The sequence below is a fragment of the Megascapheus bottae genome, chromosome 6 (assembly GCF_031878675.1).
Source record: "Megascapheus bottae isolate mThoBot1 chromosome 6, mThoBot2.hap1, whole genome shotgun sequence".
NCBI lineage: Eukaryota > Metazoa > Chordata > Mammalia > Rodentia > Geomyidae > Megascapheus > Megascapheus bottae.
In genome coordinates, this window is record NC_143514.1 from 57717944 (window position 1) to 57926019 (window position 208076).

Consider the following 208076-nt stretch of genomic DNA (forward strand, 5'->3'; position numbering starts at 1 on the left):
TTTGCCTAGTAAAGTCAGAAGGACTCCTGTAGAATTCCTGTTGCTATTCTTCAAGAGCTGGTCAATTCTAGAGGACTCTTTTGGCTGAGTAAGCATAATTGGAAAAAGAGGATTTCCTTGTTAATTAGTGAGTGTTTCATGGAATCCCTGAGTAGACATGATGTAGCTACCTCAGGAAAAACTTAAACTAGCATATGGGGAGAATATGTTTCCTCATCCTTTTCATCACTCATCTCTGATTTGCCTATATCCCTAGGGACAAACATTCTCTGCTTTTTCCATAAATGAGAAGATTCCTGATTTATAACTATGGGCAGTGGTGGTCTTCTCAGTACCAATCAGAGATATTCCAGTTCTTACGGAGACAAGAGATTGTTCCTGCTTCAACATAAACACAGTGACACATGACATGGATGTGTGCCTAACAGCCTACCTTAGCTGGATCAGGATTCCAAAGAAAGGAAGGATGGCAAGAAAAATTGGGCTAAACACTCAAAAAGAGGGTTGATTATAGCTGAAAACAACATTGAAAGCCTGCTTTAATATTATAAGTCTTCAGTTTCTTCAAAATAGAACAGGGCATTGTCCAAGCCCTTGCCTCACCTGAGGCCTTGCTTTGCCTCAGACCTTGGGTTTCCTTGCTTCAGAGCAGGCCTTGCCTGGTCTCAGGCAGGACAGAGGCCCTTATTATGCTTCTGGTCTGCTTTGCCTCCCCTGGCCTAGCCTCCCCAGGGCCTCAGGGCTTACCTGGCCTCAAGCTAGGACTTTTCTGGCTCCTATCTACCCCAAATCTTACCTTTGCCTAGGGCCATCACTTGCTTCTCCTTAGGCCTTGTCTCCCCCAAGGCCTTGCATAAGACTTGCCAGCCTTGAGCCTTACTTTGCCTGAGGCCTTGCCTCTTACCTTGCTTCTAGCCTTGCCTCAAACCATATCTTGCTTCAGGCCTGTCCTCAGGCCTTCTCTTGCCTTGAGCCTAGCCTTGCCTTGCCTCAGGCCTCACCTCAGATCTCACTTCAGGCCTTGCTTGGCCTTGCCTCAGGCATCTCCTTAGGCCTTGCCTAAGACCTTGTTTGACCTTGCCTAAGGCCTTGCTTGGCCTTGCCTCAGGCTTCACCTCAGGCCTTGCCTAAGATCTTGCTTGGCCTTGCCTCAGGCCTCAGCTTAGATCTCACCTCAGACCTTGCTTTGCCTCCCCTTGCCTCAAGCCTCATGCTTTGCCTAGTCTCAGGCCTTAATTCCCCTCAGGCTTTGCCTGACATCACCCAACAGTATATCAGCCTGGGGCTTTAAACCTCTTGCCACTTTGGTATTCATGCCTGGGTCTGGCCAATGGAGATAATCTCCATTCTATTAGCTATTACAATGTGGCTGAAGTGAAAGGTTTGCTTCAAAGCATTCCTCTTGCCTAGAAGTCTGAATCCACACTGTACAAGTTTTATTTTTCTCAAGAACCTATTTTAAATTCTGAACATTTTATAGCTGGTGAAGTGATCATTTCATTTAAATAATTTTATTTGTATTTATCGCAAGGAAAAAATATGTCCCAGACATACAGTTTTTCATGGTGGGGAAATAAGACAATTCATTAGTCTGTTGTAACATGGTGCCGGATCCAGCACAACCACCTCAAGAAGTCTGTGGTTCAGATGTGAGCTGCAGGAAGAATATGTATGGCCCAGCTGTCCATGGGAGCCAGTGATGCCATCTTATGACTCCCTACCTGCTCTTCTCTGGTCAGCTTTACAGCACCTGGGAAGATTCTAACACATGAATAATAAAGTTCTATCAACTCCTGGATTTTTCTTTTTCTTTCTTTCTTTCTTTTTTTCTTTTTCTTTTTCTTTTTTTTTTTTGCTGGTACTGGGGCTTGAACTCAGGACCTGGGCACTATCCCTTAGCGTTTTTTTTTTTTTTCCTGCAAGGCTGGTATCTACTACTTAAGTCCCTTCCAACTTTATGCTTGATAGTTGGAAGTAAGACTCTTTCAGACCATGATCCTCAGATCTCAGCCTCCTGAGTAGCTGGGTATAGGTGTGATCATTAGTGCCTGGCTCAGTAATGTATTTTCAGATAGTAATGGAATTCATTGGAGTTTTCTAGACTGGTCATTTTAATCAAATTAGCCTCAGCCAAAATAATCACCTTCAAATTTTCCATTGCTGTGAGTGAAAAACTCACTCCAGAGAGACTATTACATCCCTGCCTCTCATGTCTCTGAAAAGTGAGCATATCAATGTTATTCTAGTTTTCCATTTTTGTTAAGAGTGTCTATTAAGGAAGAGACAGCTTGTTTTTTTCCCTCCTGAATTTCAAAACTGCTCCAAGCAGAGCAAAGGGTGACCTCAAATAGAGAAGAGCCATCTAACTATGCTGTGATGCAATGCCTGTAAATATTGTCCTGTCAGACAAGGGCTATGCAATGTATTACTGATAAATAATGAAAGCTAACTGTCTTGGTCCCTTGGGCTCATAAAACCAGCAACCTAGGGACTCAGGACAATCCCAAGAGACTTAAAAGCACCCTTATTTAACTCGCTTAAAAAGAAGCAATGTGCTGAGTTTTTACATTTGTCTTGGCAGACACGCTGACTGCGGGTGGGGTGGATCTGTCTACTAACATCTTGCCTAGATAGAGGGAGAAAGTCTGCTAAAATGAAGCTTTGGGGGCAGGTGTGAGAGCTCGGCTTTTGTTCATGGGATAATGAGACAACTCCAAGGAAGGAGAGGCCAGAGAGAAAAATGATTGTGTCTCCAGGTCTGGATTTATACCATATTTGGAATAGAATGAACATTAATGTCAGAACATGGGACGCCTCTTTGTTTAGAGCTGGACAGGAGCCTAGACGTGCTGGGACTTTGAGGATCCTCTTGGAGCCTCCCAGGCTTGCCTTTAATACCAGCCAGCATGATCAGCATGCCTTTTCCTCGGGCCTTCAAGGAGAGCTCCACTGAAGAGGAAGTGGATCCCCTTGTTGGGCTGTCTCGCTGTGCCCTCTGTGTCCTGAAATTTACAGGGACCCATCTAAGATTTATGGTAAGTAGGAGACTGGAGAGTTATCAGCTTCCTGGTCCTGTTCACGGTCAAGAAGAATGTCAAGAGAAAACGGAGAAGGGAGCCTAGGAAAGAATCTTGGAGGGGTAGGAGAACTTGCATTAGTTTATAAATACGCAAGCTCCTTTTTCTTCTTTTCTGGTAGTATGGAGTAAGATGGAACTCAAGGCCTCATACTTGCTTGGCAAAGGCTTGAGCCACACCCCCAGTCTTCATGCTTTTCGTTTCTTTTGTGCCTTTTGCCTCAGATGATGATCTTCCTATCTCTGCCTTCTGAGTAGCTGGGATTATAGGCTGGTGTCATCCCAGCCGGCCACAACCTCACCTTTCTCTGGTGTTCCTAGCCTGCATGGCTTTGTTCAGATATTTTTCCATCTTTAGACTCTCTATTTATTTTAAATGTAAATCATTAGCAGAAATGAATCATACAAAGGGGGTTCTGTTGTGATATTCACATATATGCATATAAAGTACTTTGACCAAATTCTCCATCTACATTACTCTTCCTTGAATTTTTCCCCTGACCCCTTCATCTAAATAGTTTTTAGTAGGTTTCATTATGCTATTTTCACCCATGTAATGCATTTCTGTCATATTCCTTTTCCATAGCGCTGTGTCTAAATTCTTCTAGAACCTCAAGTGAGAGTAAACATTTTTCTGCTTCTGTTTTGATGCCCTCATTCCCTACTTCCAGTTGTTATTTGTTTAAACACCCATGTTTTCTGGTAGGTAGACCGTTCAGTTTCCTGTCCTTGTGGTTCAGATCCATGGTGGTGGTGACTGTGAAGAGGGAGGGTTGATGTTAGAACCTGGCTCACCATAATGGAGTGGATACCCAGCTTTGCAAGATTACCCTTCAGATGAGCTTAACCAGGCCATGCACTAATTGTGTAGCACTTGGCAAGTTCCTCAACTTGGCTGAGCAAAGTTATCTTGAAAATTAAATAAATTAACCCACATATGCATGTACTGGGTTCACAATGTTCTAGAGGTATTAAATTCAGTGTTCCATGTTCCCTCTTGTCCAGCCCAGGATGAGTTAGTATAGAAAGAGCTTCCTATCCAGCAACAAACAAACTCCTCCAAAACCAACAAATCCATCAACAAAATGGAACTTTTAAGATGGAGTATAGAAATACATGCCTGTAATCCCAGCTACTTGGGAGGCAGAGACAGGAAGACTGTGGTTTGAGGCCAACCTGGCCAAACTCAAGACACTGGATTTGGGGGTGGGAGTGGTAGGAGATGTGAACATCTAGTGAAGTGTTAGCAATGTGGGGTTCTCCTAGTGTCCTAGAAGGAAGAGGTGGAACTCTCAGAGGGCTTAAACTGAGAGGGTATGGTCAGTGAAGGAGTGGTTGAGCTCCCAGAGCTTTATCCTGAAGCAGCTAGGAGCTGCTGGACAGCTGTGGCCAGGGAGGGCCACAGCCACTGCCTGGCCACGACAAGACAGGAAGAGCAGGGAATATAAGGAACAACCTCTCTGCTCCTTCCCTCCTTTTTTCCCTCCCTAATTTCTTATGCTAGTGCTCTACTCTCATTGGCTGAGAACCTTCCCAGAAGTCAAAGGGTACAGGTGAGGCATCCACAGAGCAAGGCCAAAGGCAGGGCCCGGGAGAACAGCCAGCCAGGTCTCACTGCTCTGCAAGGTTTGTTGTCTGGCAGTGAAGTGTGTTAGACACTTGGCTTGTGATCAGTGGAGTTGGGGGGAAGGGGGAGTTTAGTCAGTGTCTGGCTAAATTCTGATTTATTCTCTTTGCTTTTGGAAATGTAATAATCTTCTCCATCAAAGCTCCATCTATCTGCCAAAATAATGCACGGCCCTTTGTACAAATGAAAGACTTACTGCTATTATGCAAGCACTGAAAGGAGACCTCATTTGCATGTAGTGAGGGGTGGGGGAGGAAAAATCCTATTTGCAATAAAATTAATTATACTAGTGTGGCAAAGAGACACATGAGTATCCATTTAACACTTGGACAGGAGCAGAACTAAGTTTCCTTGCCAACCCTGATGAAATAATGGAGCCAAAAAGAAAATACTCTGAAAATGGGGTCTGGCTAGAATAAACAGGAATGGGGGAATTTGGGGCCACTAGAAGACCTTCCCCCACTCTGCAGAAACAAAAGATGGAAATAAAGGTTTTTACAAATACCAACCATGAATATTAATGTTCTAGAGCTGGTGCCTGTACCAAGTATCTCGTGAAAATGGCCTTTTGCAGAGAGCTGTTAGCCTGTGATTTGGGTTTGGCGTGAAGCAGTGAGGAGGACATGTTTTGAATCTGAAACCTGGAGGCAGGTAGGACAGAGAGAGGTTTGTTGTGGGGTTGTGGTTGAGTGTTAGGAAATAGGATACTGCAAAAGGAGGCAAAGGAATCATTGAGAGTGGAGAAGAGAAAATTGGAATGTCTGTTGCTGGAAGAATATTTAGTTCATAGGGAAACCCATCATGTTATGTCCATATAACATGAAGATGTAACTGCTTTGTCTGGCTGCCTCAAGCAGAGAAGTGTCTCAAACATAGGCTCTGTGTCTCTCTAGGTCATATTCTATCTCCCATATCTCTCACCAAAGAGATACACACACCCAAGAAATGTTAAGCAATGCGTTAAGGAGCCAGCTGTGGTGACTCCAGATTCAGTCTCCCATAAAGACTAGGCATGGCTCTGGTGGCTCAGTGCCTGTAATCCTACCTCTAAGAAGGCTGAGATCTGAGGACTGGGGTTTGAAGGCAGTCTAGGTGGGCAAGTTTCAGACTATTGTCAATTAACATCCCAAAAGCAGGAAGCAGAGCTGTGGCTCAAATAGAGCAGCACCAGCCTTGAGCAAATTAGCTCAGAGACAGCTCCTAGACATGAGTTCAAGCCCTATTATCAGCACAAACAAACATACAACAGACTAGGCATGGTGATATGTGCCTATCCCAGTGACACAGGGGGACACAATAGGAGGACTGCAATCCAAGCTAGCCTAGACATAAAGTGAAACCCTGTATCCAAACAACCATCATGAAAGGGTCTGGTGGAGTGGTTCAAGTGGTAGAAAACCTGTCTAGCAAGCATGGGGCCCTGAGTTCACACCTCAATACTGTTTGGAAATGCATCTTTCTCCAAGCCCTCCCCAGATATCTTGGGCAGTGGGATGGGATGGAGTGTTATATTGTTGTTGTTTTGAAATGGTCTTTCATGGTATTTCAAGCTGGCTTGGAAGTGGCTCTTCCTGCTTTAGCCTCCCAGGTGCTGAGATCACAGATGTGCAACAGTGCCTCGTTTGGGATTATAACATGTTGATTTTCCTCCCTTGCCAGCTGAGAACATTGTGCCTACCACCCACCACCACCTACCCTCTAAACATGGCTGCTTCTGGGCTCAGTGCCTGTTGCTTCTAAGTGAATGTTGCAGGGCCTATCTGGAAAGAACAGTGATAATTTGCCCCAGGTCATTTTGAAGCTAGCTAACAGAGCACCAGGAGAGGACCTGTGGGGCTCACCTGCCTCAACCCCCGTCCCTCCCTCCCAAAGTCAGAATCAAGGGTAAAAGCACTGTAAAAGAGAATGTAGGTCGGGTCTTGCTGGAGATGGGGAGACCAGGCCTTGGAGCTGGGATGGGACTTCCCTGCCCCACCCTTCCTGGAATTATGTGGTAGATCAGATGAGTCTACATTACCACCAATCAGGAACACTGTAAATTGAGACTGCTTTTGATGACATGAACATTTTAGTTGTAATACAAGGTATCATTAAAAGCATGGATTCTGTGAATATGTGAAAATGCTACTGCACTGTGTGCCTGAGCAGAGAAAAATCAATGCCATGTGAATTTACGCACACGCATTCACATCCATGTGTGCATGTTCATATCAATACAGTAGTTGGATTTTTTAATATATTTTTTATTGTAATTAATAGAAGGGTTACATGATATTTGCCAGATAAATGGTGCCTTGATTTCCACACATTGATACCCTTTCACATGTCATGGTCCCCATTTCCCTTCCCCCCTCCCCCACCCCTCATCTTGTTTTCCCCCGTTCCCTATCCAATTTCAGATAACCAAATACAAATAGTAGTTGGATTTTGAAGCCAGCTGATCGGAATTTGAAAACTGATTCTGTCATCTACTAATCATGTAAAGCTGGAAAGTTACTTGATCTCTCTCTGCCTCTGATTCTTTTTCTTTTTTTAACTACATTTTTCTTTGTTTTTTTTTTTGGTACTGTTGATCAACCTTAGGACGTTGTACTTGCTAGGCAAGGGCTTTGCCACTGAGCCACATTCTGGCCCTGCTTACGTTTTTTGATCTGTAAAATGGACCAATAGTAGCTCTTCATGCACTTATGGTCAGGTAGATGAGGTACTATGCAAATGAGGTGTATGCAAAACACCCAGAACAGTAGCATATAGTGAATTGGCATTCAGGATGAGCTGTCACAACAGCAATTACCTCATGACATACTCCAGAGAAGATGTATCTGGTGTGTAGTGTTATTTATCTAGGCTGTACATTCTTGAACATCTGAGGAGTGATGATAAACTTTGTTTTAGTTGGAGGGTACTAAGTGAGTCAGACAGCCTTTTGGGGAGAATAATAGTGTGTTGTCCTAGGCATGGTGCTAATATAATTTTTTTGCATTTCTCAAATTACTCAGTGTGTGTGTGTGTGTGTGTGTGTGTGTGTGTGTGTGTGTGTGTGTGTCTTGAACACAGGGCCTGGGCACTGTCCCTTAGCTTTTTCTCTCAAGGCTGGCACTCTACCACTTGAGCCACAGCTCCATTTAATGGCCTTATGGTAGTGTAGATATGTAATCCCAGCTATGTAAGAGGAGGAGAAGGAGATGGGTGGATCACAAGTTTGAGGTTAGCCCAGGGAAAGTTAGAGAGCTGATCTCACTAACAAAATATAAAAACAAAGGGATTCACATGGTAGAACATTTGCCTAGTTTGCTCAAGACCCTGGGTTCAACCTTCAGTACTAAAAAAAGAAAAAAGTGAGCAAGTAGATTTCATTCTAATTGCAGTGGGAAAATGCTTAGTGGTGACTGGGCTGAGTCTGGCAATGACAGGTAAACAGAACAGTAAAAGAATAATTTAAACGGATCCTCTCAGCATATCTGTCCCCTGCCCCAAGGGAGAGGAGGGGAGACAGGAGAGGAGAGCAGGAAGAGCAGTGGGTGCTTCCAAAAAGGGATAAAGACTGGGCAGCTGGTTAGTGTGTTGTTTCTGAATTTTCCTGATCTCCATGGAGTTTTTGTTATTTTTGTTCATTTGCTTATTTTGAATTACTTAGCAGATCTAACATCTTCCTATTGGAGGAAAATAATAAGTGGGAGGGGTTCTGTGTCAATCTTAGTGGGAACCTTGTCTCCATGCTCTGCCTCATTGGCTGTCAGGTATCTGACTCAGCTGAGCTCAGGGATGCTCCCGCTGAGGCTCTAAGCTATACAGACAGGTGAGACAGGTAAGAGCACTCCAGTTGCCAGGCAACCTAGGTCAGCGCTGACTGCGGGTGACTTCAAATCTGTGACTATGACACTGTGGGTCCAGGGACAGCTTTCCTTGCAGTATTTTCACCAAACTGACCCAGGGCAGTACTCTATCACCTGTCCAGTCCTTTTCAAGCCTGGTTCAACAGCTCCCTTCATTCCTCCAGCTGCCTGGGGCCCTGACGAGACAGAGCTCATTTCTGTTGCTTGCTACCAGGAAGCCTGCTGTATCCACACAGCCTAGCTGCCTTCCTTTGAAGCAGAAAGCGAGGTGCATCCCAATGAAATGCCTCTAGCTCCTTATAAACTTGAAATGCCGTCTGTACTTTGATTCTTGTGCGTGCGTGGATTTCACTTTCAACATTACAGATGTGCACACAGAATGCATTGCCATGCACTGAGATACTGTAACTATGGTGATGGGCAGAAAGAACACTGCTCCAGTAATTAGACCAGGTCATACCTACAGCTGGGCAACCTTGAGCAAATGATTTCTTTTCTCTTTAGGCTAAGATGAACTTGGCGCCTTTTCTTTTTCCAGAGCTTAAGATGCTGTAATTAATCCTAGTTTTTCAGGAGGCTGAGATGTGAGGATCACAATTTGAAGCAAGCCCAGGTAGGAAAGTCTATGAGACTCTTATCTTCAGTTAACCAGGGGAAATCTGGAAGTGAGGCTGTGGTTCAGGTGGTAGAGTGCCAGCTTTGAACAAAGAAACCAAGTGAGAACATGAGACCATGAGGTCAAGCCCCTGTACTAATGTGCGCTTGTGCGCGCGCATGTGCGTGCGCGCGAACACACACACACACACACACATCAGAAGAGGCTGGTCAGACTGGGGGGTCAGATAGCACAAAGCTCTTTTGGCCAATGTGATAGGTAACCCAATGGATCTGGAGGGGTGGGAGCAAAGTCAAACAGGGTCAGGCCATTTCACTGCCTTTGTGTGACCCCTCCCCACTCAGCCTTCCACCATGGAGGGAAGATACTGAGGAAGAGAAAGAGCAGTGTCTTGTCTTCAGAGGAACAGGCTGTCCAATAAATTGATATGTTTACATCCAGATGACAGAGCTAGGGGCTCTCCTTTCCCTCTAGCCTCCAAGCAATGTACCTAGGAAGAGCATGAGTTAGGGCCAAGCAGCACCTAAAACTCTTATGTTAGGACCACGTTAAATGATGTGACCACAGACAAGTACAGCAATTCCACACTGAGGGTCTGATCCAGGCATCAAGGCTGACGGCGGCTCTCCATCTCTGCCCACGGTTTCGAAACTGTCTGCAGTGAGCTCAACAGGCTAGCTGGGAGAGGACACTGAGCATGGATGGACTCACCTGTGGAATAGCCTGTATGCTCTTCTCCCATATGCAGTCAGCATGGGGCGCTGTCTCCATCATGGCAGGTCTCCTCCAGCTTTTACTATGGAAGTTCTCAGAAGTCACTCTGAAGTTTCTTGTTTTCTGGAACATGTCTTTCTGGATCTACTGCATATCAGTCACTCAGTTTCCTCTTGATAATTGTTACAGGGATCTCTCTCCATTGCCATTGGTCCAGTTCTTCAGCCAGGATTCCAAAGGCCCAGAAGGATGAATGTCCAGCTTTCATCACTAATGTGATTGGTGGAAAAGACAGTGGGCCTAGAAAGGACCCTGAAAGAGGGAAGCCACAGGATCATATATATATATATATAGATATAAATATATGTACATATATACATATACACATCTGTTTATACATTATAGCATGTGTGTGTGTGTATGTGCGCGCGCGTGTGTGCATACGCATGCCAGTACTTGGCTTTTTGGTGATTCATCTCTACCAGTTGAGTCATACCTGTACTTCCAGTGTTTTGGTGGCTAATTGGAAGTAAGAATCTCACACATTTCTGTCTGGATTGGCTTCTGTGATTCTCAGATCTCAGCCTCCTGAGCAACTAGGATTATAGGCATGAAGCTCAGGTACTCTGCCAGCCAGATATATTTTATGCGAAGTGCTTCTCTCTCCACTCTTATAGCAAGAGTATGATGGCCACCCTTGAAATCAGGTTCTACAGGGAGATACTTGAAGTGGCAGCATTAGTATGATATAAAAGCCAAGGACCTCAGTGTCTTCCTGTGCTTAGAGTGAGGATTTCATCTTTGAAATGAATGGAAGCAAGAAGGTAAATTGTTCTTCCTTTACTGTCCTGTATTTGTTCTCCATCCTCTGTTTATTCCTGTCTCTTGGCAGCTGATTCTACAGGTTGCTCCATTTGGACTTCCGGTCTGGTGGGTGCTATCTTCCAGGCAGCCAGCAAGAGGCTTTGACATGGGACTGAGGTATGGGAGGCAGCTCCCCATCAAAGATACTCTCCAGCAGAGGCCAATGTCTCACTTCAACTCCTCCATGATCCTGCTCTCCTGTCCTTTCTTCCTGGGTCTTCCTGTTATGGCTGTTGTTGGTTGGCTGTACTGGAGGCTCAACACTCCTGCCCAGGCTTCCACAAGTGATCTCTTGACTGATGCCCCTTCCTTTGAGTCTTAGGAGGCAAGCTCTGCCCTGGCTGGGACCTGATCAATGCAGTGATTTCCTCCTCCAGCTCCTGAGCACCTCCAGAAAAGTGTACCATCTCATTGTGTCATCTCTACAAAGGTCATTTGACCACATAGTGTTCAACGAACCAGTCAAAACTCAGCTGAGGATCTGTCTTTTCCCATGATTCTTGCAAGGCCAGAACAAAAGACATACTTAAACTAGCTATGTAATCTTGATTTCTACTTCTAAGAAAGTCACAGAGCTTCTTTCCATGGTGCCCCTTCCTGAGGGTCTCAGTGCTTGCAGTCATGGTCTCAATGTCCTAAGACAATACTTGCCATGACATAACGAAGTCGTTATCAAGTACAGAGGAGAATCACACCTGTGTATCCAGGAAGCCAAGTGTGCAAAGCCTTCCACACAAAATGACTAGTGGGCATATCACACAATTTTCTCTAACCTTTAGGCTGCATCAGAGCTTCATCCCTTTTATTGACTCTTCTCCACAACACAAACATCCTCTTCATTTAGGCTTTGTTGACACAGATAAACTTACTGGTGCCTGGGAGTTGCCTGGCTTATATATCACCCCTTTCCAGTTGCCTGAAGGCAGCCAGTGCTGGAGATGGAGACATGAGGGGATGTGGTGGGTTAAATGCAGGGTTCATGGAGCAGATCTGGAGAGAAGACAAGGTGGGAGGGTGAGGGCAAGGGTGAGGGGTAAACTCACATCAAGAAATTTGGGTGGAAGAATCTGAGCAAGAGTTCCAAGGCCACATTGCTGGTCCTGTGCAAGAGGAGGCCTGTACATCCACTTTAATGTGGTCATGGAGCTCCAGAAACATATGGGGAAAATCAACCAAAGGTACAGCTATCTTCTTTGACTTTAAACACTACAAGCCTACAAAAAAGGTTTACCAACATCAAGTATTTTGCTTTATGGTGATGGATGAAGTAAAACCTGGACCAACTGTCACAGAACTGTACAAGAAACTCATGGATTTTATATGAAAGAAATTCCAAACCAAGCCAAATGATCATGGGCTGAAACCAGAACCAAAAAAAATATTCCGCTTCATATGCTGCTTGTCTCAGTGGGGGCAGCCTGACTAATATACCTGAGTAAGAGAAAGAGATTGAGAGAGGACCAAAAAACCACTTTATCTTCATCTACTTTAAGCATTGGCCAAGGCATGATCTTGCTATGAATACCCTGGAACGTCTGTGAATTTTACCCAGCCATAGACACCACCATAGCTCTGTGGGCATATTCCCCCGCGACAGGCAGGAAGTGAGCCGTGCCAAGTGAGCCCATTGCAAAGCTGTCCCATAGACCTAAAAAAATCCAGCATATTACTGATATAGAAGATGACTTTGGAAACAGGTTTATTGTATATTTTGAAACATGTTTTCACTTTTCTATCAATCTATTTTCTAATTATCACTCTTAGAACAATATTGTTGTGGTAGGTGTGTTCATCTTCAAAACACAGCAATAAGAATGTGTTAAGAATTTATACATCTGAGCTGGGTGTGGTGGCTCAAGCCTGTAATCCTAGCTACTCAGGAGGATGAGATCTGAGGATCACTGTTCAAAGCCACCCTGGGCATTAAAGTCCGTGAGACTCCAATTAATCACTAGAAAAGGGGAAGTGGGTTGTGGCTCAAGAGGTAGGGCAGTAGCCTTGAGCTGAAGAGCTCAGGGACAGCACCCAGGCCCAGGGGGAGAGTGGTAGCCTTGAGCTGAAGAGCTCAGGGACAGCGCGTAGGCCCAGAGTTCAAGCCCCATGACCCACAAAAAAAAAAAGAATTTATACATCTACTCTCTTTTTATCCCATTTGCTCTTTTAGTTTAACTTCAGATTCTACACTGAGGTGGGTAGGAGGGTAACACACTGCTTTGAGAAGAGGTAGACCAGATGCTTCCTGGGAAGATTGGTCTGCAAGTTTATAGGCAGATTCTTAAGTGTGGCCTAACTTTAATCTGATCCAACAGTTCTGACTAGAACCTGTGTGCTTTGGCCAGCTAAGTATCCTATAGGAAGTGTTCACTAGTTTGTAGCTGTGATTTTTTTCTCTTTTCTTCCCCCCCCCCACGACCAGATTGTTTCTCTAAAAGTGAGCATATTTATAGTCATGCTGATTGGCTATTCTTCTCCAATACATTGTTATTCTTCCTGATAGATTACAGGATTAACACTGAACGGAGCATCCCAGGACAATTATACACTTTTCAAGGGATTTACAATAACATCAGATGCTAATTAGATACTGCAGGAACAACTGATTTTTTTCTTCCTGGGAGTTGATCATAAAATCTTAAATCCTACATACTTCTCTTTAGAATGATGGGTATGCAAAATTGGAAAAGATAAGTCTATTTTTTAAATATAGCTAGATAGGATTGCCATTTAGTTTCTATTTACATATGACATCCATTCATATGGAAATTTGCAGCTTATTACTGTTGATTATTTACTTTTGGCTTAATGATGCATATAATTTTCATGGTACGCATGAGGTGGATATTTGATACACAGAACATTAAATTTCTGTAGTTAATATGGAACTTACATAGTTTAATACCTCTAAGTGAGCAATACAGAGGGGAATGCAGTGTCCGTATGTGGCTTATTTTTTGAATTAGTGGAATAACCCAAGTCAATAAGCAATCACAGTTGTTTTAACCCTTGCACTTCAAGAGAGCTAGTCTCCATTTTCAGTTGTCTGATAGGACAATTGTTTAATCGATGAATATTAATAGAAACTATATGAGCCTGAAAGAAATCTGAAAAAAAAAGGTTTATTTTGGCTCATGGTTCTAGAGTCTATGGTCAGTTGTCCTTATTGCCGTTGGGAACATTGTACATCACTGTGGACATGCATGGGAGAGGAAAGCTGCTCACATCAGCCAGGAAGCAGAGGAGGGAATGGATGGAAGAAGGGAGGCAGAGATAAGGGGCAGGGAGAGGGAGAGTATGGGGGCCCCAATATATTGGCAAAGGGTATATCACAAATGACCTACTTCCTTCAATTATGAAGTTCCCAACAGCACAATCAGTTAGGGACTAAGCCTTTAACATATGAGCTTTTGAGGGGACCTTTCATATTCAAACCAAAACATTCTGCTCCTAACCCCCACAAGCTTATGGTCAAGGTCTAATACAAACTCTCCCAAGAGTCCTCAAAGTCTTAACAATTTTATCATTGCTCAAAAATTTAGTCCAGTGTGTCCTCTGAGACTCAGAGCAAATTAAGAGTTGTGAGTCCCGATAAAAATATCAAAACAAGGGCTGGGAGTTTGGCCTCCTGGTAGAGTGCTTGCCTAGTATGCACAAAGACCCAGGTTTAATTGCTCGGTACCACAAAGCTGGAAATGGTGCTGTGGCTCAAGTGGTAGCATGCCAACCTTGAGAAAGCCCAAGGACAGTGCTCATGCCCTGAGTTCAAGCCCCTGGACTGGCAAAAAAAAGAAATATCAAAACAAGTTATATGGGATGGGGGAGGCTAACCCAACCATTCTAAAAGGGAAGAATGGGGATGTAGAAAGGATCAGACTAAAGCAAGTGCAAAATTCAGCAGGGCAAACCCAGAATCCTTGATACTCAGTACTGGGTGAGGTGTGGTGTAGGTTCTAAAAGACTTAAGAAGTCCTGGCCGTGTGGCCTTATTGGCTGTAGCCTACCTATCTTCTCAGGCAGGCTTTGTTGGCTGCCAGCAGTTTTCTTCAGCAAGCATTCTATATTTATGGTCATCTCCGAATGTCTAGGGTGTTCATTGTATGTTTAGCTTCTCTCGCCACTTTCACACATCACTTCTCTATTGCAGTGTGCTGGGACTCCAACTTGGCTTCCCAGGATTCATTTGAAATCTCCACCGAAGCCTCCGTGAGCCAGTATTTCTTGCACGTAACATGTCTGCAATATGTGCATCATATGGATGATCCCAATATCTTCCACAATCTTGAACAGTAGCTGGGTATGTCAGGTCATGGCTGCAGCAACCTCTAAGTGCATGTACTGCTGAATGCAGGGAAATGAATCCTGAGAAACAATTTTGTATGAGTAGAATAACCCAGGATATTCTCCTTATACAAAAGTCTATAAAGTTGTCATCGATAAGGCTTGCACAATTCCCATGATGTCCTCTTAGTTATCTTTTATCTATTATTCAAAACACATGGCTTCTTTTATAATGATGTCAATCTCTTTAAAACCACACCCTCCACAGAAGGGATTTTACATATGGCAAATCTGCAGATCTCTAAGTGACTTTGTGATCCTGATTCTCACCATAAATCTGGATAACAGTAGTCAACAATACCCTTGAAATTTCTTCCGTGGCACAAACTAGTCTGAAGTTTAAGGGAGATAAAAGCAAACCAAGCCGGGCGGGGTGGCTCACGCCTGTAATCCTAGCTACTCAGGAGGCTGAGATTTGAGGATCACTGTTCAAAACCAGCCCAGGCACTAGGAATATGAGACTCTTATTTCCAATTAACCTCTAGAAAATGGGAAGTGGGGCTGTGGCTCAAGGGGTAGGGTGGTAGCCTTGAGCTAAAGAGCTCAGGGACAGTGCCCAGGCCCAGCATTCAAGTCCCATGACTCACAAAAAAAGAAAGAAAGAAAGAAAGATAGAAAGAAAGAAAGAAAGAAAGAAAGAAAGAAAGAAAAAAGCAAACCAAGTTCCTTGCTAGAATGTAGCAGGAATAGCCTTTAGTCCAATTCCCAATATAGTCCTCTCTGGCATCTGAAACCTCCTGAGTCTTTACTATCTACATTCCTATCAACACTGTGCTCTTAGCACCCACCAGAAACATCAAGCTGCACTTAGAGCATTCTAGATTTTTTTTAAAGCTTTCTCTCTCCAAATTTCTTCTGCAAAGTAATTCCAGTGACAGCAACAACTGAAATTCTCAGTACCAAGTTCCCATGTTAGTTCTCCTTTCGTAGTTCTCTGTGTAGTTCTGTTGCTGTACAAAGTACCCGGGAAAAACGAGAGAAAAGATGTACTGTGGTTCAGTGCTTACAGAGTTTCTAGTATATGGTTACTTGCCCTGTCACTCTGGGTTTGTCATGAAACCAAACATCATGGTGAACAGTGCATGGCGGAGCAAAGTGCCAAGAGTCTTGGAAAAGAGAAGCAGACACAGGTTCCAATGCCCTTCTGGGACATGTGCACGAGGACCTCACTTCTTCCCACTAACTCACCCCTTGAAGGTTCCATCCCATCCCCCACTTACCACCATCAGTGGAGGACCAAGTTTTCAACACATGAACTTTGTGTGTGGGGGGGTTGGGGGGCATTTAAGATCCAAACCATAACAAGTCCTCAAACTCTATTCCCATTTAGTAGTCATTCCTCATTTCCTCCTCAACTGCTGAAAATCATTACACAATTTTTCCATCATTATGGATTTGTCCACTTTGGGCATTTCATGCAATTTCAATAATCACACACTTTGTATCTTTTTGTGACTGGCTGCCTTCACTTAGCATGCTTTCCAGGTTGCAGTGTATATCAGAACTTCCTTTTATAGCTGGCCACTGGTGGGTCATGCCGGCAATCTTAGCTACCTGGAAGGCTGAGACTGGAGAAGGGAGACAGTTACAGGTCAGCCTGGATAGAAGAGTCAAAGAGAGGGCCGGGAGTTTGGCCTAATGGTAGAGGGCTTGCCTAGCATGCACGAAGACCTGGGTTCGATTCCTCGGTACCATATACATAGAAAAAAGCCGGAAGTGGTGCTGAGGCTCAAGTGGTAGAGCTGTAGCCTTGAGAAAGTCCAAGGAGACAGTGCTCAGGCCCTGAGCTCAAGCCCAGGACTAGCAAAAATAAAAAAAAGAAAAAGAAAAGTCAAAGACATTCCATTTTAATGGAATAAGCCCAGCATTGTGATGCAGGCCTGTTATTCTAACTACAGAGGGAAATTTAAAATAGGATCCATGGTTCATGCCAGTCTGGGGAAAGAAGCAAGACCCTTTATTTAAAATAATCAGTGCAAAGAAGGGCTGGAAGGCCTTGAATTCAAATCCCATTTTAGGAACAAATACTCCATTGCATAGAGAAACCATAATTGGGCACTGCCTTAGTTCCCCCCAACCCCACTTTTCCTTGCAAATATGCTGCTGTGCAGGTGTGTACAAGGTCTCATGTAGACCTTCTCTTGGACATATATCAAGGAAAAATGCTGGGTCTGTATTGGTGGTCCTCTGGGAAGCAGGTGCAGAGGTCATGGAGAGAGGATGGAGAGGAGACTGGCACTGGAAGAGAGTAGGGCTACTTCCTCTAGCGTCACTCACTAGTTATAATGCATGAGCCTAACTCTGCCTCCCGCGTACCCGGCCTTCTGCAGCTTTCTGGCCAGGGGGCGGAGAACGCACCCAGAACCGGTCCCCGCCGCTGGATTATTTTCTGGGGCGGCTCATAAAGCTGCAGTCTCTCCTGGTTAGGGCCTGACCCATTGGAGGTTGGTGTTTTCCCGCAGATGGACCACCTGTGAATAAAGACATTCACCGCGGAGTGGGTGAGCCTGACCTCCGGGCTTCTCAGGTCATCGCGGGTGACGAACGACGCTCGCGCACCAGCGACCTGAAACCACTACGGCCCGCGCTCTGCTGCCCGTCGAGCCACCGCGCACGCGCTGCTACCCAGCCAAGGAAGGGGGGGAGAGTGGGCGGGACGCGCGTCTTCTGGACCAATCGGAAACGAGAACCCCCGCCCTCCACGCCGGTGGACTAAACTTGACCCCGGCGGTGGGTGGAGTGGGCGGGGCCAGGCGCAGGGCCATGGAGGGGGCGGGGCCCGCGGCCTGAAGGCGGGGCTTGGGGCTGTCAGTCTGCGCTGCCGCTGCCGCTGCCGCGGTTCCGTGCACCTCGTGGCCTGGGGGTCCACTAACGATAAGGTTCCTTACTTGCCTCCGGGCATCCCGAGCGGCCTCCTGCGTCCAGGCCTGGCGCGCAGGTAAGACTGGCTGAGGCTGTCGAGCCATCGCGTCTCCTACCTCGGGATCTGTCGGTCGCGCGGGCGCCCCCTCCGGGCTGTGTCACCGCCTGAGCTCCCCTTGCCTCCTGGGGGCGGTCCCGGGGGGCGGGGCGACACCCCTCCCCAGCTCCCTCCCCCCACACCTTAATCGCTGCGTCCGCCGCCGGGATCCCCGGCCGACCTTGCGTCCCCACCGGCGGCGTGGGGAGCTGGTCTGGCGCAGTCCCTTCCGGGCCGGTTACACAATCGGAGGCACCGAGGGCGGGGGTCCGCACTCCAGTCCCACACCTGTCCTCCTGCCGCGCTTCCAGGCTGGGGGCAGAGATCAGGTGCCGCCGCGGGGCCCCGGAAAGTTTCACTTTTGTGATCTGGTTTGTTGACATCCCGGAGATGCGGGGAGGTGGATGGAGGCTGAGTCTTGGAGGAGGATGCGTCCCTCGAGCAGGGTTGGCTTGGCCCTGGGGTGTTTGGGGTTCAGAACCCGAATTTAGCTTACCGAAGTCCTGCTGAGAGCCTGGATCTGGGGCTGGAGCCTGTCGCTGGGCGCCGGATTGCAGCAGTCTGGGGGACAGCCCAGTCTCTCTTCTCCCCTCTCTTAATTTAGCATTGTCATTTAGCCCAGGTAGGCAAATCTACTCAGCATTTTTCTGGACATTTTACGTGTGTGAGATGCTTTGCCGTCCCTGATTAGTGGGAAAGCAAAATAGATAATTTGAAACGCTTGGCTCATGCGATTAAGCAACTCTTTAAAAACCAACCCAGAGCCGTAGGCTCTGGGTTGCATTGGCCAAGATGCTGTGAGGAGAGCTATTTGGTATCTGGTGGTTGCTTGAGGGAGCTTAGGTATTAATGGCAAAGCCTTTTCGGCCTTGGGCTGTTTGATGAGGGTCTTCAATTTAGTTCATTTTTTTTTTTTCCACTTAAGCATAGGTCTGAGTGTTTTACTGAGTGCTTTGCTGATGAAGCAGTTAAGGAAAACCATTGAAGTCTAAATAAGTTTGGATGCTTGTATGCTTTACCAGGTTATCCTGATTGTGCAGAAAACCTTGGCTGTCTCTTTCTCCTCATCTTCCCAGTAAGATCGTATGGAACTAAGTAGGCATTATGTGTTTCTCATTTAGTCAGAAGATCTATCTCTTGCTACCTGTGGTTTTTGGACATGCCTAGAGACAACCCTCCAAAAATGACCATGATGACATTTTCATCTGTCTCTTAAGCAATGCAGCTTAAAATCCTTTGAAATTTGGTGCTGTTGTCTTGTTGAATCTTTAATAATATATACTTCATGTTAATAGTGTTTCTATAATAATCTTTCTATTAGTATGCCAGTTTTGCAACACCAGTACGTTAGTATAGAAGCAGCAATTTACTAGGAATATTAGGGCAAAAACAATTATCTAACAGATTTGCAGCCCACTTTACTTAGATAATTACTGCTAGAGGCTTAGAAAATTCTTTGGTGCAGTGGGTATTACAATAGCTTTGATCTATGAGGCCTTTTTGACGGCCTTCCTCATGCACTATAGTAGTGCTTTCAGAGAGTCAATCACTTCAGTATTTTGCACTAATATCATCTGAGTTTATGTTTCATGCTGTTTTTTTTTCTTGGATAACATTCTAAATCGACAAGATATAATTTTGACTTGCCAGTCTACATTTTACAAAGAAAGAAATTTGTTATATTTGGGGAGTTATATTAGAATTACAAAGATGATGACAGTATATTTTATTAGCAAAATGTACCAGTACTGAATGATTTACAGAGACTATTTTCACAACCAACCTATAAGAAGGAACCATTTTTTGGCAAGAAGGAAGAGACCCAGTGGCTTAACTCAGGTAGTAACAAATGACAGCCAGACTTACACAGGTAACTAGAGTTCAGAGCCTAAGTCGTTCACAGTGTGAGGTGCTGCATTTGTAGATTGTTCTTTCAGTAAGTATTTATTTCTACCTGATGTTCCCCCAGTGTTAGGTTTTGCTCCATGAGGAAGAGAAGAATGTTTTCCAATCTAGAACAAGTATTCAATTAGGAGTTGTCATTCTCACTTTAGCTTTGCCACAGATCATCAAGCCCTATGACTGACCAAAAAAATGACTACACATGTATGTATGTATGTATGTATGTATGTATGTATGTATGTATGTATGTATGTCAGTATGTCAGTCATGGGCTTGAACACTGGGACTGGATGCTGTCACTGAGCTCTTTTGCACAAGACTAGCACTCTACCACTTTGAGCCACAATACCACTTCTGGTTTTCTGGAGGTAAATTGGAGATAAGAGTATCACAGACTTTCCTTCCTGGGCTGACTTTGAACCACGATCCTCAGATCTCAGCTTTCTGAGTTGCTAGGATTTCAGGCCTGTGACAATAGCACATGGCTTTTGGAGGTATTTGTAAGGGAACATTCAGCATAACTTGGCAAGAGGCTTAGGTTAGATGACAGCAGAGCCTGAACTGCTAAGGCTAGGAGACTAGTCTTAGTAGACTAGTAGACTTAGGAGACTAGTAAACTAAGGAGTTACCAGAATCAAGGCAACTCAGCTTAGACTTAGAAGGAAGTTTTATGTGTGTGTAGGTGGGTGGGGATGGCAGGGGTGGATGGAGGGTGGAGGGGGGGCAGTCAAGGCCTATATTCCCAACTAGTCCGGAGGCTGAGGCTCAGAGCATCACAGATCAAAGTAGAAAGAAGCTTTAAAAGACTTTTAGTTTGCCCTTTTCTCCCTCCAGCTGCTCACTCATCTGTCTAGTGGGTACATGCTTCCACACGTGGGTACCTGTGCTCATCCTGCATCTGCATGAACATCTCCAGGGCGAACAGCAGCTCTGCTTTCTACATCCTCGTATCAGAGTGGGTAGGACTACATTCAGTGGTACACAGTGGGAAACCAAACAAGGGTTCTAGGCAATTCTGCTAGTGCTCTTAAAAGGCCATCCATTACCAGTGTGAAACTGAAATTAGGGAGGAAATTAGAAGTCAGGAAGGCTAGTTAGAAGGCCTATGCTAGAATCTAGGAGGAGGTGATCCAAACAGACAATTAGTGGCATGGGAGGGGACCAGAAAGAAATGGACCCCAGACAAAAGAACCATCTGCAGCCAGTAACTGCCTGCCCATACCCTCAGAAAGTGAGCCCTGTCTGGGGACGGTAGAGGATGGAGGCTTGGGATGGAGCTGAAAAGTCCAATGGGGTGGGAAAGAGAGATGTTTTATAGGCATATCCCTCAAGGCTGTGGACTAGATTATGGTTAACTGGATTATGGCCTCTGCAGACCAGAACATAGATTGTCTTTCTCCTTGAGAAAGACACTTCAGTGCCACTTGAGTCCAGTGGGGAGCTCCCTCTGCCTGATGAAGGGGACTCGCTGGATTCCTGGATTCCTGTGGGCGTTGCTGCCTCTGACATCGACTGGTTTAACTCCTTGTTCAGGCTCTCTATTGAGTTGGGTAGTGGGAGTTTTTTGGAGAGCCAAAGCTGGTGGCATAAGGAACGCTGAGGAGGCAGCAGAGAACCCTTCTTCCCAACTTAAGCTTGGATTATGTGGTGTTCTGAGAGGGTGGGGAGAGGGAAGTTTGGATGACCACATTGACTGGAAAACAGGATAATTTGAGGGAAGCAAATAAGATTTATGCAGGAAATCACAAGGGTGGGGAAATACAATTGCAAATGTTCAGTTTATTTTTTTCCCTTTGATTCTTTGTGTTTTTCTAGATTAAGATGCAACATTTGTTAAATATTCACATTTACTAATTTGTAGTATGTTGTCTGGCAGTATATGTGGAAATATAGTAAAATTGTCCCTTTTTTGTCAAGACAATATTGGATATATTTTTATGATATCTTTTAGGTTGATGGTTCTTAGCTACAAGTAATTCTGACTCCTTGGAACATAAGAAATGTCAAATACTTCTTTTTTTTGTTGTTGTTAGTTGTGGAGCTTGAACTCTGGGCCTGGGTACTGGCCCTGAACTTTTCAGCTCAAGCTTCTACTACTTGAGCCACAGGACCTCTTCCTGTTTTCTGGTGGTTAATCAGAAATAAGAATCTTATGGACTTTCGTGCCAAGGATGGCTTCGAACTGTCTCAGATCTCAAGCCTCCTGAGTAGCTAGCGTTATAGGCATGAGCCACCTGCACCTGGCTTGTCAGAGACTTTTTTTTTTGCCAGTCCTGGGGCTTGAACTCAGGACTTGAGCACTGTCCTTGGGCTTTCTCAAGGCTAGCACTCTACCACTTGAGCCACATCACCACTTCTGACTTTTTCTATGTGTGTGGTACCAAAGAATCGAACCCAGGTCTTTGCGAATGCTAGGCAAGCACTCTACCACTAGACTAAATTCCTGGCCCTGTCAGAGACATTTTTGCTGCAGATTTCTTATAAGCATCTAGTGGGGAGAGACCAAATGCTTCAGGCCATCCTGTGATGCCCAGACTCGTGTCCCTGCCACCAAAAACTATCTAGTCCAACATTACTACTAGGGAAGTTAAAAATACTCCCTTAGCTGATTTTTAAAAATTCTGGTTATTGGGTACCAGCCACTCATATTTATAATCCTAGCTTCTCAGGATGTTGAGATCCAGAATTGCTGTTGGAAGCCAGACTGATCAGGCATATCTGAAAGACTCTTATCTCCAATTAACCAGCAAAAAGCTGGAAATGGAAGTGTGCCTTAAGTGGTAGAACACCAGCCGTGCCTGAAAAAGCCATGTCAGAGTGTGGGACCCTGAGTTTAAGCCCCAGTACTTGCATACAAAAAAAAAAAAAGTCTGATCAGATCCAGCAGGGACAGTGGTAATCTTAGCTACTTGGGTGAAAACTGAATCATCCTGGGTTGTGGTTAGCCTGGACACAAAGAAATTTGTGAGCCTCTGTCTCAACAAATGCCTGGGTGTGGTGGTAGTTTGGAGATAGGTCGCAAGTGAGAGAGTGCTTGCCTAGAAAGCAGAAAGCACAAGGTCCTGAGTTCAATCCCCAGTATTACCAAAGAAAGAAAGAGAAAGTTCTGGAACAAATTGAACGAACTAAGATGAAAGGGAAGAAAACATAAAGTGTTCCTCTCCTCTTTCAAAGTGAAAACAGCATCCTCACATCTGATATTTGGGAGGGAGACCCAGGCACACAGGCTGCCAAGATACAGGCATCGCTCTGCCACCCAAGAGCTATTTCAATAGCTGGATTGCTCAACACAGTAGTTTGGAACAGGAAGTAGAAGCCCTTGTAGTGGCCAGAGGATACAGGGGTGATTTGTGGAGGCAGAAGAGTTTCTAGGCCAAGAAGGGAAGCTGGGTTTTGCCAGAATACTTGTGAAAAGTTCTGGGGGAAGTTTTCAGAGGTTATTTCTTGAGAACATTGAGTTTGGTGCTTAGAAGATATAATCTTTGCTCTAGGAGTGTGTGACCTTCTATGCTGTGGATCTAAGAGCCTGAGAGCACTTCCTAGATCATTCTGTATCCAGTCACTGAGTAGAGAGTGAACAACTCAGTTTTATTTTCACTTCTGCCTGTGCCATCTCCTCCTCCTCCTCCTTCTTTTTTGTTTTGTTTTGTTGTGGGGCTTGAACTCAGGGCCTGCGCTCAAGACTAGAACTCTTGTCATTTGAGCCACATTGCCACTTCTGGTTTTTAATTGGAGAGAACAGTTTCATGGGGAATTTTCTGCCCAGGCTGGTTTCAAACTCAGTTCTTCTATCTCACCCTCCTGAGTATCTAGGATGACAGGTGTGAGCCACTGGCACCTGGCTTTCCTGCTTCTTTTTAACAACTTTTTTTTAAAGAATTTAAATTATTATGGATACATTTAAGTATGTACAAAAATTGAGACAATAATGTACTGAACTCCTGTTTACCCAGTGCCTGTCTCTAATTGTGAACTCTGAGCTATCTTTGAGTTTCCTCTCCTTTTTTTTTGTGATATTGAGGATCAAATCCAGGGCCCTGTACATGCGGAACAGGTGCTTTATCACTGAGCCACATTCTTTAGCCCTGCCTTTTTTTGCTACTATGTGCCATGGCTTACACATAGGACCTCATACTCTTGCTCATGTTTATCTGCTCACAGCTTGGATCTCTACTGCTTGCGCCACATCTCCAGTCCTGTATTTTGCTGGTTAGTTGGAGATGGAGTATCATTGACTTTCCTGACCAGGCTTGTTTCAAACCCATGATCCTTTAAGTCTCAGCCTCCTGAGTGGCTAGAATTATAGACATGGGCCACCGGTACTCAGTGATTGCTAGTTATTTTTGAAGTGGGGTCTCCCTTCCTTACTTGGCATGTACCTGAACTGTGATCCTCCTGTTTAGGCTTCTTTTCATTGCTGGAATGACAGCTGTGTGCTACCGTGCTTCCTCAGAGATGGTGTCTCACTGACATTCTTCTGTCCAGCTGGCTTGGAACTATAGTCATTTCAACCCCATCCTGCCAATAACAGTCATGGGCTACTCAAGCAGCTGTGGTTGAGAAGGAGCGTGGTGAGTTTGTCCCCCCACCCCCGGCTGACCTTGTGCTACTGTCTTCCTAAATCAGCTCTCCTAATAGCTAGGATTAGTGGTGTGAGCCAATAGGGCCTGATTGTTCTTTATTTTAAATCTAGAAATAGCATAAGTAATTGCTGTACAGATCACCTACTTAGTCAGAGACCATTTGCCAGCAGACGTGAATGCTATTTTCCTCAAAGAAAACCCATAGTGGGAATCCACAAGTGATATATTAGGAATTGGCCTAAGCAAATCGGGCATGGTGGTGAGGGTCAGTCATTTTTGATGGGAAGGTACAGGTGATCCAACACAATTCCTTTCTTTCCAAGCCTCCTAGGTAGAGAAGCCGACAGTGATTCATTTCAACCCATGGAGGATTCTTTTGTTTCTGATGGGGTGCCTGGCTGCCATGTCTCCTTTGGGTTCATGTCTTCCTGTTTCATGATTCTGGAGGTGTGCACTGTGGAGCCTCTGTCTCACATCTGCTGTTCCTTCATCTAGTGAAGTGGGCAGAGGCGGGCTCTCTGGTACCTGGCAGCCAATGGAGGACTCAGTACATGGAAATAGCACTGTGGGTTCCACTTCAACAACAAGGCCAGCTTTTCCTAGCTGTGTCTCCCTAAGCTACAGGACTAATTTTTTTTTTTACCCTATTGGGAAATTAGCAAGCCTTTACTTGATGTAGTACTGTGTTACAATGTGCACACAGAAATGGCTTCAAGAGTTGAGAGAGTTCTTGAAATGAGATAATTGCTGTCTAAGATATTTCATTAGTACTGGTTTCTACAGACCTAGACCTCCTGGAATAAGTTCTCAACCAACTTCATGGATGTGAAGACCTTGGCCTTTATAAAGCTCTTGTTCCTATCCTTGGTCTACTTATTCAATGCATGTTACTCTCTTTTTATTTTACATAGCTGTAGGTGGCACTGTCTTGTTCTGAGTATTCTGTATCACACTTGTTAGATTTTAGGATAGCATGTTTCTTTGGGGGAAGTAGATCCTCATTTGTTATGAATAATCATTATCTATCCTGTCTTCTATTATTACTAACATTTGGCCTTATTTTCCCCCAAGTTACTGGAGTTTGAACGCAAAGTTTTGTTCTTGCTGGGCAGATGATCTAATACTTGAGTCATACCTTTAGCCCCTTTTTAGAACAGTTTATTTTGAGATAGGGTCTCAGTTTTTGCCTGGGCTGGCCTTGACCCTAATGTTCTATTTATGCTTCCTGTGTAGCTGAGATCATAGATGTGAACCACTGTCCCTATAGTTGAGATGAGGACAGCTGTCTAAGTTTTGAACTGTGATCCTCTGAGCCTTGCTGCCCAAGTAGCTAGTATTAGGAATGTGTGCCACCAGTGCCCTATACTCACACTGCTCCTTACATGACCTCTGGGCAGGAATTAGTTTTCTTCTCTGCAGATAAGGAAACCGAGGTTTTGAGGGGACAAAGAATGCTAGGAGATAGCACTGGGCTTCTACCAGGTGATTTGCTCCAGAGCTCAGATATTTTCCACGAAGCCCCTCTTACTCTCACAGTTCAGGTTCATGGAATCGCTACCAAGATTGATGGGTACAAGAGATAGAGGGGGTGGGTGCTATGAAAGGGCACTGAGTGCTCTGGGTATTGTAGCTAATGAAATCTTTGCATTGAGCCACCTGGGAACAATGCTTTTGAGTGATCAATTACCTGTGTCCTATAAAACTGAAATTACATACTGGTAGCACTGAGCTAGATTTGGTCAGTAGATGTGTTTTATTTGGCTTCTATAGAGTTTTCATTCTTTCTTTAAAAAATTGGATTGGTTTTCATCATTTAAAAATAGGAGATTTCACACTCAAATGCAGACTTCTGGCCCCTCTCAAACCATCAGAGGATTTGGCCACATTTGTCCTTGGCAGGAGTTGCTTATAGTGGCCATTGTCTTTGGATATGGTATCAAGTTTGCCTGTTTTCCATTCTGCCATCTTCCTCATCTCTATTACCTTCCAGGACTCAGAAGGCACTGGAGTTAGAGGTACTCTGACAATAGGTACAGGGTACTATCTGTTTGTATCAAGGGTGAGTGAGAAGAGGCTTGTGTTTGGTTTGAATTAAGACTCTCCAGAAGGCTGCCCTGTGTAGACTGGACACTGAATTGGTGAGCTGAGGAGCATCAGGCAGAAGAGATCTGTGGACTACAGGATGACAATGGTTACCTTGGGTTGATGGATGAAGGTGCAGAGAAGACAGGGAGGCAATGAGGTAGGAGGTCAGGGCCAGCATCCAAGAGAAGAAAGCTGCCCGGTCTCTATGTACTTCCTGCCACAGAGTTCCTCTACTCACAGCATTCCCTCAGCATACTTACTGAGGGCTTAATGTAAATTCTAGGCCCTGCTCTACATATATGTGATACATGAGCAATTTTAGCCAGGCACTGATGTCTGATGCCTATAATCCTAGCTGTGCAGGAGGCTAAAAGCTGAGGATCATGGTTCAAAACCAGGCTAGGAAGAAAAAAAATCCATGGCTCTTATCTTCAACTAATCAGCAAAAAGCTGGAAGTGGAGGTGTGACACAAATGGTAGAACATCAGCCTTGAGTGAAAAAAGCCAAGAGAGAAAAATCTTGTTCTTTGTAGCAAAAGAAAATAGATGATTCCAAACAACACTGCAGATAAGTGTAAATGTGTGAGGTGGTAATAAGTACAAAGAAGAAAAATAAAACTAGTTAAGGGGGCAGACTAGATAAATGGATTAATGATATTTTATTAGACAGGTTGACTAAAGAGGAGGGCCTGGTGATAAAGATATACTTGAAAATGAAGTGAGAAGGGATGAGCCGAAAGGCACAAATGTGGTGGAGCATTCCTACAGAGGGTTTTGCAAATGCAAAGGCCCAGGGATACAAGTGTGCCTGACCTGTGTGAAGAATAGAAGGGAAAATGTTATGGCTGGACTGTCAAAAATAATGGGAGAGAAGGTGTGGAGGGAATGTAAGGTCTCATGGCTATGCTGAAGCTGGGATTTGATTTGGAATGAAATGAGAAGCTTCAGGAGGATTTTGAGCACCAGGGCCACCATCTATCTTATGTCTCAGAGCAGCTACAGTGAATGTGGGAGACTGACTGGAAGGCTCTACAGGAGTTCAGGTAAAATGCAGTGCTGATGTGGACTAGGATAGAGTGGAGGTGGCAGGAATGCTGGTCATATTGTGGAGACAGACTTGAGAGGACTTTCTGATGCATTGAGTACTAGATGTGAGAGGAAGAGTGGTGTCAGGATGACTTAAGCCTTAGAGTAGAGACATGGCAGCTTTAGGTGATATTTCTACTTCCTTTCCTGGAAAATATCCAAAAGCTACAAGGAAAATGAAAATAATAAAAGCCTAGAAAAGCCTATTTACAGCAAAAGAAGTAGGTGTTACAGTTTGGATATGAAATACCTTCCATAGGCTGTTTAGATATATTCTTGGTTCCCAGCTGGTAGGACTAAAAGGTTATGGAAAGTTAGGAGATGAGGTGTGGCTGGAGGAAGTGGGTTGTGGAGGCGTGCCCTGAAAATTACACCTGGCCCCTCTTTTCTCCTCTTCTTTCCCTGCTTCTTGTCATTTACATTGAGGCTAACCTACCACCATCACCTTCTGCCCAAACTCATGGGGCCAGGCAGCTATGGAAGGAACTTTCTGGAACTGTGAACCAAAATAATTCCCTCCTTCTGCCTTTCCGTTGTTATGCATGGTGCTAGAGCAATGAGAAAAGAGAAATTTAATCATAGGCTTATATGTGTGAAGACTGTCCCAAGTAGATGGGGTGAGGTAGAAGTTACAAAGGAGGAAGCAAGAAGCTGTACAGGGCCGATAACTGGGGCCAGCAGCTGCAGATCATGGAAAGACCCAGAGAAGTCATATATGTTCAGATGGAAAGTAGTCTGATACACAAAAAAGAAATATGCCTTTGTTTGCAACAGTTGTGGCAATTGGTATGTATAGTGGTGGAGGGAAGAACCCCTTGGGTTATAGTTTGGTACAGAGGGCAGAAGAAGAGCAGGTGTATAAAGAAATCACCAAAGGAAACCACTATATTTATAGGAAGCATCTTTCCTCTGTGGTTGTGGGAAGAAGAGGATCTTGGAGTTGTGCAATCAGCTCATCTGAAAATATCTTGGCATGTACTCACTTCTGCCAAGAGGAGCCTCAGACAAGCACTGCAGCTGTCCTGGAGAACTTAGCTCATTCAATGCTAATAAGAAAAGAAATGGTGGACTTCTGATTCTTAGCATGGCAAGGCTAGGTTCTTTGGACTAAAGTTCCACTGAAAAATGTTCAAATGTTGGCTATATTTTTAAAAAACCTATCAAGACCTGGGTAGATAAAAAGAAAATACAGGCTAACACCTATGTTCAAGAGGGAACCTAGATAGCTGGATCCAGATGTTACTTTTAAAATTGAGATCCTCATATAGACTTTGGTTTTAAAGCCATGTTTCAGGGCAAGGACATGGCTTGTCCAAAATGGAGAGCCTCCTAGGAGACTACCCATTGGGACAAGGGTAAGCCAGCAAAGCCTCCAGCACGCCTCCAGGATCCACTTCTTCCAGCCAGGCCTCATCTCCTAACTTTCCACAGCTTTTTAGTTCTACCAGCTGGGGACCAAAAATATAACTAAGCACCTATTTCATATCTAAACTCCCTAGGACAGCAAGGAATTTAGTCTAGATTTGAGGAGAGCAACAGGACAATTGAACTATAACTTGGGGCCTTCAGCTAACTTTGGTACAGGTTTTGAGGGACAGTTTTTTTAAAATTAATTAATTATTTTTTTCCATATATTTTTTATTGTAATTAATAGAAGGGTTACATGATATTTGCCAGATAGATGCTGCATTAATTCCCATACATTGATACCCTTTCACATGTCTTGGTCTCCATTTCCCTCCCCCCACCCCCACCCCTCATCTTGTTTTCCCCCGTTCCCTATCCAATTTCAAATAACCAAATACAAATATATCTGATATATCAGGTAACAAAGTGAGATAGTGTAACAATATGAGATAACCAAGGGACAGCAAAAGTGATGAGTGATAACATAGTACCTTAAGAACAACAATCATTAATTGTATGGCTTATGTTTACATCATATTTTAAATGACAAGTTTAACAAACAAATGATCAAGGAGGAAATCTCTAATTACAATCACTAGGACTTAGTATTTAGAACTTAATCAAAATTAGGCTAAGGGTTTGTATGTCATAGAAACATAATAATTTATGAAATAAAACATTATATCTATAGTCATAGGTTTTTATGTCTGTGTAGTCATGTTTATATTTCCATTACCATGTCCATAGCTTTGGGTATGCAGTTATTGAGTCCTCGCTCTTGTACTCTTTGGATTTAATAGCCGCATATTAAGGATACCATGTGCCTTTTGTTCCTTAGGTCTTGACTTGTCTCACTCAACATGATTCGCTCTAGATTCATCCACTTCCCTGCGAATGCCATTATTTTATCTTGTCTGTTGGCTATGTAGAATTCCATTGTGTATATATACCACATTTTCTGTATCCATTCATCTGCAGTAGGGCATCTGGGTTGTTTCCATTGCCTGGCTATCGTGAATAGTGCAGAGATGAACATAGCTGAGCAGGTATCTTTATAATATCCTGGGTCATGCTGTTCAGGATAGATGCCCAGAAGTGGTATGGCGGGATCATAGGGAAGGTCTATTTTCAGTTCTTTAAGAAACCTCCACACTGCTTTCCAGAGTGGCTGGACTAGTCTATATTCCCACCAGCAGTGTAGTAGGGTTCCTTTTTCTCCACAACCCCGCCAGCAACGGTCATTGTCTGAGTTCAAAATCTTGGCCATTCTTGTTGGGGTAAGGTAGTATCTTAGAGTTGTTTTTATTTGCATTTCCTTTATGACCATAGATGATGAACATTTTCTCATATGTGTTTCTGCCATTTTAATCTCTTCTTCTGATAGGTCTCTCTTTAGTTCCCTTGCCCATTTAGTGAATGGTTTATTGGGTTTTCGGGGGATTAGTTTCTTGAGTTCCCTGTAGATACTAGATATTAAGCATTTGTCAGATGTATTGTTGGTGAATATCTTTTCCCAGTTGGTTGGCTGTCTCTTTACTTTGGCGACTATGTTTTTATCTGTACAGAAACTTTTTATTTTTAGGTAGTCCCATTTATCGAATCTCTCTCCAATCTGTTGTGACCCTGGGATTCTGTTTAGGAATCTTTTGCCTGTGCCTATGAGTTCCAGGGTCTCTCCTAATTTATCATGTAGCAGTTTCACGGTTTCCGGTCTGACGTTGAGGTCTTTGATCCACTTTGAGTTAATGCTTGTGCATGGCGAAAGGCTAGGGTCAATTTTTAGTTTTCTGCATGTGGCTGCCCAGTTTTGCCAGCACCAATAATTGGATAGACTGTGTTTGTTCCACTGTATATCTTTGGCTTCTTTGTCAAATACAAGTTGCCTATAGGTATGTGGTTCTATTTCTGGGTCTTCTATTCTGTTCCACTGATCTTCTGGTCTGTTTTTGTGCCAATACCAAGCAGTTTTTGTTATTATGGCTCTATAGTAGAGTTTGAAGCCTGGTATTGTAATACCACCAGCATTGCTCTTTTTGCCTAGAATTGCTTTGGCTATTCTAGGTCTTTTCTTGTTCCATATGAATCTTTGGATTATATCTTCTATTTCCGTAAAGAATGTCTTTGGGATTTTGATGGGGATTGCATTGAATTTGTATATCAATTTTGGCAGTATAGCCATTTTCACTATGTTGGTTCTCCCTAGCCATGAGCATGGGATGTCTTTCCATTTCCTAGTGTCCTCTTTAATGAGGGACAGTTTTATAACACCTGTTTTTTCAGAGAAACTTGACCATGAATTTGTGGAAGTTTATTCAAGATTCATAGTACATTTTATATCAACCTTACATATCTGGAAGGACCAAAGGTGAATCTCCTGAATGAAGGTACTTTCTAATTTTCAGCAAAATTAGAAATAATAAGGCAAAAAAGAAAACAAAACACAAGAGGATGGCAGAAGCAACTAAGCAGAATAAACTGTCTTACAAATTCTTTATGTCCTGTTAAATGTAGACAAAAGGCTGTGCTTGTTACGTTCATAGAAATAAAAGCAAGCTTGTAAATTCTTCAGTAAATGAGTAGCAATTACAAGTGTCTTGGAAGGTTTAAAAGTGGCCAAATGGAACTTCTAGAGATTAAAAATAATGCAAAACTAAGCTGGGTATTAGTGGCTCACTTCTGTAATCATAGCTTCTTGGGAGGCTGGGACTTAGAAGATAAAGATTTGAGGTCAGCTGAGGCATATATGTGAGATGCCTTCTCAGTCCAGAGCGGGACATCCTGGTAATACCTGGCAAGATAGTTTAATAGGAGGATGAGATTGGGGAGATTGAGACTGTAGATCAGGCAGGCAGTGAAGTCTCCAAGACTCTGTCAGTGGAAGAATCTGTGTCTGGTGATATGCCCCTGTCATTTCAATGATGAAGGGAAGCCTAATATAGGTAGAACATGGTCCAGGTACATGCGTAGGCAGGAAGGAAGACTCAATCTGAAAAATAACCAGCACAAAAGTTGTCTGGAGGCATAATAGCTTTCTAGTAGAGTGGCTGCTTAGAGAGCTTCAGGACTTAAGTTCAAACCCCAATACCATTAAAATACAAATCTAAAATAAAAAAAAATCTTAAGAGAATGATGGATTGGATGGTAAGGCATAAGAACTTATCTGGAATGCCAAGCAAGGAGACTAAAAGACAGCCATTATGAACAGAAGTTAGAAGATGCAGATAATAGAATGGGAAAGTCTAACATACATAAAAATTGTTTTAAAAGGTGAAGAAAAAAAGAATGGAGCAGAAGCAACAGATTGACATTCTTCAGAAATGATAATATCTACAAAAGTCCCAAATTCACACAAGGAACACCAAAGACAAAAATATATCCTAAAGAAAAAATGGCCAGAAAAGACAAATTATCTACAAAAGAGCATTTAATAAGCCAAATATGGCCACTATGCCTATTATTCAGTCACTCAGTACTTTTAGGCCCGCTGAGACTCTGTAGAGAGATCTTGTGTCAAAAACAAACAAAACCTAAATAAATAGTCATTTAAGCAAAGGGTTTTTTATTTTTTTGGCCAGTCCTGGGCTTGAACTCGGGGCCTGATCACTGTCCTTGGACTTTCTCAAGGCTAGCGCTCTACCACTTGAGCCTCAGCACAACTTCTGGCTTTTTTCTAGGTATGTGGTACCGAGGAGTCGAACCCGGGTCTTCATGCATGCTAGGCAAGCACTTTAACCACTAGGCCAAACTCCCGGCCCTAAGCAAAGGGTTTTTTGCAAACTTCTCAGAGCTAATAGTAGAAGCCATAAGACATAGGAAGATGAGTGACTGAAGTACCAGTGACAGAAAAACACCCTTCAGGATGATGCATCTTGAAGAATTGTAGTTTTCTGCCTCTTTAGTGACTTGTCTCACTGAAGACAATCATAATTGATATGCTGTAGGCAGGAAAAAAGTTCCAGATGAAAAAGTGAAGATACAATAAGGAATGGAGGGTTTTGAAAAGAGGTAAATATGGAGTAATTGTACAAGTAAATGAAAACATGAGGCAAGAAACAAGCTTTTAATATAGGCTATATACATATAATTGTGATTAAGACAAAAGTAGCATGTAAGGTAAGACCAAGAGTAAAGGAATAAAGAGGATTCTGAGGTCTCTCTATAAGCTGAGAGGAAGGTGACTGACCTCAGGATATGGTAATGATATGTGGTGCTCTTTCTAGAATAACTACAGGAAGAACAGAGATGGAGTCTCTGTAAACCAACCCTAGCTAAGGAAGGCCCATTTGCAATAGGGCTATCCAAAGAATGAGAGTCAAAGGATAGATGCATGTCTCCTGTATAGTAAAGAAGCAAAAAGCAGGGAAAGTAAGCCTTATAGTTGAACACATTGCTGGTGATAAAACATGCTTCCCACCAGGAGAATATTACATCTTCAAATTTGTGCATACAAATTTGGTAACAACACCATACTGTATAAGGAAAAAGAGATGACAAAACTAGAGAGGAAAAGAAATACCTATGGTCATAGCTTATGTTAAATTACAATAGTTAAGGTATCTTAAAAATATGAATTGAGAAGGTGTTTTGTGAACTTTCCTGCCTGCAATGGCCTTGAATTGTGATCTTCTCATTCCTGGTTTCACAGACAGCTAGAATCACAGGCTTGACATACTGACACGTACCACACAAATACTGTTTCACTGTTCTTAGAGAAAAAAAGAAGGGAGAAATGGGAGTAGTAGCTTTGTTCATGTAAGTATTCAAATATTTATTCAGTATATAACCCATGTGTTTAGGATCAGGCAGGTTTTGAAAAAGAGTATATTGCAGTAGGAAACAAGGATCTCTACAATTGAATTTTCAGTCCATATAGGAGATTATAACATATTGGAGAAAGATACTTGACAAATCTGGAGCATTTTTTAAAAGGCTATTTATACTGTAGCAGCACACAGGAGGACAGAGGTAACACTTCCAAATGTGGTAATTGGGAAAGCTGTCATGGGGGAGAGAGAGAGTTGAGCTCTATGTTGAAGAGAGTACATTTATGGATAGGATGAGAAAGAAGAAAGTTTTCCAGGGGGTGATGGAGATGAAGCATGCTTTGTAGGACTTGGAAAATATAACCAGAGTGAAAGCTAGCACCATATCTGGCTTGGATTATTGCAGCAGTTTCCTAACTGACCTTCCTACTTCCTCCTCTGCTCTCTTATAGTCTGTTAATCAGAGCAGTATTTAAAATACAAATCAGATCATGCTAATTGCTTGCTCAAAACAAATGTATTAAAAAATAAAAACAACAACCAGTGCTTTTCTATTATGTTTAGAATACCCCATATTATCATTGCATGCTTTGAAAAATCTGACCCTTGCCTAGCTTTCATTTGAATTCATTTCCTGCTTTTCCTTCATCATTTTATTATAGTCACACTGGCCTCATGTTCTTCTTAGAACATGACAAGTTCATTTTTACCCCACGAGGGCTTTGCCCTTTTTATTTTTTCCAAGCTCATTCCCTCACTTCATTCAGGTTTCTGATTGGGTATGACCCTCTTAAAGTTGGCTTTTCAGACTATTGTGTAGGTAATAGTCTTTCTCAAGCCCTTATTCTGATTCGTTCTCCAGACTACATCAGTAGCTTGTTTGTTGAGAGTTCTCTTCTGTAAAAGAGCTCCATGAAGCAAGAAAGTTGTCTTATCTAATAGCATGTCTTTAGCATTAGAATAGTGCTTTGATTAGAGTTTGGACCAATAGATATTTTTGAATGATTGGTTAGGTGAAAGTCATGTGGTAGAGATTGTTTAGTATATTATATTGTAGGACATTTATTACCTAATGATTGATTTTGAAACTGGTTAGACATTTAGGAAGATACCTCCTTAATTAAAAATATCACGAATAGCTTAGTGTTAACATATTTGACAATTTAGATGGAATAAACACATTCCTTGAAAATGAAAATAGGACATCTGAATTGAGCTCTACCTACTAAAGGACTGAATTCATTAGTAAAGATTTTTTGCAGGGGCTAGGAATATGACTAGTGGTACAGCACTTGACTAGCATGTGCAAGTACCTGGGTTTGATTCTACCCCACCCTCAAAACAGACCTATCTAGCGAACAACAGGCTCAAGTGGTTTCTCCTGTAAAGTCATCTATATATTAAAAAAAAAAAGTCCTTCCAGGGACTAGAAAAAGAAATAACACTTGTCAGCCCATTTTTCAAGGAAAAAGTAAAAGTACTGGGCCAGGAGTTTGGCCTAGTGGTTAAAGTGCTTGCCTAGCATGCATGAAGACCCAGGTTCGATTCCTCGGTACCACATACATAGAAAAAAGCCAGAAGTGGTGCTCAGGCTCAAGTGGTAGAGCTCTAGCCTTGAGAAAGTCCAAGGACAGTGCTCAGGCCCTGAGCTCAAGCCCAGGACTGGCAAAAAAAAAAAAAAAAAAAAAAAGGTAAAAGTACTGTACTCACCAAAACCTGGCAAGGATATTACAACAGAGAAAAATCAAAGGTTAAGCTTTCATAGACATGTTCAAGAAACAAAAAATATATATATATACATATATATATACATATGTATATATATACATATATATATAAAGGCTAATATATCATAATGAGTGAGTAAGTTTAGAAATTCAAGACTAGGTCAACATCTGAAAACAAATTAAGGTAATTACCCAAAGTAGAATAAGAAAGAAAAAATAATGATTATCTCAGTAGATACAAAATACAGATTTTATAAAATGCATTATTATTCATGATTTTTAAATGGTTTTAGCAATAGAAGTTCTTTAATCTGATGAGTACCTAAAAGTAACGATTTATTTATTTGTCAGATCCTGGGACTTGAACTCAGGGCCTGAGCACTGTTCTTGAGCTTTCTTAAGGCTAGCGCTCTATCACTTGAGCCATAGCAACACTTCTGGCCTTGTCTGTGTGTGGTACTGAGGAAGCGAACCCAGGGCTTTGTGCATGCTAGGCAACCATGCTATCACTAGGCCATAGTCTTAGCCCTGATTTGTTTATTTACTTATTTTTGGTGGTACTACTGTTTGAATTCAGGGCCTTTGCTTAAGATGGGGTAATCTTGTGAGCCATACCACCAGCCCTATTTTTTTCACTGACTGTTTTTAGGATAGGGTCTCATTTCCCATACCCAACCCACAATCCATCTACTTTTAGGCTTCTTGACTTTTTTTTTTGTATCAATCAATATAAAGTCATTTATTTTTTTAAATTAGCAATAAAATAATCAAGTTTACATTTTAAAAACTACAACCCTTCAGATGTTACATTCCAGACTTTAAGTTTCATGTCTCAGTTTTGGAAGTGAGCAAAGGCTTCTAATTGGAGTTTGTCCGCCTGGTTGCTGGAGCCAGCCCCTTCTGACATCATAGCCATAGGAGGAGGTTGTCCTGTGGCTCTGTCTGGGTGCTGGGGGATGAAGGGCTAAGGAACCTTTACAAAGAAGCTAATGAGCAGTGCCTAGATTAAGATGCTCACCCTATCTAGGAAGCACTAGCTTCAGAGCTGAAATACAGCTAGAACCCCAAATCAAGGTCAGTAGGGAGTCTAGGAGTCTCAACAGTGAGTTACAGCCAATACACTGGAGATTTCCCATCTGTTTCTTCCTCTGTGATAGGAATTAGGGTGACAAAGAACCTACTGCGCTCATAACCAGCTAGCAGGGCTGTCCTGTACTGCCTGGTCTCTCCCATACAACTCAGCCCATGACGACTCTCAGGGCCATGTGAATTATACCAGATTGCTATGCAATGTTCTTACAAGCCTGGAGTGCGCAGCAGAAAAGGATCGTTATATGCCACCTCTCACCTGCTATGCAGAAATGTTTAATGGGGACCAGTAGGCTTCTTGTCTTATCTGAGATCACAAGTGTGTACCACTGTGTCAAGCTTCCTTCATGGAGGTCAAGATGGGATACTGAGGAATTTTCAGCCTGGCCTTACTTGGTACCATGATCTTCCAAAACTTTAGCTCCCACCTGGCTTGGGATGACAGCTGTGTACCAGTGCACTTGGTTATAGGCTGAGAAGTGTTTCTTGAGCTTCTGTGCCTGTCCTGCTCTAGAACCACATTCTTACCCTCCTAAGTAGGTAAAATTGCAGTGTGAGACACTGGTTCCTGGGTATACGTAAGGGTATCGTAAAGTAAGCATTATACTTAATGATGAACAGTTAAAAGTCTCCTCTCTGAGATGTCAGTGAGCTCTACTTCTAGTTAAAGTTGCAGTAGACATTGTAGTCAAAGACTAGAGAAAGAAATTCAATCATTTGTTTTGGAATCATTTCATTGTTTGAAGGGCAGCCTGATTATGTAGACATGATTATGTAAACTTATTTTTTTTTAAAGAACCCTGTAGACAAACTATTGGGCTTGATAAATAAATTTAGCAAAATTGCTGGTTACAAGGTCAATATTTCAATACCAATCAAATATTGCCACTCTTGGTGGCGTCTGTTTGCAGTTTCAGTTACTCAAGAGGCTGAAGTAGGAGGATTATGTGACCATACTAATGTGTGATTACCTGAAGTAACAAAATGAGAACGGTCCCCAAAACAAAACAAAACAAATCATTTGTACTTTCATGTACTAACAACAATAAAATTAACAAGTGACTAGAAACCATACTATTTATAAAGGCTTCAAAAACCTTCAGGGCAGGGCTGTTAATGTGGCTTAGTGGTAGGGTGCTTGCCTAGAATGCAGGAAGCCTTGGGTTCAGTTCCTCAGTTCCAGAAAAAGCCGGAAGTGGTGCTCTGAATCAAGGGGTAGAGTGTTAGCCTTGAGCAAAAGAAGCTTAGGGACAGTGCCTAGGCCAAGAGTACAAGCTACAGGACTGGAAAAACAATGATAAACAAAAAGATCCATTAGGGCAAAAGAATAAAGATAGGAAAGATCTCTGCCCTGTAATTAAGAAGACATAATGAGAGAAGGAAGACTTAAGTAGATGGAGAGATCTATCTTATTTATAGACTGGATGTCTCAATATTATAAAAAATGTCACTTCCCTCCAAATTACTCTGAATTTATATAAAACATCCAAAGGCATTCTGGCATTTGAAGTGAATATTAACAAATGGATACCAGTATAGAAAGGAAAAGGATTAAACCTAAGATAACCACAAGGAATAGAATAAAAGGCTGAGCGCTGGTGGCTCACATCTTGTAATCCTTACTATTCAGGAGGTCGAGATCTGAGGATCATGGTTTGAATACAGCCTGGGGAGAAAAGACCCCGTGAGACTCTTACCTCCAATTAACCACTCAAAAGCTAGAAGTGGCACTATGACTCAAGTGGGAGAGTGCTAGTCTTGAGCACAAAGAGGCTCAGGGGCAGTGTTCAGGCCCTGAGTTTAAGCCCCACAACTGATCCCCCCGACCAAAAAAAAGAATAAGATAAAAGCTGGGAGAACTTACATCATCCATTAAGAACTTTATTAGTTTATTAATACATGAATATGTTTATCAAGAAAAATGTTTATTAACACAAGAGGAACCTTTCTAAGTAGTGACTTAGAAAATTGGATTATATAGCATCTTCACCAAGGGACGAAAATATCTGGACATAACTGAAAACATAACGGAAAGGGGTTTAAGCTTCTAAAGGAGAAAACACCAGGGGAAAGTAAATGGGTAAGAGGAACCCATGGACTAAGGTTTGTTTGTGGATCCCTCTGTCTTGGAGTTGCTAACAGTCTAGCGCTGTTTAGAAGAAATTATATTCTGCTTTTAGGCAAAAAAAAAAAAAAGTCTAGGGATGTGGAGAGCTACCCTCTGCTTATTGCTTCTTAATCATCTTTCCTAATTTTTCTTTTTAGTTTTTTTTTTGTTGTTGTTACACAGGACATTTTAGGGTCATATATTCTCATTTCCTTCAATCCAGTGGAATAGGATAGAGATTTTTTTTTTTTTGCCAGTACTGGTCTTGGGCTCAGGGCGTGAGCACTGTCTTTGGACTTTCTCAAGACTAGAGCTCTAACACTTGAGCCATAGCACCACTTCTGTTTTTTTTTGTTGTTGTTGTTGTTTTTTATGTATGTGGTACCAAGGAATTGAACCTGGGTCTTCGTGCAGGCTAGGCAAGCACTCTACCACTAGGCCAAACTCCCGGCCCCAGGATAGAGAATTTTGAACAAGATCCTTGTACAGTCACTTGATTTATAACAAGGGTAACATAAAAGTTCAATCTAATATTCATATGGCAAAATTGAATCTTCACAAGCCATTCTCAACAACCAATTCCAGCCACATTGTAGGTCTTAGAGAACTTCTTTGTCATAGTTGTATAAACAATATAATGATGAAAAGATGTAAGGGTCAAAAATGGGACATTTTTGGACAGGACTTGGCAAAAACCTAGCCCAGAATGCACTCAGTTGATGCTGGATAACCAAGAAAAGAAAAAAAAAATCCAAGGTTCATTTTTCTAACAAAAAATTTGAGAGAAAGTGACAGAATTTTCACTGCATTGACACTTAACTGAAGGGTCAGTTAAGTAAATTTTCAGACCTAAATTGATTTATAGGATCTAGAATGAATTTTGGGACTCACCTGGCAACATCAGCCTCAGCAGAGCCTAAAAAAATTCATTTGTAAGTTGATACCATGGCATCAGGAACCAGTGAAGACGAGGGGCAGAATGACGCCATTGGACGAGCAATGAAGGAAAGACTTTCTGTGTGGTGGTCCTGGGTCATCTGCAAAGCTCAGGATTTGGTAAGTGTGGTTGATCCAGCTTTCTTCATGCTTAGTTGTCCCACCATTGGTTTTGTGCCCAAGGCACAAATCCTCATTAGCAGATCTCTTCCTCTGCCTCTTCCCATCTGCCTCACTTTGTAGATCTTGTCCCCTGGTCACTTCTCTGTGCTGCACTGGAGCCATGTGCTTTCTCCTTTTCCTTCTCCTTGAACTCTCCCCACCTTTGCCCTGAATCCCCTTTACTGTACACATCTTTGTTCCATTGTTCTTATTTTGGCTTGCCTTTTTTTCTCTCCACCCTGCAGACTGTCTACCAGCTGGGGAGGAGCAGGGGTCTGTTCTTCAGGAAATGTGGTCTTTTGGGTGGAAAAAGACTGGTTTCCTGGTCATGCCAAAGTGAAGATCCCTCTCTGCTGAACACAAAACCCTTTTTATCTGTGGAGCTTCCTGTTTCCTCCCTGCAAGCCCAGCCTCTCAGTCATGGGGCATCATGCCAGGGGCACATGAAATCATAGCATCAACTGAGCACATCTTCCTGCATGCTACTTAAGATGGGGGAGAAATTTGTTTCAAAGTGTTCTTCCTCAAAAAACCAGTTGCCACATGTGGGTTGAAGAATGTGATGGAGGGTAATAAAAATTCATTAATGATTCATCCATCAGCAAGCATGGGCTCTAAGTTCAACCCTGGTGCCGCCAAATAAATAAGCAAATACATGAACAGATAAATGATAGATCTTTAGATAGATGAATAAAACAAAAAAGAAGAAAAGAGAGCCAGGGCCAGGTGCCAGTTGCTAATCCTAGCAACAAGAATGCTGAGATCTGAGGATTAGAGTTCAAAGCCAGCCCAGGTAGGAAAAGTCCATGGGATTCTTATTTCCAATTAACCACTAAAAGTAACAAAAAGGCAGAAGTAGAGTGATTTCCTTGAGTGAAAACCCTAAAGATCAGTGCCCAGGCCCTGAAATCTTGAGTTAAAACTCCAGTACCAGTACACCAAAAGTAAAAGAATGAGGAAGAGGAGGGAAAGAAAGAGGAGGAGGAGGAGAAGGAGGAGGAGGAGGAAGAGGAGCAGAAGGGGAAGGAGAAAGAAGAAAAAGGTGAAGGAGGTTTACCTGTATTATAAATAGCCTTGTTTCTAGTCAGCTGCTTTGGGTCATAGCTAAAAAATTCCTGAGTGTTTTCCACCTCTCTCTGGTTAGGATGCCCTTGAGCAAACCATTTTGAGTAATCTGTAGAATGTTACCACTGCTTTGACCCAGCAAATCTGGCATCTTGGGCTGACTTAATGAAGTTGGACAGACTTTTGAAGTATGATTATAGATTTCTTCCCCCACTCCCTAAATGTTTCCTAAGGTCTTCCCCTGTTCTGTTATCATTTAATTGCTAGGATTGCTATAGTGGGAATGGTAAAGATAAAGAAGTGGTTAGAGCTCCTATGAATGCTTTAAAACTTGTGGCAGAGATTTTTCATTCCAAGAATTGAAACAGTAGCATTCAAAAAAAGAAAATCAGAAGAAATTGAAGTGTATGGGTTTAATTGTGTGTCCTTCCTCCATTCATATTTTGAAGGCTTACCCTTTGTACCTCAGATTTTAGCCTTACTGTAGTGATCAAGTTAAAATGAAGTCATTAGTATGGGCTCCAATATAATAGAACTAATGTTAAAAGAAGTAGAAATTTGGGCTCAGAAATCAAAACAACTCTAAGATTCCACCTCACTCCAGTTAGAATGGCCAGGATCAGGAAAACGAATAATAACAGATGCTGGAGGGGATGTGGCCAGGAGGGATCACTACTGCACTGTTGGTGGGAGTGCAAACTCGTTCAACCACTATGGAAAGCAGTGTGGCAGTGCCTCAAAAGGCTAAACATAGAGCTCCCCTATGACCCTGCAATTCTACTACTTAGCATTTACCCAACCATCCAGAAACAAGGACATACTAAATCCACTAGCACAACAATGTTCATTGCAGCACTATTCACCATAGCAAAGATATGGAACCAACCTAGATGTTCCTCAGTTGATGAGTGGATCAACAAGTTGTGGTATTTGTACACAATGGAATTCTATGCTGCTGTCAGAAAGAATGACATCGCCCCATTTGTTAGGAAATGGAAAGACTTAGAAAAAATCATATTAAGTGAAGTAAGCCAGACTCAAGGGAACTTAGGCTCAATGGTCTCCCTCATTCGTCATAATCAGTAGAAACCTTGGGCTCTACTAGCAGAGATCTGCAATAGAGCAAAATCTTGATACATAAGGCCATATAATGTGAAGCTAATTGAAAGGACCTCCAGGATATTGAAACAAAAGCCATATAATGAATGATTGTTGTCCTTAATGTACTATGTTGTCTCTCATCTCCTTTGCTGTCCCCTGGTTATCTCATATTGTTATAGTATCTCACTTTGTTATCTGATATATTGAATTTATTTGTATTTGGATATTTGAAATTTGATAGGGAAGGGGGGAAAACCAAGACGGGTGGGGGCTGTGGGGGGGGAGGGAAATGGGTACCAAGACATGTGAAAGGGTATCAATGTATGTGAATTAATGCACCTTCTATCTGGCAAATATCATGTAACCCTTTTACTAATTACAATAAAAAAAAGAAAAAAAGAAATTTGGGCTCAGAAATAACTGTAAAAAAAGGTAGTATGAAGAGAAGAAAGAAGGTGGCATGTATAAACCATTATATAGTCTTAGAACAGACTCTTTTTGGAGCCCTTGGAAGGAACAAAGCTTACCAGCACCTTGCTCTTAAATTTCAGCCTTCAAATCTATGGAAAGGGCTGGGGCATGGCCTAGTGGTAGAGTGCTTGCCTAGTATGCATGAAGTCCTGGGTTCAATTCCTCAGTACCACATACACAGAAAATGATAGAAGTGGTGCTGTGGCTCAAGTGGTAGAGTGCTAGCCTTGAGGAAAGCCCAAGGACAGTGCTCAGGCCTTAAGTTCAAGCCCCAGGACTGGCAAAAAAAAATCTGTGGTCATTGAATTTCTGTTGTTCAAGCTGCTCATTTGATAGCTACCCTATCAAACTAACATGTAAGCCATAATGTTATGCCCCATAATGTTATGGGGCTTGAACTTAGGACCTGAGCACTGTCCTTAGACTTTCTCAAGGCTAGAGCTCTACTACTTGAGCCACAGCACCACTTCTGGCTTTTTCTATGTATGTGGTACCGAGGAATTGAAGCATACTAGGCAAGCACTCTACCACTAGGCCAAACTCCTGACCCTCCTCCTCCTCCTCCCCCCCCCCCCTCCTTCTTTTTGTTGTTGAAACAAAATCTCATAGACTGGTCGGATGAAACAGCAGACTTCCATTTCTCACAGTTTGGAGGCTGCAATTTCAAATCAGAGTACCAGTGTGGTTGGGTTCTGATGAGGATCCTCTTCCTGGCTTGCAGTAGTTTGCCTTCTCATAGTGTCATTGCATGGTATACAGAAGAGAGGGAAAGGGAGAGGGAGAGGGAGAGGGAGAGGGAAAGAGGGAGAGGCAGAGGCAGAGGCAGAGGGAGAGAGGAGAAGAAGGAATGGGGGAGAGAGAGAGTGAGAGATGTAGAGGAGGAATGGGGCAGAGAGGAACAAAGAACTTTGGCTCTGTTCTGTTCCTCTTCTTAGAAGGGCAGTGATCTAGTCATGGGCCTCATCTTTGACTTATTTAAATCAATTTACCTCCCAGAGTCCCTCCGCCAATGCTATCACATGTACATAAACATTCAGTCCGTGAATGCCTAATATATCATCAATTGCAAGGTACCTTCTTACAATATGTGCATATAAAGAAATACACACCTTAAAATCAATAAAATATGACAGCATAGACAAAAAGCAAAAGTTCTTCGTTCTATGAACTAGGCAAACATGACCTAAGCTAGGACCAACAAACAGCCAGAGAAAATCTACTAGAGCTTAGATTCCAATCTGTTCGTGGAAAAAGTGCCCAGTATGTCATCTCTTTTGCAGTGGAGTGAGCCTTGGAAGTGGGGTAAGACAGTTGTCTACCTCATTCTCCGTTCCTGCTGTCTCCCAAGATGAGGATCTGGAAAAGTTCCCTTGTCCACATATTGGCACCTGGAGAAATACTGAAGGGCAGGGCAGTTCATCTAAGTTGTAAAGTAGAAATGGCATCACCAATTCTTGGTCCAATCAATCATTTTAAAGTATTAAACAGTGAGATGAAGGGGAAGATTGAGAGCGAGCAAAACAAAGAGCCCCAGAGGAACTTTTGATCAAGGCAGAAGGGATGCAGAAGACCCCTCTGTCCTGACGCCTGCGCCAACACGGGGGCTGTGGACATCAGTGAAGGAGTTGGTGGGCGATGCCCAGAGATCAGATAAGAGGTAGGGAAGAGACCTCATCCCATTGCTAGGGCTGCTTTTCAGAAGGCCATGGACCAGCTGGTAGTGCTGCCTAGTGGTAGAGTGCTTGTCTAGCATGCATGGTCCCTTCCAGTTCAAGATAATACAGGAAAAAAAAAAAACTATGACAAGGTCCCCAAATAGGAAACAGTTGCTATATGTTGGCACAGATCACATTTCTGCAAGGTGGAAGCTAGACAGGCTTGCATTGCAGTTCATTATTTCAAGAGTAGAATATTCCACTGGAAGTGAGCCTAGAACTCCAGAGGAGAATTGTCCTTGAAGTGGGATGTTTCACACATACAAAGGAGAATGAGCTTTGAGGTAGCATTGTGGGTGGCTAACTAGAATGATGTCCTCAGGACATTTTGGGTGAGAAGCTCTTTTCTGAGATGTATGTAGAGCAATTTGAATTCTAAGAACTGCTTTCTGAATGTATGAAAGACTTGCTAAGAGACAGCTCAAGGTGTGAAGTGGGTGGCAGGGTGCACTCTAGAGCAAGTGCATTGGGTAGACTCAGCAGATGGAAAGAAATCTTGGGTAACAGCCAGAGAGAAAAGACGGGAGCCCTGACAGATAAGGTTGGAGACACACTGAAGTGCTCTAGTGTCTTTTGTAGAGGTGGGAATTCCACATCTACCTGCCTTCTTCTGACCTGCATATAGCAGAGGGAAAGATCTCTTCACACACAGACCTTCCTAACTCCAAAGGAAGTAATTGTGATCAACAAAGTTCTTCACAAATAAATTCAAATGGTTGCCAGGGGATCTCCAGATATTCGTGGAGGGAAACCAGCGGCCTCCAGAACAAAAACTGAGATTTTCAGACATGAGGTCAGGAGAGGAAATGGGAATATGCACAGCAACTCAGAGATTTTCATATGGATAAAATAAGAACTTGCTGCGATTAGAATATAAGGACTCTAGAAACTAAAAAAAAATTATTGTTGGGAACTTTAATGCAATTGAATGTTAGAATAAATAAATTCCAAATAAGTAAACAAACAGGAATCTTTTAGAACAGACCTGGCACCGGTAATTCTAGTTACTCAGGAGGCTGAGATCTGAGGATCTCAGTTCAGCCATCCCAGGCACAAAAGTCCATGAGACGCTTCTCTCCAGTTAGCCACTGGAAAACCAGAAGTGGCACTGTGGCTCAAATGGTAGAGCACTAGGGTTGAGCTGAAGACCTCAGGGACAACACCAGGACCAGAGTTCAAGCCCCACTCCTGACCAAAAACAAAAAAATCCCAAACAAACAAACAAACAAACAAAAAGCAACCAAAAAACCTTCAGAACCTAAGATAAAAATGTGGTAAGTATGAGATAGGTTAAAAACATAAAATAATAAGAGGTATAATTGAAAAATACCCAGAGTCTCCACAATAGATCTGAAGGTAATAACAAATGAAATAAACTTTCTCTGACCTAAAGAAAGGATCAGGTAAAGGGGGAAATCATAAGGGCCAAACAGAATAAATGAGGAAAGATCCAAACCAAGACTCATTTATTTGATCAGGCAAAGATGAACTATTTGGCTAGAATCCTCATGCCACATTCTTTTTTTTTATTAAAGAATTTATTAACATTGATTTTTACATCGTATTTCTAATGGCATGCTTAACAAACAAGTATTCTAGAAGGGAATCTCTAACTCATGCCACATTCTTCCAAACCAAACCAAAAGGTCTTCTTCTCCACAATCCTACCCAACATGGCAAGATGTTTGTACTTGGTGATAGCTGTGATGACGTAGGCTGGCAAAGAGTCAACATACTCATGCCCTTACCTCATGGGCATCTCAGGGTGTGTGTGCTTTTGGACTGACAAGGCACATATGGTGCTCATTGCTTTCGTAGGCTTCCTCCTTCCACTGAACCTTCATGTCAGAACCAAAATTGGCATCATTGTGGTTTGATGGCTTGTAGGATGAGGCAGGTTGTAAGGAAATAGCAAGGCAGCCATCCAGTGATTTTCCTGAAGCCATCAGCATTCGCTTTACCTTCTTGTGACCTTAAAGCTGTCTCTACAGAACTGTTTTGTAGAAAAATGCCTAGACTGGAAATTCCAGGGAAAATCGCACAAAAAGAAACATTCTGCAAGATTAGAGACTCTACTTCCAAATCATTGCATTGAATCAGTCAAGTGAGGAGGGTATTGGTGTTTGACACAATTTCATATATTTCCACTTTAAACTAGCTGCAAAGGTCTTAAAGTTTAGTTATTTCCTTCCATCCCTCAAGTAGCTGTGCAACTTAAATTGTCTTAACTTAATTTTTTCCGGGTACTGGAACTTAAACTCAGGGTCTCTTACTCTCACTTCACCTTTTTGCTCAAGACTAGTGCTCTACCACTTGAGCCACACCTCCACTTCCAGATTTTTGGAAGATCTTTGGCTTTCCTGACTGGGTTGTTTTTAAACCAGCATCCTCAGACCTCTGCCTCCTGAGTAGCTATAGGGGTGTGAATTGCTGGCAACTGGTTTGTCTTGACTTTTAAGCAGTGGAGAAGGCTTTGAGAGAATGTGACCTGATGAAGGATGGCTTCAAATGATGGTGGAGATTTCTTTTTTAATTCTTTTATTGTAATTAATAGAAGGGTTACAGTTATATTTGCCAGATAGGAGCATTGCTTCACACACAGAGATACCCCTTCTCATGTTTTTGTCCCCATTTCTCTCCCCTCACCCTCTCCCCTCATCTTGTTTCCCCCTTCCCTTTCCTATTTCAAATAAGCAAATAAACGTATATACAATATACCAGATTACAAGGTAAGATACTATAACAATATGAGATAACCAAGGGACAACAAAAGAGATGAGAAATAACATGGTACATGAAGAATAACATTCACTCATTATATAGCTCTTGTTTCCATATGCTGGAGGTCCTTTCATTTAGCCTCATTGTACATGTATATAGGTTTTGAGCTACTGTAATCCTCTGCTAGGAGAGTCCAAGGTTGTACTAATTACGACAAATGAGGGAAACCATTGAGCCTATGTTCCTTTGGGTCTGGCTTACTTCACTTAGTGTTATTTTTTCCAAGTCTTTCCATTTCCTTACAAATGATATGATGTTGTTCTTTCTGATGGCAGCATAGAATTCCATTGTGTATAAATACTGGAGATTTCTATACCCAGCCCCACCAGTAGAGGCTCACAGTGAGGTTCAAGCAAGTCATTCTTCCCTGATAATGTGGGTTGCTCAACAGAATGTTCTATCATTGAAGGATGTACCAAGAACTCACAATGGGATCTTCCTTGGGAGATGGAAACACCTCTCCAGTTTATAAAGGCATTCCTTTTGTTTGAGTCTGTGTACCCAAAAGTTGCTTCTGGAATTCACCAGCCTCGTTTGTTCATTCCTACTCTAGACTGTCATCAAAGCAACTTGCTTCTTTCTGGAGGGAGAAATAGAGAAAACCCTTTATATTAACAAGTAAATTATATAGTTCTTCAGAAGGGATAGGAGCTTTTGGAACAATGGAACTGAGGAAGGGGAACCTGGAGTACCAAAGATGCCTCACTGAATGAATGACATTTAAGCCAAGTCTTCCATAGGGTAGCATAAAAGGAACAATGCTGCAGAGAGAGTGGCTGAGGCAGAGACTCCATAGTGAGAGCACCCAAGACAGCAACATGGCCCTGTGAAGGTTTTTCCCTCCTCTTGGAAACAAATCCTCTCCATGGGACATAAAGGCTCTTGAACTGTGGAACAGACCTGCTTGTGGCTACATGGTAACATTTGCAGCCAGTCCATTTGGAGATATGTTGTTGACCGCATGAATCATTGTAGCATGTATTGGACCATAAGGAGGACTCGATAAAGCAATCCTTCTGCACTGCACCTCATGGGTTTGGGTCTGTTGGTCTAATTTGGCCTTTGAGGATTTATTTCTTTACAAGGTTCCCAGATGCTTCTGCTTCTGCTGCTGTTTTCTGGGTCTCATCCTTTGAAGACCATTGCTAGCCAGTAAGATTTCTCTAATAGTGAGTGCCATGATACACCTTTAAGTGTCATTTATGGACATTTGTTAGGAGCTTTTATATAGGTAACTTCTATTCTTCCATAATTCCCACAGCCATGTGATATGGGTTCTCCAGCACTGTGTTTTGAACATTCTTTTTGGTTCCAGTAATGGGACTTGAACTCAAGGCCTAGGCACTGTCCCTTTTTTGCTCAAGGCTGACACTCTGTTTCTTAAGTCACAGTTCCATTTCTGGCATTCTTCTGGTTAACTGGAGATAAGAATCTCAGGGACATTCCTTTAGGGGTGATGAGCAACTGACTTCCAGCTATGATCTTCTTATCTCAGCCTCCTGAAGAGTAGCCAGGGTTAAGGGCATGCGCCACCGACACTCAGCTGGAACAGATTTTTAAAATAAATTAAAATTTTTTCCTTTATTTTTATTACAGAGGTGATGTACAGTGGGGTTACATTTACCTGGGTCAGGTAATGAGTACTTTTCCTTTCATACAGTGTCCTTTTTACCCCCATTCTCTTCCATTCCCTTCCTCCCAGCTCCTCCCACAAGTTGTGTAGTTCATTTTCAACAAGGTCCAGTGCACTCCACTGCTGCACTTTTCAACCTTTTTTCCTCAGCTTCTGTGCCCCGCCCATAGATAAGCACATGAATATATTCTATATAAGGTAAAGAATACAGAATCATCAGAGAAACAAAAAAATAAATTTAGAAAAGTCTTTTGTTTCTATATCATTGGAATTCATTTCAGTATGTATATTATTTTACGTAAATATGAAGAGCCACGTAGGCATTGTGATTCTTTCATTAGACTATCCTCTTTTGGTCTCATGGTATGTGAGTATCTAGAGTCCTGTGTAATTTGTCTTATCCCAGTGTGTTTTAGATCTAACTTCTGCATATCAGACAGAACATGCGCTATTTGTCTCTCTGGGCTTGGCTTACCTCACTTCACATGATTTGTTCTAGTTCCATCCAGTTTCCTGCAAATGACATTATTTTATTCTTTCGAAGGGCTACATAAAATGAAGCAAACTTTTTTGCTCTGTTTTTACTAACATAGTTGTAGTTGCCCAAACTATATAACTAAGTTTTAGAAAGGATGCTGACAGGTCAAAGCCATGGGATTAAAGTTCTTCTCATTTCTGGGACCATTAGACGTACAAGCCCCTTTAACTTGTGTTATTTAGTCAAGGAGGGAGGACATACTTTGGTCTCCAGGGAGAAGATCAAAAGCTGTGCCTCCCTGCCCCCTTCCTTCCTTCCTTCCTTCCTTCCTTCCTTCCTTCCTTCCTTCTTCCTTCCTTCCTTCCTTTCTCTCTGTCTCTGTCTGTCTGTCTGTCTGTCTATCTCTGTCTCTGTCTCTGTGTCTCCCCTCCCCCCCCCCCGCCACGTGTTCAGGTTTAGAAGACCCTAGAGGAACGGATGTAGGTTCTGTCTGTTTTGGAACATAGCAGTTCAGATTTCTCCTTTGGCTCCAATTCTCTCTGCTTTTTCTCTCTTTGGTGAACATGCCTGGGGTGGTGGCAAGGCTGTGTCCTTCTCACCTTTCCGGCAGAGGTTGTGGAGAGGGTGACCTACAACATGAGATGTTTTGTTACTCCCCCCGGATTAGGACTTGAGCTGGGATATATGCATTGATTGGTTGCTTTTTTTGGTGGCAAGATTGATGAGACCAAAAAAAAAAAAAAAAGAAACACAGAAAATCATACACATTTAACAGCAGCTTCATGTAACTACAGTTCTCCTTTCTCCTGAACTCCTGAGGTGTTGAGAGGAACTTTTTTTTTTTGCCCTTTACCCGCCTGCACCTTGGCTTCCTTGTCAGTCATACAGGAAATGAGACCCTCCTCTGCTAGGAAACCTTTGCAGCTTCTTAGCTCCTTGGCTCCTTGGCCTGGTTCTCTGCCAATTTCTCCCTTGAGGAGGGACACAGTTCCAGGGTCTGTGCCAGGAAGGAGTGCCTGCAGGACTGGCCTCCTGAAGACACTCCCGATGCCCTCTCCGATGGTTTAGTGGGCTTCCATGTATATGGAGCAGGATCTCTTTGCTGAGTTAAGGATGCAGAGAGAGTAAGAAAACATCAAATGTTCATTCCCCCCCCCCTTTGTATTTATATGATCTTTAAAAGTCAGCTTTTTTTCCTTCTTTTTTCTTTTTTGACGGTTGTGGGGCTTGAACTCAGAGCCTGGATATTGTCCCTGAGTTCTTTCACTCTACCACTTTGAGCCACAGTTCTACTTCCAGGCTTTTTCTTTTTTGTGTTGGAGTCTTACAGACTTTCCTGCCTGGCCTGGCTTTGACTGAAGAGCCTCAGATCACAGCCTCCTGAGTAGCTAGGATTTATAGGCATGAGGATCAGTGTCACCTGGCTTCCTCCCTTCCCTTCCCTTCCCTTCCCTTCCCTTCCCTTCCCTTCCCTTCCCTCCCCTCCCCTCCCCTCCCCTCCCCAACCCCCCCTTCCTCTCCTCTTGTCTAGAAGAACTTCTGTTATCTGTATTTTAACCCTTCCCCTCCCTGAGTGTTGTTACCAAGCCTGGGGAACAGAGTGTAAAGATGGGAAACACTTTTGTTACTAAGTCTGCTTTTTCCCATGTCCTTCAGGACTAGTCAGTCTGTCCTGGCACGGGGGCAGGTACAGGGATTTCCCAGTGATTGAGAAGCCTAGTGGGTAGATAGGTGAGACTCCTGGCTGATGTTATTTGCCACTGCCATAAGCCTGCCAGAGGCCTGGGGAGGTGACAAAGTCCTTTTCATCAACTTGGCTGCCAAGCCATCTGGGTTCAGCTTACCAAGTGAAAGTGCCCATTGACAGGCCCACAGGGGGAGCAGGGGAGGACCAGGTAATTGGGCCCCATCTTGCCAAGACAGCCTCTGGGTCAGTGAGCTGTGCTCACATACTTGCTGGTTATCACAGTGGATGTCTGATATTTTTCTCTTTTTCTTTTCTTTTCTTTTCTTTTTGCCAGTCCCTGGGCTTTCTCAAGGCTAGTGCTCTACCACTTCCGGCTTTTTTGATGTAAGTGGTACTGAGGAATTGAACCTGGATCTTTGTGCATGCTAGGCAAGCACTCTACCACTAGGCCAAACCCTTGCCTCCCCACCTCCTCCTTAAAAAAAAAAAATAAAAACCTCCTATTTCTAAAAAAGATTTGAGTGTAGACTAAAAAAGAATGAGTTTAAAGCTTGTTTAAAAGACACTTTCTGCTGTTTTGAATACTTTTGTCCTCATGAGCAAGGCTTTGCACATACCAAGCAGAACAGTGGCGGGCAATGTGTACTTGGAGTGGGGCCCTGGACACCCCCCCAAGACCTGGTTGGATTATTCTCTAGTTGAGTGTGAGGACGCATGGGATGTTCTGAGGTCCTAGGAGAGGGCCCACCAATTAGGCCAGGCACAGAGCACATATTCCAGAAATACTTGACTGAAACTCATCTTTCAGCTCCTAACAGTCTTAAAAACAGGTGGCTCATTGCTAAACAAACCCTGATGAACATGACAATGTGCCAGACACCACACTGGTCCTATGGAGAAAAGTGATCTCCAGAGGCCGAGCTGCCTTTGTGGACACAGCATCTGCAGAGAAGGAGATGAGCAGGATGAGTCTGTCACCTGGATTCATTAAACCAGGCTGCTCTCGGACTCCCAGACAGTGTTGGGGCTACATCCACAAGCTTATGTTTCTGAACTCTCAGTGAATGTCTGCATTTTGCTATTACATCTGCTCATTTATTCTGGTATAGATCACTTTGGCCCAGTGTGTGGCTTTTTTTTTTCCCCCTTGCCCATCGTTTTTTCTTCATTATTTATCTTGGCTGTAGGCATCAAACTGAACCTTGGTGTCATAAATGCATATGTCGGAGCTCCATTACCTGGGCTCTAGACTTTGCACTCTTTGTTGTCACAAATAGAAATAATAATAGGGGTTCTCGCAAGTGGTAGTATATGGCACATACTTAGGACAGCACCTGGCACATCCTCAGTGCCAGATGGGTGCTCGCTCCACTTACAATCTAATTTTAAATGTCCAGATTTCAGAAATGTGAATATAAACCACAAGTGCTAAACCAGGTGACTTTGATACTTGGGGGAGGGCAGGGGGAGCGTGAGGCTGGGAGCAGCCGGCTCCTCTCCTTGTCTATTTTAGAATTCAGTAGGCTTTTTCAGTTTGAACATTTGGTGAACATCTTTTGATTGTCAGGGGGCTCCTTTCGTGCTGACTCGCACATGCCTTTCCTGTATTTCTCATCATCCTGTATTTTAGGGAAATTGTCGTCCACCCACATTTCTTCCTAGGAGACTTCCAGGGACTATGTGATGTCAAGATGGAAGGGATTATCTAAACAGCTGGCAGGTTAAACTGGATACTCTCATTCTCTCCAACTGCCTCCTTTTTTCCCTTTGGGAAGCCATTCCTCTCCTTCTGCTAATGGGCCATTCATTTTGGTGACTTTTCCTCCTCCTGCACTCATAAGCAGGCCTATGACCTGTAGTGGGCCAACCTTTTTACCATATCCCTCTAGTCAAGTGACTGGTTTAGAGATGGGCATTTTCCCACTCTGGGATATAAGATGCTACCCTGCCTGGACCCTCTGACTAGATCTACTTGGGGAAGATGACTCTTTTTATTTATGTCAATATGTTGTGAGCATGTTGGCTTGCCCAAAGCTGTCTCTATGAGCATAAAAAGATTCCACTTATAGCAAGAAAGAAAAGTTAGCATGCAAAGAGAAGTGGATTTAAGCAGAGGCAAGGATGAAAAATGCAGAAACAGGAACATATTATTATTATTATTATTATTATTATTATTATTATTATTATTGCCAGTACTGGGGCTTAAACTCAGGGCCTGAGCACTGTCCTTGTGCTTTCTCAAGGCTAGAGCTCTACCACTTGAGCCCCAGCACCATTTTGGCTTTTTCTATGTATGTGGTACTGAGGAATTGAACCTGGGTCTTTGAGCATGTTAGATAGGCACTCTACCACTAGGCCATGCTTCTGGTCCTAAACGTATCATTTCAATATGTCCATCCAGTACTTTATTTATTCATTTGTTGGTTGAATTGGTTTGTCTGCCAATTATGGTTAAATAATCCTAATTCAAAGCTATATTTGAGTCTAGACATATTTTATACTATACACTGTATAGTAGGTTTTCTAGAATGCAGTGGTAGGGTCTCAGAGGAAAAATGTGGGAAAAAAAGGATGAATTTGCTCTGGGGTTACACTCTCTTGATGATGTAAGCACGGGCAGCTCCGCTATGGCTTGCTCATAAAACCATCTACCTGAGACTTCACAAGTCTTGCTGCTCGGTGGATGGTCCCTTTATTTGGAAGACTATTTCTTTTGATGTTTTAGTTTCTTAATGGTTTCTATCCACCATTCAATGTTCTCCTCAGATGTTTCTCTTCTCCAGCCCTTAGATTTTACTTGAAAATTCTTTCTCTTCCTTTGCTGGATTCCCACAGCACTTCATTTATTTTGGCTTACCTGAATTTGTAACATGTTGTAGTGAATTGTGTACTGGACCCATTTGTTATCCAGAATCATTCCACTTTTAGATCTTAAACCTAACTGGCTAGAACACCATTAATGTGAAGTGTACACCTACCCTCTTGATGAAGACAGGGCGTGGGTCTGATTGGCTGGACTTGGTTAAAAAAATATATGGGTTAATTTATGGGTCTACTGTGCTGTGATTTAAATAATAATAGGGTCCTAATTTGTGAATTTTTTTACCAGTCCTGGGGCTTGAACTTAGGGCCTGGACATTGTCCTTGGACACTTTTTTGCTCAAGGATAACACTCTGCCACTTGAGCACCACTTCTGGCTTTTTCTGAGTATGTGGTACCGAAGAATCAAACCTAGGTCTTTGTGCATGCAAACTCTACCACTAGACTATGCTCCAAGCCCCTAATTTGTGATGTTTAAAACAAATCACTACGCAGGATCTTTACTTAACTAGCTTATGCTATCTAAATTCTCTATAATGAGGATGTGTTTCTTTTGCAATTAGAAAAATGTATTAAAATAATGAAAATTACTTCCTGTCATGTTGATGGGGTCAAAAGAAGGTGGGTAATACAGCATGAAGGGACTGATAATGAGAGCTAATTTGATCTTCTGGCTATATAGAAGACATAATTAAGCCATTTACTATCTGATGCTTGGTTATTTCTAGTTATTTCAAATGGGCAGATCTTAAATAATGCCTCACAATCTGGTATTCAATAATCAGCAATGGCACCCAAAGCTATCAAATATATTTGCTGAATTTTACATTTGACAGAACTAGGTTATACTCAAAGCACTGTGCTAAGTATCTGCTATATGGCATAAAATCAATATTCCATTTAATATGCATGGCTGTGACCTGTCCAAAAGTTCTTTATACAAATTCTTGAAATTTATGAGCTATATTTATATGTTATATATAATTTATGGGCTATATTCCTATTTATTTATTTTGGCCATTTCTGGGCCTTGAACTCAGGGCTTGAGCACTGTCCTTGGGCTTTCTCAAGGCTAGAGCTCTACCACTTGAGCCACAGCTCCATTTCTGGCTTTTTCTATGTATGTGTGGTACTGAGGACTCGAACCCGGGTCTTCATGCATGCTAGGCAAGCACTCTACCAGTAGGCCAAGCTCCTGGCCCTCCTATATATTTTAATATAAAATTTATGGGCCAAGAGTATAGCTCAGGTGGTAGCATAGTTGCCTAACAAGCATGAAATTGTCTCTCTCTCTTTCCTTCTATCTGTCTGTCTGTCTGTCTCTCTCTGTCTCTGTCTCTCTCTCTTGGCAAAAATTATGTCATAAAAGTAAGCATTTGGGGTCGGGAATGTGGTCTAGTGGTAGACTGCTTGCCTAGCATACACAAAGCCCTGAGTTCTATTCCTTGATACCATATACAGAGAAAAAGCCAGAAATGGTGTTTCGGCTCAAGTGGTAGAGTGCTAGCCTTGAGAAAGCCCAAGGACAGTGCTCAGGCCCTGAGTTCAATGACTGGTAACAAAAAAGTAAACATTTTGCTCGATTTTCCCCTATCACTTGATAAAATGTGTCACACATTCAAAGTCCAACATGAAAGAGAATAATGATGGGCAGGTGGATTGGACAAAATTTATATTCAGTTTATCCAAAGATCCATTGCTGTCCAAATAGTAGCACTGTACCAGGGCAAATACAATTTGATGGTAATACTCAAATTAAAAAAATTAAGATAGAATATGATTTGATGTCTCTTCCTTTTTTCTTTTTTTGGTTTGAACTCCTGGCCTCATGCTTATCAGACAGTGTCCCATATGAGCTATTTGTCTAGCCCATAATATGACCTTTTTCATTTTACATGACATCTGAATGAATGTGTTATGTCCATTTTCACTGTATACTGGCTTTCCTTTTAAAAATTAATCTTGTATTTACCATCTTTTTAATGGACAGGCTTCTAACAGTCTAAGAGGGCATTTTGTTCATCAATGGTAAGCCAGGGTACCTCAGGATGTTTTATAAACACATCCATTAAATTACTGACTTTTCCAACTTTGACAATTTACTAAACTGATATAACAGGTTGTTCAATTTAGCTGCTGTATGTAGAGCAATCATTTAGCACAGTTTGATATTTAACACTGCAGCTTAACCATAAAAAATACAATTTATGCTAATATGTTCTATTCAGACCTGTTTCCAACAAAGCCTGCAATTTAGCCACTTCGAGTTCTCACAACTGCTGTTTACTAATAATGCTTGATTTCAACAGAAGAAATATTCCTTCAATTCAAACAGCATGAGAAATGAGTATATGAGGGAAGTTAATGATTTGGTGATTCTTTTAATCCTTATGCTAAAAGTTGGATATAATTTTCACATCTTCTCTTTTTTCCTGTGCTATATTATGTTTTGGATCCTTACAGAATTAAAACAAGTACAGAATGTTTGCATTTTATGAAAGGGATGAATTCCTAAAGAACTCTAATCATTCAAAACAGGCACCATTCCAATCTAATCTTCTCTTAGGAACACATATATAAAGTAAGATTTTCTTGACTTCCACTGTGAATAGAGAGAGAATTTATTCATTTCTAATGGCACTAAAATTTACACAAGTGCAGCTGCTTGTGTACCGCTGGCTGAATGTCAGGTGTCTGTGGAATCATCTGAGTGGAGACCTGTGTGCATTTATGAGTGTAAGTCTTGAATGAGGATAAGCACCTCTCTCTTCTCCCCTCAACTCCTTCCAGCCAGCGGTGGCTACTCATAGGAGTGGTGTGCCAGCTGTAAACTATGCCTGAATTTATTGTACATCTTCTACTGAGCCAATGCTTCTATGCTGCCATTCTTTAAAAAATATTACTTGTTTTATTGTCATGATAAAGATGATATACAGAGGGACTACAATTACATGAGTCAGATAGTGAGTACATTTCCCTTTGTACGATGTCTTCTCTTCCCTCCCTTCCTCCCAGTCCTTCTCTCTTGTCTCTACCCATGAGTGGTATAGTTCACTTTCTTCAGTGTTCAGTGAGCTCCATGGCATTACTTTTCAGCCTTTACCCTTTGAGTACTGTACCTTCCTCTCCTCACCTTCCTGAAGATATACTGAAACATATAACATATAAAGAAAAGAAGACAGAATCTTAAAAAACAAGAATTCAATCTCCCCCCCTCCATAAAATGGTATACATGGTTATGTTTACTGCCACGGAAGGTACAGCTCAGGGGTAGAGTATTTAACTGTACATCTCTGGGTGTTCGTTGAATGGTTCCTCTTCTATGCTAAGAGCTTTTGCTCTCTGTCCTTTCAGTCCTGTAAAAGCTGGCCTCTAGGAGGAGATAAGGTCTACAGTAAAGGAGAAGAGCGGTAGATAAGAATTTGCTTTCTTTCCTGGGATCTTTCCAGAGGATATGCTGCCATTCTTGAATCAGGGCTAATTGAATGGTCATATGCCAATAATGTGCAGTGGAAGGAATATTCTGTAACTTCCAAGGTGTGATCTACAGAACAGTGCTCCTTTTTCCTGCATAGATATTTCCATCCTAATCCACAGAACCTGTAATTTGCCTTCCTTGACACAGGGTCTTGGTAGGTGTGAATTCATTATGGGATTTTGCCATGAGAAAATTACTAGATTATTGGAGGTGGCCCAATGCAATTGCAAAAGATAGACCTACAAGAGACTTGAGGATGCTCTGCTCCTGGTTTTGAGGACAGTGGAAGGGGCCAAGGAAGGAAAGGGACTTCTAGGAGCCAGAAAAAGCACAGGACCAAATTCTCTCCCTGGGTCTCCAGAAGAAATGCTGATTGGCTTTTACTTTGACTTGAGCTCAAGCCCTTATTTGGGACTTCTGCCCTCCCAAACCATAAGATAATAAATTTAGATGTCTTTAAAGAGTCACACCTGTAGTTATTTGTTATAGCGACACCCTAACACAAAGGCTAGGTCAGAAAAAGTATGGTTCTATTGGAATATTCACTCCTGGATCCTTCCTTTTCATGAACTCCTTCTTGCAGTCCAGCTACTGTGGTTTGAGGAGCTCAGGCCACATTTGTGTCTTGTGGTCAGCTACACCGTGGGAACTCAGGCTTTGAGCCAGCCTAGCCTGGGCACCAGATTTATAAGTTAAGAAAGTTTTGTAGCATTTCATTCCACAACTATTTGAGTCATCCTTAATATTTTGCCTTTCAAATGGAGGCTCCAGAGAGAGACACACAGAAACAAGCTTTCTTTGCTCTTCTTGGCTCCAGTTCCTGACCCACAGAACCCATGAGTTTCATACAATGATTGCTCTTTTATACCAGTAAAGACAGTGTGGTTTGCTGAGGTCAAGTAGACGAGGCTCTGTGAAGCAAGGTAAAAATGTCTCACTTATGGCCCAGAGGCTGGTGTGGTTTGGCATCTCATGATGGGTTATTGTCAGAAGCTGATTTAGGCTGAGGCTCTGATGGGGCTGAAGAAAACAGAAGTCTGAATCCTCACATGATTTTGTGTGGACCTTGTTTTCTAGAGATAGCAAACTGAGGCTGGTACAGAAATAGACCTGAAGACCAATGGAACAGACCAGAAGATCCAGAAACAAACTTACACATCTACAGCCATCTGATTTTTGAGAAAGGCACCAAAAATATATGTTGGAACAAAAAGATGTCTTCTTCAACAGATGGTGTTGGGAAAACTGATATTTATATTATAGTGGACTAAAACTGGATCTTTTTCTGTTACCTTGTATTAGTATCGGCTCAAAGTGAACTAAAAACCTTAATGGAAGACCTAAAACTTTGAAGCTACTATAGGAAGGAGTAGGAGAAACATTAGAATCTATTGACCTAGGCAGGAACTTCCTGAGTAAAATTTCAGGGGCTCAATAAATAGGAGAGAAAAGTGACAAATGGGATTGTAGCAAGCTAAAAATCTTACGAACTGTGAAGGATACAGTCACAGTGCTAGAAAGACAGTCTGCAGAATGGGGGATCTTTGGCAGCTATGTATCTGACAAGGCTGTAATAACCAGGACATACAAGAAGCTGAAAAACTAAAGCCCCAAAGAATAAAAAAAATCCAATTAGTAAATGGGCAAAAGAGCGAAATAGACATTTCTCAGAAGAAGTACAAAAAATCCAGTAAATACTTGATGAAATGTTCACATCTCTAGCCCGTCAGAATGGCTATCATCTAAAATGCAAACAACAAGTGCTGATGAGGAAAATGGTACCCCAATACACTGTTGGTGAGAAGGCAAACTAGTGCAAACTACTATGGAAGGTGGTTTGGAGATTTCTCAAAAACTAAGCATAGAATTATCCTATGATCATTGATAACCATTCTTGGGCATTTATCAGAAAGATTGAATGACAGGCTACAATAAAGGCACCTGCACACCTATGCTCATTAATGCACTACTCACAGTAGTAAAGTTAAGGAAACGTCCCAGATACACTTCAGAAAATATAATATATATGGATAACATTAGTATTTTAGCATATACACAAATACACATCAAATGGAATTTTATTCATCCATCGGGAGGAATAGTATGTTATTTGTATGTACCGGAAAAAAAATCATATTGGGTAAAATAATCCGAGCTCAGAGAGACAAAGGATGTGCGCTTTCTTTCATATATGGAAGTTAGTTCTAAAATATAAATATATATGAAAACATATAAGGATATACATATGGAAACAGAAATATGTCATGACTCAGGGAAGTGGAGACAAAAAGGAGGGGGGCCAATACAGTCATAATACTTAGTGTGTATATGTGAAAACTGAACAAGCAAACTTGGGGAGGTGGATAGGGAGGGGTAGATGGGCAGGGTGGTAGATGGAACAAGTAACACTGATCAAGATGCATCGTACATGTAAACAGACATGTTCAGTAGAACCCCCATTGCACAACTATTTGAAAATAATGAGAGAGAGAGAAAGAGAGAATGGGAGGGGGAAGAAACATCTGGGCTTGGGATACTTGATCATTGCTGCATGGTTAGGGTGATTCTGGCATTCAGGCTCAGTACCAGTGGCTGAAAATACGGAGGTGTGTGCTGTAAAGCTAAGGGGTGGGGAAGTCAAGAGAAGGCTAGTATAACCTTTATAAGATCCTTCTACTCTAATATCATTAGCTTATTAGTTTGTGCAAAAGATTGCCTCCTTGAAAATACACTCAAAAGGAGATGACTTGAGAAAAGCACAAAACTATCTGAACTTTTAGATCACTGTCCTCTGGTGGCTCCTTGGGACTGTCTGACAGTCTGTAGTATTTACTAGTCCATGTACTGCCATTCACTAATTCACCTGGTCAATGCTGGCAGATTCTATATGTACCAGTGGGCTATCTCATGCTTGGTCCTCCTCACATGTTTCCAGCATGTCCTTTCTAAGTATTTTCATAAACAGAATTTCTCTCTCTCTTAGAGTTTCTTCACATTTTAGATTCTGAAAGGGCCTTAGGGAGCAGTTTGTTTTACTCCTGTTGATTTTACAGATGAGGAAACAGACATGGATGGCCTGATTTGAGCCAGATCACACTATTACTTAAGGGATGCAGATTTTGGCTCAGCAGACTTCCCATCCACCATGACTGGGTCCTATTTTATAAAGACTTCAACTTTGCCTGGATCAGCTAAGATGGTGGGTAGATTTTACATGAATAGATTGCCTTGTAAACTGAGTTTTATATGCAGTCAGGACAACTGGTGGCCTCAGATGAGTTTAATAGTGTGTTTGGAAGCCCAGGGGATAAGAGAGAGAAAGGGGAAGCCTGGGGTCCGCCCAGCATGTTAAAGGCCAAGCCTACAATTTCCTAAAGAAGCCACCAGGATCCACCTCTTCCTGCTTCCCATTAGCTCCATCCTGGGGATGGTGCTTGGGACACATTAGGTCTTTGGATAACAGTCAAGATATGTACTACAGCAAGGTGAGTGTGTTATTCTACCAAGCTAAAATTTGGCTGTCTTCCATTGTCTCTATCTATCTATCTATCTATCTATCTATCTATCTATCTATCTATCTGTCATTGAAGGACCTATTACCTTATTTTTGTGTTCCTAGGGATCAGATCAAACCCAGGGCCTGGTGCATCATAGGTAAGCACTGTGCCACTTGCGCCGTGCCACTAGTCTGTCCACGGTTTTTGCCCATGGGGTTTTGCATTCTGGCCCTGGGTTCTATCGCTGAGCATTTTGGTGGTCATAGCGCTGTATTACTTGAGCCTCAGTTTCACTTTCAGCTTTTTGTGGTTAGTTTGAGATAAAAGTATTATGGACTTTTTTTTTTGCCTGGGCTGGCTTTGAACTGGGATCCTCCAGTCTCAGCCTCCTGAGTACCTAGGATTACAGGTATGAGCCATCCTTGGGGACAAGGTCTCACTACCTTTATGTCCTTTCTGGCCTTGAACTCATGAATCAGTGTGCCCCAGTCTGCCGAATAGAATAGTTAGGATTATAGGCATGCATTCCATGCCTAGCTCCATGGAATCTTTAAACTCTCCATGCTTTTCCTCTGCCTTCTGGATGACTTTTTTCCTGTTCTTCTTAAATTACTGCTCCTTCTATAGATTTAACTTTCTAAAACATGTCTGCTCCTGGATCTTATGTATTTTAAAGTTGTGAATTGATATTATTTTCCTCTTCATTTCTCTCAAGGCTAGCACACTGACTGTGATATGAAAGCTTTGAACACTGAACACTCTTTTTCTTCATACAGGTTATATTCCTTTTAAGATTTCTTGAGGGACTGAGAGTTTGGCCTAGTGGTAGACTGCTTGCCTAGCATGCACCAAACCCGGGTTCAATTCCTCAGTACCACATACATAGAAAAAAAGCTGGAAGTGGTGCAGTGGTCAAGTGGTAGAATGCTAGCCTTGAGGAAAAAGCCAAAGGGCAGTGCTCAGGCCCTGAGTTCAAGGCCCAGGACTGGCAAAAAAAACAAGTTTTCTTGAGAGAACGTTGTTTAAATCTTTCCAGCATTTTTATAGTTGAAGAGCCCTTGTATGTTATCTGCAAGAACAATTCTTTCCAGGTCTATTATTTGGTAAAAACATAATATGAAACATTAATTCTCTTGTCTAGTTCTGTACCTGGGCTGTTCTTATATCTTTCTCTCTGTATAGAGTGTCTAGCTTGCAGTAAGTCCTGCCACTCCTGTGGAAGCTGGGTAAGTGGACTGACTCATACACATAAGCTTATTTTCCTACCTATCCACACATATTCAGATTCTAATTAAAATGAAGTGGCAGAGACCCTCTAGGAGTCCCTGAGCTGAGTGGGAGGAGAATCTGATGCTTTAGTGGGTTTTCCTGTTTTGGTGCCTTCCCTGCCCTGATTGGCAGGAGCTGGTCACTCAGGCCACCCTGTGCATGCAATGTTTGGCTGGATGAGACTGTTTTCACCCTTTCCCCCCCAGCTCCACTTTTGTCTGTCGTTGCTCTTCTGCAATCTTGGATAGTTCATCTCTCCTTCAATTTCTTTCTCATTTACACTCCATAAAGAAAACATAGGTGTGCATGTGTGTATATCTATTTGTGTGTCTATATGCTTATGTGGCTGCCCACACTTAAGAGAAAGACCAACAACTGTTTCAGAGTATGACAATGTTCTCTTGTGTGTGTGTGTAGTCAGACTTATGGGCATTGTGGGTAACCTAGAGTCTTTTGCTGTTGGTTGCTCATGGTTGCATGGTTGCATGCAGCTTTAGACCAAGGTTTAAATTCATAGTAGGTATCAATACTCTTCTTTTTTTTATTTTTCCATACTCTTTTATTAGTGCACATTAACTGTACAATTAATGCAAGAGATTTCATTATGATGTTTCCATATATACATGTAGGATTCCTTTATTACAGCCACTCCTCTTCAATACTCTTCTTAATAATTTTCCTTCTTCTCCTTGGAGAAATTGCCACTGCCGGACTTGACTTTTATTGGCATGTGTTATTTCATTCAGCTGATATTTTTTTTGTGGGGGGGAGGTAGAGGGTACCTACTCTGTACTGAGCAGAACCTTGAAGATACCAATGCTCCTTACCTTACGACTTACTAAGATTTATTTGTGTATTAGCTTTTTTAAATTAGCAGGTTAAATGATACATCTCAGTTCTATCACTATTCTGTCAGCAAGTCATTAAAGAAAATGTTAAATAGGACTGAGAAAGAACTGACCTGTGGAAATGCAATTGTTAAATTCTCTCCAGCTGACATTTACCTAGGCCTACCTACTAATCAATTATGTATCCACTGGATACATAATTACAGGCTTCCAGTTTCATGATAGGTCGGTCATGTGAGATAAAATCTAAAGCATTGAGTAAATTCTTCCCTTTGATGGATAAGATCCATCAACTTCATTGTCAATGTCCTGTTGATTTTTTTTTTATCCTGGATGCAGCTGTTTATTTTATTTTTATTTTTTTTGATGTACAAAAAGCCTGTTTTATTTTAGAGCAAACAAAAGAAATAGAAATATGGCCCCATTCCAATTATCAAATGTTCATAAAAATGACATCAGTACAGAAATCTATGCAAACCTCAAAGTAGGAGATTAGTAATTAAATGATGAAATCTAATATTTTATGAGCACAGAAGCTTAACACTAGATCAAAGAAACAACATTAAACTGAACCTGAGTAAAGAAGTAGCCACAATTTTACAAAGTCTTCAATTCACAACTACTTACTTTTGAACAATTAAGTTTTAGTAACATTTAAAAAAATTAAATGCCTACTTAACAAAGCCAGTTGGACAAACATCACAAACTTCTAGGATACCAGAGTAAACATGAGACATTATTCAAATACGAATAATTAAGTTCTATTCTTTTTCATCATCCGAGTGATCAGGTTGCAAAGGATGTGTTTTTTTTCTTTGCTTTTCCTAAGCCACTGGGTCTTGCCTCTTCAGGAATCTGATTTTCTTTTTCAGAACCTTTAGGAGACTGACTGAAGAATTCTCCAATTCCTTTTCGCCACTTGGGAGTTGGGCGTACACAAACTGGATTCCCTCTTGCATACTTGTTTTCAGCTTTTCTGGATGAAGGAGATGGAGAGTTGATGGCAGAAGTGGAGGAACCAAACACCTTCCTAGGAGCACGGGAAGCCACCACTTTTCTGTAGGTGCTTGGGACACTGTCTGCTTTAGTCCGTGCCATGTCCTAACAGAGGGAGAGAGAGCAAAAGGCCCAGTGGAGGGTGATTCAGTGGCCACGGATCCGAAAGTCTGTAGCTGTTTATCAAAGACTTAGAGGGCTCAGTAGGCAAGGGGAAGAAATAGAAGAAAGGGGGACTTAGCTTCTCATGCTGTTGAACTATTTTTTTTTCTTGGTGTCAATACTGGAGCTTGAACTCAGGGCTTCATTTTCTTACTTGGCTTTTTTTTGCTCAAAGCTGTTGCTCTACCACTTGAGCCACACCTCTATTTCTGTTTTTATTTTTCCTGCTGGCCAATTTGAAATAAGGGTTTCCCATAAGGATGGATATGGAGTTTTCTTGGAATCTCCAGGCTTGGTTGTCTTTGAGGCTCCTGTGAGGCTGAGGGGCCCAGCTACGAGTAGGAGCTTGCCCCTTGGAACTGTGTGCCTTCTTCCTCTTTTCCTCCTCCTGCTTCTGAAGGAAGGCTTTGCTTCACTGCTTCCCCCAGGCTTGCCTTAACCTTGGAAACCCCACTGTCTTCCTGGCCTATGGAGAAGTGGATCTTGACCCATGTATCTCTTAGGCTTGCCTAGGCATGGCAGTACCCACTGCAGCCCTTCAGGGCACAACTTGTCCTACTCTGACTTACTGTTTTCCCCAGTCCCTACAGCTTTCCCTGCCAGAACCCAGCAGGCTCTCCTTGCCTTACCCCTCCTCAGGGAGTTCTTGCCCAAAGCACTTGTGCTTTAGTGGGATCTTTCCCTTGGGTGCCTTGAAGGCATTTATTAAAGAAGAAAACAATTGGCTTCTTCTCTTTGGGCTGATAATTCTTAGTTGAACCAAATTGAAAAAGCATAATCCTAGGACCTCAAGTGGTTTTATTTACACTACTTCCCCACTTTGAAAAGAGTTATATCCTGCCATTCCATGTGGATGGGGTCATCTGGCTTCTTCACTTAGCATGACTCCTGACATTCATTCAGTTTGCAGCATGAATCAGTAATTCCTTTCTTTTTTACTGTTGAGTACTATTCTGTTAAACAGATCTTTCCTATATGTTTGTTTACCTGTTCACCAGCAGATGTATAGGTGGGCTGTTTTTAATCTTTTGGCTGTTCTAAATAATGTGGCTGTGATTATACCATCCAAGTATTTATTGGAACATAGGTTTTTATTTCTCTTGAACAGATACTGGGGAAGGCAATTGGTGAGTCAGAAGGCAAATTGGTGTTTCACTTTTTTCAAATTGTATTTTTTTGTCAGGATAATGTATAGAGGGGTTACAGTTGGTGAGTACTACATTATTTCTCGAAACTTGATACCCCTTGTCATGTGTTTGTCCCCCTTTTCCCTCCTCCCAAGTTGTCTTGTTTTCCCCTTCCCTTCCCTATTTCAAATAAACCAGTAAGTGTACACACAGTATACCAGTATACTAATTCAGATACAGTAATCTCATGAGATTAACCATAAGTGGAAAAAAAGAGAGAGAGAGAAAGGAATAACTTTACACAGTACATTAAGTATGTTTTTTTTTTGGCCAGTTGTAGGGCTTGACCTCAGGGCCTGAGTGTTGTCCTTGGACTTTTCCCAAGGCTAGAGCTCTACCATTTCAGCCACAGCACCACTTCCAGCTTTTTTCTATATATTTGGTACTGAGGAATCAAACCTGGGTCTTCATGCATGCTAGGCAAGCACTTTACCACTAGGCCAAACTCCTGGCCCAAGTATTTCACTTTTTAAAACAACTTCTGAATTGTTTTCCCAAGTGGTGGTACCATTTTGTTCTTCAATCAAGTCAATGTCTATGGGCTCCTGTTGCTTTGCCCTCCTACCACACCTGCCTTTGCTTTCAATCTGAATGGCTTGTATTTTGCAGTGCTGGGGATCAAACTCCAAGCTTCAAGCATACTAGTCATATCGTCTCCCTGTCCCATTCTTGTTCTTCAAAGGTTGGCTTAGAGAAGACACAGTCCCAAAGCTCTGCCTCCTTGAGCTATGAATTTCATCCCTTTGAAAGCTCAGACACATTGCATATTGGGGTTAGGGCATCAATATAGGAGCCGTAGGAGGAGAATTAGGAACAGCTTACAATTTTTTTCTTTATAGGTGATACTTATTCTAATATAAAGAAAGGAAGAATGCCAGTTCTTGCATGTAGGAATCTTGGTAGCATGCTGCTTAGCTAAGAGTGGTGCTTACACTGGAGTTTAAATGGATATACTGATTAGGTAAAAATAAATCAATATTCCTTTCAAACAGTGACTATCGCATGGAGAGGGAACCACAACAGGCTCAGGTGAGCCTGGCCCTGTTAATACAGGTCGGAGCTGTGTAGATATCTGTTGAGTGAATGAATGATAGGAGAGAATTATTGATTTGCTAGGGTCTGGGCATTATGAAGTCAAGGTGCTGCAGGTCTATTTTCTTCCAAGGCCACTATTCTTCGAGGGATATCTCACCATATCCTCCTGAAATATTTCAGCTGTGTGTGAGACTGTCCTTCCTCTTTTCAGGACACCAGTCATGTTACATTAGGACCCCCCACCAAGTTATGACCTCATTTCACATTGTCACCCTTCTCTTTGAAGGCTCCCAGATACAGGCTGACTGCCTTGGGGTTAGAAATTGAGGGGTTTACTAGGCTTAACCAGGTCATTGTTCTCAGCACTGTGTCCCCCAGGGATTTAGAGCCACAATTAAAAGGTTCCTTAGTGCTTTCTGAAAGGCTGAACCCCCACCCAAGTAAAGAAGTACAGCTTTCTGCAATGTAGTCCAGAAGTTAGAGACAGAAATGTGGGTCTTAATAGAAGAAAAATAGTCCAAACAAAAAAACCCCACTGAAATCCACAGATTCTAAGAGGACCGTTCAGTTTTTATTTCAGAGCCATTGTCAATGGATGGTATGATTTTCTTCAACTTGATTGTTCATCTTGAACTTGTGTGAGGTTAGTCCCCCCCTACCTGGATCTCCCGCCATTTCTCAAGTTTGGTTCTAGCCTGGAAGCTTCCACAGAGGTGTGCAGCCTTAACTACCTCATGCCCTCCTCCTTGTATACTCAGGCTGGAGCATCAGCAGCCTTGAGGCTGCAGGAGAGTCAAGATGAGGCTTAATGTTCACTTCCTCTCCTGCACCTGCTCCTTCCTTCAAGGCTGGCAGGCTGGGTTCTTAGTCTTGAGAAAGGAAAGGGCAGCAGGCTGCAGGGAGGCTGGGGAGCTTGGAGCCATGTCTCTCTCCTGGGCTAGTGGCAGTTCAGTAACTTACACAGAGAAGAAGCACCTAGAGCCTCTGGATTACGGAACTGGAAGGTAATAAATAATTCTCATCCAATCCTTTCATAGGCTCCCCTGCCCAGTCTTGGCTGAACTTCCTGTCTGAGTTTTGTTGTTTTTTTCTTTTCTTTCCCATTCTTTTTCTGCCTTTATTTTAAGTTACCTATACATCTAACTCTTTCTCCTATCAATTAGGACAACACTATAAGGATTTTAAAGTCAAGTGCTATGTTGGAGCTGTGCTGAGTTTTGGTGTGCTAGAGCTGCTTCCATTCCAATGCACCACAAACTGAATGGTTTAGAACCACAGAAGTAGATTGTATTACAATACTGTGACGGAAAGTCTTAACATTGGAGGCATCAAGGCCACATTCCTCCCACTGTAGGCATGAGGGAGAAAGGTGGAAAGGTGGGTCCCAGCTTTCCCTGGCATCTAATTCCAGGCTTGTGGCTGTATAGTCCCACTCTCCCTCTCCTCCTTCCTTTCTTATTGGGTTCAAGTTCTGCCTTTTTTTTTTTTGCCAGTCCTGGGCTTGGGTTCAGGGCCTGAGCACTGTCCTTAGACTTTCTCAAGGCTTAGCACTCTACCACTTGAGCCTCAGCACCACTTCCAGCTTTTTTCAATGTATGTGGTACCGAGGAATCAAACCCGGGTCTTTGTGCATGCTAGGCAAAGCACTCTACCACTAGGCCAAACTCCCAGCCAAGTTCTGCATTTTTTGTAAGGCCACCAGTCATAGAGGATCGGGGGGATTCACTCAATGATATAATCTCACTCCAACTAGTTACATCTGCAGTGACTCTGTTTCCATAATTATGGTTTGGAATTACTAGTGAAAGGATGGAAATGACATGGTATATATATTTGAAAGCAGGGCTCTGGCAAGACACGTGGTAGAGGACCTCTGCCTCCCGTCTTCATTTGGCCTAAAGAAGGGTCCTCCAAGAGCAGCCTTGGTGCTGTGCTGTTTCTCTTGGCAATAGTTAGCAGCAAGATTCAATTGTTCTGTGTTCAGGCAGAGCCATCTTCATGGACAATGACAGGAAAAAGTGAAAACACTTTATAAATCAATCTTTGTTACTTCTAGAGACACAATAACTTAAAGCAGACTCTGAGTATGTGTTGAGACTCATCAGAATTCAAAGACTGAATGGCCAGATTGACTTCTCTGTGTACTAGAGGCCAGCATGCCTCTATACCCCGATCCCTCGCCCCTTGGTTGACCTGGAAGTATTAGAAGAGCATTTCTGCTTGGGGAAGGACCTGGGCAGACTCATTTGTATGCATCAACTCATCTCAGTCAGGTTTCCTGGGAAACCAACTCTGAGATGGAGATTTTCAGGGCCACTGGGGAGTGTTTTCTGGTCTGTGCCTATGGGGGTGAAGGGAAGCAGGATTACAGGAGGAGAAGGCTTGAGCTGGGCTGCAGTCACTCTGGTCCTAAGTGAAGCTCAGGAGCCAGAATGGTTCCACAGAACTGTCCCAAAATAAGACAAGACATCCAGGACTTTATATCTTGGAGACATACACACACAGAAAGCGAGAGCGAGAGAGCGAGAGAGAGCGAGAGAGAGCGAGAGAGAGCGAGAGAGAGAGAGAGAGAGACAGAGAGACAGAGAGACAGAGAGACAGAGACAGAGACAGAGAGACAGACAGCGACAGAGAGGACAGAGACAGACAGACAGATTGTATAGGGGTGGTGAGGTTGTGGACTTGGGGAGTGAGCTTGTGCTGAGCATAAGAGCATCCTGAAGCCAAGGATATGGGCAAGTCTAAAGTGAATGTTAAGAGAAGAGAATGTATTAGAGAGGAAGAAAAAGGAAGAGAGCCTTGCGCTCCAGGGCTGGGCACAGAAGAAGATCCCAGAGCTGTGACTGTGGAGTGGTGAAACAGGAAGAAAGCTTGACTTCCACTCCATCCCATATCCAAGTTCGTGACATTATGTCTTCCCAAGTCCTTCAGAATCTTTAGCTATTTTCCAGCCTCTGCCCCTGCACTCTGTCTTCCATGCACCTGCTCAGCTCTCTTCTGGCCTCAGGGGCCTTCCTTTCATTTTAGCTGCTGTTCTCTTACTTCCTCTCTCTTTATAAGCATTAGATTTGGTCTGCTCCACATCCTGTAGCCCTGGCTCCTGAACCCATCATCTCGTTTCTACCAGAATCTCCTATATGGCACCAGGGACCTTTCTAGTGACTTCTCTGCACTGTCTTTTGGGCCTTGCTGCAGCATGGGTGTTGATGGCCCCTTTTCTTCTAAAATGTTCTCAATGCTGAACCTCTTGATTCTCTTCTTGATTTCCCAATGTTGCTTCCATCTTGTAAGGTCTCTCTCTTGTTCTTCCATGGGGCTCCAAAAACCCATCTCTTATTATTCCTGCACCTAGCAGCCCGCCTCCAATAAGCAGAAGGAGAAAAGATGATGGATGTCACTCCCCCTGGGCCTTACCTCTTCATGTTTCCTGGAGAATTTAACATTGCAACATTCCAACCATAGCAGGCAAGCAGGATCATAATAGATGAGACTATCACTTCCTGACCCAGTGAAGTGTGCTGGTATCTTGACCCATCTAGACTAAGTTATTGGTATTTTTAGCCTCTGGGCTCCCAAGGGGAGCCTGGGGCAATTGTTGCTGGGCCACTTGGTCTCAGACACAACTTTGTCTGTTTTCCTTCCAACTACATGGAAAAAACTGGGTGGAAACCGGATGTACTCCAAATGGTGTGATGGAAATTGGCAAAGAAAAGTCTGGAAAAAGCCTTACGGTCACCAGATGGTAAAGGGCCTCCCATATTCAGCTACAAGTTGGGATTTCAATCGGTAGGAGGTAAAGCCTTTCATAGTTTGTTCTACGCTGTAGCTCTTCCCAATTCCATTAATACTTTTACTTTTTCTTTTACATATAATCCTGATGTACTGTCCGGCTGGGCAAATAAATATCTACCTCCCCTTAATGGATTTCCCTTATCTCTTATCAAATTGATTTTTGGATTCTAGAGTTTCTTAGTGTAGCTGATGTTTGCTGGGAATAGTTTCCCTCCGTAGCTTGTCTTGTTTTGGAGGCATTCAACGGTTAAGGCCATGAGCTCATTTTTCATATACTTTTACAAGCTCAAAAAAAATGGAGACAAGCCAGGTGCTGGTGGCTCATGCCTGTGATCCTAGCTACTCAGGAGGCTGAGATCTGAGGCTTATAAGCTTGAAGCCAGCTTGGGAAGGAAAATCCATGAGACTAACTCCAATGAACCACCAGAAAACCGGAAGTGGTGCTGTGGCTCAAGTGGTAGTGTGGTAGCCTTAAGCTGAAGAGCTCAGAGACAGTGCCCAGGCCCAGAGTTCAAGCACTATGACTGACATTTTTTTCCATATATTTTTTATTGTAATTAATAGAAGGGTTACATTATATTCACCAGATATAAGGTGCATTAATTCACATACATTGATACCCTTTCTCATGTCTTGGTCCCCATTTCCCTCCCCCCAACTCCACCCCTCATCTTGTTTTCCCCCCTTCCCTATCCAATTTCAAATAACCAAATACAAATATATCCAATATGTCAGATAATAAAGTGAGATACTGTAACAATATGAGATAACCAAGGGACAGAAAAAGAGATGAGAGATAACATAGTACATTAAGGACAACAGTCACTCATTATATGGCTTTTGTTTCTATATCCTAGAGGTCCTTTCATTTAGTGTCATACTATATGGGCTTATGTATCTAGGTTTTGCTTTACTGCAAATCTCTGCTATGAGAGCCCAAGGTTTCTACTGATTATGACAAATGAGGGAAACCATTGAGCCTAAGTTCCTTTGAGTCTGGCTTACTTCACTTAATATGATTTTTTCCTAAATCTTTCCATTTCCTAACAAATGGGGAGATGTCATTCTTTCTGACAGCAGCATAGAATTCCATTATGTATAAATACCACATCTTGTTGAGCCACTCATCAACTGAGGGACATCTGGGTTGGTTCCATATCTTTGCTATGGTAAATAGTGCTGCAATGAACATCATTGTGCTAGTGGATTTAATATGTCCTTGTTTCTGGACAATTGGGTAAATGCCTAGTAGTGGAATTGTTGGGTCATAGAGGAGCTCTATGTTTAGTCTTTTGAGGAACTGCCATACTGCTTTCCATAGTAAAGGGAGCTATACATAGAGATATTAGGAAATATTGCAGTTTTGATCATTTTTATTAATAATAGCCATAAAGTCCTCTGAATGACAAATTATGAAGTATCCTTAGGAACAGGGAATTCCTTCTCTTACTATTGTATTTCCTCTTGGCTAAGATTTGGGTGCTGTGAACCACACTGGTTTGGGCCAGTCTTCTACACATATGGTTCAGTTTTCTTGTTTTTGTAGCAAGCTTTTCTCATGGTGGTGGAAATTCTAATAGCCCAATGCAAGTGATACAGGTCAAGTCTTGTACAGTATTGCTATGGAAAAAAATTCTCCTGAAAGTTAGTTTCTTAAAGCAATCACAATCTATTTTCTCTTGTGTTTCCTATAGCTTAGGAACCAGGAAAGGCTCAGCTACATGATCTTGACTCAGCATCTCTCAGGCATGTGCTGTCTGACTCTGGTGGATTGGGTGTAGTCAGGGATGGACCTCACTCTTGTCCCTTCATGTTTCCCCAGACTTTTCCATGTAGCCTTTTGAGTTGGCTGGTTTGAACTTGGTGGCTTTAGAGCTGTCCCTTGCATTTCTTTCTGCTCCCATCCTAGAGCAGTGTCCCTACCTCCTCATCAACCATCATGCCCAAGGCCTCTAACTGGTGAGATGGCTCAGTTTCTTTGCTTACTTTTGGAACAAGGAGTCTAAAATAGGCAGGCAGACAGTGATAGCTGTAATTTTAGCAAGTAATTCATCCCATGATGGTAACACTTCTAGACCTATCAAATCTAAAGTGATATGTTTGAGAAACCCAGAGTTCCCGAGTGATAACGGAGGTTGTAGTGAGTGGGGCTACTCCTACTTCATCCCCAACTTTGCTTCCCAGTCCTATGTGCTCTGATAATTGAGAGTGAGCCCTGTGTGAGAGGTCTTGGTTTAAAGTAGATAGTACCTCCTGAAGGGCAGTGCCTTACCTGCACAGAGATTCATACCAACCATGCACCTTTGCTATACTTTGAAGAGCAAATTGCTTTAAACTACTGCACTGTCAAGCCTAAAGCATCAAAATGGTGCAATAAAGTGGCAGGACCAGCAGGCCACCTAGCCAGAGACACATGGGGATTGGGGGGGAGGGGTGTTGAGCTGTAGAATTTTTTGTCTGGAGTGGCTTTATGCAGGATCAGGCTTGCTGTGTACGAGTCCTTCGATAGCTGCGGTGGCTGTAGCCTACCAGTAGGAAAGTAAACATACATCCAAATATCTCAGTTCTAATTGGGATGAAGACTTCCCTTTGCTGGGAAGAAGTTGGTCTCCTCTAAAGACGTTAGGGTTAAAAAAAGGGCTCGATGTAAAGTAAAGCTGAAACATATTTTAGCCTCTAGGAGTTCAGGGAAAGTTAGGTTCAATGGAAACGATAATACTTTTTGTAATATCTGGGCCTGGAGGTCAATGAATTCAGTGGTTCATGTTAGGGAATCATGGTAGCTTTAGAGTCTGGATGAGTAAAGCTGTAGGATTTGCGGGTAAACTGCAATTTCTTTCAAGAAGTACAAGTGGAGTATTAACTAAGAGGAATCAAAGCTCGAGTATTTTTTTGTTGTTGTTGTTAAATTTAGGATCGGCCATCACTGAGATGACAGGGTTAGGGTTAGGGTTACAGCTTGAGTTAGGGTTAACATTAGGAAAATGGAAAATTGAGAGTCAAACTGAAAATAAACTTCAGAACTATGAGCTGAGTAAAAGGAGAAATACGGTATTGCTATTAATATAAGGATTTGTACCCACTTGGGCTTAGGGGTAGAAAAGGTTAAATATTAAGTGCAACTACAACCTACTTTAACAAGTATCAGTTGATTCAAGGTTGGGATGAAAGAAAGTGTACTTGTGTTAGTTTTAGCATTTGAGGGTCATTAGGATTAGGGTTAGGGCTAGTTGTCTAATTCAGAGTTATGGTAGGGTTAGGGTTATGGAAGGATAAACTTTAGGGTAAAACTGAGTTTTCTACTAACAAGTAGATGTAAAATACATGTGAAATTTGACAGAAAATACAGGATTTTCCTTGCATTTACTGATCTGGGGAGTTCTTGTTAGCTGTAGAAGTTAGTTTTGGGGTTAAGGGTTTGCATATGGGTCAAGGTTCAGGGCCAGTGTTGTGGTGAGGGTTAATGTTAGGGTTAGGGTTGTGGTGTGGTTAAGTTTGGCATAATTGTTGGTATTAAGCTTAGCATTGTGTTATCACTGGGATTTGGGTTAGGGTTGGGTTTAGGATTGGTATTGGTATTAGGATTGGGATTAACTTTGAGGTTATACTTAGTGGTTAATTTTAGGGCCTTACAATTTTTCCCTCCCGAGCTCCTGATCTACCAGTCAAGCTTTTAACCCTGCTTAGAGAGCCTGTTGTTTGTATCCTTATCCTGAATCACTGTCCTCTTCATACCCCCTCCTCCCGAATCTCTGCTTGCTGGAGGCGCCCCTTACTACTGCTAGGCCATAGCATAGCTGCAATCTAGTGTCAACTCAGAGCAGCCTGGAAATCTGACTTCTCTGTGAACCAATTCTGGGGTTTCTCCTTCTCTATGATCCCATCATAGGAATGCCATGAGGCTACAGTTCTGATCTTACAGGAGCTCTTACCACAGTCACAGGGTTATTGTAATAGCAGGAAGTGATGTAGTAAACTGGGTTTGTCCTCCTGCTTCTGCAGCTTTCCTTATGTGCTATGGTTGTGCTTGTAGAAAGCCTAGATGTACCCCTTCCACATTATAATGGGTTGTTGCTGAACTCTCCTGACCTGATTGTTGCTGGTTTCTTGGGTCAAGATCGGCACCTTATAGGATAACTTCTTATCCTATGGACAGATAGTCAGTATCCATTGAGGCTGAGTGGAACCCAGGAGCTGTTTTTAGAGTGGTATAGAGATCCCAGCTGAAGATGACATGGCCTTGCTCCAGAACCCAGTAGGTCTGCACTGAAATTCTCTGGATGGAACATGTCTAAGGCACTGGATGCACTTTTATCTACCACAGCTACCCATTCTCCCTTGAGCTGTGTCAGCCATGTGGTCTAAATGGCAGGGAAGCTTCTCTTGCAGTTTGTATCTGTTAGACTTTCATGCTCTGAGTTCCTCTCAAAGCAGTCATTCCTCTATGTCACCATTTTATAAACAAGAACGTGTGTGTGTGTGTGTGTGTGTGTGTGTGTGTGTGTGTGTGTGTGTGTGTGTATGTGCATGCAGGTGCATGTGCATATCCTAAGGCTTGAACTTATGGCCTAGATGCTGTCCCTGAGCTTTCTTGCTCAAGGCTAGTTCTCTACCATTTGAACCACACCTTCACTTCTTTTTGTTAGTTGATTGGAGATAAAAGTTTCATGGACTTTCTTGCCTAGGCTGACTTTAAACTGTGATCCACAGATCTCAGCCCCTGAAATAGTTAAAATCAAAGGAATGAGCCTGGCTCTAAACAACTGTTAAGTTCAGAAGACTTAAGTAATTTTCAAGGTTTTGGAGCAAAAAGTGATGGCTTGGGAGACTCTGTCATCATTTTTGCTGTACCATGTTGGCTCTTCTGCACTTTTAGACCTGTTTCCAGAATATCTACGAATAGAAGAAAACTCACCTGTGGAGGATTGCATATGTGGGAATTGGCACGCCCTTGAATTGCCAGATGTAGACCAGTTTTATCTTTTCAAATAGTCTCTGTCTCAGGTACCTGTGTTGTTCAAGGCAAGGAGTTGGTGCTGTGTCCTTCCCTGACTCAGAGAGTGATTCAGGCTGAGAGCTGGCTAAATCAGGGAGGATTTTTTTTGGATCATGTTATAACCTTGGAGGTATTCATCTTATCCCTTCACTAAGAATAGATCTGGACTATGAGCAAACCTTTCTGAAATCTTCCTTCTCCACTAGAGTTTTGAGTCGTCTTTCTGTATCCATTTTAGACAATAGGCATTTACTGCATTTCACACTTTCCTTTACTATTTTTCTGCCCACGTTGTCCTTATCTGAGGGAGCTCCATCCAGTGACTTTTGAACTGACAAGAACATCACAGAGGTGGTTAATTCATGTACCTAAGCTGTCTCTGTGACCTCAAGTGGTTTGACGCCACTGGGTCAGACTAGGACCAAGCTAAATAAACTTCATATTTATTGACAATTGATGAGAAACTAATGCCCACTTATTTAACAGTGCGTCATAGGGAATGAACAGCTGTTTGGTGATTAGATCAGGATGAATATGGTAACAATTTTGGATCTTATTCAATTTTTGATAAAATGAATTTTTAATTTTTGGCATTAGGATGATTCTGGCAAAAACTTATTTTCTTGGGACACTGTATTTGTTTTTGAACTTTTGTTTGTGGTGGTTTACAGTGTAGTAGGAGGAAACTTTTTTTTTATTTTTTTAATTTTTATTTATTTATTTTTTTTGCCAGTCCTGGGCTTGAGCTCAGGGCCTGAGCACTGTTCTTGGACTTTCTTTTTCTTTTTTTTTTTTTTTTTGCATTTTTTTATTGTAATTAGTAAAAGGGTTACACGATATTTGCCAGATAGAAGGTGCATTAATTCACATACATTGATACCCTTTCACATGTCTTGGTACACATTTCCCTCCCCTCCACACCCCCCACCCATCTTGGTTTTCCCCCCTTCCCTATCAAATTTCAAATAACCAAATACAAATACATTCAATATATCAGATAACAAAGTGAGATACTATAACAATATGAGATAACCAAGGGACAGCAAAGGAGATGAGAGACAACATAGTACATTAAGGACAACAATCGTTCGTTATATGGCTTTTGTTTCGATATCCTGGAGGTCCTTTCAATTAGCTTCATACTATATGGCCTTATGTATCAAGATTTTGCTCTATTGCAGATCTCTGCTAGTAGAGCCCAAGGTTTCTACTGATTATGACAAATGAGGGAAACCACTGAGCCTAAGTTAGGAGGAAACTTTTTAAGAAAGTATAGTTAAAATACAAATAACCACACTGATATTTATTGAACAAAGTTGAAAAGCAAACCACTGGGTTCTTCTTAATATCTTTTATATATTTATTCTTTCTCTCTGCCTCTTTCTCTCATAAAAGTTTTTTTATGAGATTTTATGAATTTTTCCCTGCCAATATCAGGTATCCAACTCTGGGCCTGGGTACTGGCCCTTAGCTTTTAAACTCAAGGTTGGTGCTCTACTACTTGAGCCACAGCTCTACTTCTGACCTTTTGTTGGCTAATTGGAGATATGAATCCTTCATAGATTTTCATGTCCAGGCTGGCTTCAAACTGTGACACTTAGATTTCCGCATCCTAAGTAGCTAGAGTTCAGGACAGGAGCCATTAGTACTCTCTGGCTTTGTTTTGCTTTTAGACGAAGTTGCACTATGTAGACTAGTACGTGCCACCATGCCCCACAACAATCGTAAGAATGATACATTTGATGTCTTGTACAAAGTAAATATATACTTTCGACTTGGAGGAAATTTTAGATTCCCTCCCACCCTCCTGAGAAGGGCTTTGTACACGACCCAGGTAGTTCACTCTATCTTCCCTGAGCTTAAAGAGTTTGGAGAATATATATAGATGAGCAGAATCTAAAAACAAGACCACCTTCCAATTACTTTCTCTCCATGGTTCATATTATAACTTCAAGTGCTGGCCAAAACTTATATCAGTGTCTAATCAAACAAAAAAATGAAAGATGCATTTCAAATTCCATACCCCCATTTTATCAGTAGAAATAGCTTTGAATCTGCCCTTCTATGTTGCCAAAGTGATTGAGTCTGTCTTTTAGTTAGAAGAGATGGGACAGCCCTGGTCCTTTTCAAACTTTAAGTACACATATACAGGTCTAAGACAATGGGTTGCTCTATTTAGATATCACTTTGTATTGGGGGTTAATTTGTAGAGTTCCAGGAGACTTTATTTGTAGATTCTTAGAACATGCTTTCTGTGGCCATTCTTTTGCAAGGATCTTGATAATAGGGAGTGATATATATATATATATATATATATATATATATATATTGTGTGTAAGATCATTTGATCATTTTACATTTCTTCTAAAACTCATAGCTCCCTGGCTGGACTGTTAAGTGCTCATACAGACCACACACACAATAGACAGTAGGCAGCATGTGGGTATGGGGACTGTCTAATCTGCCACAATCTCCACTCCCTAAAGGCACTGCACCTTGGCTTCCTTAGTTTCTCTCCCAGCCATGACTCAACAGGTACAAAATGTTCAGGGTTGGAACACAAGAGTGAAGATCCAGTGGGCTGCAGCTTTTGCTACTCATCGCTCTCTCACCCATGATAATTTTCTATAGGATCCTTTGTAAAACAGGAAGTAGTTGATTGGAGAGCCTGGTGAGTGTTAGCATCAGAGAAGTAACTCTCCAAGCGTGGTGGCTCATGCCTGTAATCCTAGCTATTTAGGAGGCTGAGATCTGAGGATTGTGGTTCAAAGCCAGCCTGGGCACTAAAGTCTATGAGGCTCTTATCTCCAGTTAACCACCAGAAAACTGGAAGTGGTGCTGTGGCTTAAGAGGTAGGGCCTTAGCCTTGCGCTGAAGAGCTCAGGGACAATGCTTAGGCCCAGAGTTCAAGCCCCATGACCGACTAAAAAAAAAAGAAGAAAGAAAGAAAAGAAAAGAAAAAAATAATAATTCGATGAGTCCTGCCTGGAATATCTGGATCATTCTAGAACAAAAGAAAGGTGGTCTTCTGACTCTTTTGACTATACAAGGCATCTAGAATTTTTCTTCAGTTTCCAGATCTTCATCATAAACACTTAAGTCTTGGAGACCTGTTTTTTTTTTTTTAAACAAGTGTAAACCTTGAGTCATTCCTGAACACTCTCACCTCCTACAATGATGGTACTCCTCTGCCTATCTGACATTTTAATTATGCATTTACTCAATGGGTTTCCCTCCTGGTTAGCTTCTCCTGGTAACTCATTAAACCCCTGAGTCACACATTCATTAGTATAGAGAGGACAAAAATGAAAGAACACAAAGAAGCTATGCCCTGAGAGGAACATGAAGGTGGATTACTTGTGGTTAAGTGTATGTGAGCATTTTAGCTCAGCCTTAGCTGCCTCTTGTCCCCTTTTACAATGTGGCTTGCGCTTCCTAATGCACTCAGATAATTGATTGTGGCTGTGGCTATTGTAGAACAGTACCTTACAATTCTGGCAAGAGCGCTTACCTCTTGCCTGTGACTTCTGAGCCTAGATGGTCTCAGAACCAGGATGGAGCTACAACATTCTTTAAAGGAACACTGAGGGACCAGTTCACAACCTACAGAGGTAGTTCTTAATAACGTCTTTCCTTCCCACCACACTTTTAACTAAAACCCTCCCAGCTCTACCCTATCTTATCAGGCTAGTCCTTTCTTTCCTCACCCCCCCTCTCTAGATACAGTACTTCTGTTGGTCACACCTGTTTGGAAGCTAGGGCTCATGAGAGTAGCTGGCTAATGTGTTGTAAAGATTACCCATGATAAAACATGTTCATTCTGCTCACATAGTGCCTGTACCATTGGAGATACTTGAAAAGGTGAGTTATTTCTATCTTCAACTCAGTCTCCCTAGAGTGAATATTTGTTTTCCTCTCTCAGATGAAATAGTAGAGGAAACAAATCTGGAAGCTGAGAAAATGGTTCCTACACATCAGTAACAATAGCTATCATTTCTTGAGCATGACCACCCTATGTGCATCATCTTTTCCTTCTATACCACATCTGTAGGGGAAGAATACATTGTTACTCCTTTTTACAGGCTCAGAGATGTGCAGCAGTGTGCCCACGGCCACAGAGCCAGTGGGTAGTGGAGCTGGAAACAGATGGACTTCCAGTTCTTGGGTTTTTTGACCTTTCATGTTTTTGAGATAGAATCTTAGGTAGCCTAGGCTGGCCTCACATTCATGATTCAGTTCCTAGTTCTGGGATTACAGTCATGCATCACCATGCTTGTTGTGTCTTTGGTTTACTAGCTTTGCAAAAATCTGCAAGCAAGTATTCTCTCGATGGAGTTTGACTCATAGAGGCCATGGCTCTCCACAGAGAGGTTTTGAGTTCTTGATGACAAGTGACTTATTTTGTAAACAGTTAACCATGGTGGAGCCAGTCTTCTCGGGCTGGAGTGAAGCCACCTGGCTTAGACTGAAGTGAACCCTCAAATATTTCTCTGGTTTTCATTTCAGAAACTGAAAGAAATGTATTTTTTTCTGCAAAGGTTGGCATTTATTTCTTAATAATCAAGTTAAAAATTTATGCAGCCTCCCTAATCAGCCAAAACAAAGACTTTCTGTATTTTTATGTATACTAGAAACTACTAATGAGTTCTTGAGGATTTATCACTGACTTCAGAATGGGAGTAGGAACGGATATTTGGAGTCAGTAATAACAGCTTTTGCCAAGTTCTTTTGGCTGCAAGAGTAGCTCCCTACCTTGTGCACATCTGGTGCTGCATCTGTCCTGAGGAATTTGAAGATGAGCTGATGGCGCACACGGGATATGGGGACCCTCTGCCCTGGCAGATAATGTCTCTTGGGTGGTGCTGGCATCTGAGCATCCCCTCTGTAGGAAGAGTCCAAGGTATGCGCGCAGTTATCCCAGAGGCAAGACATCAAGTGTAAGGGCCAGCACACTACAGGGTTCCAAAGAGCTTTTGCAGCCTGGGCACTGTCACTGATGCCTGCTCTTTGTGCACACAGGGTCAAGTTCAATGAGTGGCATCTTATTGCTGTTTTTCTTCCCTTGTCTCTTCTCTTTTCCCTGTACCTTCCTCTTTCTTATTCTTCTTCCTCTTTTTCTTCCTTCTCTTTTCTCTTCCTCTCTTTTATTCTTTCTAACATCTTTCCTTCTTCACCGCCCCCTCCTCCCTTACTATGAATATAAGAGAAGATGTCAAGATTTGGTAGATCATCCATTCTCTTAAATACTCATAAAGTTGTTTGACATTCATAAAGTACTTATTCTAAGCTGAAGATAGAGTGGAGAGTATAAAGGGAAATAAACAGTTTCTTCTTGTTGGGTGTTTAGTTCAGGATGCTAAAGTTTGGATATGGTTTAAGTGCTCCCCAACCCCTGGCCAAAGGTTCATGGACTACAAGTTTGGCCTCTTATATGACAATGTTAATAAAAGGTAGTGGCACCTGTACCTTGGAGAGGTGGAACACAGTAGGAGTTATTAGGTCATTGGAGGCCAGGCCTCGGAAGGAATTTACATAGTTCTCCTGGAACCCCATGAGTGCTAGATCTTTTTTTTTTTTTTTTTTTTGCCAGTCCTGGGCTTGAGCTCAGGGCCTGAGCATTGTCCTTGGACTTTCTCAAGACTAGAGCTCTACCACTTGAGCCTCAGCACCACTTCCAGGTTTTTTTCTATGTATTTGGTGCTAAGGAATAGAACCCGGATCCTCATGCATGCTAGGCAAACACTCTACCAAACTCCTGGCCCAAGTGCTAGATCTTTTGATGCTATTTCCTTCTCACATGCTCCCTCCATGGTGATTCCATCTACCACAATCTGTTCACCAGAGCCAAGCCCATGCTTTTGAACATTGGTAGTGGTGAGATAAATAGACTTCTCTTCTTTATGGGTTACCCAGTTTTAAGAATTTTGGCATGGTAACATAAAAGAAGACTGACAACAAGGGAGAAGAGGCAGACGTCTGACAATTGTAATAAGAAATGTGTTCTAAGCACTTATTATGTACCTGGCATTATACCGAGTTACCCTTGAGCTAGATCATCTTACTTAATCCTCAGAGAAACACTCTGAATGGAATTCTGGCATTTTATCCTCTTATACATGATGTTGAAGCGATGAGAGATTAAATAATTGGTCCAAAGTCACACTGCTAGCATGTCACAGATCTGACTTGAGCCCAGGAAATCTGACTCCAATCAGCATTATTAACAGTTCCACCAACTCCTACTTAATTGTAACGTGTTGTGACAAGCATTGTGTGAGTAAGGTCGAGCACAAGCAAAATTTGAATCTGGCCTGCAGTTCTTTAGGTTGGAGAAGTGAGGAAAGAACATTGTAGGCATTGGGAGTGATGTGAACAGAGACAGAGCTGTAGAAATACAGATGTTCACAACCCAGAAGATTGAAGATGGGTAGACATGACTCCAGAGGATAGCTGGGCCTGAGAAAGCCTAGGTTTGAGTGCCAGCACATTAGAACTTTTTTTTTTTAAATAGGTAGTAGATTAATTTGGCTTCTTAAATGATTGGACTTACATGCTAAAGTATTTTTATAGCAAACAATCACACTATTAAGACTGCTTTGTGTGTTGACAATAGGTTACTTTCTCTTTGTATTTTTTTAATGTACTTTCCAGATTTTCTTTAATGAGCTTGTCTTGCATATTTAAGCAATATACGTGTACTTTACATGTTTATGTTTAATGGGCACGTGTGCTGGAGTAGTGTGAATTGGTGGCAGCATAGAGGGGAAGGACAGTTGTTAGTGAGACCCTGAGGAAAGCAGATGGAAAAGTCCAGTTGCAAGTTAAGGGCTTTGGTTGGCAGGGACCATATCTGACTCATCCCTACTGATCCTCAACCCAGAGCCTTCTAGGTGCTACACACCTTACAAATGAAGCCGAAAATCCATGACTGGTAACTCCAATGCGTAGATCACCTGTGGATCTCTCTTCTGTTTGTTCTTCTCTTTACTTTCAGTAGTTTGATTCCGTTTCCTGGAATGTTTGGTATTTCACACTGGATGTCAGACACTGTCTAAGAAGTTCTACATGGCTTCTGGATGACCCATACTTCCTCAGATACTATTTGATTAGCTAGACAGAGTGCAGGAAGATTACTTGGATATAGCTGAGGATGATCTATTCTGGTCTTACTTACAAGGCATGGTTCTGCTAGAATCTCAGTAGAAACCCAAGGTCCCTTCCTCTTCCTCTAGAGTCTTGGAATCCCAACTTTTGTCTTCCTGTTCCACTGAAACTAACATAGCCAGCTCCTCTGCTGATTTCTATTTGACCTCTCTGTTTATTTACATCATATATTATCAAAGATATTAAAGTGAAAATGTGGCCTTAGCCAGGGGACTCCCCTCAGTGAATATTTAGATTCTCTGGGATTTTATACCCTCAATGTTGACTATTCTGGGTGTTCTCCAGTGTCTTCAGGTAGTTAGATTGAGTGTGTGTGTCTGTGCATATACATGCACTCATGCGTGTGCATATATGTGTATGCATGTATGTGAAATTTTCTCTAGCTTCTATAGAAGCTCTTAGCAAGAGGGTAAATCTGATGCTAGCTACCCATATTATAGCTGGAGGTATAAGCTTCCATCACATCTTAACTAATTCACTGGACTGTATTTAGTAACCTTTTTCATCCAGTATTTACTTATCTCATGGTCAAGGACTTCAATGTGTCTATCCTAAGTAGAATGTAGCTATAATATTCATTGCATATTGTATGAAACTAGGAAAATTGAAGGAAGGGTTTGGGCTGGTGGGGGGAAAATAATAAAAGGGGTGATATGGATCAAGACACACTGTGCTTATAAACTGACATGCAGAATGGTAGCCCCTTGTACAACTAAAAGAATACAATTGTAATAAAAATTATGGAAATATACACTGAGTGTATAAAATATGTAGTCATGATTGGTATTGGTGAATAAAGGTTCTTTACTGATAGCAAAGAATGGAAGAAAGACAGCCTCTTCAACAAGTGGTGCTGGCAGAACTGGTTAAGCACATGCAGAAAACTAAAGTTGGATCCTTCTTTGTCACCCTGCACTAGAATTAACTCCAAATGGATCAAAGACCTGGAGGCAAAACCCGACACACTGAAAAATTTACAAGAAGGAATAGGAGATACACTAGACCTCCTTGGCACAGGTCAAAACTTTCTTAATAAGGACCAAGAATCACAAGAATCAGAGAAAGGCTAGATAAGTTGGACTGCATTAAACTGCAGAGCTTTTGTATGGCAAAGGACATAGCTAGTAAACTAATCAGGAAGCCTACAGAGTGGGAGAAGATCTTCACCAACTGTACAATGGACAAAGGCCTCATATCTAAAATATATCAACAGCTCAAAAAATTGAATCAATCCAAAACTAATCTCCAAAGTAACAACCATCCCATTAAAAAATGGGCCAAAGACTTAAAGAGAGTCTTCTCTGAAGAAGAAACAAAAATGGCCTATAGACACATGAAGAAATGCTCAACATCTCTGCTCATAAAAGAAATGCAAATCAAAACAACTCTAAGATTCCACCTCACTCCAGTTAGAATGGCCAGGATCAAGAAAACTAATAACAACAGATGCTGGAGGGGATGTGGCCAGGAGGGATCACTACTACACTGTTGGTGGGAGTGCAAACTCGTTCAACCACTATAGAAAGCAGTATGGCAGTTCCTCAAAAGACTAAACATAGAGCTCCCCTATAACCCAGCAATTCCATTTCTTGGCATTTACCCAATTATCCAGAAACAAGGACATACTAAATCCACCAGCACAACAATGTTCATTGCAGCACTATTTACCATAGCAAAGATATGGAACGAACCCAGATGTCCCTCAGTTGATGAGTGGATCATCAAAATGTGGTATTTGTACACAATGGAATTCTATGCTGCTGTCAGAAAGAATGATATCTCCCCATTTGTTAGGAAATGGAAAGACTTAGAAAAAATCATATTAAGTGAAGTAAGCCAGACTGAAAGGAACTTAGGCTCAATGGTTTCCCTCATTTGTCATAATCAGTAGAAACCTTGGGCTCTCCTAGCAGAGATTTGCAATAGAGCAAAACCTTGATACAAAGGCCATATAGTATGACACTAAATGAAAGGATCTCTAGGATATAGAAACATAAGCCATATAATGAATGATTGTTGTTCTTAAGGTACTATGTTATCTCTCATCTCTTTTGCTGTCCCTTGGTTATCTCATATTGTTACAGTATCTCACTTTGTTACCTGATATATCGGATATATTTGTATTTGGTTATTTGAAATTGGATAGGGAAGGGGGGAAAACAAGATGAGGGGTGGGGGAGGGGGGGAGGGAAATGGGGACCAAGACATGAGAAAGGGTATCAATGTATGTGAATTAATGCACCTTATATCTGGTGAATATAATGTAACCCTTCTTTAATTACAATAAAAAATATATGAAAAAAATTTTTAAAGAGAAGTAGACATTTCCAATGTAGTCAGGAGTAGAAACTAAGGGCTTCTAATTAGTGTTCCTTATTTTAGTGCTCTCATAATATCTATACATGGTTAGAATGATGACTTATTAGCACAGTATACTTTCCATTTCTGGTTAGATACATATTCAAACAAGAACATATTTTGTGGGGAAAAAAGCATTTCCTTATATGGACAAATAAGGTCATTTACTATAAAAATAATTCAAAAATATTAAGATTCAGGGCTTAACTTTTTAAATTAATTGACTTAATTAAAAATTAAATATTAATAAAATTAAACTCATTTTAGAGCAGTGTTAGCCCCATGAAAATAGAATACATAGAGTCCCCCCAACACACACTCCTGTCCCTCATCTAGTTTCCTCTATTATTTTCAATGGTACAAATGCAATTCCAATTCAAAAGTGTAACTGCTCTACCCTGTCTTGTGATTATTTACTTCTCAGCCTCAGCAGTAGCTCACAGGACTGTGACTTTTCCTGTGGGAAGGGAGGGTAAGACAGAGTGTTCCATTCAAAAACACAAATGCCAGCATTACTGATCAATGCTGTTTATAAAGCTTTGATTAGGAACAAGCATCACAATCTTAGAAATCCCTTTTAAAGCCATCAGCTATGTTTCACTCTTGGTTATACAAAGCCTAGGGTACAGCATGATCCCTGGGTGAATGTGTCTGTGGCAGATACTCTTGTCTGGGGAAAGTGGGGCAGCATGTGCTAAGCAGAGTCAAGTCTCTTCCCCAGGAGATCTGTAATAGAGACAAGAGGTTGCGTTAAAAAAGCTGCATTAATAAAAGAAGTCCACATTAAAAGGTATTCCCTTGTTTAAATATTTAGGTGGTAAAATATATGTGTATACTGGTTACCATTTAAAGCCATTTTAATATACAGTGCCGGTGGGCAGTATACATTCACATGGGGCTGCTCACTCCTCCATCCATTTCCAGAACCATTTTTATCTTGCAAAATTGAAACTCTGTACCCATTAGATAACTCTCTACTCCTTCCTCTCCCAGCCCCGGGTCACCACTCTTCTACTCTCTGTCTCTATGAATTTGACTCCTCCAGATACCTGATCTACATGGAATCATATCGGATCTATTCTTTTATGACTGACTTACTTCACTGACTGTAATGTCTTCAAGATTCAGACAAGCTGTAGCATATGCCAGAATATGTCCTTCCTTTATAAGGCTGAGTAATATTCTATTTGTGTATAGACCATATTTTGTTTTTGTTTTGTTTTGTCAGTGGACACTGGATTGCTTGAATTTTGTCTGCTTTGTAACTAGAATTTCCCTTCAGGGCTAGGGATGTAGCTTAGTGGTGAAGTATTTGCTCAGAGTACATTAGGCCACAGGATCAGTTCTCAGCACAAGAGAGCATGTGTTCATTTTTAGTCAACTATTTTATATATTATCAAGGAGTTTTGGCTTCTTTGCTTTGAATTCTTCAAAATAAATATAAAATCCCAAGCCAAGATGAATGCTGGTGAGTCAGTTCTGTAATCCTAACTACTCAGGAGGCTCAGGTCTGAGGAATACTGTTTGAAACCAGCCAGAGTCCAGGTCCTGCTCGAGTTTAAGCCCCAGCACCAGGAACCCCCCTACCACCATCAAAAAAAAATTGAAGCCAATAACTTTCAGATGCCAGAGTATCACCAAGTTAAGTAAAGGTAATTCCAGAGATCTCACAATATAGGTTTATAAAATGTATCAAAGGTAGCTTCTACCCCTAAAGATATATTAGCCTACCTTGGAAAAGAAAGTAGTACCAAATAACATTACTAGCTTGGATGTGAACAAAGTAGAAGGAGGGGAGGTGGGTGTCTAGAAATAAGGTGGTGATATTTGGTCAAGGCACGCTGAAGAGCTTTGAATCTAGTCTGAAGAGTCTGGACAAAATGGGTGGGAAGTTACTGAAGATTTTGCATTGTTCTGATACTTATGGATCAGTTTCTTTTCTTTTTGTCTTTTCTTCTTTGCTTTCTTCTTTCTTTCTTTCTTTATTTTTATTGTAATTAATAAAAGGGTTACATGATATTTGCCAGATAGAAGGTGCATTAATTCACATATTCTTTCTTTTTTCTTCTTTTTCCTTTTAGTGGTCTTCCTGACACAGACTCCTTTGTGCTGAGTTTCAGTTATATGCCACCATGTCTGTCTTAGAATATAGTTTTTACTTAACTTTCTATTTAGTTTTTTTTTTAAGGTCAAAGGCTCAAGTCATAGGTCTTTCTGCTTCACAACTCTCCCTCTCTCTCTCTCTCTCTCTCTCTCTCTCTCTCTCTCTCTCCTCCCTCCCTCCCTCCCTCCCTCCCTCCCTCCCTCCCTCCCTCCCTCCCTCCCTCCCTCCCTCCCTCTCTCTCTCTCTCTCTCTCTCTCTCTCTCTCTCTCTCTCTCTCTCTCTCTCTCTCTCTCTCTCTCTCTCTCTTTCTCTCTTTTTGTAGGGCCTGGGCTCTCTTTGTTCAAAGCTAGTGCTCTATCACTTGAGCCACAGAACCACTTCTGGCTTTTTCTGAGTAGTTTTTGAAGATAAGAATCTCATGGACTTTCCTGCCTGGGGTTGGCTTTGATTCTCAATCCTCATATCTCAGCCTCCTGAGCAGCTAAGATTACAGATGTGAGCCACAGGCACCTGGCAGTTTTGCACTTTTTTTTTGTGGGTCACGGGGCTTGAACTCTGGGCCTGGGTGCTGTTCCTGAGCCCTTCAGCTCAAGATTACTGCTCTACCCTGGGCCTGGGCATTGTCCCTGAACAATTCAACTCAAGGCAACCGCCCTACCCTGAGAGCCACAGCTCCACTTCCCATTTTCTGGTGGTTAATTGGAGATAAGGGTCTCACAGTCTATAGTGCCTGGGCTGGCATTGAACCAAAATCCTCAGATCTCAGCCTCCTGAGTAGCTAGGATTATAGGTGTGAGCCACCATACCCAGCTCATTTTTGCATTCTTTTTTTTTTGCCAGTATTGGGCCTTGAACTCAAGGCCTGGGCACTGTCCTTGGGGTTTCTTAAGGCTAGAACTCTACGACTTGAGCCATAGCACCATTTCTGGCTTTTTTCTATGTATGTGGTACTGAGGAATCAAACCTAGGTCTTTGTGCATGCTAGGCAAGCACTCTACCACTAGGCTAAACTCCCAGCCCTCATTTATGCATTCTTGATAGCAGGGCCCTGTAGGTCTGTTTCTTCACAATCATTTCAGCAAAGTAAGCCACTGAGCTTTTCAGACTCTTGTTGAGCTAAAAAAGGAAATCTATCATGGTAGAGTTCTAATTTTCATTCACAGAAATGACTGATAGTCTAGGGATATGTTCAGTTGCCTTTACAGCTTACTAAAATGGTGGAGGCCAATGAGACTAGGAAACAAGGAGGAGCAAATAGGGGTCTATTTTCCCGATGGAGCTGCTTGTGGGATGCTCCAATGATGCATTCTTTAAGGGCCTGGGCTTAGAAAGAGGTCATTAAAACTATATGTTGGTGGTGTTAGACATTGCAAATTTCTAAGTCTGGAACTGTTGTTAAGCAAGACAATATATATATAAATATATATATTTTATTTTTTAATGTATGTGGTAGTGAGGAAGCAAACCTGGGTCTTTGTGCATACTTGGCAAGCACTCTACCACTAGACCAAACTCCCAGTCCAAGAAAATATATTTCTAATACAGCCATATTGGAGAAAGCTAGTGATCTGCCTTTCTATGCCCTCTTTCTTTTTACTGGTCATTGAGAGTTATTCATTATTATTGTTATTAATCATTCCAGAATTAGAGATGATGGAGCTTCTTAAGCTCTTACTTAATTATTAGAAAAGAAAATGACAAATTTAAAAGTCTCTAGTCCCTTGTCATTCACAGTGAGGGCCAGGGATTGTGGAAGGGACCACTTGTAAGCCTGTTAGAAATAAAGAACTTAGGTTCTCCCCACCCCATATCTATGACTCAGAATCTACAGGTTTTCAAGTCCATAGGATAATCTGAAGCCTCTTCATGTCCTTTGGGCAGCTGAATGTTACTGGACAAAATAGGTTAATTGCGCATTAAATTTATAGTTCCAAGTATATTTTACGTGTGTGTGTGTGTGTGTGTGTGTGTGTGTGTGTGTGTGTGTGTGTCAGTCATGAGGCTTGAACTCTGGGCCTGGGCACTGTCTCTGAGCTCTTCAGCTCAAGGCTAGCACTCTTATCTTGTTGAGCCATGGTGCCACTTCCGGTTTTCTGATGTTTAATCAGAGGCTCACAGACTTCAGTGCCTGGGTTGGTTTTGAACTGGGATCCTCAGACTCAGCCTCCTGAGTAGCTGGGATTATAGGCTTATTTGACATGTGTTTTTACCACCAAGATAATACCTTCTAATGTGGGCTCCTTTTATTAGAGCAGCTGTTTTAACCCCAGCTCTTGTCTCCATTACAGATCTTCTGGGGAAGAGACTTCATTCTGTTTAGCATAACTGCTTAGTCATAACTGCTCTCCATACTTCCTATCATGTTTCTTGAGTAGGATTGTTTTTATAGCCAAAGGGATTTTATAATCCCAAAGGGATTATTTCACACCTTCTCTCCTCTCAAAATCTCTTACTTGCCTCCCCTTCTTATTTTCCAGAGATCTGTCCTCTATTTTATGTAGAAAATAAAAGCTATCAGATGTTAACCCCCTCATACTTCCATTATTCTTGTATCTACACTCCTCTTCCTTCTCTTTGGTGTGATGGGAAGTGTCCCTAGTAGACTTGGTGCCTGCATTCTGGTTTCCTTTCTCTAGACTTGGTTCCTTCTTTTACCTTCCCATCAGTGCTACCAGTAGCTTCCTCTTTTCTGGATCATACCAATCAGAGAAACATCATCTGCTACCTTTAAACAATTCACTAATGGTGATTGTCCTAACCAGTTGGTCCACTCATCTCTGCCTTCTTTGTCCTTTCAGTGGATTTCACCCTAGACCCCAACTTCACACAGTATGTTCTGTTCTTGCTGATGCCTGTAATCTCAATGTTATTAAGTCTGATAGAACTTTTATCAGCTTCTGTCACTTCCTGGTCTTTGAAGGTACTGTGGTCTGCTGTTTACCACTCACCATATTACAGCCCCGGACCTGTCTCTTCTACCCGACTTCTGAAGTTTTTCAGGGCTTAATTCCAGCGTACCCTATCAGTCTCTCTGTCTTTCACTCCCCCAATCCTCAAACCTCGCCTCTCTCTTTTATCTCTTTAAAGAGAACATCCATTTTATAGCTCTCCAGAATCTCCCATCCCCTGTTGCCTTAGATGAAACTTGTTTCACACCAGTTTTTGTCGATTGGGAGACTTGAACTCTGGGCCTAAGTGCTGTTCCTGTGTTCTTCAGCTCAAGGCTTGCACCTTACCACTTTCAGCCACTTCTGGTTTTCTGGTGGTTAATTGGAGATAAGAGACTCATGGACTTTTGTGCCCAGGCTGGCTTTGAACCATGATCCTCAGATCTCAGTCTCCTGAGTAGCTAGGATTACAGGCATGAGCCAGTTTGTTTCACATATTTACAGTGCCTGTTTGGCCTCTGTGGGCATTTGTGTTTGTGATCACTCTCTTAGACCATGTACATAACTATATTGTAGTTATTTATACAAACATATTTCTTCCCAAGGGTGGGTTCTACATTTTCCCTACTATGTTTACCATGGTACCTTAAGAGTAATAGAAATACAATTTATAGGAAAAAATAAGTGAAGTATATACATATGTGCATATAAAGATTCCCCAAAGGGTGAAATTTACAGTATTTTTTTACCTTGAGAAAAGATGTAAGAATGTTTGAGAAAGTGTTGAGTACTTGGGGTTTTTGGCTAACTAACTGAATAATAGGGATCTGTGGATTCCTCATATGACAGAGAAAGTAATTACTAAATATCAGTGTCTTCCATTAACAGTAAGCTAGAATATCTATATTTGAAAAAACTCAACTCAACTGTATGTTTTATTATAAGTAAAAGTAGTGTAGAAGGCAAATGATGTCAAGATACCAACAAAAGTGTGACAGACTATCGACTTTTAATTGATAACATGTATGCTGCTGTATATAATACATGGTTGATGTGGAGAGAATATTGGGACTATTCTCTAGTGTTAGGAATGAAAAGTGAATCATTTTGTATGTAGGGGTCAAAGTAAGTTTTATTAACATTACTAAGCAAAAGTACTTGATTTTACCTATTGTGTCTGATACAATAGGTAGAATCAAGTACCTTATAAAGTTACTGACAATATAGTCAAGTTATCAATAAAGAATTGTATCAATAGTGGGAACTTAAATGGAACAGAATAATGATTCAGAGAGGCTGAAGTCAATATATATATATATATATATATATATATATATATATATATATATAAAACCAATGACCTCAGGCCTTTTCCAACTCTGAAAGAAGGAGATTTGATTTTACCATCTCCAAGGTCACCCCAGCTGCAAATTGTTTTTTTTTTTTTGTAAATGAGCCAGGGCTTCCTGCTCTCTGATCCTGATGTTTGTCTTTTTTTTAGTATGTGTTTGATTCCACTAACCAAAAAAAAAAATAATAATGATCTGTTAGAAAAGGAAGGAACAAAATCATAGAGTTCTGTACCATCTTCCACCTGAGGTAGCCTGTCCTGGCCTTTCCATCACATAGAAGAGGTATGATGAATTAAAAAGCAAAAACAAAGGAATAAGGAAGAGAGCTTTTTGAGACAGAAGAGAAAGGGCTAAGCCATTCCTTCTTCCTGAGAACCCGTCAGCACCTTCACGGTGGATAGCACCCTGTCCTTACATCCTAAGCTCCTCCCCCTGGAAGCCCTGCTCCCTGGCAACACGAATAAAGAGATTTTCATTGGAATGAAACCAGAGAGAGAGACACACACACACACACAGGGTATCAGTGAATGGCCCAGTTAAAATAGAGATTGTCAGGTTGGATAAGAAAAGCAAGATCCATGGATGCATGAGCTCTGTGAAGCCCACTTTAAATATAAAGATAGATTAAAGGTGATAGAAGAATGGAAAACAACCTGTTCCGCTAACACTAATCAAAATAAAGCTGATGTACAATTACAAATATGATCTTCAGTGAAGAAACCTGGCAGATAGTAATCTATCCACATGATTGAGGTTAACCCAGAAAGAAGATTCATTGATACACTGTTGGCTTACAGATGTACCGAGGATACATTACTTTTAAAGTATTCATGCCAAGAATCCATAACTGAGGGTTAGCCATGAGGAAATCTCAAACTCAGATTGAGAGACCATCTTGAAAATACCTGAATGGTTCAAAAGCATTATGGGCATTGTAACCAAATACAGATTAGGATCCTGAATTGAGTTGTGGGAAAGAAAGGACACTAGTGGTAAAACTAGATAACATCAGAAAAGAATCTGTAGTTAATCATTTTGTGCCGGTATCATTTTGTTGGTTTTGACTATTGTATGATGAGGGGTTAACAGAAGGGAAAGCTAGGACAAGGCTCTATATGGGGACTCTTTCTATAATGTTCATAGCTCTTCTGTAAATTTAAAATTATTATAAAGTTAAAATTACAGTAGGGAGCGCTTTAATGAACGACCCCTGAAAGCAATAAGGCAAGAATCCCACATGCCATCTGAGAACAGGATAGATACCTTTAAGGGGATGGGCCTACAGAAGAAAGTTTTTGCTTGCTCTTTGAGCATCACTGAGACCCACTCTCATCTTTGGACTGTCCAAAGATTATTGGGATTGAGTCACTTGGCCCAACTTATTTTTAAACATCAGTTTTTTAGGGTTGTTCTTTAACTTTCTTAAAAAGAATGAGTTTGAAAAGCAATTAGTGTGTGTGTGTGTGTGTGTGTGTGTGTGTGTGTGTGTGTGTGTGTGTGCATGTGCCAGAACTGGGGCTTGAATTCAGGGTCTCCAGCTCTCACATGGCTTTTTCACCCCCCAAAGAGATCAAAAGTGGATACTCTTCAGAGAGGAATGAAAAGGCACAATGCCTATGTGTATCTGATCAGGCATATTTACTGAAATGAACTCCAAGAACTAGAAGCAAGAGGACTTTTCATTGTTGCTTTTTTTTCTTCCTTTTTGTTCTTATGTTCATGTCCTGAGCCAATTTTGTTCATATTATGCTGTTGGTAGATTGAATCATTGGATATGACTTTAGACTTTTATCTGCTGGAATATCTCCTATCTATTTAGGTGGAATCTTGTGACATCTTAACAGCTTTCTGAAGCTAATGCTGGTTTCTTCACAGATAGAATTACCCATGGAACTTTACTGATTTGCACAGGCCAAGCTCCCACATCAAGTTTCTGTATGTTTCACCACAGCTCCTTGTGTTTTTTTGGTCAGTTGTATAGCTTGAACTCCAAGCCTAGACACTATACCACTCTACCCACTCTACCACTTAGAACCATAGCGCCACTTCCAGTTTTTTGATAGTTATTTGGAGATAAGCGTCTCACATATTTTCTTGTTGTGGCTGGCTTCAAACTGTGATCCTCAGTTCTCAGCCTCCTGAGTGGCTAGGATGAGGTGTGAGCCAATGACACCTGGCTTTCCTCACGGGTCTTGATATGCGATCTCAAACAAGATCCATAGGCCAGAAATACTTCAGCTTACACATTTTCTTTTTTTTTTTTTGTTGTTTAAAAATGTATGACTATTCATGTAAAGAATGAATTCTAAATAAGGTCAGGGTTTGTTTGTACTTAATCAGAAAAACAGACACATATTTCTGCAGGAGAGCTGGTAGGCTTTCTGCTTCCACTTACCCCCAGCCCGGCAGAGCTGAGGGCTCCCATGCCTCCTTCCTCAGATCTTAGGAGATAGAAGAAAGGCTCAGCCTAATGCACATGTGCATGCATGTGCAAGCACAGTTCTTTAAGAGTGACTTTATATTCCACCTTATTTAATTCCAGGTTGATAGAAGAACATTGGCCTTGGCTGACTTCTCTGTGTTAGATACCAGCTGACCAACGCTCTCAGACAGGAGAATGATGGGCAAAAGGGAGTAGGACTTGAACTAGCTCTTTGCTTTACTATCACTAGACTCTTCTCTAACAACAACAACAAAACAAATTAAAAAACAGAAAAGAAAAACTAAGATAATTTGTTCCTCATCTTAAGCCTCATCTTATGGTCATCTGACCTTACCTCAGATGGGCAGACAATTTGTTCTAGCATCCTTTGATCACTTATTTTCTACCTTAACTCTGACTCTTTCTCTCTCTCTCTCTCTTTGAAACAGGAAAGAGCCTGGGGCTGGGAATCAGATAGACCTGAGGCCCAATCTTCACATGAGACAACTAACCCTGTTAGTTATCTACCTTAGATGGCTGAGGTGAGACTAGCTTATTCCTATTTTACAGATAAGGAAACCATAGCAGGGAAAGAGAATCAGCTGACTCAGATCTCACAGGGTTGGAGCACAGATAGATGGTCTGACACTGTGTGTAGCTGACTGTTATACAAAACTCCAGAGAACAAAGGATCTTCTGACCTCTCTTTCACAGGCCTTTTGCCACATCTTCTTGAAAAATCATAGCTGAGAAGGTTCTGAAAACATGGTTCAACAAGTTATGTTTTCAGTTCTTAGAATATTTTCACCTGGAACCCTAAGCCTTTCCAGGAATGTTGGTGATGGATTCTTCAGCTATCTGAAGAGAGAGTAAGAGCATCAGCCTTGAGTGGAGAGAATCGATTAGGTGGTGCATTCATTGGTGTTTATGGTTAATGATTGAAGCTCTCACCTTTCTCTCCTCCACTTAGACCTTAGTCTGATTTGTTATTTTCTTCCCTGACAAACTGGCATCACTGTACTGTCTACTGCATTCTACTTAATATTCAGGCCCTGAGTAGCCCCAGGACTGGCAAAAAAAAAAAAGTAAAAAAACAATTTGGAAGTCAGGTTCTAGTGGCTCATGATGTGACCTTTCTATCTCTGTCTCTCATAGACTTGTTTTCTGATACTCATTTCTGTTTTCTTTTGACTATGGGTGGCAAGTTGTTAAGTGAAGCTCAGGTAAAGGGAACCATTGTGTATTTAAGTCATTTGAATATTTTCAGAACCTTTAATAATTAATTTAAATATCTTAATTACAGTATAAAGAAATTTTATGTTTAGTCATATGGTGGTGGACTCCTTCTCCTCCTCTTCCTCCTCTTCTTCCTCCTCCTCCTCCTTCTTCTTCTTTGTGAGTGTGTGTGTGTGTGTGTGTGTGTGTGTGTGTGTGTGTGTGTTGGTATAGAAACTTGAACTCTTGGCTTTGCTTTTTCACTTAAGGCTGGTGCTCTACCACTTGAGCCACATTTCCACTTGGATTTTTGGTGGTTAGTTAGAGATAAGACTTAGTTAGACATAGACATCTCTGCCTAGACTGGCTTTGAATTATGATCCTCATATCTCAGGCTTCTGAGTAGCTACGACTGCAGGTGTGAGCCACTGGCTCTTGGCTTAGTTCAATGTTTTTTTTTCAGATATTTTTTATTGTAATTAATAGAAGGGTTACATTATATTTGCCAGATAGAAGGTACATTAATTCACATACATTGATACCCTTTCTCATGTCTTGGTCCCTATTAGTTCAATGTTTTATTGGCTTTATTCCTCATTATACTCTCCAATGCAGTGTAATACAGTTTTTCCTCTTTTTGACTTTATAATTTTGGCTTTTTATTTTAATTTTTTTACCTTATCTAGAAGAGACCATCAAGTAATTTCCAGAACTGTTTCTCAACAGAGGATATTTTAGTACCGTGACCACTATGCCTTTGAACTTAACTTTTTCTGTTCTCACATCAAGTATGAGTTCGGCATGGTAGTCAAATCCTTTTTTCCCCCATCAAAATTTAGAATGTTCTTTGTTAACTGATATCTTGTGGCTCTTTTTATCCAAGACTGGGACTTGAACTCAGTGTCTAATGCTTACTTTCACTTATTGGCTGGCGGTCTACCACCTGAGCCATGCCTCCAACTCTGACATCTGCAAGAAAAGTGAAAATACAAGCTGCCAAATGAGAAAACATACCTGCAGTAGATGCTTTATTTTTTTTCTCTTTTAAAATTGATATCATTAGCCGGTGTGGTGGCTCATGCCTGTAATCCTAGCTACTCAGGAGGCTGAGATCTGAGAATCGCAGTTCAAAGCCAGCGCAGGCACTAAAGTTCAGGAGACTCTTATCTCCAACTTATCACCAGAAAACTGGAAGTGGTGCTGTGACTCCTGGGGTAGGGTAGTAGCCTTGAGCTGATGAGCTCGGGACAGTACCAAGCCCAGAGTTCAGGCCCCCCGACCTACTCCCCATCCCGCAAAAATTGCTATCATTAAACCATTGTACAAAGGGGTCTCAGTATAACATGTCCACTTATTGTGTCACCTCCTTCATTACTCTCTTCCCCCATATAAATTTCTTCCCCTATATAAATCTCTTCCCCCATATAAAATTGAGTATTATGACTATATTTGCCCACCATTCCTCTCTCCATTTGTCCACTCCCATATCATCTTGGTATTCACTTTATTAAGCTATTGATTTTCAAGTGGGTTACATCCTGGAAACCCACTCCTGCATTTACTATGCTTTTGTCAATTTGATTGTATATATGTGACTATTGCCCTGTATGAGTTTTTAAGGATGTATATTTTTGAAGTCTGACTTTCACATGCGAGAGACAACATGTACCCTTTTTCTCTCTGAGCCTGGCTTCACTCAATATGATTCTGTGCTGGATGGAGTTCTTGAGGGGGACTGATTCTCTCAGAATTCCATACTAGCACTGGGCTTGCAGGTGAGCAGAAGGACTCTAGTCAGGCTGGTTTTACTTCCATGGGAGCAGCCACATTCTTGTTCTCTAGAAAGAGGCTCAGAGCTGTCTTTCCTTATGCATGGAGTAGCAGACTGTATCTACAGTGTGTGTTTGCTCACAAGCCCTGATGCCCAGCACAGCACAGAATCCAAGCCCAACTGTAACTTCAGCTCTAACTCCAGACAATAGCCTTCATTTGGTACCTTGGTTATTGCCACCACCATTACCTCCTCCTCTTCCTCCTCTTCCTCCTCCTTCTCCTGGGGGTCGTGTAGTTTGAGCCCAGAAGTTCATGCTTGCTCTGTAGGTAATCTGCCAGACAGCTCTAGCCTGTTTTGCTTTCATTATTTTTCAGATTGAGTCTTGTAGTTTTACCTGGGTCAGCCTCAAACAGTGATCCTCCTACCTTCACCCCCCTCTCACATAGCTGGGATAGATTCTTGCCTTTTTTGGGGGGATGGGGACCTGGGCTGGCTGGCCTTGAGCTGTACCTCCCAATCTCTTCTTCCTCAGTGACTGGGATTACAGATGTTGAGGCACCATGCCTGGCTTGCTTTCCCTTTCTTTACTGTTGCTGCCTCCATCAGAATTCCTGTTGATCTCACAGTGAATATTCACCATCCCTCTGTTACATCTCTTAGTTGTGTGCTCATGTGTGTACATGTAAGTGCAAATTCTCTTCATGGCATTTCTAAAGGAGCTAGTGGGTGAGGGGAGGATGGGCCTTCTTCCCCATGTTGTTGATCGGCCTTTCCATTGATACTTGTGACCTGTTTCCTCTCTTCATCTGAGATTGAGATTTTCTAGGACCCTTTCTGGAAAGCTGTGCACTCTCTTCTTTGAGGTGGTGTGCAGCACCCGAGCTTCTGAACACAGGCCAGCCTTTCCCATCTCACTGCCTCAATTCCCCATCTGTCTTAAAATGTCTGTGATCTTGCTGGCATGTTTGTTTACTGCCTAGCAGAACCACTGACATTTTGGTCATGTAATTGTTTGGGGAGAATAAGGAGAGGAAGTACATGTAGGAGCCCTAATTCCCCATCTCCAAAACCAAAACCAGGGTATATAACTAGGAGAGCAGACTGGAGCATTCTGCTTATGTCTTCCTACCTCCTGAAATGATGGGATAGTTTTCTTTTGAGCAGAAACATAAGGAAAGGCTTGAGAAGCAATGTTTACCCAGGGTGAAGGGAGAGTTAAATGCCCAGTTATGTTATAACCACTGAAAACAGGCAGGAGGGGTGATCCTGGGTGTTGAACTCTTTATCAATTGTGGTTTACTACTACATTACCAGGCCGGGTAAGGATGCCTGTCTCCTTTTCTGGAAGGGAAAGAACGATTCCCTTTAAAAACAAGAACATGGAGCCTTAAACCCTTCTAACATCCCCTCAACCTTGATATTCAATGTTAAACGGGAAATAAAATGGTAGCTGGGGCTGGGTACAGGGGCTCACGCCTGTAATCCTAATTACACAGGAAGCTGAGATCTGAGGACTGCAGTTCAAAGCCAGCCTGGGCACTAAAGACCCTGAGACTCTTATCTCCAATTAACCACTAGAAAACCAGAAGTGGCACTTGGCTCAAGGGTGGTAGCCTTGAGCTGAAGAGCTCAGGGACAGTGCCCAGGCCCAGAGTTCAAGCCCCATGACTGATCAAAAATAAATTAAAAAAAAAAAGATGATAGTTGGTAGCTCCCATGATTGGAGAATCTTTTTTCTTTTTTCTTTTTTTTGCCAGTCCTGGGCTTGAGCTCAGGGCCTGAGCACTGTCCTTGGACTTTCTCAAGGCTAGAGCTCTACCACTTGAGCCTGAGCACCACTTCCGGCTTTTTTCTATGTATGTGGTACGGAGGAATTGAACCCAGGTCTTCATGCATGCTAGGCAAGCACTTTAACCACTAGGCCAAACTCCCGGCCCCATGGAGAATCTTTTTTTCACCAATCTTTCTGATTGTGCCTGTGCCTGTGCCTGTGCCTGTGTGCTGTGGCTTGAACTCAGGATATGGGCATTGTCCCTTACTTAGCTTTTTTGCTTAAAGCTGGTGTTCTCCATTTGAGCCACAACCCTTTCTGTGTGTTTTCTTTCAATGGTTAATTAATGATAGTTTAATGGACTTTCCTGACATAGCTGGCTTCAAACTGGGATCCTCCGATCTTAGACTCCTGAGTGGCTAAGATTACAGCCATCAGCCACCAGCACTAGCTATTTTTTTCTTTTTTAATAAACAGGAAGAGAGAGAGAGGTTTTTGTTGTTGTTGTTGTTGTTGTTAGCAACACAGTCTTAGGATCTTTCAACTCAGTGGAGACATCCTTAGTTTCTTTTCCACAGGCGGCTCCCTCCCTCCAGGCAGTCTAGATATTCTTCCTCCTCTTCTCCTAGCTGCCCTCTGCCTGGCACCCCCTCAGTACTGGGTACAGGAGGGGCCTGGAGAGAAGTGACAGGTTCCCTGCAGTAGGTCTGTGCCCTGTCATCCAGCCTCCTGGGCTCAGGTCTGTGGTTGCAGTGGGAGCCAGCTCTACACTGTGTGGCTGGTAACATTTCTGGCAGCCAATACCCAGCCAATCAGTGACAAGACTACCTAGCTAGGCGATGACACATGAAATATGATAATTTTCTGCTAAAAGTCCTGGAAGGGGGAAGGGATGGGAGAATGTGTTGCTAGGAGGATGGTGCAGGCTGTGTCAGGTGTGTGAGAGAGAAACCAAGACAGACAGACAGACATTTGCTTAGCAGAGCAGGGCAAGGGAAGGAATGGGAGCTGGGACTGGAGTCCCCAGAATTGGCCCAGAGCATCTGTAGGAACACAACGTAGAGGCAGAGGGTAGAGATGAGCCTGATAGCCGCCTATAATATGCTCCAGCCAGTGGGGAAGCAGGCAGCAGTGCATTGAAATTCCAGGGGTCACAAGAACACCGAAGAAAAACACTTGTCTTTCTGAGATGAGTAAAGTTAGTTGTATTTCTCTTTATCACTACCTCTTGAAAAGCCAAAACAAAATTTGAATAAACACCATCTGGGTGGGTGAAGTAATATGCTAAATCTTTCTTTCTTTCTTTCTTTCTTTCTTTCTTTCTTTCTTTCTTTCTTTCTTTCTCTTTCTCTTTCTCTCTCCCCTCTCTCCCTCTCTTCCCCCCCACCTTTCTCACTGCATCTGTCCTTCTCGCTCTTAAAATTTAAGGTAGGTTGTTTTTCACCTACTTAATATAGCCTCTGTGTGTGTGTGTATGTGTGTGTGTGTGTGCAGCTTCAGAAACAAAGTCTTGGAAATGGTTAGAATCCAAATCAAGATTCTAAGATTAGGGAGCTTGATTTCATTCCTGACCCTGGGATTAAACAAGTCTCTGAATAAGAGCTAGTCTTAGATCACATCACAGGAGTCATGGCAGAACTGCCCTATGGGTTAAGAACATGGTTCCTGAGGATGCAGGGCAGGATAGGATAGGGCAGTGGGGGGGTGGGTAGGCTGTGGTCAGCTCTGGGGCTGTAGAGTCATGTCTCCCCCACATACACACACACTGCATCCATGATTGCAGGCTTCCCAGCCCTCTATAGTAGTAAAGGATTGGGGGAAGGGAATGACACCCATGCTGAGGAGCTTGCCCTCATGGATGCATTCTGTAAACATGTGTGTTCAGAAGTATAAGGTCATAGTGTTTACATGGCTTGCCAGTTCTCCACCCACAAGCTCATGGTGCAATAAATATGCATGCATGGTCTTATACCTCACATTTGCATATTTCCTCCATGTATATTTATTATATATATGTGCATATGTATGAGATACGTATATGCACATTTTTTTTTACTAAGAAGTAAAATTGCCTGCGGACTGGCTCTGCCTGGCTGTAAGCAGGGGGCTGGCTTCCACTGCTCCTAGTGATAGCTATTCTGAAGTGATAATTGGTGTACTGTATCTTTAAAAGGTTAAAACCTCTTTCAAAAAAGGTCTGGGCTCTTAGTGGAACAGACCCGGGGAGGCTCGGGTTGGCTCTGGATTCAGAAAACAGCTGCTGATTAGATTCTGTGTCTGCGGGCTGAATTTATTCCGTGTTTTTCAGCAGCAGGAATTCAAGAGGGATGCTTCCGTTTGGGTTTCTGATGGTGATTTATATTTATTCAGAGGAGTAACAGAGGGTGGATCTGTGCCCGGCGCGAGCATGCTCACAAACAGCCTACTCTCCCATTATCCCACTGCCTAGCTCCGTGCTCCTCCCGGGTACACGGACGGCCCGCGTGCGTGCGTGTGTGCGCGCGTGTGTGTACAAACACGCGCGCGGGCCTGGATGGACAGACGTGTGCACGCGCCGGGTTTGAAGGACAATCCTCTCAAGAAGGTCTTCACCCCTTACTTGAAACAGGTGTTCAGGAAAAAACATGCACCCCATCCCGACGGGCCGGAATAATTCCTGAACCAGGGGGGCTGGCGCGGCGGCGGAGACGCTGGAGCGGCGCGTGCCACCCCGGGCCAAGGTAGGGCAACTCTGGGTTTATTCCGGGGCGGATGGATTCCTCGCCGCTTTATTTCCACGGGGGAGTGTGTGTGTGTGTGTGTGTGTGTGTGTGTGTGTGTGTGTGTGTGTGTGTGTGTGTGTGTGTGTTTCTCCTGCCGCTGCCGTCACCGGGAAGTGCAGTTAGGGAGCTGCGATTCCATTTTGTGGCTGCCTTTCTCCGGCCAGGTGTCTGGTGTTGGGGTGGTGGTGGTGGGGGGGGCGCTGGGGGGCGCTCGGCAGCTCCTCGGCCCGGGCCGGGGCGGGCGGAGTGGGGGGAGCCTCGAGTGACCCCCCCACGCGTCAATCACCCGCGGCTGCGGCGGCGGCGGGGTTGTAAGCCCTGTGCGCCCCGGGCCCCTGGGCTCCAGGTACAGGGGAAGGCAGACCTCTCCCGGGCCTGCCAGCCTGGGCCTCCTGCACAGCCGTCACCACTCGCCTGACCCCGGGGTGGCCAGGCTAGTGGTGTCTGGGGTCTGAGATTCCTAGGAGGCTGGGTGCCAAGATGAAAGAGAGAATCCCACTCCCTCCCCCACCTCATCCTGCCTGCCTCCCAGCAAGTGTTCCTCAAGCTGAATCACACCTCATCCTCTCCCCAAATCATACCACTCCAAACCGGATGCAAACTCCTATGTGTGTGGGGAGGGGGCAGGGAGAGCAAAGCGGTGATACCTTTGCCCCATTGTACCTCCCTCCAAGTGGCACCCCACATTCCCCCATTCTTTAAGATGGAAATGCATTTGGTGCTGTCTCACCCTGGTAAGGTGGGCCCAGGATGGTCAGGACAGCACAATTCGCATAACTGGCACAGAAGTGGTGGCAGTTTAGAACTGGGATGCGGGTTGGTTTCCTTTAAGTGGCTGGCTTGGTTTATGGGACAGCCAGGCAGGACTCCTTCTGTGGTTCAGCTTGCTCTTGAGCTTTGGGAACATTGGTTGTATGGGAAGAGGATCTGGGAGAAGAGCACTTGAGCCCTGTTTTTGCTGAGAGTTTCTAGTAGTTTCTAGTAGCTCTTGGCACTAGCAGGCAGCAGGTGCCCCACCCCACTAGTTCTTAATGAGGGGTGCTTTGGTTCTTGCTATGCCTGCCTTAATTTCTGCTGTTGGGATGGGCAGGGGGAAAGGGGAGAATGAGGTGTTTGCTGGACTGATATGGAGCAGAAGTGTTCTCCAGCCCCTGTTTGTGTGGTTATGTAACTCACAACTAATGATCAGCCTAACTCCCCACCAGCTGGCTCCACCTCTCCCCTCCTTGGACTACAGAAGTTTAGGGGTTACTGTTAATTCTTGACATCTATGTCATTATGTGTGTGCTGGGAGGGTTTTGGGGGCAGAATCATTGGAGTCCTTGAATGTGAAAAATGCAGGCCAAGAGCCTGTGTCCTCATTGAAGACACCCATGGTACTGGCTTTGGGTTTGTGTTGATATTAGACTTGCCCATGTGCTTTCTAGCCAGTCTTTGCTTGTCTGATCTTTCAAGTGGAGATTTCACCTTGTATGTTCCTTGGAGAACACTGGAACTACCCATACAGAGCGCTTAGGTTGCTAACTAAAAGTACAAAAGAAGACTCCAAATTCAGGGAGGCTGACCAGGTCCCTGCCTTCCCTTGTGCTTCGTCCAAGCAGTCAGTGCAGGAAGAGTGGCCTGTTCCACAGAGGGGTGGGGTCGTCTTTGCTCTGGGTTGAGCAATTGAAGGGCAGACCTCTGATGATGATGGGCACCAGACCTTCAAAGAGAAGACCTGGGCATCCTTGTATTAACACGTGTGCCAGGGAGCTGGGTTCCAGTGGCTCATGCCTATAATTCTAACTACTCAGGAGGTTAAAGTTGGAGGATTACTGTTTGAAGTCAGCTTGAACAGAGAAGTCTGTAAGACTTGTTTCTTTTTAAATCTCCAGTTGACCAGCACAACATCAGAAGTAGAGGTATTGCTCAAGTGGTAGAACATCATCCTTGAACAAAAAGAAAAAAAAATTATGGGAGAGTTTATCCCCAGTACTGTGGAAAAATTAAAAAAGTTGTCAGGAGTTTCGTAAGAATAGCCATGCCACAGCAAAATGTACAGGCAGGAGCAGAGGATGTTGTGAGCCACTTGGCGCGCTCTCTCTCTCTCTCTCTCTCTCTCTCTCTCTCTCTCTCTCTCTCTCTCTCTCTCTCTCTCTCTCTCTCTCTCCTCCCCACGCTTGTCAAGGCACCAAAGGATGCAGAGTTGTTATTACAAGGCTCTCCTGTAACAGTCCATAACACCTCCACCAAGAGCTGCTAGGCAGATTTATTAATTTGGTGAAAAATCTGGCTCTTTATATTATGATTATTGCCCTCCCCGTCTCTAACACCCAGTGGGTTTGTTTTAAGGGCTAACTACTAACTTGAGCTCTGTGGCAGTGGATCAAATGTGCTCACCTGACAAGATTGTGGAGCTGTCCCTGCCTGTTGTGTCTTAGTGGAGGCCATCCTCCTTGAAGTAGGGGAGTATGTGCTGCCACTGGGGCCTTGCCAAGTAAGCCACAGAGACATTTAGTGTGTGAAAGGTAGAGGCAAGAAAGAGAGTCATTTAGTCAGAAGTCCTGACAGATTCCAGGACTCAACTTGATGGAAGATAATGTTAAGAAAGCTGTGTGACAACTGAGTATCTTTGAACTTGTCCTCGCACTTCCTGCTCAGCGAGTTCCCTGCTGCCTTTCAGGTTCTTTTCTGGGCTCCATTCTGCCTATCAAGGAGGTCCTTACATGCTGTTCTTCATTTCATTTACCGAGGAGTCAGGGTAAATTTACAGAGCTGCAGCTCTGCTGGGCAGGCAGGGTGGAAACCCTGGCTGTGTGAACAGGCACTTCTGGTATTTGGAGCCTGACTTGGCCAAAATGATTGACCAGTGTTGTTCTTCATCTGGAAAGTCTTTGTCTTAGCAGCTTTCACAAATGCACCAAAAAGTCCTAAGAGGAAAATGAGATAGACTCAAAAAATAATGTGTTCTTTAAAAAAAAAAATTCCCTTGTAGAGTTGTTGTTGTTTATTTTTTTTCTTATACTGGAGCTTAAACTCAAGCATTTGTGTTCTTGCTTGGCTTTTTCACTCAAGGCTGGTACTCTATCTTTTGAGCTACAGCTCCGCTTCTAGCATTTTGCAGGTTAATTTGAGATAAGAGTTTGTGGAATTTGTCTGTATTAGCTGACTTCAACTTGGAATGCTCAGATCTCCACTTCCTAGGATTTACAGGTGCGAGAACCAGCAGTAATTGATATGTCTTCTGTATTGGTGGGTCTTAGACGGTTCCCACTGCAGTCTAGAACTCACATTTCCAGTGTGACCAAGAGGGATGTCAAAAAGCTGTGAGTGTGCATCTTATCATGCATTTTATTCTTGGTAGATTTCATACCCTCATTCAGGACTCTTCATTGATTTAAAATTCTAAGAAGCTTCGTTGTTACTTTGCCAAATGCACTTAGCAAATATGAACAGATTCATAAAGAATTGCACAAGAGTTATTCAAGTTGTCTTGTCAAGCAACAGTATGAAGTAATAATAATGCAGGAAACAGAAAAACTAAAAAATAGTCATCTAACATTGAAAAGGTACAAGAATTCCAATAGAAGAATTTACTTTAAGCAATTCTGTGAAATTTTAGATTTTTTTTGTGTGTGTTCATTGGGAACCTTATTTTGTAGCATAGTAGTTGAGGCTCAGAATAACCCATATACATCAAGAAAAGTTTAATTGGCATATTGTATATCCAATTTAAGAAAGTATGTGAATTGGAAGCATATCCTCAATGTGGATTCTTGAGCTCTTGAAATAATGTTTATATAGATGCATATATATACATATATATATCTGAAACAAGATTGCATACTTGAATGTTAGAATGGCTATATTATAGTCTGAGATCAGCACTCCAACCAATTTTTTTTTAAAGCATGATGTTTACAGCTATTCAGGATCAGAGAACTCCCTGAGCATTTTGGACAGCCAGGGGCTTGCTGATCAAATTATGTTATAGCTATAAAGCCCTGCTGTTGAAATTAATTGGGAACTTTATGATCTTTTGTGGAAATCGAGCAGGGATCTCTTATGCTATTGTTAGTACTGGTTGTGGTTTAACCTTTGACACTACAGAAAATAATAAGAAAGGAACATTTGAATCTGTCTGGCTTGTGGCTAGAAGATGCACTTAGACCCCTTCCAGCCTGGAGTTGGAAAAGACCAGATGATAGGAATAGAACAGGAGCAGTGGGTTCCTTCTGACATCTGTTTATTTGTGTCTGTGGAGGGAATGCAAACTGACCCCTCCCCAAAATGAGTTCAAGATGTGATGACCACACCCATGCTTAGTGGTGGTAGTTACTCAGTTCAGACATTGTGTTTTAAACTATAAGGATTTCTGACTGGCCCAAGTAGTCCTAAGCTAGGCCCAAGCCTCTCCTGATCTCAGTTCTTTGAAAAGGAAAAGAACATGAATGTTGACACATTTAAAGGAATATTTTTAAAACTTCAATACATATGAACAAAATGTGATAGACCTAATTAAAATGGAAGGGAAGGGAATTGTTCTATGACTAGACATACATTAATTCATTGTTTTGGTAACTTGCTTGAAGAGATTCATAAACTTGCTAAAAGAAACCGTCAGTGTCAGGACTCTGAAATCTAATCGGAAGTGCTCAGAATGGGCTAAAATTTCTACGCGTACAAAAGGGCACTATTGTAGTGAAATGGAGAAAGGAAGATACCTTAAAAACCTCAGGGGGCCTGAAAGTCAGAGGAGGGCGCTGCTCTGGGAGGCAGGATAGTATAGGGGGCTTTTCTAATGATCTCAGCTCCTTGGCACAGGCTGAGGCTCCCCTCTCTCATTAGTATTAGGGAAAGTCAGGTGAGAGGCTGGAAGTTTTAGGGAAACAGAAGGAGCTCTCCATCCAGATGTATCTGGGAGTGGCCCACCCTCAGATTTCAGGTGTGAAGGCAAAGACAAGGACAAGGAAGAAGTTAGCTTCAAGAACCTTTGGGTCTCTCTCAGTATCCGTACACCTTGGCATCCAGTCTCAACTGTTCCAAAGAAGCTAATCATGGGATCCAAAGAAAAGTTGATGAAACAACTGCTGGATAGGCTCTGTGAATCTGTCACCAGTTTTAGGTTATTCAGTCATTTTGGATTTTCCCAGGCTCTACATATAGATGATAAAACTGTGGTACCAGTCAAGGAGCCCTGAGAAAATGAGCAGATTCAGTAGAAGGAGAATTTTGAAAACTTCCTTCATCAAGATTGAATACAGCATACCCTCTGCCTTCTCAATGGAGATAGCTCAGGCCCTTGGCCAAGCCCCAAATTTGCAAATGTAGAAATGTTTGCATAGACTCTTGACTTCCTTCTGAGTGTGGCTTTAGTCCAGAGGAGAGAGGTTTCCAGAACTATTCACAAGCCACTAACTATTTGCCTTTGCAACGTGTACTCAAGGATACAACTGTTTTTTTTTTTTAATTATTGTTGTTGTTTGTTTTTAATGTCTAGCAAAGCAACTTGGGATAGGAAGGTTAGATGTTAGAGAAGCCTCCCTCTTTTGATTTCCTTTTAAGTTGTAGCTCTGTAATATACAGTCCACATCTGAACTCCAGGAAGAGATAAACTGCCCTTGGCATGGCTAATGAGGGATTGTTTACACAGAACTGAAAAAGTGAAAGTTAAGTTTCTAAATACCCAGCATTTGCTGGGGTTGCTATTTTTTTTTTTTTTTATTGCCTGAAGCAGCTACCTTAACTCTTCTCACTCTCTGGCCCTCCAGACTGAAACTTCCCTGACTGTCAGCAGATCTTGATGAGAGGAGATGGAGCATTGATCACAGAGCTGAAGCAAATGGTATAGGACTTAGAGTAACATCGCTGAAAACTATGAGAGGGAAACACAACATAGTTACTTGTTTTTTTGCCCTCATTTTAAAGATTTCAAAATTTGAGATGATTTTAGAACAAAGAAGAAGGAAAAAGAGAAGAAGGTTGAACAATGTGGAGGAGAAGAGAGAAAAAAAAAGAAAAGAGAAAAGAGAAAAGAAAAGGAAAAGAAGGAAGCCCGGTGCTGGTGAGGCCTGCAATCCTAGCTACTCAGAAGGCTGAGATATGAGGATGGAAGTACAAACCCCACCTGGGGAAAGCACATAAGACTCTTCTTCCCAATTAACCAGCAAAATGTTGACAATGGATCTCTGGCTCCAGGAATAGAATGCAGGTCAGTCCTGAGTGAAAAAGCTAAGGGACAGAGCTTAACTCCTTAGTTCAAACCCCAGTACTGGCACAATAAAGGAGAAGAGAAGGAGAAGGAAGAAGGGGGCAGGGTGGAGGGAAAAAAGAACAATAATGAAATGTGTGAGTGTTCTAACTGAAAAGGCCAGAGGAGAAGATTCTCTGGTGTTTGGAGCTTGGCTTCCAGGAGAGTTTCATGAAGGCAGTGTTTCTGTAGTAGTTTAAGGAGAAGCTCTTACAATTTTTAGTGGGTTTGGAGTGCCACGAAGTACAATTGAAATCATCATCTAGGCCCAACAACTAGAAAAGAGGTAGGAACCACTGCACTTTGATATGAGAATTTCATATTAAAATTGTCTTCATGAAAACTTTTTCTAAAATAATTTTAATGAAATAGTCACTAGATGCAATAAATTGTTAAGTGTAGATGCATAGACACTTAAAAATATATAGGGAAGGGGGGAAGACAAGATGAGGGGTGGGGGTGGGGGTAAGGGAAATGGAGACCAAGACATGTGAAAGGGTATCAATGTATGTGAATTAATGCACCTTCTATCTGGCAAATATCATGTAACCCTTCCATTAATTACAATAAAAATATATGAAAAAATATATGAAAGTACAAAGAATATTAATGCTGCCTATTTCCATGTACCTACCAATTTGAGAGAAAGAACACAAGTCCTGAGTACCTTCCAGCCATTTTCCACATCTTTCTGTGCTTTTCCACCACCACCATGCTTTCCCTCATTACCAACTTATTTGAATCTGTAATCAGTATTGGATGAATTGTTTAGGTCTGTGGCTTCAAATAAATATGTTTGTTTTTGAGCTCATGTGGAGCACATGTACCATAAGGTATACTGGTTGAGAGATAACAAAGATATCTCTGTATCAGTAGGTGAATTGTTCCATACCTGATCCTTCTGGAGTACTCCTGGTTCTTCCCCAGTCCTCCCTCCTTCTCAAGAAGATTACACCTGCTCTGGCATGAACATGAACTCAGGGCTGCCAACTGGACTGAGGGTACTTCACCCCTAAATTCAGGCACATTGTTGAGTGTAGTTCTTTGGCGACTTATAATTTATGTATCTATTCTCTTATTCATGAATGCTATATTTCCAGGGTTTTTTTCCTTTTATAGGCAGTGCTACTTATCAACATTTTTGTTAGGCCCCTCGTTGAACATGTTTATAAGTTTGATTAGGGGATATATATAGTAGTAGGAATATACGTCACAGACTGTCAACATTTTTAGCTCTATGAATAGAATAGTTCAAAATTAATTTCCCCTAGGTTATGTGAATTTCATATCATTAAAATATGAATTACTGGCCGGAAGTTTGGCCTAGTGGTAGAGTGCTTGTCTAGCTTGCACGAAGACCTGGGTTCTATTCCTCAGTACCACATACATAGAAAAAAGCTGGAAGTGGTACTGAGGCTCAAGTGGTAAAGCGCTAGGCTTGAGAAAGTCCAAGGACAGTGCCCAGGCCCTGAGCCCAAGCCCAGGACTGGCAAAAAAAAAAAAAAAGAATTAGTAAGACGTTAAAAAAATAAATTTATATATCCAGCTGCAGAGTGAAGTGTAATTGTATCCCTTGCTCTGTCTTCTTGCCACCACTTTATATTTTGTAAGACATTGCCAGAAATTTCTGTCGGTTCTGTGGGAGTATCACAGTATTTTATCTGGTTTTAAGTTATAACTGTGTTTAAGATCTTTTAAGACCCTCCTGTTTTTGTATGCCATGACTCTGAATTCTTTGTTTATTTAAAACTTAGGTAGTTTGTATTTCCCTGTTTAGTTTTAGGTGTTCTTTATATATGCTGCAGAATATTCTTATTTAGCATTGGAAATATCTTTTTTTAATTTGTGATTATCTTTTCTCACAATCTCTTTAGTGTCTTGGAGTAGAAGAAAACTTTTATATAGCATAGTGAAAATTTATCAAGATTTAACACTCAGCATTTCATGTGTTTTTCAAGACAACCAAAAGGACAATAAATAAATAAAATCACAATAAACAAATAAAAATAAAATAAATGAAAATAAACATTTTAGTACTTGCCTTCATGTCCAATATTTGCCCTGAGAATATGTTCTCTAAATATTTGATATTCTTCAAGATAAAGAATCTATCCTTCCTCCATAGTTTGTGGAGGGTTCTTCTTTTTTTTATTTATCATAATGGAACTTTTTTTCTCTTCTTATTGAAAGGATTATATAAATTTTCTGCTTTTAATTTGTTCATAATCAACAAAGTGACTTTTACAATATTAATCTTGCTTTCCTAGAGTAATCTTGGCTTTATCACAATAGAGTTATTTATTCATTTATTTTTGCCAGTCCTGGGCTTGAGCTCAGGGCCTGAGCACTATCTTTGGACTTTCTCAAGGCTAGAGATCTACCACTTGAGCCTTAGTACCACTTCTGGCTTTTTTTCTGTGTATGTGGTACCAAGGAATTGAACCCAGGTCTTTGTGCATGCTGGGCAAGCACTCTACCACTAGGCCAAACTCCGGGCCCCCTTTCTTGCTTCTTTAAGCATTATTGAAAATTCCCAGATTCTAGTTATGCAAGTTTATTTTCTTGACGTTAGCTAAACAGACTCCATTAAACTAACCATTCTTATTTGCCTATCATCATTTTCTTTTTTTAATGATTTTTTAAAATCAAAGAATGTATTAACATTGATTTTTATATCTTATTTCAAATGATATATTAAACAAATATTCAAGAAGGGAATCTCTATATACAATCACTGGCACTTAGATTTTAGAACATAATTAAAATTAGGCTGAGGGTTTGTATGTCATAGATACATATTAATCTATGTAATAAAACATTATGCCTATAGAGTCATAAATTTTTATGTCTATGTAGTTGTGTTTATTTTTCCAATACCATGCCCATAGCATTGGGTACGTAAATATTGAGTCCTGGTTCTTGTACTGTTTGGATTTAATAGCCACATATTAAGGATACCATGTGCCTTTTGTTCCTTTGGTCTTGACTTGTCTCACTCAACATGATTCGCTGTAGATTCATCCACTTACCTGTGAATGCCATTATTTTATCTTGTCTGTTGGCTATGTATAATTCCATTGTATATATATATACCACATTTTTTGTATTCATTCATCTGCAGCAGGGCATCTGGATTGTTTCTATTGTAAATAGTGCTGAGATGAACATAGCTGAGCAGGTGTCCTTATCATATCCTGGGTTATGATGTTCAGGATAGATGCCCAGGAGTGGTATGGTGGGATCGTAGGGAAGGTCTATTTTCAGTTCTTTGAGAAACCTCCACACTGCTTTCCAGAGTGGCTAAACTTGCTTATTACAATCCCACCAGCAGTGCAATAGGGTTCCTTTTTCTCCACAATCCCGCCAGTATCTGTCATTGAGTTCAAAATCTTGGAATGGGTTCATTTTAAAAAATACATTGCTAGAATTTTTTGCTATTATTTCATTTAGTTGTTTTGGACCAACATTTATGAATGGGTATTCTTGACTCCATTTTCACCCATTAGATTTTTTTTTCTAGGAATTTGACCATTACATTAGATTTTTCAAAATTTTATCATGTTACATGTTTTTGTTGCATACTCTTCAAAATTTTGTTTATGGTATTAATCTTTTAAAGAACCAAGTGGAGCACCAATGGCTCACATCTGTAATCTTAGCTGCTCAGGAGGCTGAGATCTGAGGATCATGGTTCAAAGCCAACTCAAGCAGAAAAGTCCCTATGAAACTCATCCCCAATTAATCACTTAAAAACTGGAAATGCCCCTGTGGCTGAAGTGGTAGAGCACTAGCCTTGAGCATAAAGAGGCTTAGGGACAGTGAGCAGACCCTAAATTCAAGCCCCACCACTGAACAACAACAACAACAACAACAAAAGTTATTGGCTTTGTGATCTTCCTTCAGCTTTGTGATCCCTTTGTTTTGTGACTTTAAATTTTCTATAACTTTTATTTTTTGCCTTGTAATTTACTTAGGTTTCAGCTATACTGTTTTCTTAAATTCTATGTTTAGCTGTTTTGCTTTTAGGTATTTTTCTCTTTATAAGCATGATGAGCTACACTTTCACTGAAATCACACATTTTGATACATAACATTTTATTATCATTTGGTTTTAAATGTTTTATAATTTCTACTATGAATCAGTCAAATTTTAAGTTATTTATAGTTATATTACTTCATTTTCAGAAGTCTAGGCATTTGCTTTCTTGTTATCTTTCTGCTATTGATTTATAACATATCCATATCACAGTTGGAAAAATGTGTTCATAAGACTAAGCCTTGAAAATGTGGTGGAGATTACTATGAGGTTTATGATATGGACAGTTTTCACTGTTTGTGGATGCTACTACCATTGAAGGCAGTATTCTTTGAACCTCCATTAGATCATACTTGTTAATTGTGTTGTTCAAATCTTTGATTACTTCACTGATTTTTGTCGCCATGATCAGTTACTGAGAGACATATTCCACCATCTCTCCCAGTGTGATTATGGATTCTTCCTTTATTTCTTAACATCAATTAGTTGCACAAGCAGATTTCATTTTAAGAAGTCCATTTATGTATACAATGCATCTTGATTAGTTACCCACCCATTGTCGTTTACCTAATTCTAACGCCTTTTGCCCAAACCCATCTCAGTAAGTTTCCTTGTCTCATTTGTTCACAGGTACACAAAAATATTTTGATTATATTTACTTTCTTTCACATCTTTTTTTGTCTCCTTCTCACTAGTTACCTATACCCCAAATAAGACATCTTTTAACTTTTTAATATCTATTTTGTTAAAATATGTACTAATTGTTCAAAAGAGTTTCATCATGATGTCTCTCACACATTCATAACTGTCCCTTAGTCAGGCTAATTGTGTGTGTGTGTGTGTGTGTGTGTGTGTGTGTGTATGTGTGATGTGTGTGTGTATTTATAGAGAGCTTAAAAATCTCAACTCTGAAAGAATCAATAACCCAGTTGATGACTGGGAAAATAAACTAGATTTTAATTCTTTCTTATGCTCTCTCAGTTTTTGCTTTATATATATTGAGTCTTTGTTATTATGACCCTATATGTTTAGAATTATTTTAAGTTTTTGGTGAATTCATTCTATTTATATGAAATGAAACGTGTCTAAATTTAGTAATTTTTTTTTTTTGTGGGTCATGGGGTTTGAACTCCACCTGGGCAGGCGCTGTTCCTGAGCTCTTCAGCTCAATGTTACCACCCTACCCTTGAGCCAAACCCCACTTCTCATTTTCTAGAAGTTAATTGGAGATAAGAGTTCTCAGGTGCTTTTGTGCCTGGGCTGGCTTTGAACCTTGATCCTCAGATCTCAGTCTCCTGAGTAGCTAGGATTACAGGCATGAGCTACCTTGCCTGCTTAGTAATTCTTTTAGCCTTAAATCCTGTGATGGAGCTATGTTAACATAGCTTTGTTTTCTTCAGTATTTTCTGATAGAGCCCAAAATATATTGTTAATACTTTTCTTTGATGAAAGTCTGCTGGTGACAGCCTCTAGGTTTTTGTCTTGAAAATATAATACTTTTCTATTTTTGTTGTCAAGAGATACTTTTTCTTGGATAAAATGTTAGGCTGACAGTTCCCTATTCTTCATCACAGGGGAGGTGTGGCATTTTATTCAAATGTCATCTGTTTTCCATTGTTGCCAATCATAGCTTTCTTATGAGAATAATATTTTTTTCTCTCTAGCTATTTTTATGTGTTTGGTACTTGTCTTTAGTACTTCATAGTTTCACAAAGTGTTTCCTTGAATGTTTTTATTTCTCACACTTGATAATCATTATAGTTCCTGCATCCAAGTGATAGCATCTTTTATCAACTATGGAAAATTCTCATCTTGTCTCCTCTTCCTAGGATGCCACAAAAGACTTGTGGCTCTTGAGCAAGTGTCCTCAATCTGGCTCTAGGACTTAGCTTCTTATCTGGGTTCTATATTTCATTTGATTTTTGTTTCTAACAAAATTGTCAGTTTACTACTCATTAAACATTTTTTCTCACTTATATTTTTTCCTTAGTTATTCTTAGTAGTGTTAGTAACATATACTCAGTCTTTCATGGTCCTGGAAATAATAGCTCACAAAATTTTCTTTAATACCATAACAAATATCAATGTTCATTAACCTTAAAAGAACCCTACTGCTAGGTGCCTGTGGCTCACACTTGTAATCCTAGCTACTCAGAAGGCTGATATGTGAGGGTCGCAGTTCAAAGCCAACCCAGCAAGAAAGACTGTGAGACTCTTATCTCCAATCAACTACCAGAAAACTGGAAGTGGCACTGTGGCTCAAAGTGATACAGCATTAGCCTTAAACTGAAGAGCTCAGTGACAATGCCCAGACCTAGAGTTCAACAAAAAACAAAACAAAACACTCCTACTGGGCCTATTGACAGGATGTTGATCATATCAATATATGGACTGTTCATTCTGTGATTCACTGCAACAGAGATGATGTCAGGTCCCTAGTAATGGACCATAGCATTACTAATGACGCATTCTTCCCAGGCCAAGATGGATGAGTAGATAGTTCTTGTGGGTTTTAAACCTGCCAATAAGAGTCCTACAAAGATAGAAGTAAGTAATACTGAGTGATTAACAGATAGTTTAACCCGCAATTCAAAAGCACATTAGCTTATGGAAACTTAATTCTTTCTCGTTAAATTAGGACAGCGAATGGATTTTTGGCTGATTGTTTTAGTTCTCCACATTGGCTGTCCTTCCAGAGGGTATGTCTCCTAGAAGAAGCTTTTTTATTTTTTCAAATATAGAGCTCTACCACTCACTAGAAGGTTCAGGATACCCTATCTTCTCTCACAGATGCCTGGTTTTCTTTCCTATCTCAGGCTAGAGTTCTGCCTTTCATACTAATGGTTTGTCTTCATCTTTCATTATAGAATTATAGGGACCAACTCTCCTTAGGCTGTAAAATGGGAGCATCCAGTTCTCCCATGCTAGCTCTCACCTTCTTGCACACATGGCTATGAGGGTACTGGCATCCTCAGTCTTCGCATGTCTGACCCGTGCTTGACTGAACTTAATATCCATACCTTCTTGCTGAGGGGCTTTGAGATGCTCTTTGTCTGAGACCCGGATGGATGACTCTGCTCTGGCTGGCTTTTGGGCTTCTAGGCATTGCTGCTCACTTTCTGGTATACTCCTGAACAATGGGTATTGGTTTGTCATTGTCCCTTTCTTCTCCTGAGAGCCCACTAGAGGTAGGCACAGCAGATGGACATTCCAACTGTCAGGGACCTCCTTCAGCCCAAGGAAGGGAACCATGCCAGCCCCACTCCTGTCCCCATCCCTAGTCCTTCCTGCCCTCTGACTGTCCCTGCTCATTCTCATCCAGCAAGCATGAGGATGCATCTGATGTGGGTGTTGTTTTAGGCAGCCATTCAGGGACTGCATGGAGGAAGAAGAGCTGTGTCCTAAGCTTCTCTTCTCTGCACCTCCTGCTCTCCCATACTGTGACTCCACACTCCTTCTCCATCCTTGGATGGAGAGAGAAAGCGAGAGAGAGAGAGAGAGAGAGAGAGAGAGAGAGAGAGAGAGAGAGAGAGAGAGAGAGAGAGAGAGAGAGAGAGAGAGAGAGAGAGAGAAGGGGAGGGGAGGGGAGAGGGAGAGGGAGAGGGAGAGGGAGAGAGAGAGAACACACGCAGTGGAGGGGTCCCATGGAAAGTATTTTTTTCTTAGTTGGCTACCAATAATCTCCCTCCCCAAGCCCAGTAATCCTTAGAAAGATGCTTCTTCCGCCTCTCTCTCACATTTGTTTCATATATGCAGTTTGTGCGGGGGAGGCAGAAGGGCCAAGGAGAGTCTTGTGGGCTTGCCAGCGTTCTCTGTGGGTCACTGGCCACTTTCGCACAGCATCTGCCCCACTGAAGTAGCTGAAAACCAGTCTTCCCAGGTGTCTGACCATTTCTACTAATTTGTAATGGCACTGATGTAATGACTTGAAACTCCAGGGCATTAACCAGGCTTGGCTGGGAAAAGGAAATGGTAGGCTTTGGGGAGAGAGAAGAAGGAACAGAAAAAAGATGATGGGAAGAAGGATCAAGAAAAGAAAAACGTATAGAAGAACAGAAAAGAAATGGAAAAGAGAGAGAGAAAGAGGAGAGAAAGATAGAGAGGAGAAGGGAAAATATGTACAGCTGTCCATCTTACCTTTAGAACCCAGCGTGTCTCACTTAGAACAACACATGTTTGATTTAAAGATAATAACAATTTTTTTTTTTTGCCAATTCTGAGCTTGAGCTCAGGGGCTGAGCACTGTCCTTGGACTTTCTCAAAGCTAGAGCTCTACCACTTGAGCCTGAGCATCACTTCCGGCTTCTTTTTTCTATGTATGTGGTACCGAGGAATCGAACCCGGGTTTCGTGCATGCTAGGCAAGCACTCTACCACTAGGCCAAACTCCCGGCCCCAAAGTCCCCCCCCCCTTTTTTTTTTTTAAAAAGACTTTTTGTTTTCTTATCTTCTTTTTTTGGTACTGGAGATTGAACCCAGGACGTTGTACTTGCTAGACAAACACTGAGCTACATCCCATCCCTGGATAATAACAATTTTAAGTGTGCAAGTTTAAATGAATTTTGACAAATGTCTACATCTGTATAGTTATCAACGCAATCAAATTATAGGACATGTCCACCATCTCTTAGAATTCCCCTCATAGCCCATAGCCCTCCATTCTCCCACTTACAGTCCTTGGCAACCTTTGGTCTGTTTTCTGTGTGTGTGTGTGTGTGTGTGTGTGTGTGTGTGTGTGTGTGTGTGTGTGTGTGTACATGTGTGTATGTGTGCACATGCGTGCATGCACATGAAATGTTTCAAATAGTTATGCTTTTTATAGGCATGTTATGTGTACAAAGGGAAGTTTCCTTTCGATATTTCCACACATTTATACAATGTGACCTGATCAACTTTGCCCTCTCCCTCATCCCCCTACTTACTTCCGGCCCCCTTACAAAACAATTTCCCAAGATTTCATTGTCCTAGTCTCCTATATACAAATAAATGACCACACTACCATACTTCCACCACTCACCCTCCTTTACCCTCTCTGCTTGCTCTCCCCCTCCCTCTGACACTCTTCCAACAGTACCTGTTTTACTTCTCTGCCAATCATTTCTCTTAGTGTGTAGTAATTGTATCCTGGTATTTCAGATAAGCATATATTCTGCTTTAGTCAAAATAACCCTGTGTTTTCTGAAATTAGAATTTTGTTTTTTGTAGAGTTTCATCTAGGGGTAGTCATAAAATATGGCCTCTTTTTTTTCTTTGATTTCTTTGTTTGGCATATTTCTCTGCTTTGAGATTCATGCACGTTATGTGTACCAGCAGTTAATTCTTTGTATAACTGAATTAATTCTGTTGTAGGCATACACCGGCTGAGCATCCCTAATTTAAAAAAAAATCCTCCAAAGCCCAAAACTTTTTGAGAACCGACATAATGTCAGAAGTAGACCTTTCTGCACCTGACCTCAAGGAGTAGATTACAGTCAACACTCACCTGCACTGGGCATAATGGTGCGTGTACTTGGGAAACAGAGGGAAGACGGAGGTTCATGAGTTCATCTGGGAACTCTACCAGTAACTTCAAAAAATACACTAGAAGTATTGAAGAAGTTTACCTTCAGGCTATGTGGATAAAGTTTATATTAAGCATAAATAAATACGTTGAGACTTGGGTCTCATCCCATGACATGTCTCTATCTCTATCTCTGTCTCTGTCTGTGTGTGTGTGTGTGTGTGTGTGTGCGCGTGTGTGCGTGTGTATGTAAATATTCCAAAGTCTGGGGGAAAATATCTGAAAATCTAAAACAATTGGCTTCAAGCATTTTGGATGAAAGATAAGCCAACCTTACTGCTTTAAAAAAAAAATTCATTCATTGGCCAGGAGTTTGGCCTAGTGGTAGAGTGCTTGCCTAGCATGCACAAAGACCCAGGTTCTATTCCCCGGTAACACATATATAGAAAAAGCTGGAAGTGGTGCTGTGGCTCAAGTGGTAGAGTTCTAGCCTTGAGAAAGCCCAAGGACAGTGCTCATGGCCTGAGTTTAAGCCCCAGGACTAGCAAAAATTATTCACTCACCTATTGATAGAAATTTGGCTTGTTTTCAAATTTTCCTATTGCAAGTAAAGCTGCTAATGAAGATTTCCCCTACAGGTCTTTGTGGGTCTCTGTTTTAGGGAAAAATGCAACAAAGTCTCTTTTGGAATATCCATTTGTCTTTGGGTTCAAGGGCTTGATGGCAGGTTCTATTTCCCTTCTGAGGAGGGAATGTCAGAGAATGATAGGATTTTGGACATCTCTGCCTGTGCTTGTCTCTGGGAGTTATTTAGGCACTATTTTGTCTGATGACCTGTCTGACATTCTCACTAGATAAGGGACAATTTGGCATAATAATGAAGGATACAAAAAGTAAGAATTTCTGGGTTACACTCTGACTTTAGTATATACTGTGTGACCTTGGATGAGTTATTTAACCTCTTTGTGCCTCAGTTTAGTTTCCTCACCAGAGGAATACAGATAACAACACCTATCTCATGGAGTTGCAAACTAGAGAGATAGAAATTGATATACTTGTCCATCCTAAATATTGTGTTTTGAGGGACTTTACAAAGATGGTAACAGGGACTGAAATATGTATGTTTCTAGCCCTGAGTTGGTTAGAGACATGGCATAGGGATCATGAGCTCAGGAATATTTGTCCTACAATTTGACCTTGATGAAGCCAGGGTAGCCTACACAGTAGCCTCAGTTGTGGGTGTTCATCCCAGACATGTCAGTTCGGCAAGCCAAGAACTGAAACTCCCTTTGGCTAGTAGTTGTAGTAGGGGAGCGGTAGGTGGGGGTGGCACATGGAGTACATAATTGAAGATAAGGATTTAGCCTTGCTCACATCCTTGAAGCTGGAGTTAGAGAGTCATTCTGGGCCTGGCTTTTTTCCCTCTAAGAATAAGATGATTCAGGACCATGATGATTAAAGCAAGACAACAATGCAAAACCCTACAGAAATTAAAATGTGAAATTGATCTTTGACATTTGCCAATATGCAGTATCTCAGTAGAGGAATCCCAGGGCCTGTGGATCTGGTGGGTGGTAGAGCATGAGGATCACCTTTGACAGAACACCTGTGGGAAGCCAGGTACCGATGGCATCGTGAAGAATTTATTCAACACTACTCCTGGCAGTAGAAGGTAACAATCTCCTTTCTCAGTGGGTCTTGTCATTGGCTTTTGATCTTGCTGGTCTGGAGGGAGGCCTAGATATTCAGATTTTTGCACGATTTCCCCCTCCTGGCCAAGGTCAGAAAATGCTTCACAGACAAGAACATTGAGGCTTCACAGGTCAAAGTCACAGGCCCAAGGTTGCACAGCTGTGAGTGCTGGTGCAGCTGCATTGCAAGCCTGTGAGGACTGCATGGATCTGGGCACCACATTCTGTGGGCATCAGCAAACTGCGTGTGCTGGCTTCTGGGTGGTGGGCAGGAGATGGCCAATAGGAACACAGAGATGCTAATGGTTTCTCAGTGACTCTGTTGACACAACCCCATTTAAGAGTGTGTGTACGTGCTCCAGGTCTGGAAAGCACCTTGGACAGAAAACCACTGGCCTTGGCTCCTGGCCCACTCAGCAGAAGAACACACCACCTGTTCTAAAGCTACTGATCCAGGCTTTGCTTGGTCAAACATGGGTCCAAGATAACATGGATGGATTTTTCTTGATTCCTTTTTTTAGTGGGGTCCTCTTGCCAGGCATTAATGTCTTAGTTCTCCCTGGAGAAACCAGGGTAGGAAAGGTAATAAAAAGCACAGTAGTATCAAGGATTGAGTACCAACTGTATGCATCACTATTGTGCCAAGACCCTCACACCCAGAGAACCTCAGCTTTACCCCCACAGGAATCCTGTGAAGGAAGTACTGTTATTATCTCTATTTTTCAAATGAAGAAACAGAGGCAGAGAAAGTCAGGTGGCAGAAATGGGAAAGGCAATCCAGATCTGAGGCTCAACTCTTAACCTGTGTGGCCCTGAGCTTTGCCTTGGGACCTTCATCTAGACCCCAGCCCTGTGATAGACATTAAGCAGGGAAGACACTTCTCGTTACACCATTCCTGGTACAGAGCTGGGTTTCAGTAGCTGTAAGCTGATTGATTTGTTTCATTTTGGTTGATCTTCTTGCTGACAATCATAGGTCATAATGCTGCAATATAGGATATGTGTAGTTAGATACCTATCCACTTTTCTATTCCTTGAATTTTTAGGGTTTCTAAATACTTTAAATGTACCCTTAGTATGGACATCTACCTTCAGTTTCAATAGTTGTTCTAAATTCATGGCCATAGTCATTCAGGAAGAGCAATGAACTTTGGGAGTCTCGAAGGATTATTTTCTAGAACAGAAACTACTCCAAGTGCGATTTCTACTCCGGCTCCTTGAAGTAAGTGTTCATTTGGTGTGTGCTTCTAGTACAATCCTTGCAAAATTCTGTCCCAATTCCATAGTGTCCATGGGGGTTGCTGGACCTAGATACCCTTAGATTGCCTTGACCAGTTCTGTCCACCTGTCCCACAGCCTCAGTGGCCTTTGTATCTGACCTTGCCCCTTCACCTTGTCAGAGGATTGCCCTCTGGCCAGCAGAAGGAACCCTATGGAGTGTGTGAGAGTTGGTAGCCAGCTACCCTGCAGGTGGGAGGGGAGGTCCTCCCTTGCCTTGTTGCTAGAAAGACAGACTCTGAGGAGGTACAGGTCACATTCCAGGAGTCTTCTTGGGAATGGACTCGGGCCTCCACTGAGGCCATTGTGGCATGGCAACTCCCTTTTTAGTTTTACTTTCCCACTCCTTTATAGACTTCCATGAGTCACCTGCCCAGGAATTCTTTACTTATGGTCTGTCTTCATGGAACCTGACCTAAGACAAAAGCAGATAGATAGGATGTCATTTACTGGAAAATACCCTTCATACTTTCATTCGAGCATGTGTGCCATTGCCTTGTGTTCTGCCTAAGCTGAGGTTCTACATTGTCAGGAGCACTAACCCAGCTCCACGGCTGACTCACTTCTATTGTAGTTACTGAGTTTAGTCTTCCCACTTTCCAGTTCCCTCTCCCACTATCCAGTCACTTAATCTACTCTCTGATCCTTCATTCACCATTCAGTTGGTGTTGTTGAATATCTTAGCACTGTTTCTGACTCTCTTTCCCCCTCACTTACCTCTACCCTCTGATTTAAGTTCATCTGGTGAAGACCTAACCCTCCAGCCCTTCTACCTCTGGTGAGGATCTTTCCCTGGCTTTCTGCCCACTGCCTACTGGAAACAAGTAAACCACTAAAGAGACATTTGTTAAAGGTAATGGCCAAAGCCAGGTGTGCCTGTGGCTCATACTTATAATCCTAGATTGAAACCTAGAATCCTTTTCATTCTTTTGGTTTCTGAAGTACATTTCTCCCAGTCATGCTTCCTGCTTCTTCACTGGCTCTCGCAGACCTTTTCCACTTGGTCTCTGATGCCTGAGACTGGAGTTCTGTAGAACCTGGTTTTTGGGTTTCTCTTCTTGCTGAGCCCATCTCCCCAGGGAAGATGTCACCTTCCTGGTTTCAGTTCCCATGCGTCTGCTCTAGGCTGACCTCCAGAACACCTGACTGTTAGTGCATCTGCCTTCTCACCATCTCCATTGCAGGACTCTGCTCCCATCTTCTCCATCTATTCCCCCAAACCAGATTCCCCCCGTCCCCCTCCCCCGCCCCATACGCTCCCGCTGAGTCTAGAGCCTCTCCTCTTCTGACACCACCTGTCCCAGCAAGGGATACCAGGGTCCCCTTTGTAGCTTAAGTTGGAAACTGGATTTCATTCTGTGATCCTCATCCCTGTCTCATCACATCACATCCCAGTCCTCCATTTCCTCTTCCTAAGGGCATGTCTGACTTCACCCACTTTTGCATTCCCCCTCCTGTAGGCCCCACAACTTGTTTGCCATAGACTGTTTCTGGTTTGGCATCTACATCCTGCCTGGACTTCTCGGGGCTGTTTCCTGTACCATCCTAATCATTCCATGATTCTTGCTGTACTAAGAATAACCGTGAGCTCTTTGCAAGGCCTTCCTGGCTTTCCATGGCTCCTGCCCACTGGCTAGTTTTAGCTTTAGCCACTGTCCTTTCTCCCTTCTTCCTCCTCACAGCAAGTTCTTTCCAGTGGTTGGAAAGCTTTTAAAGGCCTTCAGGCCAGGCCTATGTGTATAAAGATCAGCTTTCTTTTTCTTTTCTTTCCTTTTCTTTCTCTTTCTTTCTTTCTTTCTTTCTTTCTTTCTTTCTTTCTTTCTTTCTTTCTTTCTTTCTGTCTCTCTCCTCTGTCTCTCTCCTCTGTCTCTCTCCTCTGTCTCTCTGTGTCTCTGTCTCTGCCTCTCTCTCCCTCTCTCTCTCTCTCTCTCTCTCTCTCTCTCTCTCTCTCTCTCTCTCTCTCTCTCTCTCTCTCTCTCTCTCTTTATCTTCTCCAGGCACTCCTTAGTGAAGATTAGTGTCTGATTCTTACTGCTGCCTTGAACCAGAAATGTTACAACATAGTGATGATAGAATACCCTTCCTACAGGAGACAGCTCCTCCCCTCCTCCTCTCTCATGTGTATGTGGGAATGACTCCCAGAAATCCACCAGGTAGCAGGAGCCACCCCTCACTGAGCACCTACGAGCTAGATACTTCATTAGATGGCTTAGGATTTTGATCTCCACCACTCCTCACAGCTGCCCTGCCACACAACACACAGTTTTCTGTCCCTGGTACAAGTGAGCAAACTGAGATCCAATGGGTAAAGCCAGCACAGGCATAGCTTGTTCTGCTGGGGTGTGGTGGGGGGCTGTCCGCAGGTGGCTGACCCTGAAGCAGCTGAACTCGGCTAACTTGACATGGGAACCAGCAGCCTCTCTCATATTGTTATGTAACTTACCACTCCCCCACACCCCACTAGGCCTGCTCTTCCCATAAAGGGCTTTGGAATTCCAGCCAGACCCAGAAGCTCCTAATAAGGTCCTGACTTGCTGAATACCCAGGTTCTCCAGCGCAGTAGATGATCACAGTCTGAAATCATTTTGGTGCCAGGATAAGAATTTAGATTTCGAGAAAAGGCAGGCTAGATTTGAAATCAGAATTGACCACTGATGGGACTTGGGACAGATTAATGTCAAAATCTCGTTTTTTCTGGGCGAGGTGACTCACATCTGTAATCCTAGCTACTCAGGAGGCTAAGATCTGAGGATCAAGGTTCAAAGCCAGCCCAGACACAATAGGACCTGAGACTCTTATCTCCAATTAATCACTAGAAAACCGGAAGTGGGGCTTGGCTCAAGGGTAGGATGGTAGCCTTGGGCTGAAGAGCCTAGGCTGAGTCAAACCCCACAACCCCCCCACCACACACACACACCAAAAAAACTCCCTCAGTTTCTCATCTGTGAACTGGAATAGTAGTACTTCATAGAGCAGGGATGTAAATGTATGTCAGTGATTGTGGGTGTGCACAGATATGTGTATGCACGTATCCGTACACCACCAGCATATGTGCCCCAGCTGACTTGAAGATGGCCCAGGCTGGAGGGTCCTCCCCTGAACCAGGCAGTAATGTGAGGAGGCATTAAGCGGAGGTCTAAGCAAGGTAGTTCTTTTTGATCATGATGCTGTCAGCAGCTCCTCAGTCACATGTGCTGTCCCTTTCCCTTGCCTGCCTCCAAGGATGGCTTTCTGGAAAGGAAGGGTCATCGCCTCTACACTGCTTGCTGGGCAATCTATTGACAGTGGCTTAATGGAAACCAGATTTTCTTTTATATGTTATATGAAAAGATCCTAAATTACACTTTTGCACCCATTCAGTGAGAACTTTGGTTCCAAGGTGTACCAACATGGAAACATAAACAAAGAGCAGGTGAAACCATTATTCCCTGCTTCTATGATGCTGGAAGATTAACCCATTGATTTATTGTAGAATAAAGGGACCATAGAGAGCAAACTGAAGATATTGGCATTGATACGCTTGCAGGCTCAGCCCTTCTCCCAGAACCTTCCTTTCTCTCTTTGCCCTCTGTTTCTACTCTGGGCCTTTCTCTTCCCAGCACTTTTGCCAGGGCAAAAGTTTGAGCTGTTTCAATTGGGCCTCAACTTTTAATCTTCTGTGTTCCTCTCAGCACTGTCCAATTTTAGCTCAATCCAGTTTAGCCAGAATCCTTGATAGGTAGTTAGATCCCTCATCTTTTGTAGTGCATTTGTGCTATGACAAAATACCTTCAACTGAGTTATAAACAATGAGAATTTATTGCTCACAGTTCTGGAGACTGAGAAGAATAGAATCAAGGTGCAAGTGGATTCAGTGTCTGGCAAGGGCCGGTTTCTGTGTGTCTTCACATGTCAGAAGGGTGGGATATTCCCTTCATTGTCTTTTATAAGGCATGAAGGAAGGTAGAAACACTCAAGAAGATAGAACCTAAGTGACTTCAGCATGTCCAAAAGGCTCCATCTGTATCAACCTGGGGGTTAAGATCCAAGTGACCACTGGGAGGGAGGTTTCATGGGATTATAATATCCTTTTCCCCATGGCCTGGCAATGTCTTGTCAGCTTGGTCTGCCTTCAGTAAGAATCCTCTTGGGTGGATACCACAGGTATTCCTTATGATGTTATCTCTTGGTAATTTTCCATCCACCAGCCCTGCTCCTTGATTATTAAGTCCCACTTTTCCTTATTGTGTTAGATTCTCTGAATCTCTCCACTCACTACAAAACCTCATTGTAGTAGTCCCTTTCCCTGAGAGTTTGCTTTGCATTCTTCAGCTGGTACCATTGAGTGATGGCTTTTTTTTAAATTAAAATATTTTATTAACATTGATTTTTTTTACGTTGTATTCCAAATGTCAAGTTTAACCAACAAATATTCAAGAATGGAATCTCTATATGCAATCACTGGCACATAAATTTAGGAACAAAATTAAAATGGAGTGTTTGTGTGTCTTAGATACATATTGATCTACATAATATATTATTATGTCTATAGAGTATATATCCCATCATAGATTTTTATGTCTATGTAGTTCTAGTTATATCTCCAAGATCACATCAGTGACCTTGAGTCCCCAAGTATTGAGTCATCGCTCTTGTACTGTTTGGATCTAATATTTAGATAAGTGATAGTTTTTTTTTAAATCAGATCCTTTATAATTGCTATTATATCAGGATCCTTTGTCATAGTACAGGCCGCCTCTTCCTGAAGACCACAGGATGGGTTCCTTTGAGACAGGAGAGGTGAAGTGAATTAAAACGCATGACTTCATGAGCCAGAGACCTAGGGGACTTGGAGCTGAGAGGGTTTCCCACTCTTGCATGGGATTTCAGCTCAGAAAGCAAAGAGATGATAAATGCAGTGGGCCCCCACATAGACAGCCAGGGAAGGCGGCCCTTGAATAGATCCCAGCTCTGAGTGATTAAGGAGGGATAAGATTATCAGAACTAACTGCCCAAGTCTGGTCATACACTTGCTGATGCCCATGGTCTTTTACCTATCAATTTTAATCTTGGGCCTTAAAAAAAATTTTATTCTGGAGTGAGCGGACATCATTGTGTATGTTACAGAGGGAAAAACTACACCATAGAAAGATTTGATTTTTTTTTTTTTTGTCTGTCAAGGGCTTGAACTCTGGGCCTGGGCACTGCCCCTGAGCTCTTTAGCTCAAGACTACCGCCCTACTCTTAAGCCACAGCCCTACTTCCCATTTTCTAGTGATTAATTAGAGATAAGAGTCTCACAGTCTTTAGTGCCCAGCCTGGCTTTGAACCCTGATTCTCAGATCTCAGCCTCCTGATTAGCTAGGATTACAGGTATGAGCCACCTCACCCGGCTTGATTTTTTTTCCCCCCAGAGCTAGGATGTGCATACAGGAAACTTGGCTCTGGTACAAACCTCTCATCCCACCAACTACATGAAATGTATTAATATGCATCAGGACAAATATCATGCAATATATACTGTATTATACGCAATTGTCACTGAAGGAATGTTGTGATTGGTAAGTACACTGTGTATTGATTTAATAAACAAGAGATGTGTGTTCATCCATGATTGGTCTTCCTTGGGAAATTTTGGCTATTACTCTGGAAAAATTGGCTTCTGGAAAAATCATTCCAGAGTTGGGGTGGGGAGGGCAGTTTTCCAAACAACTGCTACACTGACAAAGGTCCCACCTGGCTTTTTTTTTGTCTCTTTCTCTTCTTGCCCAAACATTATCTAACTTTAGATCGTTGCTTTGCATAGCAAACTTTTGTTTCTCTGGATTCATTTTCCTATGATAAGGCAAATCATTGTTCATCAGACACTGGATGTGTTTGTTGCTGGAGGATGGGCACAGCCCCAACCTGCCCTGTCCCCTGACATCCTACTTTTGATCCTCCCTTCCTAGGACTTCCTTCACCTCTGTCCTACCCTTAGTTAGGATTTTCCTCAGCACTCAGGGCCACTCATAGAATCTGTCAGCAATCAGGAAGTCAATTCTCACACCCAGGCTGGCTGGCCCTGTCAGTGCTGGGCATGGCTCCCAGAACAGACTTCCTTGTTATTGGGAAAGGATGGTAACCCCTAGCCTGGTTGGTAAACCATCAGAGACAACCTTTGTTTCTTTTCTTTTCTTTTCTTTTCTTTTTTGTCAGTTGTGGGACTTGAACTCTGGGCCGGGGTGTTGTCCCTGAGCTCTTCAGCTCAAGGTTGAAGAACTTTGTTATTTTCTCCACTTCTGGGATTGAAAGATTCCTTCCCAGTTACATCTCTAGTCAAATAAAAAACAAAAACAAAAAACATTTTTATTGCCAGTCCTGAGGTTTGAACGCAGGGCCTGAGCACTGTCCTTGGACACTTTTTGCTCAAGGCTAGTGCTCTGCCACTTGAGCCAAGCATCACTTCCAGCCTTTTCTGTGTATATGCTACTGAGGAATTGAACCCAGGACTTTGTTCATGCTAGGTGAGCACTATACCACTAGGCCATGCTCCCAGCCCCTAAAATTTTTTAAATGAAAAAAGTTCTTTCTTTGCTGGGCACAGTAGCTCACACCTGTAATCCTAACTATTCAGGAGGCTGAGATCTGAGGATCACCCTTCAAAGCTAGCCTGGGCACTAAAGACCACGAGACTCTTACCTCCAATTAACCACTAGAAAACTGGAAGTGGTGCTGTGGCTCAAGGGGTAGGGCGGTAGCCTTGAGCTGAAGAGCTCAGGTAAAGCTCCCAGGCTCAGAGTTCATGCCTCATGACTGACAAAAACCAAACCAACCAACCAAATAACAACAACAACAAAAAACCCTTTTTTGGTGCCACTTCTGTGGCTTAAACTTAGGGCTTTGTGCTTTTACTTGGCTTTTTCGCTCAAGGTTGGTGCTCTATCACTTGAACCACATGTCTGATGTTTTGCTGGTTAACTTGCATAGAGAGGCTCATGGACTTTTCTGCCAGGGCTAGCTTCAAACTGTGTCCTCAGATCTCAGCTTTCTGAGTATCTAGAATTATAGGTGAGAAATATAGTATATAGAATTATATCTAGAATTATAGGGAACTCTGTAAAGAATTCCCAGTTCTATAAAAATATTTTTTATTTCATTAGAAATGTACCCTTCAGCAAATGCAGCTGTGGCACTCAGTAGACTCTACATTGATAGTAAAACTATACAACTTGTTGAGGGAATGGGGGATAGGAGGGGAAAACCAAGAGAGAATCAGGTAAAGGGGAACATTGTCTAAAAAGAAATGTAGTCATTACCTGACTCAGGTAACTGCAACCTCTCTGAAGTCACCTTTATAATAATGATTAAAAAAGAAGAAGAAATGTGCCCTTCTTCTTATTAGCCTTGGCTTGGACTGCATTAGTTCCAGGTGGCCTGTAGCTAGGCCATGTTTTGTGACTCATCTAAGCACCTTACCTCTTGTTACTATTACATCATTTGAAAAATCCTCCAAATGACCCTTGAACTTGAATAGCCCAGTATAGAAACCAAAAGCAAAGAAATGGAACAGAAGTTGGGGCCAGAGTTGTGCGAGGAGCACAAAGGAGTTGTACAAGAAAAACAGGTAGGAGGAAGCAGGGATCCAAAGGAGATAAAGAATGGAGTTCCACCTTGATTTGGTGGTGTGCACATGAGCCTGCCCATCGAGGTGCTGCCTGGGCTCCAGTGCTTGCTCTGTCAGAACTTGGGCTTCTTTTCTACAAGAATGCATTGAGACTTTCTGGCCTGTCATGAAAGGATCATATTGCCCAGTGTTCGGCTTGGCTAATGACATCCTTGCTTGTGCTCATAGACTCAGCCATACTAAAGCGTATGAGGTTTTCTTCTTGTCCCTCCCCACTGTGGCAAGGTTAGTGTCTGCAGCTGCGTGGGGCTCCCACAGGGGCTCCCATAACCTCTTCCAAAAGCATGATCCTCAGATTGCCTAACGAGGCCTGGATGTCTGCTAAAAATAGACCATGTCTCACAATTTATTTCCAAATAGACAGACACACTTGGGATATTCCAAAGACAATGCTCAGGAGACCAGGGGACCAGGAGTGTTCTTATAACATGGAGTCATTTCACAGTAACCCAGGTAGTGGTCATTGTTATTGAGATAATCATCACATTATAGTTCCACCTAGTTCACAAAAGCTTGATTTGAATTTCCTTCCTCTCTCCCTCCCTCCCTTCCTTTCTCCCTCCCTCCCTCCTTTCCTCCATTCCTTCCTTCCTTCCCTCCCTCCATTCTTTATTTTTTCCCTCCCCCATCTCTCTTTCTTTCTTTCCTTCCTGTGTTGTTGCTTGAACTCTGGGCTTTGAACTCTCCCTCAGCTTTATTTGCTCAAGGCTTATACTCATCCATATGAGCCACAGATCCACTTCTAGGGTTTTGCTGGCTAATTAGCTATAAAAATCTAACAGATTTGTTTTCACAGGCAGGCCTCAAACCACAATCCTCAGACTTCAGCCTCCTGAATAGCTAAAATTGTGTGTATGAGCCTGGCTCTCTCAAAATTTATGAATAAACAAGCAGTGAAAGTGGCAGGGAGGAGGTAGCAAACAGGAAAAGCAAGTTGTGTGAGCCTTGGCCTCAGAGTTCATGTTGTTAATATAAACATCATGGCCTTAATGCTTTGTATTTCATATAAAGGACTGAAGTAGATAAAAAAATATACCACAAGGCATTTCACCCACAAGACAGTCCTGCGAAGGAGGTTAACATAGGAGTGTGGGCTGGGGCTGCAGGCTGCTGTATGGGAACCTAGCTCCTCTTCTTTCTCAGTTGGATCATTTTGGACAATTAACTTCTCTATACCTCAGTTTCCTCCTCTGTAAAACAGAAGACAATAACGTGGCACAGAGTAGTCAGGAAGATGGAATATATGCATTAGAACCCATTGGAACAGTGCCAGGCACTGAGAAACTCCGATGGTAAGTTTTGTTAGAGATATGAAGGGACCTGGGGCTTTGAGGAGTGATGTGACTGTACAGTGGCTCCTGAGCTATTCAGCTGTGGAATGAGGACTTGAACCCAGTGCTCTCTGGCTCTCAGCCTCAGCACTAGGCTATAGTTCTTAGTTGTGGGCTGCTGTTCTGTGGACTTTAGGATACGGAGCAACATCTTCGGCCACTTCTGGATAACAGAAATGACTTCATCATCAGCCATGATAAACAAAGTGTTTACAGACACTGCCAAGTGCAACCTACTTGAGAATCCTACTTGACAACTATTGGGCAGAGGACTAGACCATTCTAAGGTGTTGCCAATAGTCTGGCTGTTGAGTTCCAAGTTGAAAGCCTAGTTTCCAGTCACCACCATTTCTTCTCTATAGTCCGGTAGCCAGAGGAGGCCAAGGCCATGGTGGCAGTACGTGGGCTTAGTGGCCACTGAGAAACCGACAGGCAGCCCCAGGCCAAGGTTCCCTCATCATGATTTTGAACCGATTATTCTTCCTTTACTTTGGGCTGGGAGGGCTTGTGGTGAACTGTTGCCTGTATTCTTAGTAGATCATGAGGAGGAGCAAGTTGTGGGGCAGGTTTGGGTTTCTCTCTTCAGTGATCAGGGGAGGATTCTGTGTGTCTAGACTGAGTCAGACTGCTTTTTCCTAGAAGCACAGCTGGTTGGTCTATTTGGAATCAGAGGAGAAGGGTCAGTAAGCCAGAGAAGAGCTGACGTCTGTGGTTTATTGGCACAGCTCCAGGCTGCTGCCTTTCTCCCTGCTTGCTTTCATTTGTATGCTCTCAGGTCCGTTTTCTGTACCTCCTGCCCTTCTCCATGCTCTGTTTTCAGCCTCAGAACTTGAACATGGTGCAGTTTTCAATCTCAACTTGATACTGAGGTTCAGAGTGCTAAGGTAGATGCAGGCTAGACCATTTGCAAGGAATATGAGTACCAGTCTTCTAGCCCACTCGTAAGGAATATGAATACCAGCCCTGTGGTGTCTCTGACTAGACTGTTAGAAAAGTCGTTCATGCCATGCTCTTAGTGGGTAAGGGATTTGGGACAATATGTATATTAAAAAATATTGGGCCAGGAGCGTATCGTAGTGGTAAAGTGCACGAAGCCCTGGGTTTGATTCCCCAGTACCACATACTCAGAAAAAGCCGGAAGCAGTGCTATGGCTCAAGTGGCAGAGCACTAGCCTTGAACGAAAAATGTCCGAGGACAGTGCTCAGGCCCTGAGTTCAAGTCCCAGGACTGGCAAATAAATAAATAAACAAGTAGCTCTCGGCCAGGCATGGATAGTGTATTCCTGGAAGTCCAGCACTCAAGAGGAAGATCCAGAGTTCAAAGCCTGCTGGGGCTATAGCAAGACCCTGTCTCAAACATAAAACAAAATACAAGAGATAAAGCTCTAGTATTTGGGCCCATTTAAAGAGAGCTAGATTGAATTTTATTCAAACTCTTGCTTTGTTGTAGGTTCATGGTTTTATATCTATATTCACAGCACAATGTCCCAAACTTTTAGCTTGGCTCCAGATCCTGGTTTTTCTTCTGTTTTGAACACGTTCCTTTTCTGTTCAGCTGAAAGCTGATATTTGCTTGAGGTTGACTTGGTTGGTATTGATGGACAGTCAGGAGTCAGGGAGTACTATGGTCCTGACAGGACCAGATGTGCAACTATTTGCTTAAAATCCCTCACAGACACCCTGTTCTGCGAATCTGACTCCTTCCTTTCCCCACTGCAGGCCATGTCTTTCACAAGCAATGAAATCAGGTGAGGAAGATGGCCCTGCCGGCACATGGTAGAAGACAGCTCAGCTCATCAGTAAACACAGTTAACCCTGGCTTCCTCCGGAGGGTCACATCCTCTCAGCAGTCCAACAGTGGATACTCAGGACAGAGAGAAAGTGAAAGGCCACAGACTTCTAGGAGTGCTGAGAGCAGGGGGTTGCCAGCCCTGTCTGGAGGGGGAATTCCCCCATCCCTCCCATGGATGTTTGCTGAATGCCAGTCAGGTGCTTTGCAGGGATCACACTGGTGACACCTTATAGAGCTCCCAACCTCATGGATTCTGCACTAGTGCAGAGTGGATGAGGAGCCCCCACACCTGGCCCTCTGTGATAACGTGTCTCCTCATTTATCCTGTCCCTGTCCATGCCATCCGTATGTGGTCAGGATGATACTTCAGGAGAAATGAGGAGTGTGTGTGTGTGTGTGTGTGTGTGTGTGTGTGTGTGTGTGTGTGTGTGTGTGTGTGTGTGTGTCTATGTGTGTGTCTGTGTCTATGTGTGTCTGTGTATGGTGTGGTGTGTTTTGTCAGTCATCGGGCTTGCGCTCCGCTCAGGCCCTGGGGTGCTATTTCGAAGCTTATTTTGCTCATGGATACTGCTCTGCCACCTTAAGCCACAGTGCTATTTCAGGTTTTTGGTGGTTAGAGTTAAGAGTCTCATAGACTTTCCTGCCAGGATTGGCTTCGAATTGTAATCCTCAAATCTCAGCCTCCCTAAGTAGCTAGGATTACAGGTGTGAGCCACCAGTTCCCAATAAGTTTTATGTTTTGACCAAGTTGAATTAAAACTCTCCATTGCCCCTGGTTTAGATGCCCACCAGGATGGAAACAGAAATGGATATGAGTTGTGGCACTGGCACTCAGTATGAGTTGAGCTCTGTCTCCTGGGTTCATCTGTATTCCTTACATGGGCTTGAACTCACTGCTCTCTTAGCCAAGTTGTGGGAAGGGCCATTGAGTTCCAGGAACCAGAAAAGTTCCCTGGAAAAGGGCCAGGTTGTGCCGAGAGCAGAGTGATGTTTCTATGGGGCCAGAGTGTAATGGCCCAGGCGTGTGTATGTATTGGGGGGCCCCCAGGCCTCTAGTGAAGAGGGAGTTGTATTGTCCACCTCTCCAACTGGCCTGTTCCATTCAGGGTTCTCTGTGGTTCTAGTGAGGCCTTCCAGGCAGGCTGATGGCTATGTAGTGAGGGTCAGGAGAGGTGCCGAGAGAGCCCTGACAACTTGCAGGTTAGTTAAAGAAACTTGTCCAGAGACCAGAGCTCTCTGGTTCCCTGTTTCTCAATCTCCTTGCCTAGCCTTGGACAGCACCGTTCTCCTGGTGGTTCTCTGGTCAGCGCATAGTGTGTCCAGACTTGAAATGAGGATTCTGGAGTCAGACAGATATGAGTTACCATCCTGGCTCCTTCATTTCTCAGCTGAGGGGCAGTGGGGAAGCTGCTTGGCCTCTCTGAGCCTCAGATTCCTCATTTGCCAAATGGACCAAGGATTAAGTGAGAAACCACATTAAAATATGTATGGCTCTTCCAGTCCCACCAAGTCATCATTTTAAAGAAAAAAAAATGGAGGCATGGGGTAATCCAATCACATGTCTAGTGAGACATAGCCAGTAACTGACAGAACCAGGGTTTTGGCAGCCTGTGAAAGTGGTGAAGGCCTCAAGCTATCCTCCTTTCACCTTAGCCTAGGGGAGGAAGGACAGAGCATTTATTACACGTGCCATGTTCAGCAAGAGAGTTGAAACAAGGTGTCCCTTCAGCCACATCAGGAAGTGGGTGCTGCCTGCTGGATTTGGCATGGGTCTGGAAGGGCATGGGGTGGCAGTGGTGGGGAGGCCAGTGTACCTGAATGACTTTGCAACCAGTGCCTCTCTAGCTCCTGCCATTTGCATGATTCACTGTGCAAAGCTGTAACTAAGATTCCCAGTGAGGTCTGAGCATGCAGTGTGGAGTTTACGGTGTGTGTGTGTGTGTGTGTGTGTGTGTGTGTGTGTGTGTGTGTGTGTGTGTGTCCGTTCGCATGTGTGCATATGTGCGGTGTGTGTGTGTGTATAAAGATGACCTCAATTCAATTCTGTTTTCTATTCCTTCACTCCTGACTCCTGGGTGTAACTGGAGCAATTTCCTAGGCTTGTGTGTCTGATGGCTTACTCTGTAAGATGCCGTCTCTGGCTGCTGGGGTTCTGTTTCCTCTCTTGCTCCCCTTCACCAGGCCAGCTGCCCTCCCAGGGAGAGGCTTTCCATCCTCCTATTTCTCCCCCAGGCTTCCTTCTGCCTTCATCCTTGAAAACACCCCCTGCTGGTGAAGAAGGGCTTCACATTTCAGTAATAATATCTCCTATCATGTGAGCGTAACAGTAGACCCCCGGGGGTGGGGGGTGGGGAGGGGGGACTGATGGAAATGTTTGCATACCTGCATCTGTGCCCCTTTCAGGACCCCCCTACTCTCATGTGGCTGTTTAGTATCTAAAACTCACCTAGTACCACTGAAGGACCAGATTTTTCATTTGATTTTATATCCTTTGGTTTAAACTTACACAGCTACACTGCTGTTGGCTCCTATTTTGGATAGGCTATGTCTAGGGAAAATGGGAGAATCAAATCAAGTTCCAGTTGGCTGTGTGGGGACGTGGGATTCTTTATCTTTTATTTGGACACTTGATTCTGACAGAACCAGGTTTTGTCAGGCTGCATACTTAGGTTTCAGAAAGCTTCCTGCTTGTTCACGAAAGGGTGGTAGGAGCAAATGTATTGGACATTGTGGTGTGAACCTAGGTTGAAAATCTGTCTTCAACCTTCTCCACTGGTGCAGGACCTCATGTAGCCCTGGCTGCTTAAGGCGTATCCAAGTTCAGGGGTTGCCTAGTCCTGGATCGCCACTTCCTAGCTAAGAAGTTCTTTTACCCCTAGGGATGGATTGATAAAGGTAGGCCTTCAATGTATGCACTTGTGGGAACTTTGCTTTATTCTCCGATACAACCCAAGGCTTTGAATATTTGAGGAAAACTCTCTTTCCCAATAAGCTGCTCCTGAGCCTAGGGGTTTTTCTTTGAGAAAAATCATACATGGCCTGGAAGCAGAGCTCAAAAGCTTGCATGCTTTCCTGGCAGTCTTAAAGCTGTAAGTTCAAACTCCAATAAAATAATAATAATAATAATAATAAACAAATATGAAGTTGGTACTATAATGAATACTTACAAAGTAAGAGGAGTCACATCTGATATTTTGATGTATATCCCAAACTATAGTATGTAGAATGATATCAAAATATTCTTGTTACTTGTTTGCCTGCCTAACCTGTGCTATAATTTTTTCCTTTAGTAGTGTTTGGGTGAATACTCTGATTATTGCTTTGCTTGATCATGATGATTTTGTGTTGTTTTTTTTTCTAGAAGGAGACAACATAGTTGAAAACTTAGTTCTTTATGATTAATAGTTGCAGTGTATAAGAGATGACTTCTGCCACCCACTTTGTGTGTGTGTATGTGTGTGTGTGTGTGTGTGTGTGTGTGTGTGTGTCTGCGTGCATGTGTGTGCTGGTCCTAGGACTTGAACTCAGGGCCTTGGCACTGTCCCTGAACTTCTTTTGTTCAAGACTAGTGCTCTATCACTTGAGCCACAGTCTCACTTATAGATTTTTCTGTGTAGTTTATTTTTTTTACTTTTTTATTTTTTTTTTTAGCCAATCCTGAGGCTTAAACTCAGGGCTTGGGCATTGTCCTAGAGCTAGAGCTCTACCACTTGAGCCACAGCACCACTTTTGGCATTTTCTGTGTATGTGATACCAAGGAATAGAACCCAAGGCTTCATGCATGCTAGGCAAGCGCTCTACCACTAGGCCCTAGGCCACACTCCGGCCTTCTATGTAGATTTTTTTTTGCCAGTCCTAGGGCTTGGACTTAGGGCCTAAGCCCTGTCCTTGGGCATTCCTCAAGGCTAACACTCTACCACTTGAGTCACAGCACTACTTCTAGCTTTTTCTGTATATGTGGTACTGAGGAATCCAACCCTGGTCTTCATACATGCTAGGCAAGCACTCTACCACTAGGCCACATTCTGGCCTTCTGTGTAGTTTTTATCGGAGATAAGCGTCTCACAGACTTTCCTGCTCAGGCTGGCTTTGAACTATGATCCTCAGATCTCAGCCTCCTGTGTAGCTAGAATTACAGGCATGGGCCACCAGTGCCCAGCAGCCACCCACTTTTTAAGATTTATTTTTGTTGTTGTTAACTGTATAAATTACTCATACTTGCATGCCATAAGCTTTAGCCATGTTTAGTGCCCATCTTAGCCTCCTGTCCTCCTCAGTCCTGCTTCTGCCCCCTTTCCTCTCAAAAAACAAAGCTTTGCTTAAACAAACAAAAAAAATCCTAGATTCTGCATATGAGAAAAAAATGTTGTATTGATCTTCTTGAGTCTGGCTTACTCTAGTTGAATCCATTTTTCCTACACACAACATAAGTTAATGCTTTATGGCTAACAAATGTTCCTATCATGTGGGGATGGAATGGCACATTATCTGTGCGTCTGCTTGTGAGTACCTGTGTGATTCAGATGTGAACAGGGCTGTAGTCAACCTGGGTGAGCAGCTCTGTCCATTGTAAGCTGACTTGGCGTTCTTGGGGTGTATACCGAAGAATGGAGGAACAGGGTTACATAGTCATTCTATTTTTCTATTTTTCATTTTTAAAAAACATTTTCTAACAAGATGATTCGGAGCGGGTTTGTGTGTGGGGAAACATAAGGAGGGGATATCAGTATTCAAGTAGTAATGTACCCATTCCCTGACAAATGTAACTGTAACCCCTTTATACGTTACCCCGACAATAAAATACAATAAGAAAAAAAAAACAAATTTCCTTTTGTTTTTCTTTGACTGAACTCTAGGTTTGAGTCTTACATATGTGGGTAGGAATTTTGATAAAAATCAATGTTGCATAATTCTCACCAAAGGGAGAAACATGTCAGATGTATTTATAACTATATTTGTTATATTGTCAAATATATTCTTGACAAGAGAAAACTTCCCACTTTGAGTAGGTATCCAGGAAACTGAGTTCTCCTGCAGCTTCTCATACCTGTGAATCTGGGGAAGGTTTCTAGGGATCAGCTTCTGCTCTGCCTCCTTTTGCCCTTATTTTTTCTTCTTTTCCTCTCTCGCTTCTCAGGGGCCAGGTGCTGCACCTCTCGGCCTGGATATCACTGAGTTGGTATAAGCCATGGAAACAGCCAGCAATAACTTGATTTTGCAATCAAGTCACTGTGAACTACAGATATAAATCCCACTACCTGGAAACTAAGTATATCACCTAATTGGCTTTTACTTAGCCAGATCCTAGTGCCTGTAGCCATTGTGACACTCCTTTCATGAGCTCCAGGGAGATGTAGCAGGCGAGGGAGACAACAGGGGAGAAAGGGGTTCTTGCTCTTTGCCAGTTGCAATGGAAATGTCTTCCCAGGCAACCACAAAAATATTGTGCAATTCTGAAAACACATGGCCAGGCCTTGAAAGGGTCCTAGGCCAGTGGAGCTCTTGCAGCATTCTTCATTAGCAGCACAGCCCTTCTGTGTCTGCTTTCCACCATGACCCTCTAGCTCTTCCTCTTTACCATGGGAAGAATAAAATCTAATTCATACATAACATGGCTTTTCAATGAGCTATATTTGAAATTGCGAGGATCTTGTGCCTACGGAAGAGAAGGAAGGAAGAAAGGAAAGAAGGAAGGAAAGGAAAAGAGGTACTGAACTCATGTTTCCTAGCCATCAGTTTCAGATATGGTGTCCTGCTTTGAATAATACTAGGGGAGGCCAAAATCCCCACCCAAGTCAGAAAAGAGGGCAGGGAGCTGAAAAGTGAAACCCTGCTCACATGACTGAGCACATTCAAGGGAATTTCTGCGTAGGCCGAACGTGGTGCTCCCTCTCTAACTGAGTTCCCACGTGATAACAGTGTGGGGAGATTGTGCCTGAGGTAGGGTAGGGCCAGAGTAGATTCTTAAGCAATAAGAGACTGGACCTTGGTTCTCAGCTGGTTCAGAGCCTGAATAGTATTAAGGGCTGCCAAGAAGGCAAGCATCTGATGCCCTTGAGATTCCACAGATGGGTCCAGGATGCTCTCCAGCAAAATTCCGAAACCACATTTCACATTGTTGGATCTGAAACTCAAAATCTGGGCCAGTGGTGTACAACAATGAGTTCTGAGCCCTATTTCCAGCTGGTCTTGCCTCATCTGGGGCCTGTCTTCCTTGGGGCAGGGGCAGAGGAAGGGTGATCCCAATCCCAGGAGAAGCCTGTCCCAAGCAGAGAGACACTACTGGACTCCAACAGCAGTACAGTCCTTCTGTCCTCTCCTCTTCTTATTTTCAGGTGAGGGAGATGGGCATGACGATGTCTACTTGTAACTACCAATACTACTAATGCCCTTTAGAATGTAGAGTAAAAATCTAACTGGGCTGGGATTGGCCCAGTCTCAGGGGTCACCTTCTGAGATTGGTGAACTGGGCAGGGTCAACAGAAACTCAAGTTTCTAATCCCCTCCCCTCACCCATATCTGTATTTCAGGTCCCCAGCTTCCTTTTCTGCATAGCCATGTGAGAATCAGCCACAGCCATGGAGTGTTACATATGGAAAGTACATGCATGTGGGGACATGCATGTCCTCTCAGGGGCATTCATGCTTGAAGAGCCAGAGGAGCCGGCCTCTAGGCAGCTAGTCTGCTATGATACTGTTTAAAAACAAGAGGCAAGCCATGACTGTGTCTGTCTGCACAGAAAAATACTGGGCTTCTTCCACATGTTAATAACATTGATGTGTGTACCGTGTGAAAAGAACAGGGATGTAAAAAAAAAAAACTCTTTTGCATCCCCACACCCACATTTTCTACCTTAAGGAAGTATGATTATAATTTCAGGGTTGGGGAATGGGGAGGAGCTGTTCAAAAGGGCGAACCCGGGGAAACTTTGTCTTCCTGGGAAATCCCAGGGACCCTATGCATTGGCTGGAGTACAGATCATGTTTACACTTGTCATCCTAGTGATTCAGGAGGCTGAGATCTGAGGATCACAGTTCAGAGCCAGCCCAGGCAGGAAAGTTTGTGAGACTAATCTCCAATTAACCAGCAAAAAAAAAAAAAAAAAAAAAAAAAAGGAAGCCAGGAGTGGCTTAGTGGTAGAGGGCCAACTTTGAGTGAAAAAGCCAAACAAGAAAGAGTACAAGGCCCAAAGTTAAATCCCTGTATCTAGCATTTTTAAAAAAAGAATGATTTTTTTTTTGGTGGGTCATAAGACTTGAACTCGGCCTGGGCACTGTCCCTGAGCTCTTCAGCTCAAGAATACCACCCTACCCCTGGGCATGGGTGGTGTCCCTGACCCCTGACCTCGTCAGCTCAAGGCTACAGCCCTACTCTTGAGCCAAGCCCCACTTCACATTTTCTAGAGTTTAATTGGAAATAAAAGTCTCAGGTCCTTTTGTGTCTGGGCTGACTTTGAACCTTGATCCTCAGATCTCAGCCTCCTGAATAGCAAGGATTATAGGTGTGAGCCACTGCACCTGGCCCAAGAATGAAATTTTTACCTGACTTATATAACTGTAATCCCTCTGTACATCACCTTTATGATAACAGTAAATAGTTAAAATAAAAAAAGAAAGAGGGCCAGGAGTTTGGCCTAGTGGTAGAGTGCTTGCCCAGTGTGCAGGAAGACCTGGGTTTAATTCCTTGGTACCACATACATAGAAAAAAGCCAGAAGTGGTGCTGTGGCTCAAGTGGTAGAGCTCTAGCCTTGAAAAAGCCCAAGGACAGGCCCTGAGCCTAAGCCCAGGACTGGCAAAAAAAAAAAAAAAGAAGAAAGAAAAGAAAAGAAATTGTCAGTGTCCATGGCCCACAGTGTCTCCCAGAGATTCTGCGTCTCTGGGCCTGGGATGAATCCTGGAATTAACCACTCACACAGCCATTCCAGGGACTTTCTTCTGGGGAATCTGGCCCTGAAGTTTTTTCTTCACTTGGTTTTAGGTTACCAGAAGTGTCAGGGCAGAGCTAGCTGATGATGGGCATGAGTGCATGCTAAGAATCAGATGAGATTATTTCTAGGTAAAAATGGTTCTCCTGCTGGTCACCCCTATGAGCTATCCGAATCTGTGCCCGTTAGGCTGCCTGTGACAGGAATGAAAGGGCAGGCCCACGTCTGAGGGCCTCGGGCCCTGGAAAAGTGGGCTCAAAATAAGGGTTCTGGTTCTACCTCTTTTTACTTGTATGACTGCACGGGAGTTAAGAGTTGTGTTTTGTCACTGGTGTGGTGTTGGAGCTGTCCCCAGTCTTCTTGGCATTTCATGAGAGACTACTGGAAGTGGGCTGTTCTTTGGCTGTTTGAGAGAAGAAGAGCCATCAGAAACTAGCTAGGAGTGATGGTGAGGGATGAGCCCTGTGCACAGCACTGGAGCCTGATGGCTGGCCTGGGTCCTTGTTATAGGGGCACCATCTCCGCAAGCCAGTTTTCCTGGAGGATTTGTAGTGGCAAGATAACAAGAGGCTTTCAAGTCAGTCCCAGTGTTTCTTTCCTGCCCGTGTCATATAGTCCATCTGCGTTTGTCTGTGTGGCCAGGGACCCCTTTACAATGGTGTCTCCCAGATTCTCTCAGCTAGGCCTTTGCTTTTAACCTCTAGACCTCCTAAGCAGTCAGCTGGCTTACTTCTCCTGCCAGCATCTTATCTTAGCCTGGAATTTCCAGCAAGCTAGTTCAGCTCTTGATCCTCTTGGGTATTTTTAATCTTTTTTTAACTTTTAACCCCACTTACCACACAGAAACCAAAACTGCCATATAGCAAATTCTGTCTCAGCTGCTAAACTCCAAAACCATGCATTTTAGCAAGAGACTCGCCACATGGAAAGTTGTATGTTTCTATTCCTTCTTCCAGTTTATTCTCTATTTTAATTTTCCTTTCTTTTTATTTTTAAAATTATTTTATTAAAGAATTTGTTAACATTGATTTTTACATCATATTTCAAATGACGTGTTTAACAAACAAGTCTTCAAGAAGGGAATCTCTATATACAATTACTGGCAGTTAGATTTTAGAACATAGTTAAAATTAGGCTGAGGGTTTGTATGTCATAGATACATATTAATCTATGAAATAAAACATTATGTCTATAGAGTCATACATTTTTATGTCTCTGTAGTTGTGTTTGTATTTCCAATACCATGTCCATAGCATTGGTTATGCAAATATTGAGTCATCGCTCTTGTACTGTTTGGATCTAACAGCCACATATTAAGGATGCCACGAGTCTTTAAACAGGGTCTCTCTGTGCAGCTCAGGCTGGCCTCAGACTCCTAGTCTTCCTGTCTCAGCCTCCCAAGTGCTGGGATTACATGTGTGCATCACCACACCTGTCTCAACCGATGTTCCTTACAGTTAGAAAATGATGATCTTTTCCTGGGTGCTTGTCAGGCTCTCAAAATGGCCTTCCTAGGAACCCACAGCCTGTGGTACACAGCATAGACACAGGAAGGAAAGGGTGATAGTTCCCACCTCCCTCCCGCCTCCTCAGCCTACCTAGTAACTGTAGTGATGCCTCTTCATTTGGGAATCTTTGTCTCCCATAGGTCCTGGTTAAGCCACACTTTCCCATGATCACCTAGAGAAGAGAAGGCCTGAGACCACCTCCACCCTGAGCTAGGATGTGGAAACTCTATGCAGAGTTTGGGGATTGACCTAGCCACAGACATAAGTTGGTAGGGTCGTAGGCTGCCATCTTCATCCCCTGTTCAATTGAAACAGAAAAGTGGAAGTGCCAGGCAGACAATGTAGGGACAGAATTCTGGTTCCTTTCCCTCCTCCATGCAGCATGCAGCTGTTTATCTGAGAGAAACAGGTTCACACGGTGGAACGTTTATTTGGTTTCTTTGGCTAGTCATGGGAACACACCTGCTGCTTTGCCACTTCCTGATAAATCATTCTTAGAAAAGGGACACATTCCTTAAAATGCATAGTGTGCTTTGGGGGGTGAGATATGGTTTCTTGGACTTGTATGATTTAATGAATCTGCAAAAACATTAAGCCACAAGATAAAAATACATCGACTGCCCTTTGTGAGAAACTAGACTCTTAGGATTAGAGGCCTGGCTATTTTAGTTTTTCTACTAGGTTGTTGTGTTTTCAGTTTCTTGTTTGCTCCTTTCTAGTTTCTTAACCTTTTACCCCCAAGTACTGAGTTTGAACTTGAGGTTTTGTGATTGCCAAATGACTGCTGCACTCCCAGCTCTTTTTGCTTTAGTTATTTTGGGGATAGAATCTTGCATTTTGGCCCAGGCCATCCTGGATCATAGTCCTCCAACCTATGCTTCCTGTGTACTGGGACCATAGACATGTACCACACTGTCCACCTTTTTGGTTGAGATTGGGGTCTCACTAGCTTTTTGTCAGGGCCAGCTTTACATTGAATTCTTCCAAAGAAGTTAAGATTACACACACCAGCCTTTTATCAGCTCTTCTATGTCCTATGCATATCACTGAAAGCTGTTGCCAGTTGACTGTCATAAAACTTCTTACCAACCTGAATCATTTCAATAAGAAGAAGGCACAGGACAGATTTTCTTAGATCTTATTTTTTTAATATTCCATTTTCAGAACATGGCTTGGGATTAGTCTAGAGTCATCTTCAATATATCTAAAATATTGTACAATAAAACAGATCTTTATGGCAAATAGCTAGGAGATAGTCCCAAATGAATCTATTCATAACTGAAGACTCGATTTATATTCAGTCTATTATATTTACTACAGCAAGAATGGGTCACTACAAATTTGGAAACTTTTACAAATGAATGTTTGGAATTGATTACATATGTATTTATTAGAAATTTTGAGTAATCAGCATACATACCCTGCTTTTAGAACAAGGTTTTTCTTCTAGGAACAGTGAAACATGACATTATGGCATCAGGTAGACACTGTGGTGATGTCAACCATGGTGCCTGCCATAGAAACACGACCTCTGTCCTCTGCCTCCTCATCTCTCCGGTGGAGGTCAGGATGTCATCTCCCTGTCACAGCACCTCCCTGTCCTAGCTACTGTAAAGATTAAATACCATCAAATGCAGAAAGCACTTAACACAAAAGTACTCATTCCTGACAGGTTAAGCCTAAGTGGCACATAAGTGTTTGTTGTTCTGATCTGGTGTCTTCTGTACTGCCATCTTTATTGTCATTAAGCCAGGAGGACCAAGGCATGGCTGAAGCCAGATCTTCTTTGCAGAGGGCCAGGGTGTGAGGAACTCACATTATGAGAGCCAGTCATTCAGTACTAATAAGAAGTGAGGCTTGCATAACAACACTCCACGTTTGATCATCAAAGACTTGTAGAAATAGCTGGCCTTTAACCTCAATGTGGTCATCAGGAAATTGAGCTAATGCCATTGTCTTAGCACCGGAGAATGTGGCCCCATGTACATCCATAACCTTGTAACACCTGTTGCTAGTGACTTCTGTCCAGAGCTGCCAACTGCTCAGACACTTCCATACCCTCTCCTTTCCTACTAGATCTAGGGTCTGAAGCAGTTCTTAGGGAGTTCCCTCTCCTCACTATCTGCCTGCCCCCCGCCCCCCTCCCCCCCCCCTGCCAACTGCCTCATGTCTAGAGCCTCGAAACTGCTCTTGAAATCTAGGACTTTGGCTGTTGTCCAGTGTTTTTGAAAAACGAAAATAGAATCTGTCTAGTACAAAAGTGTCTTCCTCCTTTGCCTCGTCCTGGCTGCCCCATTCTTCCAGGCGGGGACATGTCAATGTGGACCTAGTAAATAGGCACAAAGATGGTTTATCTGGAATGTTTGCCATGTGCTCAGTCAGCACTGAATGTAGGGGCAGGGAACCTTGTCCTGCTGATGGTGTCCCTCTCTGGGCCCAGCCAAACTGCCCAGGTTCAAAGCAAAGCTCTGCCACTCCCCCTGGAAGTCAGATCTCACTTTCATAATCTGCAAAATAAGTAATACCCAGGGAGTAATACCAAGCCATGGCTTCTGGGAAGGCCTACTAGTCAGAATATATGTGATACTTAGCACCATGGTGACTGCCTGTGTGTTTGCTGTCGTTGGTCTTAGCTTTTCATTTTTCTCCTTGGGCTACAAACTTTCTTAATTTTTCTGACAGTGAACAAAAATAAAAACCTAGATGTTCCTCAGAAGAGGAAATAGAGGAAACAGAAGTAGAGGTTTCACAGCTTGGTAGCCTCAGTGTGAAATGCAGAAAATTAATCAGCTGTACTTCTCCAGGTAGGAGGGGGGGACCAGAGCAGAGAGCTGCTCGCTGGAGGCTGCTGTGAAGGAAGACTGAGAGGCTGGATAGTTGCACCAGAGGTTCCTGCTCCCTCTGAGGCATGCTGAGCACTGCTCCACCAGAAGGAGGGAGAGAACTGGGGTTGGTTTGCTTTGGTGAAGTTCTGGTATTTTTGAGGAAAGAAAAATAGGTGGTATGCAACCAAGCAACCCTGTGGTTGACCCCTGTGGAGCTGACCCCAGCGGAAGGCTGAGATCTGCAGGGTGTGATTTACCAGGGGAACCCACCTTTGCAGGACCCCAGGGTCTCCTTTGAGGTCTGCCCAGCTGAAGAGGGGAGCACCTGGATTCACATGGTGAATGTACATGCTGGTCAGGTGGGAGAGGCCATCCTTCAGGTGGGCCATTGTTGGGCTTGAGAGGGAGCTCTTCCAAGCAAATCCTTCAGTATGGAACCAGTTCTGCAAGTAGTGTGTGATCCACATCAATCCTGGAGTTCATGTTGTCCCACTAGGCTGACAGGTCGGAACTTGGGACATAAGGACTGTCAGGGGTGGGGCCTTATTCATCTGTTGATTTCCAGGAGGAGTTCAAAAAGACTCCAGATGCCTGCATTCTACCTGGATCACAAGTCCAGGTAGAATGCCGTGGGAGGTAAAATTAAAAATAAGGCAAGAATGGAGAGGGGTATTGTCAACTTTGAAAGGGAAGGGTGCTTCTGTTCACTCATAACTGTCCCTTCCTTTTGAAGCAAACACACACACAGAGAAAGGAAACAGGGAAGAAAGGAGATAAAAGGAAGAGGAGAGAAAGGAGAGAGGAAAAAGAGAGAGAAGGAGAGGAAGGGAAATAGGATGGAAGGAAAAAGGAGGGAAGGAGAAAAAGAAGGAAGAGAATGGAACAAGAGAGAAGGAAGGGAGAAGAGCGAGAGGAAGGGAAAAGAAAAGAAATAGAAAGGAAAAAAGGAAGGAAGGCAGTTGGTAAGAAAGAGAAGGCTTTTGTATATTTAGACAAGGTCAGTTTACCTTTCACCTCATCTTTATTGAATTTAGATCCTGTGATGTATGTGCATATATATGTATATACATACACATTTGCTGTTATTAGAGATTCCTGCCTTGATGCGTCTGATTGTCCTCTGAAGAAGGAGGGCTGGGTGCTAGCGGTCAGTGGGCCCTCCCCTCACTCGGCTTGTCCTGGTCCTGGTTGGGGCGTGTTCTCCGTATCCCTCCTGCTGATTGAGAGGGACTGGGGATGAAAGACCCTGACACACGTTTGTGTGTGTATACATGTGCATGAGTGTATGAGAGGATGAATTTTTTTTCTTACCCTCTCCCTACCTGCAATGAGATTTCATTATTTGCAGAGATGGTTAGAAACCAATACATAATTGCCAAGTATCATGCATTCAGATTTATGCTAATGAAATAATTGTTCAGAGATAATCTTGCTCTCTTTTTCCTTGTGAAATAATTTCTTTCTGAGGCTCAGGGGCTTGCTTCCAATGAAACACTGAAGGCCCCAGCTATACTTCTGGGGGAGAATAACGATGAACTCCTGAAGAACAGGAGGGCCATGTTTTTCATGTGTCTTAGAGCAAAGTTTTGCAAATTATTTGCTCTGTGGAACAGAGACCTAAATTCCCTACAGTGCTCGCCTATGGTGCTTCACTCATATGTGTGGACTGCGAGATATGCAAAATAATTTAAAAGTCTGTCAGCTGCAAGGTTCCTCAGCAACTTGTTAGGATGCCCTGGTATATTTTACCAATGATTAGGTTTCGTGGGAATTGTAAAATGAGATGTGCATGTGTATGTCTAAGTCTTTAAGTCTCACATAAAGAATAATGTTTCTGAATACATTTACTTTCTTTCTCTTTTGACTTTTTACTTTCTCTGTAATAGTGTAGTACTCAGAAATAAAACAATGAACTGTCATATAACACCATAGTCCCACTTCTGGGTACAGACCCCAAGAACATGAAATGCATTTGTCAAAGTGCTATTTCTTCATGTCCATTGCAGCAGTGTTCACAATAGCCAACAAAAACTACCTAAGTAATTTATCAACTGATAGATGTAGTACAAATAAAGAAAATAGGGTATATTTACACAATGGAATGCTATTCAGCCATAAAAAATGAAATCTTGTCATTTGCAACAACATGGACAAAACACAATTATGTTCAGTGAAACGAGGCAGGCACAGAAAGATAAGTACCACATGATCTCATGACACATATATGGCATATATACTTTATATATAGAATATAAAAATGATCTCAGTCATATGTGGAATATATACATGGTATATATCTATTCTATATAATATTACGTTATATAGCATGTGTGTACTATATATGTGTACATGTGTGTTCATATATGTGTATATATACATATATATGATCACGTATATGTACATGCTCATAGAAATTGAGAGTAAACGGTGGTTGGCAAGGCCAAGGAGAGTAGACAGGAAGAAATCAGGAGAGGCTGATCAATGGAGTCTATGTTGCAGTTAGACAGGAATAAGATGTTGTGCAACTCTAGGTAGGAATTTTGCATTGTTTAACTCCAAAAATTAGAAGGAGGAATACTATATGTTTTTGGCAACAGGAAGTGAAACACATTTGTGTAGGCAGTTACATCGTGCGTCATCATGGAATGTAAACATATATGGCAACATCACACGGTCACTTCATGAGTGTATGGTTACCCCATATATAGAAGCACAATTTTGGTGTTCTACATATCAAATTAAAAGGTAATTAAGAATAGGGGACTGAGCTCCAGAGGGACAAACCTGGCACAGAACATGAAATTCGGTGGTGCTGACACTGTAAATGAAAGGTTAGAACTCAGGCACAAATGCAGTTTTGTATTTTCAAATAGTCTTCTGTGAGAGGGAAACAGAGTTCAGTTAAAATGGCTTGAAGCCGGTGTGAGTAGCTGTGGGGAGAATGGTGTCATTGTCAAGGCCGACACAGAAAAACCACCGCTTCAAAGGCTGCCTTGCCTGGTGGCTGTGTGCAGGCCAGCGGCTCGGCCCCCTAGGGGGACTCACCCCTGGGTCCCATGAGCCCTGCCAGGGCGGAATTCCCTCCCTGAAGGCATCTGTTCCCAGGAGGGGCTTGGCAGTGCTTGGGCAGGGGAGAAATCTGCCTGGAGACCGACATGAAGGCCTTCTCCATCCAGGGTGAATCCTGGTGCTCCTCACCACAGAAGACATGAAGACAATGTGGGAGACAGCAGCACGTGATCACGGAACTCCTTGGGGGTCACTGCAACCTCTCAGCATGTGGGATGAGGGCAGGAATGCCAACGGGGATGCTCAGAGGGCTTGAGGGTTTCATGGGGTGGGGGGCTGAGTGCAGGGGAGGCTGGACTGGGTGTGTTCAGGCCAAACCTGATCGTTTCCTAGGTGTTTGGGCTACATAGCACCCCATGTTTCCATGACAATTCCCCCACCTCAGAACTAACTTGCAACTAGAGAGGGTGTAACGTGCTTTAGAAGCATTTTTTTTCCTCCAGAAAGGACACATTTTCTGAGGGTTGGTGATTTTGTTTAGTGGTGCACTTTGGCCTGATTTAAGATGTTCCAAATAACATTGGAAGAGGTGATGTCTTTGAGGATGTAAGACCATATTCACCTTTTCTCTCTAAAGGTTGTTGGGAATTCCAACGAAGTTTTAGACTGGATTATCATCTCTCAGAAATCAAAACAAGCTGTCAGGTGCTCATCTGGATCTGAGGATCCTGATTTGAAGGTAGTCCAGGCAGGAAAGTTTATCAGACTCTTGCCTCTAATTAACTACACAAAAAAATCCTAGAAGTGAAGCTGTGGTTCAAGTAGTAGAACACCAGCCTTGAGCAGAAAAACTAAAGGGTAGCACTCAGGTCCTAAATTCAAGCTCCAGTATCAGAAAAAAGGGGGGAAGGCGAGAGCAAGTAAAGAAATCAAGATAAAGCCCCATGAAAATTTCAAATCAGTGAAAATATTTTAAAAGATTGAATTTATCTAGTTCCACGTTAATGTCTTCTGAAATTGCTTTGTATATCAAAATAGCAATATGGGCCTTCTAAGTCCTGACTCTTTAAAAGACTACAGATGACAGAACTTCCCCACAGGCAGAAGGAGAAGAGGACATCTAAACTCTGTCATTTCCTAGCAGAAGTGTCTAGCCAACCAGGACTGAGCTCTGCCTGGGGATCTACAGTCCAGCATGCTCATGGATGCAGCTGTGCAGTTCCTCTTTTATTTTTGAAACCCAACCATTCTTTAGGAGTAAATCAACAGATACTTTCTATTACTCAAGATAAGCCTGGCATTTTTTTTTCCCACAAAGCTAAACATACACATCTATGATCAGCAATTTTACTTCTAGGTATTTGCCCAAGAGAAATGAATATATATGTTGACAAAAAAAGGCCTTGTCATAGATAGAAGTCTATACAACTTTATTCACAATGGCCTCAAACCAAATTCTTTGTAAATAGGGAATGATGGGAAACTTGTGGTACATCCAGTGAGTGAAAGTGCTCACAGATGAAGAGGGACAGTTATGGGTGTGTGCTCCATGCTTGGGTTGTCACAGCCAGATATGCAGAGTATGTGTTGTGCATTCCCAGGGTGATAAAAGTTCTAATGCAGGCAAAACTGTTCGATGGAGGAAACTCAGCACAGTGACTGCCTTGCGGTGGAGTAAGGAAAGGTAAGAGCAGGTATTAACCAGAAGAGGTACAGTGAAATTTCTGGAGTTAGAGAAATAAGACTGGATATTATTACTTCTTGATTGAAGTAATCATTACCTGCTACATAAAAACTGTCACATACCATCCAACTGTTGGCTTCACATGTACATTTTACTGTGTATAAACTATACCTCAATAAAATTGATATATTCTTTTTTTTTTTTTTGCCAGTCCTGGGCTTGAGATCAGGGCCTGAGCACTGTCCTTGGACTTTCTCAAGGCTAGAGCTCTACCACTTGAGTCTTCAGCACCACTTCCGACTTTTTTCTACGTATGTGGTACCAAGGAATCGAACCCGGGTCTTTGTGCATGCTAGGCAAGCACTTTAACCACTCGGCCAAACTCCCGGCCCTTTTTTTTTTTTTTGCCAGTCGTGGGCTTGAGCTCAGGGCCTGAGCACTGTCCTTGGACTTTCTCAAGGTTAGAGCTCTACCACTTGAGCCTCAGCACCATTTCTGGCTTTTTTTTCTATGTATGTGGTACCGAGGAATTGAATGGGTTCGTGCATGCTAGGCAAGCACTCTACCACTAGGCCACACTCCCGGCCCAAAGTTGATATTTTTATAAAAGAAATTGGAAGTGGTGCTGTGGCTCAAGTGGTAGAGCACTAGGTTTGAGCTGAAGAGCTCAGGGACAGCAGAGTTCAAGACACTGAACTGACAAAAAAACCCAAAGAAAAAACAACGAAGTTAATGAATTTCTTTTTGTATTCTTGATGTAGAGCCATGCGGCTGGCTGAAGACTGTACTCCCGTACTTGAAAGGCAGAGATTGGGGGAATGGCAGACCTGGCATAAAAGGTTTGAAAGACTCCAACTCTACCAATGTCTGGACTCAGTGGTGTGCTCTTACTATCCCAATCATAGAGGGCCATAATGGCTAAGCATAGTGGTCTGTGCCTGTCATCCCTAGAGAAGTAGGAGGATCATAGTTCAGGCTGGCCTTGGGACTTTATCAACCCTATGGTTTAGCCAGTCTTGGTTCCATAGTTGCAGGAAATAAGTAATATTTAATGAGAATTTCACATGTGTTCTAACTCATTTAACCATTTTCATTACACAAAATAAGGGGTTTGGTTATATTTTTAGTACAAACACACACACACACACACTTTGATTATATTTAACTCATTTAATTATTAATGAAATCATTTGAAGTTGATGTTCATATTCTCACCTTATTGATGTGGAGACCAGAAGGCAGAGATGAAATAGCTTGCACATAGTCACATAGCTGGCCAGTAGTAGTGTCAAGAATGTAACTAATCTGGCCAGGTTGGCTCTATCAACTGTCTCATTAACTATTGCCCGAATATGCCTGTCACATATCCAGTTATTCCTATAGATGTGTCCTCTAGTCTAAGTTAGGAAGCTGTCTCTCAAGGAAAGTAATTTTCTACCTATTGTCTTATATATCATTGTTTTGATTAGTAAGCTCATAAATAAATGGATTTTTCCTTTATCAATGATTTAGTAAATTTAGAAGTCCTATTGATTAGAGCATGAATGATAACTTTTCAAGGTAGACAGCAATGTACATTTGGAATTTCAGCATATGAATAGAACTTTTGAATGCTTTAATTAGTTCATCCATTCAAGGACTATTTTCAGAATGAAACTACTCCATTATAGGCATTGTGTCAGGTGTTGGGGGTAAAATGACAAACAAATCAAGTCAGCATCTATGTCTTCATGGAGCAATAATCGAATGAGATGGACAGAGTTTTGTGCAGATCATTACGTAATTATAATGTTGAAATGAGAGAGTAATGCTGAGAATGTACCCGTAGTAAGAGCTCAGTAATCACTGGTTGAATCAATGAGTCAGTGAATGAATCACCCAGAGTGGGAAGGGAGGTGTCTTTGAAGAAGTGTTTCAGCTCCTGTCTGAGGTTGGAGCAGGTTAGCCAGGTCAGCATCGGGAGAGTGGGAGTGACTGTCTTGCCTACAGCATCCTCTCTTCCCGGAGTCATAGGAACTCTACATTTGGGAAGCCATAAATATCTTCAATCTCAGGTTCTTGTCTCAGGATTTGTATCCTGAGAAAAGCCTTCTCCTCTGGCAATCACGTGCACATTCTGTTTTGTTTCAAATCTGTTCAGACACTGTCTAGGATGTCTCATTGTTTGTCTCCCAGTATGTCACCTAAAAGATTTGTTCCTCAGTAATTTTCATTCTTGCAATGTCTGCAGCAATGTCTGATTTTCTTTCCTCTAGGAACAGCAGATTATCAGCTTTATGATGAAAGCAAATGGAAGGAGCACTTTCACTACACACACACACACACACACACACACACACACACACGCACGCACACGCGTACACACAGGTATTTTCGGCTTTCCTTAATCTATATACAAAAACTGCAATTTAATGAATTTGGACATACACATAACCCCCATGGTGCCATCATCACAACCAAGATAACAAACATAAGTTTCCCTATGTTGTTTTTACTTTTTATTGTTTTCTAAAGAAATGGCTTCCTAGATAAGATTGCTGAATGTCTGTGCCCCACAGGAGAACACCTTTGTATGAAGTGACCCATCTTGTTGAGGCGGTGTCCCGTGTATGACTCTCTCCATTTTTGCTGTATCCTTGATGTTGGAGCTCAGATGAGGCTTCATGAGGCTCTAGGTCACTGTGGCTGTTCACCTCCAGTTGGTATCTCTTGGCAACATTGGCAGTTCAATTTGCTTTGCTTGTGGGCCCCTTGATTGTGACACTCAGTTTTCTCAGTGACATGAGGTGACTGACCTCTTGAAGAGGTTATGTGTAGGAATGAGCATTTGTTCATGATAGCCTCAATCTGAAGTCTTCAATAAGCAGCATGGCAGAAGCACTTCACCTGCCTCTGTTCAATGAACACAACAGTCAGTGGGGTGTAGAAACTGAATAGGAGGGAGACTGAATGCTGGGGCTGGAGGTGAGGAAGAGCACATCAACAAAATCCAGTGAATTGAATCTCAGCTTTGCTGGGAGATAGCCCTCCAACTTCAGGAAACTCATCTGACAGTGTGAACATTAGCTTTCTCATTTACAAGGGGGAAGGATGGGAATGGCTATTTCTTGAGCAAGGATGATCACAGGGCTACAGAGGGTGGAGGGCTCAAAGGCAAGATACTTGTTTGTATAACACCAAATGGCAAAGTGGTTACCTTTCATGGTAAGCAGGCTACCTTGTCCTCTTGTCTTCATACATATCTGGAAATTTGTACAGGAACTACTCTGTTTCAGGCACAGTGCTCTGAGCTATGCTATTGCAGAAGTTAAAGCCTCTGTTTGTTGGGGTTTATATTCTAGTGAGAAAAGCAAAAAATCAAGATCCCACCCCCCCCTCCAAAAAAAACCCTTAAAATATTTTGGGGCTGGGAGTTTGGCCTAGTGGTAGAGTGCTTGCCTAGCATGCATGAAGACCTGGGTTCAATTCCTTGGTACCAATACATAGAAAAAAAAAACAGAAGTGGTGCTGAGGCTCAAGTGGTAGAGCTCTAGCTTCGAGGAACTCCAAACTCAAGTCCAGGACTGGCCAAAAAATTTTTTTTAATAAACTATTGGTAGTGAATAGTGATCAGTGCTCAAAAGACAAAACCACTTGTTGTATACACTGTAATCTCAGTTACTTGGGAGGCTGAGGCAGGAGGATTGCAAGTCTGAGTCAAGTCCAGTCTAATAGGAGAACCTATCTCTTCTTAGAGAGTCTGGGTTATATAGTGATAGAGTACTAGAGCCTAGCATGCATGAAGTTCTGGCTTCAACTCCTTATACTACAAAAAAAATCAATGAATTCTAATACTTTAAAGCAAGACAAGGAAGAAAGCTATTCTAGCTAGAGTCCATATTGTCCCAGAAGAGGTGGGCTGTGAGGCCAGACAAGTGGCTAGTGCTAGTGGGGTTGGACTCAGTAAGCCAATGCAAAGACCTCAGTGTTAATGATGACTTATTTTCACTGCCTAGAGACTTGCTTGTCCTCCCCCATCTCTAGGGCTAGGAGAAGGACAGAGACAAGATGGGACACTGTGCCCAAGAATAGGTATGGTCTGGGCAATGATACTGGCTCTGCTTAGAAATAGAGCTGGGAAGACTTCACCATGGCCTTGTTCCATGTGTTCTGTGTCTACATAGCAAACAATAATAAAAGGCCAAGTTAAGTCAGTTACTAGTTGGTACTTCCTTTACTGAAGAGGCAAGGGTTGGGTGAACAGAGTTGCATGAATGAGGTTGGGGAAGACTTCATAGTATAGGGCAGGGGCTACTAGACCTTATGCCTTTCAAGATTACACTTGAGAGAGGTAGAACAGCAGTCTACATGATAAATGTTATTTTCTCAATGGGATGCATGCATCAAGGAAGCCATCCTGAGGTCCAGCACAGGTAGAAAGCCTTAGGTTGGTGAGTGAGTAGATGGCCAAAATAGAAGCAATGGTGGAGGATCAGTACAAGATGCTACAGCTTTTTCTCATCATCCAGGGTCTGTAGCCTGCACTGGTAAATTTCCCTTCCACCTGTTATTATAAAGCCTTTCAAACTAAAAAATGCATTTTGCGTTTGCATTTTCAAAAAGGTTGCAAAGAAAAAAAAAAGAGAGAGAGAGAGATAAAAGAATATACAACCGAGAGCCTATGTCAAGCTCACAATGTTTGCCTTCTGGCTTTTTTATGGGTAAAGCCCAGCTGTAGTCAAGGATGGATTGGGAGTAAGATTCAAAGGCCAGAGCAAGGCAGCTCCATCTACCCTAAACCAGGCCACTCTCTGGAAGATTGTACTTGAACTCTGATCACATAGGCAAACCCTGGATCAGAAATGCTCTCAGCAGAATGCGGTCTCCCTGGCCACCCTCTGGAGCACCCACTCTTGAAATGGGAAGGAGCCCAGTAGCATATAAAGACTGAATGAGTGGAAGGACAAGCTCTCTGGCTCTTCATCCTCATGGTAGTGAGGGTGCTGGGAATAATAGAGAATATATTTTGTAAACCTTAAAGAAGACAGTTGTCTTTTGTGCCCGAAATGCTTAGCAACAGTCATTCTTTCTTGTGTGAATGTTCAACCTGGAGTGCCTTTGAGACACAGTTCTTGTCTAAGACAAGGCTTGTGTAGTAAGACCTTGCTGTGGCCTTTTCGTGACATGCAGATGGCCTCTGGCATGTCAGGCTCCCCTTTGCTGACTGCCAGGATGATCTGTGGAGGAAGAGACGGGGCTATGCTGTTTTGAGCGCCTAGGGTAAGGGGAAGATATGTTCCTTGGGGAAAGCATCCAGTGCACCAGTGATCATCCCAGGCCAAAGAGAAACTGAGGCAAGAGAGACTGACTTGGAAAAGGGACAGTCAGAGGGGGGGGATAAGTAGGAAGTGACATAGGACAGGGGTGAGCTTTATGAATAAACTTGACCTTTGCTCCAGGCAATCTACCCTGGTTCTGTGCCCAGACCTACTAAATCCCACAGGAGTATCCCAGTCTACTGAGGATCCTTGGCAGGTGTTCTGCCTTAAAGCCTGGGCTACGGCTCGTACAGAGCCCTGAGTCTGGAAAGCCTGACTCTTGGCCTACAGCTTGACCTTGAGCTGTAGATAACAGCCCGACTGGCTTCCAGCTGTGGCTAAAGAAGAGAGGGTCTTTTGGGTGCTTGTGGTTTGTGATTTCCACCAGGGATTGCTCATCCTGGGACTGCCTCTGAAGGGCAGAGCCCCAGCTTGGAGAAGGGCCATATCACCCTGTCAGCCTGAGTTATCTTCAGCTTCCATTTGGAGAGTGCCTGGTTCTTTCAGAACTCCAGGTCCCTGGAGAGTGGGGCTTCAGTCTACCTGTGTGGGAGGAGGAACTTAGCTGAATCATTCTCCACTTCTCTGCCCTGGCATGGACAGTGGGAGAGGAGGTATAGGGGAATAAATTTGGATACTCTTTTGCCATTACCTTTTTAGTTTACTTGTGAACTCTTCTTGGCCTGTTTGTGAGCTCAAAGGCTTAAGTTATTTTACTTTCCTTTTGTGCCAAATCCTGAAGCCACATGGTGCTCAGCTTAGTTAGTTAGCACTGACTATTGAACAAGCTGTTGCTCTCCCTGCTCCTTGGAATTGCTGTAACTTAATAGTATACTTTGTTCTCATAATAAGGCAAATCTATAGACAGACAACTGAAATATGATTTTGCTCTTGTCTAGTAATTCGCAGCTGGATGCATTTTCTTTCTTTGTTTTCAAATGCCTCTATCATTCCTAGGAAGGTACCCAGTTCTACAATCATTTAAGACAGTGGGAGAAGATGATGATAATACCAAGAGTAAGGCATTCTCTCTCCCTCATCGGTCCTGGAGTTTGGGAAGTAACAGTTTCTTAGAGCATCTCCAAAGAGAGCAGAAGACCAGTGGCTGTACTTTTGTGAGATTCAGGATCCAGAGTCCTTCCTGAGTTTTCTCCACCAATGCAAGCAGATGGTAAAGGCATCTGAGGGAGGCCCACAAAGTGGATCTAGCTCGCTGCTGGGCCCTTTGGCAGTACCACATCTCTGACTCACTATTGCCCTAATAGTTGTTGAGCTCAGATGCTGGTGTGGTTCTCATTAAGTGAAGGTACCAGAGAGAATATATGAGAGAAAATGGATTGAAAAAACAACCTGATGCTGGTCACCAGTAGCTCATGCCTATAGTCCTAGCTACACAGGAGGTGGAAAGCTGATGATTGTGGTTCAAAGCGAGCCCAGGGAGAAAAGACCACGAGACTCTTATCCCCAATTATCCACCAAAAAGCTAAAAGTGAAGCTGTGGCTCAAGTAGTAAAGCATTAGCTTTAAGCATTGCCAGGGACAATGTCCAGGCCCTGACTTCAAGCCTCAGTACTGGCGTGCACACACACACACACACACACACACACACACACACACACACACACCCCCCCAAGTTTCTATATTGAAAAGGCACCAGCTAACTCATATCAGGCTAAGGGGTCATGTCCAGTGATGGGATAGTGCGTTGTGTGTATGCATGTTACAAGTATCTTTACTTTTTTTTTTAAAACCACCCTGTCCTCAAACTAGAAGAAAGAGTTCATGTGAATCATCCCAAGACTTCTCTTGAGTCTCAGATTAAGAAGTTTCATTGCTCCATGAAGGGAATCGCAGAATGGGTGGATGGGCTGGACTAGGTGAGTGGCAGAGGCCACTGGGGTTCCACGGGGGGCTCCTAGGATCGGGATCCATTAGGCTACCATCACCCTCTTTTAGCTGCTATAGCAACTCACAATCTATACCTAAGGTTCCTTAGATAGACTTGGCCCAAGCACCAGCTGCCCTCAGCTGTGTCGTGGGGAACCTGTCAGGACATCGCTGTGCATTCCTCTCCATCCCGACAGCAGCTCTTCTCCATTCTATAGCATCCAAGGGTTCTAAAGTGTCAAGGTCTTTGGAGCAGAGAAGCTGATGAGCCCAGAAATCCGCCTGCAACTACTTTGTGCCTACTTATAGTGCTCTGACCTCTGTGCTTGGGATCACCCACAGTTTATGGCCCAAGTGAAATACGTGCACTTGAGAGGGGACCACTCTGAGGAGAGATGCAGGCTGCTGTAATGAAGTTCCTCCTTTTGGAAACATCAGAAACAATGGGAAGCCATACCAGTTTTCTGGACCTTATTGTAAGAGATAAGATGGGTACGTAAGGCCATATAGAATGAGACCAAATTAAAGGACCTCTAGAACATGGAAACAAGAGCTTAATTATGAGTGACTATTGTTCTTAATGTACTATGTTTTTTTTTCTTTTCTCTTTTGTTGCCCTTAGGTTAATCTCATATTGTTTAGTATCTGACTTTGTTACCTGGTATATTATATAATATATATATATTATATATATATGTTTGTTTATTTGAGATAGGAGGGGGGGAAAGATGAGGGGAGGGGGAGAGGGAAGGGAAACAGAGACAAAAACATGAGAAGGGGTATCAATGTGTGAGAAATAATGCACTTTCTATCTGGCGAATATAACTATAACCCCTCTATTCATTAAAATAAAAAAAATTCAAAAAAGAGATAGGATGAGGAATTGAGGGTTTGTCTGTGACATCCTCCAAGTCTTGCAACTCTCTAAATGTCCTTGCCTATAGCAGATTTTTCTCTCTGCTGTCTGACCCAGGAGCTCTTGCAAAGCCACAGGGAATTTGGGAAGGAGAGAAGAAAATTGCCTGTCAACAATCTCAAGCTATTTGGGCAATGCCAAGGGAAGAGCTTGTAGCATCTCAGGGGAGGGGACTCAGTCCAAGGGAAACCAAAACCATTGATGGTCAGGGATGGCTACCTGCTTTTGATGCACAACCTGGCTTTCTCCAAAATGACTCAAGGATGGATCATTTGAGAGCAATTTACTGCAGATGGCTAACCCCCCACCTCACAGATTCTTCTGAATGATGTCCAAGTTTATGGGCTTTCTTTACCTGGATGTCTTTGCTCTCTCAGCTCTTACCATTGGAAATTTTAGAGCCAATGAATGGAATTTATAAGCCAGCTTCTTAGTTTCCATTTGACTGCTGATGGAGAGACACTGGATGACTGTAACATGACTTGTTCGAGATTACACAGCCAATTAATTGAGGAAGCCGAAGTTAAGGAGACATAAAGATCTTCCACAGAGCCTTAGATCAACATTGACAAATGCATTCACCCATGCAACCTACCATCCGTTGCCCCCATCGTCGATGACAAGCAGCGAGATCCTTCTCTTGGCTAAAAATGTGAAATCACAAAAGTCACAGAACCTAGTGGGATTTCAGCTTTAATTTCAGCTTCATTTCCATGCCTATCCTCACTCTCTGAGATGGCACTTGGTCACCTTTTCTTGTCTTTCTTTTTGTTGTCATGAACCTGTATTATTTGTTGAGACAGAGTTATATTTCTCCCTAGCTCAGGCTGGGTTGTCTAGGAAACCAGAACTATCTGCAGATTTCAGGCTGTGCAGATTGGGTGATCCATAGCACTGCTCTTTAGAGTGGAGTGAGCCATGCTCACTCCTGCCATCTTTGTGCTGTCTTCTGTTTTCTCCATAATACTATCCTGGCCTTGGGTCAATGCACTGGTCCATACCATGTCATGTTTTCTTTTTTTGTGTGCTAGTCCTAGGGCTTGAAGTTAGGGACTGGGCACTATCCCTCAAGTCTAGTGTTCTACTTTTGTATTTTTGGTGGTTAATTGGAAAGAAGAGTTTCACATACTTTCCTGCTAGCTTTGAACCACTGCCTTCAGATCTCAGTCTCCCGAGTAGCCCAGACCGTAGGTATGAGCCACTAGTGCTTGGCTATACCTTTAAATTTGAAAGTTCTGTACTCTTATTCCTATAATGTTGAGGTAAAACAAAACAAAAGACACAGAAATGTAAAGACGCAGAAATGTCTATTGCAGAAATCCTTCTGTAACAGCCTTGGGAAAGTTATATATACTAGCAGAAGTGGAGCTGACCTTCCAGCTTCCCTTCCTAGGAGACAATGGTGGGTGGCCATCTCTGCTAAGAAACCTGTGTACAGAGGTTCTGATGATGTGTGTGGCTAGCAGAGGAGGGATGCCTGGGAAATCCCACTGCTGTTTGACTCATCTTTGTTTTCCAAGAACTAAAGGGAGGTGTGCATTTCACACCGTTCATATCAAGTCCACAGTCCGTTTTCCTTTCCTTTTTTGCCTTCATTGTTTCCTTCCCCACTATCATTCAGTCAGTGGTGAGCAGTTGAGTGCTATCCTTGAGGTGATGCTCCTCAAGGGGACCTGCCTGCCTTCTCTCTGTGTCTATGGAGTGAGAAGCTTGTCTCCAGGGAGTGAGTAGCTCCTTGTCTGCACAGATCTTTATCTGATTCCCTGCCTGACTCCTAGAACCCAAGCCTGCTGACTTGCTCTTCCAGGCTCTTGCACAACACACTGCCTGTCTTTTGATGGAGTGTGCAATCTCCTGTCTGCTTCCATCTGTAGTTCATCTCCCGGACTCCCTGCATTTCTAAAGAAATCACAGGCAAGCTGGGAGGGAGTGGGGAATGTTGAAAGCCAGGCAGAAACGAGATGGAGAGGGATGTGTGCCAGGAGGTTGGCAGCCACGTGGGAGGTGGAGGAGACAGAGGAGGAGGCGCTGCTAGAAGGGAGGGCAAGCGAGGGGACAGGGGAAGGGAAAAGAAATGACTCAGTTCTTACACACTGAACATATGTACTGAAGCATGTGCCTCAGTGTGGAAAGAGTGAAGCCTTACAGTATTTCAGCAGAAGAAAGGACACACATTCTGGGTTCCTAAATATTCTTTTTTTCCATCCCCATGACTGCATTGAACCTGTGGTTAATAAGCTATAGGGAGTATTGAGAGTAGGCACAGAGTTTACATGAACTGGCTAGATATTTGGACACATAGCTATCTTACTGATGTTAGAGAAAACTTTCTTGTTAATTCCCCTTCAAACAAAAAACTAGGAGGCATCATCTGTATCATCCTTCTCACAGTGGATTCCTGCTTTCTGGATGTTTTGATCTTTTACATTCTTATAGAACTGCTTCCGTAGTCCAACTTTGAACCTACTGTTTCCTTCCCCAGCCTCAGCCTGTATCACTAGATAGGAAAATGCCAGCTCTGCTTCCCAAAGGGCAAGTTTCAAAATTCAGAATGGCCTCCTCCCAATTTTCTTTAACCTCCTGGCAAAATGTGGACTTCATCTCCAAGCTCTGTGGACTTTGCTTTGTGATATCTTGCAGCTCTGTTTTCTGGACCAGATCCAATGGCTGGGTCCAAGCCCTGTGGCTGCCAGCCTGGGCTCTTAGAAAGCTTCCTAGCATTTCTATTACCTCTCCTCTCCTCTGCATCCCCACTAAGAGCTGAGTCTTTTAAGATTCTTCTTTAAATATGTTAATCTGCTGTTCACAAGTTTCCAACTGCTCCCTCCTGTTTGTTGGATCAAGCCCAAACTTCTCTGTGTGGGATTCAAGCCTCTCTGAAATCTGGCCTCCTTCCTCTCTAGTCTCTTCCTCCCTTATGTGACCCCTCCTCCCAGGCCAGTCATATAAAGGCCTATGCAGAACTCTGAGTCCATCTGCTGTTCTCACAGCTCCCCAGATACTGGCTTAACTCCCATCCATCTACCTAAAATGTCCCTACCCTTCAAGGTTAACTCGATTGTTTCCTTGTTTGAGTCTACCTTGCTGAACAGAAGGGCCACTGAACTGTCCAGCTGCCTTCCTGGCCTCTGGTGGCACTCAGTTCTGGGGTTTCTTGGGACTTCTGATTTGATGTATTGCCAGCCACCCTTGTGAGTGTTCTCTTCTTGGTTATATTCTATGCCTTCGAGTAGGGCAACTGGGTCTTGTGCTTTTGTGAAGATTCCAAAATTGTACATGATGTTGCTTTTGTAATTTGGAAAAAAAAAAAAAAAGCTTGGGTTAAAAAGTCTATCTTTTGTTTTAGTCCAGACTCTGATTTTCTGTAGCCATGGGCATTGTTTTAAATCCAATTTTCCAATCAACTGATATAGTGCCAGCCACTTTGGTCCAGTGGGGTGGGAAGCTAGCCAGGCCTGTCTTGTGTAAGCTTTCATGCTAGGGTGGAGGCCAGTGATAAATAAGTGAACAACACTAACGGCTGCTGTTTATTGATGCCAACTGTGTAGTGGGTGTTCTTTGGGCTTATTTTGATATTCCATATGTTTTTTTCTTTTAGTTCTTTACTTAATTCCTTTAATAACCTTGAGCATCAGTGACATCAGTCCCCAGTGTCACCCAGCCAATAATAATGTGGCCAAGACTCATTTCCATCAGGCATTCTTTAGCTTGAGTTCTGGTTATAAACACAATTTATAATATACACATGTGCTAGTCCAATGTTTACAGTAAAAGCTTCTTGCTAGGTTATAGGACCCAAGAGCTCTGGTGATCACAGCTTAGGAGAGGCCAAAGAGGAAATAGGCCATTTCAATATGGTATACTCAGTGTGGCCAACAAGTGGGCAGAGTGAAGAAGAAGCTTCTAGAAGTTTTCTTTTCCTTACTTGGAGAACTGAAGATTTGATTTGACTTATAGTTGTAATTATTTTAGTTGTTCTCGTTTGCAAACTATCCCCAAACATATAAACTCTCAATTTTAGATCATTATGACAAATTCAATGAGAGTAGTTCTTATGACTGATGTCCTTAAAACGATGAATGAGAGAATGACTTTGATTTCTGTTAATTGCATGGGGATGCTAACATGGAAGAGTCTGCATGTGGCTGTTATCAAATATCACCTCAAGGTCCAGTATTCCCCCTAGCAAAGCAGAAGGAAGGGCCAGGAAGGAGACATGAACTTGAATCTCATTCTTTCCCATTTCTTTCTTTTGATCAAGTAATTTTTCTTAGGCCCTAAAGGGCGCCTTCCTTATAGTCATGTGCCATGAAGATGTTACAAAATAATGCTTGGTGTACAGCAACAGCAGATCTTTCTGAATATTAGTTCTTCCATAGGTCCCTTGCTTATAGAAGAAATTCCATGCTATCTGTCTTTCAGAACACTACCAAGAATGTGATTTATTTTTGACTCAACTAAACTGACTCACACTTAAATACATCATTTTAGTTTTCCTTTTTTTTTTTGCCAGTCGTGGGGCTTGAACTCAGGCCCTGAGTGCCACCCTTGGGCTTTCTCAAGGCTACCACTTGAACCACAGCACAACTTCCAGCTTTTCCTGTGTATGTGGTACTGAGGAATCAAACCCAGGGCTGTGAGCATGCTAGGTAAGTACTTTACCACTAGGACATGCTCTCAGCCCTTAAATATATGCTTTAAATCACTTAAGTTGATTTCACATAAGACAAAGCCCTCCTTCCTGGACCATGGGCATTTCACCAGCAATACTGTGTATTCTTCTCAGGCTTGCCCCCAAATGATGCAAGTTAAAATTCCATAGCTCAAGTAACATGTGTCTTCTGTGCATGGAGGGTTGCAGTGGGATGAAGGAGAGTCCATTGGGATGCTGGGCTCTTGCCTTTGAAGGCACCTGCGTTGAGGGAGCAGGGCCTCTTCTGGAGGGAGGATGAGGTCTGGGTGGCCAGCCTGGAGATGAGGAAGCAGATCAGGAAGGAGAGTTCGGAGATGAACAGAACTCAGCAGAATCCCTTGGCATATTCTGCCTGAAGGATTCCCTGAAGGATGGCACAGGGAAGAAATGTGGGCCTGGCAGGCCAGAAACCACAGAGAATCTAGCTAGGCTTTTGGAGAATTTGGGAGCAGAAAAACAGACTCCCTAGGTGGTTATTTATAGAGCCAGCAGCAGTAATGATCAGTTAGGAAAAAATAAATTATAACTTAGTAGAACCTGAAATAACTTGGCTTTTGCAACCCCAGGCATTCCACACTGGGCCATTTGTATGCTACTCCCTCCCAAAAAGTGTTTCTGGAGGCAAGGGGCTGGTGAGAGACTAGCTTCTTTCTTGCCCTTCCCTAGTCTCACAGTATCTGACAAGACTACAGAGAGGGAGTTTCTGACTGAGGATGGAGAATGGTGTGGCTGGAGGACTTTTTCTTTTCCTCTGCAACTCCCAAAGGGCTAAGTCATCACACTTTTTCTCCATCCCTTTGTCTAGACCATGCGCTGTGAGCTAGAGCTCAGATGGGAAATACAATCTATGGCACACGGAGCCTCCATCTTCTATACACTTTGCATACAGTATCGTGTGTGCACGCCAGCTTGTTGTTAATGTGTGTGTTCCCGCTGCAGAAGCTTCTGGTGGTGATGTCTTCAGAGGACTCGGTGGCTGACTTGATTCACAAGGTCACTGTTATTCATTTCACCCTGAGCCACCAACCAAGACCACACGATGTTTGCTGACAGCTTGGAAGTGAAGTCACCTTGAGTTTGCCCAGCCCACTACTTGGCATCTTGACATTTGGGCACCCATCCCACTTTCCTTCTCCTATCCATCTGCTCCTTCTTTCCTGTCCAGCCAGTCATTTGTTCATTTGCTTTCTAAGCAACAAGCTTTCATTGAGAGTCTATGATATACCATACTCTGGAGATGCAGAAGTCTGCAGGTCACAAACTGGTAACATATGATTCTGTTCTGGCTGTAGTTGCTTTTCATTCAGCATTCCACCTGGTGTCTTAAACCTGAGTTTCCTACTGACACACGAAACTGGGTGGATTTCCCTTGAGAGTGCAGACACCTGGCTTCTCTCTGAAAACCTGTAAGTTCTGGCCACCTAGCCATGTTTCCATGAGGTAGCATTCTTTGTCGGTGTGATAGTATTCTGTGCATGCATGGCTGACCCTGTCGAAAAAAGTCACAGTGCCTGAGATTTCCTGTGGCCAGGACAATCACCACCCCTGTTCTATAAATGAGCTGCATCACTCAAGAACATCACCACCTGGCCGCTGCACAGTTGGCATATGGACCAAGGAGTTTTATAGGCCCGGGGTGGAGACAGGGCCAGAGATTGGCTCTGTGTATAAAAAGCACAATGAGAAGAATGTATTTGGGGAGTTCCAGGAGGTAGAAAGTTGATATTGACATGAAAAGCCAGCCAGGTTTGACAGCAAGGGAGAAGATGGTAGGAGAATGCTGAGAGGGACTCTCCAGATAAAGCCACCCACATGTACAGGAGCTCTGCAGAACACACAAGTAGAAGAGGAAGGGGCCTGGAACAGAGTGAACCTAAGTGGAAACAGGAATGAGTATTTGGTTCTTGGTAGAATATTCACAGCTAATCCTTTCCAAATTGACATGAGAGATCTAGGCCTTTGGATCTGTGCCTTCTGTATTTTATTCCATTCATCATCTGCTCAGAACCTACTGTGTGCCATGCACCAATTGGGATGCTGGGGACAGATGGCCAACAAGAGAGATGAAATACTTACCCAGTCACAGCTCTCATCCATGTGCTAGTGGTTAAGAATCAAGTTGGAGATGAGCGAACTCTCTCAAGTAGACTTGTAAAGAAAATGGGAAGAGTAGAAAGGACCAGGAACTAGAAGATAAATGGTCAGGAGAGACTTGGGGACAAAATAAACACCTAAATCCAGTTTTGGGGTACTGGGGAACTTGATGTGAACAAATAGGGGACAGTTGTTTTTCTGGAAGAATGGCCAGCAAGGGGAAAGATCCAAGTGTAGACTCAAATGCAGGCACTGCCACTGCAGTGCCTCATGGGAGGCATCTAGGGTCTTCTATGCATCATGGAACTCTTGAGAAAACCACACCTTAGATCTGGGTCCACAGTGGAACAGACTCACCGTTGAAGATAATAAGAAACTGCCTTATGGAGAACTGACCCCAGTGTGAAGGGAGCACTTTGGCACAGGGGACAGGCAGCCTGAGCTCCAGCATCACAGAGACACTTGAAGTCACTTCAGGCTTTCTAAGACCCCTATAAATTTATAACTTTGAGAATAATGCTGGGTTTTCTAATCTGGGTTCTACTTAGACTTATGATTTCATTATTTCCATGAGCAGGTTGCTTAATCTCTCTTAACTGATTGTTTCAAGTAAAGTAGCTGGTTGGATGAGCTGTAAGGCCATCCTTGTTCATTTGATAATAAACACATTGGCCAATAGTTTCCATGGTGCTCCAGGCTTCCCAGCTCTGATTCAGGTGAGCTTGAAATGCTAGGTGAGAGTGAGACAGGTACAATCGCTGAACTCTCTTGGTATAGACCATAGCTTCTTAACATTCAGTCTCTAGAACACAGCAATAGCACCTAGCAACTTGTTACCCTCATCTCAAAGGTCCCAGGGGTATAACCCTAAATCTGTCTTCAGAAGACTTCAAGATGATCTGATTTATATGAAAATTCTGAGGACTACTTATGTAGAGTGTGTGTTCTAAGATTTGAAGCTAGCAGAGATGGAGTCATCCATTCTTAGTCACTGCTGTATCCACAACACATGTTATGTGTGTGTTTCTCCAGCTGGGCTTGCCACATCATCCTTGGTATTGATGCAGGAGAGCCCCCTGACCTGCCTGGGGCAAGTAATTCTCCCTGGTGTCATGCCTCACCTACTTGGACACATGTCCTGGGGAGCAGATACTCCAGGTGGGCATGTGGGGAGAGGGGGGGATAGCTCGTTCCAGGTTCTAGAAGCTTGCCAGAAAGTGCTGTTGGGTTTTCTTCCAGGGAGACTGGCTTAAGTAGATCAACTTGTTATTCTGGTTTATTGTCCTGCATTTCTAGATGGTGAAAGCCTCCCAGATAAACAGACCTGCCTACTCCTGTGTTGCAAAGATCAGAGTAACCATAGGTCTCAGGTCCCCTATGAAATGTGTCTCTGTTATCCACTGAATTTGCAGGAATGGTTCAGTTTGGTTCCCTACATCTAGCCATCCACTCACAGACTAGCATGAAGTTGTCCTTGGTCCAGATCACCCAGCACTGCCCCGTGTTTTTGTTTTTGTTTTCCTGTCCCTTCAGTCTGGTGTCTCCAGTTTGGCCTTGCCCACTCCTGCTATATCTTGTCTAGTTGAGGGTTAAAAACATTCTGAAACCATCTTCCTGAAGAACAGGAAGATTATAAAAGTACAGAATTCAATGATACCAAAGACTAAGGATGCTTTCATGTAGCTGGATTGCTCAGATACCACCAAGAGTCCAGAGAGAGCCAGAACAGGAGGTGGGAGGGCCCAGGAAGAGTGGAAGTACATTTGTTTTTCTCTGGTAGGGCTTAGTTGAAGGACAGTAGCACGTAGGGATGGGGAGGCAGCAGCAAGTGAGAGAGATCAAGTAGGTATGGTCAGGAATAGGGGCTCTGGCAAGGCTTGCCTTGGCTCTCTGTGCATACCTTTTTATCTCTGTATTCTCTCATCTCTGATGATACTGTTCCTTCCCCAAGTCAGAGTCTTTCCTCCCATTCTTGCTACCCTGCCGCCCCTGCTTACCTTGTGCACGTGCGCGTCTTCCTCTGATGCTCCTGTTGAATCCTGCCCATTCTCCACTCATCCTTTTCATCCCATTTCTACCCATTGCAACGTGCTGGACCCAGGAGAACACTAGAGTTCAGTTGTGATAAGCGCTCTCCCTGTTTGCAGATGCCAACCAACAGTGACAGAGCCATGCTCCAGAGCCTCCCATCCAGCACCCACTGAACAGAGGGCAACACAGAAGGAGAATCTCTCTCACCTTGCAACTGTAAAATCTGAACAAGAGCCAGAGAAACCAGAGAAGCAGCACAAGCCCCCAAATCTGTCTGGGAATCCCTCCAAGGATTGATTTCATGATGGCCAGCAGTGCCAACAGATGTTGTAATCAGAGACTTCTCTCTCCCATCTTGGATCCGGTCATATACACGGGCACCATTCCTTTTGGTATCGGATCATCTTAGAACATCAGCCCCTGTTTCTGCTGCAGGGTTCTGGCTAACCTTTCCCTGGAAGGTAATAACCATTTCCCCCTCTTGAAGTTCCGGATTACACTGCCTTACCCATATTGGACCACTGTCGGCTAAAACTCCTCAGATGTTCCTGTTTGTGAGAAGCTGCCAAGTTCGTGTCACACCTGGGGTCCATTTCTAACAGATGCTACTTGACCTGGTCATTTTGATTCCTCCTTCTTCTACCCATTCTAGCAATGACTCTATCCTCTCTTGGTGCTTTGACTGGCTATGGGAGTATAATTGAGGCAAACTGACAACGTTGTGCAGTTTGGAGGCAATTGAAGCCTGATTCCAATCCAGGGAGCTACAGAGAAGCCAGACCTTGTCTTGTCTTCTGCTTTGTTTGGTGTCTGTCCTAATGCAGGGCAGCTGTGCTTTTCTTTTTCCAATTAAACATCATTTTGGCTTTTTTTTCTTTCCATTATTGCAAAGCAGCACATTCTCATTACAAAAGTGCCAGAAGTAGCGGCAAATAGAAGGAAATCCTTCTTACTCCAAAGATAACAATTCATTGATTATCATGTGCTTTCATACACTTAAGTATATAATGTTACAATACCACTTCCTTTCTTCAATAACATGTTGTCATTTAATGTCAGATGAAAATCTGACAATTCTTTCAGTTGTCCAGCAGTTGTGATGTAAGACATACTCAAGTAGGCAACTATACCATCACTTACTTACCTGTTGTGTCCTGGGGTATGTTATATTGGATGCATCTTGTGAGTGAATGTTTGTCTCCAGCTGTTCTCTATTTCGAGAACCGCAGAAAAAACATGTTTTTAGTTTGACCACCTCCTAGTTCTTTTTTCTTTTTTTATTGTAATTAATAGAGGGTTTACAGTTATATTTGCCAGATAGAAGGTGCATTACTTCACACACATTGATACCTCTTCTCATGTTTTTGTCCCCATTTCCCTCTCCCCAACTCCTCCCCTCATTTTGTTTCCCCCCCTTCCCTTTCCTATTTCAAATAAACAAATAGATTTTACAAGGTAAGATACTGTAACAATATGAGAATAACCAAGGGACAACAAAAGAGATGAGAAATAACACAGTACATTAAGAACAACATTCACTCATATAGCTATTGTTTCCATATCCTGGAGGTTCTTTCATTTAGACTTATCCTATATGGCCTTATGTATCTAGGTTTTGAGCTACTGTAATCCTCTGCTAGGAGACTCCAAGGTTTGTACTAATTATTACAAATGAGGGAAACCATTGAACCTATGTTCCTTTGGGTCTGGCTTACTTCACTCAGTATTATTTTTTCCAAGTCTTTCTATTTCCTTACAAATGATGTGATGGCATACTTTCTGATGGCAGCATAGAATTCCATTGTGTATAAATACCACATTTTGTTGATCCAATCATCAACTGACAGGCATCTGGGTAGGTTCCATATCTTTGCTATGGTAAATAGTGCTGCAGTGAACATCATTGTGCTAGTAGGTCATAGTTATTTTTTTTAAAAGCTCAATATTCAGAACAGGAAGGAGGGACAGATAGCAGAGATTACAAAGACTTCCAGGTCTGGTGTCAGCCATAGCTGACACCAAGGGCAGAACCAAGGGCATTTACAGGTAAGGCCCCTGGGAAGGCCACATCTGCCCCTTCTTAGATACCTCTCGGTTCCCACACTGGAGTTTTCCCAGAGGAAACTCACAGATGATGGCAGGAAAGTGGTGTTGTCTCAGAGTTTGGTCTTTGGGTAGACCTTGAGGCTTCTCACTGGATACCAGGAAATGGCTTTTCATTCCTTACCTACTTTGTAGAGAAGACACACCCCTGTTCTAAGATGGCAGGTAGAAGCTAAGAAGACAAAGATAAATTAAACAGCGACCCTTCCTGAGGGTGGCGCAGGAGGATCCTGGCCTAGAGGACAGTGATGTATAACACACATTTATACCACAGCATAGTAAGAGAAAAATAGAGGATCATAATACATCTCAGGACAGAAAATTTGGAACATCCGAAAGTCTCAGGGGAAAAACATGAAAAATCACATACTCCGGTAGCCTCCTCCCGGCAGCGAACAGTCCCAAGTGCATCTGCAAGCTGTGAGAGTTGCTTATTCGTAATTGTCTTTGCTGGGCACATTCTCCTCAAAGGCAAGACCTTTGCCCTTCACTTCCACCTCTGGTAACCTGCCACTCCTTCTGAAGTCTGTTCCGTGTACACTCCAAATACCAGAGAACAAAATTAAAGGTAAAGGGATTCATGAGTTGAAACAATCACAATGTTTTATGGATGGAGAGGAATTTGCATTAATTCATTTCCTTCTGTCTGATAGAGACTTTCTCAGATATTTCATTAGAGAAGTAATCACATTGCAGAAAATTCAGGGATGAGAGAAAACTGCCATCCCATTTTAGATCCTAATCCAGGCGTAGTAACAGCACGGTGACTTTTACCCTGATGATTTATATTCAGGTGGTATCAAGTACAAGAGATTTAAAAAATGTGTAACTTTGGAACATTTTCCCCATCTTATTTTTATTTCAAGTAGATAATTTGAATAGCTAATTACATTCACATAGTTCAAAATCTGAATAGCACAAAATCAAGTAGACTTGCAAGTCTCTTGTACCAATTATCTAGTGATATTAGTTTTGTTTACTTATGAAACCATATATGTGTAAAACATATGAGGTTTTTAATAGAAGATATGACAGTATTGCTAGCAGACATTCTAAGGTTAGCCTAAACAATCCTTTAGGAGATTCTTTTTGTTGTTATTTGTACTAGTACTGGGGCTTGAAGTTGGGGGCCTGAGCACTGTATCTAAGCTTTTCTGCTCAAGGCTGGTACTCTACCTCTTGAGCTACAGCACCACCTCCAGCTTTCTACTGGTTAATTGGAGATAATTGTCTCATGGACTTTCCTGCCTGGGCTGGCTTTGAACCACAATCCTCAGCTCTCAGCCTCCTGGGTAGACTGGATTATAGGTGTGAGCCACTGACACCTAGCACTAAACCACTCCTATTGATTTTCAAGGAAGGCTTGAGGTTTGGGGACTTAATTTTACTCTGGGATTTGAATGTTAGTTTAGTTCAAATAAGCAAAGAAGCTGGCATCATCAGCATCACATAGGAGGATAAGATAAGGATGTAGGGGTCTTGGAGTTTAAACCTTTCTCATGACTGGCAATTGAGCATTTTCTGTTGGATTCCACCTCTCTGGTGCTGTTTCTTCATTTAGAAAATGAAGAGTGTGCTTATCTGGTTTGAGGGTTGCCCTCAACCCTGTGGTTTTCAGGCACTATGACCATGTGAGCAGGCACGGTGACATCTAGTGACAATGAGGGAGTTTGGGGGGGGGGGGCTTGTACCTGCAGAAGACTCTGTGCTTGAAGAGCCTGGCTCTATCTGCAGAATCACCTTTAGAGAAAAGTGCTTGCTGGCTTTACCATATTGTTCCCCTTTAGGTGGGAGAGAGTTGCTTTGCCCCAATGGGTCCCCTGGCCAATCCCTTCTCCATCTGCAAAGGAGGTGGCTGGGGTGGGTCAGGGCTCATTCGCTGTACCTTGTGGACTCCAACATTGTCTCTCCTCCTTCTGTCTTCAGTGTGGGCACTGGAGCCTTCCTCTCTCCTGATGAGCAATGGGGAGAGAGATGGAGCCCTTCTCTGTCCTGATGAGTGAGGCAGTAGAGGAGAGGGAGGGTCTGATCAGAATGGCATCACACTGTCTCACTGGGAGTTCAACCTCAGATTGTGTGGAGGAGACTGTGGGGGTAGAGGGAGGCCTAGGAAGCTTGGGGACCTTCCTTTTGTGGGGAGCAGCCTTCTTTCCACTCTCAAAAGACAAATTGGCTTGATTGGAGTAACTCTTTTCCTTCATCACTCTTTCTCTTTTGTTTTACGTTTGCTTAAATCTCCAGTCTTTAGCATTCTTTGCTGCTGTTGAACAGGGCAATGGAAGAATGGCTTCCAGAACTGAGCTTCTCCTTTCTTGGAGTTTGTGTTCCTTAGGCTACCTTCCCTGTGCTTCTACACACACACACACACACACACACACACACACACACACACACACGGACACACCTCCATTGCCTCTTACATTTCCTGCAGTACCCTTTGTCTCCATCAACTGTGGTAGAGAGAAATGTTATTTGGAATATTCATAACAAGTCTATCGCTAATTATCACTTTAACAATGTGCTATGGAGCGAATCCATGCAGTCATCTGGAACGGCGGCACATATGCCGTCGAGTTTGGGGACTGGCTGTGTACCGTGGGCACTGTGTTTCATCAGGAGGAAGCAGAAGAGTTTGGGGCATGGGGAGAGATGATGCAGGTGTGTGTCCTCCCAGAAATCATGTCCAGGGTGAGTTGCTTTTGCATGTAGAAAAAGAAAACCAGAAAACCAAACAAAAGCCTTAATTTGAAACAAAAAATGACTCTCCACAACAAAGCCCCATTGTGGAAAGCTACCGAGACTGAGATGACCTAAGGTCATCCCTGTCAGTGCCAGATGGACAAATCTCAGCTGCAGATCTCATGGCCAGTGAGAAGGCTGATGATCCCAGTGCTTTCCTATCTTCCTAGCAAGAAAACAGGGCTGAAGTTGCCTCTTGACTGGCAAATCTCGGAAGCAAAAGAGAAGAGCTTCCTGTGTGAGGATGAGATAAGAAGGAAGGCCCCTTTCCCGTCTCCTTGCTCTTTTTCTCCCAGGAAGGAATATGAACTTACCCTGGGTTCCTTCTTTGAGGTTCAAAGTGAGTGTAGGGTTGGGAGGCAAAAATGATGTTGCAGGGTCACATGGAGCTCTTCCCACCAAGTCACCCCGAAGGCATGGATGACCTGCAAAGGCAGGGAAGGATGGAAAGGGCATCCTGGAGGCAAGTACGGCACTGCCACAGAGATAGAGCCTTTACTTTAGGAGGGCCAGGAACATGGAACTTGGTTCTGCATGACAGTGTGGATCCTTTGTGGGTCTTGCTTGTAGCATAGGCAAGGATTCAGGTTCAGGTTCTCCTGGGTATCCTTGGGTACCAGGAATGTCACTTGAATGTCAAAAAGCTGCATATATTATCAGTAACCTATGTGTGTGTCATTCCAGAGCTTGAACTTGACCTGGGCACTGTCTCTTAGTTTGTTTATGCACAGCTCTACTTCTAGTTCTTTTGCTGATTAACTGGAGTTAAGAATCTCATGTACTTTCTTGCCTGGGCTATCTTTGCATCAGATCTCAGATCTCCACCTCCTGAGTAGCCAGTATTACATGTATGAGCCATCAAAGCCTTGCAATTAATAGCCTTTTAGTAATACATTTTTATGACACTGGGATCCTGGCTTTGTTTGAAAATACTTTAGAAATAATCATAGTCCTTAGTGTTTCTGGAGTGCTCAGACATGCTCTAGACACAGGATCATCACGATAATCATTAACAACAAACATTAAAGGAGTATTTAGAATGTATCGACTCTTTAGCATGTTAGATACTGATCCTAATGGGTCCTAGAGGAGAGTTCCCATCGAGGCTGTGATTCACACATGAGGAAACTGAGGCTCTGTGGGAGGTGGACTTGTTCATACTGTGTGAAGGAAAGCAACATGTTTAAACCCATCTTTCTACCGATTTGGGGGAAGAACAGCACACAGTGTGTCCCTGATCCTATTATTTGAAGATAGCAGGTGAGGAAGGACTGGTGTGCAGGAAGCCCTGGATTCCAGAACTGCCAGCACCACCAGCACTGCAAACAACTCCACTACAACATAAAAATAATGCAATAAGAATAATTCACATGTATGTCTTCTGGAGGGGGAGAGGAGGACACAGAGCTTGAGGGAAAAATGGTGAAAAAGTACAGCAGTGGATCTCATTGGACACTGGCAAAAGGGAACTATACAACCTGTGGGTGGAGATGGGAGGGAGGGACTGGGAGAGTAAGAGAAGGGAAGACGCTGTATGAAAAGAAATGGACTCATTGCCTGATTCATGTAATTGTAATGCCTCTGTACACCACTTTTATAATAATAATGAAGTAATAATTAAAATAACACAATGGAAGAAAGTCCTGAGAAGTCCACCTCACCCCCAACAGTGGGCAGAGGGCAGTGAACAGGGCAACTCGTGGCTCAATGGGCCAGAGAACAATGTTGGCGCACACTGGAATCCTAAATATTGTATAATATGAGGCACTGGGGTACTGCATCTTTTCATGTTAATGTGTAAATATTCATTGTTAGCTGCTTCCTCAAGGATTGCTTTGAGGGGGGCCCTGGTGGCTTATACATACTTGGGGGCTGAGACCTGAGGATCATAGTTTGTTTGCAGCTAGCCTGAGCAGGAAAGTCCATGAGACTCTGATTCACCATCAAAAAGTCGAGCTGTGGTAGACAAGTGGTAGAGCTTTGAACAAAAGAATTGATTTGATAAACCTGAATTTCTAGGTGTTCTGTTTCTTTGATCAGATCCTGCTGGAGTTGGGTGGGAACACTGGGAAGAGGGAAATTCTGGGTGTGCTTTTAATAACAGTACACCTGCACTAACTTGTGATACAGCCTTCCTCTGCAGGCTGGTGTGTGGACAGGTGGGCCGAGTGGCACAAACACAGGTAGAGGAAATGGCAAGTTGGTAAGTGGCAATACTGGGCTAGCTCTATGTCCTTCCTTGGCCCCTGGAGGCTATATCCACTAACTAGGGGGTGATTTACCTCCTCCTCTCATTTTATTACTGGGCAGAGACTTTAACAACCCTTTGATTTAGTAAGTTAATAAAGTAAGCCATACCACTCTGGCGTTTACTGACAGGATGGCCTAGGGCTTGTTGCTCCCTGGGAACCTTCTGAGATTGTTCCAGGAATTGAAAGGAAAGCTGTGGGGTTTACTGAATTTCCTCCACGCCTCTTCCTCTTTCTTGGGTAGTCAGCCTAGCATGTCTGTCCTCACCCCCATCCCAGTGCAAGGTATCCCCCATGGACCCAACCAGCGATGGTGTGCCTGGAGATCTTACTGGCTGAATAGGGGTCACTTCGTGTAACAGTATATTCTAAGGAGCCCCAAGATGCAGGATGTCTTCAAGGAAAGTTGAGAGCTGAGACCTGGAGTGGTTTCCTAGGCTGCTGTAGCAAACGATCACAAATTAGGGCTGATTAAAACCCTGTAGCATTTGTAGAAGACAAGTCTGAAATCAAGGTGCTGGTGAAGCTATGTTCCTTCTAGCCACACCAGGGAAGTCCCTCCATTCCTCTTACTGGCTACTGGTCGATGCTAGCTAGCCTTACTGATCCTTTGCTCCCCAGGGCTCTAGCAATTCCTATGTGGGCACATGGACTCTTCTATACATGTCTCCTCACAGTATAAGGACACAGGTCACATTGGATCTGGGCTCAGCCCTACTCCACTGTGACCTTGTCTTACCCATTATATCCACAAAGATCCTATTTCCTATTTCTAAATAAGGGCACAGCCTGAGCTTGGGGGTGGGGTGGCGTGGGGATAGTCGAAGCCCTTTAGGAACAAAGAAGAGGCATGGACTGTGGTGGAGGGGCTGTGTGCTTCTCCCCAGTTCTGTCCCATGGAGTTGCACCTCTGGAAGCTGTGAGCAGTCTGAGTGAGGAGCTGGATTATAAGTCAAATGAATATAAATAAATGGTGACTAGAACTCAGAGTGCAGACCTAGACTCCACACATAGAGTAAGAGAAGGAGGTACAGTTTTTAGATGTCCAGACAGGGCCATTTGCATCCAGACCTCAAAACCAACTTTCCCATGTGGCTTTGCAGTGGGTGGGAAGCTGGACTCCATGACCTCCGAGCTTCCTGCCAAGGCTGGAACCATAAATCAGTGTTAAGAGCAAAGTACTGAAGTCAGCAAAGCCATCTGGGGACCGTGATGGACACTGCTGTACTTCTTCCTCTCTAGCTGGCTGCGCATACCCATTCTGGTCATTGGCTTTTGGTGGCTTGAGGCTAGGAATCCCTTGACTTGGCTTATCATTGAAGAATATTTGGAGAGTTTATTTCAGCTAGATTGTTGGCTCTGGGCCTTCTTCTACCTCTAAACCGGAAAGCTCTGGCTTCATTTGCAGGATCTATCCCCAGACCACCCACAGCTCAAGGCCCTCATTTATTCTTAGAAGGGGTTGGAAGTCATTGCCCAAGTGACAGCTACAGAAGCAAATCCCAGATCCATTTGGCAAGCTCAGCCAAGCCTCTAAGCTGGAGGCATAACAGGCAGAGTGGGAAAAGCAATATTACTTTGGAGACTAGGTAAATCTCATTGAAGAATCCAAGGTCCATACTTACTGCTTGATTGGTTTGAGCATAATGTCTCAGTTTCCTTATCTAGAAAATGGGAGTCAGAGGTTCTTGTGAGTTATATCACATAACCTTTGACGTGCTTGGCACTTTGCAATTTATTTCATTTGCTGCTGCTGCCGCCACCGATGATGATAATGATGATGATGATGATGATGTGCGGTGTGTGTGCCAGTGCTGTGGCTTGAATGCAGGGCCTGTGTGTTGTCTGTTGGCTTTTTCTCTCAAAGCTGGTACTCTTACCACTTGAGCCACATCTCTACTTCTGGAAAATATTTGGGGCTGGTTAAATTAGAGATAAAAGTCTCAGATATTCCTGTCTGGACTGGCTGCCAACTGCAATCCTCAGATGTCAGTCTCCTGAATAGCTAGGATCATAGGCATGAGTCACCAGTGCACAGCTGCTTGGCACTTTGAACAGTGACTGTCTGCCTGCTATGTGCCATGTACACTGTGCGAGACACCCCAAAAAGCTTCTTGTCTGAGAGGGAAATAGACACTGGACAAGTGAATTCCTGTTTCCTCATTATGAATCAGTTTCCTGGTTTGTAATATGCTTTCAACACACTGTCTGACTTAGCACCAGCATTCGCCCAGGTGACCGGAACAATAGGTGGAGTCGTGTCCATTTCATGGACAAGAATGTTGAGTCCTGGAGAAGAGATATTTAATTGCCGGTTTACAAGGACTGGAGTGAAGACATGCCTCTAGAATTCCTTCTTTCCTTCCTCTGTCCTTTCCTCTTTTATTTTTTTTATTTTTATTTTTTATTTTTTTTGCTAGTTCTGGGGTTTGAACTCAGGTTCTAGGAAATGTCCTTGGGCTAGAGCTCTACCATTTGAGACACAGCACCACTTGTGGCTTTTTCCATGTATATGGTACTGAGGAATTGAACACAGGGCTTCATCCATGCTAGACAGGCACTCTACCAATAGGCTATGCTCTCAGCTCCCTCTGTCATTTCTTGTTAGTGACCTCATATACATTCACTCAGTCTCAGCACCACCTGGAAACAGTTTAACTACAGATCCCAGCTTCTCTGATTTAGAACCTGCAGTTAAGGAGACAGCTTGAGTGACTTAGTTGGAAGGTGCTACGTTTGGATCTTGGATATCCTCCAGAGGACTACGTGTTAAAGGCTTGGTCAGTGATCTGTGGAGCTTGTGAGAGGTGATGGGGCCTTTAGGAGGCAGGGCCTTATGGAAGGAAGTTAGGTCACTTGAAGGAAGGGCTAGGACTTTAGCCTTTTCCTCCCTCTTTCTCATTTCCTAGCTGCCATGAGGTGAAGAGCCTCCTTTGGTATGTGCTTCTACCATGATGCAGTATTGTATTACCACAGGCCCAAAGCCTCTGGGATTGTCAATCGTGGACTGAAACCTCAGCAACTGTGAGTCTAAACATTAACCTTTCTCCCTGTAAGTTGTTGAACTCAAGTATTTTGTCCTGTGACAAAATGTTAATACAGAAATACTTGGCTATAGCCCAGATATCTTCTCTAGTTGAGGATAGAATGATGACCTTCTCTAGGATGGAATTCCCATCTCTAATGGGTAACAGATTATATGGGGCTCAATGGAAAGCCCTAGAGTCTGATTGTCCAGGCTCAAACCCTAGCTCCATTGCTTGTCAGCTGTAGGATGTCAAACGGAGTTGTTCACCTTTCATGTCTTAACTTGGCTGATTAGAGCACCTGCCCAGATTGCTGCCTGCATTTACTGAGTATCTGCTTAGACCCAGCATCCCTTGACCTCCTTGCCAGATCAGACGTTCTCAGGGCTCCATGAGAAAAGGTTCATGTCTGATGCTCAGGGAACCTTAATAGTGTTTCATTTTCCTTATCTACAGGATGCAAGAAAAAGACTGAACATTTTTGTTATTGATGAAAGAGGGGAATGGTAATTTCATGAGTCTCCAAAGCTTCAGTGGCCTCTACATTGACTGAGCACATCCTTAAGTTTGGAGTTTCCCAGGAAAGTTTCTCAAGCTTTGATTTAATTTTGAAAATGGCATCTGAGAGGCTCTAGTCATTAGATATTGTGAAATATCCTGAGAAGCTCCTTTTTAGCAGAGGAATATCTGATTCCTATGTAGTTCATAAACAGAACCATTTCAAGTTGAGTAACTATGTCAAATTGTAGGATGTGAGAGCTGTCAGAATTCCTAGTAAAGAACCTGATATGATGGCACACACATCAGTGTGTGCAACTCAGTGAGGCAAAGGCAGGAGGATCATGAGTTCAAGTCCTGGAGACTCTGTCTCCAAAATTATTTTCTAGTGATCATTCAGTTACCTCATTTAATGATGGCAAAGTTAGGGTGGAGGGAGGTCCAGTGGCTTACCTGATTAATGAAATAAACAGAGACACAAATGAGGGTCTCTCCCTCTCGAGTAAGTGCTCCTGGTATATGTATATGTACATCTTCTCATTCATTTATTCTTTCAACAAATATTTCCTAAGAGCTTATTCTGTGCAGTATGCTCATTGGGATTGGGAGATACAGCAAGGAATCTGTCCTTTGGAGTTTACATCTGGTAGGTGAACACACAAGAAAAAAGTCAGCAAAGGAGAAAACAAAGAGCAAGAGAATTTTAGATACGCATAAGGAGATGGAATGGGGAATTGGGCTAGGGTTTGCTTTCGGCTGAGGATTGTGAGCTAGAAGCTAAGACGATCTCTCTAAGGCAGAGCATATGAATGAAGTGAGGGGTATGAGTCACGTAGGTACGGAGGCTGCAGCTTCCTGGAAGAGCCAATCAACTCACCTTCTGCCTGTCGCAGGCCAGATTCTGCCAAAATGGCCATAGACCTGGTGCAAGTGGCAGTTTGCAAAGAACAAAGGTGGGCTGCGATGCAATTGCCACAGAGACCTGATTCATCTCTCCCCAGGGCTGGAGCTGAAAAGGTCTTCAGAGTTGTCCCACCCAGTGGCAAAGGGGATCATTACTGATAGACTACTCTGGGCAGGAACTGTGACCTAGGCTAATCCAGTTTCCTTCAGTGAAGGCATTTTCTGTGAATGGACTTAGGTGTGGGCTGTCACTTGGCTATACACCCGGAACTGGAGAAAAACAGGTCGATGCAGGTCAGTAACAAGCCTCTCGCACAGCTCTCCTCAGGACTCCCCAAACAAATTGTTTTTATCAATGATGATGATGATGATGATGATGTTGATGGTGATGATGATAAATATAGTAGTAGTAGCAGTAATAGTAAATTTGCTGAACTCTAATTCTGGGCCAGGCTTTTTTGAAAATTGAGTCTGCATGAAGTCACCCAAGCCTCCCATAGTCTCTACATGATAGGCGATTTTGTTATTTTCCTCCAAATGAGGAAATTCCAAGAGAAATTTCCAAATTTTTGAGTCTTTAAAAACAGTCAGACAACTACAAGCATGTTGTGTGCTATAATTTGTTTCTCTTAGCTTAAGTTAATTGCTGGAGTATTTAATTCATTTATTAATGATCTAGATCAGTAACGCCTATCAATCCGTTGCTGCTGGTCTCTTTTTCCAAACATAGCCCAGTATTCAGCCAAGGATGGGAATGGGATAAGGAAGGAGATCATCGAGCCTGAGCCAGCCCTGTTCCCCCTGCCCCACAGCCCACCCCCTTCCCTGCAATGCCCAGGCATCTTACCTTGAACTTCAGTGATACTTTGGAATAACGTAAAAACCAATCAATCTAGAATGATGTATTACATGAAAGATGTACATATATAAAGATGAATAAATGGTCATTGTCCTAACACCTAACAAATCACCTAACAAATGTTTCATATGTTTCTTCTCAGTGTTTTTCCTCTGAGTATGTAAGCATGTATGTATGTATATATATATATATATATATAGTGTGTGTGTGTATGTGTGTGTGTGTGTGTATTAGTCCTGGGACTGGAACTCTGGGCTTGAGCACTATCCCTGAGTTTTTTGCTCAGGATTAGTGCTCTACCAACTGAGCCATAATTCTTCTGCCAGCTTTTTTTGGTGGTTAATTAGAGATAAGAGTCTCATAGGCTTTCCTGCTTAGGACGACTGTGAACCATGAGCCTCAGATCTCAGCTTCCTAAGTAGCTAGGATTTCAGGTGTAAGCCACCAGCACCCAAGATCTTTACTATATTTATAGTTCTAGATTCTCTTATTTTTCCTCTTGATATAGTACAAACTTTTCTCCATTTTACTTTCAATTTAGTAGCTATATAATTGGTATTCTACCACCATTTACTTAGCCATCTCCCCAACTGATCATTTCAGATAATCCTTATTTTTTGCTGTTGTCAATGATCATTAATAAGAAAATCAGCCATCAGTGTTAGAATGAATAATATGCACTTTGGGCCCATCTGTGAGTTTCTCATTTGAATGTAAGTTCCTAGGAATGTATTACTGGATCAGAGGGAATATAAGGCCCTAATATTTATTGCCATGCCAAATGTTTTGTCCATTTATGCCCCTGAACTGGATTTTGAAAGACGAGCAATTTCAGAGGTTATACTCCCTCTTTGTGAAATGCAGATGGTAGTATGAGCTGACATCATACTGAATACGTTATATCCATAAGTGGTTAAGTCCCTGGCCAGTGCCTGGTGGCCTTCTCCCTGTGTCTTCTCTAACGTCCCAGCTTGACTGTCTCATGAGATGAACCATAGTGCAGTTCTACATTCTTCATGGGCCAAAGTACTCAGACCCTTGGCAAGGATTCTGGGACCCCTGAACAATGTGGCTGCCAAACCAAAAATCCTTATCTCCTGGTTTCTAAATTTCTCACAGCCTCTGCCCATGGTAAAATGATTCTTAATTCCTCACTTCTCTAACAGAGAACAAGGAAAGTGATTGCACAAAAGAGGTACGAGCCTCATAAAACGTTGGTAAAAGAGTACGGACTGCGGATGGCTCACCGATTCTACAAGAGAAAAAAGACAACCTTACAGATGAGCAAGAAGTCCTCAGGTCAATCCTATCCCAGAGCTAGGGGTCACAGCAGCATGGTGCCGGGAAGTGCTCGGGGCAGTTCTGTAGTTTTAGGGTGTTTGTAATACTGTGGCCTACCTTTTTGTCGTGTGTGTGTGCGTGTGTGTGTGTGTGTGTGTGTAAAATATTGGAGCTTGAGCTCAGAGATCTAATGGTTGTGTGCCTGGTTTGCTCATGGCTGATACTTCATCACTTGAGCCACACCTCCAGTCCAGCATTTTGCTGATAAATTGGAATAGGCATCTGTCAGACTTTTCTGGGTTCAAAATGCAGTCCTCCAGGCTTCAGCCTCATGAGGAGCTAGAATTCCAGGCATGAGCCTGCCACTCTCTTAGTGGTGGTGGGACTGTCCATGGGCCCATGGGGCCGTCCAGAAGACAGCAGTGAGGACTACTTGAACAATGACGTGGAAGGCACTTTAAATCTAATATGTTAATCAGCTAGTATAGTAGTACCAAAATACTTGACACAAACAACTTAAGAAGAGGAAGGGTTTACTTCGGCTTATTCGCAGTGCAATGGAGCAGATCAGCCCAAGTCATCACAGCCAGAAAACAGAAAGAAAAAGAATGCCTGTGCCAGGGAGTCTTTTCCTTTTGCCCTTTGATGCCGTATTGTCCTCAGTCTATAAGATGACACTATGCACATTCATGGTGGGTCTTTCCCTCAGAGACACGCCCAGAGGAGTTTTACTCATCTCCTGGGTACATCGCAACCCACTCTTAAATGGGTTATCAAGATTAACCACAATACGGTGACTCTGAGTCCTACTTCTGTGTGGTAGTATTTCTTGAGTTCATAGGAAGCAGCAGGTAGACCAAGTACAAAGATGTCTTTTCCTGTTGTCACAGTAGCTTAGACCTCTGAGGGTGTTTCCACTGGAGATTGGGCATTGTGATCATCAATTGTCTGGTGGAAGCCAAAGGAAAATGTCTGGCTCAGTTCTAAGCCACATGGAGCATGAACTATGCAATTCTGTTCTCAGCTAAGAGCAACTATTATCTTTCTTAGCTAGAGGGCTACTATTAGATTCCAAATGAGAGATAGCACCTTGCTAAAGGAAGAGGAAGTTAGTGAAAAGTAAAGGGATGCCTATGTACAAGAATCCAGGAAAAGATGATATGGACCTCAGAGTCTAGGGTCCTTTTGAGAAAAAAACAAAACAGAACAAAAAACATGAGACATATGCAGTCAGAAGCATGTGAAATAGAGAGTAGCCACACTGCGTGTGCCAGGACAGAAAGAAACGGATTGTTAAAATACTTTATCTCAGTGTTTTTGTGTTGTGGACGTGAACTCACTGTGTCCTAGTGCCCTCCCAGTGAGCCATGCTTAGAAACCCAGTATTCCTACTCTAGTCACTCCCTAAGGCAGGACAAAAGCCACTGTCTCCCCTCGCCTACACACTCCATGCTCATTGAGCTTCTTTGTTGCCCTCCCAGGGCTGGGAAGGAATGTGCAACCCAGGCAGAATTCCTCTGCTCCCTCCTGAGTCACCACTAGAAGGGCTGTGCTCAGGAGAGGGGTAGAAGGAGGTAGAGGGCAGACAGGAGTAAGTAACTGGCCACGAATAGGAATGAATGGGGGCTTGAGTTTTCCCTGTTCTTGGGATTAAATCATTTCTACTAGTCTACCTTTAAGTTCAATGTCCCTTTCTTCTGTCATTTCTCTTTTTCTACTAAGCTTATTCGTTGAATTTTTATCATAGATTGTGTTCTGTAATCCTAGAATTTTCATTTATTTCTCTTTGTGTTGCTCATATTTCTCTGCTGTGTTCTGTCTTCTTACATGCTATCAGTTTGTTTTCCTTGAATAGTTAGATCATGGAACAGAGTTGCAATAACTACTTTTAAATTTGTCTCTGTTAATTCTATTATCTTGTTATTTATTTCATTTATTTTTTTTTGGTCTGTGATACATTTTCTAATTTACTTTGTTGTCATTTTAGAGGTGATATACAGGAGGGTTACCTGTCCATACATCAAGTAATAAGTACATCTCTTCTGGCATTTTATCATGTGTTCTCTCATTCTCTCCCTGGGTTAGGGAGCTAAAAACAGGGATGGTAAATGCTCACCATCCCTGGCCATAAAGGAAATACAAATCAAAACAACCACAAGTTACCATTTTACCCCAGTAAGACTGGCCAACATTTTGAATTCTGATAATTATCTTCCTATGGGATCACGTTTCATTTTATTTTGTTTTTGAGATAGGGTCTTGCTGTGTAGCTCAAAAGGGCCTTGAACTCACAAACTTTCTGACTGAGTGCCACGATGCTACTGCATTCTGTGAATAATGTTGAACAAACATGTCAAGAATCTTGGACATGGATCATGTTTTGTAATAGTGACTCTGGGTTTTTTCATATTCTTCTAATGGTATATTGATTTTGTTTATTTCAATAGGCAATTAACTTACGGGTTCCCCAAAATATAATCTCTTGGGCAGCAGTTTAAGTATCAGTCCATTTCTTCATTCTCAGCAAAGCTTCTAGGAATTTGATCTCCAGATGCAATACTCAGGGTATAGAGATCTGGGTAAAATTTTACATGAGATTTGGATTGATGTTGCTGGACCTTTTCTGTGCTTCTCCACTCATTTCCTCTTATTGCCACAATTAGGATTTTAACTGCCTCTTAAGTATTATGACCTTCCATGAACGTAAATGCTGAAAAAAAATGGAGAACTCATCCAAAGCAATTGCCCTTATCCAAGTTCTACCTTCTTTGTGTTTTCATTTTCTAATACAATGAGGCAATCATTCATTTTGTTCAGTGCCCATTTTTGGTTTTGAATACATCCTCATTATTGGGAGGGGAGTTACCCCATTTTCCTAGAAGCTAAATCAGTGCTTTGTATCTGGGTATACTTAGTAAATTTAATTAAGTGTAGCCAGTAGATATTGATGTTAAAAAGCCATAGATGGAAAAGTTGCTATGAATCAGAAGGTAGAACTGAAGAAATGATCAAAGCAATAAGATGAAAAGCTCAGAGATGAACATAGGAAGAAAAAGGGAAAATTCTAGAAAATCTGGAATAATTCCTCATATAGATTTGAGAGAATGGAGAAGATGCAATGTAAAAATGAATCCTTCTTGGGAATTTTTGTAACCAAAGCCATCTACAAAGGAATCGCAGTGAACCCAAACAGAATAAGTGAAACTTTACTATTTACATTGTGATGACAGTGTAGAATATTGAAGACAATAATATCAAAATAACAGAAGAGAAACTAACTTTTGGTAAAAGAAAAATGGTAAGACTGATATAGCTATCATAATAGAAACCCAATTTCCATATTCCCATGGAATTATACTTCGGTTTTCTTTCAGTTGCTGAGAGAAAATAACTAAATATAGAATATTATGCCTTGCTAACCTATCATTCAAGAATAAGGACAAACTTAGCCACGGTACAGAATGAACTTCAGGAAGGAGGAAGTTCAAGCCACCAAGAAAAAAGAGAGAATTTATGGTAAACATGTAACTGAACATAAACAATCATTCACTTTTAAAATTTGAAAGCATGGAACCAGGTAGAGATTAAATATTGAGCAATGATAGCCTTATAGAGAAAAGTTTTGGGTAATATTCTGAAGAATAAGCTAACTTTAGACTTTATGTGCGTTTAAAAATGGTAAGGTTAACCCAGGCACAATGGTGTACACCTATAACTTCAACAAGGGCAAGAGGATCATGAGTTCACGGCCAGCATGAGCTATAATACTGAGTTCCAGATCATCTGGAGCTACACAGTGAGACCTAAAAGTCTCAAAAAACAAAACAAAACTAAACAACAACAACAAACCCCCCCCCCTTTTTTTTTTGGTTGGTTGTGAGACTTGAAGTCTGGGCCAGAGTGCTATCCCTAAGCTCTTCAGCTCAAGGCTACCACCTTACCCCTTGAGCCACAGCACCACTTCTGGTTTTCTGGTGGTTAATTGGAGGTAAAAGTTGTACGTTCTTTAGTGCCTAGGCTGGTTTTGAACCACGATCTTCAGATCGTCAGATCTAAGCCTCCTGAGTAGCCAGGATTATAGGCATGAGCAACTGCACCCAGCTAAAACAAACCAACAAACAAAAAAAATCCCAAAAACGTTTGAAAGTGAAACCTACAGAGAAGAAGTACAATGCGCAATTATATACAAGATTACTACAGTGACATATTGACACTAAGATTTAATTTCAAAATGGGATCCTGGATGAAGAGGCAGAAATTTACAAAGAAAAGTATTTGATACCCAACTCCTTGACTCAGATGTACTAGCCAGATCTAGCCTGTAAAAGATTATTTGGAAGAAAGGATCTTGTGAGAAAGGTTTTTGAAGAATCACTGAAGTCTAGCTCTTAAAGACAGAGCTGTGAGTGGGGCAAAGCTCCCCCCTCAGCCTGTAGTGTGTGGGGTGAGTAAAGGACTCTTCAGTTGAAATACTCAGAGAAAGTGTTTTTGTTGGGAAATGTCTGCTCTGGTATTTATCATAGGTTTAAAAAGCTAAAGTGTCCTTGGGCAGGGAAGACAAAGCAGAGGACTGTTTTTGGAAAGTACCTCCATTCCCATTGGAGCAGGCCAGAAAAAAACACATGTGTTCCGTGAACAAGATGGACCTCCAGCTGAAAATCGATAGAGTCTTAACACTGTCACATGCCTAACAAAAAAGGACTATGTATCCAACATGGGTCAATAGATTATAAAGGAGCTGCCAAATTCCTACCATGTAGTAGTACATTTACATTTTCATACTTTGATATGTACATGCACACCAATACTTACTACTATATGGTATGTCTAGTATATGTCTATATACTACTATATAGAAAATGTCTCCCACAGTCTCAGTTGTTGACAAAATGGTCACAAGCTGATGTTGCTATTTTGGGAGGTTCTAGAAGCTTTAGAAGGTAGGGACCGGCTAGAGGAAATAGGTCACTGAGGATGTGTCTTATTCTATGCACATACTTCTCTCTTTGTCTCTGCCTCTCTCTCTCTTCCTCCCAACTCCCCTTTTCCCTACTTCTCTCCCTCCCTCCCTCTTCTTTGCTTCCTTCTCTCTTTCTATTTCTCCCTCTCTCTTTTTCTTTCTTTTTTGCTCCCTCCCCCTCCATTCTCCATCTGATTTCTCTCCACTATGGGGTGAGTAGCCTATGCCATTTGCTCTTGTCATCATAATATTTTTGCCTTCCCATGGCCCCGAATCATTTCATGCTAGGTGAGCACTCTACCCATGAGGCTGTGCTCCCAGGCCCCCGATTTTTTTTAGTTATTCTATAGTAATAAATGGGTTTATTCATCTATAATGATTCTCAACTTGTTTGTACCTAATAACCTAACTTCAAAATACATAAAGCATAAATTGGAAGAATGATAAGGAGAAGTTTATAGATCCATTATTATAAAATAATGATTTAAATTTACTTCTCTCTGGAGATGATAGATCAAGATAATTAGGGTTACAGAATGTTTTGGGGTCATTAACAAAGTTGATCTAAAGAAGAGATTGGCAAACCATGGCCTGTGTACTAAGTTCAATCCTCCATCTGTTTTTGTTGTTGTTAATAAAGTTTTATTGGAACATAGCCACATTCATTTATTTAAGTTGTGACTGTAACTGCTTTTGCTGTTGTAATACTTCTTCAGTATTGAGCAGCCATGACAGGACTGTATGATGTGCCATGCTGAAAATATTTACCTCCTGGCTCTTTCCGGGCCACTTGCTATTACCTCAATCCTAAGCATTTATATAAATTCTGCCTCTAATAATTAAAGTGTATATGAACATTTGCAAATGTTGATAATGTAGTAAAATCAACAAACTTCCTAGAAATTTCTTAAACATATCAATATCACATATATTTCTAAGTACAAAATACTCCCATAGTATGCACACTTGTGCTTACCAAGCCATCTACTTAGAAATCAGTAATAAAAAGATAACCAGCTCCTTAAGCACTTGAAATATTTTTTCCCAGTCCTGGAGCTTGAACTCAGGTCCTGAGTGCTGTCCTGGAGCTTTCTTAAGACTAGAGCTCAACCATGTGAGCCTCAGTACCCTTTCTGGCTTTTGCTATGTATATGGTACTGAGGAATCGAACCCTGGTCTTCATGCATGCTAGGCAAGTACTTTACCACTAGGCCAAACTCCCAGCCAGCACTTGAAGTATTTTTAAGAAAAAAAATAAACTTATAAATGACTAGTGAAACACTGTTAGTGGGAGTATAAACTCGTTCAACTACTATGGAAGCAGTATGGAGGTTCCCCTGTGACCCAGCAATTCCACTACTTGGCATTTACCCAATCATCCAGAAACAAGGACATACTAAACCCACTAGCACAACAATGTTCATTGTAGCACTATTTACCATAGCAAAGATATGGAACCAACCCAGATGCCCCTCAGTAGATGATTGGATCAACAAAATGTGGTATTTATACACAATGGAATTCTATGCTGCCATCAGAAAGAATGACATCGCCCCATTTGTAAGGAAATGGAAAGACTTGGAAAAAATCATATTAAGTGAAGTAAGCCAGACCCAGAGGAACATAGGTTCAGTGGTTTCCCTCATTTGTAATAATTAGTACAAACCTTGGACTCTCCTAGCAGAGGATTACAATATCTCAAAACCTAGATACATAAGGCCATATAGGATGAGGCTAAATGAAAGGACTTCCAGGATATGGAAACAAGAGCCATATAATGTGTGATTGTTATTCTTATTGTACTCATCTCTTTTGTTGTCCCTTGGTTATTCTTACATTGTCACAGTATCTTACCTTGTTATTTGGTATATTGTATATACGTTCATTAGAAATAGGAAAGGAAAGGGGGAAAGCAAGATGAGGGGTGGGGGTGGGGGAGAGAAATGGGGACAAAAACATGAGAAGAGGTATCAATGTGTGTGAAGTAATACACCTTTTACTTGGCGAATATGACTATAACCCTTCTATTCATTACAATTAAAAATTTAAAAAATAAATGACTAGTGAACCACCCCCCCAAATCTCCATGGAAATAACTGATAATGGAAATGTTACACTTCAAAGCTAGTGGGAAATGGCTGAAAGCTGAAACAATTCAGAAATGTACAGCTGTAAATATTTGGGTTGAAAAGGAATTCTAGTCTCAAGGTGTCAAAAAAAAGAGAGAGAATGAACTCCAAGAAATTAAAAGGAAATACTGGATACAATAGAAAATCAAAAGACGAAAGGAAAGGAGGCTCCATCAGAAAACAAAAGGAAAAGACAAAAGACTCCTTTAGTTAGCAAGACCAAAAAGGGAAGGACAGATACCAACACCACATAAACTATAGGGGGAAAGCAACTGCTTTGTGGCCAGGAGGCAAAGAAGGAGAGAGGACTGGATAGTTGGTACAATGTAATCTTTTTATGACTCTGAAGTATTTCCCTACCTTGGAAAGATTTCAACTCATGCATGCACACACATATACACACCCCCACACAGTAAAATCCACAAAGACTATGCGCTCTGAAGTCAAACTAATGGGTTTTAATGATCAGGGTCTACAGTGTCAGTGAGTGCTTGCAATAGGGTATTTCAATTTTGCCCCTGCTTGGTTTCGTCCTCTATAAAATTGAGAGGATAGAAGCTCCTTGCCCCACTGGGACTATATAAGGTTTTACTGACTATTTAAAAAAAATTTGGGGGTCGTGTATGGTGTCTCGAGCCTGTAGTCCTACCTACTCAGGAGGCTGAGATCTGAGGATCGAGGTTCAAAGCTAGCCCAAGCATGAAAGTCCATGAGACTCGTATCTTCAATTAACAACTAGAAAACCAGAAGCGGTGCTATGGCTCAAGGGGTAGGGTGGTAATCTTGAGCTGAAGAGCTCAGGGACAGCGCCTCAACCCAGAGTTCAAGCCCCATGACCAACAATAACCAAAAAAAAAAAAAGATTGTTTTAGTTATACTCTTAAGTAGTAGTACAAAGGGATTACAGTTCAATCCATACGTTTATGCATATGATACATCTTGATCAATGTCACTTCTTCCACCATTCTCTCCTAGCCTCAACCATCCCCTCAGTATCCCTAGCTTCATTTTCACAGGCTTGCATTGAATGGGTAGTTCTGTGTTCTCTCTTCATTCCCCTCCTCATTCATCTATTCTCCTCCCCTTGACCTTCCCTTCTTCCTCATCCCCATACACCTCGTATACCAGCTTCCTGAGGATTTTGTTAGACTGTTAATTGTTCAAAGGAGTTATACCATTGGAATTCTCCCCTGCATGTATCATCCTATGTACCATACCTTAGTTAATATGTTTGTGGATATATGCATCTGACCCTATATATGCTTTCACATTTCATTAGATCTAACTTCTATATACGAGGCATGGTCTTCTTTATATCTCAGACTGGCCTTGAACTTTATGACTTCTGCTTGAAGACTTTCAATTTTCACTTGCTCAGAATCACTGCCCCTGGAAGGATATTTCAACTATACAAATGACCATGAGACTCCACCTACAAGAAAGTACTGGGATTGTTGGCGTAGAGCTAGAAAAGGACAAGGAGAAGAAAACCAGGCTTTATTAATTCCCTAGTTTCAGTTAGTGGGCTAGCTGTGAAATCTCTTCCCTTCCATGGGAGGAAATAATACTTTTATCTGCCACCGACTGTGCTCATTTTCACTTGGTTTTATGTGTCAGCTGTCTCCAGGCTCTTGCACATCTAGTTCATTGCTTCCGATGACAGCATGGCGTCCTAACAGCACGCCAGATCCTGCCATGACCTCTGCTGTTCCCATGTGGAAGTTCAGTAGTAGCTCACCGATCTTGCTCTTGACATTTTTTCATAATTACTAATAAAGCTGGAGTTTTCTGAATGCACTGGTATCTGTTTGTATTTTCCCCTTCTAGGCATTGTCTTTCTATTGAATTTACTGTCCTTTTTTGATTGGCTATCAAGAGCATCTTCTATATTCTAGAAAATAATCTTGGGCAGGTGGCATTCAGATGCCTTCACCCAGTCTTTGTGTATCTGTGACATTGCTGTGTTGTCCCTCACTGGACAATAGAGCTTGCCTCTGCTTCGGAGGACAAAAATGAGGATTGGAATCCAGGCCAGCTTCCCTCCAAAGAAATACTCTTCCTATCATGGGACCTCCTCCATCACTTTCTCAAGATGGCAAGGCTTCATCTGTAGTTAAGACCACATGTGGATATTGATGGGGGGGATGTAATACTGGGACTCTAGAAATTTCTGACATGATATGGGATTTGAACTCAGATCTTTGTTCTTGCTAAGCAGACACGCTTTACCATATTAGCTATGTTCCCAACCCTTTATACTCTAATTGTTTTAAAAATAAAATATTGCCTTTGTTGTCTCAGCTGGTGTGAGTTGTGATATGCTATTTATGCTTCCTGGATAGCTGGGACAACCAGCATATACGACACTGCCAAGTGGTTGGTTGAGATTGGATCTCAAGAATTTTTACCCTGGCTAGCCTCAAACCTCAGTCCTCCTGATCTCTGCCTCCTGTGTGACTAGGATTTTAGATGTGAGCCACAGTGCTTGGCTAGGATTTGTGGTTTTCAAAGGGAATTTTTTTTGAACTGCTGGATGCTCTCATTTTGCTTTGCCGACTTTTGCATGCAGTAACCACCACCATCCTGGTTGTAGTTCTCAGGAACCATGCAGGTATCTAAATGGTGCATTGAACCGCAGGTCCTCTTGGTGACTCACTGACAATACTAGCTGAATATACAAAGTGTTCAGGCTGTCCCCATCCCTTGCTCAGCCCCAGCCTCCAGCGGGTAATGTCCTCATTTCCCTAGACTTCCGCAGAAGGAGCCTCAGGGAACTCATCTCTTGACTCAATTTAAACCTGGTCTCAGCCAAGTTCTGCCCCATCCCTCTCCTCACCTTCCCCTTCCCCTTCCCTGTCATGTCAGGCTTCACAGAAATTCCTCTAATCCAGCTTCATGTTTCCTTCCACCCCAACTCCTATCCCTCTGTCCTGACTTAGTTGCCATGGTACTAATGCTGAAACAGCGATAGGAGGCTTAGACATGACTCTCAGCTTTGCAGTGTTTCAGCAATGAAAGCAAAGTCCTCTCAGCTGGCCCTGAGTTCTGCCATTAGTACTGGGTAAATGCATGCTATTAGCTGTGTGCCAGGCCCCAGCGATGTCACGGTGAATGGCAGACCTGGTCTTTGGAGTTCAGTAGGCAGACACGGGAACCAGAAGACGCTCACCGTGCCATGAGTGTGGTCGAAGAAGGGAACTTAGAAGTGATTGGTTTGACCACAGTGGGATGGAGCGGCAGGAAGGCTCCTGACAAGGTCTAGGGCCTTCATCAATCTGAAAGGGTGGGATGAGACTCCTGGGGGTGGGCTGGTGGGGGCTGGCAGCACCAGTGGGAGGAAAGCCTGGCAAGGCAAAGCAAGCGGGCATGGAAAGATGAAAGGACATGCATTTTTGCCCATCTGTCTCATGGACCTCATGAATTGTTCCCCAGAGCTGTTGAGTTGTGTAGCTTTTCTTGTTATTTAATAAGATATTTGCTCTTGTCAGGCATTGTTGGCTCATGCCTATAATCCCAGATACTCAGGAGGCTGAGATCTGAGGGCTGTGATCTGTAAGATTCTTAGCTCCAGTTAACTAGCAAAAAGTTGCAAATGTTGCTGTAGCTCAAGTGGTAGCACATGAGCCTTGAGCACTACAGATCAGGGACAGTGCCCAAGCCTTGAGTTCAAGCCCCAAGACTGGCATCAAAAGTGAAACGTACTTGATTTCTGGATTTGGTCTGAAGGCAGAGCACTGGAGCTTCTTGTTTCATGGATGCAGGTCTGAGGCTGCTTCAGAGATTTGTCAGTATTGTGTCACAGCAAAATGACACCTAAGACTCTGCTCTCTGCTCAGTGTCAGCATCCACCCTTTTCTTCCTGGCCTTTGTGTATTCCATGGATTTGAGATTCCTATGGCTGCTCTGGCTGCAGAGCTGGGTTCAGATGCTGCTTCTGCCACACTGTGTTTTCTCACCTGCGCTCTGCCTGCAAGGTTACCTTGATCCATTGAGGTATTACATACCACATGGGGGCCTATTCCAGAAACTAGCTGATCACATCCGTAGTTTCAGTGGATGAAATGTTTCAGTGGGTTTCAATGGATGAAAGGTCCTCTTAGCGCTAATCCTTGCCCATGAATTAAATCTAACCTCCTTCCACCACCGTGGAGTTCCATTCTTGAAAAGTTCTTGATCCCATCTAGTGGCCACCCCCACTCCCATCCTCACTTTCTTCCTCCTGAGCTTTCTGTGACTGGCTTTTCAGCAGGTATCAGGCACCAGTTTGAATGTCACCTCTTATGACCCCTGAACATCCCGCTTTACTTTCTATAGACTTCAACTGAAGTCATCTTTACTAGCTCTGTGGGCCCATGGTCTTTCTCCTCTGCTATGACCCAGGTTCCATCTAGGTAAGGGGGCATTCTTTTCTGCTGGTCCCCCAAACTCAGAGCAGTGCCGTGTGTGTATTAGATACTCAAGAAAAAAGTTGAAATGGATAAAAGTAAGCAATGGACTTAAGAAATGCTTTTAGAAAAAATTCTCCATTTGAACTAGCTTGTGTGGTTGCTCTAATGGCAGTGGAATGGAAATATATTAATATACGATAAAGCCTTTGTATGCGTGTATGTTGGAGAATCTTGATAAATGAATAATAACTATAAGATGACCATGACATAGGAGGTGCTAGTGATTGAGCCTGGCATATTTAGGCTAATTCTTAATTGTAAATCGAAATTAAAAAGGTGGTTTAACCACATTCTGTAAGTTTCCCAAATGTAGAATAGGAGGTAGGAGAAATGAGAGCCAAGTTCAAGTTCTAATTCTGCATCTTCTTAGCTGTACAGCTACTGACATTTCCCTTCCCTCCTCCTCCACCCCCTCCCTCCGCACCACATCTTCCTGGGCTTGCCTTTCCTCCCTCTGAAATGGACCACTCACTGTGGGGATCCCAAAGATGGCTAGACTACCCATGAGGCACACTAAGGATTGCCATAACGATGCCCTCCAGCAGCTCTGTACTCCAGCCCTGGCAGTGTCAATGTCATCATCCTGCCAGATCACTTGGTTGCCAAGTGCTGGCCAAGGAATGTTTAGTCTTCTCCAACCTCTGTGGTCAGAGTACTTTTCCCAGGCCTTATAGAGATGATACACTGGGGCTAGAAGTTCATCTATGACCCAAAAGAGCCCTGGCTCTCTGGCTCTCATTATTCAGTGTCTTCTGGGATTGCCTCAGTGCCCAAGTTCAAGAACTTCATGAAACAATGTTCCCACCACTGGAGTGAACTGTATGAAGTGGAGAGCTGAAAATTTTACAGAGGCTATGCTGTAGGCAGCTGGCAGAAACTCTACCACTTGAACCATGTCCCCAATCTTTTTTTGCTTTAGTTATTTTTTTAGATAGGGTCTGATGTTTTTCCCTATACTGAACCAAGATCGTCCTACCTATGCCTCCTCTCTAGCTGGGATTAAATGTATGCACCACCATACCCGATTTATTTTGTTGAGATGAGTTAGGGTCCCATTAGCTTTTTATCCCTCTTGCCTCAAACTGTAATCCTCCTGATTGCCTCCTGTGTAGCTGGGATTGTAAGCATGAGTCACTTCATCCAATCCAGGATGGCTGTGCAGACTCTGTTGTTCAGAGGTTTGCCCTGGAAGTAAGGAGGAAATGTGTTGTGGCATAGTTGTGGTGAGAAATGAGAATTCCTCCCCTTTCTACTTTGGCATGTTCTTTTGTGCATTCTGATTACTTACTAGGCATCTGAGAGCATTGGATGGCTCCTGAAAGATACATCTATTTGTCTCCCTGGTCTGTAAGTTCTGTGTCTGCAGATGGAACTAACTCCAGATCAAAAATGTTTAGCAAAAAATAGTGTCAGTATTGACTGTGTACAAGACTTTTTCCTTGCATTATTTCCTAAGCAATACTGAATAACAATGATCATACAGCATTTGCATTGTGGTTTAAAGGATACAGGAGGGCTAGGTGCTGGTGATTCCTGCCTATAATCCAGGAATCCTGTAATCCTGCCTGAATAGGAGGCTGAGGATTTCAAAGTCAGCCTGGAAGAAAAATCTGTAAGATTCCTCTTTGGTTCACCAGAAAAACAAAACCCAAAGTGGAAGTAGAGCTATGGCTCAAGTTGTAGAGTACCAACCTTGAGCAAAGCAGTTGAATGAATGTGTGAAACTCAGTTCAATCCACAGCGCTGGCACACACATGTATAAATGTGTATGTGCGCGTGCACATGCATGCTCGTGTGCACGCGCACACACAAAGAGGATATGGGAAAATATGCATAGGTTATATGCAAATATGCTACCTTACAATAGAGCTTTAAGCTTTCTCAAGTTTTAGTATAGGTGGAGGATCCTGGAACCAGTCCCTTAAGGATACTGAAGGATGACTATGGTTGTATTTCCTGTGGCCAGTAGCCAAGAGGAGATTTTCATAGCAACTTCTATTTGCTGTGGTCCTAAGGAGAGAATGACAGCTGTGAGTGAATGGCTGGGGGATAGATTCTGGGCTCATGATCTGTCTAGCTCCTCTGTGCCCCTGAATATCATTCTGTATATTTAAGAGGAGGACCAGCTGGCAGATATTGCATGACTCACTGTCTTCCAGTTTCTGGGTCAGACTACTTACTGTTCCCTAGAAAGACAGGATGTGTTTGATAAGCAGTGTGGATGACTAGATACAAGGCCCCTTCTACTCCTTACAGCCTTGGAACCTGAAGCCTAGAGTTGTTCTGAAGAGGAAGGTGTTGGACTAGGGCCTGAAGATAGCTGAAATCCTTCTTGCTACAAGTCTGTGAGAGTACAGGGCCACCATCGGGTTCACCCAGGGTCATAAAACTGCTTAGCCCCCGGGCTGGGAGTTTGGCCTAGTGGTTAAAGTGCTTGCCTAGCATGAGCGAAGACCCAGGTTCGATTCCTTGGTACCACATACATACAAAAAAGCTGGAAGTGGTGCTGAGGCTCACGTGGTAGAGCTCTAGCCTTGAGAAAGTCCAAGGACAGTGCTCAGGCCCTGAGCTCAAGCCCAGAACTGGCAAAAAAAAACAAAAAAACAAAAAAAAAAAACCAAAAACTGCTTAGCCCCTAGCATTGTAAGGAGGACTTCGACCCTGACTCATTGTGCTAATCTGTATGTGTGAAGCAGAGACTCTCAAGGCTTTACTTACCTGTCCTGAGTATTTCTCCTAGGAAGAAGCAGTTCTCCTGTCTGCATGTGGCAATTATTTGAGATTCGGATTCTTAGCCCAGTGGCCAGGCTCCCCTAGGTGAAGCAACCGCAAATCCTGCCCACAAGTTTTGGTATTTGCTAATTTCTCTTCCGGGATGACATGTCACTATCACTTTGGAAATGAGATGTCCAGATGGTGAAGTGGTACATAGGTGCCCAAGCTGTTGTAGAGGAGTATAAGAGAATGTCTGGGTATTGTCTAGAATGCAGATGTCTCCTCAGATGGCCTTGACCTCAATTTATTTCAAATCTATGGCTGCCTGTTTTCAGCTGAAGAAGTTTGACGTTTGTCTTCATGTTTGTGAGTTTGGTGACAAAGGCCTTATTTATAGGGAAGGAGTCTCTGTCTCCCCCTGCAGGAGTGCTTGTGAAGCCTTGCAGACCTGAGTTTGTGGGCCTTATGGTTTTGTTGTTGTTGTTGTTGTTGTTTAATTTAGGTTGTTTTGTTTGTGCTGGTACTAGTGCTTGAATTGAGTTCGTAAGTGCTGTCTCTTAGCTTTTTTTTTTTTTGCTCAAAGCTGGCACTCTATGACTTGAATCACAGCTCCACTTATCCAACATTTTGATTGTTAATTGGAAATAGGAGTCTCACAGACTTTTCTACCCAGGCTGGTTTTGAGTCGTGATCCTCAGGTCTCGGCTTCCTAGGTATCTGTAAATACAGACCTGAGCTTCCAGTGCCTGACTAGCAAAATGCATAATCATCTGGGTAGTTTCATGTATCTGAAATGTGATGTTGTGGGTTTTTCACGCCAATGTAAAGATAGTTTAACTGAATATCTATTTGTCTTCTCCAGTCACTCCCTGTGGAAATGTATGCATTTTTCTGGGCCTCTTCTTGCTTACCTTTAAAATGAAACAATATTTTAGCTTATATGATTTGCAAAATTAAATAAGGACTGTGTTTTTTCTTTTTTCATATATTTTTATTGTAATTATTAGAAGGGTTACATTATATTCACTAGATAGAAGGTGCATTGCTTCACAAACATTGATACCCTTTTTCATGTCTTGGTCCCTATTTCCCTCCCCTCCACCCCCGCCCCTCATCTTGTTTTCTCCCCTTCCCTATCCTATTTCAAATAACCAAATAAGCATATATACAATATATCAGATAACAAGGTAAAATACTGTAACAATATGAGATAACCAAGGGACAGCAAGGGAGATGAGAGAGAACATAGTACATTAAGGACAACAATCACTCATTATATGGCTTTTGTTTCTACATCCTGGAGGAAGGACTGTATTTACTATTTCGTGAATTTCCCCTTCTCTAAGGAATTTATTAAAGACCTAAAAAAACCCTACTTCACCCATTTCTTCCCTCCCAATTCTATTTTTTACCTTCTCCTGTCACTTACTGTTCCTCACTCCCCCAGCATGGCATGGTAGGGTCTCTGAAGGGGTTAGCCTGGGTATGTGCTATAGGTACATCATTTTCCAGATCTGCTACCTGGGGTAACTCATACACCTTCTCTATACCTACTTGCTTATCTGTAAGGAAAGGATAATGCCTGCGCTCCCCTTCTAGAGTTGATGAGTGATAGTAAGACAAATACATGGAAAGTGCTTAGAGCTGTGCAAAGCAATGCTCAAAAGAACCATTCAGGGGGTTGCTGTATTACTGGCAGGGAGAAGGAGGTGGTTGGTATAAGGATTGCCCAGTCATGGCCAGGCTCTTTTCCTCCAGGAAATGTTAACAATGTGAAAACAGAACACATAGTTCCCAGAGTTTTCAGTGCTGTACTTTCTGAGTAGAAAACCAACACAGGCTGCTGTCTCCTCCATTCCCCACTCAGAAGGACATCCTGGGTGACTGCTGGAGCCCCCGTCAGTAGACTCTGTAGCAACACAGGAACACTCAGGCACGAGGGAGAGATAAATGGACATAGTTCCCCATAAGGGATGAAAAAGGCCATTCTAAAAGTCTGAAGTAGACGCAGGGAGGTGGGAAGAGCACAAAGCCAAGAGACAGGGACAGGAAGTTCCAAGGGCATGAGGACCTGGTGACATCTACAGCTTCAGGGCCATTGTAGGCCAGTGCATGACCCACTTGCCATGTAGGCCATCTGGCTTCTCAAAAAGACCAGCATTATACTCAGGGCTGAAAAGTGACACGGTATCTTACTCTGTGACATAAACACTGTAACAGTAAAGCCCAATTTATTTGGAATTTATTTGTTTTGTAAAGGAAATAAGTCCATACACATTTATAAACTCTGAATAATTTCTGTTCACCAAGGCACTGGTTTTCAGGGCCAGTCAGTACCTTGGAGAGCTCCACCAGACTTCAAAATGCTGACACAGGCAAGTCAGCCTGTTACTGGGACTAAAGTGGCTCCAACCTCCATCCATTGGACAAGCCTTTTAGATGGAGATCCTGGGGGGGGGGGGGGGAGGTATGGCAGATGTGGAGCAAGTGGTCCAGAGTGGATATTTGGTATCTGCCCGACCTCTCTACGAGGGCTTTCTGGTATCCAGCAGGGATAACTGCATGGATCTTGCAGTTAGTGTAGGCCCTATGTGTTGATGGACTTTTTTTTGTTTCACATGGTTGATGGAAACTCATTTCTGGGAGAGGAGATTTCCTTGTTTGAGACAAGCAATTTGGAGGATTGCTTGGGAACCAAAAAAACCTGGGACAAGCTCAGATGCCCTTCTGCTCTTCCAAGTCTGTAGCTATGTGGGCTTCTGTGGTCACTGACCTCTCCTGCTCTTGTGGGAGACTGGGGAACTGTCCATGAGGTACAGAGCAGTGTCTTGCTTTAAAAATTTGTGGCTGACTCTTGGTATTGAACACTGGAGCCTGAGGAAGATTTAAGCCTGTGTGGCTGCAATTTCAGTCTTCCCACAGGCATGGTGTGTGTTTTTAGCTGTTCTTTTTTGTTAGATCACACACACACACACACACACACACACACACACACACACACACACGTGTGCGCACATGTGCGTGCGCATATATATTCCAGAAAGTTCCAAGACAGATGTGGAATAGTGAAATCACCAGTTACCTTTGGGACCCCTCTACTTCTCTTTGGTCTTCTGTCTCATTCCTTCAGCCATACACTTGTTTATTGAGTCTCTGGGATATTGGCCAGGATATGACCTGCCACCTCCCTTCAATCAACCGTACCAACCATACAATTTAGATTTTCAGGGACAAGTTTGGCCCTAGATACATTTTGTCTTCTCACTAAAAGTGATGTGATGTGATTGTGTGTGTGTGTGTGTGTGTGTGTGTGTGTGTGTACATATGCACATAGATGATTTGATTTTATGCTTTTGTAGAACAATTAAAAAATCAGGAGATGGGGGCCGGGAGTTTGGCCTAGTGGTAGAGTGCTTGCCTAGCATGCACGAAGACCTGGGTTCGATTCCTCGGTACCACATACATAGAAAAAAGCCAAAAGTGGTGCTGAGGCTCAAGTGGTAGAGCTCTAGCCTTGAGAAAGTCCAAGGACAGTGCTCAGGCCCTGAGCGCAAGTCCAGGACTGGCAAAAAAAAAATCAGGAGATGGCCAGGAGTGTGGCCAAATGGTAGAGTGCTTGCCTAGCATTCACAAAGGCCTGGGTTCGATTCCTCCCTACCACATATACAGAAAAGTTGGGAGTGGTGATGTGGCTCAAGTGGCAGAGCACTAGCCTTGAGCAAAATGTGTCCAAGGGCAGTGCTCAGGCCATGAGTTCAAGCCCCAGGACTGGGAAAAAAATCAGGAGTCTAGGAGCTGGGAGTTTGCCTAGTGGTAGAGTACTTGCCTGGCATGTGCAAAGACTAAGGTTTAATTCCTCAGTGCCACATACATAGAAAAAAGCTGTAAGTGGTGCTGTGGCTCTAGTGGTAGAGCTCTAGCCTTGAGAAAACCCAAGGACAGTGCTCAGCCCTGAGCCCAAGCCCAGGACTGGCAAAAAAAAAAATCAGGAGACTAGTGTTCAAACAATGTCAGATTGTGTGTTTATGTGTATGTGAGTGTGTGTGGGGGGAGGGAGTTGTTGAACTCAGGGCCTCTGCCTTGGTGTTTTCTATTCAGGGCTGATGTTCTACCACATCTCCATGTCTGGCTTATTTGTTGTTGTTGTTAATTGAAGATAAGTCTCATGGACTTTTTCTTTTTAATCCAGGGTGTCTACCAACTGAGATCCTCAGATCTCAGATCCAGAATTACAGACTTTTAGCCACTGGCATCTGGCATCTGGTTACATGTTGGATTTTTCACATATAAAATATGATGCCATTTGTCCGAGAAAGGGGGGGAGAGGGAGAGAGAAGTCTGTACTACTGGGCCAGTTCCATCCATTGGAGGCAGCGCTTGTATTGAGATGAAACTAGGGATCTATCACTGCTAACTTGTGATGTCTGCCCAGAGCATCTTATGGCAGCATATGGCAGTGTTGTGTGTATACTGTCTTTCCTATTTCCTACAGGGCCAGCTTCCCCAGTCCCTTTTTCTCCTAGCTGTAGGCAGCTCCAAAGCAGGGTCCCCAGGTCTGGCCTTTGTAAAGGAACTTGATGGGCACCTCATGACTCACAGACTCCAGGAGGGAGAATGCCCTGTTACCATCCAGGCTGGGCTGAGAACCAACAATTTGTTGGCTTAATCAGGCAGATTCAGAAAGGTGTTGTCATAGTGGGAAGGTTTCTATTGCAGGTGGCTAGGCTGTAATTAAATGTCCTGACCTGCGCACATCCAATTACTGCCCAAGAGCTGCTTTCCTGGGCCTGTTAACCAGCAATTATAGAACCTTCCACTGAAATTCCAAATCACTTAGTAAAGGTCACTTCCTGTATTTATTTTTCAGATCTGGAAGGGGAGGGGGGAAAGTGGGATGGATATGTTGCTCAAATTACAAGTGACATTGATTATTTAAAACAGATTTGTTTAAATGGCAAGTCAGAGCAAGCACTATGGACCACGAGCCTTATTGGTTAAGGATGTGTATTTATTATGCACTTATTGTGTTTCCCAGGTACCATGGCAGTGGTTTAATTCTCATAATAAACCCAAGTACTGCCATATTATGATTTCTGTTTTATAGAAGAGTAAGCCATGGATCTGTTGGGGATGAATTGACCTTCTCAAGGTCACAAAGCTATCATTGGATTCCAGATTGCAGACATAATGGAATCTTTCCTATACAGACTTTACTCTTTCCCTGATCTTTACAAGCATTTTTTTGCCTGACAGCATCAGCCCCTTCTAACCAGGGCTACAGTGATTTGTTTGTTTGCCTGTCTGTATCATCAGCCACAATAGAGCCAAGCAGATGTCACGGTCTGTTCTGGCTCACACCTTGCTCCAGGTGAGGAACTGAGCAGCTTACCTCTCACCTCTTACCTTCAAGAATAAGTGTCTGGTTGGGTTCTGTAGGGACTCCATGAAGATTTGTTATTCCCCTCCCTCCCTCCTTCCCTTCCTCCCCCTTTCCTTCCCTCCCTTCCTCTTCTCTGTCTCCTTCCTTCCTTCCTTCCTTCCTTCCTTCCTTCCTTCCTTCCTTCCTTCCTTCCTTCCTTCCTTCCTTCCTCTCTTCCTCTCTTTCCCACAGTCTCTCTCCTTCCACCCCTTTCTCCTCTCCTCCTTCACTCCCTGTACAGAATTTCTATACTGGCCTAGGACCTGGCACTACAGATGCTAAACATGGTGTGTGTGTGTGTGTGTGTGTGTGTGTGTGTGTGTGTGTGTGTGTGTGTGTGTGTGTGTTACTAGAGCATGAACTCAAGAGCCTGAATACTGTCCCTTGTTTTTCTCACTCAAGGCCTGCACTCTACTAACTGAGCCACAGCTCTACTTCTGGCTTTTCAGTGGTTCATTGGAGTGAGAGTCTCGTGGACTTTGCTGCACAGGCTGAGTTTGAACAATTATCCTCAGATCTCAGCCTCATAAGAAGCTATGACTATTGACCTCAACCACTGGCACCTGGCTAGATATGCTCCTTTCTGATGTTCCTTCTGCGCATTCATGCTTTGGAGTCCTGAGATCTACCTCGAGGCCCAGTCTGTGATAGACTCAACGTGCATTTGCATTCCCTTCCTTTCTCTGCTCCTCTTCTCTGTAGCTTCCTGTTCTTGCAAAGCCAATACCCAGAATGACCTTTCACAGTACAGTGAAGGATTCTGGGAGCTGGGAGATATGAAATAGGCTTCACTATTATTGTCAAGGAGCAATATAGGGGCTCCCTTTTCCCACCATTTCTGTTTCAGTTACCCATGGCTTAACTGGGGTCTGAAACTTTAGGTAGAAAATTCTAGAATTCCTCAGTTGTAAATGGCATATTGTCCTGAGTAGTGTGAGGAATCTCTTGCCATCGTGCTCTGTTCTGCCTAGAACAGGAAATCATCTTTGTTCAGCATATCCACACTGTATATATATATATATATATATATATATATATATATATATATATATCCTACCCAGTAGCCATCAGGGTTATCATTTGCACTGCTGGGTTGACATTATTCTTGTTTTACTTAATTATGATACCAGAGCACAAGAAGTGGTGGAGGAGAGGAAGCACCAGGCATAGAACATGGAAGGATCAATGAACTCTTATTTTATGGTGACACTATAGTTTGTATAGTATGCACAGGGTTTGGTACTATTTATAGCTCTAGGCTTCCATATTGGAAAATTCTAGATATTTCCAAGGGAAAAAGATAGGGGCCCTCTTGTACCCCCACATGCTCAGGACAGAAGTGAGAGGCAGGATAGGAGGAGAGCTGGAGGAGGGGCAGGATGAGGAAGGGAGCAAGTTCCAATGCATCACATACTGCCCCAGTAACCTAATGACAATCATCTGTCCTCCAGAGTGATGCCTGACGGTGACAATGGCAAGTCTGCCACACACCAGAGCAATAAGTAGGTTGGCCTTCAAGTGGAAAACCAGAAGATGTTGAGCCAGTCCCCTGGGTCCGCAGAAACCTGCCGAGATACCCCTTTTCTACAGTGCCTGGGGCAGCCCCAGTGAAAGCCCCAGTGCCTGTCTGCCCTGTGGAAGCACTATAGAAGGAAAGCTCAGAGGTGTCCATTCCAGTTTCACTCTCAGTCCCAGTTCGGCTACTGGCCCCGTGTGCCATGCCAGGGGCGAGGGGGTGGCACATGTTTTCTGTTCTCATTGTAACCTCCAGGGGATGAGCCACTTTTCCCCACACAGCATAGAAATGGAGGCTTCTGGAAGCGAATTCTTTAGCCACTATCTAAGAGTGTGAGTGGCATTGCAAGGGCTTGTTCTCATGTATACAGGCAACCCAAGGCAGTCAGCATCCAGGATGCTCTGCGCAGAGTCCTAGGGGCAGACAATGGATGATGCCCAGAGGCTTTTGGCTCATCTGTCCAAGCATAGTCAGGCAGGTCACCCTGGTTGGATTCCCTAACATCAGAACACATAGCTGTCCACGAGAAGTGGGACCCAGGTGGGGACACCTGTGGGGTGGGGCAATTGGTCTTGGCCATAGAGCCTTGGGTAGGTAGAAGAGTAAGGGAGCTTGTCTAGAGAACAGAGGGGTGCAGATGGAGTCTCAGAACGTTCAGGAAGAGTGGCAGTGGTGGGCCGCAAGGGCTTATCTGAGAAGGAAGATGAGGGAATTAACATGAACCAAAAAGGAGCACAGTTGGCAGTTCTTCATCATATGCCCCTGGATGCTGCTCCTCACGCCATGGTTTGCTGTACTGGCCATGCACCAGATACCAGAGAACACGGGAACAAGCCACATACAACCCTCTTTACACACTGGACATAACCCTGCGTGCGCATGCACACACACACATACACACACCCCTAGTGGCCTAAGAGCAAGCTATTGGAGGCTGCTCTGTAAGGTGGCAGCTCCTCTCTTCCTCTTCTGTATCCTCGCAAGCCTCCAGCCTGGATGCATTGATGGATGGATGGAACATTCGCGGTGCCAGCCTCATCCTCACTACTATTACTCTTCCTCTGTTGCATAGGTGGGAAGGAGAGACTCGGAGAGAGGTGGGAGAGAACTTGTCCAAGGTCATTTGAATTCAGTCCCAGAAAGCCCTGGGTCATTTTTCTCTGACTGCTTTGTTAGATGAGTGAGAACTGATATATATCCAAAGTTAAAGTTCAGTTAGACTCCTCACTGAGATATTACACATTTAATATTCTTTCCTGTAGTTGAATTGTTCAGACACTATAGATATGAGGGAGAGATTTAAGATTCATAGGTATTTGTTCCTCAGAAAAATTGGTCTTGTTTAATTCAGGAAGATTCTTGAAAGATTAGCTCCTGTCTTTTGGTTATATTTTATGCTATACCTACTTTCCAGAGTTTAAAAATGCATATGTGTGTATGGTGTGTGTGTGTGTGTGTGTGTGTGTGTGTGTGTGTGTGTGTGTGTGTGTGTTAGTATAAGGATGGGAGTCTAAAACAATCATCTATGTGATTTGTATGATTTGAGAATCAGGCAATGTAGCATGGAGGTAGAGCATTTATCTCAAGTGTACATGCTATGTACCAGTGGCTCATACCTATAATTCTAATGACTCAAGAGGCTGAGATCTGAGGATATGTCTTGAAATCAGACCAGGCAGGAAAAACCATGAGACTCATATCTCTAGTTAACCAGCCAAAAGCTGGAAGTAGACCTGTGACTCAAATGGTACAGCATTAGCCTTGAACCAAAAGCTAAGGGACAGTACCTAGGCTCTGAGTTTTAAGCCCCAGTGCCAGCACAGAAAAAAAATCATGTTTAAATGCATAAGAATGATTAATTAAATATATAATCTCTTTTCTCTAATTGGTTGATTGGAGAATTCCTGTTAAATTAATGCATCTCCATTTTTTCCAGAGAATGGGGCTTATAAATCAAGCCAAGTTTTAAATGCCTTAAGTATTGTACAGCTCAGCCTAACATCCACAGCAATGATTTGAAAACTGAGGAAATGCAATTGCTTTCTGCTTCCTTTTCTCTCTATCACCCAAGGGCTCATTTCTCACATGCTGAGTGACCACAAGATGAGCTCCAGACAAGGTTAGGACACCAGTGCTCTGGGCCAGTTCTGTTCTCCAATAAGAACCTGAGCATGCTTTTGTATAAGCACATGCTGGTGTTGGGCTTGTCATCCATGTCCTGAAGGAAGGTCACCTTCAGGACTAAATGAGCTGATGTGTGTGGAGCAGATTGTTGTAGTATTGACCGGGTGAAGCTCTCAGTTTTTATCACATAATCTTCTATGTAAAAGTGGAGAAAGCCAGAAAAAATAATAGGTCATGCTGATCCTGAAGACACTGTGAGACCTCTGGAGAAGGAGCCCGTCTGCGTGGAATAGCTAGGGAGAAATCAGAGGTGGGGGACATTTGACATGGCTTTCATGACATAGATAAGAATTGTTTATTCAGATAGATAGAAAGATAGATCTTACCTTGTTCCTTATTATAATGGTTTATAAAGGTATACAGATGTTCTAAATGAGGAAGTCAGACACCTGGGAAACAAGGAAGAAACTAAAGCAGAGCTATGGAGCAGGTCAGGCCAGAAACCCACAGAAGTCATGAGTAAATCTGGCCTTACATTTCATAGCAATGTAAGCAGAGAGGGAGTAAGCAAGCAATTCCTCATCAAACAGTCACAGGATCTGGATATATTAGATGTTCCTTATTTTCTCACCCTCCTTCGGGGCTCAGACTTAGGGCATATCTTCTCCTCAACAGGGGGTCTCTGTGATATTGTCCTTAATGACATCATTCACTGCCATGACCATATCCATGCAGTGTGATTGCTTCTGAAAGGGAGTGTGTCAAGGAACTGTGTTTGGGGCAGAAGGAACAGCAAGAGCCCAGCTCCTTGTCATTTTGAGGGATCCAGTAGAGGCATGTCTGTATCTATTGTCAACACAAGTCTCTGGATATCTGGAGGAGTTTGGGGGTGAATGGCATTTCTGAGTGTGGGAGAGTCATTACCCCAAATGAGCTGGGGTCAGTTAGTTGTAGAGTTGAGACAAGAAGGCTCCAGGCCTTGATGGCCCTGAATTTGTAACTATCAGTAGCTGGAGACTGGGAAGGTGGGTCCTGAGCAGAGCAGGAGGCCTGATTGGACAGCTTGCCTCCTGGTCTTGGCCCCCAGATGCTGGGCAATTCTATGGGTACTGCCAGGCTTTTGCTTGTATGGAATTAACATACATGATAGGAGCTGTGGCTGGCCAGGAAGCAGCATGAGAAACCTGAGCTGCCCCACCATCAGAGCCTCCTATTTTGGGGGTTTTGTCTGTTCTATTTTTAAGGCTGGTGAACTGGTTTCCTGTTTGTTGCAAAATGGGTGGTTGTCACCGTCTGGGCCTGCCCTGACTCTGGCCTGGCATGAGGGAGGTGTCCTCTCCACTGAGAACAAGGACCAACGAGGAGCCTAGGATGGCCACGGATGGCATTGGCCAATTTCCAACTACCTCTTGGCATGCCAAGTGTCCTAACTGTTTTTAGCAGAGAGCTTCCCTGGGAGACATGGCCCCATGTCACACAGATGAGACATTTCATACTAATGGGTCGAACTGGACACTTGATTCTGTAGGCTATACATTGGATTCTGACATTTCCCCCTCTTCATTGATCTACCCCTTTTCCTATGACTCCACCTCAAATCTTTTGAGTAACTACTTCCTGATGTTTTATGTTGCTGAACTTTGATTTTTGCCATTCTAAGGAATTACATGATTTGAAATTTTCCCTTGATTCTGCCATACTTCAGTCAATATATTTGTGTATACTTGCATACCACCCAAAGTATTTACTTATGAGTTTGTAAGTTAAATCTAGCTTCCACGTATAAGGGGAGAATATGTATGCAGCCTTTGTCTCTCTGGGGCTGACTTACTTCACTTAACATAGTTTTTTTGTTTTTTGAGGCTTCTTTTTGGTCTTTCCATTTCTTTACAAATGGTACCATATCATTCTATCTAATGGATGAGTAGAATTCCATTGTGTATGTGTACCTCATTTTGTTGATCTATGACTACTGAGGGGCATCTGACTGATTTCATGCCTTAGCTATGGTGAATAATGTTGTAATGAGCATGGCTGTGCTGGTAGACATATACTATCTGGGCTTTAATCTTTTGGGTAAAATCCCAGAAGTAGAATTGCTGGCCCATCGGGTAGTTTCTGTGTTTAATTTTTGGAGGAGTCTCCATACTGCTTTCCAGCATGATTCAACAAGTTTATTTTTTCCTACCAACAGTGTTATTAGGGTTCTTTTTTGACTGAGAAGAGAGGGAAGAAGGGAGGGAGGAAGGGATGAGAATGTTCTAAGGGATGCTACTGACCAAGATATATTCATAAACTGGTTTGTTAAATGGCAACACCTTTGTACAGCTACTTAGAGATAATAATAATAATCATAATAAAAGAAAAAAAACAAAAATCTGAGGGTAAAAATTAAAGACTTGGTAAGAAAATAAGGCAAAGTCTTTGAAGAAAGAGCCATTGGTGCTGGGAAGGGAGGCAAAGGGAGAAGTGAGAAAAGCTCGCATTCATTGGTACGTGCTATGTGACCTTCATTTTCAGACGTTTCTCTCCTTAACTGTTATAGAGCCTCCGCATCTTACACAGGAGGAGTCTCACTGAAACACGGGGTCAGTTAGAGTCATTTGCACATGCACTTGGCAATGCTTCTTGCTTTTTTCAAACTGCCATAGTTGCTTTCTAATTGGGCAGAGAAATGATGTCACAGACAGACTTTGAGTCTAGCCTGGCATACCACGGAGGAATACGTTTGCAACACTGCCTCTCTGCCAGCAGTTGGAATGTGAAGTTCTCATTGGACCTCTGCCTCTCCACTTCCTCCTTCATATGCCCATTCCAAAGTCTGCCATCCCTCTACTGACTAAATCCACATGAACGCTTCTAGGACTGGAGATCTCCTTAATCAGCTGGTTATTTTACATTTCCTCAATCAATGGATATTAAAGGGAGCTCCAAGCCGGGTGCCGGTGCCTCCCCATGCCTGTAATCTTAGCTATTTAGGAGGCTGAGATTCTAAGGATCACAGTTCAAAGCTGGCCCTGGCAGGAATGTCCATGAGACTCTTATCTCCAATTAACTACCAGAAAACAGGAAATGGTGCTGTGACTCAAAGTGGTAGAGTGCTAAAGTGAGGGGACAGTGCTCAGGGACAGTGCCCAGGCCCAGAGTTCAAGCCCCACAACTGATAAAAGGGGGGAAAAAAGGTAGCTCTAATTTCTGAAAGAAGTTGTTAACATTTCAAGGCTAAAACCACCACCTGGCATTCTCATGTCTCTTTTTAAATTATTTTGTTTTCCAGATTCATTGAACTAGAGGCTGGACACAGGACAGAGAAGCCCCATTAGCATAGTTCAGAAGGCCTGGGAAGTGGGGGGAAATGGAGATCTTGAAGAGAAAGGAATTGCCTTTTGATCTGGGTCACTTGCTATTCCTTCCCAATTCCCCCTACCCTCATGAAGCCCTGGACCTACCTCTCCCTGCTGAAGACTTCCACTCCCTTGAGTCTCCGCACAGGTGTCCTCCCCTGGAAGCTTCCATCTCCTTCTCTCCCAAACCTAGGAGTCTTTAGTGGTACAGTTATGATGACTTCATCATCAGACCTGCTTCTTTTGTGTGTGCATCAGTGTACTAGGGTTGGAACCCAGGGCCTTATGATCTTGCTTTGCTTTTCTTCACCAGGCTGGCTCTCTACCACTTGAGCCACAGCTCACTTCTGACTTTTTACTGGTTTACTGGTGATCAGAATCACACAGGCTTCCCTGCCATCAGGTTGGCTTCAAACCTCTATCCTCATATCTCAGGCTCTTGAGTAGCGAGGATCACAAGTGAGGGCCACTGGCGCTGGGCTACCTCTGCTTTTAAGTCCACCATGACTTTTCTTAAGTCTGCATAGTACCCCAGGGTTCAGGGCCCCACAAAGTTGAAGAAAGGGAGAGATGAAGAGAAGTACCTAATTTCAGGAAGAAAAAATGCTTATCGGTAGGAAAAGCTGAGAAAGGGGCAACCCAGTTCCAGCTCACCTTCCTTCCGAGGGCCCATTGTCTCCAAGGGTTCTCTGCAGTGGTTGTGAGAAGGATACTTGGCCTTGCTTTGGTACTTTCTCCTCTTAGTCTCCTCAAGCCAGTCCCGTTGGCCCCCCTGCAGGTTCTGAACATTTCCTTCTACTTCCTTCTAGTGCTTATGGCAAACTTCCCCCGAATTTAAGATCAAAGCAGTTATGGTTATCTCCAGTTTTGGATGGTACTTCTCTGCTGTCCCTGGCTACACTCACTCCTTAATTCAGTGAGTGACTAAGGTGGGCTGGGGGGGGGGGGGGATCTGGCATCCTACTCCTGTGCCTCATGTCTGAGTCCTGGCTCTAGGCTAGAGTGCCTGCTTCCATCCACATTTACCTGTCCTCCTCCAGCAGACCAGACTTGGCTCTTTACCCAGTGGCAAACTTAGGATTTCAAGTGTGTGAAGCTGCCAGGTGACTAAAGATGAGGTCAGAACTGGTAGACCGTTCTTTCTACATCATTCTTTGGGCTAAGCCAGACCTCAAGGGTGACCAGGTTCATGAGGAAAGGATATAGGAGTGGCCAAGTCACATGACAAAGCCTGGAACTACTTAGCTGTCATTTATGTTCACTCATATTTGCTTTGAGAGATCAAATGCCCTTTTGGGCAACCTCTGTGCCATGGCTGCCAGGGACACATTCTGAATGCAGTATAGTCCAGAAGCTCAAGAACGAATGCTTTGGCCTCTCAAGCTCTGGAAGAGGCTGTTTTCAGAGTGGAGCTGGCACTTGGTGCTTTTTTTTCATATATTTTTATTGTAATTAATAGAAGGGTTACATGATATTTGCCAGATAGATGGTGCATTAATTCCCATACATTGATACCCTTTCACATGTCTTGGTCCCCATTTCCCTCCCCCACACCCCCACCCCTTATCTTATTTTCCCCCGTTCCCTATCCAATTTCAAATAACCAAATACAAATATATCCGATATATCAGGTAACAAAGTGAGATACTGTAACAATATGAGATAACCAAGGGACAGCAAAAGAGATGAGAAATAACATAGTACCTTAAGAACAACAATCATTCATTATATGGCTTATGTTTCTATATCCTAGAGATCCTTTCATTCAGCGTCCTACAATATGGCCTTAAGTATCTAGGTTTTGCTCTATTGCAAATCTCTGCTAGGAGAGCCCAAGGTTTCTACTGATTATGACAAATGAGGGAAACCATTGAGCCTAAGTTCCTTTCAGTCTGGCTTACCTCACTTAATATTATCTTTTCTGTCTTTCCATTTCCTAACAAATGGGGCGATGTCATTCTTTCTGACAGCAGCATAGAATTCCATTGTGTACAAATACCACATCTTGTTGATCCACTCATCAACTGAGGGACATCTAGGTTGGTTCCATATCTTTGCTATGGTAAATAGTGCTGCAATGAACATTGTTGTGCTGGTAGATTTAGTATGTCCTTGTTTCTGGATGATTGGGTAAATGCCAAGTAGTGGAATTGCTGGATCATAGGGGAGCTCTATGTTTAGTCTTTTGAGGCACTGCCATACTGCTTTCCATAGTGGTTGAACAAGTTTGTACTCCCACCAACAGTGTAGTAGTGATCCCTCCTGGCCACATCCCCTCCAGCATCTTTTGTTATTAGTTTTCCTGATCCTGGCCATTCTAACTGGAGTGAGGTGGAATCTTAGCGTTGTTTTGATTTGCATTTCTTTTTGACCAGAGATGTTGAGCATTTCTTCATGTGTCTATAGGCCATTTTTGTTTCTTCTTCAGAGAAGACTCTCTTTAAGTCTTTGGCCCATCTTTTAATGGGATGGTTGCTACTTTGGAGATTAGTTTTGGATTGATTCGATTTTTTGAGCTGTTGATATATTCTAGATATGAGGCCTTTGTCTGTTGTATGGTTGGTGAAGATCTTCTCCCACTCTGTAGGCTTCCTAATTAGTTTACTTGCTATGTCCTTTGCCATACAAAAGCTCTGCAGTTTGATGCAGTCCCACTTACCCAGCCTTTCTCTGATTTGTTGTGATTCTTGGTCCTTATTAAGGAAGTTTTGACCTGTGCCAAGGAGGTCTAGTGTATCTTCTATTCCTTCTTGTAAAGTTTTCAGAATGTTGGCTTTTATCTCCAGGTCTTTGATCCATTCGGAGTTAATTCTAGTACAGGGTGACAAAGAAGGATCAAACTTTAGTTTTCTGCATGTGCTTAACCAGTTTTGCCAGCACCACTTGTTGAAGAGGCTGTCTTTCTTCCATTCTATTTTTTTGGCTCCCTTGTCAAAGATTAGGTGGCCATAGGCAGTTGGTGCTTTGAAAGCATGGAAGCCCCTACATTCTGGGTTAGCAGAGGTAACCCCGCCCCTGTACGTAGCAACCAAGGCACCACTCAGATCCTGCTCAGTTTTCTTCTTGGGGTCCTGGGGCACTAGTACCTCATGCATATAATTCTAGCTACTCAGGAGGTTGAGATCTGAGGAACATGGTTCAAAGTCAACCTGAGTAGAGAAGTCCGTAAGACTCTTTTCTTCAATAAACTACTCAGGAAAAAAAAAGCCAGAAGTGGTACTGTAGTTCAAGTGGTAGAGTGCTAGTCTTGAGCATAAAGAGGCTCAGGGACAGTGCTCAAGCCCTGTGTTCAAGCCCCAGGACCACAAAAACAAAGCAAAACAAAAAGCAACCTTCTAAAATTCTTCTTCCTGGGTATAGAAGTTAAGATTTCTTTGGTTGTAAGCAATAGAAAGTATATCTTGCTAATGTGAAAAACAAAAGACATGTAATCAATGGAAGGCTGAAGAATTAAGCCATGAAAGAGAAAACAATAAAAGTTAAGAACTTACTAGCTAGAAATGCATATTTATAGTCTGGAGAAGGGGTCATGCATTATATAACACGGAGGCTGCACATTCTTGTTGGACTGTGGGAGCTGGCAGAGGATTATGGGCAAAAAGCACTGGCTGATAGAATAGCATATGTAAATGTATGGAAGCTTGACCCAGGACAAGTATAGGGACCTACAGATGTTGACAGGTGAATGTCAGGAGGA

General features: G+C 42.8%; 1 long non-coding RNA gene and 1 pseudogene across 1 annotated transcript; one reads left to right on the forward strand and one right to left on the reverse strand.

The window, feature by feature from the left end:
* Positions 1 to 17920: 17920 nt before the first annotated feature.
* Positions 17921 to 164936, forward strand: LOC150062006 (uncharacterized). The gene is made up of 3 exons (XR_016535862.1): positions 17921 to 18006; positions 100543 to 100654; positions 164183 to 164936. It is a non-coding gene; the product is annotated as an uncharacterized LOC150062006 (long non-coding RNA).
* LOC150062007 (PCNA-associated factor pseudogene) lies at positions 63480 to 63832 on the reverse strand (annotated as a pseudogene).
* Positions 164937 to 208076: the final 43140 nt, after the last annotated feature.